The 283,603-nt window shown below is 51.3% G+C and overlaps 2 protein-coding genes, 1 long non-coding RNA gene and 3 pseudogenes across 5 annotated transcripts in view; 3 read left to right on the top strand and 3 right to left on the bottom strand.

Moving 5' to 3' along the window:
• HMGA1 (high mobility group AT-hook 1) overlaps positions 1-5,740 on the bottom strand; it is an 8,259-nt gene extending 2,519 nt beyond the window's left edge. Inside the window, exons 1-3 of one of the 3 annotated variants that reach the window (XM_090282230.1) lie at positions 5,617-5,740; positions 5,260-5,373; positions 1,694-1,856 (exon numbers count right to left, since the gene is read on the bottom strand). In XM_090282230.1, the coding sequence (XP_090138356.1) occupies positions 1,694-1,828 (135 nt within the window). In that variant the 5' untranslated portion in view covers positions 1,829-1,856; positions 5,260-5,373; positions 5,617-5,740. Of the gene's footprint in view, positions 1-1,693; positions 1,857-2,090; positions 2,173-5,259; positions 5,374-5,616 lie in introns of those variants that run through there. The other 2 variants (XM_090282232.1, XM_090282231.1) reach the window with 2 other exon arrangements.
• A 52,992-nt stretch (positions 5,741-58,732) lies between these two features.
• Positions 58,733-174,420, top strand: GRM4 (glutamate metabotropic receptor 4). Its single transcript, XM_090280791.1, has 12 exons — positions 58,733-59,097; positions 69,996-70,891; positions 113,524-113,740; positions 136,975-137,110; positions 140,038-140,192; positions 142,327-142,467; positions 155,844-156,044; positions 156,294-156,430; positions 159,746-160,681; positions 167,040-167,286; positions 170,587-170,690; positions 173,409-174,420. The coding sequence occupies exons 2-12, from the start codon at positions 70,373-70,375 to the stop codon at positions 173,499-173,501; spliced, it is 2,886 nt and encodes a 961-aa protein (XP_090136917.1). The 5' UTR covers positions 58,733-59,097; positions 69,996-70,372; the 3' UTR covers positions 173,502-174,420.
• Positions 174,421-183,251: 8,831 nt separating this feature from the next.
• LOC150006853 (large ribosomal subunit protein eL34 pseudogene) lies at positions 183,252-183,615 on the bottom strand (annotated as a pseudogene).
• A 74,377-nt stretch (positions 183,616-257,992) lies between these two features.
• On the top strand, positions 257,993-258,827 carry LOC150006852 (nucleophosmin-like; annotated as a pseudogene).
• A 10,025-nt stretch (positions 258,828-268,852) lies between these two features.
• LOC150006851 (uncharacterized) lies at positions 268,853-275,132 on the bottom strand. The gene is made up of 3 exons (XR_016511765.1): positions 275,033-275,132; positions 273,391-273,511; positions 268,853-270,063 (listed from the first exon to the last, which is right to left on the bottom strand). It is a non-coding gene; the product is annotated as an uncharacterized LOC150006851 (long non-coding RNA).
• A 1,570-nt stretch (positions 275,133-276,702) lies between these two features.
• LOC150006850 (small ribosomal subunit protein eS10 pseudogene) lies at positions 276,703-277,653 on the top strand (annotated as a pseudogene).
• The last annotated feature ends 5,950 nt before the right edge of the window (positions 277,654-283,603 follow it).

The following is a 283,603-nucleotide window of genomic DNA, read 5'->3' as shown; positions in this document are numbered from 1 at the left end:
CACTCTTTCAGATAATACAGGTTGGACACTTCCAGGAATTAAGAGGAGACAAAACACCTCCCCCTGGAGGGAGCCTCCAGCCTCTACTGTAAACTGGCCCCCTCCAGGCTGCCTCCCAGAGAGAAGAAACCCCAGAGATCCCCGCCACTGCTGCCACTAAAATTTTAATAAGCCCTAGACAGAATAAAAAGCTGCTGCATTATGCATAAAAGCTGGGCAGTAAAGGCACTCCAGCTACAGTTTCCCATGGGCTGCTTCTAATCATAGTCCAGTAACCCAATACAACACCCCTTTCTGACCCCCAACTCTACCCCAGGTAACAGGCAGGTGGGGAGCCCCAGGGAACGACGAGTTCCTTCCACATCCTAGGCTCTGAATGCAGCAGCCAGATGCCTCACGGCACATGTCTCCTAAAGGGTCAGGAGAGACCAGGGACCACTCTCCACCTCGGAGATGGGGAAGCAGGGGCTCGCCCTGTAAAGGCCAAGGACTGAACTCAGTCTTATCTCCCCTTCCCCAGGAAGGGGAAGTAACTGGGCTTCACCCACGGCTGCCCCTCCATGAGAGAAGCCAAGATCGCCACCACATGACAAGATCAGCCCCCACAGCCCGACTGGCCATGCTTCCTGGGGTGCCCCAGAATGCACGGCTGGCCTTGTAACCCTGTGAGAAAGTAGCACCAGGGTTCCAAGGGTCATTCTACCAACTCCCCAACAACCTAACACTTTCAACTTTTGGGGCTTCAATTTCTCTTTTTTAAAATCCTTACCTGAGGATATGATCACTGATTTTTTTTAAATTTTTATTTATTTATTTAGAGAGAGGGGAAGGGAGGGAGAAAGAGAGGGAGAGAAACACCGATGTGTGAGATACATCAAGCAGTTGCCTCTTGCACACCCCCAACTGGGGACCTGGCCTGCAACCCAGGCATGTGCCCTGAGACTGGAAATCGAACCGGCGACCACTGAGCCATACCAGTCAGGGCATATGTTCACTGGTTTTAAAGAGAGGAAGGGAAAAAGAGAGAGAAACATCAATGTGAGAGAGAAACAACTATCAGTGGCCTCCCGTACTTGCTGAGACCCGAAACCTTTTGGTATATGGGACAATGCTCCCACCAACTGAGCCACCTTGCCAGGGCTCAATTTCCATTTACAGAGCCAGGAGCAAAGCCCCGTCCAGGGCCACTGGCAGTGAGGCCAAAGAACAGGTCCTGGTTCCTGGCCTGGGATGAGGAAGTACAGAATCTGCCATTAAGTATCCAGAAACTTTTATTATAATAGCAAGTCAACAGAGTAATAAATGTGATGAATCTCATGATTAAAAATCCTAGGCTTATATATTTTTTCAAGTTTCTCAAGTTCATATTTACTGTTCTATCAACACACTGGTCCATGATAAACTGGAAATAAAGAGCAGGTGGTCTACCACAGTGTTTAAGCATGGCCCTATATGAGAAGAGGGTCACTTTGGTTGGACTTTGTGTCGTGGGCTCAATCCCCACTTTTCTTCTTTAGTCTCAGGAGGATATGACAGGGTTCCCGAGTATAGGCCGTACAGGCATGTGTGGGGAGGACACATGCAGACAGGGATAACTGTGCACCCCCCCAGGCCAGTTTTCACCTGCCAAGACACCTGGTACCTCCCTAACCCAAAGGGTAAAATAAACTGAGGCAAAGATTTGGACACCCACCTGACTCCCTACCAGCGCTGTCCCGGGACTCACCGGAGGCTGCTTGCGAGGCCTGCCTCGCCCCCGCTTCTCAGTGCCGTCCTTTTCCTGCTTGGAGGCCAAGGGCTGGCTGGACTTCGAGCTCGACTCACTCATCTTCCCTTCTCTGCGGAGCAGGTGGATGCTGGAGGCAGGAAAAGTGGTTTTAGACCAAGTGTCAGCCACTTCCTACCCTCTCACCCCTCCCACCCTCCATGTGCACTAGCAAAACTGGGTGCCCCGGATTCCCACCCTGCTGCCACAGGGTGGGGCTGGGCCGTTGGCCCTAATCAGCTCCTTATCTGCTATTCAGAAGGGCTCTTTGTTGTCCTGCCACCCCCACAGGGCCAGGGCTCAGGCATAGGCAGCCCAGACCTGCCTCTGAGGGTGAGGCTGCCCTGGGCAGAGATGTGGATGAAGTAGGGGTCCTCACACTGCAGGGCAGCCCCCTCTCTCTAGCCAGCAGAATTCTGCCCTTTCACCAAGCCTGGGGAGTTCACAGGGAGCAAGAGGGGAAAGGTAAGCAGAGAAAAGAAGCCCATGCATCTGCCAGCCATGAGCTTCAACCCCCTGCACACCTTGCTGCAAGTACTCAAAGCTTAGGACCAAACGGTGCAAGGGCCAGCCTGGACACGGCACACCAATCACATGGCCAGGATTGGTGCCCGGGCCCCACCAGCACCCCCTCTGCTCTCTCTCAGGGTAAGCCTAGGATTCGAAGATGGGGACACAATTTGGGAAGGAGGAAGATGGTTTAACTGCAGTGGGTAAGGTGGCGGGAAAGGAGAAGGAACCCAAAGCTGAAAGGTGGGTCCCCCCTCCCCTCACCCTCCTCCAGCACTCCCCCACCCTGGCCTCCAGAGTCACACAAGATCTTTCCCTTTAATACCTTCTTACAGGATGGGCATCTCCAACTGAGATGGACCCTTCTAGCTGGCCCTCTGGAGCCCTGACAGGACTGATCCTAAAGCTTCTTGGTCCTTTTCTAGTATGTTCTGTCTTCTTAAAAGCCTGCTTCTGTTTTGGTTTAATCAGCCATACTACTAGTTTACCTAAAACCTACCCCCTGCAAGGATACCAGCTCCCTGTCGTTGGGAGCCTCTTCCAAAGCTTAAAAGTAAGGGCCTGGCCCAGTTGTTCAGTTGTTTAGAACATCGTCCCAATTTACCAACGTTTGTGGGTTTCACCCCAGGTCAGGGCATATACAAGAATCAACCAATGAATGCATAACTAGGTGGAATAGCAAATTGATGTTTGTCTCTTCCTTCGTCTCTTTTCAAAATCATTAAATATACTTAAACAAAATACCTTTAAAAAAAAACTGTGAAGATCCCCCTACCCTGCAATCCCAGTCTTGTCCTCCCAGTTATTATCCCCAAGTTCCACACAAGAGACTTGACTTAGGAAACCTATGGCTCCACACCTCCATGTGGACCAACTCCTGGCTGTGTTTTGTAAAGGGTGGGCCCAAATGGCTCCACTTCTGAAAGCCCCTTAGTCTGTAAAACGGGGATAAAGGTAAGACAACTGCCTCAACTACTTCTCCAGACTGTTGCAGAGGTCAAACCAAATAGTTTTAACATGCTTAAACAATGGGAAGTCTTCATTCAAAACGAGAACTAGAACATTTGAAAATGACTTCTTTCCCCTTTTCAGATTTTCAAATTATTTCCAATTTTAACCCAATCAAAGAGGGGGGGAAAAAACCATTTTGCAAAATTGTAACTTTTGGAGGGCCCAAGGCCCCCATCCTCAAAGCTTTGGGATGCTCCAGGCGGTGGGGCTTTTTCTGGTAATTATTTTATAATATTTCAGACTTGAAGACCCTTTCCAGCAAGGTAGTGGGTGATTTATCCTGCTCTGTCATTAGTGGGTTGGCCTGCTCTGTAATTACAGGCAGTGATTAGAATCTTCTATTACACTGCAGGTCCTCTTTCAAACTAAACATCCAAATTAATCAGCTAAATGAATACTGACCTCACATGAGGTCTGCTGGAAGACCCCTCAGAGGGGAGTTCTAGCTGGGTGAAGCTGGTCCCTAATCCCAGAAAGCCTGGGGACCGCCTGCTGGAATCCTGGTGGGTGTCCCTGCAAGCTCCTATTTCATCTCTTGCTTCCTCCTCTCCACCTCTTGCAGCTGGGAACCCTCGAGTGCCCCTCTCCCCCCCCAAATCTCGAACTCCATGAAATGAACGAAGGTCTGAGGCCCTCTCTGGTGAGACCGACAAATGCGGTCTCTTCCACCTGTTTCTAACATCGGTGGCCTGGCATGGAGAAGCCAGGGTTAGGGCCAATCTCAATCCTTTTGGGCCTCAACCCTGTCCCCTTTTTACGCCCTGAATGTACTGCGTGCTCCACAAATGCTTAGAGTATTTGCAGGGATGACCCTAGGAAATCACGATGGAGCTCCTTTAAAAATAAAGGAGTCCAGAGAGCCCCGATAAGTTGCCTAAAGCCACACAGCAAGTTGAAGAACAGGATAGAGTAGGTTCCTGGCGACCCTCTAGCCCGCCACTTTTCCTGACCCGCCTAGAGATTGGTTAAGTTTCTGGGGTACTCTGCTCCATACCCGGCCCCAGGGTGACTATGCAAGTGCCTGTGCTTGGCCGTTGCAGGTCGACCGGCGGGACTGGAGACCAGAACGCGCTGGGGGGAGGGGCGCAGGCAGCTCTAGCAGGCGCGGGAAACCGGTGCACCCAGACCGCATGCACCGCCACGCGGGTGCACCCGGCCCCACTTCCTGCCAGAGGGGGCACCCAAGCCCGCCTTGGGGCAGGAAACCTGGCGTGCGCGGGCGCGGGGGAGAGGAAGAAAGCTATCTCCCTCCGCACCCTCCCCGCAAAATAAAGCTCCAGGAAAATAAATTGAAACGGGGAGTCAAAGGGACTAGTTCCAACAGAGCCCAGCAAAGCAGAGAAACCAGTTTATGGGGGTGGAGGGCAGGCCTGGTCCTGGGGGCTGAAGAGACGCGCGGGCAGGGCCAGAGGTAGGGTCGGGGTGAAGCCCCGAACCCAGGCCCGCGATTCGGCCTCATCTGCGAAGAGGGACACCAGGTAAAGGCCGAGCGAGAGTAGGGCCTAATTGCGGGGTTCCTGCCCATCCCCCTCACTTCTAGAACTTCCTGAGGCTGCGGGGGGTGGCCTGCCCCCCACTCTCCCGCTGCGCTGCAGCCTGTTCCTCTCCCCGCCCCCCCAACCCAGGGCCCGGGCCCGGGCTCGGGCGGGAGCGGCGGGCGCGAGGTGCATCGGGAACCGCCGGGTGCACAACTCGCGCTCGTCGCAGCCGCGTGCCCCCTCCCCCACCGCGCGCCCTTCCCGGGTCCCCGCCCCCCGCTGGGCGCCCGCGGCGCGGGGGAAGAGGTGCGGGCGTCCTCCCCACGCCTGCGGGCCCCGCCGCCCGCCCCCGCGCTGCGCGGCCCTCCTCCGCCCGAGGCTCGCGCACTCCCGGCCTGGGAATAAAGCTGGAGGCGCGCGCTGCAGCCCCCGGTGGCTTGCAGGGAGGGGGGGGCGCGGGCGTCCCCCTCCGTCGCGGGCCCCGGGACGACTCACCGCGAGCTCGGCCGCCGGCCTGTGGTGCGCACTCCGGGCTGATAGGAGCGACGGTGCTGGGCGCTGAGGACCGGCCTGGCTCTGCCGCTGCCGCCGCTGGTAGCAAATGCGGATCTGAAACCGGGAGACAGCAAAGGCGCTCAGAGACCGCCACCGCCGCGTGCTCGCCGCCCAGGCCCCCGCAGGGTATTTATGTGTCACATCCAGGAGGGGGAACAAAAATATTCCCCCTCCCCCGAATGATGGCGAGGGGCAGGAAGCTAGGCACGGCCCGTGCGCGGCCTCAATAAATAAATAATTTAATTAAATTATACATATATATTTTTTAAAAAGCCACCGGAGGGGCCGCGAACTCACGCCTTCTTGGAGCCACGCCAGCGCCAGAAATAGCCCGGGCTCGGAGTCCCAATTAGAGGAGCGCAGCCCCGGCTCAGGGGAGCTTAAAAAGAGCGACCCAGGGGCAGGGGGGACGGGCCCGCCCGCGCCAGCCGTGTCACCGAGGGGGCGGGGCCATGCAAATGAGCCCGGGGATTTAAAAGGGCGGCCGCCCGCCAGCCGCCCCGCGGGTGGGTGCTGACTTTCGAGAGGGTTACGCAGTTGTTCGCGGTGGGGGGCGGGCTGAGTACCCGAGGTGCCGGTCCACTCCACACTGCCTCAGATCGGGAGACCTGGGAAAAGACACAAGAGAGGTCACCAGGGAGCTCTTCGCGGGGTTGGGGGCGTCCTTACTGCGTATAACTGGGGGATCCCCGGCAGATTTACCTCCAGGGGTCTTAGGGATCTATGGGTCTGGCGCCCATGGAGAGCGAGGATGTGGGCGGTGTTAATGTTTGCGGGGTCCGCGCGGGTGGGCTGTAGAGTTCCACGGCCTACACGCCACTCCCTTTGCCCAGTTACGCGGCTGGTAGATCTCCCCTGAGCGGACAGGTGTCGGCATGTACACTTCAGTGCCAACTTGCGTGTGGCTCACTGCCGAAATTCAGGTCTTGTAAAATTAAAACGTGAAACTTGTGAAATCCAGACTTTTCATTTATTAATGGTCGCGATTGAACCATAATTTAGGTGCGCCCTTCGAACAATGCAAACGATTGGCTCGGTGCAGGTAAATCTGAGGGAAGGTTCCTTTATAAATGCTTTCCCACTCGGTGCCCTGGCTCCATCCGCTGTGACTTTGTAAGAAATAAAGTGTGAACCAGTGATCGCCTGGAAGCACTTTGAGGGCAGGGACTCAGTCCACGTACGCCATACCCACCACGCCGGACGCACTGGCGCAGGCTCAACAAAGACTTGTTGCACGACCGGGAAGGAAGCCAAAGTGGGAAGATGGCGGGGAGGGCGGTGGGAGAAGAAAGGGTAATGTTAGAGGCGCGCCCTGCAGGCCGGGCCAGGGCCTTCCAGAGCTCACCTCCCGGCTCGTGATCACCGAGGCGGCCTTCCACACCTCCCGTGATACAGGGAATTGCAATGCGGCCCGCTGACACACTGCTGTGACTCATGTTCTTCCTTCCTTGTCGGCTGAGGCCCCATCCCAACCCCCTCCTCAAGGGCCAAGCCGGCAGTGGAGGGGGGACTCCAGGAAAACCTAGAGCACAGAGTGGAGGCGGGGTGGGGAACCGAAGGGGCCGGGCCTCCTAGTTTCAGGAATGTTTCAGGAATGTTTCCGGTGGGGGTGGGGTGCCGAAGCGAGAGTGGGCCCAGCCCCCACCCGGGGCAGCACGTGCTCGGCCGGGTGGGGGCGGGGCGCCCGGGCGGGAAGGCGCTGGGGGCCAATAGAATAGGTTCAAAGAAGAGGGCGCGGGTCTGGGTCTGGGGCCTGCCCAAGCTGGGGGTGGGCGGGGAGGCCGTCTGCCCGCGCGCGCGCGCGCGCACGCTCCCCGCCCATCGCCCAGGTGGAACGCCGTCCCAATGAAGTCCCCAGGCTGCCCCCGGAGCGGAGAGGAAGTCACGGAAGGGCGGCCTGAGGGGAGAGGAGAGTGGAGGGGAATGCGAGAGAGAGGCTGGGGGAGGGGCAGCCTGCCCCTTTGTCTGGAGCCGGGGGGTGGGGCGGGGTGCAAGGCGCTCTGCTCCATCTTTGTGCCCTAGGGGAGGAGAGGCGCTTAGTAGGCCGCGAGTATAGTTGGCCTGATGGCATGGAGTTTTTAGCTCCAGAACCTTCGCGACGTTGAGTGGAAGAACGAGCCTTCAGCCCTGAGGTTACAGGGCCCCCACGTCTGGGCTAGGCATAGCCCTCAGAGTGGCGTTCCCTAGACAAGCCTTCCTCAAGGCCCACTAGGCTTCTAGGCCAGGCCGCTGGGGCTGGTGGCCAGGCAGGCCGTGTGAGGCCTGTGGCTGTCTGAGGCGGATGGGGAAGAGACAGTGGGCTGTGGGAAAACTCGTTCAACTTTTTGGCCCACTTCTCACCAGCCGACTTGATCTTATTTTTATTTCTAGTCTTATTTTCCCTTCATCCTGATTTCCTCGCCGACTTTTTACCTTGCATTATGTGTATTTTTGTAAGTCACCTCAATCTCTCTGGAAGGAAGCAGATAAAAATAAATTTCTAGGCAAATATAGTAGCTTGTTCTTCTCCAGGATTACCCACACCTTTGAAATCCAAATAACTAGTAGTGACCCCCCCCCCATACTTTCTGGATTGCAAATGCCCTGAAATTACTTCCTTTCCTCTTTCAATAATTATTCAGCATAAGGGTGAGTGGTAGGGACTTAAAAAAATGAGTAAGACATAGTCCTTGCTGCAGTGAATTTCATGTCTAGAGAAATCAGAAGCAGGGAACACTTTCGTGGAAGACAATTTTTCCATGGACCTGGGTAGGGGGGATGCTTTCCGGATTATTCAACCACATTCCATTCAAGCTCACCTCCTGCTGTGTGGCTGGGTTCCTATCAGGCCTCAGCCAGTACTGGTCCTCTGCCGGAGGTTGGGGACCCCTGCATGCCTCGAGGCAGAAAGCATTCATTCATTCATCGATTTAGTATTTACTGAAGGCCTACTGTGTACCAAGAACTCTTACATGCTCTTGGGGTATAATCAGTGAACAAAGTTCCCTGTGCTCTAGAAATTTAGTTACGGGGTTCACGTGCTTAAAGGGAGACTTAGTAGGTGCTACAGGAGAGAGGAGGGAGCTCTGGGTAGTCAAGAAATTCTAGAGGAGGCGGGCTTGAGCAGGCCAGGATAGGATTTGGATGGGGGGGGGGGGCCATGGGGAGCGGGCAGGGAGAAGGAGCTACTCTAGGCCAGGGACATCAACTTGGTTGGTCAAGGCCTCAGGGGCCCCAGGGGAATTGGTCATATCAGAACCAGTCTTTGGCACAGGAAGGGTTTTCTTTTCTTTTTTTTCTTTTAACTTTTTTTAAAAAGGTTTTGTTTTTATTTATTTTTAGAGAGAGAAGGAGAGGGGATAGAAACATCAATGTGTGGTTGCCTCTCGCATGCCCCCACTGGGGACCTGGTGTGCAACCCAGGCATGTGCCCTGACTGGGAATCAAACAGGCGACCCTTTGGTTCACAGGCCAGTGCTCAATCCACTGAGCCACACCAGCCAGGGTAGGGAGCATTTTCTTACTGTCAGAGTTGAATTATACAGTTTTCACAAGAACAACCCAAGGAACTCAATGACCCCAACAAACATGTTCCAGAAATGGGGAGTTTGAGTCAACTTTATTTTTCAGGACAGCTGAGGGTAAACTTACTTTTACCTGGGCTGTTGAAATTCTTCCTGATTTATGTTAGTTTTTCCCCTACTCTGCTAAGTGGTATAGTAGGAGCTTGACAATCTCCCAGTCATGGCTTGAAATTCAGAGGTTGTGATAGGTTGGGGTGTCCTTAGCATTCCCTGGGATTCGTGCCTCCAGTCTCTCCAGTTATATATTGACTTGTCAATTTACCTCTTGCTTTTGGGTCAACTGCAGCTCTTGGAAGAGTAGAGGTTTCCCGAAAGGCATAGGAGTAAAGTGTTCTGTGTATCAGCCCAACTTGGAAGGTAGATGGGAAGAGGCGGGTAGAAGAGAAGTAGGAATTGCCTAACCTATTGTCCAAACCAGGATACTTTTTAAAGTACATGTTTTACTAAAGGAAACTGTACACATAAAGAATGCATAAATCTGTGTTCAGCTCAATGCATTTTCATAAAATGAACCCCTTTGTGTCACTAGCACCCAGATCAAGAAAGAGAACATTTCCAGCCTTCCTTATGTAAGTAATCACCATCTCAACTTTTTTTGTTTGTTTGCTTTTTTAAAAAAAGATTTTATTTATTTTTAGAAAGAGTGGGAAAGGAGGCAGAAAAAGAGGGAAAGAAACATCAATCTTTGGGCTGCTTCTCATGGGCTCCCAAACTGGGGACCTGGCCTGCAACCCAGGCATGTGTCCTGATTGGGAATTGAACCAGCAGCCTTTTGGTTTGTAGGATAAGGCACCATCTCAACTCCTAACAGCACCCTTTAGTCCCGACTTTTATGTGCATTTTGTGGACAGAATCATATGTTACATACTCTTGGGTTAGTTTCCTTTGTTCAACATGTCATGATTCATCCATGTTATTGCCTGTGGCTGCAGAATGTTCATTCTCATTCCCGCATGGTTATGTGGTGTTAAGTGTACCAGTTTTTATACTCACTCTGTTGTACAGCATTTACATAGTTTCTGGTTTGGGACTATTACAAGTAGTGCTGCTGTGAATGTTTTGGAATATTTCTTGGTGAGATGTGAGGATTTCTATGGGGTACATAACTAGGGTAGGAATTCCTGGATCATAGGATATCATGTATGCCCAGCTATTACAGACAAGCAAGACACTTAAGAGTAAAAGGAGGTACTAGCAGTTATGACCAGACAATGAGCATGGACCTGAACTGGCCCATTATAACTGGATTGATCCAGAACCATATCAACCAAGATTGACTCAGGCAAGCCGCATATAGGGTCACCCTGGTGCACAGTGTTTGACCACTCTCCTGGAGAGCCACTCAGCTACTAGTACATCTGGTCATTTGGCAGGATCAGGCCACTAGGCCCTGCTGACCACAAGCTCTGCTGCCAGGAAGCCTGGCAGGCCTCAAGTGGGAGGAGGGCCTCTTCCACTTCCAACTTTTGAGGGAGAATTCTCCAATATATAGGAACGCCCAGGCGGCAGGCACCTTTCTCCCCATTTTCCTAAGCCAGCCACCCACCTTGCATGACCCTACAATACCATCAGTTTTATCAGCCTTCTTCACAGCTGGAACCCAGAAAAGCCCATCTCCTCTCCAACCTCAGGGGAAAAAAAAGGAGGAAAAGAGAGAGTTGATGAGCACCTACTAAACGCAAATCCCTCAATGTCCATACCAGGTTCAGCAATGATATTGCCCCCATTTTACAGGTGTTAAACTGAGGCTCAGGGAAGTTAGCTTGGGATTCTGCTTCTTTCCCCTCCACTGCTTCTTCTCCTAAGCTGGGTGAGCTTGTTGCCTTCTCCCAGCCTGACTAGATGGATCCCTCCAGGCACTGAGACAGGCACTGGGGATGGGGCCTTGAATTAGGTAGCTATGTTCCCTGTCCTCAGGGGACTTACTTTGGGTGGGATGGGGAGACAAACAGGTACCTGGTAGTTTCACCGGTGTGGTACCTGCCATGATGGGAGCCTAGGGAGCATAGGGCGGGCCCCGGCTGTAGGCGGAGTATGCAGGGGCGTGGGTGGGGCATAGCAGGGCATTTGATTTGGGGACGGGTTTAGGATTGTAGCAGAGCGGGTGGGTTGGCATGCAGCACCATTCTCCACACTCCTTTGAAGCTGCAGGTCTGGATGTGAATTAGATCCCACCAAAGAGTGAAGTTTGTTGGAAGGAAACAAGGAAAGGGAAATTCTACTCTGTGGGCTGTAGAGACATGGAGTTTTCTGCTGCACCCCCAGCATCCACTCACCAGCTTTGTAAGGCAGGAACAGTGGCAGAGATGCCTTCTATCCCTGGATCACAGCTCAGCCATTTAGGCAGGCCCTCCTGATTCTGGCCCTCGCTTCCAATCAGGGCAGAGGCAGGCAATTAGTAGTGTTCCAGGAGATCCAGCCTAGAGCCAGCTCCTCTGGTTCTTCCCAATGGTTTTGTAAGCATCTAATTAGTTCCCAGAATTATATCGTTTTCTACCTAAAACATAAGACATGTCCCTCCTCTGCTCAAAATCCTCCAGGTGCTCCCATCTCACACAGGGTAAAAACAAAAGTCCTCACAAAGGCCCACAAGGCCCTGCAACCAACCTCTCCCCCACTTTATCTCCTACCTGCTGCTCTGCTTCAGCCATACCAGCCTCCCTAGTTGTTGCCCAGCCCTGGCAGGCATGTGCTCACCTCAGGGCCTATGTCCTTGCCATTCCCTCTGCCTGACATGCTCTTCACCTAAATAGTCTGAGTTTGGCCTCTCACGACCTTCAATATTACCAGTCCACACTATTTAAAATTGCACATCTCCCCCTGCAAGCCTCCACTTTACCATGCTTCCCCCCCATAACACTTATCCATTTCTAACATATTATATAATTAACTTTTTTATCGAACTATTATCAATAAAAGTGATATGTATTGTGCTTTCTGTCCAGTTCTCCCCACTGAAAGGTCAGTTCATCAGGATAGGGCATTTTATCAGTGCTGCTCACTGGGGTATCCCTAGGGCCTAGCACAGTGCTCAAGCTCAAAAAATGTGTTGAATGAAGAATGATTAGCCACAGGGAGTTGTGCTGGGGATCTGAACTCCAAGGCAGAGGAAAGGGCAAAGAACTCAGCAGATCATCACAGGAGTGACAAAGTGGCCCTGCCTGAGTGAGACAGGGATCTGCACCTTACAGAGACATTTGTGTTTACCTCACTAGGTCAGAATCGCTGGGCTGTCATCGTCACATGATCTCCTGCACACAAGACTCACACCCAGTAGATATTACCTTTAGATTTTATAATTTGCCACCAGTCGTGGGAAATTGTTTTTTTTTCCCCTTGGTCTCAGGTTTACTTGTCAGGAGCTGGCAGCCACCTGACAACCATCTTGGCCGTTGGCTGGGGCAAACTGGCAGGCTGGTTGCCTGTTGGTGTCTAGGCAGTGGTGGCAGCTCACCAGGGTGCACTTCAGATGCGTGTGGGTAAGATTTACACTGTGCATAGAAGAAAAGAGTTTCTCTTTAGTGTAAGGAACTATCTGACAATGTCTAGTGCAACAGACTCTGCGAGTAAAATGCCCCCAGACACGTTGCCTCCTCCCACTGAGGAATGGTGGAAAATACATGCCCTTTAAAGTCGTGTAGCCTATGGAGGCCCCATCCGTGTGAGCCAGTTGAAGGAAGTGTTAGCCCAGCAGCTGTGGGCCTGGGCCCTGCTCTCTAGGGGCTGAGTTTGTCTCCTCAGGCCACGGACCCCAGGGTTTCAGGAAATTTTCGTATGGTCTTTGACTTGTGTTTTTCTTGTCCTATTCCTTCCCTGCTTTTCAGGTGGGACTATGTCCTGGACTAGGGGCAGGGAACAGTGACCCTGGGGCCTTCAAACATGACTGTCCTCCATTACCGGCTGTGGGCGGCTCCCTCCGACCCCAAGACTGCAGTTTCAAGAGTCCTGGCTGGTTCCTTCCGCCTCTGCAGGGGGAGGCTGCTCCAACTGGGGAGGTGTGTCCTGAGTCACCCAGCACTCCGTCTCCTCCAGGTCACTCTGAACCCTCACCCTGAATGTTTCTTAGGTCTGGGAGCTCTATACCGGGCACGGGCAGGAGGGGGTCCTGCCTGCCTGCTCCCAGAGCACGTGGGACGCGAGGCTGGACCCACAGCCCCACAGGCTGGGCCAGAGTCCGGAGAAGGAAAGGAGGGCAGGGCGGAGGTCGAAGGGCGGGGGCCTGGCTGAGGGAGGTGGGCTGCAATGGGGGAGGAGCCAACGCCACGCTGGGATTGGTGGGGCTCCTCCAGGGCTTTGTTTTCTTCTCCACACCCCGAGCTTCGCACCAGGGCCTGAGGGGGCCTTGGCGCTCAGCAGAAGTTTGGTGAATGGATGGTTGAATGAGAGCAGAAGAGGCTGGGGGAGGGTCCGAGAAAGTAGGTGGCTGGAGGGGAAGGGAGGGGAGGGGAGAGGAGCAAAGTGGGGGAGGGGAGGTGACCACTGGCGGGAGAGCGAAGGAGGAAGGAGGCGGGCAGAGCAGGGCGAGCCTGCTGCTCTGGAATCTGGCTAGGAGGAGATGGCGGCGGGGAGGCGCCCAGCGGCCTTCCTCCCCACCACCAACCTGGCTTAAACCTCGTTGCTCCCCGTTCACTCAGCCTCCAGGCCTGTCTCACCCTATAAAACCTTGGGGGTCGTATGTCCTCCAAGGCCTAGTCCTCACTGTGAATTGAGTGGGCAGCATCTTTCTTTTCTTACTTTCTAGGAACTCAGTCATAGAGTATAGGTAACCCCCTGGGTCTAGAACACCTGAGCAGCCCTGGGGGACGAGCGGTGTCAGTGTGAGAGCAAAGCCAGCCTTGAACGTTCTCCCTCCCACCCCTGCCTTAACGCTGAAGTCTAGATGGCCGGAAATCCAGCTACTTGCCTCTGGGTAGCCCTGGAGAGTCCGGGTGGGTCTCTAGGGGTAGAGGGGTGAGTGGGTGAGCATAGAAACCCAGGGGAGAGAAACCCTGGCCGCTGCCAGAGCAGCAGTGGAGCTCCTTGTGGGCAGTGCCAGGGAGGAGCTGCTGATAGTCAGGTTTCTGGGTCACCATCCAGGGAGCCTTACCAGTTCTCAGGCTTGGGGGGTGGGGCGAGGTGAGGGCAGGTCTGCATCCCAAATCCAGACCCTCCTGCCTCCTTTATCTGGGACCAACGGGCCTGCTCCCATCCCGCACTTCCACCCTTGGTGGGGCCTTGGTGAAACCCCATGGAGTCCCCCACTGCGGACCTGATTGTTGATCCTGAACTTCCCTTGTGCTTGTGGGCTTGCTGGCCTGCCTGCCCTGGAGGTGGGGTGCATTAAGGCAACCACTTGGCTTGGGGTTTCCCTCTCCTCTAGCCCTGCTCCCTGGTCTCTGTTCACAGTTCCTAAGCACCCCTTTTTCTGGCAGTTTTGCCCTTGGTGTGAGAGGTCTTTGGGGGCAGGATGACTTTTTCATGGGCAGAAATCCTTTTCATAGTTTCCAAAGAGGAAATTCACCTTCTCAGTACTGTGAGGTTGATACCTGGTGCCCTCCACTCAGCTTGGCAGTGGCTTGGTCCCCTAGAAATCTAAAATACTTTCCTTCCAAGAGCTCAAAGAGTCCAATTTCACAGTCAGTGAAACTGAAGTCCAAGGATGTTAAGTACATTGCTGGGATAGAAATGACTAAAAAATGGGGGTTCTGGAGGTGGGTGGGGAGCTAGGCTGCCATTGGAGGCCATTAAGTGTTAGGGGTGAGGGGATGTGACTGAGATTGGGAGGCTGTGCCCTGGCCACTGCTACAGACAGCTGGAGGGGGCAGGTACAAAAATAACATCTAACGAGTGTGCATTCCTCCAGTCCACACAGAGGAAATCACATCCCCATTACATAGATGGGAAAACTGGGGCTCTGCAAAGTCAGGTGACTTGCCAATGCCAGTGGCAGAACCGGGATTTAGAATATCTGTAAGTCTCACTTCTCTGGATTCTGCCCCACCCCACCTGCTCTCCCCACCCAGCTCTCCCCACCCCCTTACCCTGCTCTACTTTTTTCTATTCCGTAAGGCTTATCTGACATCTTGACGATGCTGCCCATTAGGGTTACCACTAGGCACAGGTTGCGACTGAGTTAAGATGTACTGGAAGCATGAAGTCCTCACTGGATTTCCAAGACTTGTCATGCGTGTGCACACACACACACACACAAATGTAAAAATACTATTTTTTTGTATATAGATTGCATGTTGAAATATTTGGCTATATTAAATGAAATATATTATTAAAATTAACTTACTATGTTTCTTCTTATTTTAATATGGCTACTAGAAAATCTAACATTAGATATGTGCCTTCCATTCCATTTCTATTGGACAGTGCTTGTCTAGATTATTTGCTTATTTATTGTTTATTGTAACCCCCACCCTCACCCCATGTCTGCTCTTGGAGGGCAGGAGTTGACATACTTTTTTCACTGTCCTGTTTTGTTCATGGCTGTAGTTCAGGATTTCAGAGCCCGGCACTGGTTTTTATTATAGGTGTTCAATACATGTTTGTTTATTTGAATCCAGCGATGTGATTGCATGTCATTCTCAGAGGGTTAGGAGAGCGTGCCGGTAGGAACCCACGTTACTCAACTCTTCTACCACCCACGGGGCTCCACAAGGTGACCTAGTTGGCCCCCAAAAAGCCCTTCTTGACACCCTTCCTCACTCTGTACGGGGAAATGGGTCTGGAGTCTGGACCAGGTGAGGAGGCTGGCTGCGCCAGGCTTTTGGGTCCCTGGATGCTGACCCCTCGCCCCGCCCGGCCCGGCGCCGCGGGGAGTCCCTGTGCGCCCACCTCTGGTAGCCGCGCACCTGGGCCCTCAGCCGCCGTGGGCTGGGGGTGCGTGTCGTTGTCTGCGGGTTGGGTGTGGGGGTGTGTCCAGCCTGGGCTCACACAAGGTCACTGTGTCAAAGGAGCGTTCCGAACACTTTCTCTTTCCCCGCGATTCCACTGCGGCTCCGAAAGCCCCTTCCGTAGGGACTTCCCTCCGCGCCTGACTCACGCTGCCTCATGCGTGTGACTCAGGCCAGGCGCTGTGCCAGGTCCCCCGCCGCCCCCCCACCCCCGCCACGCCGGCCACCGAGCCTGCTGCAGGGGTGGAGGGACAGGCAGCGACAGGAGGCGGGCGCGCAGGGACTGGTGCCGAGGCGGAGATGGGGGTACGTGGAGGCGGAGATGGGAGACTCAGGGGCACAACCTAGAGAGGAGAGCTGCCTAGAATCTGCGCGCTGGGGGATGGATGACAAGTCAGAGAGCTGCTGTAGGAGAGACTGGAAGGGGGAGACCGGGAAAATGGGAGAAGAGAGCGATGAAGTGGAGGACAGACACAGGAGAGGGAGAGCCAAAAGCCTCCTCGGAGACCAAGGCAGACAGCAGGTTAGAGGATGGGACAAGTGACAAGGGAAAGGAAGGGAGGAGAAAGGATGGAGACAGAAGCATGTGGGTGCTTCTGCTCCTGAGCCCAGCTAACACCTGGGAGGCTGGGCGGAGGGACCACCCTTCTGAGCCTTGCTCTCCCCTGCCCCCAGCTCTGAGAGAGCATGCAGGTTATTCTGTCCCTGGGTCTCAATCTTCTCGTCTGCAAAACTGAAGGTGGTGATGGTGGAGAACAGTCCTGTCTCCCTGTGCTTGTTACTCTCCCTACATCCATTTATCCTGCTCTGACCAGCACAATGTCCGGAAGGCTGACCGCTTGGCCCTGGCCCGGGGCCCCCTTGCCAGTGGCTTTCTGTTGGGCAGTACCTAAGGCAGGATATCCTAGAGGAGGAGAGAAGTTGGGGTGCTCCTTCCTGCACCCTGGCCCTGCTTTGGCTCCTGGTCTGGCTGCTCTCTGTCTCTCCATGATTGCGGCTTGGGGCACACAGCATCTGCCCCTTGCCCTTTAGGCCCTGGGTGGTACAATGACTTACCACCATTGCTGGGCCCTCTGCCACACCTCCCCTCATTGATTCCCTTCACCCCGCCCACCTGCACCCCTGTAAAGAGACCCTCAGAGCTTCTTGAAGGCCCTGGGGTGGGTTCCATTTCCTGCCAGGGCCCTGACTGCTGCGAAGCAGGGGGAGCACTGAAGGAATGAATGAGGAGGCCAGCACAGGCACCCAGTAAATCACAGCTCTCATTGTCATCCTGCCTCCTCCTTCCCATGGGGGGCAGGGGGCGGAACAGAGATAATAACCCTCACTAAAGTGATATACAACATTAAAAAGCACTTGGGTACATATTAGCTGTTTAAATCATTGTAGTGAGTCTGAAGCAAGTGTGGGGTTATTTGCTTCCTTTATTGACAGAAGAGAAACACGAGGCTCTTGCATTTAAGAAGCAACACCACAATGGAATAAGGGTAGTGACAGTGGACTGTTTCCTATGGGTGATGAGCCAGGTCAGGGAGTGGGCAACTATGAATAATAACAATAGTAGCAGCTAAGATGTGTTAATACTTCCCAAGCACCAGACGGTTCTGATGTACTCTTTAAAAAAAAAAAAAAAAAAAAAAAGACTGTATTTATCTTTAGAGATAGGTGGAGTGAGAAAGAGAGGGAGAGAAACATCAATGTGTGGTTGTCTCTCACTCACCCCCAACTGGGGACCTGGCCCACAACCCAGGCATGTGCCCTGACTGGGAATCAAACCTGCGACGCTATGGCTTGCAAGCCAACATTTAAACCATTGAGCCACACCAGTCAGGGCTGATGTACTCTTATTAGCTCATTTAACCCTCAACAACTCTATGAGATGGCTGCTATCCTTACTGCCATTTTACAGTGTGGTAACTGAGGCACAGAGAGGTGGCCTTTTCCAAGGCCAAACAGTAGAGCTGGAACTGGAAGGCATTCAGTCTGGCTTCAGATCCACCACCTTAAGCCTCTCCTAGGTACCTCCATGGGTACCTGGGGGAGGGGTAAGCAGGGTGAGCTTGTCCCTTGGAGGGGAAAGAGTTTTGTCATGATTTTCATAAGTTACCAGCTATGCTGTTGCACCTGGTACAGGGTGGTAAAAGGAAACAGCAGAATTTGACAATGAAGGGAGTGAACAGGAGCTGATACTGAGGCACTCGCCTGTCAGCCAGGGGCATGGACTTTATTTTGAAGGGAACCATGGACAGGTTTTAGCAGGGGTGCGGCAGGTTGGCATTTTAGAAAGGATTATTTTAAAATGCAAGAGAGATACTGTTTTTCTCCTATCAAATGGCAGAGAGCTTTAACATGCTTGGTCCCAGTGGTGGCAACATTTGAGAGCACTGAGTGCTCTGCTGTGGTGCTGATGGCAATAGGTTGGTTTGATCTTTCTGGAAAGCAGCTGAGCCATGTGTAGTACTCAAGGAGGGTTCAGCCCTTTGACCTGCTAATCCCATTTCTAGGAATCACTTCCCTGACATAATTAGAAAAGAGGTCAGAGATTGATGTCCCAGAATCTGAAATTCATTTCATCATTAATAATAGCAGTAATAATAAAAGGAAACAGTGTAAATGTTCAATAAATGGGAATTGCTCCTTTTTAAAGCTCTTTGCCATTTGATAGGAGGAAAACAGTATCTCCCTTGCATTTTTAAATTAAAATGAAATATCACAAAATTCTTTATAACAATTAATTTTTTTTCAAAGAGTCTCAGAAGTAATAAATGAGTTCATCATGGCTGCAAGCTGCAAGACTAACACACAAGAATCAATCATATTTTATATGCTAACAATTAACAATTAAAAAAGATAATACTGCGTGCATGCCCCTGGCTGGCTGTGCGCCCAACTCTGCAGACTCGTGAATAAATGCCTCGCTTTGCTGCTGAAAAAAATAAAATAAAAAAATAATTTAAAAAATAAAAAAGATAATACTTTTTTTTTTTAAGATTTTATTCATTTATTTTTAGAGAGAGGGGAAGGGATGGGGAGAGAGAGGAGGGAACACATCGATGTGAGACAGAAACATCAGTTGGTTGCTTCTCACACTCCCCCAACCAGGAACCTGGCCTGAATCCCAGGCATGTGCCCTGACCAGGAATCTGCACCAGCAATCTGAAAGATCTTTCAGTTTGCAGGCCAGAGCTCAATCCACTAAGCCATACCAGCCAGGGTTAAGCAAAATGATTTTAAAGGGAAAGAGTGTTTTTTAATTTTCTTGTCTCTCGTTACTCCTTTCTAAAAGCTAGATTGTGACCCTGCTTGGGTAGCTCAGTTGGTTGGAGCCTCATCCCCATATGCCAAGGTTTCGGGTTTGATCCCTGGTCAGGGCACGTATAAGAGTCAACAAATGAATGCATAAATAAGTGGAACAACAAATTGATGTTTCTCTCTGTTCTTTCCTCTCTGTAAAATTTAACAAAATAATAAAGGCTAGATTGAGGACATGATGGCTGGAGTACAAGCAGTTATTTTAGACCATGAGAAAAACTTGGGAATGAAAGATGCACACTGCAGAGCAACCAGATAGAACCTGGGTTACTGGGACTGTGGTACATACACCGTGCTCATGCTAAGCCTGGACTGCCTGCCTCTGGACTACTTCTTTGTCTTTTTCTTCTTTTTTTAATAAAGATCTTATTTATTTTTAGAGGGAGAGGCAGGGAAGGGGAAAGAATGGGAGAGAAATATTAATGTAAGAGAGAAACATTGATTCTGTCACTCCTTATACATGCCCGACCAGGGACCGAACTTACAACCCAAGCATGTGCCCTGACCAGAAATCGAACCAGCAACCTTTCACTTTGCAGGATGATGCCCAGCGAACTGAACCACACTGGTCAGGGCTGGACTTCTTGAATGTGTGAAAGAAATACACTTCTGCCTAGTATAATACACTGGTATATTGAGATTTGGTTATTTGCAGCCTTCTGCAAGACCTAAACAAGTTCCCATGCCTGAGGAGACTTAATGGGAGGTGCTAAGTGCATTGATCTGGAGTTCAGCAGAAGGGTCTGAGTTGGAGAAAACGTGCCCAGAGAGGTAAAGATGCCCGTAGTCCCACAGCCGGGAGCAGCTGGACCCTGAATGGAATGTGTATTATTTATCTATTGATGAGTAAGAAATCCCTCCAAAACTTAGCAACTGGGAGTCAGGGGTCTGGGTGGTTCTAGCATGGAGTTCATTGTGAGATTGCAGTGAAGATGTTGGCCAGGGCTGCATCATCTGAAGGTTCGGTGGGGGCTGGAGGAGCCATTTCCAAGAATGACTCTCTCACGTGGCTGCTCACCGTGCTGAGGGCCTGCCCTGTGCCGCCCTCTGTTGACGGTCTTACCTGAGTAAAGATTGATGCCACTTCTGAGGACACACGGGGAAGACAGTGTACCATAACCATGTCCTCTGGTAAGTTCCAGCAAGGACGGTTGGGATGATTAAGAGAAACACTGTCTCTAAGGCACATGGCCCACAGTAAGTACTCACTAACTGTTAGGAGCTGGTGGCAACAGGCTCCGAGAGCCTGAAGCTCAAGTTCCAGCTTTGCTGCTTGGTACTTGTGGTGCCTCAGTCTCCTCGGCCATCAGATGGGACACTGATATCGATCTTATTGGATCCTTGTGAGGATTGAAAGAGGAGATTCAGGTAAAACACCTAAGCTAGAACCCGGTACTGTAACTTGCCCAAATAAAGCTTTATGACAGTGAATTTCCCTGCAAAGAATTCTCCAGGGGCTCCCCCAGGCTGCAGCACCAAGGCATTGGAAGCATCCTCCATCTAACCCTCCCAGCTGATCTCGCTGCTGCCCCCAGGCCCTGGCCTGTGCTTCCTGCACCCCTGTTGCCTTACTTCACGTGCTATCCCCACAGTGAGCCCCTTCCTTGTATTCATTTCTTCTCGAAGCCCTTCCTGATAGGATCCCCCAGGTGGGCCTCAGCCCCCTCTATGCCCCTTGGGACTTGTCCCATACTTGTTTTTTGTGCCTGGCATTGTGCTGGGCACAGCCTGTGGGGTAGGTGGGAAGACCGCACTGGAACAGTTTTGATGCAGGGGGCTGGCTAACTCAGCAGAGATGGAGGGCCTCCCAGGCGTCTAACTCAGCTACAGGGAGCAGGAGGGTAACCTAGCTGAGATGGGGAGCAGAGGAATGAGGGTCAGGAGGCTGCTGCTCTGGAAGGACAGCGGGAGGAAGTGAGCCTGAGCTGAGGAGTGAATGGTATCCCTTGGCCCCTCTAGGAAGTAAGTCAGCAGTGGGGGTGATTTTGTTTTTCTCATCTGCTCACTCTAGTTGCTCAATAGTTTTGAAATTGAGAGGAGGGTTACCTGAGGATTTGAGGGGTGATAAAATCCCTGTTTTCCCCCCAAATACCCCTTCCTCCACCAGCTTGTTCAAGGTACCTGAAAATCTCCCATTAGAATCATGTCTGGCTCAAAAGCCAGTGTCTCCAGAAAGCCCCCGTTCAAATCTGCGCCCATCTTGTTCCATGGGCAGGTAACAGAGCAGCTCATTAGCCCTGATGAACTGATCTGACAAACCATCTGTCACCAACAGCCCTGACCCACATTATAAAATCATTGAGTTGTCTTCGCCTTCACCTGACATCATTCCTCCTCAGGGTCATCACCCAATCCCCAACTCCAGTGCTCTGAACTCCCCTCCCAGTAACCCCACCCCCATGTAATAGCCTCCCCTCACCAAAACTTACCACTCCAATCACCATGCCCCCCGGGGGGGCAGTCCTGCTGAGGCTTCCCATGGTGATGAGTGAGGCAGAATAAGCTCCCACTGGTGCCACAAACCCCTCCCCCATGCACACGTACCCATGAAAGGGAGGAACAGCTGTGCCAGGGTAGAGTGAGGTGGCGTCACACAACCATAGAGCTCAGAGCTGAAAGGGATCCCAATAAGCCAATTGGTCTACTCCTTTGCTGTTAGGTGAGCAAGTTTCTATTATCCATGGTTTTGGATGAGGAAAACCCCTAATTGAGCTATTTCATCCCACTCCCCTGGATAAGACTAAGTGTGTCTCTCATGAAGAAGTACTTCCCACCTGGGCTTTTGTACCAAATGGTCTATAGCACTTTTAGGAGGGAGGGGGGTGGGTATACTGTACTGGAGTAAGATCCAGGATGCCTCAACCTGACACCTGGCTCAAACAGCTTCAACAATGAGGAAATTTCTGCTCTCTTGTAACAAGGTGGCCAGAGGTGAAATGGCAACATTGCTGGTTAATTGAGTAGCTCCACAATGTCATCAAGGACTGTGGAGAGTAGGATCAACAAAATGATGTTGGTCTGGTCAAGACAGGATAAAGCATATAGGACAAAATGGCTTCACTCATGTCAACCAAGATGGCTGCCAGTTGGTCATGACACTTTGGTGCAAGAAGGAAACTACATAAGTCACACCAGACACATCTGGCAAGGAAGCATACCTAAGATATCTGCACAAGTGACCAGTTGTGCGTGTAGAGGGGGACCACCCACAAAAAGACTACTGGGGAAATTCCCCACTCACCATCAGGGGTCCTAAAGCACTTATTAAGAGACCCAGAGTGGTGGAGTACATGACCCTCAAAGGTATAACTGAGGTAGACTTCAGACCACTGCTGAGATAGCTGAACTCCACACACACTGGTCTCTCTTGGCATTGGCTACTGAAAGCTCTGCTCTACTACACTGAGATGATACCCTCTCCAACCTGTGAGACTGGCTCTTCCTTGCAAGACACTGATGGCTCCCCTGCCCACTGTGCTGTTTCCCAGACCCATTGGCTGAAACTCTGGGACTCGAGTTCATTATCCCCCATTGATTGCTGTGCGTGTGTTATATTCCTCCTAGATTGTTAGAACGTGAGTAGGATATCAATGTATTTATTTTGTCTCTTAAAAAAGATTTTATTTATTTATTTTTAGAGAGAGGAGAAGGGAGGGAGAAAGAGAGGGAGAGAAACATCAGTGTGTGGTTGCCTCTAGCATGACCCCAACTGGAGACCTGGCCCACAACCCAGGCATGTTCCCTGACTGGGAATCAGGCCAGCGACCCTTTGGTTTGCAGGCTGGCACTCAATCCACTGAACCACACCAGCCAGGGATATTAATGTATGTTGATGTTATACACTAGTTGGTCCGAAGGCTGTGGGTTATTGTTAAGCTGATGTTATACACTGAGTGAGCCTGCAGTCAATAAAAGTTGAGTGAATAGCATAGCTACTTTGTGTGACTCCTGTCTATTCCTTGGTGCCAGATTGCTCTGTAGGCAGCTAGCTGAGCAGTCGCCTGTCTGAATTATAGGGAAGACTATATCTCAAAACATATGCTCACAACAAGGACTAAGGCTGTTCTCAACCTTCATCTCTGCCATGACCAAGGGTCAGCCATGTTTTTCCTTGTGGTCACAGAATGGCTGCCTGTCACCAAGAATCATATCTAGACATGACATCGTCGGCGGCGGCGGCGGCGGCAGCCGTCCGTCTCGAGAGACGATGGCGTAGCTTCTTGAGAGTCTTATCTGCACCGCCGAGAATGGCTGTGCAGTCCGACTCGGGAGTGACAATCCCTGCCACACTTGTTACAGGTGAAGGCAGATGGCTGTTGTTGCTGCTGCTGACGCTGCTTCCGCCTCGATCTTTTCTGGACCGCCTCCTCGTTGCGCGCAGCCTCCGCACGTGACGTACCTTGCCTGACCGCGAGCCTCCAGGCTAGGCGGTCGTCTGCTTGAACTTCCCATGTGTTGAGATTGATGGAGCATTGTGTCATGTCCTTTTTGCAGATGTCTTTGAACCGCAGTTTTGGGCGCCCTCTCATCCTCTTGCCTTCTGCTAGCTCGCCGTAGAGGAGGTCTTTGGGGATACGGCCTGCATCCATTCTTTTGACATGGCCGAGCCACCTGAGGCGTCTCTCGCTAAGAACTGCATGCAAACTGCTCATATTGGCTCGCTTCAGCACCTCGGTGTTGGGGACCTTATCCTGCCAGGCGACATGCAGGACGCGTCGCAGGCACCTCATGTGGAAGCTGTTGAGTTTCCTTTCGTGCCTTGCGTAGGTGGTCCACGTCTCGCTGCCATAGAGGAGAGTGCTGAGTACGCAGGCTTGGTAGATGCGCAGTCTGGTTTTCTCAGTGAGGCTGGAATTCCAGACATGACAATGTACAGTGAAAAAAGAGAAGAACTTTTCTGGAAGCTGCCAACAATTCATTTTCATGTCTCAGTGGTTATAATTACATCACTGCTCATTAAAAAGTCATTATTAGTGTAATGTTGGGAGAAATTTACCTCTTCATGGTTCTCTCATGTTTCTGCACATCTCTCAAGGAGGTTTGTGCAGCCAACAGCTTTAGAATATAGCATTTTCTTCCATGTCAAAGAGCAGATTTGTTTAGCTCCCATTTGAAAAGATTTAGATTCCCTAAGCTCAGGGTTTCTCTCCTGTAACGCAACTCACTGCAGTCACATGACCACACATCACTGCAAAGGAGGCTGGGAGATATAGTCTTTAGAGCATCTGAAATTTTCATTTCTACAGAAAAAGAGCGAATGAATATTGGGGCCTGTGATTGCTAGAGTCCCCGGGTTCAGCCTTCTCACTCGCACCTTGTGTGTTCATCTGGCACACAGCATTAAATACCATCTCCTTACCTCGAGTCGTAGTACCCTCTGTCTGCCTTCTAGACCACTCTTCGTGGTCTGGATTTGTATATCTAACTGCCTGCCAACATTCCTACTTGGGTGTCTTACAGGAACTTTGGAATTTTAAGTCCAAAACTGAACTCAAGACATCACCACACACTGGCGTCTCTTCCACGCTAGCCAATCTCAGTACGTGTTCCACCCTCCAGCTAACAGTCTTGGCATCTTTGATACCTTCCTCTATCTCTCCTTCCACATGCACTCTACCTCCTGGGTCTCTGCTGGAACCTCCTCCTGCCTCCATGAAGCTGCCTTGGCTTGCCCTAGCCATTCCTTAACATCTTAAAATGGAGGCACGATCACATTATTTTTGTTCTTAAAACCATTGCTCTTGGAATAAAAACCAAAATTCTTTTTATGGTGTGACAGAGTCGCTTGACCCTCCCCTACTATCCATTCTTTTATTCTTTAGAGAGAGAACCCCCTACTTGTATCTGGGCAGGAACGAGGCTATTTAAATGAAGACTCTACTTCCCATCCTCCCTTGTAGCTAGGCAGGTCATGTATTAAATTCTGGCCAATTGATACAGGCAGGTGTTGTGTTCCTACCTGGGGGTGGGTTGGGGTTCCTATATCCCTTCCTCTCTGCTGCTGACAAGAATGTAGACGGGATGGCTGACCCTCAAGCAGCCATATTGGGTCACAGAGCGGAAGCCAATGCTTAGGCTGGTGGAAAAGGGCTGGTTCCTGACACTGTGATGCACACACCTGTCTACCTTTACGCTTCCCTTATGGAAAACAAAAATAAACAGTGATCTAGTTTAAATCAGTTATTTTGGGTTTTCCCACTGTCCAACCAAATCCTGCCCCAATTACATGGCCTCTGCTGCCCTCTGGAGTGTCAGTTTGTGGCTGTTCTCCGTGGTCACTGCTACAATGCTGGTGTTGAGTTTCTCCTACACTCCAAGCTCTGCCTTGACTCAGGGCCTTTGCATGTACTCTCCTCTCTTCCTAGAGCACCCTCTTTTCCTTGTCATCTCCAGCTCACCCTTCAAGCCTCACATGGGATGTGACTCAGGGAAGCCTTCCCTGACTGCAGCAGCATACCTACAGTATTCCATACACAGAGCAGATAGTGTTTTTTAAAAATATCCCTCCTCTATACATTATTTTCAATAATAATCATGACATGAATAGTAATAGTAGTCAATAAAAATCATCATAGGACTTCTGGCCAAGATGGAGGCCTGGACAGACGCTGCGTCTCACGCCACAACTAAGAAGGAATACAACTACCTCAAAACTAGAAACAACCAGAAGTTCCAGAAAATCAGGCTGCAAGGAACTACACCAAACCAAGATATAAAGAAGAAATACTCATCCAGACAGGTAGGAGGGGCGGAGCTGGGGTGGAAAGGATGCACTGTGGTGGCAGTGGCAGCGGTGATGGTGGTGGCAGTAGCAGGCCAGCGGAAAGCGCAGTCACCCATTTTAAAAAGTAGAGAGGCACACCTGGGGAGCATTCCCAGCTCCTGACCAGACTGTGCAGCTCATGGTCCCAGCGCCAGGGAAAATCAAGCCTCATTGCTTCTGACTGTGCAAACCAGTGGGGGTTGGAGCAGAGGAAGAAAATGCCGGTCTCTCAGTAGAGTCCACTTGTTTAAAGGTCCCCCATGGACCTAGAACATCTGCAGACCCACTCACTGTGGGAAGGATAGCCAGAGCAACAGCTAGAGAGGTGCCAGTCCCATACGAAAGTGGGAGAAGTACCTGGAAAAGGGGCAAGTGCTGAGCAAGCGTCATTGTTCCCTCTCAGACCCCTCCCCCACATACAGTGCCACAACATGGTGAAATGGGTCACCCTGTACTAATGAATACCTAAGGCTCCGGCCCTTACAATGTAACAGGAGCGACGGCTCTACCTAAGACACAGAGGCAAACACAGAAGCCTGTCAAGATGAGGAGACAGAGAAGTATGGCTCAAAAGGGGGAATGGATCAAGGTTCCAGTGGGAGAACTAAGTGACAAGGGGATAGCCAACCTAACAGATGCCGAGTTCAAAACACAGGTGCTAAAGATGCTCACAGGCTTGACAGATATGCTAGATCACCCAAACGCATAAGGGAGGAAGTGAAGGCAATGCTAAGTGAAACGGAGGAAAATCCACACAAAACCAATGGTGAAAGGAAGGAAACCAGGCTTCAAATAAATGATTTGGAACATAAGGAAGAAAAAAACAGTCAACCAGTACAGTGAGGAGACAAGAATTGAAAAAAATGAAGACAGGCTCAGGAACCTCTGTGAGAACTTTAAATGTGCCAACGTCTGAATCATAGGGGTGCCAGAAGGAGAAGAGGAAGAGCAAGAAATGGAAAGCTTATGTGAAAAAATAATGAAGGAAAACTTCCCAAATTTGGTGAAGGAAATAGACATACAAGTCCAGAGAGTCCCAAACAAGTTAAACCCAAAGAGGACCACACCAAGGCACATCATCATTAAAATGCCAAAAGTTCAAGATAAAGTGGGAATCTTAAATGCAGCAAGAGAAAAGCAGAGAGTTACCAACAAAGGGGTTCCTATAAGACTCTCAGCTGATTTCTCAAAAGAAACTTTGTAGGCAAGAAGAGACCGGCAAGCAGTATTCAATGTGATGAAAAGCAAGGACCTACAACCTAGATTACTCTATCCAGCAAGGCTATCATTTGGAATGGAAGGGCAGAAGACGTGCTTCCCAGACAAGGTAAAGGAGTTCATCATCACCAAGCCATTATTGTATGAAATGTTAAAGGGACTTATTTAAGAAAAAGATAAAAACTATGAACACTAAAATGACAACAAGCTCACAACTACCAACAACTGAATCTAAAAAATAGAAACAAAATCCAACTAAGCAAACCAGAATAGGAAAAGAATCATAGGTATGGGGATCATTTGGAGGGTTTATCAGCTGAGAGGGGGAAGGGGGAGAAATGGGGACTTGGTGCAGGGATTAAGAAGCATAATTGGTTGGTACAAAAGAGACAGGGGGGAATTAAGAATAATATAGGAAAGGGTGAAGCCAAAGAACTTATATGCACAATCAATGAACATGAACTAAATGGGGTGGGATTGCTGAGGGAAGGGGGGTACTGGGAAGAGGGGAGCAAAGGGTATAAAACTGGGACTACTGTAACAACATAATCAATAAAATATACTAAAACAAATATTATTAAAAATGTTTATTGAATTATATATATATAATCGTTATAGTAGAAAATAAGTAAAATATAGCACACCAAAAAGAAAAAGTAATGGACTCATACTTTTTAATTAAATTAATGCATTTTTTGACAAAAGGGATAAATGTATATCTATAACTATTGAATAATGAATAATATTACACTAGTTTTTCAGGCTTCTGCAAATTTGTCAATAACTTCATCCAAATTATCTCTGAATATTTATGTTTAAGAAATAGCTTAGGCAGACTTGTCAATTTATCTTTGATCATAATTGACCAAAAAATCTTTTTTATTAATTTTTTTTGGAAATGCTTTTCTCACATGAAGCAATTTAAACACAAATAGGGAAAACCTTAAACATAATGATAAACTGGGCAGAAATTCAGAAAAAGAAATCCTCATTTCACAATATATTCCAGGAATTATAGTACTGTCCATGTCTGTTTCTTAGGGATTGATGTTATCAGCTTTCAAATATCTTCCCAGTTGAAAAATTTTAAACAAATAAAAATACATGCTTACATCAAAGTGTGCTACCAATGTTTATTTCAAACCCACTGTTTAAATGCAGGACAGTGCAACAGGATTAGAAACACAACTTCCTTCTGAAGTGAGTGTGGACAATTCTGCATCCACAGAACCTGGGGTCTCTGGGTCCCTGTGTGGGGAGTGGCTCAATGACTGGGAATTCTCCCAATTAGCTTCCAGGTAGAATACAATGCTTAGTAAAGGATAAGTAATAAAAAGGTGTGAATTTGAAACTTACACATATATTATAAAAAGTCAACAGTAACTGAAACAATTGTTGAGGTCTTAAACTAATAAAAGATTTTTGGGGAGAGGACATTGTTTAGAATTACTGGTACATAGTGGTAATAAAAAAACAGATTGACTTTTAGTGGGTTCATGTTGTTTAAAAATTTGTTGCAGATGACACCCCCCCCCCCTTGTTGCCAACTTTAGGGCTGATGCTCCCACTATCTCACCTTCAGCACGCACACTCCTTGGTACTGAATCCCTGCATTACTTCCCCTTTGAAGCACTTACCTCAAAGACTATGTTCCCCACTGGACTGTCTGCTCCAAGTGGGTGGTCCCAGTCCTGTGGGGAGCTCCTGGCAGAGTACCTGGCACTCACTAGGCCCTCAATACTTATCTGTTGAGTGAATGTAGGCACAGAGTATATGCTCTATAAAGGTGGCTACAACTGCTGTCATCTGCAGCATGTTTATAGTCTGACATGTTATAAACATTGGAATGCCACCACATTCGAAGTCAACAGTGAGCTCTCTCTTCTGGAAGCCTTTGTGCACCTCCCTCTCCTTCTGGACCTTCAGGGAGAATGCCAATTTTCTCTTCCCCAGCAGTTAGTCCTGGGCAGCAGCAGTTGGGTCTCGTTCACCTGGGGTCCCTTGAACCCCAACAGAGTGCCTGGCACAATAAGGAGTCATTAAATATTTATTCAGTAGCCAGAGTTTATTGAGCATCTATTGCACACCAGGAATTTTCTAAGAAAAAAAATTTTATGTGGTTTTTAATAGAGCAACTTGCCAGGGTGGGTATGAGCACTTTCACTTCACAGACAAGGGAAGTGAGACCTGCAATGAGTTCAATGACTTGGCCAAGATCACACAGCCAGTAAGTGCAGAATCAGCTTTATTCCAGGTCTGTGAGGCCCCAAAGCCCCCTTTCTTTCTAGACTGTGGGGTGTGAGAAAGGTGACTCCAGTTCATGGGTGGGACTGGGCCTCAAGTGGTGAGCACCTCTGCCTGGCCCTGGGGTTGAGGCTCCCAACTGCGGGTGGGGAGGCCTGGGGTTGAGTTTCGGTGGCAGCTGTGAGCAATGCCAGTGAGCTCCCACCACCGATGGCTGTGCAGCATGGGAAAGACATGAAATCCTTACACGCTGTGGAGAATGGGGAGAGATAAGAGCATGGGGAGACATAGGAGCATCTGGTAAAGATTAGAAACGTTGACTAAGGCTGGCCCAGAGTGAGACACAAGCAGAGCTGGGCCCAGGAGGTGCTCTGCCAATGGCTGTCTCCTACTGTTTCTCTTCTATGTTCTATTCCCTCCCCCTCCCTTTCACAATCCAGGAGGAGCAAGTTTCGCCCTGACAGGCCCTGAAGGAAGGATGTGTTGCACACCTGATAGGGGGACCTCCAGGATCCCTGGGTAATGCTGGTGCTCCATAGCCTACTTATAGGTTGCTCTAGCTCTAAGTGGTCCCTGGCTCCTTCCAAGAAGATATCCAATGAACCACCTCCCCACACCCCTCCCCGGCCCGCTCCCCTGTGAACTAGGGCCCGGTGCAAGTGTGGGGCTGGGGGCGTGGGGTTGAGGGGGGAGGGGGACTGGGCCTCCGGCAGTGGGCAACTTGGAGGCAGAGAAATAAGTCCAGGGTGGGTCTGGGTTTGGAAGTCTCAGCCGGTTTCCTGGTGCCACCTTGTGGTTGTCCTTGGCATTGCCGCGCCTGCTCTGAAAGGGGATGCTGGCATGGCGGGGGTTGGGCCACTTTGGGCTCTTGGGCAGTGACGCTGCGACGAACCCCCAACTTCTGTTCCTTTCTTTCAAGGAACAGCCAAGGCTCTGAGGGCTCCCGGGGGCCTGCAGTAAGCAGAAAGGGAGGAAGCAGCAAGGGGAACCCGTCCAGGAATGGGAGATGAGGACTCTCCCTGGGTCTCAGGAGGAGAAAAACGCCCCAGTAGCCACATGACGGCTCTATTTAGCATGAGTAGAATCCCACACCTTTGCAGAGATTCATCTGTGGCCCAGGCAAGATACCTGGTGTGTCGATGGGCTGGAAGCATCTTTCATTCTCTCCTGATCATTGAGGACAGATTGGGGGCGGGCAGGGATCACAGCCCAGGCCTGACATCCATCCAGGACTTGAACCTTGAGTGTGATGGTGGAACTGAGACAAGCTCCCTGGACAGCATGGATCACCTGTGGGGCCTCTGGCTCCAGGCAGCTGAGGCCATCAGAAGTGCAGAACATGCAGCACGTGCAGCAAGGCTTACAACAGGGTGGGGCAGTGGCATGGGGATGCTGGGCCTCACGGAACTGCCCAGGCTGCCCTAGGACCCACAACAGCAGTGCCCAGGGCTGTCTGGTTCCCACTGGAGGGAGAGGGCAGCCAGAATGACCCCAGGAGAAGGTGTGGGAACCTACTGTTCTTCCCGAGCAGTCATTCCTGTGAGAGAAAAACATGAATTGGTTGCCCCTGAATGTGCCCAGACCGCACCAGGACCAGGGAATTTGCAAACTAGGTATGTGCCCTGACCAGGAATCAAACCCGCAACCCTTTGGTTATGGAACAACACTCCAACCAACTGAGCCACACTGGCCAGGGCTTTTTAAAGCTTTTTATGCTGTATATTTCCCTCTACTCATTGCTTTCACTGTATCCCCCAAGTTTTTATGTATTTTTATTAACGTTTCTTTTTAAACATTTCAAAATTAGGTTTTAATAATTTGGCACATGAGTTATTCTGGAGTATTCTTTCTTTCTTTCTTTTTTAAATTATATTTTATTGATTATACTATTACAGTTGTCCCAGTTTTTTCCCCTTTGCTCCTCCCCACTTGGTACCCCCTTTCCCTCCAGCAATGCCCCTCTTAGTTCATGTCCATGGGTTGTGCAGGTAAGTTCTTTGGCTTCTCCATTTCTTATACTATTCTTAACATCCCCCTGTCTATTCTGTACCCACAAATTATGCTTCTTAATTCCTGTGCCCTTACCCCCATTCTCCCCCTTCCCCTCCCCGCTGATAACCCTCAAATGGTCTCCATATCTATGATTCTGTTCCTGTTCTAGTTGTTTGCTTAGTTTGCTTTAGTTTTTAAGTTTCATTTGTTGATAGTTCTGAGTTTATTGTCATTTTAGTATTCATAGTTTTAATCTTCTTATTTTTTTAAAGTCCCTTTAACATTCTATGTAATAATGGCTTGGTGATAATGAATTCCTTTAGCTTTACTTTGGGAAGCACTTTATCTGCCCTTCCTTTCTAAATGATAGCTTTGCTGGATAGAATAATCTTGGTTGTAGGTCCTTGCTTTTCATCACATTCAATACTTCTCCTTCTTGTCTGCAAAGTTTCTTTTGAAAGATCAGCTGACAGTCTTATGGGAACTCCTTTGTAGGTAACTGTTTTTCTCTTGCTGCTTTTAAGATTCTCTCTTTATCTTGAACCTTTGGCATTTTAATTATGATTTGTCTTGGTGTGGTTCTCTTTGGATCCAAATTGTTTGGGACTCTCTGTGCATCCTGGACTTGTATGTCTATTTCCTTTGCCAAATTAGGGAAGTTTTCTTTCACTTTTTTTCAAACAAGTTTTCAATTTCTTGCTCTTCCTCTTCTCCTTCTGGCATCCCTAAGATTTGGATGTTGGCATCTTTGTAGATGTCCAAGAGTCTTTTTATACTCTCCTTGTTTTTAAAAAAATTCTTATATCTTCTTTCTGTTCCGGTCAAATGTTTATTTCTTCCTTATGTTTCAAATCATTGATTTGAATCCTGGCTTCCTTCCCTTCACCATTGATTCCCTTTGGATTTTTCTTTCTTTCACTTAGTGTAGGTTTTGTTTCTTCCTTTATGTTTTTGCTGTACTCAGTGCGTTCTCTGAGCATTGTTATCATCAGTGTTTGAACTCTGCATCTGATAAGTTGGCTGTCACAGTTTCATTTAGTTCTTTTTATGGGGTTTTATTCTGTTTTGTTTTGTTTTTTCATTTGGGCCATATTTCTTTGTCTCCTCAATTCGGCAGCCTCTCTGTGTTTGTTTCTGTGTATTAAGTAGAGCTGCTTTGACTCCCTGTTTTAGTGTACCTGTTAAGTTGTATGAGGCGGAGCCTTAGGTGTTGAGGTTCCCTTGGGAATGTATTGAGACTTGGAGCCCCGCACAGTCCAAAGGAAACGAAGCCTATAAGACCTGCCCAGAAAACTGGGAGAGCTGGGTGCTACATGCCTCGATGCTATGATCAGTGGGCCATGAGTAAATACTTTATGTCCTTTGAAGCTTGCCCTGCTCTTTCACCTCACTTGATTGCTTTATCATACCAGCAGCAGAAGTTTTAATGTTAACTCAAAATGAACTTACCCTCCCTATTTTATGGCCATCTGAAGACTTCGTGTCCAACACACCCTGACCTGAGGGAGCTCTCAACGTTCCTTCAATTGTTATCTCTGAACAATATCTGTTTTCTGTAATCAGCACTGTTTAACATTGGTTGATGAGCTTTACATGCATGCTATGTGCCCTTAAGTTTACTGCATTTAATAAAAGATCTTGGAGGAAGGCAACTGAGGTGTTTGTCTCTCAGACATTTGCTGGCCTTCTCTCCGCTAGTACAAGCTGCCTGGGAAGTCTTTATTTCATCTGTGACACCAGGCGATCTCTGTGGGTCAGAGGGCCCCAACAGCCTGGCACCCAACGTGGGGCCCCGGGTCTAATCTTCAGGCTCCACCCACACTGGGAGGCTATGAGCCCTGGCCGTGGATGGCATACCTAGATCGACGGGAATTTGTGCCTTCACTCCATGGTAAGGGACAGCGGTACCGACTTTTGCTAAATCCATTGATGTGTCAAAGATAACGGGGGACTTCCGGCCAAGATGGAGGCCTAGACAGACACACTGGGTCTCCCTCCACAACTAAGAAGAAATACAACTACCTCAAAACTAGAAACAACCAGAAGTTCCAGAAAATCAAGCTCTCATGGAAGTCCAACAAACAAAGATATAAAGAAGAAATATTCATCCAGACAGGTAGGAGGGGTGGAGCCTGGACAGAGAGGATGTACTGCGGTGGTGGTGGCAGTGGTGGCAGCTGCATGCTGGTGGAAAGCGCAGTCACACATTTTAAAAAGCCGGGAGAGACACCTGGGGAGCATTCCCAGCTCCTGACCAGACTGTGCTGCTCACGGTCCCAGCGCCAGAGAAAATCAAGCCTCATTGCTTCTGACTGTGCAGACCAGTGGGGGTTGGGGTGGAGGCAGAAACTGCCGGTCTCAGCAGAGTCTGCTGGTTTAAAGGGCCTCCACGGTTCTAGAATGTCTGCAGATCCACCCACTCTGGAAATGACAGCCAGGGCAAAAGTTAAGAGGTGCCAGTCCCATATGAAAGTGGGAGAAGTGCCTGGAAAAGGGGCAAGTGCTGAGCAAGCGTCATTGTTCCCTCTCAGACCCCTCCCCCACATACAGCGCTATAACGTGGTGAAACAGGTCACCTGTACTGACAAATACCTAAGGTTCTGCCCCTTACAATGTAACAGAAGCAACAGCTCTACCTAAGACACAGAGGCAAACAAACACAGGAGCTTGTCAAGATGAGGAGACAGAGAAGTATAGACCAAAAGGGTGAACGGATCAAGGTTCCAGTGGGAGAACGAAGCGATGAGGAGATAGCCAACCTAACAAATGAGGAGATAGTCAACCTAACAGATGCAGAATTCAAAACACTGGTGATGAATGTGCTCACAGACTTGAAAGATATGCTAAAGTATGGCAAACGCATAAGGGAAGAAGTGAAGGTTATGCTGAGTGAAATGAAGGAAAATCCACATAAAACCAATGGTGAAGGGAACGAAACCAGACTTCAAATCAATGGTTTGGAATATAAGGAAGAAAAAAAGAGTCAACCAGTACAGAATGAGGAAACAAGAAGTGAAAAAATGAGGAGAGGCTTAGGAACCTCTGGGACAACTTTAAATATGCCAATATCTGAATCATAGGGGTGCCAGAAGGAGAAGAGGAAGAGCAAGAAATTGAAAGCTTCCCAAATTCAGTGAAGGAAATAGACATAGAAGTCCAGGAAGCACAGAGAGTTCCAAACAAGCTAGACCCAAAGAGGACCACACCAAGACACATCATCCTTAAAATTCCAAAGGTTAAAGATAAACTGAGAATCTTAAAAGCAGCAAGAGAAAAGCAGAGAGTTACCTACAAAGGGGTGCATATAAGACTGTCAGCTGATTTCTCAAAAGAAACTTTGCAGGCGAGAAGGGACTGGCAAGAAGTATTGAATGTGATGAAAAGCAAGGACCTACAACCTAGATTACTCTAGCCAGCAAGGCTATCATTTAGAATGGAAGGGCAGATGAAGTGCTTCCCAGACAAGGTAAAGCTAAAAGAGTTCATTATCATCAAGCCATTATTATATGAAATGTTAAAGGGACTTATTTAAGAAAAAGAAGATAAAAACTATGAACACTAAAATGACCACAAGCTCACAACTACCAACAACTGAATCTAAAAAATAAAAACAAAATCCAAGTAAGCAAACCAGAATAGGAACAGAATCATAGGTATGGGGATCATTTGGAGGGTTTATCAGCTGAGAGGGGGAAGGGGGAGAAATGGGGAAATGGTGCAGGAAACAAGAAGCATAATTGGTTGGTACAACATAGACAGGGGGAAGTTAAGAATAATATAGGAAAGGATGAAGCCAAAGAACTTGTATGCACAACCCATGGACATGAACTAAATGGGGTGGGATTGCTGGGGAAAGGAGGGTACTAGGCAGAGGGGAATAAAGGGGGAAAAAATTGGGACTATTGTAACAAGATAATCAATAAAATATACTTAAAAAACCTTAAAAAAAAAAGTAAGGGGGAGGTCTAAAGCCTGTTTTTCAGCCATTTTGGTTTTGTTTCTTCCTTCCCGTCCTCCACCATTTTATTTTTCCCCACTTAAGAAACCCTAGCTGAATTTAGCGGTGGAGAGGGGGATCGTGGAATTTCAAAACTGAAACTAGTCTGTCTGCTGTTCTTTTGGCGTCAAAGGAAACATGGGGAATGGACTTTCTAAGGAAAAGGAGATTTATTTCTCAGTAGTTCAACAATTGCTCAAGCACTTGGGATGCAAAGTAGAGGAAAAAACTTTAATTGCGCTTTTAAAAGTTATCAAGGATCATTGCCCTTGGTTCCCTGATAGAAGGACGCTAGATCTAGATGCTTGGGAAAGGGTCAGGCAGAAACTGATTTGGCTCCAGGAATAGTGGCACCCACATTGGAGCTCAAAATTTGGTCACTTGGGGAATGGTTAGGGCGGTGTTGGTGTCTTTGCAAAGCAGGGCTCATAAGGCTAAAGAAAATATTTATGATTACCCTGAGAATGCTTGTATGAAGGACAATGGTTGTGATCCCCTTACTGAGGAGAAAGAGGCTGATTCCGAATCTCTACAGGAGTGGGGGGAGCATCTGGGTGCAGGCGCCCCTGAATGGGATGACAAACCAGATAGCTTGGGTCAGCACCTGCCCCTCCCCCAGCGGAGTTCTTCCCCAGCCGCCAACTGCTACCATTCCTTCTAAAGGCTCCCATGTAATGCAGAAATGTTTGTTACAGGCCATGCAAGGGGGGGATCATGAAGCTATGCAAGCATTTCCAAATCATAGGGGTGCCAGAAGGAGAAGAGGAAGAGTTGTTAAGCATCAGAAGAGCGGTGAAAAACCCACTCGCGAGCCCATGTCTTTTGAGGTATATAAGGATTATAAGAAAAGTATTAAAGAGCATGGGCTTCAAGTTCCTTTTACCTCTGGGCTCCCCACCACCATTATGGAAATGTATCGCATGGCCCCCTGTGACTGGACCACTTTAGCATGGACTGTCCTGACCCGCATTCAATTCTTGGTTTGGAAACCTGAATATCAAGAGAAATGCTGCATGCAGGCTACGGAGAATAATGCGAGTGGGAGTTGGGTCACCTTTAAAATGCTTCTGAGGGTAGAACAATTTGCCGACCCTGAGGAACATGCTAAGGTGAATTCACTCATGTTTGCTCAAAGTTCACTCATGGCTCTCAGAGCATTTAAACTTGTTCCAGACACCAGGACTAAGGCTATGGGCTCCTTCGCTAACGTTCATCAAGGAGCTACTGAACCTTATTTAAATTTTGTTGACTGACTCCAGGAAGCCATCCAGAAACAGATTGAGAGTGAAGAGGCAGCTACGTCTTTACTCCTCCGATTGGCCTATGACAATGCCAACCAGGACTGCCATTCAGCCCTTAAGTCTATCCAGCTGATGGTCACTGATATTAGTCAACTTGTTAAGGCTTGTCAGGACAGGAACAGAGGAGCACAGGGCTAGTCTTGCTGCTGCTGCTACCAGAGCCGCAGTCGCCACTGGCTCTTTGAGGCAACATCAAGTGTTTTAACTGTGGAAAGCCTGGCCATACACAGAAGGAATGTCACAGCAAGGGGAAGGGGATAAATGTGGCCCCCGCCTAAGGTATGCCCTCGTTGTGGCAGAGGGAAGCACTGGTCTAATCAATACCAATCTAAATATGACAAGGATGGCAAGCTTCTCCCTCGTCAGGGAAACAGGAAGGGGGGTGCGAGCTCTGGCACCCCGAACCCAAACAGGAGCCCAGCAGGTAGGAACGATCAGCAATTCCTATGGAAACGGGCAAACGTCACGTTACCGACCTCTGCGCTGCCACAAGGGGGAGTGCAGGACTGGACCTGGTCACCACCAGAGAGCTCATCCTAAAAGAACAAGGAATGATTGTTAAGGCCGCCATGGGAGTGTGGGGACCTTTACCCAAAGGGATGGTTGGTCTAATAATTGGAAGATCCAGTTTTACTTGTCAGGGTGTCATAGTCCAACCTGGGGTCATAGATGCAGAATTTCAGGGAGAAATTTAAGTTATGCTGTCTACTACCAGCTACCATGTTATACTGTCTTAGACAAGAATTGCTCAACTTCTACTCCCTTATTTTGTTCCCAATTTTCAATAGATAGGAGGAGGGGATGGAGGCTTCGGAGGCACCAATGATCAGTCGGTGTTTTGGACAGCCTCCACTGAACTTAATAAACCCATCTCGAAGGTCTCCATTAGAGGCTGAGACTTCCATGGATTGCTGGATACTGAAGCTGATATTTCCATTATTTCCCACCAGCATTGGCCACATGATTGGCCCCTTACTGAAACTGATATTACTATCCAGGGAATTGGAGGGGCTTCGCAGCCTCTCCAAAGCCTCTGGACTCTCGGATGCTGTGGTCTGGAGGGGCAAGAGGGGCAGATACGTCCCTATGTTTTTTCAGCCCCCTCAATATTTGGGGATTCTCTCTTAACCAGTGTGGAATGCAGATCACCCTTCTGCCTTTTCCCTAGTGGCCACTGTTCATACTTCTCCTCTACCCATTACATGGTTGATCAGTGGCTGCTGAAAGGGGAGAGGCTTAACCACCTTAAGAAATTGGTCCAGGTACAGCTTGATGCCAGTCGAATTGAGCCTTCCAGCAGCCCATGGAATACCCTAGTTTTTGTGGCCCCCAAGAAGTCAGGGAAGTGGAGACTAATTCATGATCTTAGAAAGATTAATGAAATTTTGCAGCCAATGGGGCACTTCAATCGGGTGTCCCTAATCCTGCCTGTATCCCTAAAGATTGGTCTCTAATAGTCATTGATCTGAAGGATTGCTTCTTTACTATCCCCTTTGCAGAGAAGAATAGGGAAAATTTGCCTTTTCTGTCCCAGTTCTTAATAACTCTCAACGTCTTCAATGTTATCAGTGGAAAGTACTCCCACAGGGCATACTTAATAGTCCCACTATCTGTCAGCATTATGTTCATCAAGTCCTGCAACCTATGCGACAGCAACTTAGTGATATTCTACTCTATCACTATATGGATGACATCCTGCTTGCCTCCCCAACAGAAGGGACTTAGGCTTAGGCTTATACTTGCTTGCAACATAATGTTTCCATGGCTGGACTAGTTATTTCTCCTGACAAGGTCCAGCATTGCAAGGTGTGGAAAAACTTAGGCTATGCCTTGTTTTCATGTACTGTCAGACCACAAGCCCTAGAACTGAGGCTTCCACAGCCTTTAACTCTCAATTCCCTTCAAAACCTGCTTGGCTGCATTAATTGGGTTTGTCCCAGCCTAGGAATTACCACCCACCAGCTCCGTCATTTGTTGATTCTCTTAAAGGGGATTCTAACCTTAACTCTCCCCAGACTCTATCCCCTCAGGCCCTTAAAGAACTTGAGCTGGTGGATGAACACCTTCAGCACCAACAATTGTTTAGAATTGATCCCTCCGTGTGGGTCCGACTTTTCTGTTTTCCAACCTTAGATACGCTGACCGGCTTGATCACCAAATTGCTTCCTTCCTTGGGTATGATTGAATGCTTGTTCTTATCTCATCAACCCACGTGAACTATCACCACCTATGTCAGTTCCCTATGTGCTCTTATTACTAAGGGGCGAGAGTGCCCGGTCTAACCTTTGGGACATGATCCGGCAATCATTCATCTCCCCCTTACCCAATTATATCTACATCAATTGTTTCTCAATCTTTTGATTTTCAATGTGCCTTAGTAGATTATGTTGGGAGGGTCGAGATACACCTCCCCCCACACAAACTGTTGCAAAATATTTCCATGCTTACCATCAGGTTCAAGAGCAAGTATAGCCTATCATCCATTGAGGGAGCTCGCATTCTATTTGTTGATGGATCTGGAAAAACTGGTAAGGCTGCCACCCCTTGGCAGGAAGATGGCAAATGGGAAAACGCTGTCTCACAGAACATTCTTCAATCCAGGGAGCAGAAATTTCTGGAGCTATTTTAGCACTCCAGCATTGGCCCTCAGACCCTCTCAATCTTGTCTGTGATTCGGGTTATACTGTTTACACTGTTTTTTCTTTTTTTGGTATATTTTATTGATTATGTTGTTACAATAGTTCCGTTTTCCCCCCCTCTGCTCCCCTCTGCCCAGTACCCCCTGCCCCCCAACAACCCCGCACCCCTTAGTTCATGTCCATGGGTCGTGCATACAAGTTCTTTGGCTTCGCACTTTCCCATATTCTTCTTCTTAAAAAAAAATTAATTAATTTTTATAACAATAAAAAATAACTTAAGACCCTTTATAATCTTATAAAGGACAATGGTCGAAGGTCTCATGCTCCTCTAGCTGCTTCAAGCTGGACATGGTCATCGTCCTACCTACCCTTGGGTCCAGAAATCCCTAATAAGAGTTGGGTTGTGGAGGGGAGGGTGGCCTTCCCACATGGGGAAGGGTCTTGCAGACTCCAGGTCAGTTGGCTGTCCCCGGACCACAGCATGCTTGGTTTAACAGGCTGATATCTTGTATATTGTTCTTAACATTGATCAGGCATTTCTAAAAACTAGTATTGAGCCTCAATTGCTTTCACTCTTCGTTACCCTTCAAAATCTTATAGACAAGAGGACTCATCCCTTGTTCATAACCCATATCCACTCTCACTCTGGTTTGCCTGGACCTATGGCTGAGGCCAATGCCAGGGCCGATGCTTTAGTCTGTGTTATTGATAGCTTCCAGCAAGCAGCTGACTTGCATAACTTTTTTCATCAGAACAATCAGGCCCTAAAGAAGCATTTCCATATCAGCAAATCTTAGGCAAAGCAAATCGTGTGGCAATGTCCTGACTGCCAGGTCATCAGCAAGTCCCTGCCATCCCAGGGTACTAAGCCTCGTGGTCTTGAATCATGTTCCATCTAGCAAACAGATGTAATTCACTAACAGCCTTTTGGAAACCTAAAGTATATCCATGTTTCCGTAAATACTTACTCTGGTGCTCTTCATGCCTCTGCCCTCACTGGTGAGTCAGCATGGAATATCAAAGTCCACTGGCTAGAGGGTTTTAGTTTTTTAGGGTGCCCCCATCAAATTAAGACTGACAATGGTCCAGGATATATTGCTAGATCTGTTCAATCTTTTTTACAAAATTGGAAAATTCAACATAAAACTGGAATACCAGAATTAGGAGATTTCCGGCCAAGATGGAGGCATAGACTGACATGCTCTGTCTCCTCTACAACTAAGAAAGATTACAACTACTGCAAAACTAAAAATAATGAGAAGTTCTTGAAAAAAGAGCTACATGGAAGTCCAACGTATGAAGTCATAAACAAGTGGGGCTCCTCCGGCCGGGTAGGAAGTGCAAACCCGCGGCTGAGAAAGACCGAACTGTGCTGGGGGCGGCAGCCGCAGCAGCGGACAGTGGGACCCGGTAAGCAGACACCCATATTTGGGGGGAGGAGAGAAGCGCCTGGGAGCCGGCCCGACTGCAGACCAGATCCCTCGGCTCACAATTCCAACGCCCGGGAAGGCAGACCCCATTGGGAAGTGGCCCTGTTCCTCAGGGGAGAGTAAGAGCAGGAATCCATCCTGGACTTCCGCCCCCACGCAAAGCGCCAAGTGTGGTGAGGTTGCCAGGTTGTGACGAGCACTCGGGGCTCCGCCGAATATAGCGTAGGGGGTGTGACAGCGCCCCGCCCAAGAAGGAAAGAGAAACAAAACGGTTGGAATGGCAGAATTAATGATTGAAATACCGATCTCACAGCTAACGAAAAAACAAATAAAGGCCTTGACTGATGAACAAATAGCGAATATTTCCGAGGCTCAGTTCAGACCTATAGTCATAAGGCAGCTTACAGACCTAACAGCGGGGCTGAATCAAGACAGGGAAGGAATGAAAGCTAGTCCTGCTGAAATGAACAAAAATACATACAAGACAAGTGGTGAGGAAGGGAAAGCCATGGATCAAATTAACAAATCGGAACATAGGGAGGGAACAAACAGTCAACCAGTGCAGAAAGCGGAAACAAAAAGTGAGAAATATGATGAGAGGCTCAGAAACCTCTGGGACAGTTATAAGCGATCGAACAATCGAATTATCAGATTGCCAGAGGGTGAAGAAGAAGAACTAGAAATTGAAAAATTATGTGAAAAAATAGTGAAGCAGAACTTTTTTAACTTGGGAAGGAAATGAACTTACAGATCCAGGAAACACAGAGCGTTCCGGATAGGCTGGACCCAAGGGGGACCACATCAAGACACATTATAATCAAAATGTCAAAAATTAAAGAGAGAATCTTAAAAGCAGCAAGAGATAAGAGAAGAATCATGTACAAAGGGGTCCCAATTAGACTATCAGTGGATTTCTCAAAGGAGACTCTACAGGCAAAAAGGGACTGGCAAGAAATATTCAAGGTAATGAAAATCAAAAACCTACAATCACGATTATGCTACCTAGCAAAGCTGTCATTCGGGATAGAAGGGCAGAGAAAGTGTTTCCAGGACAAAGTAAAACTGAAGGAGTTTATGAGATCCAAACCACTGTTATACGAGATGTTAAAGGGACTGGTTTTAGAAGATGGAGGATCAAAACTATGAACATTAAAATGAAAACTGTATCACAACAACCAACAGCAGAAGCTAGGGAATCGAAACAAAGGCAAATTAAGTAGGCAACGAGAGGGGAAAAAGAATTATAGGTACGGGGAACATATTGGGGGGAGGCCAGCGGGGAGAGGGAAGGAGGAAAAGGGAGGGAGATGATGCAGGAATTAAGAAGCATAGTAGGAGGGAGTGGAGTAGACAAAAAGATGTTGAGAAGAACTATATGCACAACCAATGGGCATGGACTAAGGTGGGGGGACAACTGGCGGGAGGCGGGGAGCAGGGGGGAAAGAAATTGGGACAACTGTAACAACATAATCAATAATAAAACAAAAAAACAAAAAAAACTGGAATACCATATAATCCCACTGGCCAAGCAATTGTCGAGCGAGCTCACCATACTCTTAAGACTCTCCTTAATAAACAAAAAACAGGGAGTCGGGAGTCCTCGCCAAAAAATTTCTTAACGATGGCTGTATATACGTATAATTTTAAAAATTGTGATGATTCCTTACAAACCCCCATTGAAAGATATTTTGCCAAAAAGGACAAGAATGGTCCCCGTCCTCTGGTCCTATACAAGGACCCACTTGGAAATGGAAAATGGGAAGGACCAGTTGAACTGATAACATGGGGAAGAGGGTATGCTTGTGTTCTGTCCCCTACAGGACCTTTGTGGATTCCAACCAAATGAGTAAAACCCTACCATGGCCCAACAACATCCACACTGTTGCATGTGCATAACACAAAACTACAAGATCCAGGGATTGGAGGAGATGACGGACCAGCTGGTGGAGGTGATACTGACAGACAGACATCAGAGGATCAGAACCCGTTGATGTAGGAAGGGGAATGAGCTGGCAGGCCCTGAAGCCTCGTTTGAATCCCATGAGGTAACATGGGGGAATTTGAAGGCCCTTAACACAAGGGCCAAGAAGGTTATGGCTGGTAATGGGGTCACTGACACCCCAGAAAATAGATTTCTAGCATATCTTTCTGTGATATCAGATTGTTTTGATTCTTGCTATCTTGTTGTGTCTTGGCAGTCCCAGGATGGCCTCCTCAGAGAATGACCATGTGTATTGGAGCCATATCCTTGATCCACCCGTGTTTAAGCTTCATACCTGGTGGAATAAGGAACCCCCACTTTCCAACAATGACATTAAATGGGCTGGGGGAACTTGGCTTCCTCCTAATGGACCCTTAGAAGAAGGACGCCATTGGCTATGGGTCTCTGAAGGTACTGCCTATGTTTCTGACCATTTACCTGTGATCCAGCTTCTCCAAGCTGTGCATTACTCCCCTAAAGTGGAAAGCCAGCCAACATTCCTGGGAAAAAATACGCCACCACTTGCAGGGGGTGTTTTCCACCAACTTGAAAGGCAAGGTTGATCAACTGCAGTTGGAGTTACATCAACAACTTGAGGACATTAAAAAACTGACTGAGCAAAGTTTTTTCCAAACTTTGAATGACAACCTCCAATGGCTGAACCCCCAAACCTGGTTTGCCGGACTTATTCTAAGAGTGTGGGTAATGGGAGCTGCTGGATGCCTACTTCTTATTAGAATATTGTGTGTTTTGAGACGTATCTGCAAATTGTTCCTGTGGGACCACATTTGCGAGAAACAGGTATTTTATTTGTGTCTCCATTCAGGCTCTTGGTGCTCTCTCCTCTCTTGCATGGAGTCTCTCCCCTCTTGCATGGAGTCTCTCCCTAACCCTGTGCTCCTGCAGTCCGGACCTTGTGCTGTCATTTTCAGATGTTTATTTCCCTGCTTAGCTGTATATTGAAGTTTTCCATGCTCTGTTTCGTGGTTACCCTGAAGACAGGGGCATGGGTGGCCTTATTTGCTTTCTTTGTTATTCTGCACGGCTTTGTGAAGATGGGTGGATCTGGATTTTGGCAGCTGCCATTATCCTAAGGAACCTGGAAGCTGACTCAGGTCCTCTTAGTGAACCAGTAGTGACCACCAGCAAATTACACATGAGTTTGTCAAGTAAGGTCCTGTAATTTCATTTTATTTTTGCTTGAGTTGGCCAGAGTCATCCTGTTGCATGCAACTAAAGAGTCCTAGTTGTAACATCATGTTTCCTGTCATCTGATTGAGCTGGGTTGCAGGGAGAGGCAGATGTGAGCTGGAGAGAGAGGCAGAGGAGCTTTGGAACCCTGGTTTCAAGCCATCCTGAGGCTCTGAGAGTATTTCTGGGAACTTAGCAGCTTCAGAGTTCTGTGTATTTATTGAAATTTTACTGAGTGAACATTTTCACAGAGTGTCATTGGCATCCCATTGAAGGACAGAGCATACGAACTCCCAGAGGAGCCCTCATGTTCATTTTGGCCACTACTCTTTTCGAGAGTAATCAGTGTTTTGACTTCTCTCACTATAGGATACTTTGACCTGTTTTTTAAACATTGTATGAATGGAATCACATAGAATCATGCAGTGTGTATACTTATGTCTGGCTTCTTTTGCTCACAGAAACGTCTGTGAGTTTCTCTGATGTTGTTGCATAGATTTAGGATATATTTTGGAGGTGAAACTGACAGGACTTGGAGCTCCATCCAGTGTGCTTAGGCAGACCACCTCGCCAAACTCACTTCTTCATCTGTAAAATGGAACTGACAATATTACCCTCTTGTCAGTGCTGTGGGTCCCACTCTGAACTCCTTCAAAAGGCCTGGAATAGGACAGAGGCCCTGGCAGCTCTCTCCCTCCCTTCCTCTAAGAGTGTAGTTGTGAATGGGGGCACTTGAGCTCCATAGGCCCCAGTATGTGGAACACAAGCACCTCTTTCCACCCACACACCCCTTGCTATTTGCACTTTCAGATTTTGAAATGGTGCTTTTTCTGGAGTGCCCACTGGCCCCTGCTCTCTGCTCTGTCCCCTTGGTTCCCAGTCCTCGGGCCCCTGGAAGAACATGGCTATCTTTTCAGTAAAAGGACTGCAGGAATAATGGTGTACATCACTGAGACCTTGCAGCTGTAGGGAACTTTGATTTGCACAGCATGGCAGAGAGGTTCAATCCCAGCTCCCTGTTAGGCTCTCCGAGCCTCTGAAGATCACGACCATCCTATGTACCTCTCAGGGCTGTGGGGAGGATGACTGGTGCGACCCCAGGGCCTGTCACGCTGGGCCTGGCACTGTGGTCTTAGAGGTGTCTCTGGATTTGGGGCAAGGTATCAGAAGAGGTTCCTCCACCCCCTGCCGTTAGCGCAGGTGAACCCAGCAGGCAGCTCACGAATCTGAGGGGGTGGTGGCCCAGCTGGGAAACAGGCCTGAAATAGACACACACCCACCCGTCCCGCTGCCTTCTCGCGGAATGTGCTCAGGTGAGAAACAACCCTCTGATTCCAGTGTCTCTCTAATTTTCGGGAGTCGGGGGCGCAGGGGAGGAGGTGCGAAGCCTTGCGGGCCTGGGTCCCTCAGATCCTCCCGGACCTGCGCAGGCCGGGCCAGCGCGTGCAGTGAGTACACTCAGCCACGCGGCGGCGCTGCTGACCTATGCCGGGGCGCCTAACGCCCGCTGGTGGGAAGGTGCGCTCGGGCGCGGGACTCCTGAACCCAGGCTCCTCATGCCCCTTCTCCCTGTATTTTGGGGGTAGAGTGGGGCCGAATGGGCCCTTCCTCCTGAGGATGTCGGGGCATGGGTCTGCACAAGCCAGTGCCTACACTGTCCTTATTCATCTGTAGGAGCCCCAGAAGGAGAAGTGGGGCCATCCTTCCCATTCCTCTGATTCTTCTTCTTGTTCCCCATTTCGCAAGTGCTTCCTGAACTGTGAACTCTGGGGGTGTATCAGGACCATCTAACCTTTCCTCTGTGTGTCCGTCCACCTTTCTACCCACTTAACACGTGTCCTCTACAGGCTATAAACCCGCTGGGCTGAAGAAAAGGGGGGAAAGGTGGGGTGATTGTAAAAGATTATCTCTCTCAGCTTGGGAAGGTGGACCAGGGAACTCGTACCTCTGAATGCTGGACCAGGGGTGATGGTTAAGCCGGGCAGTGAAGGCCAGGGCAGGTCTTTCTGAGTGAGAAGAGGAGGTGATTCAGTCACAGAGTGAGAGGGAGAATGGAAGGTCCAAGGTCTGGTGCTGGTGGTGAGGGAAGGGAGGGACCATACGACCACTGTGGGCCAGAAGCCAGAAGCTGCCTACACATTTCCCCAGTTCCTCCTTATCAATGAGGAAACTGAGGCTGCAGAGGTCATGTGACCTGCCATGGTGTCCGTCACTGGGGCTGACTGCAGGCTCAGGTGGAGAAAGAACCTATAACCACAGAGCACATTAATGGGGGGTATGGGCCAGGGTCAGCCCACATCAGCTCACAATCCTGGTACTGGCCTCCCAGGAACATATGGAGTCTTTTGTGCTCCTGGCTTCTACTTTTGTGCCCCCAAGGTTCCTCCCCACCCTGCTCTTGGAGAGGCTCTAAGGGGAGGCCCAGGTGTGGGGAGGTAGGGGTGGAGCTGGGTGCACGGTCAGGTGAGTGGGAAGCTCTGGGTTCTCTGGGTAGTGGCTGTGGTGACCGTTTACTGCCCAGCCCTGGTGAAAGGTTCCAACTGCACCCCCAGCCATTCTCCCACATTGCTCCTACCTGTCCCCCTTCTCAGTTGTGGGGGCTTCATACCCAACTCCAGCTGGTTGGAGTTCTATTAATATTTCAGTTTGATGAATTAAAGATTCTACCCTCCTTCTGATGTCCCAGGAGGAAATTAAAAACACATCTGATCCAATCAAACGCCATTAAAATGTAGCCCACGAGGGTAGGAGCTGGATGGTGTAGGCTTTCTTTCCCAGCTCTGCTTTGTCCTCTTTGGGGGTCTGAGTGAGTTTGTGGGTTACAGGTGGAGGGTGAAGGGTGTTTGTATCAATGCTGCTGCCTCAGAGGGGAGCAGAATCCCTGCCTTTGCTCCGTTATCCAGGATGACTGAGAAAGTGGGGACAGGGTGGGGCAGCTCTGACCCCAGCCCCAGTACCTGACCGTGATACCTCCAGGTCGGATATTTTCAGGGTCAGGACAGCCTCTGTGGCTCTCCGTGGGGAGCACTGCCAATATTTCAGCCTTGGAGACAGCGTGAGCAGTCACAGCTCCTTGAGGCTGCACAAGCGGGAGGTATTGGGGGTCATTCCCAGCTTTCTGTCCTGTCAGTGGTCTAGGTCTCCCTAAGAATGAGCAGCTGCTGGTCTTCTTTCCAGTGCCGTCCAGGAGGGCCCTGTGGAGAACCAGGGCTGCAGTGTGGGGGGATTGAAAGAGCCCCCCATCCCCTGATTCCCAGCCTGCCATCAATCAGTCAGCCAGGCTGTGTGACCTGTGCTCTGCCCCAAGGGACTGGGGCCATGTGGAGGACAAGAGCCACTGGACAAAATCTACAGCTCCAGTCATTAGCATCCCTTACACCTGGAAAGTGTTTCTCACTCCCATTCTTTCCTTTCATCCCCGAAGCAGCTCTGAGTGAGCAGTTGCAGCAGGATCCACATTAGACAGTGGGGGCTCAAAGCAGGGGGTGGCTGGGACACCAGCTCGCTAGACTGAGCTGCCGTGGACAGTGTCTGCAGATTGGTGGCTGTGGCTGTGTGGATGAGACCAGGCAGAGGGTGGTGGGCATGTGAAAAGGATTGTGGGAGCTGGAGAAGACCCTGGAAGTCACTGCAGATGGGCATTCCCTATCCACAGGTCTCCTCTCATGGCCAGCTGGACTGTGTCCCTTTCTGTGCATGTCACCTGGCTGCTCCCCTCACCCCCAGAGTCCTGTCACTCAGCCAAAGAATTTGCAGTCTGGCCACGGGGCCCAAGGAAGGGCAGGAGGGGTTTTTAAGTGTTAATTGTATTTTGACATCTTGGCTTGTGACATCCATTCTAATGACATTTGGCTCACAGCTGACAGCCCACTGACAGGTGGAGAGAGAGGGATGATAAGTAGTTTTAAATTGCAGTGTGGCAAAGAGGTTGGAAAATTCTCAGTCTTAAGAAAACAGAGAGGGGGAGAGAAGGAGGAGGAGAAAGTGTAAATCAAGGAGGAAGAAGAAGCCACCTCTGTCTCTCTGGGGCAGGAGTCAGTCACTCATTTGTTTAACAAGGAAATATTTAATGGGCACCTACTGCATGCTTGGCACAGTCTCAGACTGTGAAGGGTCAGATGCCCTGTCTGGTGATGCAGCCCCTGCTCTCAGCTCTTTTTATTTTTTTAAAGTATATTTTATTGATTATGCTGTTACAGCTGTCCCAAGTTTTTCCTTTTGCCCCTCTCTGACCGGTCCCCCCTTTCCTCCAGCAATACCCCCCCCCCTTAGTTCATGTCCATGGGTCATGCATGTAAGTTCTTTGGCTTCGTCTTTTCCTATATTATTCTTAACTTCCCCCTGTCTATGTTGTACCAACTGATTATGCTTCTTAATCCCTGCACCATTTCCCCATTTCTCCCCCTTCCCCCTCCCCTCTGATAACCCTACAAATGATCCCCATACCTATGATTCTGTTCCTGTTCTGATTGTTTGCTTAGTTTTTGTTTTTATTTTTTAGATTCAGTTATGATCCCCATACCTATGATTCTGTTCCTGTTCTGATTGTTTGCTTAGTTTCTGTTTTTATTTTTTAGATTCAGTTATTGATAGTTGTGAGTTTGTTGTCATTTTAATGTTCATAGTTTTGATCTTATTTTTCTTAAATCCCTTTAACGTTTCATATAATAATGGCTTGGTGATGATAAACTCCTTTAGCTTTACCTTGTCTGGGAAGCACTTCATCTGCCCTTCCATTCTAAATGATAGCTTTGCTGGAGAGAGTAATCTAGGTTGTAGGTCCTTGCTTTTCATCACATTGAATACTTCTTGTCATTCCCTTCTTGCCTGCAGAGTTTCTTTTGAAATATCAGCTGATAGTCTTATGGGAACTCCTTTGTAAGTAACTCTCTGCTTTTCTCCTGCTGGTTTTAAGAATTTCTCTTTATCTTTAACCTTCAGTATTTTATTTGTGATCCTCTTTGGGTCTAACTTGTTTGGGACTCTCTGTGCTTCCTGTACTTGTATGTCTATTTCCTTTGCCAAATTAGGGAAGTTTTCTTTCATTATTTTTTCAAATAAGTTTTCAATTTCTTGCTATTTATCTTCTTTTTCTGGCACCCATATGATGTGGATACTGGTATGTTTAAAGTTGTCCCAGAGGCTCCTAATCCTCTCCTCATTTTTAAAAAATTCTAGTTTCTTTTTTCTGTTCTGGGTGAATGTTTATTTTTTCCTTTTGTTCCAAATCATTGATTTGAATCTTAGCTCCTTCCTATCACTGTTGGTTCCCTGTATATTTTTCTTTATTTCACTTTGTGTAACTTTCACTTCTTCTTTTATTTTTTGATCATACTCAATTATTTATTTATTTTTAAAAAGATTTTATTTATTTATTTTTAGAGAGGAGAGGGAGAGAGAAAGAAAGGGAGAGAAACATCAGTGTGTGATTGCCTTTTGTGTTCCCCCAACTGGGGACCTGGCCTGCAACCCAGGCATGTGTCCTGACTGGGAATCAAACGGGCAGCCCTTTGGTGTGCAGGCCAGTGCTCAACCCACTGAGCCATACCAGCCAGGGCTCAATAATTTCTCTGAGCATCCTGATTACCAGTGTTTTGAACTCTGCATCTGATAGGTTGGCTATCTCCATTTCATTTAGTTCTTTTTCTGCGGTTTTGCTCTGTTCTTTCATTTAGGTCATATTTCTTTGCCTCCTCAACTTGGCCATTGCCCTGTGTTTATTTCTGTGTATTGGGTAGAGCTGCTTTGACTCTATGTTTTGGTAGTGTGGCCTAATGTAGTAGGCGTCCTGTAGGGTCCAGTGGCACCACCTCCCCTATCACCCAAGCTGGGTACTCAAGGTCCAAACTTTGTGTGGGCTGAGCACACCCTTCTCTTGTAGTTGGGCCTTGGTTGCTGTTGGAAGATCAATGGGAGGGATTTACCCAGGCCAGTCAGCTGCAACGACTGGCTGTGACCACTGACCACAAACCTCTGCCCTCTGTGGAGGATCAGCTGTGCAGGGGCAGGGTGGTCATGTTCTGACATGGTCTGTAGCTGTCTACTAGGTGTGCTGGCCCTGGGGTTTCCTGGGTGGTACAGGCCAAGGTCAGCCCTCAGCTGTGTTTTGCCCCAGGGCCACACTGCCTGGGCTATAAAGCAACCTGAGATGGCTGCTACTTGTGCTGGGCTTGGAGGTTCCCAGGCGAAGCCAAGCTGTGAATTTAAGATGTCTGTTGGTAGTGCTGGGCCTGGAGCTCAGTGAGGCCAGCTGTTGCTTGTTTGATAGGACTTAGGAAGTTGTGAAGCATGAGCCAAGACCAGCCATTCATATGGAAAAGCAGCTTGGGTGGACCCGTAAGTTAGGTGGGGCAGAGTTTCTGGGGATCTCTAATGTGGGACAAACAGTGTTAGTCTGGTTGATGGAGTCTCAGATATGGCACCAGCTTGCTGGCTGTATCTTTATCAATGTGGTTTCTTTAATTCCATTGTTGTCAGACTTTCATTCAACTCTGGCTGGTAGTTGTTCTATATTTTAGTTATAATCTTGATGTGGTTGTACGAAGAGGTGAGCCATGTCTGCCTATGCTATCATCTTGACCAGATCTCCTCTTCTTCTTCTTCTTTTTTTGCAGATTTTAGTTTTAGGGGAAGGGAGGGAGAAAGAGAGGGAGAAAAACATCAATGTGCCAGAGAAACATCAATTGGTTGCTTCTTGCACACCCCCAGTTGGGGACCTGGCCTGAAACCCAGGCTATACCCTGACTGGGAATCGAACCAGCAACCCAACCCTTCAGTTTGCAGGATGATGCCCAACCCACTGAGGCTGGGTGTTATCCTGCAAACCAGTCAGGGCTGGGCTCTCAGGTCTTCTAAATCCCATTCCTCTGTCAAGATCTGAGTGACAGATACCTCCTCAGGGGCCTTGACCTCCAGGCCTCAGCTGCTCCTCCATTCCTGGCCACCTTTGAGCTTGAGGCAGCCCAGGTGTCTTCCTTTTTTTTCCTTCCTCATGTCCCCTCTCTCTTCAGCCCTCCAGGTGGGGAAACTGAGGCTGAGGAAGAGAAGGGGAAGCATCATCTTTCAGGCCAGGAAGCTCCAGAGCAGACAGAAGAATAAGCTAAAGTTGACTGAAGTCTCAGTTCACATGCCTCCCCTGTCCACCCACATGGTGAATGTCCCCTCCTTCCTGGCAGCCTTCATCTCTGTGCAGGTGTAATAGCTGGAGACCAAGCCTACCTTTAGCCCCCTGTCCTGCACCCTCATTCTTCTGGGGACTCCTGCAGCATGTTAAGGCCCCTCCATCCTAAATCCGTACATACCTCACCTAGTTTCTTCATCTTGTTCCGCGCACCTGGGTTTAGCAAAGAGGGGTTCAGAATCTGCTCTGTATGCTCTGTCCAGCCTCCCTCCTGTTTCCATTGGCCAGGGTGGTGGGTGGCATAGAGGCGACTGTGCTGGGTACCCTGGAAAGCCCTTGGCCCAAATGGATTATTACAGGTGCATAGACCCTTGTCAGAGACCCCGGGGGCCAGATCTTTGTGGAATTTAAAAATATATGATGCAAATATTACACATGCAACACACCCAGGAGGCCCAGGGCAGCATCCTCATAACAAATCCTCTGGGTTGTGTTTCTGCAGGTGAAACAGTCTCTCCCACCCAGGGACCTACGCAGTGACAGTGACTTTCTGTCACATCAGCTTTTGCTGCTAAATGAGTTTCCAGAAAACTTTTGGACAAACATGGTTTTCAGAGCATTTTGGATCTTGAAACTGTGAATAGGGGATTGTGTGGCTTTAGCTAAGTCATTACTTCAAGCCAAAGGCTTGAGAAAGTTCACGGGTAGAGGAGGATTCCTGGAGATCAGACTCATACCAGCCTGAGGGAAGGTCTGCTAAGGGTGTTGGAGGGGGTCACTTACCTTGTCCCAGCCAGTCCCAGAGCCCAGGCTGGGGGAATTTTAGAGTCCCATGTCCTTGAGACTCAATATCTCTATGCGTCAAAGGAGAGGGGCTGGGGTGAACCTGGGGACGCAGAGTTGTGTGGAAAAAAAGGGGCCACATTCTAAACCTGACAAGCTCAGGGGAGGCCTGCATGGCAGGCCCTACAAACTCAGAGACCTAAAGTAACCACACAGGGTGGCCTAAACCTAAAAGCTCCTAAGAGCAGGTCACATGGCAGGTGGTCACATGCTAGCCCCATAGCTTCCTTGATAAACAAAGGTCAGTCTTTACCTTAAGTGAGCCTATTGTTTTTTTGCATCTAAGATAACACACCTTTAAAATGTTAATCTTTTACAGACCCTGACACATACCCTGGCCAGGGCAGATCACAGAACCCCCCATTGTTATCTTGTCCCCCCATATCATCTCTATGTGCTCTAAGTGTTTACTATTAAATTATTCTGTACCCACCATGGAAACGAAGCATATGTCTTTCAGTTTTATTTTTTATCCAAGTCTAGGAATTTCCCCTCTTTGCTTTCTCACACTCCCTTAATCTACCACCAATGAATTTTATGCAGTCTCTCCGTTGATTCTAATGTATAAAATAAGCTGCACAACTTCCATTCTCTGGAGCATTTTTGTAATCTGTTGAGATTTTGCTTCCTGGCAATTGTCATCCGTATGGCTCAAATAAAATCTTACAAGACTTTTTCTTAGGCTGATGTTCTTTCCTCTGCAGTAGGAAGGACTTACTCCAGGATTTTTAAGGGGGGGGGGAGGGCAGGCAATGCTCAGCTCTGACCGCAGCCCTCTTCAACTCCTCCACACTGCAGAGGACTTAGGGCTCTCTGGAGAGCCTGGGACCATTCCATTCTCTCTCGTCAAGCTCTTCATCCTGAAAATGTCCTGCCAAGGGACAGTTATTGTTTAAATAAACTCCCCCCATTAGAGGTATTTCCATCTAATGGCCTGGTTTGGGGAAACCAAAATTGAAACCCATCAGGCACAAGGCTGAGGTGATGACTCGGTCAACTCAACGTGACGATCATTTATCAGGTGCTCACCCCTGCACCTTCAAGTTCACAGTTATGTATTTCAACAAATTCTAAACTTCAGAATTATCAAAGACAATTGACTGCTCCCGTTAGGATTTTTTTTTAAAGCAATGCTTTGAAACAAAAGGCTTTACATCTGTAAATAACCAGTGGAACTTAGTGCCACAAAATACAGCATTACAAAGAACATTTATATGAATAAAAATATCTGCAGTCTGAATGTGATGTTGAGGCAGGACAGTAAGAAGCTAGAAAATTCCTTGGCAAGTGGAATAGGGAAACTGAGACAGATAGCTGAACACAATGGCCAAGCAGTTTACAGCCAGATACAGAAGGTCAGCTCCCTGGAGATAACATCTAGGCTTCAGTTGTATTTCAGCTCCAGGCCCAGAGAGGCAACAAAACCAGGTAGGTGACACCAGACCAGCTGCAATTACTAATGAATGCCTGCCTGGTGCTGACCAATCAGTGGAGACCATGACCCTGATAGGACACACCTGGAGAACTGGTGGCTATTCTGCTGAAACCCTCCCCTGAAACCTCCCCTAAGATTCCTGCCTGCAAGAGAGAAATAAAAGCTTCAAGACAGAAGACCCAGCACGCTGCTCTCCTTCTGGGAGCACACCCACGCCTTTCCCTCTGTTACCAAGCAGAGGGGGACTCATTCACATGGTGCCTTGGTGTAAGACCCAACAATTAGTGTTGAGAAAAACAGGTCTTGATTTACAATATTCCAATCTTGGGAGGGCTGTGAGCAGTCCTGCTCAGAATCTTGTTCTCCCATGAGACCTAACACTTTCCTTGCTCCCCAAAAGGCTATAAACCAACCCCAAACCTAATAATTCCCCATTTCTTATCTTTCAGCTCTCCCCTTCAGGATCTAGGGTATGCTGTCAACAGTCTCTGTATAATAGTCCAGAAAAACATGTGCTATACTGCACTGGATCATGGTGAAGTCCAGGAAAGGCACAAGTCCTAAGAGAGTCCTCTCCACATGTCCCGAATTCTGAGAGTCCAGATACAGTCCGGGTCTGCAAGGCGGAGTCGTTGGTGGCTTTGGAGCCAGCTGGCGCGGGCACGGTCAGAGCAGCAGCGTGCCGCTTTCTTACTAGCCCAGGCCTCGTGGCCAGATCCTGACTGCAAACTGCACAGCGGCTTCTTCTCACACGGCTGCTACAACTTGCTGCGCCATCGTGCTGCTCCTCATGGGGGACGGTGCCCTTCTTCCCATCAGACTTCACGGCGGGCTGGTGGGGGGTACCTCTACATCCTTTCAAAACTGCAGGCTCTTCGCCTCGCATGGCTGCTGCCTTATTTTTAAACCCTGACCATGGCCTGTGATGCAGTCAGTGTGGTGACCAGTCCTGGCCACTCACAGAATTTCATGCAGGTCCCGTAAGCTTTTTGGTCACCATTGTATGGTCAAAGCCCCTCCCATCTCCTTGGTGCTGTGGAGCAGCCATAGCCATTTGCATAACTAAGAAACTAACTACCACCAGCCATAGATGTGCAGGAAAATGGCTGTGCTCCACTGAGTCCTATCCTCCCAATTTTGAGGCTTCTGTCCACTCTCTTACACTTCTACCTTCCCCTTTCTCCACAAGCACGCACCTCCTAAACTCTAAGGGACCCTATGAGACTTGCAACGAGGGGAGCAATGGTCAGCTGGCAGCTTGTCTCAGCCTAATCACCTGAACCTGTCCCTAAAGCCCCCTTTTCTCTGACTTCCCAGTGAGCTAAGGCAGTGCAGCCTAGGCTCTCCTGTTGCTTCTTTTATGCTAAGCCCTTCCTTGTTTCACTGTCCCCAGATTTAATGAATGTACTCCCACAGTCACCTGGGCTCCTGTGGTGAAATTTTTCCTAAACGAAGTCAAGAACACACACACTACCAGCTCGCCATAGGCAGACCCACTCAGGGCCAGGTCCCCTGTTCAGTAACAATGTGACCTCAGTCCTTATGTACCTATCTGCACAGACTGAGACCCGCCTATAGTTGGGAAGAAACTTTTCATCCCACTTGGTGTAGTATTGCACAGCTACCCAGCTGCAGTCCAGGATTCCAGAACTTTGGTCAGAAGCATTTGGTTTTGGTTGTGTATATGGTATCCAATAAATGAGTTTTTACAAGATGACTATCCTTCTAGTTTTCAAATAAAAAGACCCTCCAACACAAATATACTGTAGTTAGACCTTTAAAAGAAGCAACAGATTCCATTATTTTCTTAGGATTCTTTTAAAATGGAGAAGTCATAGAAGCTGTTTGGTGGGCTTGTGTTGCCAACACAGTGGGTGGGAAGGGGTGGGCAAATTGTTTTCCCTTACCAGGGAAGCAGAATAAGAACAGAAAGAAAGACTGCTACAGCAGGAGGGAGTGGGGGCAGACTTCAGGAAGAACTTCCAGGGCACAAAGGTAGGAAGCAGAGGTGCAGAACTTTGTATTATTTTTTTTCTCGAGGACTGCCTGCCTCTTTCTCCCCTCTCCTCTGGTCCCCTTTCCCCCGGTGCTGAGATGCTGTCTTCTTTTCTCTGGGTAAGTCTGTGCACACAGAAGTGATGCTTTAGAATGAGCACCCTGCTTACCCTGCCAATGTCAGTCAGGCCAGCTTCCTATAAAGGTTTCAGGATGAGACCCGACCCCTAACCTCAGTTCCTTAGAGAGACCTCAGCCAAGCCCTCCATCTCTCCTGTGGAGAAACCAATGCTCAGAGGCTGGGGTTCTCCCCAAGGTTACACAGTCTTAGCACTAAGGACTTGGCCTCCTGCTTGCAGCCCTGTGTCTCCCTTCTGACTTGAAGGGGGAAAATGACTTGCTGAAGAGGGCAGTTTGGAATTCAGGCCCTTGTACCAGCTGGCCCAGGTCCAGGCCCTTGCTACATGACTCCTTGAGGTCACTTCTGATCACTCTTCTCCCACAGAGGTGGCTCTGTAGCTCCCTTGTTTCCACCCAACAATCTCAACTCCCCCATGGCAAGGGCCACCAACTGAAATTCCTTGAGGTATGTGTGTCTACTTGTGTGTCTGAGGGTCTCTGTATGTATCTGTGTTTATATATGTGTGTCTCTGTGTATGTGTATCTGAATGTGTCTCCATGTATGTGTGTGTGTTTGTATGTGCGAGTGTGTGTGTGTGTGTTTGTTTCCATGGTTGGTCAAGTCAGCCATGGTCAGCAAGAGGGTGTCCCAGCTGGACCAAGCTGGGGTTCAGATTGGGAGGGCCAGGTGGCTGATCACTCAGGCTAGGAGACCTGGAGGCTTGGGATGGCCCAGGAGGCTTCTCAGAAGAGCTAGGCCTTTCTGGGGACCTTCAAATGGGACGAGTCCACAAACTCAGCCATCTGCCAGCCAACAGTGTTTCTTTTTTTAACGTCTGAAAAATATAGCCTGCCCCGCCTTCTGCAACACAGCTGGTGGAGGGTGGGGGACAGGATAATTATGGCCAGAGTGAAGGCAACACTGAGGGGCAGGGGGTGGGGAGAGTGGCTAGTTAGTTTTGGCTCTCAATCAACCATGGCCAGCTTGTTTTCAGTGTCATTCATTCATTCAACAAAAGGATATTAAGGACTATATTCTGTGTAAAATTGCAGTGGCTCCCACTTATGGGCACCTAAACACAGGACTGCGCACTGTGCATACAATACTTCCTTCCCTTTTCATGACTAGCTCTCATGGTAACTTTGCATGAATTGGACAAAGGACCCCCCCTTTTGGGCAGACACAGACTCAACGCATAACATGTCACTTGTCAAGCCCAAAGCAGACTGAATTTGAGCCTCCCAGCATCCCCTCTACTGGGTGCCTTTCTGTACTCCACCCCAGTGGTCCAGCGCTGAGGTCAGTATTATGGTCCTTTTTTCTACAGGTAGGAAACCGAGGGACCCTGGGCAGGAGGTCACAGGCTCAAGTGGGGTTCAGTCTGAACCCAGATAGGAAGTTCCCAAGGACACAGCCTCTCCAAGAGTGACTTGAGCTCCCTGCAAGCCTAGAGCCGTGCACACTTGGCTGGGCAGAGCCGCTGGGCAGCACGAACATTTGTGGTCTTAGCTCATGTCTCTAAAATGTGTCCTGGAGTGGTGCACCTGGCCATGTGCACTTCTGAAGGGCAGGGTGATGTTCAGTCATTTTGTGTTCCCGAGGCTGGGAGTGGAACAGGATCTCCATCAGGGCTGGTTGCATTAAAAAAAGACATGAATAAATGTGTGATCTAGGTCCTTCCATCAGAGACTTCATTCTGACTGGGTAAATAAGACACGTATTAGGGGCCATTACACGTGAAAGCAAAGAGAGTTTGTGCTTTGCCAACATTTATTCATTCACTGAACATTCACTGAGCTCGCACTATAGGCCAGGCAAGCTGCCGGCATTAGATATACCAGGTGAACTGGCTTGCCATAGTCTGGAATTCTGGAGGGGTTTCTGAGTGGGTCTTTGGGCAAGGGCAGGGTTGTTGGATAGGGGCATGGAGGAGACAGGGCAGATCAGTAGGGAGAGGTTCAGATTCTGCTATTCTCAGATGCCCCCCAACCCAGACTCCCCCCAGACTTATAAGGAGATTATCTGTGGAATTTGGGGTTGGGTTGTGAGGGGCTGCTTAGTATCCCAGGCCTGGGCACAGCTGAGCACAGGCTGACACTCTGCAGGTCAGCCAGGAGGACTGATAGGGAGGCAGGCCCCTGGCCAGCCCCTCTCTCTCCCCAGCTCCCTGGCATTGTGTTTGAACACCCTGCCTGGGACAAGGACAATCACACATCACAGCTCTAATTGAAGTCGTTTTTGCAGTCTGGGAGGCGATGCTCCTGCAATCCTAAGAGGGCCACATGGCTTCCTCACTCTCATCCTCCTCTGCCTGCCTCTAAGACCAGCTCTGTCATGTTATTTTTCACAGCCCTCTAGGAAGGAGGTGAGCTAGGGCTCCAACTTTTTCCTGGCTGAGTGATCCTTTCCCAGGTTTGCTCCAGTCTGCTGGCCAAGCAACCTGTTACACTTTGCAAATCGTGCCAGAAGAAGATCAGCAAGCTGTGGGCCATGGGGTAGGGGTTCCCCTAACCTCGTGGGGCTCTGAGGTGGAGGGGGTCACAGTGGAAAACTCCCCCCCCCCGCCCGCCCCACAGGCTGTGTGACCAGGCGCAAGTGGAATTGCCTCGCTGGGCCTCAGTTTCCCCCATGTCATATGCTCGAACCAGGAGCAGTGGAGTGTGCAAATGAACAGGCCACATGGGGGCACACGCCACTGTTTCTGCGGATGTGAGGAGCAGCCCAGCGGGTGGGGGTTCTACTGACGCAAGGGAGTGGGGAGGAGCGCAACCCCTTTGCGTCGCTGTGTTTTGCTGTACTTCTCAGGGTGTGTGTCAGGAGGCTGTGTTCTCTGACCCCGACCTTTGGGGTCAGAAGGGGTCCCTGCCACGCCCGGGCGGCGGGGGGCGTCGATTAGCAGACTCCCGCACCGCGGGAAGAGGGAAGAAAGGGGCTTCCAGGAGAGGGCGCCGGTGGGTCACGGCGGGAGGGTAGCAGAAGGCAGCCGGTGTGGAGGGTGGAGGGGCGCTCCGAGAGCCCCAGGCTTCCGGCGGTGGAGGTGCGGATCGGGGTGGTGGTGGGGGGTGGGCTCCCAGGTTCTCTCTTTAAAAGGCGGGCGGAAACGCCGTGCGCTCGGCCCGCGCTTGCAGCGCAAACTTGCCGGGCTGGGCTGGGCAGGCACCTTCTCGCGTGCTGCCACGGGCGCCAAGCTGAGCGGCAGCGGTCCCCTCGCCCCCTTGTGCTCCGTGCGCTCCCGCCCCTCCTGCAGCCTCCCCTTTTCGCGTCTGCCTCGCTCTCCCTGTCTCTCGCTCGCTCTCATTTTTTCCTGCTGCCGGTGCCGCGGTGCCCGCACCTCGGTCGGCTGCACCAGTGGTTGGCTCCTGCTCCATTCCCTTTCCAGCCCGGAGCCCTCGGCCGGACCGCGTTCCCGGAGCCGCCTCTCCCGCTCCCTCCGGTTCGGATACGGAGCTCCACTGCTGCCGAGCAGGGCTGGTCGGCACTCCCCAACTCGCTCGCTCTCGCTGGAGCAGTCGCTGGACGCCGCACGCCTGCAGGCGGCTGCAGCCGGGCGGCCACCAGCTCTTCCCCGCGTCGTCCGGGACTCCAGGCGGCTCCGCGCCCAGCTCGGTCCGCAGCGTCAGTGCTGCTTGCCGCGGCCCGGGCTTGGGGCACCGCGAGAACCAGCCTCCGGCTGCCGCCTCTCCGCGCCCCGGGGGCGGGCGGGCTGGCGAACCACCGACCCCTCGGCGCGGTGCAGACCTCGCTAGCGCGCGGTGAGTTGTGGCACCCGGGGATCGGGCAGAAAGGACCGTGCCCTTCGGCCTCTAAGGCGCGGGCTGCGGTGGGGACCCCGGGGCTCGGGGAGGTGGACTCTGACGAGCTCCCGCGCTCAGAGGTCCCGGAGGAAGGCCGACGGACTGGAGTTCTCGGGGCTGGAGGGTCTCCCCTCGGGGACTGGCTCGCCTTTCCGAATGCCCCCAAAGGAAGGAATGGGGCAGCGGCTTTTTTGTGGGCCTGGGGGAAAGGGTCTCTGTATTTGGGGTTTTGGGGTTATGTCAGGCTTCACCGGGTGGGGGGGTCATGCCACCTCTCAGGTTGGGGCGGCGGCATTAACGCGCCCCTCTGCAGGGAGACAGGGCAGGCGGGGGCGCGGGGCATTATCTGCATCCCTTCCTCGCCATCTCCCGGCGAGAGGGCAACGCCAGCCTCGAACGCCTCGGCTGCTGTTCCCGCACCGCGCCCCGCTCCCGTGGCTGCCCCAGCACCGCCTTCGACACCGGCCAGAGCCCGGTCCCCGCTTGCTAGCCACCGCGGCCGGGTTGAGATTGCACCCTAGGGTCTGAGGTTTCCCCCCGGCCCCGGGACTTAAGGGTCAGGTGCTCCTCGGACAATGTGGACTGACCCTCTCCGGGACCCAGATAACTCATACCTCTACGTGGCAACCGGACCGCGCGCGCGCGCGCGAGTGTGTGTGTGTTGGGGGGTCCTCTCCGGGGTCGGGCTTTCCCGGAGCTGGGGAAGTGGAAGCACCCCTTCTATGGAAGCGCGGGGGCGGGGCCGGGAGGTGGAGGCCCCGACCAAGAGAGGCGCCTCCGCACCGGCGGTCTGAGGCTGTTTGTGCTGAAATGCCAGGCAGAAGCGGCGGGCGGCTAGGAGTCCTGAGGCCCGAACATACGAGCGCCCCCTGCTCCTAGGCCACGAGCGAAATCTCAGCCTTTAGACTTTAGGTTCTTTTTGGAAGCGGCTCCTTGCTTCTTTCCTTTCTCGTCAGCATCCCTGCCCCTGGTGCGGGAGAAAGCTGCTTTGCGGTATTGAGCTGGGTTTGCTTAATGGGGTGCCCGAAGCCACGTGTCTTGTTGGAGCAGTTAGTCCGTCTGCCCCTCTGTCAGTCTGGTAAAAGGGTCTCCGTGATGGGGAAGGGGTGTGTGTGTGTGTGTTCATCCCATTATAGTCCCTCCCGGCTCCATTCTGGGCTGAGAGTGGAGGCTCAGGGTAGGCGCCAGTAGCCAGGGCTCTGAGAGTCACCATCCCGGGCATCCCGTTCCCGCCGCCCACTACTGAGTCTCACGGTGGAAGTGAAGAATGTTCTAATTCCCATCTCCCCACTCTCCCAGGATGTGTCCAGGATCTACCCTACTCCCCCTGGATCCACATGGGATGCTGGGCTGCCTCAGGCTCTAGGTAGCAAGCTCAGCTCTTCAGAGGCCTCAGGGCCTGGGTGGTGGGAGAACTTCCATGACAGGTGAGGACCACAGAAGCTTTTACTGAGGTGGCAGAGCCAATCCCTATTGAGGACTCTGGAGGCTCCTGGGTGTGGTCACCCACTGGGCAGGGGGCTCTTTGCATTTCCTGGGGAGGCCCTGGGGGCTAGTAGTGAGGGGCCCTGAAGGGGGCCTGGCTCCTGTGGAGCGTGGGGTCAGAGCCCTTTCTCCCTTCTGTGACCACCACTTTCTAGAGGGCCTTACCCTAGAGGGCCACCCCTGCCCTTGGGATGGGGTGGGGACTTTTGGGTATGGTGCCCCTGAGCCTCTGCTGAGCTCTGGGTGACATGCCTGCCCACTCGTGAATTAGGGGACCACTATCTTCACTTTCTCCCAACTTTTGCCCTAGCCATCAACTTTTCCTCACTTGTCGACACCTTCACACATCTCAGGGATGAAAATAGCAAAAAGTTATCCCCTCCCAAAGTCATAGTTACTTCAAGGGCTACCCCTCCCACGGGTTTTTGCATTTGAGAGAGACCCAGAGAGGAAGCTGGCAATGCTGAACCCCCAAACTGCTGCACACTGTATTTGGGTGGGGGGGGGATGCAGATGTTACTGGGGGAGGCAGAGGAGGCAGGGGAGGTGGCAGCGTGTCAGGAGTTGAGCTGCTTTATTGGCCTCAGTGGCCTAGCATAGGCTGTCCCACAACCACCCCTGCGTCTGGGAGGCTTTAGGCTTCCGTCTGTTGGAGGTGAATGTCTCTAGGCAGCCAGAGGTAGGTGAGGGCTCCTGTACGTGAGGGATGGAGCAAGCGTGTGAGTGGGCTCTGTGCTTGCCAGAAGGGTCGGGGTGCGGACCCAGGCCAGAAGGGCTCTGCAGCCCTCACCCCTTCCTGAGAGGTCCCCAGCTCAGCATCCAGGATGCTTGGTCACATTGGAACCATCCCGCTGCATGAGGACAGCTGGCAGGAAAAGACCCATGGGCTTATGAGTGTTATAATTATAGCCAATAGACACATTCTCTTCCCTAGACAAGTGTGGAGCTGGCAGCCCCTAATTATCACCCACCCAAAGACATCTGCCCACCCCTGCTGTCTTCCTCTGTTCGGCCTAGAACCCAGCTTTCCACTGGGCAAGCCCTGCCGACAGCCTGGGCAGCTGGCCCACTGGCTGGAAGTTTACCTCCCTTCTGAAGAATGGTAGCAGCCTTTGCTTCCTGGAGAAGGTGTGGCAGGAGCTGACATCTGGGCTTTGCTCTGGGGCTGGCAGAGGAGCTGCTGATGCTGCTGGTTGTCCAGGCCAGCCCGAGGGTGGAGGCTGACTGAGCCTGCCCCTGGTGGGCGGCAGGTCTGGAGCGGGGGACACCAGCGTTCTGTTGCTCCCACCCAGCTTGGTGCCAGCTCCTGCAAAGAGCAGGGATGACTTCTTTTCATGTCAACTCTGCCCTAGTTAGCAGGGGACTATCAAAAGTTAATTTAGAGATTTCACTGCCTTTGGCCCTTACAGAGGGCAGTCTGCCTTTCCCTTCACTCACGGGAGCCCTGGTTTTCTCTTCCTGAGTAGCTGAGTACTGTCTCTGGCATCCCTCTGGCCTCCCAGCCACCCCAGGCTTGAAGCTCTGTGTGTCCAAGCTCCACCAACCCTTTATGCTGTTCAAACTCTGGGGGCTTATACCTCAGTTTCCCCCACCTCTGTGTCACTGCCTGAGCCTGCTCCTGAAAGGAAGGTGGATAAACAGAACTTGCTTAGAAAAGATGAAGCCTGTGCTAAAGCCCTGCCCACCCTGCCTCCTAGCCCATGGGCCTGAGAGAGCCTCTTCCAGCCTGTCCGTGTCTTTCTCAGCACCATGAGCGTAGTAAAAATCACCCCTTAAATTAAACCTGATGACTCCTGTCAAAATGTTTTATTAATCTCATCATTTAGCAATCTGCGGCAGTAGTGAGGCTTAAATACATGTGTATGCACGTGTATTAAATAAATTGGGAATGTAGTGCATAATAACACTTATCTGGACCCCATTCAATTAAGGTAGATATTATCTGCAGTGACTGGGAAATGCCAGCCCACAATGACTGCCTATGCAATGGATGAACCATGCTGGTGAGCCGGCTGTGGTGTCTAGTGAAGCCTCCTAGTTTTGGAGGAAGAACTGGCCGCCCATTGGTTGTGATGACTATGAGTCCCAGGAGCGCTCAGCCAGCAGCTCATCCCAGGCTGGGGGCCACCTACATCAGGACCGGGAGCTTTGTGTCTTGCTCTGTCCCTCTCAGCCACCCCTTTGTTCCTCAGGAGGTCAGATATACCTTCTGGACCTGTTTTCTGGTTGGGGCCATGGCTTTTAGTAAAAACGCTGTCATTGCTACAGTGTTGGTTTTAGACCTGAATATTGAAATAAGAATCGGAGGCTTGACCTGATTCTTAAGTCTCTGGCAGGTGAAGGCTTCTTAGGTGTCACCGCCCCCTCTCTGTGCCCAGCCTCAGTGTGGCCTGGAGATGGAAGGCTCACGCATGACTACGGTGATGTTGACGACTGTGTAAGGTGGTAAATCTTGGGTGTTGACTTGCCAAGCCATTGGTGGGCCCCAGCTTTTCAGGGCAGTGCTGGGGTTGGGGGAGCTCTGCACTAAGGAGTGGGAGACAGGAAGAAGGAGGAGAGAGGAAGAAACAGCATTCGTGGGAAGCCCACAATAACAACAGCTGCAAACAAAGATACTTGCCACTACCAGGTTGGTGGTGGCACGTGGCAGGGTGAGTTGGGGTTGGAAGGAGAGGCCTGGGGTTTCTCTTGTCATGAGTTAGGACTAGCCTGTCACTGTGCTCAAAGCCCTCCAGTGGGCCCTCACTTTTCTGTCTACAGCATGGCCCACAAAGTCCTGCTTGATCTTGAGCTTGGTGTCCTCTCTGACCTCCTCTCTTACCTCTCCCCCTTCCCATTGCCCTCCAGTCATGCTGCCTCCTTGCTGTTCCTTGAACAATGAATGCTAAGCACATGCCTACCCCAGAGCCTTTGCATTTGCTGTTCTCACTATTTGGGATGCTTTTCTCCCAGATACTTGCTCATGCTTTTACTGTTTTTAATCTTTGCTCAAATACCACTTCCACAGAGAAACCTTTCTAGACTTTTTTTTCCCCCCTGAAAAAGCCCTTCTGGGTTATTCCCTCTCTCCTTACAGACTATTTTTTTCATAGCCCCTTGATTCCCCGAAGGACCACACATCTATGTGTAGTTGTGTTTATTGTCTCTCCTGTGCCACCCCCCACTGGGACATCTGCTCCACAGGGCAGGTGTTTGTCCCTGTTCCACTCCCAGAAGTTTCCCCAGCGCCCAGAGCACAGGGCAGGTGCTCAGCACACATTGAGTAACTGAATGGTTGTGGTAGAAGGGATTGTATTCTTTACCTGATCACCCAAGAGGGATGTAAGAATTCAGTGCAAGGTGTGATTCCTCTCCATGGACCTGGATGCTGCTGTGGACCCCTTCTCTTGGCTCTACCTTGCCATGCTGTCTCTGGGCAGGGACCCAGCTTTGTCTTGTTATTTATTGAGAATTCCCTGTGTTTTGAGTGTTGGGCTAGGCACAGGGACAGAGGTGAGGGCAGTGCTGTTCAGACAGGCCCTTACTGTGCTCCCAGGCTCATCAGTGCCAAGTCACAACAGAGAGAGATGCTGTATGGCACTAAGTGTGGATGAAAGAGATAACAGGAACTAGGATAATCAGGGCAGGGTTCCTGGAGGAGGAACGACCTCTTGAAGTGGCTGAGTATCACAGGGAGGAAGCTGGAGGGAATCAGGGTAGGGGAAGCTCAGGCAAGTGACCAAAAGTTTCCCCTTCCTTAGTTTCCATTGGCATCGGGCTAAAGAATTTCTCCATCCCTCCCTTCCTTTCTCCTTCCTTCTTCCCTTTCACACCAACTTCTCAGTGCGCACCACATGCCCGGCACAGAACTAGTCGCTTCTGAATCAGGCCCTTTGCATTTAGGTGGAACAGGGAGGCCTGGGGATTCTGAACTTGGGAAGGTTCCTAATCCAGGCTGGTGAGGTGGAGCAGCTCCAGGAAGAGAAGCGAAGGGGACCTGGGGCCCATACACCCAGTGCACTCCTCCTTGCTCTTAGAACATGGCTCCGGCTGTGTGAGTGACTGGGAGCAGGTCTGCTCTTCCTGTACTAATAGAGAAATGGATGACCTGGGAGAGAAGGGTGGGCAGAGCCCAGGAGTCATTCACTCACATCACGCCATCATTTATTTCTGCAAACCTGGTGGGGACGCCAGGCGCCGTGCAGGCTGGGATGTAGCAATATAAAAATGAGTAGGACACGATCCCTTGAAGCTGTGGGCCAAGTGGGCGGTGGAGGGGGAGGGTGGGGCGGGGGTTGGGGTTGTACCACTAGGGTTTGAGGGAGCTAATTGGTCAGCCTCCTTTCCCTGTGGACCAGGAGTCACGCAGGTAGAGACCAAACTTGGCTTTGTTGCTGGCACAGCTTGGGTGGAGCATGGCTTCTGATGACCTGCTCCCTGAGTCCAGATTGTCCAGCCAGCCATGCCTCTGGCCAGCCAGTGCGGGCCCTCGGGGGTGGTTGCAGTCCAGTATCTTGGATCCACATAGGTTCCTGTGAGTAGGGGGTGGGGTATAGGAAGGAAGGGAGACCTCAGGTTCTCCCTCACTTTCCCCCTGGGAGAGTGGAGCTGCCAGCCCCTCCTTCTGTGGAAACGTGAGACATGAGGCATCTAAACAGATCCCAAAGCGACTCCACTCATCCATTTACATATCCGGAGCTTTGCTGAGCACCTGTGCTGGGCTGGGCCCCGCAGCAGCAGAGGTGATGGAAAAGGAGGAAGTGCTGAAGGGAATATGGAAACACTGAGGGAAAGAGGCAGCCGGCAGGTCAGGAAGCTTGCCTCAAGGAAGGCAGAGGACAGGGGCCTGGGGGCAGCCCTGGGAAGGCCTGGAGCCCTCGGCGGGCCTGGCTGTCCTTGCAGATCCCCAAGGGGCTGGCCTGTGGAGGAGCCGGCATCCGGAGAGCCCCTTAGAGGGCTGCAAGCAGGAGGAGCCTGCTGGTGATGGCCCCTCCACTGGACGCACAGTGCAGCGTCATTCCCTCGGACTCTGCCCTTTATTTTGGAGTTTGGGAAAATTCCATTTCCTTAGGTTTGGGAGAATAAGAAGCAGCTCAGTGAGAACTAAACCAGAGTTTAGTAAACACAGTAGTGAACTTTGGATCTGGTTGTTTTGTGGTTTGTGGTTCATTCTGGCTCAGGCCCGGTTGCCAAGGGGAGGATTCAGGTTAGACCAGGGAAAAGCATGGCATCCTGCTTGCTAAGACTGGGAAGGGTTACGGAGGCAGGTTCGGGAGCCTGCCTCAGGCAGCAGAGAGGCCCTCAGGTGGTGGAGGTGGCTGGGGGGCAAGGGTGCACTGCAGCCATCCCCCCAGTTCCCCTCACATCCTCTCTTATTGAAGAGAATGTTCTGGAAAATGCCCTTGGCTGCGAGCTGGTGCTGTGTGGAGATGATGGTGTGCTCTTCCCTCTGCTCCTCATCCCTTCCTGCCTAGCTCTGTCCTTCCCTGGAGCCAAAGAATCTAGCAAGGGCTGGAGAGGGAAGGAGGGGAGGGAGAGGGGAGATCAGGAGAAGAGACCCAGCTGGGGTGGGGTGGGCGCACTGGCTGGGACTGCAGCCGTCCTGGTGATCTCCCCTGGAGAGGGATTCCCCCTCACTGCCCCAGGTGTGAGTGTTCCTGGCTGTTTTCCTCCTCCACCCTGCTCCCCCCCCCCCAACCCCAGCCTCTTCTCTTGGTGACCCTTTTCACTCACAGGGTATTTTTACTTTTCCCTTGTTCCTGTTACATGATCAAAGGAAGAAGGAGAGGCTGAAAGAGGCAGCTGTTTGCCAGGCTCTTTGGAGAAGCTCAGAAAAGGCAGGCCTCGTGGGACTGAGGGAAGGAGTGGGACCCGGTCCCCATGGAGGGAGGCTGTGGGCAGTCTGACCAGCTCGGGCAGGGCCCCTGTCCTTGGGGTCTTGATTTTAATCCTGCAGGTATTTGCTTTTGGCCTCAGTGAGGCCTTTTTTCCCATGCAGATCTCTGTCCTTTCCCTGTGTGTGCGTGTGACTGCGGTGAGTGGCTGTGGTGTGTGTGACTGCAGTGTGTGTGTGTGTGTGTGTGTGTGACCGCAGTGTGTGTGTGGTGTCCTGTGTGTGTACACTGCCCAGCTTGCAGCAGGTGCTCAGGCTTCAAGGAGAAGCCAGCTCGGACCCTGCCGAGGATCTGGGAGCCTGGGCAGGGCCTCACTGAGAGCGGCTGTCTCTGGCCTCTCAGCCTGACGGCCCTGCTGCAGCCTCTGCACCCAGTCTGTCCTGATGCCCCAAACTTCTCCTTGGGAGATTCAGGAAAGCCAGGCCTGAACTCCCAGGCTGTCAGAACTGGGCAGGGCCAGTGTGGTGGAGTGGTCAGGGCCAGGGCAGCCCGGACAAGCCTTCTGTCACTAGCTGAGGTTCCGTGCCTTGGTCTCCTCATCTGGGCAGTCGGGATGAGGATACCCTCGAGCCCATAGTGAGGTGACCATTACCCGAGGACATATAAGCAAAGCATTTAGGACCCTGCCTGGCACATAGCAATATGTTGGCATTTGCTGTTATTTCTCCTTGGGACATTTGGCATTTGGACAAGATAGTGTTTCATTGTGCGGGCTGTCCCCACAGCATCTCTGACTGCTGCCTGGATGCAGGCTAGTAGGTGACTCCCTCCCATCACTGTGACAACTGAACATGCTTCTGCAGGGACAGATGTCCCTTTGAATGGATTTTTCCTCCAACCCACCCATTTTACGGATTTTGAAACTGAGGACTCTCTAGAGGACATGCCTGGTCCCCAGCAGGGCAGTAGCAGGACCGTGGTGCCTGTCTAAGGCTTCTCCAGTTTCTCTCTCTGAGTTGCCTGGTATTGGCATCAGCACCTACGTTCCACCTCCTCTGAGTCCCCACAGCCGCCTGGGAAAGAGCTCTGATAAACTCATGGAGGTGTGAGTGATGATGACAGTTCCATTCAGGTGTAGCCACCCCCCTATATTTTAACAGCTCTTATGCCTCCCAGAGCACAGACCCCCAGCCCTAGGTCACTGTATTCTGGCTTCAGGGGGAAGGTGGTATTAGGAAGCTTTCCTGCGGATGTCCCCAGGGCTCTCTCAGTGTGACTGGGGCTGACGTTGAGTCCTGGACCTACCCTGACTTGCTGTGTGACTTGGAGATGCCACTGGGTTACTGGTTCACCTGTAAGATGGGCTAAGAACAATTAACAGCATGTTTTTGGCCTCTGAGGTGCTAACTGGGAAGGGAGCATTTTGATGAGGGAGTGAGATGTGAGGGTCCAGAAGGTGCTTGGCAAAGAAGCCCAGGCACTGAGGCTGGACTCCCTGGTTGTGCACCCTCTCCTCCCCTCCTCTGTCCCAGAACTAGATTAGTCAGGGTCTGGGGGGGTGGCGCGGGGGGGCAGGGATTACAGGTGGGGGATGGGTGGCTCTGAGACCACTGCTTGACCTCGATGGAGGGACCACATCCCTGGGAAACCTCCCAATGCAAACACAAGCCCTTCTTCCAAATGGGCAGGGAAATTGAGGCATGAAATGGGCAGGTGGCTTGCTGGTCTTCATCTGACAAACCCATGAGGAGGGGGACCTGGGGTCAGCCCTCCAGCCCAGCCCTGATTCAGCTTCCAGCCTTCTCCCTGTGGCCTTCCAAGTTGAGGGAGGGAGGTTGCAGGCTTAGAGCAGGGAGGCTGGGGGGAGGGAAGGAACCCCAGGGGAAATTAGCCCAAATTAGCAGTGAGATGAGGAAGAGCTGGTGTTCTCTCCTCTACCCTTGCAGATAAATATTTAATCACAACAACAATAATAATGACGATGATCCTAATAGTGCGCGGTAGCTCAGGTTGTAACCAGAGCCCCACTCTCAGAGGAAGCTGGGGAGAGAGGAGCAATGGGGAAATTGAGAGAGAAAGATGGGCAGAAAGAGGAGGGGGAGGGAGGCCAAGTAAGCCGGAATGAGCTTGCTTCTCACTCAGGCCACAGGTCATAGTGTGCAAGGTGAGGCTGGAGACGAGGGCAGGGTCTGGATCAACTGAGGCCTTATTAGCCACTGTAAGAAACTGATTTTGTCCAGGGGACAGTGGTTAGCCATTGCAGAACTCTTAAACAGGGAAATAATGTGATCAGTGCTCCTGCAGAAAATTGCTTCATTCTGAACGAAACCAGAGAGCACAGTTGTACTCTCAAACCCCCAACATAGGTGATGAGAGCAGTTGACATACAACTCCCAAGGGATGCTTGTATATTTCAGGATCCCTCCTCCTTTCTCTTATAAGGCTGATATTGGAGAGAGAGGAAGGGAGCTGAGGCAGTTAAATTCAGTGTAGGCTGCCATGCGGGCATGGGCAGTGGAAGGAGTCTGGGTCCAAGAACGGTGTCCGAAAGGTGGTATCAAAGGTGAGTCTGCAATGATGACTGATGGAGGCAGGTAAGAAGGCAAGGAAGAGAATTCTGGGCAAGAGGGAGCAGAATAGGCCAACATTAAGAGGCATATTATGAAAATTAAATGTAGGTTAATACAGGTCCAGCATGGTGCATGGTGAGGAGGGAGGAGGAATGGAAGACATGTATACAACACTGTACAGGGCAGGGAGAGCTAGGTAATGAAGACCATCTTATGTCAGGTGAGGGAGTTTGTGTTTATATGTAGGACAGTGGGGAGGAGCCCCAGGGGTTGCTCTGTGCCTGGGGTCACTGGGCAGCTGGGGTGGAAATATGAAACGGGAGGGTCTGCCTTGCACTCTAGAATGAGGAGGAGAATCCTGAACCCCTGACAGCCCCAGCTTCTCAGCTGACAGAGTGAGCAGCTCCCAGTCTGATTCCATCTCCAGAGGGCCTTGTTGGCCTTCCTTGTCTCTGAGTCCCCAAGGAGCCCAAGTGTCTCTGGTTCCAAAGCTGGGAGCTGGGAAGTTGGGTGCTAGGTGATGTTCTGCTGATCACTACCAGTGTGCTTGGGGAAAACACTCTCCTGCTCTGGGCCGCAGTCTCCTCATCTCTCAAATGGCGTTGGGCCCAGTGGGACTGGTTTCTTTTCCTTCCTGTGGATGATGTTGAGGAAGGCCACTGTTCCTCCCAAGCCAGTCCAGGCTGTCCCCTGGGAAGTGTGCCCTCTGATGCTCAGGCTTCTGATAGCAGGAGGAGCAGGCCTTGAGAAATGTTCAGACATGACCCAATTTCTTAAGCTCTCCCATTTGGACCCAAGTTGAGCAGCAGCCAGGAGGAAATGAAGATGAGATTTGTGGAGTCTTTGGCGATAACCTCCAGCATCTCCTCCTGGGCTCCTGGTGAGAGATCAGAATAGCTAATGTCTTCTTTGGGCTTCTGTTTGATATTCTCTCTCGCTGTCTCTCTCTCCTTCTCTCTGTCTCTGTCTCTCCCTCTCTCCTTCTAAGGTTGGAAGGAGGAGAGCATTGGAGCTGTTTTCTCTTTGATGCCAAGATACGCCAAGCTAGGAGCACGCTCCTCTGCTCACAGCCATCCGCCAGGAGCAGGCCTGGAGGACGTGGGGACGCAGACCACAGCTTTGTTTCATCGTGGTGATTCCCTGTCATCTGTGGGCACGCCCTGTGCCAGCAACTGAGCGTTGCCTGAGCTGCAAGGAACACCAGCATGGTTCACCCCGTTGATGGCCCTTAGCCATCCTGCTGCTGAAGCTGCCCTGGAGAGACTTGTGGGGGCTGCTCTGCCCATGCTCACCCAGGCTGTGGGGCCAGGGGCCTGCCAGGGCTAGGGGTGGGCCTGCTGTTCATGGATCTCTAGGGATTTCGAGATGCCTGGGAAGAGAGGCAGGGGCTGGTCCTGGGCCCGCCTGCCCTTTTGCCTTCTCCTCAGCCTTTATGGCCCCTGGGTGCCTTCCTCCCTGGGGAAGCCCAAGGGCCACCCCCATATGAATTCCATCCGCATAGATGGGGATATCACACTGGGAGGCCTGTTCCCGGTGCATGGCCGGGGCTCAGAGGGCAAGGCATGTGGAGAGCTTAAGAAGGAAAAGGGCATCCACCGGCTGGAGGCCATGCTCTTTGCTCTGGATCGCATCAACAATGACCCGGACCTGCTGCCCAACATCACACTGGGCGCCCGCATTCTGGACACCTGCTCGCGGGACACCCATGCCCTCGAGCAGTCACTGACCTTTGTGCAGGCGCTCATTGAGAAGGACGGCACGGAGGTCCGCTGTGGCAGTGGCGGCCCACCCATCATCACCAAACCTGAACGTGTGGTGGGCGTCATCGGTGCTTCCGGGAGCTCAGTCTCCATCATGGTGGCCAACATCCTTCGTCTCTTCAAGGTCAGTGCCTGCTGGTTGGCCCCAGAGGTGTTCTTCCACCAACAAGGTGTCAGGCCTGGCCAGCTCCTTTCTCCTCTTCCTTATTATGCGAGAGTTTTTGTTTTTTGTTTTTAATTCATTGATTCTAGAGAGAGAGGGAGGGAGAGAGAGAAACATTGATTTGTTGTTCCACTTACCCATGCACTCATTGGTGAAATCCAGTCTGTGCCCTGACCGGGGCTCGAACCTGCAAACTTGGTGTATCAGGACAATGCTCCAACCAACTGAGCTACCCGACCAAGGCTTCCTGGAAGTCATTTCTGAAAATTTGGGGCATGTCCTATGCAGAGCTTAGTTAGGCCTAGCAGAGCGAAGATGTCAGTGTGTGGAAGGTGTGTATGGGGGGACTGGACCTAGCTATGTGGTGCTGACTGTGGTGCTGAAACAGCACCTGCCGCTGGCAGCTCCTTGATCAGTTCCACTCCTCTGCGGGGAATTCTGAACCAAGCAGGGAAAGGAAGTGCTGGTGAACAGAAGGGAGGAGGAGATATGCAGGCCCGATACAAAAAAAGACAGACAGAAGGAAAGGTAGTCAGATTAAGAGATAGACAGGTGGATAGAATGGAAATATGGGTATTTCCAGGGAGAGAAAAATAAGGCTTTTGTTTTGACATTGTTTTCAAATGATTACAATTCCCGAGAAAGATATGCTTTTCTTTTGGGTCATTGGGAAAACCCCGCATGGCCTTCCCACACCACCCCAACATTCTGGTTAGAAAATGTGTCCTGATTTTTTATATGGGCATCGGGCCACTGGGCCCACAGAGAATGGAGATGAGGATGGAAAACGGCCTGGAGCGAGCAGGCAGTCTGTTTCTGGTGCCCTTGGCCCTGAACCAAGCCTCCCTTACTCATTTCCTTCCTCTGCCCTTTCTCCTAGCCCACCTTTCTCCCTCCCCTTCTGGAATCCCTCCCTGCTCTCTCCTTGCTCTCTCCCTGCTGCCTCTCTTCCTCTCTTCCTGGGGCAGGAGCTGCTGATTTGCAATTCAATGGGAGCCAAGTGCTTCGCTAAGCTGCTAAAGCAACTGAAAGCTACCGGGTAGAGAGAAAAACATTACAAGCAGTTTACCCATAATTATGTGCCTGTTCCTCTCTGGGAGGCTCCTTGTTTGCTCTGTGTTTGTGTGTGTGCATGAGAAAGAGAGAGAGAGAGAGAGAGAGAGAAAGAGAGAGAGAGAGACAGAGACAGAGACAGACAGAGACAGACAGAGACAGACAGACAGGGAGGGGTGGGGGGGAGGATATGAATGAATAGGGTGAGGAGGAAGGGATGCACAGAGGAAGCCATCGGGTCCCTCCTTCACCCTGGTGTCAGATTCTCAGCCTCTGGATTTGGCTCCTTGTCTGCTCAGAGTCTGGTCCAGAGTTTGGGATTGGACTGAGAGAGGCTATTAGCCCCATGCAGGGCAAGAAGTGCTGAGCCTAGAGCCTTCTCACCTGTACCCTTTCTGGAACCCATTTGTTGAAGTGGGGATGAATGGTGCAGAAGGTCCCTGAGGTGGGGTGGGGCCAGGTGGGGAAGAGGAGGCTAGAGTTGCCCTGTCACTGCACTGCGGGGGCTGGGTGGGCTGAGAACCTCTCCACGGGCTGGTGTGGGCCCCATGTGCCCTGTGGTTCTTGCTTTTGCACCTTCATCCTGGAGTGTTGGTTTTACTCAGTGATCTAGATGAAAAACACTATTTTAATCTGAGAACAAATGGATGCATTATGAAGAATGCAAAACAAAGATGAAGCAAGTAGGAGACTTAAAGGAAACTTTGCCCTTGCGGAGGACAGTCTGAGCAGTCCCTGAGGAGCTGTGTTGCTTGTGGCTATTTCTTGGTGGGATGGTTTGGGAATGGTAGCCTGGTCCAGTCCTTCCACCTGTTCAATTTTGCAGTGAGGCTTGGAGACCCAGAGCTGGTGGGGATGGGGCTTGGCTGTCCCCGCCTGGGCCTAGTGATGGCTTGGGCTGCCTGGGTCATGGTCAGCCTGCCTGCCATGGAGGTGAGGAGAACTGGGCCATCTAGCAGAGGCGGCAATCCCTGGACTCCTTGTCAGCCAGTCTGGGAGGGGCACAGACCCACGCCTCTGAGAATTTGGGTGGGGCTGCACAGAAAGGTGGTTAAACAGCCTGTTTGGGCCCTTGGGTTATGCCATTGGTGAAGGACCCTCCCGCCCCCTCCCAGTGGAGGAGGGGGGAGGGAGTGGAAGGGGGGCAGTACCCACATTAGAGGGAAGTGGAAAAGATCAAAGGAGTTGAAAGGTGTCACTTGACACATGGCAAAGGCTCTAAGGAAGGTCACTGTCAGCATTAGGCCTTAAAATGTGTTCTTGGAAACGGATATTTTGGGATGGGGAGGGCCCAGTGTCCCACAAGGCTGTGGTGGGCTGTGACTTCTGTGCTGTTCGCAGGACTGGGGAAGGTCTTGAGTGGGTTGAGGGGACCAGGGGCTAAAGTGCCTCACCAGCCTAGGGGCTCACAGGGGTTCCTTTTCCTCTGCACTCAGACAGGGGCCATGGCCTCAGTTTGTGTCTCCTCAGATTACAGAGGGATGAGTGGGTTGGGGTGGGTGTCATGAGTGCCCAGGCTGCACAGAGGAGAGAAGGAATGGGGGACAGAGGAGATAGGTGGGAAAGAAGGGGGAGACAGGGAGAGAGCCAGAAGGAGACTGAAGACTGTGGTCTGCATTCCCTGGGTCCCTTTTAACTGTGTTAATGTTCCAGGCTGGCGACAAGAAGGCTCCTCAATAATTAAACTGATAGAAATGAGAGGATGAATAAGAAACTTAAAAGCCATTTACAGAGGCAAAAAGCCTGAACTTTGGGGAAGGAGGTCAGGCACAGGAGCCTCAGGCAGGAGAGGATGAGGGAGGGGCACCTTGAGGGACCCCGGGGAGCTGCCCTGTCAGGTGTCTGTTTCAAAGGGCGGCATAGCGGCCCCAGCCCTGCTCCTGCTCCCACCAAGGCCAGTAGCAGGGCCTGCTGGGAACTTCTACCAGAGGCCGTGGTTATAGCTCTCCTTCCTCCAAGAGATGGATTTCCTGTGCAGGTCTCGGAGACGAGCTCTGGTGTTGGGGGCACTAGGGGTAGCTTCCTGCTTAGGGAATGCTAATGGGATGCAGTCAGGGTGAGGGTGTGGACAAAATTGACAACTGAAAGAACTGGAAGGGGCCAACTGCCCATCTTGCACATGTGGACACTGTGCCCTGATTAGGTGACAGGGCTGGGCTGGGGTGGCAGTCAGGCCTCCAGCTCCCAGACCTGGCTCCTTCCAGACTTCTTGTCCAAATAAACCGGGATTGGGTTGGAAGTGGGACTGGGTCCCAGGCCTTCACTGGGGATCAGAAGTCCTGACTTTGGGAAGTCATGGGTCTAACAGCTTATATTCCTTATTTCCCTGCTTCTGCCCTCTTCCGTTATCCTCATTTTGGCTCTGTTCTCCTAGGAGAAGGGATATTGGTGGAGGAAAAGAATACCTTTTGGAGGAGATCCTAAACCCAGAAGATGTGGCCTGTACAATGCTGTGTTGTGGGGGCAGCCCAGCTTCTGGAGCCAGTCAGGCCTGAGTTTGAATCTTTGCTCCACCAGAGTTACTGTACCATATCCAGTCACTGTATCAGTCATTTACACCATAGTGTGAATGAGCCAATGAGTTCTTTTCCTGAGAGCAACCATTGTTGGGGGGAGAAAACATACTAAGTGCTCTGCAAGGAAGCACTTGTCAAATCCTGGACCTGTAAGAGCACGGAGGATCCAGAATCCGTTTCATTGAGTCCTGTGTTCATTTTAGAGTGCAGAAAAAAAGCTGAGGCTAGAAGAAGGAGAGATTACAGTGTGCTGGCCGAGAATTTGGACGCTGGAGCCAGACAACCTTTGTTCCCCTGGCAAATTGTTTAGCCTGGTTGTGCCTCTGTTTTCTCATTTGTAAAATGGGGATGATAAATTGTCTCATAGAGCAGGTGTGGGAATTAAGAGGTAATGCCCACAAAAGGCTTAGCACGGTGCCTGGCACACAGTCAGCCCACAGGAAATGTCACTGTACAGCTTGTAGCTGGGCCTGAGTCAGCATGAGGGACTTGTCCATGTGGAAGAGGCTGGAGGGGGTGGGCAGTGACAGACGGTGACCTTTGAGGCTGATCCTGGAGAGGCCCCACCATCTGCTGGGTCTCTTGTGTCTCCCTGCAGAGTGTTGAGACTGAGCAGCCAACTTAACTTGTGGATAATGAGTGTTCTCGCTGCCACAACAGTGGGGATGGGAAGGAATGGAGTGGAGTGGTGGGAGGGCATGAAGGGGCAGGCAGGAGAGAGGATGGAAGGCAGCCAGCCAGCAGGTGGGCAGGTGCCACAGCTTCCCATTGACATTAGCCCTCAGAGCACCACCCCCAGCCTGGCTGTGTGAGTTCTCTTGTCCCACATGGGGCTGTAAATGCTGTGAAGGTTAGTGGCTGCTCCCCAAGAAAGCTGCCTGCCTGGTGCTTGGCTTGTCTGCTCCTCAGCAGCTAGCCCAGGGCTCCTGAGAAAACTTTGTGGCTTAGCTAACACCATGTATTCTGCTGAGGATGTGGCTTTTGTATCTTCAAAGCCTGCACAACTAAGAAACTTTTGAGAGAGTCAGACACTCTTCTATAGCCTGGCTATCTTCCCTGAAGACGGCTCTGCCCTCCCAGCACCCATGCCAGTAAAACGTGGTGGCATTTTGACTACCCTGTCTCAGAGGTGGATTAAAGTCGGTTGAGGCCCCAGGTGCAGAAGAAAATATTGGGCCCCTTAAAAAAAAGAAAGAGACAGGGAAAATAAAAATACATGGTTTTGCGAGGTCCTTCAGAAGTTGGGGCCCAGGGCGCACGCCTGGCGTGCCCGCCGTTAAATCCGCCTCTGCCCTCTCTCTACTGCCAGCAAACCCTACAGCCTCACCTTTCAGAACGTGTCCTGGACATGAGCGTTCTCGCCCTCCCGCCTGGGTCTCACCCAGCCCGCTGCAGAAGCCTTCTCTCTCTGCTCCCTCCCTGGGCCTCCGCATGGGCTCCGCGGCCAAAACTTTGCTCAGCGGCCAGCATGCTCTTTCTAAAAGCTACTTCAAACCTGCTCATCCCCCTGCTTAAACTTTTTATTGACTTCCCGTTGCTGTTGGATTAAAATGCAGACTCCCACACTCCATGCCTGTCTGAGGGGTTCTGTGTTAGCTGGAGACCCTGACTGCGTTCTTTGTCTCTTCTGGGTGCATGTCACACCAGTCAGGCTGTTTTCTTGGTGTCATTTGAACACACCATGCTATTTTTCCACTCCAGGGCCTCTGTCCTTACTGTCCCCTCTGTCTGGAATGTTCTCTCCCACTCTTTGAGGCTGGATCCTTCTTATATAATCTTAAGCTTAAATGGACTTTCTTCAGAGTACCCCACCCTGCCCCAGCTTGTGTTCATGTTCATATTTGTTCTTCTGTTTGCTGTCAGCTTTTTCTCTAGCCTGTCATCCATCTTTGTATGGCCCAGGAGCTGAGAATGGTCTTTGTGTTTTAAATGTTTGAAAAAAAAAATCAGAAGCATCATACTATGTCACGATACAGGCAAATTTATTAAATTCACATTTCACTGTCCATGAAGTTCCATGGGAGCCCAGCCACGCCTGTTCCTGTACGTATTGTCTGGGGCTGCTCTCAAGCCGTGACCTCAGCAGTGAGCGGGTGAGACAGACCGTCAGCAGGTCTCTGCTAGACTCTAAGCTGCAACTTTAGGACCCCGAGCTGGTGCCAGGCCCACTGTAGGCCCTCAGGAAATCTTGGCCGAATGCACTCATGGGAAATGAGGCATCTGCTGCCCGCATGTCCCTTGGAACTCTGAGGCAACGGCTGGGCAGCCACCGGCTGGGAGCCCTGCGTCCGGTCCCGGCTGTGGGGGTGAGCGCAGCAGGGCCCACCTTACCACTGGGTCAAACCAGTGCCCACGAGTACCCACCTGTCTGTGACTCTTAAGCTGAGTTCTCACAATAAGCCCCAGGGCCAGGTGCACAAATGTTATCCTCAGTTTATGCATGGAGAACTGAGGCACAGGAAGTTCAGCAGCTTGTGCAAGGTCACGCAGTTGGTGAGTGGTAGAGCTGAAACACGAATCCAGGCTGTGTGGCCCTGAATCCACCCTTTTCACCACTCTGCTCCCCTATCTCTTGGCCATCAGATAGGCTTGGGTTTGAGATCTGACCTGTCACTGTGTGGTCTTTCTGAGCCTCAGTTTACTCATCTGTAAAATGGCTCGTCTGGCAGAAACAACAACCCTAGCAGGGTGCTAGGGGACGCAGGTGTTCCTGGAACAGGTTTGATAGACCCTAGAGGGTCGTGAAGTGCTGGGCCACTGAGAGAGTGGGAAGGAGTGGAAGAAGGGGATGGAAATGGGCCTTACTGAGGCTGAGCGTGAGGGGCTGTTCTCCCAGTGTGAGGACCACACAGCCCTCCCTCTGATTTTACAGTGACTCTTTCCCCTAAGCCCAGGTGTCCCTTTGTAGCAGGAGTCTGGGAAGTGGGCCTCAAGACCCCGGGTCAGGTTGGGGCTTGAACAGACAGGAGAGAGGGAGGTGGGAGGAGGGGAATGTGGCACTGGGGAGCAAGCAGCCCCTGGGGAGCCTGGAGCCCCGGATGACTCCCTGCCAGTTCCCCTGTGCCCCTGGCAGGTCTGTCCCTGTGGAAGGGGCTGCTGGGTAGAGGTGGCATTGCTCCAATGGCTCTGAAGCCTGGGGCTCATCACAGCCACCTGGGGGACATTCTACTCCTGCAACTCGGCAGGTGATGAGCCCTGGGGGCTGGATCTGTATTTGGACACTTGCTGGGAGGCTCTGCTGGCCGCTGGACTAGGTGCAGTGAGTTCTCCTCAGTATCCTAGTATTCCTGTCCCACCTGGCTTCTCCAGGGAGTGCCTCCCCCACCCACCTGCTGTGCAGGCCTCTCAAGTCCCCTTCCTTCAAGGTGCACCCTGGGGTGGCAGAACTTCTCTGAATACAGGAGGTGTGGGAGTGGAAGCAGGAAGGGCTCAGCTCTGGCGAATGGACTGGCAAACAGGCTCATTCCGTCGGCAGCCATCCGTCTCGAGAGACGATGGTGTAGCTTCCTAAGAGTCTATCTGCACCGCCGAGAATGGCTGTGCAGTCCGACTCGGGAGTGACACGGTATCTGTCTCCTCCCGTGTTGAATCGACATCTTGCGATGACGCTGGAGTGTCCTCTCCAGTGAAGCTGAAGCTACAGAGCCTGGGCAGGGTGATATGGAGGGTCTGCTGTTGCCCATGCAGCAGACCCCCCCTCTCTTCGCAGCTGAAGTATCCAAGGGAAAGACGGAGTCAATACAGCTTGGCTTCAGGTGCGCCGCAGGAGTTGCCGGTGTTGACTACAACGTCAAACCGCCTTAGGGACTCCGGCTCCGGATTTTCTGTCGGGGTTTACTCCCTTAGCCTTTCCCCTGAAGAGGTATGCCGCAAGGCAGCGGAGGTTTTTTGGAGTCAGAGTTTTCCTTCTCTTATACTATAGTATACTATATGAAATCTCACATTTGCCCAACCCTTCTCTTACTCCATTTTACCTTCTTATTTCCTCTTCTTATTTTTTTAATTCTATTTTCTTTTTTGCTACCAACTGTGTCCATTCTATACTCTTAGTATTTCTCCCCACTCCAGCCTGTCAAAACAAATTCTTTTGTCATCAGTCATCTCACATTCCTTTTGCTGTTCTTTAAACACCCTTATTCTCTCTCCACCTCCATCAGTCTTTGTTCATTGGTTGTGGATATGGTGATTTGTGTTGCATTTCTTCAATTTTATTCCTGGGTCTTCACTATTTTTGTAGTTCAAATCCAATATTTTACCATTCCCCTTTCCTACTCCATTTTGCCTTCCTCCTGTTCTTGCCATTTTATTTTTTTCATTATAAATTTGAATTTTCCCTGTCTTATCCTGCTTTTCATTCCTCACTCTTAGTACCCCTTCTCCCTCAAAATCACTTCCCTTTCCTCTAGAAATCTCTTAAACTTTCTTTCTCTTTATTTTCCCTCTTATTCTCATCCCATCTATAGTAATTTTTGCTCACTGTTTTTTGTTTGTTGTTTTTTATTTATTTTTTAAAGTATATTTTATTATGTTGTTACAGCAGTTCTAATTTTTTCCCATTTATTTCCCTCTGCCAAGTACACTCCTTCCCTCCAGCAATCCCACTCCCCTTAGTTCATGTCCATGGGTCATGCATGTAAGTTATTTAGCTTCACCTTTTCCTGTATTATTCTTTTTTTTCTTTTCCTTATATTGTTCTTAACATCCTCCTGTCTATTTTGTACCAACCAATTATGTTTCTTAGTCCTTGCACCATTTCCTCATTTCTCCCCCTCCCCCATCCCAGCTGATAACCCTCCAAATGATCCCCATACCTATGATTCTGTTCCCATTCTGGTTTACTTGGTTGGATTTTGTGTTTATTTTTTAGATTCAGTTAATAGTTGTGAGTTTGTTGTCATTTTAGTGTTCATAGTTTTGATCTTCATTTTCTTAAGTAAGTCCCTTTGAAACTTCATACAATAATGGCTTGGTGATGACGAACTCCTCCAGCTTCACCCCGCCTGGAGAGCACTCAATCTGCCCCTCCATTACAAATGACAGCTTTGCTGGATAGAGTAACCTTGGTTGTAGGCTGCCCTTCACCACATCGAATACTGCTTGCCAGTCCCCTCCTGTCTGCAAAGTGTCCTCTGAGAAATCAGCCGACAGTCCCATAGGCACCCTCCTGTAGGCAACTCTCCATCTCTCTCTTGCTGCCCCCAAGACTCTGTCTTTATCTTTCACCTTTGGCATCTCAATTATGATGCGTCCTGGTGTGTCCCTGGCCCGGGACCCTCCGTTCTTCCAGGACCTACATTTCAATCTCCTTCACAAAATTTTGGAAGTATTCCTCATTTTTTAAAATTCTTGCTTCCTCATTCTGCACTGGTTGACTTTTTTCTTATGTTCCAAATCACTGATTTGAACCCCAGGTTCTTTCTCTTCACCACTGGTTTTGTGTGGATTTTCCTTTGTTTCACTTAGCATAGTCTTCACTTCTTCTCTTATGCATTTGCCTTACTCAAGCATATCTTTCAAACCTGTGGGCATCAATATCACCAGTGTTTTGAACTCTTCACCTATTAGGTTGTCTATCTCCTCATCTGTTAGGTTGGCTATATCCTCATTGCTTAGTTCTCCCACTGGAACCTTGATCCATTCCCCTTTTTGAGCCATACTTCTCTGTCTTCTCATTCAGACAGGCTTCTGTGTTTGTTTGCCTCCACGCCCCAGGTAGAGCTGTTGCTCCTGTTATGTTGTAAGGAGAAGAGCCTTAGGGATTCATTAGTAAAGGGCGACCTGTTTCACCACATTGTGGTGTTGTGTGTGGCGGAGGGGTCCAAGAGGAAACAATGTCGCCTGCTCAGCACTCGCCCCTTTTCCAGGCACTTCTCCCACTCCCACACCAGACTGGTGCTCCGGCCATTGTTCCCAGAGTGGGGGCCCTTTAAACAAGCAGACTTTGCTGAGACTGGTAATTTCTTACTCTACCCCAACCCCAACTGGTCTGCACAGCAGAAGCAATGAGGCTTGCTTTTCCTCGATGTTGCGACCATAGCTGCAAGGTCCGGCGAGGAGCTGGAAATGCTCCCCAGATGTCCCTCCTGACTTTTTAAAATGTGTGACTGCACACATTTTAAAAAGTCAAACAGGCTCATTATTGTGTAATTAAAAGAAGGGAGCAGAGGCCTTTGGGGGCCATTTCTTGGAGATACCCTGGAGGGAGGCCTAATGGGCCCTCAGAGACCAGGTGGGAGCTGACAGGCCCCTGGGCGAGGCGCGCTGCACTGTGGAGGGGCAGATGTGGGGCTGAGCCTGGGGAGGCTCAAGTTCATAATGGCTGGCTTCTGACTCTTACTCTCCCATCTGGACCTTGGTTTGCTCATCTGTAAAAATTTATTCATTCATTCATTCATTCACCAAATCTGAATTAAACCACCGCTTGAGCAGTGGTTCTCCATGTGGCTGCACATTGGAATCTCCTGGAGAGTTTTAAAGATCCTGGTACTGAGTCCCATCCCAGGAACTCAAATTCTATTGGTTTGAGATGGGGCCTGGGCCCCCCAGGTGATACCCATGTGCAAACCAGGTGGAGAACCACCACTCTAAGCAGGAAACCAGATGGAAGCCTTGCCCTGGTGAGGTTCCACGTTTGAAGGGGAAGGCAGGTGTTGAACAGCTGAAACACATAAACATGTACTGTCAAGGGGGAGCAGTTCCCTGCAGAACAAAGTAGGGAAGGGGCTAGAGCTATGGGGAGCAGGGGTGCCAATTTAGATGGGGTGGTTAGAGGTGGACTTTTAGAAGAGGGGACATTTGTTAACCTGAATGGAGTGTAGGGGGATGCCCTGTGGATATCTGGAGGAAGAGTGTTCTAGATGGAAGAACAAGTACAAAGGCCCTGGGGTAGGACTGTGCTTGGTTGTTGACTTGACCCAGAAGCTCAAGAGGAAGGATCCAGATAGCTCTGGGAGCAGGGAGAGGAGGATCAAAAGGTCTCCAAAACCCACATCCTGCTCTTTCTTATTACAAAGGATATTGTGGGAAGAGGGTCACCAGGGTTCTGGTGACCTTGGGCAAATCACTGAGCCTCTCAGGGCTTTCGATTCCTCGCCTGTAAAATAGGCAGGTGGACCCTGGATGGTCCTTGTGAAGCCACAGAAGTGATGGAGGAGGAGCTATAAAAGAGCAGAGCCTATGTGAGAGGCATGTTCTTCCCCTCAGTTCCCACCTTGCTGGCCTCCCACGACCAAGGCCCCCACGTGCCTCTTCCAGCTCCTTTCCCTTCATTTCCCTCCTGAGGATGAACAGAGTTAGGTGTGAGGCAGGGCCAGCTAGGCAGGCACTCTGAGGGCAGTGGTTTGAGTGTGGGCCCTGGGATCAGATGGCCTGGGTTCATCCCCCTGCTCCGCCGTTTGCTACCTGGGAGGCACTCCTCTGTGCCTTAGCTTCCTTGTCTGTAAAATGGGGAGCCTGTAGCATGCACCCCTTAGGGCATTGTGAGGATCAGCTGAGGGATACGTAGAAATGGCTCAGGACACTGCCTGGCACGGAGACTGTGGCTGTCTGCTGGGTGGCTGCTCCTGGTGGGCAGCCCAGAGCCTGGCTTTGGAGGCAGCTGCGCAGCAGGTAGCTTAGACCCCAGCCCCAGATCACTCGGCCTCTCTGGCCCTCACTCATCTCTGTAGGATGGGCAGAATCACATGTGCTTTTCAGGTATGGAAGTAGAATGATACCATGGGGAGCTGGCAATATGGTGGGTGCACAATAGGGCTCAGTAACAGTCTTCATCTCCTGCTGCCAGAACATCAAAGGGGACTTCAAGGGGCAGAGGTTTGGTCTCCGAGCCATACAGGTGGGGAGCGCCGCAGCGTGGAAGGCAGCTCGCTGGCTTTTGGCAGAGGGATGACTCTGGAGAGCCTCCCCGAGTCCCCCACTGGGATCCTCCAGACCTTCACAGCCTTGGATGTGGGGGACGGTAGGGGCAATCTCTGGCTCCCCACTTGGGGAGGGCTGTGGTCCCCTTACCAGAAGCCTCCCATAGCTCAGGGACCTGCTTCCTGGGCCTGGCTCTGCTGCCAGCTCTCTGTGTGACCCTGGCTGGGTGAAACGAGGGCACTGGGTGAGGGCGGCTCTGACCCCACTCCAGCCAGCGGCCTGTCTGCGAAGGGGCCGCGAGCTTACTCCCTGTGTCAGGCCGACTGTGGCATTGCCACAGCCGCCCTCGGCCTTTCCAGCCACCCCTCCACTGCATGTTCCTTGGTCGTGTTCTGAGCCCTCCCAAACCTGCCTTTGTGTCGATGCCAGGGCTGTGCCTTCCTCCCGGAGGGCCTCTCTGGATGTCTGAAGGGCAGAGTTGGACTCCTGCTTCAGCCTTGACTCAGAATCCAAGGCTTTCCTGCCCTCCAAAGGCTGGAGTGATCCCCTGGTACGCAGGGCACTTGTGGGTCTCCCCAAAGTCCACGATTGTGTCGAGGACAGAATTGGGCTGGACCTCTGTTGTTGTACTCCCACCCCCAGTGCCTGGCTCGAAGACAGACTGACTATACACACAGACAAATCAGGGAGCCTGAGGGCGCGGTGCCTGCAGTGGTGGTGGGCTTGCACCATCTGAAGGATTTCACTCCCCTGCCTTCCCTTGCCCAGCCTGAATGAACTGTGTGCTTTTCAGTTTCCTCCTAATTTATTAAACTAGTGGTTTTATGACCCAGGCACGTTGGAAATGAAAAGAAGGTAGATTCTACTTTATATTCCAATTGACCTTTACGCTTGCCACCCACCCAGAGCCTCGGCTGGGGGAGGTGAGGAGACCCAGGCTCAGGCCTCTGTTCTTGCCATTCTTGGTTCTGGGGCTGCCGGAGAGTCAAGAGCTGTGGCCCGAGGCTACTGTGTTGTGGGGAGGGGAGCAGGGGCACCCTTCATCCCATGCCCGTTCTCTGAACGTCTGTCCCAGCCCCCGCCTCGTTGTCTGACTGGCTTTCTGTTTTCCTCGGATGTCCTCCCACATTTCTCTCTTCCTCCTGGGCCCTTTCGGACTCTGTCTGCTCTGTCTGGGCCTCTCTGGGTGACGTGGGGCAGCCTCATCCTGGGGCCCCAGGGTTAAGGTCAGGAGGTAGAAGCGCTGCTAAGCCTGCCCATCCCTGGCTATGAGCCCCAGCCTTGCACCCACTCTGGCTGCCGACCTGCCTCACCCCGATCATGGCCGTGGGCATCTCAGTACTGAGCACTACCTAGTGGACACCAGGACCCCCTCCCCAGACTCAGGCTGACCCGATGGAACCCCAGACATTCCCCTTGTGAGTGTGACCTGATCATGGGCAAGTCATGTTGCTGCCCTGGGCTCTGCCCTGCCCGCCTGTGGGACGACTGGTGCCGGCTCTGCACACTCCCCAGGGCTGTGGGGACCAGGCCCGGCGCTGGGGCATGAACCTATTGCAGAAAGGGCAATTCCTGGCTCTGCCGCCTACTGACTCTGTGACCTTGGGCAGGCCACCTAACCTCTCTGAGCCCAGTTTGCAGAGCTGTAAAATGGGTAGGGTGGTTGCGTGAGGAGAGATGATATAGAGTAACCAGCACAGGGCCTAATGCACAGTAGGTGCTCAAGAAACAGTAGCTGTTGTGAAGGGAGCTTGTGTGTGAGGAGGGTGCGGGGCTCTTCTTCCTGTCCCCTCTCTTAGTCTCCTCACTCTGGACCTGAGTCCTCCCCAGGCTTCATTTTCCCTCCCAGGGGTCTGTTGAGGTGCCCCAGGGTGACCAGGAGGCGCGAAGCTCTGCTTGGCCCAGCCTTGCCCGTGGCCCGGCAGGTACGGTGGGGGTGGAACCCGGCTTTGGGAGGGCTGGAGGCACTGTCTGCTTTCCAGTGTTCCAGGGCCAACGGGGAATTGAAAACTCATCACAGCCGAAATATCCTGAAGGGCGGGAGCGCTGCCCCATCCAGAGCGAGAGCAGAGAGGGACTTAATGGTTCTCTGGCTTCGCGTAAAGAGAGGCAGCAGGTACCTCGTTCTCCACGCCCCAGGACTGGGCTTTAGGCGGGGGACAGGCGGTAGGAGCCTCTGCCAGGCCGTGGGAAAGGGGTGTTTGGCTTCCTCCCCTGACTCCCAGAGCTCCCCTCACCCCCCTTCCAGCTCAGCTCCTGGAAGCTGCTGGGGAATCCTGTGTGGCCTCCAGAGCCGCTGGAAGGGGGAAAGCTTAACCCTCAGGAGGCATGAATTCCGGGGTGGGAGATATTCCAGGAGACACTGGAGGGGCCTGTGAGGGGTGTGTGTGAAGTAGCGTGTGCACGGCTTTCCCCAGCGCGCCTTTTATTTTAGTAAATGTGAATGGCATCTTCGGTGTGGGTCTGACAGGAGCCAGCTTCTCTCACAGATTTCCGTAACAAACTATCTCAAGCCTATGAAACCTTATAGAGAATAATATAATGAACTGCCCTGTACCCACCACTAGGCTTTGTCAAATATTGATATTTTGGCCTAATTTTGTGTCAAGTTTTATTTTCATTTTAAGAAAGAAAACATTGTAAATATAATCAGAGGCCCCTGCAGGAACCTCCGGTCCGTGTCTTTCCTCCCCCCTCAAGGAGCAGCCACGCCCTGTCCTTATGGGCTGTTTTTAATTCCCTTAATTCCTGTGCACTTAAAAATATACATGTCTGTTTCTACCGGCCACCCTTGGTTGTGCGTGTTTTAAGCGTGGTAACAGCGGATCATACAATACAGCGTGCACAGTTTGCTCAGCGTCACTTTGCTGCGTGGCTTTGTTCCTTTTCCTTGCCGCGTGTCCTTTCATCTCTCACTATGACAGTGTCCTGTGCATTCCCTCTTCCGTGTGGGTACCTGGGCACGCTCCCTGGTGACCTCTCTGGTTTTACCGATACTGCTGCATGACTGTCCTTGCCTGTGGCTCCTTGTGCTCATGGGGACTTTTGGGTCACATCCAGGAGTGGGATTGCAGAGTTGGGGGGAGGATAAGCCTCCAGGACTTTTCCAGAGGCTGCCATGTGCTCAGTAGGGGTCTCCACACCTGCCTCTCCATTAGTAACCCCCCCACCCACCCACCCCCACCCCGCCTGGGGCTTGTTAAAATAGGTTTTCAAGGGATGCCTGGGCCTAAGCCAGCCCTGCTAAGGAGACTCTCAGGGTGTGGAGTCTCATTTTTTCAAGCTCCAGGGAGCTTCTTGGACCAGCATTTGCAGGTTCTCCTCCTGTCTCTGTCTGTACTCACTGTGTGACTTCGGGTGAATTGCTGGATCTCTCTGAGCTAAGGTGCCCTCATCTAGAAAACGGGGGTGACAGTAATGGTGAGGACGCAGTCGGGGCTGGCCCTGACCTCCCAGCCGGTGCAGCGTGGTGTGTTAGAGGTCTGCCGTGTGCTCCGGGTAGCTGCCGCCTGGCTGGGCTCTGGCACCATTGTGCAAGGCTGTGCCCCTCGGCTCTGTGAAGTCCTGCTTAGATTCACTGCTTTGCTCAACAGACATCACTGACCCCTGTTTTGGGCAGACCATGCTATGCTTTAGAAATGCAGAGTATGGGCCAAGGACCCCTCATTCGGGAAGGTGGTTGAATGGGCAGTAATTTCAGGAGAGTGAGAGGAGTGCTCTAATGGGGGTGGGTGAGGAGCCCTGGGAGTGTGTAAGAGGGGCCTCTTAGCCAGCTGGGGGGTGAGGGTGTCAGGGAAGGCTTCCTGTAGGAGGACAGCTAGTTGAGAGTCAATGGTCAGGACATGATTAACAAGGGGGAGGGGCACACTGGCTGGTGGGGGTGGGGGGTGGGGGCATTTTAGGCAGGAGGGAAAGGTGAGTCCAAAGGCCTGATGGTGAGAGAGCCTCGTGTGCTTTGTGAGTGGGGTTGCTCCAGGGCTGCTGGGCAGGAGCTGGGGCCTGATACTGGAGTCCCCCACCCCCACCCCCCCATCGCTCTATCTGCTTGGCCTCAGGTTGCAGCTGGAGGGGTTTATGGGAAGACTGAAGTGTGAGGAAATGTTAAGTACCTTATAAGTGCAGTACTTTCATTATTTTAAATTGCTTAAGTGGTTTCTAAGATAGTCTTAAGTATCCTAGTGACACAGACACAAAATCAATTAGGAAAAGTACAACAAACCCACCCAGAGGGAAGTAGCCCCTCACCTGCCTTCCCTCCTCCCACATCCACCTGGGCCTGGCCAGTCAGCCCCGGTCCTCCTTTCACCTAATGCTGAGTCCCAGCCCCTGTGGTGGACTCCTGGCCTTGAGTCTGGGCTTCTCTCTAAAACATTCCAGGCCTGGGTATGGAGGTGGGGGGTGGGGAGGAGAGGGGGTGTGTGGGGGCACCTGAGAAGGTCTACTTTAAAAATGCTTCTCTCTCCTGAATGAGCCTTTCATCCAGGGGCCCCAGGGAACTTGGAGCCTGTAGGCATGGTTTTCTTTTCAATTATAGCATTCTTATTTGAATGCATAACACATTCCCAGCGTGTTCAAAGGAACCAAAGGACATACAGGCCCCAGCCTGGCCATGGAGGTAGCGCTGCTTCCTCCGCCCCTCCTGGTGTGCTCCCTCCCTGCGCGCCCCCTCCCTGCGCGCCCCCTCCCTGCGCGCCCCCTCCCTGCGCGCCCCCTCCCTGCGCGCCCCCTCCCTGTGCCCCACCTCCCTGCGCGCCCCCTCCCTGCGCGCCCCCTCCCGGCGCGCCCCCTCCCTGCGTGCCCCCTCCCAGCGCGCCCCTCCCTGTGCCCCCCCCTTGCGCGCCCCCTCCCTGCGCGCCCCCTCCCCGCGCGCTCCCTCCCTGTGCCCCCCTCCTTGCGCGCCCCCCTCCCTGCGGGCTCCCTCCCTGCGCGCCCCCGCCCTGCACGCTCCCTCCCTGCGTGCCCTCCCTTCGTGCCCCCACCATGTGCTCCCTCTGTGTGCGCCCTTATGAGGAGCTCTGGGTGCCTGTGTTGCACACTCAGGAGCACCATTCATCCAGTGTATTGGGGGGATGTGTGCACACCTGCGTTCTCTCCTACCCTTTTTACACACCTGCACATCTGCTTGGTGACCTCATGCAGGGTCCTTGGGGATTGCTCTGTCAGTGAGGAAGGCCTTCGTATGGCCACATAGCATCCCTGCTTCTCCCATGAGGGACACTTAGGTGGTTCCAGATCTTGTGAATTTACCAACAGAGCCACGATGGGTGAGTGTGCACTGGCCACTCTGCACGACTGTGGGGTAAATTCCAACAAACAGTGCTGGGGCAAAGGGCAAGTGTGTTTGTAATTCCTTGCCCTCTTTCCAGCAGGGGTTGAGGGCTGGACTCCTAGTGCCCTGTGGCCTATCCTGACATGGCCTCTTGCAGCGTCATGTAGGGGGTCAGGGAGCAGGGCCAAACTGGACTCAGGGCCCCAGCCTGAGGGGGTTGCCCAGGGGTGAGTGGGCCCCTTTCACTGTGGCCCTGTGCGGGGTGGGGTGGGGTAGGGGCAGGAGCAGCCCCAGGCCTCCTGGCAGGTCTGGCAGGAGCAGGAGACCCTCCCTGCATCCAGGAGGCCCTGGGGAGCTGGGGCCTCCATCCCACACATGCCCCCCACCCTGCCACCGGAAGGTGCTGAGAGCTGGCGTGGTGGGCGACCTCACTGGTCAGGCTCGGCTGCCTGTCTGCCTACTCCCCCCACGCAAAGGGGCTCATGGCTGCCTTGTGTTTCATTCCACAGATGAGGCTCTGTGAGGTGGTGACTCACTGGGTCCTGCATCAGTTCCTCAAGGAGTGCCTTTGTCCCAGGGCAGCGCGTTATGCTCATTCCCCCTTCTGAGCTTCTGCTGCAGCAGTTCTCTGCTGGGAGTGCCCTCCCTTCTTTCCTAACCTGCCTTGGGACCTGGGCATAATCACTTAGACTGTCTGCTTCTCAGTTTTCCCACCAGCAAAATGCATCCAGACTTTACTGGGTACTTTTAGAGGGTAGTGAGGATGCTTTCCCACTTCTTCCTGGAGGGCCTTAAAACTATTCTTTTGAGGGGCTTGAAACTATACTTGGTCTTAAGTATCAGGGAATCTACTGCCTCATTTCTACCTCCTGAAGGTACATAGTGTGATGAGAAATAGAAAAGCATGTCACCTGGAGCATATTGTACATGTTTATTATATTAATTTTGTATAACTCACAAACTTCCTTTGAAAAAGACATGGCTCCTCTCTTACTGCAGCCCTGCTCATTCTTCCAGTCCAGCTTCAGAACTCTTCCTTCTCTGCGACCCTCCCCGCCCATACCTGCCTCTGACTCCCACTCCTCAGTCACTGCTGGCCACTGAGATTGCGCCTCCTCTGGTCTCCCCATTGAGAGAGAGAAGAGGGAAAGAGAGATATCATGAGGGATGAGTCAAAATATATTTTTAACAGGAAAAGTATGTCAGTGTGAAAAAAAACCCTCTGTTCCTAAAAGAAATCAGGCACAAAACCCACTGGAAATTAGGCAGCGGGTACCAACTCATCATTGGACATTTCCCTACTTTGTGAGAAGTCCAGTGACTGGGTTTGTTCCACTTTGTATGGTTGTATTCATTTGACAATGTTTATTGAAGAAGTATAGGCCCTGAATTTTGCTATTGAATGAGAAAGTGACTTTTTCCTTGGCTTTGGTTTGACTTCCAGTTTAATTCAAAGTATGTGTATTTTATGTATAGTTTAGGGTTCAGTATATGAACATGGTCCACGATTTTCAGGGCTTTCAAGTGCCCGCTGTGGGTGGCTTCTGAGCATTTCTTAGCAACTGTGACAGGGCCACAGGACCTGGTGGAGAACGGGAAGCAGGACTCAGGGGTCAGTCACAACAGTGTACAATTCACAGTATTTCACAGTCACTTCTTGATCATTCCACTCAACAATCCTATGAAGAGGTCAGGACAGATGCCCTATATTTTACAGGTGAGGAAACTGAGGCCTATAGAAGTTGATGTGTGGGAGGCTGCCTAGCACTTAATATCAGAGCTGAGCTTAGAACCAGGGTCCCAGCCTCCCGGCCCAGTGCCCAGCCGCTCCCACAGCTAGATGACACGGGCAGGTCCTTTTAACTCAGTGGCTCTTTCTTACTGCAGGTGCCTGTAGGTGGTGGTGAAGGTGGCTTGCAGGCTGGAGTCATGTCGGTCCTCCCTCTGCCCCACGGAGAAGGGGATAGTCAGCCTTGGGTCCCTATGTGTGAATGTGGCCTGACGTCCTCTGATTCCATCCTGTTGGTGATGTCATAAAAGCCAACGTGTCCATTGTAGATTTGGAAGAAAACAGAAGAACATAGAAAGCAGATGAAATTTGCCCATTCATCCCACCATCCAGAGTGAGCCCCGCATGTATTTTCTTCTAGTTTGTCTTCTGTGTAATTTATGAATTTGACATCATGACATCCATATGCTTCTATAGCCAGCTTTTGTCCGCCACACTACAGCTGGGAGCATTTCCCAATATCCTTAAACAGCCTTTGAAACACGGTGCTTAATGGCTGTGGAACTCCCCCATTGGGGGCGCTGTCCTCTTTGATGTGTCACCTCTCAGTGATAGCTGCTTCCTAGGCTGTGCCTGCATTTCCAGTGGGCTCTCTCTCCATGAAGAGACGTGACAGGGAAGGCTGGGTGCTGGGTGTGGGAAGCAGGGGGTGGGAGGGTCCTTCTTCATTGAAGAGGTTGTCCTGAGAGAGACAGGTGCTCAGGTGAGCTCCCAGTGAAAGCCGGTGGGAAGATGGACATGGCAGGCTGAGTGCAGGAGGCTGAACCGGGCGTCCTTGGTGATGCTGTGGGCGTGGGATGTAGGGGCCCGGAGAGATGTGCTGCGCTGACCCGCAGGCAAGGAACTGGGGGACTGTGGCTTCCTGTTAGGCCTGCTCGGAGTGAAAGCCCCTGGAGCCCTGGAAACTGCCCAGGGATTCCAATCCAGCGTGGTGGCTGAGGGAGAGATTGGGCAGGGGGTCAGGCTGGCAGGGAGGCAGGTGACCCCACTTGTACCGTTTGCTGTGGACAGTTGGAAGTGTGGCAGGAGGGGCCTGGGGCTCCCAGGGTGGCATTACCTTGGCTGCCCACGTCGCCCGCCTTGGCTCCGGTCCCTCCCTCCAGCCCCTGCCACTTCCGCTGCAGGTCCCCAGGGCCACTCCCTCAACCCCTCCTCGTCCAGTGTGCCAACCATTGCTTCCGATGTCCCCTCTGGACCTGAAGAATGCTCTGTCCAACTTTGCTCTACATTTAAAAAAATTGAAGTATAACATATACACAGTAAAGTGTTCAAATTTCCGGTGTACTACTAGATGAGCTTTTATAAATGTTTGTACCTGTATGAGTATCAAGATATAGAACACTTTCGGGGCTCTAGACCGTTCCCCTGAGCCTGTCCTAGTCAATACCCCTCCCTCCCCAGGGCTACTCTGGAGCTTGACTCTTAACAGCATAGAGTAGTTTTGCCTGGTTTTGAGCTCCAGATAAACAGGACCACGTGGTAAGTCTTTGTGTCTGGCTTCTCTCAGTCACCTTGTCTGTGAGATCCATCCCTGTGGTGGGTATATTGGTAATTTGCTCTTTTTCATTGTGCTATAATATTCTATTGCATGATTGTTTGCATAGTTATAGTTTATTTATCCCTTCTTCTGCTGAATCCAGTGTTTGGCTATTTTGAATAAGGTCACTTTGAACATTTGTGTACCTGCCTTTCAGTGGACACAAACGCTCATTTCACATAAATACGTGTAGGATTGCCGGCTCACAGGCTGCATGAATGATAAGCTTTAGGAGACACTGCCAAACATTTCCCCAGAGGCGTTATATCCTCTCACCACGTTTCTTTGCTTTGGAAATTCCACCTGCGCCTAAGGTGCATCCTGAATGCCCCCTCTTCTGTCATCCTGACGGAGGGCAACACTGGTCAGTCAGGTGTTAGCTCCACAAGGTTGTTGTGTGTCTCTTCTTCACTGCCCTGGCTCCTGGCCTACAACATCGGAGGTGCTCAGGAAAACAAATGGCCGAGTTTCTATGCCTGCCACTGTGTCAGGAGTTTCCCAGAGGTTATCTAATGGAAGTTACCGGCTGCAGGTGAGGAAACCGAGGCTCGTCCGGACAGCAGCAGAGGCCTGCAGCGCTGCCTGTTGGAGCCTGTGTGCGCCCCACAGTTCTTGGTGGCATGTGTTTGGAATTTCTTGCTCTTTTTCAGCTCGCCCACTTTGATTTTACTCGGCCTCATATTCTAGTCCGGGGGTTGTTGAATTAAATCTTATGGGTGACCTAGTTAGCTTGGACCCAGCCAGCTCCTTCTTTATGCTGAGTCTCTGTCCCAGAATCGGGGATTTCCAGGTTGGGGTAGGGGTAGGAAGGCTCCAGAAACCCACTCGTATGTAATTAGAGCCCTCTTCTGGCATGGCCAACATTTGTACCCCATTTTATTAAATACTTTTTCCAATTCCCATTGATGGTGGCAATCCCTGGAGGTCACAGCCTGGCTGTCATTATTTGCATTTTTTGAGTGACAGAACTGGAGCCCAGGGAGGTGGCGTGATGTGCCTGAGTTTGCCATGGAGGCTGAAGAAGAGCTGGGCTGAGAGCCTTGAACTCCTGCCTTCCAGCATGTGCTGTAAAGTGTTTCGGGGGTAGGGGTGGAGGCCGGGAGCTGGTGGAGGATTGCAGTTGGGCTCAAAACCCAGCAAGCCTTGTCCCAGGGCCGCTTTGGGAAGCTGGAAAGGCTCTTTTAGTCATTGATTTACTAAATGGCCTTTTAGAGCCCTGAAAGCTTTGCCTGGTGTCTCAGGGGCAGCCTCTGGGATGATGTTAACTGCAGACCCCTACAGGAGCCTGAGGCCTGGAGGCTGCTGTCCTTGGTCCTGAAACAACCTCGCTATTGGGAGGTAGGGGAGGGGCAGCAGTGTTGGCCTTGGGGGCACTTGTGGCTCCCTAGGAGGGTCTCTCCTGCCAGCTTTGGTGGCAGCTGGGCATGTGGCTGGGCAGACAGTGCGGGTGCCTTGATATTTTAACGGAAGCCTGGAGAGACGGTTGCTCTCTCTACTGTGCTAACAATGTACTGAATAAATAATTAAGTGGTGGCTGTGCTGTGCCGGCTGTCCTTACCCATGGGGGTGGTCACATGTGAGCTCACATATGCAAGCTTCTGGGTGGGTCAGGAGCTACTATTATGGGCTGCTGGGTGGACCAGAGGCAGTGCATTGCCATTTTAACAAGGCCCTGGCCGCTCAACCCCGGTGAGTCAGTTTCCTCCTGGGCAACCCCTGGGGAGACATTAGTGGAATGTGGGGCCAGCTTCTCTTGCGTGCTGTGATTAAGTGGCACTTAAAGGTCCGTTTGTCCTCAGACCAGTCTGAAAGGCCAGCAGCCGGGGCTGTGTTTGAACTGGTTGCATTTGACTCAGCAAATCTGGAGTTCCAAGTTTGTACAAGATACCAGAGCAGGTGGTGGAGACAGGAGAGATTGCCAGAGTGAATAAATCTGGGTCCTTCCTGGATGGGAAGGTGTGAAATGTGTGTGATTTGCCACAGCTTAATTTGGGGTTGGAGGCTGTGGTGGAGATGCAGGTGCAGGTGAGGGTCTGTTGGGGCTCAAAGGAGGGAGAGATCAGTTATGACAGGACATGCATGGGTGGCTGCCTGGAGGAGATGGTTGGTATCCTGCAGGCAGATAGGGAGCCATGACAGTGCTCTAAGTGGAGAGGGCTTGTATGGCTGGACCTTAAGGTATGTCTGTTATGGATGCAGCAGGGCTTGTGGCATGTGGAAGGTCAGTTGGTGAATAAGTGGAGACGCAGCTGGGGCAGATTGGGAAGCTTAGGCCAAGAATGTGGACTTGATCCTGCAGGATGGTGTCCTGGTCAGATTTGGGGGTTAGAAATATTCCTTTGGGTGTGGAGTGGAGGGTTGATTGCAGGCCAAGGCCTGAGGCTGAGAGTGATTAGGAGACAGATGGAATACTTCAGACTGGAAGTGATGGCGGCCTAAATGATGGCCTTAAGCATTTTGTCATTCATTCATTCACTCATTCATTCATTTACCCATTCATTCATTTTCAATCATTCATCAATCAAATAGTGAATCAGATGTTGGGCTAGGTTTGGAATACAGCAGTGAACAAAAACACAATTCTTGCCCACATGTGGAGCTGACTTCCTAGAGGGGGAGAAAGACAGGGAATAAGATCAGCAGTAATTTGAGTGGTTACAGGTGCTGAGGAGGAACATGGCCCAGAGTCAGGGGTTTTGAGAGTGATAGAGGAGGGGAAGGTCTCCTTTCAACAGGATGGTCAGGGAAGGGACATTTGGATAGACTCAGGCAAGTAATGAAGGGAGCCGGGTGGCGGAGTGGTGGAGGGCAAGTCAGTGCAAAGGCCCCAAAGCAGGAATATTCCTGGCTCATGAGAGGAACAGCAGGATACTGTTCTGAGGGGAGAAGAGGTGGCAGGGGCTGGACTGGCAGGAATGCCTGGACCCCATGAGAGTTTGACTGTTCACTCCAGGTGCGATGGGCAGCTTTGGAGGGTTTTAAGCAGAGTGACAGGATCAGGTTTATGGTTAAAAGGTGTTCTCTTGCTGCCCTGTGTAGACTGAATTTGTAGTATTGTCAGTGGCTCCTATGGGCATTGTGGAGTTTTTTGTACCAATCCTTCCCTCCCTTCTCTTCTCCCCTCCCTTCCCCTCCTCTCCCCTTTGTCCCTCCTGTTTGTTCCCTTTTCTCCTCTCCTCTCCCGTTCTCCCAGGGGGCAATCAGCCCCCAGCCCTCCTCCGAAGTAGCCCCTGAAGAGGCTTCCAGGTGGCAATCCTGCAGCTCTGTCCTCCTCCGCCCCTACCTGGGACCCTCACCGCTGCTGCCTGGGTCTTGTGCAGGGCCCTCTGCGAGCCTCAGCTTTCCTCACCTGGAGGTGAGCACCCTGACAAGTGTCTCCCTCACGGACGATGTGAGGTTTAAATGGGAGAGTGTATGTAAAAGCTGTAATGGAAGGCGATTACTATTACAGTTTCAAAGCCAGAGGGAAGGCCAAAGAGGATGGTTGAGGAGGGACCCTGGGAGTAGTTACTTAGGAACCTGTGACCCCCAAAGGTGGCCCTGGCTGAAACATAAATGGAGTCAGAAGCTGCAGGGAAGAGAAATTTGAGGAGGCAGATGCCCAACAAACTGCCAGAGGGCATGGGGCACATGCTTGGCCTGAGGGTGATGCAGTGACCCTGGGGCTCGTGCCCTGGGCTGGAGGAAGGGTCCTTTCTCTGCTTCCCTGCGCCCCTCCAGCCCCTCCCACCAAGAGTTTGGTGCCAGGATGGTGTTTCCAGCTGGGACCTGCTGTGGGCACTCAAATATCCTCATTTGGGGGGTGCTCACACCCAGGCCCTCCTCCCCAACAAAGACCCTGGTGAGTCCCCCACCCCCATCAGGAAGGCCCACTGCAGGAAACTGCTTCCTCAGTCCTGCCTCAGGAGGGTGGTCGAGTCAACTGCTCTTCATATTTTTCGCAGAGAGCTGGCAGTGCGGCCCAAGCTGGGAGTGCGCTGAGGGGTCCCGTCTGGGGAAACCCTTCCGATGGGCGTCCAGGAATCCTGGTCTTCCGGGCGCAGCTTATAGAGCTGTAAGCAGGCAGACACTGCCTCCCCTGGGCGGGGGAGAGGACAAAAAGAAAAGGCCTGTTTAATTTAATTCCGTGTTTTCTCGCTTGTTGGATAAATAACCTTCATTAAGATGGAAGGTGGGGGATGGATGGGGAGAAGTTTGATTAATTTCAAGCTGGTTTCTCGTTTGCTAATTTTCTCCCAGTTCAGCAGGATTATTAAAACAAATTACAGACGCTGCTTTCTCCTCCCTGGGCTGAAGAGAGGCTCGGCTCATAGGGAATGATCCTGCCCCCTCTTTCCACTATAGTTATTTAGGTGCTACTTGAGGTTTGGGGGGGAGGTCTTCCCACCTCAGGGTCTTTGGGCAAGGCCCCTGTTTCTTGTTGGGGGTCCCTACAGCCTCATGGAAGATTTAGACAACTAAGAAACACAGCAGGGGCAGTGCTGGCCTAGCCCCCCCCCCCCCCCCCCCAAGCAGAGCCAGTTGCCTGGGCAGGCTGGTGCCCTGGGGTGAAGGGCAGGCCTGCCCACTGCACCCTGCCTGTGGTGTCCAAGGGAACAGAACTGCAGTGAGCCTGGCGAGCTGGCTCGGCCTTTGGGCTGCCCTAAGCTAGTGCCGCAGTGCCCTGCACTCCCACCTTCCCGAGCCCATCGGCTCTCCCACCTTGAGCTCTGCATAAACACTGCCCCCTGCCAGATGTTAATGGGGGATAACAGGTCAGTGCTTTCCTGCACTTAAGAGTTCCAGCTGCTTGATGGAGAGCTGGGCAGTGGTGACACTCCGGTGGTTATGAACACTCTTGTGCTCTCCAGACACACTGTGAACGCTGCCTCTGGCAGCCCTGGCTATACCAGAGTGTTTGTGTGTATGTACAGGCAGGTGTACTTATCACCGAGAGCCACCGTGCCTGTCATGTGCTTGTGTGTCCAGGAATGTCTGTGTGGGCCCCAGGGAGTGCCTCCTGGGTGCACCTGTGTGAGCTTGTGTCCCTGAATGTGGGGGTGGGCGTCTCAAGTATTCCGTGTACATGTGTGTACGTGAGTGTGCCCCCCTGTCTCAGAGCACGCAGTGCTGAAGTGTATTTGCGTGTGTGTATTTGGGTGTATGTGGAGTGGGTGTGGTGAGCACTGGAGTGTGTTTGCGTGTGAGGATTGTGTGTGAGCCGTCCTGGGGTGTCCCTGTGGCACACCGTGTGTGAAAGCTCCTTTGGTTTGGGGGACAGGCTGAGTCCACCTGTTCCTGCCATAGCTGGGTCCCTGTGTGTGTGTTTCCTCTTCCATGGCCCCTGGACCATCAGCCGATACTTTGGAGCATGAGATTGGATTATCTGGAGCTGTCACTTGGCCTTGGCAGCCTGAGGGTGACCACGGGGGACCTATCTCTGCTGTGCTACTTGCAGCCTGTGGGGCTCAGGATGCCACTGGAGACAGGCCATTTCCTGTGAGGCTCTAACTCTCCACACCCAGCCCACCCTGGGGGACCTTCCTGCTGTCACCCCATCTCCAGGCCTGAGCTGGGCAAAGGAGAGCTGCCAGGCAGTACAGATGGCCCTGCTGCCTGGGCCAGGGGAGGGGCACCATTGTGACCTCTGGTGCCCAGGTGTGGGGGTGAACCTTGTCTCCTGTGGCTCACAGGCTCTCGTGCCTCCAGTCCTCCAGGCACAGTCGAGAGGCTGAGCCCGACACATACTCAAAGGGGGTTACGTTATATAAAGTCGGGGAGAAAGGGCCCTGGGTGAGGGGCCAGGAAGTGGGGTGGGGCTGCCTTAGATGTTCTGTTCAGCGACAGCCCCTCTGAGAAGGTGACATTTGCCCAATGACATGAACGGTGTGAAGGACCATGCTTTGTAGGGACAAGCCAGCCAGGCAGACCACAGACCAAGTGGAAAGGCTGTGGGGAAACACACGCTTTGGTGCTCGGGGACTGCTTCAGGGGGGCTGTGGCCCAGGCTGTGGCCTGTGGGAGGTGACGAGCAGAGGTCGGCGCAGGCCACACAGGGTGGGGCTTTCCTTTGAAGTGGGGAGGGTTTGGGACTGGGCTTGATGTGACCAGACGCAGGGACTCACGTTTTAAGTGGTGGTCTGGCCTCAGTGTATCCACTGTGTCCCTGTGTGTCCATGTGAGCACACGTGTGGCCCTGGACCACCGAGTGCAGGAGAACAGGCCAGATGCGAAGGGGGCTGTAGGTGAGGGGTGTCAGTGTAAAGGGAGTCAAGGAGCCTTGCCGGGCCAGAGCTGCTGTCAGGGATGCCATGTGGGGCAATCCCACCCTCCTCATCTGTAGTCTCTGGTTAAAGGCACCTTCTTCCAGGTGACATGGGTGGGTTTGAGCAGAAACTCACTTTGCCCCCAGTGATGGGGATTTGGACCCTGAAGCAGATGTGGGGAGATGCTTTGAGGACTGGGGCTGAGCTTTGGGCTTCCCCGAATTTACCCGGCAGATGACCACTGTCTGCTGGTCTCTAGAAAGGACCCGCTGTGCCTGGTGTGCTGGGTGGCAAAACTCCTCTCCGGGCCGTGTTACCAGACTCTGCCTGTGGGACCTGCTGACAGGGGCAGAGCTTGCCAACCTTCTGGCTTTTTATGGAGGTTCTGGGACAGGGGCCTGAGGGGCTGGGACAGGGTGAAAGGAGCCAAGATCCACCTGGGCTTCCTACTCAGAAAGGGTTGGCTTAGGTCACTGGTTGCTGGAAACTGGATGCACTGGGCTGGGCCAGGGAGAGCCTGTGGGTGTCTCCTGTCTGTCCCCTCCCAGCTGTGCTGGCAGCTGTTGCCACAGGCTCACATGGAGCCCAGGCAGCAGGAAAGGGTCTCTGCCTCAGGTGTTGGTGGGCCCGGGCTTCAGTCAGCAGCTGAGCAACTGAGCATGGGTGACTTCTCTTTAAGTCCTTGCCTGTAAAATATGGATAACGGTATCTGCTCGGAAGGTTGTTAGGAGTAAATTAAGCGAGATAATGGTGGAAAGCACCATCACAGGTCGGTCCCTGGAGCAGACATGAGATGAGGGTCACAGGCATTTCCTGGGAGGTGACCTCGGACTCACCAGTGGAGGAGTGGGAAGAAGAGGGAGCTGTACAGGTGCTTTAATGAGCAGGTTATCTCAGTGGGTGACCGGGGCCCAGTCCCACTGGGACTGCTGGGGTCTGCGCAGAACAGGTCTCAATATTGGGCAGGGACTGCCCTGGCCCCCACCATGTCCCAACACCTGGCACACTGTTGGCAGGGGGGATGTGATCGCTGAACTGAATCAAGGGGACATTTGGAGGTTTCTGCAGAAAGTGGAGAGAAGTAGGAGGGTCTGGGGAGAGATCCACCCCAACTCCTAGCTGCCATCCTTCCAGAGAAGCTGGGCGCCTTCCTGGCGGGAGGCCAGATTTCTGGGCTGAGAATCATAGAAGCAGCCACCATGGACCTGGAGGGGCTCAGAGGTGATTCCCTCCAATCTGTGTTTCCACAGGGAGGTAGCAGAGTTTGATGGCAGGCAGGGCCCAGCTGTGAGGGTTCAAATCCCAGCCTAGCCACTTATCTCTGGGCAAAGTACCTTACCTTCTCTGAATCCCAGTTCCTTCATCTGTAAAATAGGCTAAATGGTAGCATGTGCCTCTGTGTGTGACAGGCTTCTGGTGATGACTAAATAAATTAATGCATATGCAGTGCTTAGAACAACCCGGACCATAGTAAATGATCAACAAATGTAAGCTATTATTATATATAGTTATTGTTGTTATGATTATTAGGTGAGAAACTTGGGGTGTGGGATTTCCAGGCTCTCGCAGCCCCCATTCTCTTCTTCCCAGCACTTGCCAGAGGTTGTGACTGTACGTGCGTGTGTGCATATGCCTGCACCCCACTGAGCTCGGCTTCCTAAGGACGAGGATTTGCCCGCTCTGCTCACTGGGGCCCCCTTGTGCCTACATGCTTCGGGGAGCACAGTGAGTGCTGAGCAAATAGTATATTCTGAATGAATGAATGCAAGGGTGGAAGGCCTGTGTCATCTCAGCCCTTGCCAGGGGCCAGAAGCCCTCATTTTTTAGGTGGAAGTGGGGCTTCCATGGCAAACGTCCCCTCAGACAGAACCCGGGGGTGGAACACCACCCCGAGTGTACCTGCATGTGGCCCCTTCCTAATGAGGCCGACAGCAGCTGGGTCACTGCAGGGGCCACCAGTGCCCAAGGATGGCAATGGGGCAGCCAGGAATCGGAGAAGCCCGTGCAGACTGGGTGCTCAGCAGCTGGCTTAGCCTCAGGGCCCCACTGGAGGCAGAGCTGGGTCAGTGGGGTGGGCAGGGGAGAGGTGAACTCCAAGAGTGGCTGACCACCTGTGGTCGTGGCTACATTTCTGCCACTTGGCCAATCCATGTCTCAATTTCTTCATCTGGACCAGGCTAGTGGTTTTCAAACACTTTCTTTAGAAGCAGGTGTTTTCCTAACAGAATATTGTAGATATACTCATTTATGAGAATCAGGTAAAAGCAAACTGCTACTCTGGTTCACACATTCCTTTATGGATTATTCATATTCATTTGCAGAGCCTGCAACATGAGGGCTTTCGTGCCAGCTACTGTCCTAAGCCTGGGGCTATGGCAGTGAGCAAGGCAGACAAAAGAAGAAAAAATTATCCTGTCCCGTGGACTCAACATTTCAATGGGAGGCAGAGGATCAAGAGGACATGTGAATGACATGTATAGTATTGCAGGTGGTGATAAGTGGGAACAGCAAGTGCAAAGGCCCTGAGGTGGGCCTTGCCTGGTGTGATGGGAGGAGCAGCATGGAGGCTTGAGTGGCTGGAGCAGAGTGAGCAGGGGAGGTAGTGGGATGTGAGTCAGGAAGGGAAGGGGGAAGGTGGGGTAGGGCCTAGTGAGCCGTGGTAGGACCTTGGCTTTCACTCTGGCTGAGGTGGAAGATTCTTGAAAACAGGAGAGATGGGATCTAACTGGGGTTTTAGTCAGGTCTCTTGGGCTTCTAGGTGGACAGTGGACTGTGTCTGTGCGTGTGGGGGGGTGGTAAGTGTGGGAGGTAGAAGACCCCAAGGAGGCCGCTGCAAAGTCCAGGCCAGAGACACTGCTGCCAGGCCCAGGGTGGTAGCAGCAGAGGAGTTGTGGTCGGATTCTGGGTCTATTTTTAAGGTAGAGCCAGCAATAATTGCTGTTAAATCAGGTCTGGGGCATGAGAGAAAGAGGCAGGGCTGTGCCCAACATTGGTCTGGCTGGGAAGGACTCAGGCAGGATCTGGGGGCCGGGGCTCAGTCAGCTCTGGGCCTTTGGAGTTTGAGATGTCCACTTGATGACCACTGGGGAGCAGGCAGTGGGTGGGGCCTGGAGATCAGGGGCGTGTCATCACGCCATAGGGGGCCTGGGAGTGAGTGGAGAGAGGGACAGGGGCTGGAGGGCTGAGCCCTGGGGTCACCAGGGTTCTGTCAGGGAAAGGGGTCAGGACCAGCCAGGAGGCTGCAGAGAGGCTGCCCAAAAGGAAGGGCACTGGGAGAGAAGAGCTGGGCCACAAAGCAGAGGGCCGGCAGGGTCAAGTGCTGCGGAGGGGTCAAGTGTGTGGAGGACTGGCTGGAGGGTTGGGGCCAGGAGCCCCCCCAAACCACAGTCTAGCATTTTGGCCTGGGGATCATCTGGCCTTGGCTGGTTAGCTGCACCTTCCTCTGAGCTAGTTTTGGCTTCGTCCCTGCCCAGGGCTTAGGCCCCTTTCTGCAGCAAAAGCCCCAGAGCTCCAGTCGGGCCTTCCTCCTGCCAGCCTGGCTCTGGCCCAGCCTGTGATATAAATTACCTGGAGTGACGGTGATATGACTTTTATCGGCTTGAGTTCAATAATGTTAATACATCCCATTACATTAATATAGAGCCATATATTACACACGGTGCAGCACGTTAACTTAACTTGGGAGAGCACTAGGCAGACTGTGGTTAATTTCCCCTCAGCCTGGCCACGCCCCATTGCAGGACACTGGTGTGCTTACAGCCACCCCAGGGTGCCCCACGCGCTGCGGTCCTCCCAGTGCTGGTTTTGTGGAAGAGGCTTTTGCATGTCACTCCCCTGTGTGAAGGCCCCTCCCTCTGTCCTTACCTTGTGAGTCCAGTGGGGCAGGGGTCATTAGGCTCCCATTGAACAGAATGTGGAAACTGAGGCTCAGAGAGATGAAGTGGCATCTGCTGAAGGGATGGGGAAAGGCCCAGCAAGGACCTGTGATTCCCTGTCCTGGCTGCCTCCCAGGAGCGGGTGCGGGGAGGGCAAAGGGCAGACGGCAGGAATGAATGCGGGGTATGAGTTGGTGGGCACCGGGGCAGAGCTCTCAGGTGCCAGTCAGCCAACCCTGGGCCCAAATGCCTTTTCCCAACTTGCTGTGTTGCTTTTGTTTTTGTATTTTCTTGGGCCTCAGTTTTTGTGTCTGAAAAATGAAGGTAGTCAATAGTGTTCACTTCCCACAGTTATTGTATAAGGATTAAATGAGATAATTCCTGTGAAGCGCTCATTAAATGCTAGCTACTGGTCCTGTCAGTACCACTAACACCTGAGCCGCCCCTTGCTTGCTGCCGCCCGCCCGGTTACCAAGATGTCTGGCCCTGGCCCAGCCGGTTACAAGTCCCCAGTCCCTGCCTAGCTGTGTCCTCAGCTTGGGCCCCTGGGACTGCAGCCACCTAGGTTGGTCCAGAGCCCATGGCCCCCTGGACAGGGGAGTGGCCTGGCACTGCCAGCTCCTGGTCCATGGGAGCCTCTGGCATGGAAAAAACCCAGACAACAGTATGGTGATGACTGAGGGGAACAGGGGTGGGGGAGGTAGAAGAGGGTAAAGGGGATCAATGGTGATGAAAGGAGACTGGACTTGGGGGGGTGAACATACAATACAATATACAGATGGTGGATTATAGAATTGTACACCTGAAACCTTTAATTTTATTAACCAGTGTTATCCTAATCAATTCAATTAAAGAAAAAAAAAAGCCCAGATTTGCCATCTGATGGGCCTGGGGGCCACTCCTGACCCCAATGCTGGTGACCGAGGTATGTCCCTCAGCTTTCTGAACCGCATCTTCTCCTGTATAAACTGGGGACGGGGTCCCCTGCCTCAGGGCTGTGAGGATTAACAGCAGGAGAGTGTGTTTGCTAACTGCTGTACCTGGTATGTTTACAGAGGCATATTGATGGTTTGCTTCCCTCTTTCTGAACTTCTTTAATATCCATTCTCCCATGTGAGTCCCACAGTGAGGCTGACAGCCCATATTCTCACCACCCGTGCCGACTGGACAGATGAGGAGACTGAGGCCACAGGAGCGGTGACTTGCCCACAGTCACAGAGCCAGGCAGTGGGCAGAGGGGGTAGCAGCCTGCCTCTCACGTCTGAAACTTGGGCTTTGAGCCCTTCCTGGAAGAGGGGCCCAGTGCTGTGGCCCGTGCGGCTCCCCCAGGTCAGGTCCCTGCCCTCCTCCCCAGGCCTCCGGCCTCCTCCATCCCTGGCCTCCCCCACATGTACCTCTCTTGACAAGGTTATGGAGTCAGCATGTAAAACCTAGAAAAATGAGTGTAATTTATTGATCTACATTTTGCTGATGAAATAGGACAAGTGCTGATCTGAGGGTTTTGCGCACTCTCAGCCGGCCTCTTATCTGCAGTAATTTCTCTGAGCGTGTTGGAACCCTCCTTTGTCAGCCGGCCCAGGCTCTCCAGGCCGCATCCCCTATTCTCCAGCCTTGTCAGCCATCCCCCCTTTTCTTCTGGGGCTCCTAGGAAAACATAATGTTTAAAAGGGTGAGAAGGGACTGAATAAAGTGCTTTCTGGGGACATATTTGTTCAAAGCCCTGCTGCCTGCATCTGTCTGGTTCTCTCCAGGAATACATAATTCAGAACAGGCCCGGAAGTTAATCCAAGTACCCACTTGCTCTCCTGATAAGTGGCTGGGCAGGCCCTGGGGAGGGGAGGGATGCTGGACATGAGGCTTGCCTTGGGGAGGGAGGAAAGAGGCATGAGAGCCTCTTCCGTGTGCCAGGCACTGCCGTGGAGCGGCTCACTTACTGCAGAGCAATGCCTTTGGCTTGCCCAGGTGAAGCGCCAGGCCACATGAAAATTGGAGCTCGGTCACTGACAGCTCTGTGACCTTAGCAAGGCCCCAAGGCGCTGAGCCTCAGTGTCTTCGCCCATCTGAAGTGTTTGTGGCACTGTGGGGCTTGTGGAACGAAGTGGCCCCTTTGTTTATGAACACCTGCCTTGTGCCAGGTACTGTGCCAGGGGTCCAAGGACACGCTGGGGAAAAAATGGTCCCTGGATTTGTGGCACTGGTATTTTGGGGGGAGGTGGATGACAAATGAAATGAGTAAGTAAATATAGAGCGTGTTAGAAAGTGATCATTGTAATGGAGTCAAAGCAGGCATGGTGGAGACGGGCGCAGGGGCGGGAAGCAGGTTGCTGTCAGGGAGCGCCTTCCTGAGAAGGTGGCAGTGGAGCAGCCTCGAAGGGAAGGAAGTGAGGGAGCAAGCCACACACGTATCTGGGGGGCAGAGCATTCCGGCACAGGGCATGGCCAGGGCAAAGGCGCTGGGGCAGAGCGTGCCTGGCACGTTCATCGCGCAGCAAGGAGACCAGTGTGACTGGAGCCATGACAGCGAGGCCAAGACGGGAGTGGCTGGAGATGAGGTTAGAGGTCATATGTGTGAAAACGCTCTGGTAAAATGCCAAGTGTTGTTGTTAAGTTTGACAGCTTGCCCTACACTGAGCTGTAAAGGGCATTTTATTAGCATCTGGCAGGGCTCCCAAAGAAAGGCTGGAAGAAGGGAGGTCTGTTATCTTTCCTGTCTCCTGCCCACCTAAACACCTCGGTTCTTCTGACTGCAGGATAATGCGAATTCTTCCTAAGCTATTTCCTTCCCCAATCCGATGTCAGGAGAAGAAGAGGCCACTTGTGGCTCTGGGGCCATGCTGTGGGTGAGATGATGGTAATGGTCTTGGCGAGGGGCCCTGACCTGGCCAGTGGGGCACTGGACCATGGAGGTGCCCACACATTCCGGCTGTGCCTGTGGCCTTAGGGAGGGAAGTCAGTGGCCATGAGCCCCCTCCCTGGCAGCCTTGGGTGGAGTTGGTGATCCTAATTAAAAGCTTGGGTCCAAAAGACTTGATGATAGAATTTCTAATTAAATCAATTTCGTCTCGTCTGGGAGACAGAGGTTTGCACATGATCTTCCGTGTTGGAGACAGATGGGCCACTGCAGCCCATAGTGTGACAGCCAGGAGTGGAGGTCGGGCTGAGCATGGAGAGGAAGCAGGGCCGGCTCTCCCTGCTGCCGCTGCCCCGAGGCCCCTGCCCCACAGGAGATGGGTGGGTGGTCCTTCTTGTCACCACTGGAGGCTGCCGCTTTCACCCTCAGATTCTGTGTGTGTGCATATGCATGCATTTGTGTGTGGCCCACTTGTGTAAGGGGGAGATTGAGGTTTTACATGACAGTCAGTGGCCTGGACTCTGGGCTTGTTCTTTTGGGTTCAAATCCTGGCTCAGCCACTCACTAGCTGTGTGACCTTGGACAAATTACTTCACCTCTCTGTACCTCAGTTTTGGGAGAATGGGGAGAATAAGAGGGCCTGCTTTACATGGTTACTGTAAGACTGAAGGTGTTAATGCACATGAACCACTTAGGACAGTTCTTGGCACATAGTAAGCACTCAGTAAATGTGAGTTCTCATCGTGCTGATGGTGTGTGTGCACGTCTGTTTGGGTGAATTTTATTCAGTTCAGCCCATACTGGCCTGTGATGAAAGTGAGCCTGACGCATCCAGGAGCGTGAGGCAGAGATAAACAGGAGTCATCCAGGCTCTCCCAAAGCGAGAGCACCATGCCACGCATGTCTGTCAGTGTCAGTGAGGGGATGCTGCGGGAACAAACCACCCCCAAGTCTGTGGCCTAAAATACGTACATGCAATACTTGCTATGATCCCTGGCTGGTTTGACTCAGTGGATTGAGCGTCGGCCTGCGAGCTAAGTGTCGCTGGTTCGATCTTCCAGTCAGGGCACATCAGAGAAGGAAAACTCTGATTCCAAAAAACCTCCGCTGCCTTGCGGCATACCTCTTCAGGGGAAAGGCTAAGGGAGTAAACCCTGACAGAAAATCTGGAGCCGGAGTCCCTAAGGCGGTTTGACGTTGTAGTCAACACCGGCAACTCCTGCGGCGCACCTGAAGCCAAGCTGTATTGACTCCGTCTTTCCCTTGGACCCTTCAGCTGCGAAGAGAGGGGGGGTCTGCTGCATGGGCAACAGCAGACCCTCCATATCACCCTGCCCAGGCTCTGTAGCTTCAGCTTCACTGGAGAGGACACTCCAGCGTCATCGCAAGATGTCGATTCAACACGGGAGGAGACAGATACCGTGTCACTCCCGAGTCGGACTGCACAGCCATTCTCGGCGGTGCAGATAGACTCTTAAGAAGCTACACCATCGTCTCTCAAGACGGACGGCTGCCGATCGATCGAATACTTGCTATGGTACGTGGCTCCATGGCTGGCTGGGTGCTCTGCCCCGTCTCCTCAGGGACCAGGCTGGCCTGGAGCATTGCTGGGCATGGCAGCGGAAGGAACATGTGCCTGTAGGGGCTCGAAACTGCAGTGAAATGCTCTGGCCTCAAAGTGATAGTCTTTCCTGTTCCCAGCTCATTGGCCAGAACGTGTCACATGGCCCCAGCCAACCTCAGGGAGCAGGGAGTTGAATTTTACCATGTGCCAGGAAAGCAGAGAGCTGGAAATGTCTAAGGACTACCACCCACCATTAGTTCTGTGCATATTCATTCATTATTGATTCTCTCACCAGGGTGTCAACCCCCTAACTTCAGGGATTTGTCTTTGTGTTTACCACAGTGCCAAAGGTTGCATAAGGCACATAGTAGGTGCTCAGCAAACCATTACTGAGTGAGTGGATTCATGAATGAATCAACAGAGTCTCTGAGGAGTGTGGGTCAGGGAGGAGGCTGGTGGCCGTGGGAACAGCCGAGAGGAAGGAACCGCTTGGGCCTTGTGGGCAAATTTTACTTTTAAGAACTTTGCGCCTCAAAGATTCTCCTGCCTGCTTCTCAGTTACAGCGAAAAAACGCTGTAAGCCATGGTGTGACAGCAAGGGGCCTGTGTGATAGGGCGGAGGAGGCCAAGAGTCATCCAGTCCCAGGTCTGGGGAGGGACAGAACTGGGAAGGCTGAGCACCCTGACGGGGGAAGACCAGCAGACTCAGCTCCCTGGTGGAAGGCCAAGTGAGCTCCCAGGGCCAGGCAGGCAATCGATGGCACTGGGGCACAGGTCTGCCAGCCCAGGGCCAGGCCTCCAGCTGACCAGATGCTCCACTGGGTGTCAGCAGCCAGTCCGTGTCCACAGAGCAGAGCAATGAGATCTGATTAATGAGGGCGTCCTGAAGTGAGTAGCCCAGGCCAGCCTGACCTGAATTCCCAGAGGGTCTGTGGGGAAGTGGCCAGCAGCCCCCAAATGGCTCAGCGGCTGTAAGGGGAAGGCCCCCAGCATGTGGCCCTGGAGGAGGCTGTGGGGCAGGTGGTGGACTGTTCTGTCTGGGGCCTATCTATCCTGGTCCTTCCAAAAGCCACCCAGACCCCCAGACCCCCACTCAGACCCCTGCCCAGGGTGCCCCCTCCACACTTTCTAAGCTTTGGAATTCCCTTCTCTGTTCTTTGATTTTTATGAGGGGCCTCCATGGAGTATAGGTGTATGAGGCTTCCTTGGGACTGTCCTAAGCTGTGGGGTCACTCTTGTCTTTTGCTCTTGAACCTGTCACAGTGGACTTGGTCAGGGCTGACTCCCTCTTTAGCTCTGGGCAGTTGGACTCTCCCTACAGCTCCCTGGCAAGGCCCCCAGGAGTCCCTGGTTGCCCCAAACCCAGCACTTCAGCCAGAGGCATTCCAGGAGGAGGGCCTCCTTTTTCAGTCCTCACCCCAAGGCTAGTTCTCTGGAGGTGGGTTATTTACATCCATGTTCTTAGCGCCTGGCAGACAGGAGGTGCTTAGTGCTCCAAGAGGGTGTGTGCCCAGTTCTCAGTGAGACACCCTCCTGCATACCCCCAGGCTGGCAACACTTCCTGCCCGTCTGGGAACTGCGTCTGGCAGCAAAGGCCCCTGCACGGCTCAGGTGGGTGAGAGGTGTCGGGCGGGGGATGGTGCCCCTCAGCCCTGACAGTGTAGGCCGAGCCTTTAGAAGCCGGCCTTCTCTTTGGCTGGCTTTCTAACCCACACATTCCTGCCCGCATACCTTTCATGTACCTAAAAGCCTGGCTACCTTTCATCTGTGAAGAAAACAGCTGATGTTGAGAGCCTTGTACTTGAGGCCTGAAGCAGACAGCCAGCTCCAGGGTCTGCATGACCTCATATAGGGTCCCTGCTCCCTGGGCGAGGGGATGCAGGTGGGTAGGTGGGGTCCCAAGGTCTGTGTGGGCCCGGGCCTGTGCTGGGCTCGTGGCAGAGGTGGCTGCGGGATCTCAGCCTCACTGTGGCTGCCTGGCCTGGCAGAAGGAGCAGAATCAGCTGGGAGCGTGAGCAGGGCCTGAGGCCCAGACCCAGCGGCACTGAACAGGGGAGCAGAGCAGCCCTATGTGCCTTGTTTCTGATATCTCCTGGCTCTGATGCTCAGAGGCATTTTCATCTTTCTGAGCCTCACTTTCCTCATCTGTAAAATGGGAACAAGGGCCCAAGCCCTGTCTCCCTCTCAGTAATAATCTCTAGCATTTGCTGAGGGCCCCATGTTTTAAGCACTGCGTGTACTCAGTAATGCAGTCCTCTGTTGTTTTTTTTACTACTTTAGAGGGGCAGTAACTGAAGCCCAGAGAGGCCTCTTGCTTGCCTAAGGTTGCACAGGCTGGCAAAGCTGGGCCACACAGCCCTGGGTAGGCTGATGCCAGAGTGTGCTGGAAGCTTACGTGCTATGTCAGCATGAGGGTAGGGAAGGGAAGAGGAGGTGCTTTTAAACACTAAAGCTCACAACAATTGGGTTGGAGTTTCTGTCAGGTGGCCCTGGGATATCCATGGTGAAGGCCATGGTCATCCAGCCACTTGGCTTGGTGTGTCCCAGGCCGTGTGCAGGTTAGGGTAGGGGTTTCACTCCTGAGTGTTCTGAAAAACCTTGAACAGAAGCACTGGCTTTCAGGAGGCTGGGCCCTAAGTGTGTTCTGGGGTGCTGCACAGGTTGGTCCCCTCCCAGTCCCCCCCCCCCTTCTGGATGGTGTGGGACATGGACTGGCTGCTCTCAGGGGATCCTCAGAGTTTGCTAGACTGGGAGCCAGTGACCCAGAGCCTGAGCCGTGGGCATCCTGGGCATGGCCAGTGTCACCAAACCTGGTTGTGTGTGTGGCTACAGATTAGCACAGCAGGCCCTAAACACACATGTGTACATAGACACAATGCACATACACATTTATACACACATGCACACATGCACATGGGCCTTTGCACTAGCTACCCCCTCTGCATGAAATGCCCTCCCTCAAATACCCACGTGGCTTCCTCCTTTGTCTCCTTGGGGTCTTGACTCAAAAGTCACATTTTAGAGAGGCTTTCCCTCTATTGACACCCTGTCCCTCCCCTTCCTTCTTCTCCTCCTGGACCCTCCTCGCCATCTAACAGCTCTGTGTCACCTTTCCACTGATGTCTGTCCAGACTGGGAGCCCCACAAGGGCAGTGGCCACTGTTTACCCCCAGTACTTGGCACTACACCTGGCAGGCTGCCTTGCTCAGTGGCTGTTGGGAGAAGTAAATGAATGAGTGTGCTGTGTACTTGTGTGCTCAGGGCACATGGTCCAGCACGTGCCGTGCCTGTGCATGTGTGCGTGCGCGTGCGCACACACACACACAGGTGCACTTGGCATTCATCTTCATTGTTGCTCAAGCCTGGAAGCAGCTTTTGTCTTCTCACACGTGGCATGAACCTCCTTGTCGCTCCAGAAGCACGCGTGAGAGAGAGAGAGAGAGGGAGAGAGAGACAGGTTTATTCATGGGTACCAACTTCAGTCTCTCAGCCCTTTTGTAAGTGAGGCTCCACTGGGCCAGCTGCAGACACAATGTATGTCAATCAGGGGCATTCCACCTGCCCCCTCCTTAGGGCGTGCCCCACAATGCAGTAGGTGTCACTAATTTTGGGACTGAGATGAATCCAGTTCCCTTCCTCTGCCCCCCACAAGCCCCATGTGGCCTCGCCCAGCACAGTGGGGTGCCTTAGAAGACCTGTGGAATTGACAAGTAGTCCAAGCATCCCAACACCTGAGAGGATGTACCTGGTGCCCTTGGAGCGGCCTGACTCCATGCTGTGGGAGGTCTGAGCAGACTCTCTGGAGGATAGGGGCAAAGGGAGGGCTGCCTGGAGGAGGTGACATTTGAGCTGGGGTTTGCCATACAGAGAAGATTTGAATGTGAGATGATGTCATGGGCTCTGTGGACAGAGAGTAAGGAGAAAAAGACAGATGGACCTAGAGTAGGACACCTGTGATCGACCTACTGCTGCTGGAGTCTGGGTTCTTGCTGACTCTGGTCCTCTGAGGATGTGACAGGAGGTGCTGTGTCCCCAGCACCTAGAACAGTGCCTGGCACACAGTAGGTGCTCAAAGTGTTGGATGACGGTGGGCAGGCAAAGAGGAAGGCAAGAGAGGAAGGAGCTGGCAGTGGGGTGGGCATGGCTGCCTCCCTCCCCTCTTACATTGCTGTTTTGAGAGGAGAGGAACATTCTCTGAGGAGAATGTTAATCCAGGCCCCCTGGCCCCCTGCTGTTGCTGGGCTGTGGAGATAGAGCTGATCAGGCCAGGCTGTCACAGTCACCCTGCCTGTGGTGTCCCCCCAGCAGCTCCCGGCTCTCTCCGATCTCACCCCAGGCTGGGGTGGGCGGGAGGGAGGAGTGCCTTGGAGAGGGAGGTGTCAGCATCCCAGGAGGCGGTGTCCCCACTAAGCACAGCAATACCTATGTGGCTACAGAGAGAGATCTGGGAGCTGGTGGCAGGAGGTGGGGCATGGGGGTGGGGGAGAGTTGTGGGGTAAAAGAAAAGTCAGGGGCAAGAGGAGAGGGCTGGCAAGAGGAAAGGGGGGTGATAGCCCCCACAAGAGCGCTTACTGCCCGCTGGGCTCTGCCCCAAGCGCTTTCATGCGTCACACATGTGGTCTTCACAGCCTTATTCACAGCCTTAAAGAAAGGAGTTGTAATGATTCCCATTTTGCAGCTGGGGAAACTGAGGCCCAGAGAGGTGAAGTGCCTTGCCCAAGGTTTCCCAGCTGGCGGGTGGCTGAGCTGTTTAGCTCCCAAATCTCGGCTTGAACCACCCCCCAGGAAACCCGGGAAGGCTGGCGCTAAGAGAGCTGGCAGAGGGGACCCATAAAAGGGGGCCAGGGATCCCCGGGCCCTCCCCCAGTTCTCTCAGAGCTGGGTCCCTGTTCAGGGGCATCAGGTTTTGTTGGGGACAGAGCAGGGGCTGGGCTGAGGGCACATCCTGCAGGAACCCCACGCTAGGCTCTCCTACCCTTTTTGAGGGAATGGGGCTAAGAAGGGGAGCGGACAGGTCTAGGTCTGACACTGCTGGCAGGCCAGGCTCCCCGGGGAGGGCGCTGGGTCTGACTGCAGAACATCAGCCCGCCTGCTGTCCCCGCCCAGGCTGAGCGCCTGAATGGGAGTGGAGGCAGGAGCCGTGTGGAAGGAGGAGTGAGGGATGGGTGGGAAGTTGCCTCTCCATCCTGTTCTGCCACCAGCCCCGACACCTCCCTGGGCGTCCGGCCCTCTGCCGTGCACTACCCTTTGGCTTCTGGGCTGTGTTGGGAGAAAACATTCGCACGGGGAGACAATCTTCTCATTAGGAGGAGAGCGGACCCGCTGTGGGGAAGGCTGCCCAAGGGTCCAGCAGCCGTCTCCACCAGCGCCTCAGCTCCAAACCCAGGGACTTCTGTTCAGAGGGGTGAGTTGGAGGTGGCATCCATTCTGTTCTGTTTAATTGACAGATTTAAAAGGATGGACATTTCAGGCATGTACAAAAGCACGCACGCCGCTCAGCAGTCATCAGCTCTTGGACAGGGTTATTTCTTCCTCCACGCTCTCCCACCCGAATCCTTTGAAGGACATCCCAGACCTCATCAAATAACTTCACCCCTAAATATTTCAGTGCATGTCTCTAAATCAGTGGGTCTCCACGGGCCTCGGAATATTTGGCAATGTCTAGAGACATTTTTCATTGTTACCCCTGGGGGAGGGTGTGCTATGGCATCTAGTGGGTAGGAGGCAGGGATGCTGCTGAACCTGCTACAATGCACAGGACAGCCCCCCAACAAAGAATTATCTCCCCGAAGTACAATATTAATAGTGCTGAAGCTAAGAAACCCTGCTCTGAGACACAGGGACTCTCCAAAACCAACCGACCAACCAACTGCAACTAGATCATTATCAGATCTTAAAAATAGTAATACTTGTAAAATTAACCATCAAATAGGCAATCAGAGCCTACATTTTAGAGGGAGCCATTTCAGGCAGGAGAGGAGGTGCACGTGCTCACCAAGATTCAAATGTAGTTGGTGTTCTAAACAGGGGCTATATTTTTATGGTTCTACATACAAAAGGTACAAAAGGTATAATCTGAAAGGTCCCTGCCCAGTCACCTGATTCCCGCCCCAGAGTGTCTGGCTGAGTATGCACTGCCCTTCACACAGTGAGCAGGGCTGCACCCCACTCCGTTGGTGCTGTGATGTTTACCCCGGGTCTTAGGGAGCCGCCCAGAGCAGCGCGTGGAAGGCTGCTGTGTTCTTTCTCACACCTGCAGAGTATTCCTTGTATGGCCAGAGCGTCTATCACCAGGCTGTTCCCAATGTGGTGTTGTTACAGAGGGTGCTACAGTGAATGACACAGTAGAACATACCGTTTTATAAACACCACAGAAGTGCAGTGAGAGGGCTTAGTTGCTCAGAAAGTCTGGAAGACTGATCATCCGTGTCCCCCACCCCCATCCGCACCTGGAGCCTCCCAGGGACTTGGTCCTTTCCCAGTGAGGGGCCTGCCTGGGGGGCATCGCAGGGGCCAAGCTGGGCCATGCCCTTTTCATAAGAGGCATCCTCAGTGGAAGGGGCACCCGAACTCTTCTTGGGGATAGGCATAGGCTAGGTGGCAACCACTTGCCCAGGGGGCGTCCCCCATCCTCTTGCCCCCAGAATGTTTTTCCCACCGTCAGTTGTTTTTTTTTTTTTGCTAGGATTAAATCTTAGTGATTCCTTAGGGAGATGAATTTTAGATTTGACACCAGCCTAGATCAGTATGCCCACCCCTTCACTTTGTCACTCTGGACTGCTAAGGGCATGGCAGAGGGCATGCAGGAAGGGTACGTTTTGGTGTGCATGGCGGTGGGAGTGGAGAGCACGGGGCACTGAGCATCCCCGGGGAGCCTGGGGCAGTGGGAGGACCTGTGAGGAGTGCACTGGGGATGCAAGTGTGGGCTGGGGAGGAGGGGAAGGTGCAGGAGGGTCTGCACAGCCCCTTCCACAGCCTTTGGGGATGGTTGATGTCAAGCACAGGAGAAATGGGATCTTAAGGGCTCTGCATCTCCCCTTTTCCTGGGCGTGGGCAGGTGGTGGCCACAGGCCAGGAAAGTGCTCCCTGGCTGGGGGAGCGGGGCCTGGGGCAGCAGGCCTGGAGTCTGCTATTAAGAGGCTGTGGGACTGGTGGGCCCCTCCCTCTCCGGGCCCTGGGTCCCAGGCTGTGAAGAGAGGGACTCCCCCCAACCCCTGCCTCCTCTGGCCTCCTGGGATGCCATCCACGGGAGGGTAGGGCTGGGGGAAGCTGGAGCCTGGGCTCTGCCTCCTCTGAACTTGGCAGGAGGAAGGAGCCTGAGCCCAGAGGGAGTTGTGGGGACAGGGGTCTGTTGGGTGGTGACCTAGGGGATAGATAACTGGGGGAAGGAGATGGACCAAATGACCCCTCAGGGCTCCCTCTTCCTACCCTCACTCCACCCCATCCCCTGGCCAAACCATCTCACCTGGGGATTTTCCCCAGCTGGGATCTTCCAGCTCTTTTATGTAAATTGAGGCACCTAGAGGTCCCCGGGGTGTGTGTATACACATGTGTGTATGTGTGCATGTGTACATGCATGTGTGTGAGATTCCCAAAGGCTTTGTGGTATGTACAGGTGTGTTGGGGGGGCCACCAGCCACTGGACCCTGATGAGGCTAGCTGGGAGATGATGTTTGGGGAGGGCTTGATACTGACATGACAGTCACTTCTCAATCTGATGGCAGCCTCACTTCTGCTGGGAGTGGGGGAGGCCACCGTGGGCACAAGACCAGGGAGAGCTGACTGTAGGTGGGAGGCATTGGGACTCTGGGCCAGAGCCAGTGGCAGGGCCGGCCAACCATCTGCCCACCCTCTCTCTGTGCCTCAGTTTCTTCTATGTCATAGGGTCTCCCCAGTATGAGAGGAGGCAGTGTCCATAAGAAGGGCTGGGGTGGTGCCCAGGCTGTGGGACAGGAAGGTTGGTGTGTAGGGGTGTGGTACTGGCTGGGCAGCGTGGGGGTGCCAACCACCCCCATTAGTGGCCCCTCTCACCTCCAGATCCCCCAGATCAGCTACGCCTCCACAGCCCCAGACCTGAGCGACAACAGCCGCTACGACTTCTTCTCCCGCGTGGTGCCCTCGGACACGTACCAGGCCCAGGCCATGGTGGACATCGTCCGCGCCCTCAAGTGGAACTACGTGTCCACGCTGGCCTCAGAGGGCAGCTACGGCGAGAGCGGCGTGGAGGCCTTCATCCAGAAGTCCCGAGAGGACGGTGAGTCAGGTGCCCTTCTGCAGGGTCCTGCTCGGGGCTGGGGGACGCAGTGGCTAAGCACTGCCCGAGGGCCATTCTCTGCATCCTGCTATGGACTGCCTGCTCTGGGCCATGCTCTTGGGGGCCTTGGTCTCTCCTCTGAGCACTGGGGACTGGCCTGTGGCCTTGCTGGGCAGCTGGGGCGAGGGGTGGATGTGAATGACTTGCAGATGAGGCCAGGTGGTGGAGGAACTGCCGATATTTCTGGTGTGGGAGCTGGTGAAACAGCCACTGTTCTCAGGCAGAGAGGAGGGGAAGGGCGTTAAGGATGGAGGTGGCCTTGTTTAAGGGGGCCTCAGGGGGCCAGCTAGCAGGTTCTTGGAGCAAGGGTTGTTTGAAGGATCAGGCATGTGGAGCCCGTAAGATCGGGCAGTCTGGTGGGGGTGAGGGGCAGGGGCTGTGGGAGTCACATCTCACTTCTGGCTTGGGCTTCAGGGAAGTGGGTGCCCTGTGGGTGGGGTCTGAGGACTGTGGAAAGGTGGTTTGCTTTCCTCGAGGTCCGCCCACTTCCACAGGCCTTTCCCTGGTTAAGCTCACCACTTTCCCTTAATCGCTTTAGCAGCTCCAGTGAGAGAGCTGTTGGCATCAGCAGGTGAGAAGAGGCTAGCAACGGGGTTTAGCACCTCGGCGGGCTGACCGGGGGCCTCTGAGTGGGTCTGTTCCAGCGGCCCTGCCGAGGGGAGCAGCCTCCTCTGCCCTCCGGGCTGGGTGGGCTCCCGGGCAGCAGGCGGCCCCTGGGTGGGGGGCTCCACCAGGGTGGGGTGAGCCCTGCCTAGAAGGATGGCTGATTGAGGGCCATGGTGCAGAGGGATGGAGCCTGTCTGGGTGAGGCGGTGGGGAGAGCGGGCGGCCCTCCCTCCTCCTGGCCGACCCACCTTCCTGTAGAGAGGGCCCCCTCTGCCCCCCCCCCCGGGCCTCCCCCAGGGCCTTGTCTCTAAATAGGTCCTGTGGCACACGTGGCCTCAGGGGGTGGCGTCTGTGTATTTATACCCTTGTAACCATGGACTCGTAATTGCTTTTTCTAAGGACCACAGTGTCCAGAGGCTGGCGTTGGTAACACCCTGCAGGCATAATCCCGCTACAAATCTTGGATAAGCCCCTTTAATTGTACAGCCAAAGCGGCTCGGTGCCTGCGACCTGGCGGAGAGCGCGGCGGGCGGAAGTGGGGCGGCGGCTGACTGACGGCTGCGGCGCCAGGCCACGCCCGCTCCGGCAGCAGCGGGACGCAGAGGGACGCCGGGCTGCCGGCCCCGCCCACCTCCCGCCGGCCGTGTGCCCGTCCTTTCCTCCTTTGCTCAGACTCCGGGCTGGCCCGTGCCCCTGCTCTGCAGGGTCCTCTCCTTGTCAGTGGCTTGAATCTTCCCCCAAACAATCCCACCACCTTCCTGTTTCAGGTGCAACCTCTGCAGGATTTGGTGACAAAGGTGCCGAATGCGGGCAGGGATAGAAAGTTCAGCATTTTAGCGCTCAGTCCCTGTTCTAAGGGACCTAGCAGCCACCCCCAGTGCTTTATAGCCCTCTCTATGTGCCCAGAAATGCTGAGTGCCTGTCTTATTCCTGTTGTCCTGGATATTCCTCCATATCCTGTGAGGTAGGACCTGTGGCACAGAAAGGCCAAATAATAACTAACAACAGGTCACACAGCACATTATTGGTGGAGAAGGGATTTGAACCCTGGCAGTCTGGCTCTGGGACTAGGGGTCTTAACTGCTTTTGCATTCTTGTCACTATAGCTTCTTGTTTCCCACTGTATTAACTGAGACCCATGTAGACCAGCCCTATGCCCCCCCCCCACCCCCACCCCGTATTAAGAGCTAGAGAGCCATGAGATATGTGTGAGGTCTGGGTATTGCATTTAATCTGAAGCTAATTTTTCACAAGCATCAAATCAGGCATTGGAGTAGTCAGAAAGTGAATATAATGTCTACTCAAGATTTTTAAGGACTTCTAGAAAAGAGAACTAGACACTCTACCAGAGCCTCCACCTTGAGGGCACTGCTGCCCTGGCCCCTGCCTCCTGCTCCCCATCCGTGGCTGCACTTCCCCCATCTCCAGATCCTCCTGCTGCCTGCCCTGCCTGCTAACTGAGGTTTGATTTGGGGGACTGTCTGTAGGTGAGTGAAAAGGAAAGTGGAGAGAAAGCCATGCTTCAGCTGGCCAAATTGAGATCAGAATTGAATGGCCAGTATAAAGAAGCCACTGTACCTTGTAGCCTAATCCCTGCGAAAGATTAACAATGTCTTTGGCCGTATGTTGTATTGATCTGTCCCCTGAAGTATAAATCATCAGTGAGTTGCTCAGAGGAGCGCCAGGGAGTGGGGCAGAGGGAGGGAGCACTCACTGGGCTCAGGATGCACATCAGCTCAACCAGCAAGTCCTGGGCGCCTCCTGTGTGCTGGGCTCTGAGACCCACAGGGAGCATAATGATGCCCATTTTATAGATGGGGAAATGGAGGCCAGAGAGGGTAGGTCACTCTCCCAAGGCCACACAGTCAGAACATGGAAGAGCTGGGACTGGAACCCAGCTCCGTCTTCTGGGTGGGGAGCTCCTGGGTAGCTCCCAGCATTGACTGAGACATTGGCATAGAGCTTAAAGAAAGCAGGGGCCTCTCCATGGGGTCTCTGGGGTGGGGGTGGGGGTTGGTTCTGGTCCTCTCTAGTGAGCAATTCCAGCATCCTGGGCACCTCTAGGCCCATGTTCCCAGGGTGGGGACAAGATGGCCTTTCTGGGTGTGGCAAGAAGGGGGATAGGGGCCCAGACCTGCTCCTTGGGGGCTATCCTGTCCCTCACACAGTGGGAAGTTCCAAAGCCTCATTTCCCGTTTTGTCCCTGTACCCCCATTGATATTCCAGAGATGCTGATGAGCCAGCCTGTTGCTGGTCAGACCCCAGCTCCAACTCCCAGGGCCAAGCCACAGACTTGTATTTAGAAGGCCCCTGTTAGAGCAGTGGCATCAGCATAGGCCTGGGCAGTGACTGGCAGGGCTGGCAGCCTAAGGCCCAAGACTGGGGTGGCTACGTGACATCTCTGGACTCAGCTCCTCTGGCTGTAAATGGTACACTGGCCTCCTGGAGGCTCGGAGGGCTGGGGGAAGAGCTTGACTAGCTAGAAAGAGCTGTGCCAGCGCCTCTGGGTACTCATGTTTCTGGGAGATCAGAGAGGAGAGACTTGCCCTGGGTCACTCCTAGGATCCAGAAACTCCTAAGAGTAGACACTTAGAGTGTCCACAACCCTGTCTGCTGCCTCCCCCTCACCTTCTTGACCTCACCTCCTTCCACTTCTCTGTCTCTCTGCTCTAGCTGCATAGCCTCCTCACTGCTCCTCTAACACTCCAGGCACAAGCCCACCTCAGGGCCTTTGCACTGGCTGATCCCTCTGCCTGGAAAGCTCTTTCCCTGGATATCCATGTGGCCTACATCCTCAGTGCATTCAAGTGTCTTCCCAGGTGTCCCCTCCTCAGAGAGGCCTTTCTGACCACTGTATCTCACATAGCCCTGTCCCAGCCCATTACTCTTCATCCCCTCTTCCCTGCTCTGTTTCTTTAAAGCACTTGACAAGTAAATTTTTATTTGTTTATAGTCCACCAGGGCAGAGATTTTTTTTTTTTTTTTTTTTGCCTCTTTTGTTCTCTGCTGCATCCCCAGCCTCTAGCACAGTCCCTGACTGCACATAGTAGTTGCTCAGTAAGTGTCTGTGGAATGGATGATTGATATCAACACCCAGCCCCCAACTACTCACTTCTTTGGCCCTCCTCCCACCCTGGGCCTTCGAGGTTGCGCTCTCAGCCTGCAGAAGGGCAGACGGAGGCTGGCAGGGCATCGCCCTCTGGGGTTTGGATAGGCTGCCCTGGGTCCTTAGCCTCCTTCCCCACTGAACTTCCTCTAGTCCCCGAGCCTCTACTGACTCACTGGGGACAGGATTTCTTCCTAGGGGGCAGAGGCAAGGCTGTGAGAACTTGGGGCCTGTCTGCAGCTGCCTCAGGCTGAAATGTGAGGTTCATTTCTCATTCCAGCACCTGCCTCAGAGGTGTCATCCTGAGGGGCTGCCTGCCCTGGAGGGCAGGAAGCGGGAGAGGCTCAATATTCCAGACCGGCCTGAGTCTCCCAGCTGACCTGGGCTTCACAGATTTAAGTCACACTTGCACAGTGCCCAGCCCCATGTGAGAAGAGGAGCCAGGTCATGGGCCCTGCAGGCTCCTGGTGGGTGTGGGAGGAGTGGAATCCTGCCTTGCAAGCAGTAGGTGCTGAGTAGGGAGGCAATGGTCCATCTGCTGAGGTGAGGAGAGATACTCCAGGGATGCAGGGGGCCCCTACCCAGCCAGAGGGCAGTCCAGCAGGGCTTGGGGGAGGGGTGCTTAGACAAGTACAGAGCAAGGAAAGGCCCGCCAGGTGGGGGAGCAGCATGAGCAAGAGTCTGGAGGTAGGAGTGAACAAGGCAGATGGGACCTCGGTGATGGGCCTGGCCTCGTCCCAGTGGCCATGGGTCAGGGAACAATGTGAAATGGAGCTGAGCAGAGTTTCTGTAGGCTGACCCTGTATTTTTTTAAAGTTCCTTAAAAAAAAAAAATCTCCCAAGGATATGTTTATGGTTCAAAAGAGAGGAAGGGTGAGAGAGAGAGAGAGAGAGAGAGAGAGAGACAGAGAGACAGAGAGACAGAGAGAGACAGAGAGAGACTTCAATGTGAGAAACATTGGTTGCTTCCCATACACGCACTGACCAAGGGTCAAACCCACAACCTAGATATGTGCCCAGACCAGGAATGAACCCACACTTCTTGAGCATTCCAACCAACTGAGCCACCTGACCAGGGCCCAAGCCTGTACTTAAAATTTTTTTGGCACTTGGGGTTGCGACTGTACACACCATCTCCAACCTGCCGTGTCCAGCCCGCTCAGGGGCCAGGGGTCCTCTCTGCCAATTAAGGCTCCGTGCCAATACCCCTCCTCACTGCAGGCTTCCCTAACCTACTCCCCCAAGCAGAGTTGCTCACCTGGGTGGGGGATGATCTCCCCAGGGATCCCCACCTGGGAGGCTCAGTGCCCTGAACTGAACTCTCCCTCTGTCTCTGGCACAGGACTCTGGGCTCCTTGCGGCTGGGGAGGGACAGACCTCACAGCTCTGTGTGCCTCACCCTCCCTTGCAGCAGAGCCTCAATAGATGTTTGTAGAATGAACAAATAAGCAAGCAGATGAGCAGCCCTGTGCCCTTGGGCAGGTCACTGCCCTCTGGGGCTTCCTCTTTTCCTCTGTGGTAGGTGTGGGTGTGTCAGCTCATCTCCAAAGTCCAGCTCTGTCACCAGACAGGCTGTGTGTTCACCGTCAGAGGCCCCTGACTCCAGGCCTTCTTGTAAGCAAAGGCTCATCAGGGTGTGTTGCCACGATTCTGGCTCATTCTGAAAAGACCCCAGACTGCTACTGAAAGCTACTTACTTAGGATGCTTCTCCCAGAGGAGTTCTGGAAAATGAACTCTCCCTCAAGGCCAGAGGGAATGGTGTCAAATGGTGGCACTTCAGGGCGTGGCTTTGGGTTCAGGGCTGATTGGGGCCAGCTGCATGGGGACAGAGCCTGGAGCATGCGGCCTTCTTGTCCCCAGTCAGAGGAAGTGGGGTTGACATCAGCTGAGGGATGAGGAGCTGGACCCAGGGAGGGGTCCTGCCACTGGTTGGTGTTTATGGGAGTGGGATGGTTTGCAACATCTTTTCAGGGAGACACCTCTGAACTGTCCCTCCAGTGGTCTCCTGGACTCACAGCCCAGGGACCCAGTGGCTGGGGCTCAGAATGCCCTGCCCACTGACTGTGTATTCTACAAGGGTGAGGAAGGGAAGAGGGCCTGCCCAGCAGCCAGTCCGCACCATTCTAGCTTATCAGCCACGCCTCCCTGAACTTGAGACCCATTGCATCTTTGGCTGCCCTGTGCTACCTGTCACTCCCATGGGTGGAAATTAAATAGACCTGACATGGGCACCTCCTGCTGAGCCACGAGGCCCATCGTGCCCTCGCTGAGCCTCCTGGCCAGCACTAGGAGATTGGCGAGGTGCTGGCATTGATGTGACTGCTTGGTGATTGTCAGGTCAATCTGTGTCCTGCTATGAAATGAACCCTGTGCCTGCCTGGCCCTCCTTGGGGATCTTGCCTGTCCACTCTGATTTCTCTGCCACTCGGGCCTGTGGCAGGGCGCTGACACCTCTCAGTGTTGTGAGTCCCCTGGGCTGGGTGTCATCAGGTCACTCTCCCAACCCTCTCCGACTCTGATCTGCCTGCCCCGGCCCATCATGATGCGAACACACTTCTGTCTGAACTTGCCTCAGCTGGACAGGAGTGACGGGAGGAAGATGTTAGAAGCAGAGCCCTCGTTGCTCTGGATTTTCACCCTTTCCCTCTTGGAAAGGAAGCAACCGTTTCTTTCACTGGCCTTCTTTGTGGCACATGTTTGAAGGTCTCTTTGGGCTTAAAAAAATTTCCCTTTGCTGGTTGCATCCCCTTTGTGGCTTTGGCCTTCTGAATCCTGTCATCTTTTGGGTGACACAGTAGAGTGGCATGGTTAAGAGCCTGGCTGCTGGCTCTGCCATAGTGAGCTGTGCCATATTGAGCAGTCACTGAAGGTCTCTGGACCTCAGTGTTCATCTGGTGAAGTGGGGACATTAATAGTACCTCTCTGAAAGGTTGCTGTGAGCACCAAATGAGTTAATATATGCAAAGAACTTAGCACAGCCTGGGCCCCGCACTAGGCACTAAGCTTCATTATTATTGACCAGAGTGGGCTGGAAGGCCCAGGTCTAGTCCTGGCTCTGCCTCTGGGTGGCTGTGTGACCCTGGGCTGGTCACTTGCCGTCTCTGAGCCTCAGTTTCATCACCAATGTGAAGGGGATGTGTCAGTGGACCTCTGACGTCCACCATGACATGGGTCTTCACATCCTTCACCTACTTCTCTTGGCTTCTCTGTCTGCCACAGGGAGGTCTGGGAACCATGGGGTTGGCCTGTGGTTTCCAGTGTGTCTGTTGTTCTTGGGCCCAGACCTGAGCCCACGGTAACCTGTTTCCTCAGCCCTTTCAGCCTCTTTGATTTCTTCACCTCTGATCCTTCTGACAAATAAATCTCTAAACCTGGTTTGAACCCTGTTTTCTTCAAGTTCATTTTCTTGTCCTTGTTTCTTCCTCCTCTCCTTATCTGAGCCTCTTCGCTAGAAGCATGCAGAGCCTGTCCTCCCAGGTTCCGGTGGCTGGGGACCCCTTCCGATTTCTTCTCCTTTGTAAAAGAGCAAGTGGTGGAGGCCCTTGACCTTTCCCTGCCCCCCTCCCCCTGCTCTCCAGGAAGCCCTCTTCACCTTGGTTCCTGCACAGCCACCCTGAGAATTGTCCCATTTTACAGTGGGAGTGACCATGGTGTGGGCTGCCAGGGGGCTTGTCCAAACCCTCCCAACTTGTGGGTGGCAGAGCTGGGGTTTGCACTCAGGTCTGCGCCACGCCACGCCATGCCACCTGGTGTCTCCAGGGAGCACTGCTGTTGGTCAGAGGGATGGACCTAGGAGCAGTTGTCCCCACAGAGGGCCAGGGAGGGGAGAGGCAGAGCGGCTCCTGTGATGGGAGTGTGAGTGTGTGTGACAGGAGCCACCAGCCATGTGTGGCCTTGTATGAGCCTGTGAGGGGTCCTGTCTAAAAGTGGGCATAAAGGCCTGGGAGGTGGGGAGGGACATGTGCCCCGGTGGTCACTCCTTCAGTGCTGGGACACCTCATGCTCCTGGGGTTTCAGGGACTCAGAGGACAGAGTCCAGGCCTCCAAACTACACAGAGCCTGCTCCGTGGGGCTGTGCTGGTGAGGAGGGGTGTGGGGGCATTCCTTCCTCCTGCTCTTCAGCCCTTTCATCCCTCACCTCAGTACAGTAATTCATTCATTTGATGAATAAATATTTATTGAGCACCTGCTGTGTTCCAGGCATTGAATCATGACACTGGGGATACAGCCTACAGTAAAGAAGTAGAGACATTGCTATAGAATATAATTCCACATAGGAGCTGATGGGCATTGCCATGAAGGACAACACAGCACAAGTGGACAGAAGTGGGCAGATGGTCAGGGAAGGCCTTTCTGCAGAGGTGACACAGTGCAGTCATGAGCTGTGTGGAGATCTGGGGGGAGGGAGCTCCAGGCAGAGGGCCCAGCAAGTGCAATGGCCCCAAGGTGGGGCCTGCCTGGCACTGGGGGAATATCTAAGAGGCGGCAGCAGAATGTGTGAGGGGAGAGAGTCAGAAAGAGAAGGGCAGGTCCCCTGGGGCCTCTGGGCCACTCTGAGGACGTTGGTTTTTGCTCTGAATTAAGATGGGGGCCAGCGGAGGGCTGTGAGCAGAAGAGGGTGTGAACTGACTCGGGTTTGATAGGATTCTGCAGGCTGCTGTGTGGGGAATAGATATGGGGCTCAGGCAAGAAGGCCAGTGAGGGGGCTCCTGCCGTTGTCCAGGCAAGAGGTGATGATGACTTGAACGGGGAAGGTGGGGTGGTGAGATGGGACAGATCTGGGGCATACTTTGAAGTTTGAGTCCACGGGACTTGCTCTCAGGCTGTGTGTGGGCAAAGGGGAGCGGGATCACCTCAGCACATGGCTTCAGCACCACGGAGAGCGGCACACAGCCCCCCCACCCCCCACCCCCCCACCTTGCCAGGAAAAGCTCGGGTCAGCTCAGGTCCTCAACAAATGACGATTTCTCCAGATCTTGGCCAGTCTGTGCACGCTGAGCAGAGAGCCTCATCTCTAAAGTGCAGATCCCTTTCCCTTGATTTTGTTATCAATTTTTTTTAGCCAAGTATGTTTATTTCTGGGCACTGCTGTAAATCCTTTTGGGAATGAGGCAGGTCTGAATGCAGTTTTAGACCTGGGATGAGAGATTGGGAAGCAGTTGTTTCCAAAAATCTCTGCATCTGGCTAAACTGTTGTGGGTGGGGGAGGGGGATCTTCCTTGAGGAGGGGCAGGGGGAGGAGAGACTTGAAGAATGGGTGGGTCAGTGCCAGGGGAGAGGGAGGGTGCTCTGGGTAAGGGGCTACCATGACTGAATTCGGCTCTTCATGCCACCTCCTTCTATGAGTGAGGAGAGGGGGCAGCTTTCCTGAGAGGGCAGAAGCCCACATGAGGGGTGAGCAACCCATGGTGGAATGCTGCCCCGAGGCCTGCTGTGGACTTACTGTGTGTCTTTGGACAAGCCACTGTTCCTCTTTGGTTCTCAGTTTCTCCATCTTTAAAATGAGATAAATATAGACCCTACTTTGCTGGTTGTTGTAAGAATGACAAAAACAGGTGAATTAGTCATCAGAAAAGTCCATAAAGAGGGATGGGGGGCTGCCTCTGAGGCCTCAGACCCCAAGGGTAAGTGTGTGGCCTCTTCCTGTGTGGGGTTCTCCCCTCCCATGGTGCCTGTCCTCTTTCTCCCCACCTTGCGTGGTGCATTGTATGCCTGCTCTGTTTTGCTCTAGACAGAATAATCATATGGATATTCTATGCAAATTCTCACTTTTAATGAGCCAGAAGGAAAGCTAATGACCATTTTGCAGACATCTTGGGCCCGAGGGAGGCCTTGGCATGAGAGAGGAAGGAGGGCAAAGTGACAAGCAAGAGGAGAGAGGAGGAGGGGAGGAGAATGAAAAGGGAGGGGGACAGCAGTGGCTGAAGAGGGGTGGAGGGAGAGGAAGCCCGGGTCCCATGTCCCGTCTCCCAGAGGCTGCCTGCCGCCCCATTGTACAGATAGGGTAGAGAGAGGCGGCAACTTGCCAGTGACCCCAGAAGGTGGAAGGGAGAGAAAGGTCGAGTAGAGGGAGAAGACAGGCTGGAGAAAGGGAAGGTGAAGGCAGCCAGGACCAGGCTCTGGCTTGTGGGGCTCAATGTTCTTATCTGTACATTGGATGTAGTACCTCAGAGTGGGCTAATTGGAGGAGCTAATGAGAGAAAATGTGAAAAATTATTTAACTGAGGAGTGCTGCATGAACATGAGGGACCATGGAATAATGGGGGAGCAGGGTGTGCTTGTGTGTGGAGGAGAGAGGCAGAGAGAGGACAGGATGGGGCGAGGGAATGAGAGGGGTAAGGCAGGAAGAGGAGGGTGGAGGGACAGAAGCTGGAGGGAGGCATGGAGACCTTCTGGACAATAGGTCAGCTCTTAATTAGCCGTTCATTCCTTCCTTCCTTCTTTCATTCTTTAGCATCTATCATGTACTTTATTAGGTGGATGTCTGTTCCATGAGGGCAGGAGTCCTGTCTTTCCTGTTCATGGCTATACCCCCAGTGTCTAGGACAGCACCTGGCACTGGGAGGTGCTTAGTAACTTGTTGCTAAACCAGTGACTGCTCTGTGCCTGGCATGGGCCTGGCAGTGGCCATCTCCCTAGAGTTCAGAGGCTGATGGATACAGCGACATCTAGTCCAATCATTTCCATGCACCGTGCTAAGTGCAGTGATTGAGACACTGGGATTGTTACGGGCACCTGTGGCGAAGGAACCTGGGCCACCCACGAAGAGTTACTGTCGGAGGGGGCTTGGGCTGAATCCTTAGAAATAGATGGGAGATGACTTGAAGGAGTTTGGGAAAGGAAATTGGGCAGAAAGGCAGAGGGAACATCCTGAGCAAGGCCAGGAGATGGGAACACCTGGCGTGTGTTGGCAACTGCAGGTGCTGTTGAAAGTGGGAGCGATGGGGCACGAGGCTGCAGGGCCTCAGGATTGGGCTGAAGTGCTCGGACTTTGCCCTGAGGGAGGTGAGAGCTCCTGAAAATTCAAGGGAGGGGAGTGATGGGGTAGGACTGGAGGTTTGGTGGAGAGTTGGGGCGCCAGGCTGGGCGGGCTGAGGTCTGCATGGAGACATGGCCTGGGTGTGGTAAGACAGTGAGTGTCGACAGTGGTGGGTATGGACAGCGGGTGGGGTCCTGAGGGGTCAGCCTGCAGAGGGGTCGGCAGCGTGTGTGTGAGTGGCCGGTGCTGGACTGCCTTGAGAAGACTGGGCTCCTCTCTGGGCCCCAGCTTAGATCAGAAAGGAGCTCTCAATTCTGGGCAGCCCAACCCACCCTGGGGGCATTTTTGTGTCAGTATAAATGTCACCGTGATGTGGGATCCTACCGACTAGTGCCCAGCTTCCCAGGCTGACCCTTGTACTGCAACATGGGATAGTTCCACAGTAGGAAAAGTTGTCCCTCCAGGTACCTGTTGAGAAAAACTAGCAGCTGGTAGCACCCCTCCCCCAGCTCTCCAGCTCCTGGGTGCCCTCCTGAGCCCACTCAAGGCTGCTCCAGGGATTCAGGCCTAGAGTCCCCTTTTTCTGTCTCCCTGGTCCCTGTTGCTCCACTCCCATATCTGTCCAAGCAGGTCCCAGGCTCTCCCCCAACAGTGTTGGAAGAGCCTGGGGCTGTTTTTTTGTGGTGAGGTGATCCTCTCTCCTGCCTCAGGCCCACATCTGGGTCTCAACCCTTGACCTTTGTCCATCAGTTTACCACCTGTGCTTCAGGAACGCCTCTCATGGCGCGCTGGGTCGGGCTGATGTCCGCTGCTGTCCTTCCTCGCTGCAGGAGGCCTCCACCCTCACCACCATCCTCCACCGAGGCCAATTTATGGGGCACACTCCCACCCATTGTCTTGGTCTTTCCTCCCAGATGTGGTCAGCAGTCCTGTTTTCTGGCTGAGGAAGCTGAGGCCTGGTGGGGTGAAGGGATGGCTCCGGATACATGCAGTACCAGGGCTGGACCCCTGTCCTGCCATTCTGCCATTGAAAAGGTCAGCTCGTTGCCACTCCTCTCCCTACTTTGGCCTAAAGAGAGGGGGCGAGGATCTGGGAGGACTTCATTACCCCATGCCTGCATGTGGCAGGTTGGGGGTGCTGAGCCCGCTGCCGGCAGGAGACGCACTTGGCGTGCCTGGGTAACTACATCACAACATTTCATTTTGCTTGTCATTTTCCACTTTCTGGGGATGTGGGCTTCTAAATACTTCATCCTGGCCTGCAGCTGCCAGTTCTTCCCAGGCGAAACCACAGGCCTGCCGCTGGCCCTTAACCCTGGCCCCTCCCTGCCTGGCTGTGGGTGGAGCTGGCAGAGGTCATTCCTCCAGGCCCCGGCCCCACACAGGGCTCTCCACCACCAGCCCAGCGCCAGCTCCTCTTCCCCAGGGGTCTGGGGTGAAGAGGCCAGGCAGACGACATTGCTGGAAATTAGGCTCAGTTCGACATTGACCTTATGCCTAGCACTCTGCTGCAGCTCAGAGTTAGAAATAAGAAAGACACAGTCTCCCCCAAAGGGGCTTATGGGCTAGAGGAAACTGACAATAATATTATAGCAATAGCAAACACATATTGATTGCTCATGTGCCAGGCATTGTTTTAAGCACCTTGCATGTATTAACTTATTTGTTCTTCATATTCTATTATAAGGAGATGAGGCAAAGAGAGGTTAAGTAACTTATCCAAAGTCACACAGCTCAGAAGTGACAGAGCTGGGATCTGAACCCAGACAACCTGGCTCCAGCCCTCATGCCCTGAAGCATGGGAATTATAGAACTGACCACAGCACAGGCAAGTGCCAGCAGGGAGGGTATGATGAGACCCTGAGTGGGCAGCGATGAGTTCCAACTTGGGGATGGATCTGGGATGTTTCAGGAGATGGAGGAGGAGAAATTGGGCCCCGAGGCTGGGTGGGGTGGGGCAGGTGAAGAAGTAGGAGAGTCTGTGAGAGGAACCAACAGAAGCTCAAGGATGGGAACATCTGGGATGAGGTGGAGAGAGTGGCCCTGCTGTGGCAGTGTGCGGAGCTGTGAGGCCGAGGAAGGGGGGAGGGGCTACTGCATGACCTCACCCCCGATGTGTGCCACTGGAGTGGGGGCAGGTGGAGAAGGGGACTGGGGGTCTTGTTCTGTAAGTGGCTCCTTGGCAGAGGATTCTCAATGAATTCTTAAAAGTTCTGGGTCAGACCCCCCTCGCGGAACCAAATCTAAGAAATGGGTGGTTTTCCCCCATTCTCACCACTGGGAGTGGGGGAAGGGGGGCCTGGGGGGCTGGGCGAGGGCAGGGGCGCATGGGTCTCCCAGGGGGGCCTTGGGGTGGGGGCAGGCCAGGAACCAGCCATCCCTCTGTGCCCCACCCTATTCCCCTCCCGCCATCACCTGCCTCCAAACACCTTGGTTTTCTTTTCTATTTTCTTCCTCCTTTCTTGCTTCAAAGGTGTTTTGCCTAAATAGGTTTGTGTTAAGATATTAGGTCAATCGCTCAGCAAATTTCCCTCTGCTCAGAGCTGAGTGCCATGAATAATGCAGCTCTGAGCAAGGCTGCTGCTGCCCAGGGCCTCCTGGGGAGGGGACCGCAGCTTTAGCTCAGAGGCCCTGAGCCCCATAGCTGCTCTGACTGGTCCCCCAAAGCCCACACCCTCCCCCTCCCCAGAATATCCCCCCCAGGACTGGGCCTGTCCACAGGCAAACCCTTTAATCCTCAGAACAGCCCTGCATGTCTGGGAGGGGGGACAATGCATCATCTCATGTCATAGATGCAGAAATGGAGGTTCAGGGTGAAGTGGCTTTTATCACCAAACAAGTGGGTGATTGAGGTGGGACATGGGCCCTGCCTGTACCCAGGCTCAGCCTCCTGTGCCACACCAGGCCAGCCCTCTGATGCCTGTGCCCCCTGCACCCCCAGAGCCAGCCTATTTCTCCGCAGGGGCAGGGTTGGGCCTGAGTGGAGGGTCTGGCAAGCCTAGGGAGAGGGTTTCACTGGAAAGACGGGATCCATCCCCCACTGGTGCTCCCCAGCCAGGCCACCCTCTGCACCAGCAGCAAAGGGGAGGTATTAATGGTGTCAAGATGTGGCCCAGGCTAGCCTAGTGGCTCCAGGGAGGTGTGGACATGTGACTTGTGTGCCAGTGGCACAGGTTTGTGGCTGTGTGACTGTGAAGGGTGTGACTGGGGGGCTGGGTGTGTTGAGTGTGGTTGTATGAAGCTATGGGGCTTCTGCGTGAGCTTGTGGGATGGCGGGAGGTATGGCTGTGCGTCAGTGCCTGTGTGTGGCCATGTGCGTGTCCTTCTGGCTGTGAGGTTGAATGAGGCTGTCTCCGGGTTTATGTTTGTGATATGGGGTAGGGCTGTGGGTCTCTATGTGAAGGTTGTGACTGAGATTGTATGAAGTTGAGGTGGTGTGTGGTATGTGATTTTGATTTGTGAGTGTGTGTGTGTGTGTGTGTGTGTGTGTGTGTGTGTGTTGGGGTGTATGTGCTGAGATTGTTCAGGAAAGAAAGGATGTGTGTCCTGCCCTGGGCCTCCAAGCTATGACCCTCGGTTCTGCCCGGACCTCTGTCCCTGGGGACAGTTCTGGTTTAGCCTGGTGCCTCTGATCCCCGGAACATAGGGGCCCCACCAGCCCTGGGACCCGACCCCAGCTTGGTGGTGAGGTCCCTGTCCTTCCAGCTCCTGCCCTCCTGCCTTAGCAGCCCTTCCCACGAGGCCTTGCCCTCTCCCCAAAGGCACTGGCTCAGGAGGCAGACCCAGGCCTTCACAAACACCATCGTATTTGGTCCTCACTCCAACTTCACAAGATGGAGTTTTTTTAAGTCCTTCCCCCATTTTGCAGATGGAAAGTGTGATGCTCAGAGAGGCTAAATAACAGTTCTACAATCACACAGCCAGGAGGCGGTGGAGCCACCATCTTCTGCCTCGGGCTGGAGGCCTGGGAAGCTGTATGCAGGTGCAGTGTTCATGCTTTGCACAGTCCTTTGATGGAGTGCATTAGAGAGACACCTTCAGGTGGGAAACCAGGGTGACTGTCTCCCCCTCCTAGAGCCCACAGCCTGCATTATTTCATGTCTTTCTCTACTGGCCCAGCTCTTTTCAGGCCCTGGGCCCATGGGGCCTCACCAGTTCGCTCAGCTATCTTATATATTTTTTAACTTGTTCTGCTTTCACATGTGTATTTCCTAAGTGCTCATAGCAAGGAATTTGCATCTAGATGGAGAAGTAAAATCCCAAGAGAAGGCAAGACTGAGAGAGGTGTCCAGATTTCCGTGACTCCTGGCCCACGTGTGTCTATGGAGCTCACAGGCAGGTCCTGCCAGGGCAGACACTATGGGTGGATTATCTCTGTAGCCCAGAACCTGGCACAAAGTAAGTGCCAAGTGCAAAGTGTGTGTGCACACAGATGTCTGGGCACTCAGTGTGACAGGTGGTGACACAGAGGGGAAGTCACAGCGGGCTGTGGGGGTTAGGGACACTCCCAGAGGAGGTGGGAGGGTTTGGGCAAGTGCAGGTCCCTGCCCCAGATCCCTGCAGAGCCTCCGGCCACTCCCCTGCTTGCAGCTCCTGCCACACTGCCCTCCCATCCCTGCCAGTTGGGCACTCGGTGGCTAATGCATCCAGGAAGCTTGAATTGCTGCCTGTCCTGAGCAGGCACAGCATGTGTGCTGGGTCCCGCAAGGGGCTGAGTGGCGAGACAGACACTAAGGTGATGACCAAGGCCCCGTGAGGGAAGAGCTGCAGTGAGTAACCAGAGGGTCACTGACCAGCCCCTGGAGCCCTTACGGCTGAGGGAGCAGCATCTGCAAGCCTGTTGGGGAGCAGATGTGGTAGGATGGTGAATTCCGGTAGGGACGAGGGTGAGGTCGGATGTTGCAGACCTGAGGAGGAGATGTCACACACACACATATACCTGCACGCACACACATGCACACATGCACACACACACGGAGCCATCAAGGCAGGCATCCATGTGTCAGATTTATGCTTTAGAATGTGGCTGGAGTGGATGGTGGGGAGTGGGGCCAGAGCAGGAGCAGAAAGGGATTGGGGCAGGGAACCGGGCCTGAACCCAGCCCCCACCTCTAGCCCGCTTTGGGGCCCCAGACCCATCTGGAGTCCACCCCCTCACTGTCCTGCACAGTCCTGCTCACCCTGGCAGAGCCTCAGGTTAGGGGCACCCACTCAGGGCTTGGGTGTCTTCCTGACCTCGGAACACCCCTGTGGCCACAGCTCCGCTGCCTGGGATCTGGCATAGAGCTCCATTTATTTAGGTAAAGGCTTTGTTTCCAGTTGAAGACAAAAGTAGCACCTTATTAGTCACTGACCCCTTTGCTGACTGCAAATTTTGGGAGATGGCGTGGTTTTGGAGTGGAAGGAAAGGAGGGAAGAACTGTGTGAGCACATGTGTTGATGCGAGCATGCTTGCATGCACACACATCTGTATGCAGGTGTGTGCATGCATGCATGCATGTGTGTGTGTGTAAGGCCATATGGTCCAGGGTGACACCCAGCCTCCCTCATGCCTCCCCCCCTCCCTGCTGGGAACCTAGGGGCGCCTGGGGGACCCCTTAGGTTGTGTAACTCCCCCCTTTCTCTCCACATTGCCATTTGCTGCCTTCACATTTTGCTGTAATGTAGATTTTTCCACTTGATTTCCTAGAATTTGTCTTTTCATTGTTTTCTCCCCCTTTAAAATTGAAGAGGACAAACCAAAGTGAAGAGAAAGAGGAGAGGAACCCGGGTCTGCTGACCTCCGACAGCTGTCAATACTTGTTTTGACTGTGAGAGGTCAGCCCTGCTTGTGCTCCCTGCGGGGCTGGGCTGCAGGGAGATTGCTTGATGCTCTAGACGGTTTTTTTTCCTCCCTTGTTTGAAGCCCAGCACCCTGGGTGCTGCTTGGGCAGAGTGAGCAGCCTGGGTTGCAGAATGTGACCCCCGGGCCCTGGGCGCTGGAGCAAGAAGGACGTGGGCACCAAGTCCCCTGAGAGCTGTGGATGCAGTGCCCTATCTTGGTCACCTGGGCTGCCTCACTGCCTGCGGGTGGGGCAGTTAGCATCTTCCTGGGAAAGGCCTAAGCCTTGCCTTGGGACCTGGCAAGGGTAGGTCTCCTGGTGAGTCAGAGAGTGAAGGAAGGACTGGAAGAAGCCTGAGGAGAGCGAGAGGGTTGCCCAAGCCGGGGGAATGTGGCTAAGCTGAGCCTGGGTCCCCTGACTGCCCCCTGCTTGGGAGGGCATGAGCAAGAGCAGGCTGCTCCAGTGGGCGGCCTTTCCTCTCTGCCTTCCCAGCCACCAGGGTGGCGGGCCAAGAAGACAGGAGATCTGGGGGCTGCTTAGAGGAGACAGCCTTGCAGGAAAGTAGATAGCTGGGGTGGGGAGAGCCATCAGTGGGGCAGGGAGGCACTGGAAGGAGTGTAGGTACGATGATCACACTGTGTGTAACCCTAAGACCATGGGCATTAGGGAGACCCTCCAGGCCAGAGAGCAGGCTGACAGGCTCCCCCTCAGTGTACCTTAGTGTCCCTAGGTTTCCCAGCGCCAGCCCTCGGACAAGCTCCTTGGGTCATCTGTGTGGATGGAAGGGGCCAGGCGTGGACAGCCGGGCAATAGAGGGCAGGAAAACAAGGTCATTTCAGCAGAGAACCCTCACTGAGGGTGGGATCTACAAGTCCAAAGTGTTTTCAATCCCTGGCTCTCAGGCAAGGCAGCAGCTCCTAGAGAAAAGTCCCAGCAGAGCCCAAACCTGCCTCTGCCTCTTCAGCTGTGTGGCCTGGCTCAAGCCTCCTGTCCCCAAGGGGGACACTGGGTGGCGTGAAGGGCTCAGCCCCAGCTCCCTCTTTCCCTTCACCCTGCTTTTTTCTACCTCTGCCCTGACTCCAGCATGGTTTCCATCACTCTGCCCTGTGATGTGGGCTGCGTGCGAGGAGCAGGGCTGCCCTCACTGCTGCCTCCCAGCATCTAAACCAGGTGAAACATAGGTGCTCAGGGAACATGTGTCACGTCAATGGTGAGAAGGCAGTGGTGGCAGTGGTGGGGCAGAGTGTGTGACTGAATGAACCATGTCTGGGGAAGTGTGCAGCAGGCCGGGCACCCAGTGGGCCTTTCTCTGCCACGGCGTGCTCCCATCGGGCAGGGGCTTCTCCTCGGGCTGACACTCACTCCTGGTTCACTTTTCCAACTAGGGTCGGGGTCCCAGGGAAGGGGTCTTCCTTGCTCTCGTTTCTTAAGGATCAATTGTGCTAGGAACTAAGCAGGGCACTTCTTGAACGAACGAATGGATGAATGAATGAATGAATGAATGAATGAATGAATGAACAAACGAACACACGGATGCAGCCCTGTCCCTGGGGAGGGCACGTGGGGGCAGACACCGACACAGATGCCTCGGCTAGGCCTGGAGAACACTGGGAAAGGTCACCAGATCGCAAATGGAAAGGGCACAGAGACCACATATACAACAGGAAACCAATATCAAGTTTCCCTAGTGGAGACTCTTGTCACATTCAAATCAGGACAGGTGCCTGGAGCCTGGGGGTGGGGTGGTGCAGGGCTCCAGCTTGCACTCGGGAGGGTTGCCCACGTCAGAGCCCTCCTCAGGGGAAGGTAGGATTTCAGTAGGCTGCTGGCTGGCCGGAGAAGGGCAGCCCCAGCTGGGCTCTCCAGCCCCCGCCTCCAATGGACCCCGAATGCCACTGGGTGGCTCCATTTCATGGATGGACGAAGGGAGGCTCGAGTGTGCCCTGGTGTGTTCTTTGTCAGACAGCGCATGTGAGGACTGGAACACCCTCTCTGTCACTTGTGACTGAGAGTTTTGTCTGGCCCGGGTCCTGGTGTGCACATTTACCAAGCATTTACATTTTTGCCATATTTGCATCTGATTGCATGGATTGCCTGGAAGCCCCCCTGTGGAACCCTGTTCCTGTGCTTCCCTTGCTCGAGGTAACCGTGACTCTGAAGGTGGTGGGATCCCTTCTCATCCTTCTTTAGTCACTCAGTGAGCCTTTATTGAGCATCTGGTATGTGCCAGGCACTGTTCTAGGCGTTGGGGAGCTTGCAACGACTCCAGCAGACAGAATCTCCCATCTTCATGTAGCTTTTGCTCACATGTGTGTGTGTCCATATGTGATAAATCTCAGTGTATGTCGTCTTTAAATTCTGCAGAAGTGGGACTGATCCTGCTGCAATTTGCTCTCCAGTCACCTTTGTTTTCAGGATTTTGTCGTGCCGATCCACAAGAGCTGTTTTATTCACCTGAACTCCGTAACAGTCCATTACACAAACACTACATTTTATTCTGCTGCGAAATATTTGGGTAGTTTCCAATTTTTTTGCTGTTTTGAACGGTGCTGCAGTGAGTTCGTCTTTGTGCACATGTTCTCATGCCGTGTGTGAGCTCGTCTGGGATGGAGTGTGGAAGGGGACGTGCTGGCTGGCGCCCAGCATACCCAGCTTTACGGGACAGCACCAAGCCCATGTGGTCTCCAAAGCCTTCTAATGATGCTCCTTTTTCACGATGCTCAGTTTTCTTGTAGCAGAGGCAGGGCCCTGAGGGGTAGGACCAAGGACAAACCAGTTTTGACTGGTGGGACAGCACATGTGAGCCAGCTGTGGGCCCAGGGTCAGCTTGGGGCCACCACAGCCGGGGTGGGCTGGGCTCTCACTGCAGGGCCGGGGTGAGGGTGGGGGTGGCAGTCGGGGAGCTGGGACTGGTGAGTGGGCTGGTGGGGTTCAGGGAGGTATGGGGTGCCCTACTCATTTGGGGGTTCAGTTCTGGTGGGCCTGCTTATACAGTGACAGGCAGGTGGGAAGCAGCCAGAGACCTGGCCTGGATTCTAAACCCCTGGCGCGGTGGTGAGGGTCTCACCTGCAGTGGGCTCTGCCCCAGCTGCTGTGTGTTCCGGGGCAAAGCACTGCCCTTCTCTGGCCTCAGTCTCCTCGCTCCAAGTCCAGCCTGGGCAGGAGGTCTCTGAGGTCCCTATTATCTCCATATGCTCAGCTGTTCTTGGCAAGTGGCTGTGGCTTCCTGCCTCTGGCCCTGCAGGTGGAGGCACTGACTTGGCGGCAGCCGTATGCAGCTGGCATGTGGCAGCTGGGTGCTTGCCAGGGTGAGGGGCTTGCCAAGGGGGATCCAAAAGGGCCTAGGGCGCTATGGGGAACCCCAGACTCCTCCATGCCCCTCCCTCCTTATGATCCTGTGTCAGGAGCTGGGGACGTTGGAGGGTTCCAGGCTGTGCCTGGAGATAGGGAGTGGGCTTGTTCTTTGCTATGTGGGTTTAATTTGATCATATTTACTAGCAGTATGGACTCATGGATTCTTATTTTATCCAGTCAGAGAGACCATGGGGAAAAGGAATAGGATGTGAAGAAGTGCCCCCGCCTTGGTGGAGAGGTTTGAAGAGTGTGTTCCAGGGGGGTGTTAGCGAAGGTTCCCACAGTGTTGGAGCTGTGGCTGCAGGGGCTGGACACAGGAGGGCTGGCAGGCTTGATGTGTGACTTGGGGTCTTTCCAGGGGTGGGGAGGGGCTGCAGGAGATGGGAGTTAACAGAGACCCAGTGACCCAGGCCTTCTCTTTCTCTGCCCGAGAGGTTCTGGACACAGACCTGGATTGCAGTCCCACTTACCTGCTGTGTGAGCTCTGTCAGGTAACTTAGTTCCTCTGTGCCTCAGTTTCCTCATCTGTACATAGGAGCTGTGCTGATGATACTGACGTCAGATGAGTGTAATGTAACACCTGCAGATAATAGTCAACGTGGGTTAGATGCTCCATAACGTTCACCAGTGTCAATGGGCTCTTCCTAACTCCCAAACTTGCTCCAGTCCCCCACTCCTCTTGTGGTTGTAAGAATATCACACCCGGCTCAGACCACACTCTGGTCTCAAGTGCCTGTGACTCACATTCTTGCTGACAGAGCTGTGGTCACCTAATTCTTCCTTCACCAGCAAAACTAAGCATGCAAGATATGCCTTGGGTGTCAGGCGGGGTCATCCCACCAACCTCTTACCCTCTCACAGAACACTGCCCAAGAAAGTCTTTAACCTGAGTTTCTCCCTGTTGGAGAACAATTAACTCCCATCCCTGCGCCCCTCCCCTCTGCCCCTGGGCCCCCCTTCCTCCTGCAGCCAGGTGGCTCACCCTCATCCCCATCCAGCCGCCTCCTCTTGTCCATCTGTCTCCCCAGATGGGGGAGAAATGTTGCAGTTGGCCCACTTTCTAACTGGAAAGCAACCATATGGAGGATTTAGCTGGAGCTGAGTGTCTGCCTGGCTGCCATTAGTGCCAGGCCAGCGCTTTGGGCAGCGGACTGGGTCCCCTTGGCTCTCCCTGCATCCCAGGACTAAAAAGACCCAGTCCTGCTCAAGGACCCTCATTCCCTCTCTCCTCTCCTTCCGCATGAGCTCCTGGTAACCGTGCTCTTCTCTGGAGCTTGGGAGTTCTTTGCGTATCTTAGGAGAGGAGTGAGGAGCTTGGTCTTCCTGACTGAGCAGAAAGTAAGGGAGGTAGGTGCTGGTCAGGGTAGGGGCATGGGACTATGGCTGCCTTGCCTGCTGCAGAGGAGCAGCAGGTCCACCTCCTGGGGACAGGGATGTGAGAGAGTGTGTGTGTTGTGTGGCCCCAGGCCCAGCAGGCGCCTGACACAGAGCAGCCTCCTTCTACTCCCCTGTACCTTGTTCTCCCCAGAATGCACCCCCACCCTTGCTGCTTCTGCCTCCTCCATCTAAGACCCAGCTGAGGATCACCTCCTTTGGGCAGTCTTCCCTGGTTGCCGACTATGCCCATGGTTAGAGGCCCTTCTTGGATGGAGCTGGGTGTTGGCACCTTTCCCCATGGGGCTGGGGGCGTGGGTTGCATCCCCTTGTACTCTGAGCCCCTTGCAGCCTAGGCCTTGACACAGAGGTTCAGGGAGCTTATGCAGAAGCCTCCGGTGGCCCCAGTCTGGACCAAGAGGCCATTCTGAGGCCCAGGGGTTCTCAGCCAAGGTGGATGGTTTGAGGCATTGGCTGGGGCCCCAATGGGTCGTGTTTGAGCTAGAGCTGGGCAGGACCCTTGAGTGGGACTATGAGGTGGGTGATGGTCTTAATAAAGGGTCAGGCTTCATTAAGAATAATTCCTCATGCTTTTTCATCAACTGAGCCCTGCCTCTGCCATCAGAGGCCCTGGGGTCTAATTCCCTGGAGGGAAGTACCTCTCTGTACCCCAGTAGGGCCAGGAACTGTGTGGCTTTGGGCAAGCCACTTCTCTTCTCTGAGCCTCAGTTGCCTCATCTGTCAAATGTGGTTGATGATGTGCTTTTATACCAGGAGATAAAGGCAGATTTAAATACGAGTGACACCTGTCCCTCGCCAACACTGGAGAGACATGTCTGAGGTTGGCAGCTGGCTGGGTGATGTGTAGACGCCCCAGGGTTTCTGTGAGCTGCCCAGCCTGGGTGTGAAGTTGACTCTGGTGTGTTGACTGCATCCTGATGCTCCTTCAGGCTTGGTGCTGGGTTTCTTGCAGAGGAGGAAGAGGCAGGCTGGCCCTGGGTCCCCTCTCTGAGGACCCAGCTAAGTAGGCTGTGGGTCATCGTGACAGAAGGGCTCCCAAAGGCCCCCTGACCCCAATCAGAGCCCCTACAGTTGCTCCTCCTAAAGCACTGCCATTAGAATGGCCCTCCCAGGCTCTCTGGGGCTCCCCACTGGGAATCTGATCTCAAACAGGAGGGGGGAAGGCTGGCGTGTCAAGGCACCCTGCCAGGCCAGGGTGGGAGCTGGAGAGCCTACATACTGCGTGGCCTGTGAGTGCCCAGAAAGGAACCTGGGGAGACCTGGATGATAACTAAGCTGGATTTGCAGCATCATTGCCCAGGATGTGTGGGCCCAGCCAGCAGCTGCGCACGCTGCTCTTTCTGAGGGGCCTGCTGATGAGCTCAGGGCCTCGGGACGAGAGCCCTGGAGGTGGGTGTGGGGGACACTGATAGCCCATTTGCTCTCATTCTCAGATTCACTCCCCAAAAAACCTGATGATGTGGTTACAATGAAGATAATCAATTTTACTAAGCATTTACTGTGTGCCAGATACTATTGTATTTACATGCACTAACTCACTTAGTTTTATAACAACCCTATGAGGAGGTAGTATTATCATCTTCACTTCACAGGTGATATATTTGAGGCACAGAGGGGTTCAGTAACTGCCCTGAGGTCACATAGCAGTAAGTAGCAGAGCTGAGATTTGAACCCTGTCAGACCAGATCCTAAACATGATGCTGTATTGCCTCTTTCCAGCAACGTATTTTATAATGGGGAAACCGAGGCACAGAGAACTTGAGTGACATGTCCAGAGCCACCCAGCTGGTGAATGGCAGAACCTTGGGCAGCTCCAGTCTCGTTCTCCTGGAGGGAGTGTGTTGTGGGGTACAGGGGAGAGAGGCTGGTGCTCCCCTGTCCGCCCCAGGCTGACCAACGTCCATCCTACAGGGGGCGTGTGCATTGCCCAGTCGGTGAAGATACCGCGGGAGCCCAAGCCTGGGGAGTTTGACAAGATCATCCGGCGCCTCCTGGAGACCTCGAACGCCAGGGGAGTCATCATCTTTGCCAATGAGGATGACATCAGGTGAGGAGGGTGCAGGCAGTGGGGCAGGTTGGGAGCCAGGGACCCCTGCTGGTGACCTTCCTAGACAAGTCTGACTCCAGCCTGGGATCCAGAGGGGTAGGGTGGGCGAGTAAGTGTGGGGCTGGGTCACTCCTTAGTCAGGGCCACAGGCTAGTGCTAATGGGCATCCCTGCCTGTCCTCCTCCCAGTGTCCTGCATCCATTCTACCACCTGGGCTGGGCCACAGGTACTTTAATGGAGGGGCTAAGGCCCTGAGCTTGGGGCCAGAGCACACAGATTCTAATTCTGCTCTCTATCCTGCTAGCTCTGTGACCTCAGGCAAGTTTTTCAACCACTCTGGACCTCTTTTCTGTTTAAAAAAGAAGCTAATGATATCTGCCCGATAGTGTTTGAAAACTGAATGCAGGAATGACGTAAAGGGCTTAGAGCAGTCTGGCATGCAGTAGGTGCCTAATGAGTGGTGGCCACCTCTCAGTACCTCCTCCTTTTCTTTGGTAAGCTCAGAGGAGTGGGAGGAGGCCTGGGCTGTGGGTCTAGTCCTTGTTCGGGGCGCACTCACTTGGTTGGCGGTATTGTCCCCCTCCTGGGCCTCAGTTTCTGCATCTGCAGAATGGGAGCAGGTGGACTCCGTGCGCCAGGACCACGCTGTACAGAAACCTCAGGTCAGCCCACAGCCCTGCACTTCTGCCTCCGTGGCCTGAGTCACAGGTCTGAAACTCAGGGCCTTTAAAAGATGACCCCTGGACCACCCTCCTAACTTACTTCCCTCCTCCCTGCCTTTTCTCTTGCTGCTGCCTCTCAGAGAATGCATGTCAGGGCCAAGATTGGCTGGGCCTCTGTGATTCCCTAGTCAGAGTGGACACAGTCTCTGCTCAGTCTGGTGGGGGCAGAACACCCCTGCATGTGCCGAGTCAGGCGAGACAGCGGGCGTGGACCTCCCCAGGCCGTGCCCTTAGGCAGCAGGCTGGGTTGCCAGAGCTTCACCCATCAACTCCCTCCGCACACCTGTCAGCTGCCTCCCTGTGACTAACGAGCGTCCTCTCTGGGTCCCATTCTTTCCAATACTTTTCCCATTTGATAAAGAGTCCATCCTGGACTCCTGAATTATAGAAAAACATATTTCCCCCAGGACACATTGCCAGGTTCCTGCAGGGATGGAGGGGGAAGTTCTAGAACATCATCAAGGCCTCAAAAGCCTAAGGACCAGCTCTAATGGAGGTAACTCAGGCAGCAAAGGACCAGGGACGTCATCAGAGTCCATCTGACATCTCTGAGCTGAGCACAGATGTTGCTCCTGAACCCCTCAAAGCTTATGTGTAGGTCCCTTAATTCTGGCTCTGGAGGTTCCCATTGCCCATAGGTCAGCCAGCTCTGCGGAGTGGGGTGGGGGTGGAGGGGCAGTGGAGGGGATGAGATCCCTTCTGAGCTCTTTTTCCTCACTGCAGTCACCAGTCCCTGCTCTCCTGCCTCCCACTCCCTCCCCACAGCCCAGCAGTAGTCAGGTCTCACACCCCACCCAATGTGCCCCCACTCCAGGACTCCTGCTCAGCTCAGAGGGACCTTGAGCTGGGAGGGGCAGATGGAGGCCCTACACCATGTGTCCCAGAGAAGAGGACCCTGGGGAAGAAGAAGGGCCTTAGACTGACACAAGTGGCTGTAGAAAGTGTGATGGGAGTTGGGGCATTTCTGGAAAATTCACATGCACTTCTAGAAGCAAACAGATATAAAAATAAACCCAGGTGACTTTGCAGGGATGGAGGCTTGGCCATTTTTGGTGGCAGGATGCAAGTGGGTATTAATAGGACTGTGGATGTGGGTTCTGAGAGCAGCCACACCTATGGTGAGTGTGCCCTGGGTGGGAGGTGTAGTAGCAGCAGGTTTGGGGGTCTAGATGTTTCGAGAGTCAGGAGATTGGAGGAGGGAAGGTGTGGGCTCTGGGATCTGGAAACAGGTTTCTCCCTGGCAGTCCCAGGCTGTCCTTTCTGCCTTCTGTACAGGCCCAGCAGCCATCCAAAGCCCTGGAGTTGTGTCCTGGCTCTTGCCCATGGAAGGGGGTTGGCCAGTTTCTAGTATTTTGGCTTTTCACTTGCTGTGTGATTTTGCATAAGCTGCTTGCCTCCTCTGTGCTTCAGTGGAAGGAGCTAGGTTGGAATTTATCCCAGCCCTCCCTATTTTTCTCCTTATATTGGCAGAAGATGTCTTTGAGGGACCACTTAGTTCCATGCATCTGTTAAGCACTGATTACCTCCTGGGGTCTTGGCCTTGTTCTGGGCTCTAGGGTCCCTAGTTTAATTAAGACCACTGCCACAGTAGGGGGCAAGCACATCCAGGAGGGTGTGGGGAGCAGCTCTTTGCAGAACCTGGACTTTGACACAGAAGGAAGTAGGGTGAGAGGGCACTGCTGACGGGAGCAACAAGTGCAGAGGGGTGTATGTATGTGTACACACGTGTACACATGTGCAGGTGTGTGTGCGTGTATGTGCAAATGTGAGGAGGTATCAAGAGATGTGGGTGTGGGTTTAGGGCAAAGGTGCTTGAACCCGAGAGGACACGTGTTGGGCAGATATAGTTCTGGGAGCCTTGGTCAGACGTGGGGCAGGTACAGACCTAGGGAAAAAGGTGTGGTCTTTGCAGGGACAGAGGTGGCCCTAGGGGACAGGAGCGGGACTGGGGAGCACATGGGCACTGTACGCTGGTGTGGGCCAGGGGCAGAGGGAACCACGGACCTGAGGGGACAAGCATGGGTGCCGGGGCAGTGGCGGACCCTGGCTCATGTGGGCTAACAGTGGTGGGGCATCATAGGCTATGAGGGGGACTGGTGTGTGCCTGGGGGTGGGGTCAGCCATGGCCCATGAGCAGGTGCAGCCAGAATGGGGGAAGTTGCATTGACAGACCTGGCTGGGCTGGGCTGGTGTGTGTTCCCACAGGCGTGTGCTGGAGGCAGCACGGAAGGCCAACCACACAGGCCACTTCTTCTGGATGGGCTCGGACAGCTGGGGCTCCAAGATCGCACCTGTGCTGCACCTGGAGGAGGTGGCTGAGGGCGCCGTCACTATCCTCCCCAAGAGGACGTCCGTGCGAGGTCGGCCCAGCAGGCCTGGATGGCGTTCCCACTACTCTCAGCTGTCACCACTGTCACCGTCATTCCTACCTGTTCCTTGATATTGCCCCCTGCCCCCCACTCCCTTCCTCTCCCACTCCTTATCTTTTCACACCCTGTCTGCCTTCTTCTTGGCCCACAGCCTCTTTGTGCTGATGTTCTGCGCTGGCCTTTCTGGCCATACAAGCCAGCAGGATGCGAATCCAGATGCAGGACTTTTGTCCTCCCTTCTCAGATATTTTGGGGTGTGGGAGATGCATGGCATGTACAGGGGGCTGATTTATCAAGGACTCCCCTTCATCCCCATATCTCATGCCTTCTCCATCTGGAGCAAGGCCCTCATCCTGCCTGGATGGGGTCCTCTCCTAGGAGGGCTGGGAGCTGCCCGCAGGCTATAAGGAGAGGGTGCCAGGCAGGGGCAGGGAACTCCCTGTAGAACCTGCCTGGGGCTGGCAGGCCCTGGATGGTATTGGGGTTGGGCCTGCCCTGCTTAGCAGCCCTTCGTCTTGGAACAGAACCCACGACCACCCTGGGTGGCAACAGACTGCTCTGGCCAGAACCTTGCTGTGAGATGTGACATTCCCATGAATGGCCCGATTTGCTGGGGATCTCACTGTCCTTACCACAGGGGAGGCAGGCTCCCAGGACTTTCTAACTCTGCTTTCACTCCATTTGATGGAAAAGCCTGCAGACATCCAAACTTTCCAGGAGACCGAGGCCTGAGCATGGGAGGGACTTGCTCAAGGTCACACAGCAGTGTTCGTTATTTACCCTAAGACAGAGGGATGACAGGCAGCCGTTTCCACACTATCCCTCTCAGCTTCAAGCTGCAATAAACACAAATAATAATTATGGCTATCGATTCCTACAAATGCCAGGCCCCTTACAGGCATCCTAGTCTTCCCAGCAACCACATAAGATTAGGTGAATACATTGAGGCTCAGAGAGATTAAGTGACATATAGTGGTTATTGTGTGGCAGAGCTGGGATTTGGACCCAGGACTTGCTTGACAAGTCCCCCTTCTCTCTGGACATTAGAGAAGCCTTTAGAACATTGGTTCTCAGGTTAGGGTGCATTTGAGCCTGAAGGGACATTTGGCAATGTCTGGAGACATTTTTGCTTGTCACAATTGGGGAGAGATGTTACTGATATCTAGTGGGTAGAGGCCAGGGATGGTGTTCAATGTCCTGCAGTGCACAGGACAGCACCCCCTCCCCACTCAAACAAAGAATGATCAGGCTTGAGGTGTAAATAGTGCCAAGGCTGAGAAACTCTGCTCTCGGCCAGTCCCCCACCAATGCCAGCATTTCTCCTACAGCTTCAACAGATAGTCATTGAGCCTCCACTTGGACTTGGACCCTGCCGTAGACAGGAAGCTCACCATTTGGTGTGGGTCCCATTGAGTTTTCAGGCCTCTGGCCCATCCCAAGCAGCTGAGTCAACTGTGCCCATTACAGGGAACAGTCATCGATGTAGAAGGGGCATTGGGTGGAGAGAGAGGGCATTATTTACCTGCCAGCCTGCCCACCCTGGGACAGGGTTTTCTGGGCTTAGAGCAGAGTTGGTGAGTCCCCAGGAGCATATAGAGGAGGAGGCTGAATCTGTCAGTGATGGGCAAGTCCTGGACTTGTAGGGAGAAGATTCAGCTCCTGGTCTGGCTGTGTGACCTGGGTCATCCCTTACCCTCTCTGGTTTGGGCTCCTTTTCAGAACCAGAGAGCTCAGGTACTTCCAGGTTTGGCGACACCCCTCCCCCAGCCTCTCTTTTCTCCAATCTCAGGGCCTGCAGGTGGCTCCTTCTCAAAGAGGCCTGGTGCTAGCATTTTGGTAGTAAAAAGACAGTAGAAACATCCGCATTGTACTTTTCTTACATTAAGGCTGTAGTTGTAAGATTACACATGCTTCCCCTGGGACTTCATACAGCTCTTTTTCACTTAGAATGAAATGAAATGCTCCTCATTTTGTTTTTTCCACTTGGGCCCTGGATCAGAGGATGTGCCCTTCCCTTCCTCCCTCCCTCTACCTGAGGCATCTCTAAGCCTGGGGGATGTGGGAAGGGATGGAGGCAGGTGGAGAAGGGGGGGTCCTGAAGCCTGACTTCCTGGTTCCCTGCCAGGCTTCGACCGCTACTTCTCCAGCCGCACGCTAGACAACAACCGGCGCAACATCTGGTTTGCTGAGTTCTGGGAGGACAACTTCCATTGCAAGCTGAGCCGCCACGCGCTCAAGAAAGGCAGCCACATCAAGAAGTGCACCAGTGAGCATACCTGCGGGCAGGCCCTGGGTCCCACCCAGGAACGGGGCCTTAGGGGCGGGGCCAGGAGGGGGCCTGATTGGGTGGGGCTGTGGGGGGGAAACGTGGCACATACTTCAGGGGCTGGAGTCTCCAGTCCCAGGCAACTGGGTGGGAAGATGAGCTGGCGCCTGGGGGAGGAGTAAGGGGCCTGAGGGGGCGGGGCCAGGGGGCGGGGCCTGGGGCAATTCTGGGTTAGACCTCAGAAGCCTTGAGGGCTCAGGGTGGTAGAAACCGCTGTGGTCTGTGGGAGGACAACCCACCTGTGACGCTGCTGAGCGGGGTATGCAGAGGCGCCGTTGGGCCTGTGGCCATCTTGGGGTTCATCTGCAGCCCTCAGAACGGAGCTGATCCCAGCTGCCCTATGTTGAGTCCTGATGCTCGCAGGTCTGAGCACCTTAGCGAAACCACCTGCAACCTCTCTGATGCCCTCAGCCACCCAACAAACCCCAGTTGGACTTCCAGGACATGCCTGGCCCTGTTCTAAGCATGGTGAATAGAGCAGAGAGCGAGTCAAAAATCTCTTGGAGTTTTTAACCTAAAGGGGAGACTGACAATAAACAAGATCAATAAGTAAACACAGACTATGTCAGAGGAAAATGTGCAGTAGAAACCAAACAGATAAGACAGAGGATGTAATGTTTGAGCAGAGTCCTGAAAAGGACAGCGACGGAACCACAGGAGAACAGGACAACAGGTCCATTTTACAGACAGAAAAACAGGCTTAGGGAAGGTAAGTAAAGAGACCCAAATTTCACAGATGGAAGGTGATAGAGCAGGATTTGAACCTAGTCTAGCTCTAGGCCCTCTGATTTGGATGTGGGTCCTTGTGTGCTCTTGGCCTCCGCTGCTCTGCAGCAGGACCTGGCCTCACTGACAGTGGGAGGGCCTCGGTGTCCCTCAGCCTGAGAGGTGCCTGTGCAAGGACGGTGAACTCCCTCTTATATTCTCCTGGGCTGATCGGGGCAGCTGGGGCAGAGGGCCACGTGGCCAGGAGGCCACTGAACAAGCCGCAGAGACATGCCACATGAACCTTTGGCACCGGGGTGGTCCACTAGTGCCAGGGGAGGAGGGAACACGAAGAGGTGAGTGGGCAGGTGGGGAGCACGCAGCCCTCAGGTGGTCAGGGCTCCCTGGGAATCGTGGCCACTTAGGACTGTGGGAATCCCCTAGGGGCCCGGGCAAGCTCCTGTGTGATTGTGGGTGGCAGTATGAGTGTTCGCACACCTGTGTGTGTGATTGTGCGTGCATGAGTCGGTGTGTCTAAGGGAGAAGGGTGTGTGTGTGGGAGTGTTTGTATTCCTAGTGAGCTCTTTATGGTGCATCTGTGTTCTGAACACTCTATAAGGACATCAATCATTTCATCCTTACTATAACTCTGGGGATTTTTATGATCCCCATATTATGGAGGAGGATAGGAGAGTCAGAGAGACCAGGCACCTTGTCCAAAGCGGCACAGCCAATGCCTTCACAGGCCGTAGCCACAGCAGAGCTGCCAGAAGGCCAAACACGTCTGGGCGCAGGAGGCCGAGCCCTCATGAGTAGGGTGAGCGTGCATCCTGTTCATTCTTTTTTTTGTGTGTGTGTGTAATTATTGAGAGCATCCCAGTTTATTCTAAGAAGTGCCCAAGTGGGGACGGAAAATTGTATGGTCACCCTGATTACAGATCATCAGCTGTGGCTTGGGGTGGAGATGGGTGAGACTGGAGGTGGGGCAGGACGGATAACTGGTCCAGTCTGCATGGGCAAGGGGCTTTCTGGAGTCGCCTCTTGGTCTGGGAGAGGCAGGCGTGGGGAGGGCCTTGGTCAGTCCATGGAGGCTCTGTCCGGACTCAGTCCGCAGGTCAGCACTCATGAGTGTCTGACTGGGCTGGTGAACCGGGCAGAGGGCACCTCTGGCGGCCCACTGCAGGGCGTTTGGATCTGGACAAGTGTGGGACTTCACTGTGAGCCTGAGGGGAGCTCTGCGGCCCCTCACCTGAGAACGGGGAGTGATGGTGAGCCAGCCGGAGGGTGTCTTAGGACAAGTGAGAAGTGTTAATGGAGGCACTTTGTGAGTGTAAAATGGGGGCTCTCAAACCTGGCTGTACGTTAGAATTGCTTGGGACCCCACCCCCAGGCTCACTGCATAGAACCTGAGGGGTGGGACCTGGGCGGTATTTTTGTTTAAAGCTCTCCAGGTGATTTTATGTATGTTTAGGGCTGGGAACCTTGAGTGGGAGCAGTGCTTCCCCAGCCTTATTCACACAGAATCACCTGGGGACCTTCTAAAACTGCTGATGCCCGACTCCCACCCCCAGACATTCTGATTGAATGGGTACTGGATGTAACCTGGGCGTTGGGATTTTCAAAAAGTGCCCCAGGTGGTTCTGCTGTGCAGCACAGTGTGGGTGGCTCAGCGGGAGAGGTGGGCGATGGGTGGGAGGACAGCGTGCACCCCAGGCAGGAGGGGACGGCATGAGCACAGGAGCAGAAGCTAGCATGAACATGGGGTCGTGGGGAGCAGGGGAAGGACAGCACCTTGCAGCTAACCTGGATTCTTCCTGTTGTCTGAAGTCCCAGCAGAGGCAGGTAAGTGTTCTTTTGTGGCCCCAAGTCAGGTGTGGTGAACCTGTCCATCTCTGGGTGAGGTGAGGAGCAGAGGAGCTGCTGAGAATGTTTGTGGGGACTGAGACCCACCCTGGGAGTGGAGGGGGAGGCAGCTCTGGCTTCTCATGGCCTTCCCCTGGTTTCAGCTGGTCCCCTGGGAGAATGTCTTTGGACAGGAGGACTAGGATGACACCCATGGAGTATTGGCTCTGGACAGGGCACCTGGAAGGGAGGGGCAGGGGAAGGACTCACCCCCAGGTCTGAATCTGGCTCTACCTTCTCCCTGCTGTGTGACCTTGGACAAGTTTTTTAACCTCTCTGAGTCTCAGAAGTTTGTCTGTAGAACAAGGAAGGTAACACCCATCTCAGTGGGCTGTTGTGAGGGTTGGAGATGAAGTGTGTGAAGAGGCTGGTTGAATAATGATGCCTGTGAGAGGTGCTGATGAAATGGTTGTCATTGCTGATATAGAGAGCTAGTGAGAGAGATGGGATTTATAGGCTGTTGGGTAATTTAACAGCCCAAGTCTGCTGGTGTGGTTCTGTGAGCTGTAGGATCCTGGACGTCACAGGTGTTGCGCCCATTCACAGAAGAGGATACTGAAGCAGCTTTTGAACATCAGAGCGCTGGAGAATTGGCAGAGCTGGAGTCACCCTCAAGCAAGCCTGGTTCCAGAGCTGGTGCCCTGCCTCTGGGCCCCATCTCTCTTGCCCTCAGCCAGCTCCGTACACTGCACCTACCCTGACTCTGTCTCCAGAGAGAGCCTGGCTTCCCACATACCTTCTGCAGGACGCCTCCCCGTTTGCACTGCCAGTCTTGAATCGGCCCACCCTGGTCCCCTAGATGTGAACAGTCAGCCTCTGCCCTGCCAGTCCACAGGCCCTGCCTGCCCTGCCCCAGACCTCCCAGTGAACGAGTGCCACCCTGTGCTGCCTGTCAGCACCCCAGGTTGACGATGGGCCTGGTGGCCTTCTGAGAGGACAGTAGGACCCTCTCATCCTGGGGTGTTATACTTGGGAAGATTGGATTCATCCTCCAAGGCTGTCTTCAGTTGACAAAGATTTGAGAGCAAGTAGCATATTTGAGAGAGGATTCCAGGAATCCCTGGTCAGGGAGAGGAGGTAACCATAAAGGGTACGATACCAGGCAGGCTACCACTGACCAGCTGGGGCTTTTCTCCCCTGGGCTCTGGGGACGGAGAGGAGCACGCTTTTCAGTCATCCTACTGGAGGTGCTCCGGAGCCGGGGGATGCAGGCACCACCTCCTGCAGCACCCCCGCCTGCTGCGTGTCTGGGCAGTGAGGGCTTCTGTGGCCAGAGAAAGTCTCAGGGGAGTGGCTGGTGCTGGCAGTTGCTGATGAGTGTCTCGACGTGGTGAGGATGAGGGGTGTGGGTGGGCACCCATTCTTTCTCAGACATACAGCTGTGGGGGTCCAGCAGACTTGGGTGTGAGTCCTGGTGCTGCCACTTCCACCATGCAGCCTTGGAAGGTCGCTTCCCCTCCTGAGGACTCAGTTTCCTCATCCCCTGGAGCCCCATCCCCAGCAGAGCTGCCTCCCTCACAGTTTTGGGGAGAAGAGATGGAGGTGATTTGCAGGCAGCACTTGCAGAGGGCCCATGGATCACCCATGGATCACCCGACACCTAAGCGAGATGGGGGTCACTGAGCGGGCATCTCTGCAGCTGTCAGGCCTGTAGGAGGACAGTGCCTGCTCCTTCCCCCCGCCTGGGCCTCCTCCCTGGGAGCTCACAGAGCAGGGTGTGGGAATTAAAGCCGTAAACAGGGCAGATGTGGCATCCATCTTTCTGACAGCATTGCCAGCTAGGTGATGGCTGAGCAGAGGAAGGCCCGGTTTATGAGGAAATAGGAGAAATTTACTGCTTGCTGCTCCCAGGGGCCAGGAGCCCTGAGAGGGAGGGTGGCTGCGTGGCCTTCGGGGATGTGTGGGATGTGCCGCTCACCCAGCCTGTGCTAACAGCAGCAGCAGCTAAATTTATATGGCGTTGATTACTTGTCAAGCTGTGTTCTTGTGCTTTGCATTTAATCCTCACAGCAACCCACTTTAGAGGTGAGAAAATTGAGGCATAAAGTTAAAGACTTGCCCAAGGGCACAAGGAACTAAGTAGCAGAGCTGAGATTTGAGCCCAGACTGTCTGGCTCTAGTGATGTTTAGCCTTGGGCCAGCTGTTGTCCTACCCCCAGGGCCCTCCTGGCTATTACAGCCTGGCTCTGAAGGAACTTCTCACCTCCACATTCCCAAAGGAGCCCTAGGAAGCCTCCTTTCTGAGGAAGGAAGACCAACATTTGGAATTACCTACTGTGCTGTGGGTTGTGCCACCCACTAGAGGAAGTCACATTTACTCAAGTCATCAGCCAGATAGTGGCCAGAGGGATGGTGGGCCCTTCCCCCTACTGCTGCTTTTCACTTGTTCAACCAGCATTTCCTAAGAGGCTGACTATGTGCCCTGCCCCGTGCTGGTCTGTGGAATGGGGCCAGACATGCCCCAAAAGCTCTCCCTGCAGGTGGGAGAAAATATGACCTTGCAGACAGGGTACTGTGTGGTGGGGTGCTCGCAGTAGTCAGAGCTGTGGGCCTCCATAGAGGACCTAACAGTGAGCCCAGAGAGGGCAGATCCAGGAGGCCTCAGGAGGGAAAGTGAGAGTGCTGGGAGACTAGGGTGTTATACTCTCAAGTCGGGAGGGCAGGAGTCCTCACTGAGAAGGTGAGACTTGAGCCAAGACCTAAAGGCAGTGAGAGAGCTAGGCATGTGGAGACCTGGGAAAGCATCCCAGGCAGCAGACGCAGCTTGTGCAAAGGCCCTGAGGTAGGCTCATAACTGGCAGGTTGGGGAGCAGTGAGGAGGCCCTTGTGGTTGAAGCAGAGAGCAGCAGGTAGATGAGGTGGGGGTGAGGGGGGCACAGATCATGGAGGCCTTGCAGACAGTTTGTAAGGATTTAATCTTTTATACAGACTGAGACAAGGCCATTGCAGGGTTTGAAGGAGGATTGACATGATCCGATTTATGTTCTCACAATGTCACTGTGGCCACCGCCTGGAGGGTAGAAAGGAAGACCAGATAGGAGGCCAGTGCTGTAGCCCCGGTGGGAGGTGATGGGGGCCTGGAGCAGGGTGGTGGCCGTGGTCGTGGTGAGAAGGGGTCAGATTTTGGTAAGTTTTGCAGTGTGGCCACAGAGTTTGCTGAAGGATTTGAGGTAAGAGAAAGAGGACAGAAAATCAAGGCTGACTCCAAGGTCCTTGATCCTGCACTGAGGTTGGGGGGCGGGCAGGCTGGGGAGAAAGTCAGGAGTGCAGTTGAGGATGTGGGGAATGAGATGCCTGTGGGGTGTCCTGTGAGATGTGGAGTGGGAGCAGGAGTTGGCGGGGAGGCCCATCGCCTTATAATTCAGGGAGTTGTCAGCGTATGGGTGGAACTGGCTGGGGAATAAGTGTAGTTAGAGGCCTGAGGCCTGAGCCCTGGACCTTGGAATGCTAAGTGTAGTGGGGAGGGGAGCCGGCAGAGCAGAGCCAGAGCTGCCAGGGAGGCAGGAGGGAAACTGGGGTCCTGGAGTGAAGAGGGTGGGGAGGGGAGGAGGGAGTGGCCGACACCCTCACAGGCTATCGAGGGGCCCAGTGAGGTGAAGACTGAGAATGAACCATCGGCCTTAGCAACCTGGAATTTTCTTGGAGAGGTGGGTGCAAAACCTGGATTAGAGTGGGCCAGGAGGAAAGCAGAGGAGGGAAATTGATGACAGTGAGTCGGGACAACTTTTTGAGCAGTTTTGTTGTAAACAGAGAAGGAGGGATGCTAGCTGGGTTTTTATTTGTTTCAGTGGGAGAAATGATAGCAAATGTCTGTGTTGATGGGGAAGGTCCAGCAAAGGGGCCTCTAGATGCTGCTGAGGGGGAGGGGGCATGGCTGAGTGATGGGGAGAGGGGTGTCCCCATGTCGGGTGCTGACCAGAATTTTGTTCACTTCACCCCCAGGCCCTGGTCCTACCCTGTCTGGGAGAGCTAAGCCCAAGCTCCTGGGCTGAGGTGCGCAGGCCTCAGAACCTTCTGGGAGCTAGCCCTCTGTAGGTGCCTGGCGTGGCCTCGGCCACAGATATGACTGATCTCTAATGGTCCCTGGTACCAGCCTCATTTCACAGATGAAAGGACCAAAGCTCACAGATGCTAAGCAACTCGCCGGGCCCATAAGAGGCTAAATGGGGGCTTTTATTTGTTCCCATCTGGCCCCAATGTACACGTCCTGTTTCTTAAGCTGGGGCCTGTAGACGTCTGGGACACATTGTTGAGGTCAGACTCTCAGGGACCCAGAGGTTCCATGACAATTCTCAAACTTTGCCTTTTCATTCAGTGCCCACCCAGAAGTGATCTTTACCAGTTGCAAAGACACAACTTCTTTGCTGCTGTGATCATTTGCAGCTGGAAGTCAGTCATAGCCAGGACTTCAGCTTCTATATTTGTTTTCATCCTGGGGTCAATTCTTGGGGATCCACAAGAATGGTCTTTCTTCAGAGGGGCCTGTGGTTAGCTGAGTGTTGTGGAGCCCTGGGCTAAACGACTACATCGCTCACAGCTGGAAAGAGAACATTTGAGAGTTGGGAACACACCGCTACTGGGCACGTCACTTCACCTTCCTACCTCTGCAGTGCTGGTCCCCAACCAGCAATCCCCCAGACACGCAGGCTGGCTCCCTGGGACAGGAGTTCGTGGAGAGCTGAAGTCAAGTTTTGGGGACAGACCTAGGGATGGAGGGCACCAGGTTGAGTTGTAAAGAGATACCCAAGACTAGAAAACCAGTGACTTGATTGAGGCTGAAAGTCATGGGGAGGGGCCGTCAGAAACCATGCGTGCTGCAGGGTGAAAGAACAAGTATGTGATTCTGGATGAAGGAGAGCCTGCTGTGTGACTTCCGGACATGCGGGGCAGGAAAGGGTCTGGTGGAGCCTGCCCTCAACAGCAGCACTTGAGGTGCACTCAGAAAGACCTGTGTGTTTCGGGAGGTGACGGGAGAATGGCTTATCCACAGGTGGAGTCAGAAGAGAGGGGAGTGGCCGGGAAGGACAGTGCAGCAGCTTTCTTCCCATCTGTATCTGGGTGCTGAGCTGACCTGGACCGTTGTTTGCATGCGTGTGTCTGTGTGTGTGAGCCAGAGGAGGAGTGTCAGGGAGGAGAGGGAAGCTGAGGCTTCAGGAGGATTCTGTGGATGAGGTATAATGCTGTGTGTTTTATATCTGTACTTCCTTGAATCCTCCCAGCAGCCCTTCCAGGTAGGTAGTACTATCCTGAATATGCATGCGAGGGAACTGAGCTCTAGGAGAGCAGTTACCTAGCCTGGCCTCTGTAGCTGGTCCACAGCAGAGCCAGGAGTCAGGGCAGCTGTGTTTGCTAGGTCTGCCACACCAGACAGCTCTCCCTGGGGGGATCCTGGGACCCGCTTGCCCGAGGAACAAAAGCTGATGTGTATTTGCATATTTGTACATAAATGCAAGTTTATATATGTATAGACACGTGCGGTATGTTCACATGCCTATGCTGGGTTCCACATGTGGACCTATACCTGTGAGTGTAGTCATGGCCAGTGGGGTGAATGCTCCTAGGAGCAGTGCTCAGCCTGAGGCTGGTGAGAGCTGGGGTCTTTATCCCCTCAGATGGGACAACACTGAGCCATGTGCTGTGCAGTTTCCAGGAGGTCCCAGCAGAACTGAGCCCCATACCTGGTCTCAGCTGCTTTCTCCTCCCTGTCTCACTTCCCCATCCCCCAACTAGTGTTTCGGGTCATCCCATCCCAGATAAAACACTTGCATTCAAATCCTTGTTAGGACCTGCTTGTGGGGCTCTCGGCCCGACAGTGGGGGAATCTGAATGACTGCATGTTTGTATGAATGTCTTGCTAATTGTGTAGCTGTACGGCCCGACAGTGGGGGAATCTGAATGACTGCATGTTTGTATGAATGTCTTGCTAATTGTGTAGCTGTACATATATTTTGTGTGTTTATATGTACATTGTGTTGATATACTTATACATGAATATGTGTACAGACATGTGTTCAAATACATACATGTTTATATGTTTCTAGTCTCTGTATATAGATGTGAAAGTATGTGGGTGTATATCCGGTTGATTTTATGTCCTGTGGGAGGGAGCTGCATTGCGTGCATGAGTGTGTGTGTGCGTGCGTGTGCGTGTGTGTGTGCGTGTGTGTGTGTTTGTGTAGAACGAGGGAGGATTGCACTGGGCAGGACGAGTTGTGGACAGGTGAGGAGAATCAAGAAGGAGCTCGGAATATTTCAACCCTGAAAACTCATTTCAATTACAATTTACAACCTGCACACAAAGGCTGCAGTCACCGTAGTAACCGCAGCTGTGGGGTTTTGATGGAGAAAATCCTCTCCGCTCACTCTCTGGCTGGCTGTCACCCATGGCAGAGCCCAGCACATCTCTGGCTCATTGTGCCCCGGGACACAATTAGGACATCTTCAAACTGTTGCTGCTGTCATTGCTTCTGTGTGTCTGGAATTTATCTCTTCTACTAACTCCCAGGAATGTGTGTCTTTCCTCCTCTCAGAACTGCAGTGCCCCTGCCTGGGCCTGGGGGTGCCACCCACCCATGAGAGGGATTTTCTGACCCCCTTTTCCCTCCATGGCCACATGCCTCCTCTAGCCCTGCAGACAGGGATCCTTAACTCCTGATTAGGCCTGACCTGACAATTGGCACCAGGTCTGGGCCCCGGAAAGGTGAAGGAGGCAGGTCAGGGGTCTCGATGGAGGCAGAAGAAGGGGGGGAACAGTTCAGGGTAGTGGAAACTCTTGTGGACTCAGAGAAATTGGAGTTCCAGTCCCAGCCCTGCCTGATCAATCTGCAGGTATGTATGAACACCTACTAGGTGCCAGGATTCTGGTGAGACTCTGGGTATGTCACTTGACCACCTGCAAACCTCCGTTACCTCCTTCGTGAGGGGGGGGTCAGTCCAGCCTCCCTCCTAGAGCCCCTGGGAAGAGAAACGCCAGGCGCGCAAAGGCTCCCTGTGAGCACCAGCCATGCCGCTGGATTATTTGCAGAGGAGCCAGGGTGGTGTGGAGATTATGGGCACAGCTTCAGGACAGAGCACCTTGTCCTTATTTAACTGGTATTTGTGATTATGCAGATGTGAGTGCACTTGGGCTCTGTCATTGTGCTTCCTGTGGGGCTTGGGGGAAGGGCCCTCACGATTTGAGGGAAGGGTGGGTGTGTGTGTGGAGCACATGCTCAAGGCCTGGTGCTCTGTCAAAGGTAAGGGTCCTTTGCAGGGCCACCTCACTGCACCCATTTTCTCACCTGTAACTGGGGCTAGACTTGAGACAGAAATCAAGGGCGAAGAAGTGTGTTGAGAAGTTTCTAGAAGTCCATGGCTGGCACCATGACAGCTTTGGGGTGGAGATTTGGAGGGCCCACAGGAGCCTACAGCCCTTCTCACAGGAGGTTCCCCAAGCAGAGACAGGCTTCCCTGGTGTGGGGGTCCTCCTGTGGGGTCGTCCTCACTTCATTGTCAGCGCAGGTGGCTTTGTGACCCCAGTGAGAACACTTGGCCCAGGACCCAAATGGCCCAGGAATGGATAATTCAGCTGAAGTGCTGAGGAGGGGGACCCCTGGGGAGGCAGAGAGAGCAGAGGCTGAGGGCAGCTCAGCTGGAGAGGTGCAACCAGGTTCCATCGGTCGGGTGTGTCCTTGGCCTTGGGAGAGAGCTTCCTCCTTCTGCAGTGGCCACAGCCTCCTCCTCCTCCGTGCTGGTTAATAATTCAGTCTCTCATCCATTTGAACTGAGGGGTGATGGGAGCTGCGGGGGAGCTGATTTTACCTCCTTCAGGCTGCGGAGGGCAGGCCCTGGGGGTTGGGGGAGCAAATGTGGGGTCCAGGAAGGGGGCTTTCCAGGTCACCCTGTCCCAGCCCCCTTTGTAACCATTTGAGGGCAGGATTGTTCCTTGCATTTTTCTCCCAGCTCTTAGAACCTTGTGATCAGAGGCCTTGGACAAAGGGCAGGCTGGTGAAGCTGGAAAATTTGCTTTTCACATTCATCCTGTCTCTGTGCCTTGGCCTAGAAATAGCTTTTCCTGTTAGCAAAGCTCTGCTGGTGCAGAGCTCCGAGGCAGGGCGGGGCTTACACGTCTTTGTGTCCTGGGGTTTAACAAACTTCTGTAGCACTTGGCAAGCACTAGGCCTCTCTCTATGACCTGTCATGAGTATTAGTCCATTAGTCCTCATAGGGCCCTGATCCTGGGTTCAAGGTCACCCAGCTCGTGGAGCTGAGGTTCCAGCCCAGACAGTCTTGTGCACACACAGTGCAGTGCTAGTGGGTAGTGATTGAGGGGCTTGGCTGACCGCCGGGAGCCAGGGAGGCAGCCTCGGAGCTCACCCCATCTCCAGCCCTGAAATCACACTGTAGAGCTGTGGGCTCTGTCTGGACCAAACAGTGCTCCCCAGAGCCAACTGGACATCTGCCCTTAAACTGTCCAATCTGAGTAATGACTCTTGACTCTGACTCCAAGGTTGGGGAAACTGGAACCTGTTCAGCCCTTGGTCACAGGGTCTTGGTGGCCCAGGCAGGGATACGAGACATGCTGTGAAGCCCTAGGCAGGCAGGGCACAGTGACTGTCACTGGGTAAAAACACAGGAACCCAGAGGTGAGCTGGGGACTCCTGGGGCCTAAGGTCAAGTGCAGTCTGGGACGGAGGGCAGGAGAAGGGGCTGGAGCTGGGATTGCTCATCCTGTCACCAAGAGGCTGGCTCTGTGACCTGGGACTTCCCTGGGCTTCAGTGTTCTTATCTGTAAAATGTCAGAATTGGAGCAGACGATCCCTATAGTCCCGCTATCCCTAGCACTGTGACTCCATGATTTCTAGCATCTCCTTGGCAGTCAGTGAGTATCTGTCCTGAGCTAGGCTGAGGACATGGTGGGGGCCTGGCCAGCTGCGGGGTGACATGCCACAGCTGGGTCATCCTACTTCCTGGTGGGTGGTGATTGACCCTCCGGGTGTGAAGGGATTAGATGGTGGAGCAGACCACAGGGGCAGCAGAGTGTCCCCTGAACCCTGTGTCTGTCTCTGAAGTATTAAAGGGGGATGGACACAATTCACCTCTGGAGTTCCCAGGGGATCAGGGTCTGGTGCTGACCTGGCCCAAACTGGTCCCCACACCACAGATGCTGGAGGCTCAGGCCAGTGGCTCATAGGGCTGGGTGGGCACAGGTGTAGCTGCTCACCCCACTGCCTGCTGGAGAATTACCTTGGCAAGGTGTGGCCCTGGCCCCCTGGCAGGGTGGCATGGGGTGGGTTGGCTTAGGAGGGTAGATTTCCTTTTCCTGGCCTTGTGGGAGGAGGCTGCGGAAACTGGGCCTCTGTGCACTCTGTTTCATCCTCTCCCTCCGTGCTGGCATCCTCCTGCCCCCATGTCCTCACCTCAGAGTCCCTGCCCCCTCTTCTTCTCCCCTCCTCACTTTCCTGCCCCTCTCTGCCCCCAAATCCAGCTTCTATAAACCCTGAGCTGTAGTGTGGTACACAAGCTTAGAGCCAGAGTTCAGATCCAGCTCTGCGTGGTCCTGGAACGTCACTGAGCTTTTCTCCGCCTCAGTTTCTTCACCTCTATAATGGGGGTAATTCCTCGCCTCATAGCATTGTAGTGAGAATTCAATGAGTTAATATACACAAAGGGCTTTGAACAATCCTGGGCACAGAGAAGGTGCTCAGTAGAAGTGAGCAGTCCTTATTCTTCACCATTGTTACCAGGGCCCAGGCCAGGAAGCACCCCCTCCTCCAGAAAGCTATCCCGGCCTGTCACCCCCGTCAGAAACCCCTCATTCTGGCCACTTAGCACAATAGTGATGTGGTGTAGACCCCTACTCTGTGCCAAGTGCTTCCTGTGCCTCATCTCAGGGAAGGCTCACAGCACCTCTGTGGGGCAGGACTATGGTTCTCTTACTGAGAGGACTCCGAGGCCTTAGGCAGCCCAGGAGCCTGTGTAGGGCGGAGCACAGGGGTTGGGTGTGCCCAGAGCCCAGGGGGTGAAGGTGGGAGGCCAGAGCTCTGAGGTACCACAGTGGTTTGCGGTGAGGAGGGGTGGGGGTGAGTTCCCCAGTTTGCAAAGTTTACTCACCCTGGTTCATGGGGAGGCCACTGACTTGGGGGTGGAGTGGGTAGGGACGATGGTGACTTCTGGTGTCTGGGGCAACTAGAGATCATTGAGGGCATCAGGAAGTCTGGGCTCTGAAACTTGAGGGACTGCTGTCAGTCTCTCACCTTCTCTGAGCCTCAGTTTCCCCACATGTACCCTGTGGTGAGGGCAGTGTTCTCTGGCTGCAGTGGCTGCCCATGGGTGAGCTGCTGTGGGGGCACCACTGCCCTTAGTGACAGACAGAGCTCTTGTCCTGGTCATGTCCCAGCCTGTGCCAGGGCCAGCTGCTCCGACAATTATCCCGGGCCAGGTCTGGGTGCGAAGGCAGGCACTGCAGCCACAGGGTGACGGTGACAAGGGTGCCTGCCCTGGCTGTTCTGGGACCTCAGGGCACAGTGGTGAGAGTAGTGGGCCTGCCCCTTTACCCTTCGGTGCCCCCCAGACGCCTCCACCAGACCATCTCCTGGGGGCAAGCCAGCAGTAGGCTAGGAGCCAAGAGAGCTGGGCCACTCGGTGCTGTGCCACATCTCTGCTTCCCGCTGCACTGTCTGCGAGGGTGGCAGGCAGTGCGGGCGCTCACTCTGGGTGTTTGGTTGCAGACCGCGAGCGCATTGGGCAGGACTCGGCGTACGAGCAGGAGGGAAAGGTGCAGTTTGTGATTGACGCCGTGTACGCCATGGGCCACGCGCTGCACGCTATGCACCGGGACCTGTGTCCGGGCCGTGTGGGGCTCTGCCCACGCATGGACCCTGTGGACGGCTCCCAGCTGCTCAAGTACATCCGCAGTGTCAACTTCTCAGGTGGGAGCACGGTGTGGGGCACCACCCAACCCTGGGGTCCTGGGCCATGCAGCCAGGGGAAGGGACCTGGGCTCTGAGGGGTGGGTTTGCGAGGATCTCTTCCGATGTTTCCAAGGGGTGAAACTGTTCCAGCTGCTCCATGCAGGGGCCTCCCCTGAGGCATCTGGGCGCTGGGCTCATAATCTTCCCAGTCTTTGGGTAAAGTCTCAGCAAAGAAACTGAGTGTGTGATATCCACTGCGCCCAACAGGCATTGCAGGGAACCCCGTGACCTTCAATGAAAATGGAGATGCGCCTGGGCGCTATGACATCTACCAGTACCAGCTGCGCAATGGCTCTGCTGAGTACAAGGTGATCGGCTCCTGGACTGACCACCTGCACCTTAGAGTAAGTGCCTGGCAGGAGGGGGAGGCTCTGGGTGTGGAGAGTCACTCACCCCATCCCAACCCCTGGGAGGGAAGCCAAGGGGGGCATCTCCTGAGTAGCCCTGATCTCTGGGGTTGCTGCTGCCAAGTTGGGGTTTCGTTCCATGCCCCCTCCCAGACCTCTCAGGGCCCTGAGGCTGCCACCCTGAAACGGAAGGACAGGGCAGCTGGACTTCTACTGTGTGTCTGCCCCTGCGCTTTCCCTTGGCCTGGGGCCTTTCTGTCTGCTGCTCACCTGCAGGGCAAAAAGCTCTGGATAGACAGCTTACACTGGAGTGAAATGGCTCAGAGGCTTCGTAGTGTGGGGCAGTAGGGTGAGGGGAGGAGGGTTGCATTTGGACAGAAGACGATGTTTAAGGCGGAGGGCGCAGTCAGACTGTGGGTAGGGCCACCATTTTCCTGGGTATTGAGGGAGCTGGAGGGACTTCTCCTGGGTCCTCCTAGCCACACTTTCCCAGTTCACAGTTGTGCCAGGGACATGGTGGTTTTCCCTCTCTGGCCCTCAGTGTCCCCAGCTGTGAAATAGAGCAGTGTTTTTAGAGAGAAAGGACCTGTGGTTCATTCCCCAAGGAAATGCCTATGGACTTGGTTCCTACCTTGCAAGGTGAAGAGGGGAGCCGTGCTCTGGTGGGCACAATGTGACATCTAGATGGATCAGAGAGGCTTCTGGGGGCCCAGGTGTACAACTGGCCTCGGCTGTACTTGTTTGCATCCTGGGAGAGCTGCATTGGGTCCCGCTGTTCCCTCTTGTAATAATCTCTCTGGTGACGAGCCCCTGGAGCTCTTCGGAGCACTTTGTGCCCAGGATCTCATTTAGCCTGACAGTCCTCTAAGTCAGAGGTGAGATCTCAGGAAACCCAGCCTGAGGGACGTTCCAAAGGCCACGCAGCTTAGAGCGGGGGGATAACAGAGCCCATTGCTATGGTGATGCTCCTTGGGTTGCTGGGTGGGGACAGATAGACAGAACAGGGCAGGTGGGAGCACTTGGCAACATGGGAAGATACCCCACATGGAGCCGCATCTCAGGTGCAGTGGGTGGGGCAGCAGGGACCGGGGGCTATGTTCTGAGCAGCAGCAGCAGCTAGTCCTTGCTGAGCACCTGCTGTGCACAGCTCCTATCCGAGCATGAGACCTCCCTGTGAGGGCGACAGCCTGTGAGGCAGGCAGGTACCGCAATTACCCCAGGCTACAGCTGTAAGTGAAGGCAGGGTTTGGATATGTGGGGGTTGCAGGGGACGCCTCCCCTGAAGGCCCCTCAACCAGCTAAGAGTATGGGGTGTGGGAGGAGATGACGAGGGCCTGGACCACCATACCGTCCCCACTTTTTCCTTGAATGCTCACTTTGGGCTGTGCTGTAGGGGCCACAGAGCAGGCACGGCTCAGGGGTTGGAGGAAAAGCTCTCCCTCTGGCTGCCCACTGTCATCCTCCAGGGTCTGAGGAGGCCTCTTAAGGCTGGAGCTTCTCCCATAGATTCCAGAGATTCACTAGCCCTGCTGATGTCAGCCCTGCCTGGAGGCTGGAAGTGCAGTAGGAAAGCAAACACAAAGACCCTGACCTGTCCTGGCTGGTACGGCTCAGTGGATTGAGTGCCAGCTTACGAACTGAAGTATCCCTGGTTTGATTCCCAGTCAGGGCACATGCCTAGGCTGCAGGCCAGGTCCCTGGTTGGGGACGTGCGAGAGGCAACCACACATTCATATTTCTCTCCCTCTCTTTCTCCCTCTAAATAAATAAATAAATAAATAAAAATCTTAAAAAAAAATAAATAAATAAAAAGACCTTTCCCTTGGGGCTGACATTCTGGTGAAATCAAAGAATTTCCATTATGACTTCTAAGTGAAAACCACCCTAAGTAACAAAGGGCACAGTGGCTTCCTATCTGCTATCATTGGATGAGATGGAAAACAAAGGCTCGGGGAGGTGGAAGCCTTTGCTCAACGGCACACAGTCAGCCGGCAGCACAACTGTGATCCTGGGGTTCGACCTCATTCACTGCTCTTTCCACTGGAGCCAGAGTTTTCCAGAATACCCACCATCACCCTGTGCCCTCTGGGGAAAGGTCCTTCCCTTGCAGTCTCGGGTGCATGGGGACTGTCCTGCCTTGTCATTCTGGCACAATGGTGGCACTTGTCATTGTGTGGTCTTTGGCTGTTAGGGGACCACACAGCCCTGTCATGACCAGAGTCACAGGACAAGCTTCTTCCTCATGATTTTCTTCCCACCTGCCATGGGGCCATCTTTGGATTTCCTACCCCACCGCGCCTTGTTCCTCAGCTCTGACACCCTCTCCTCAGCCTGGAGGCAGCTGTTTATTCTTTCTCCAGGAGTGAGCACCCAGCACATACATGGCCCCAGTCCAGGCAGGCCCACTGCTCTCCAATCATCAACTCCTCCTTAGTGTCTTCAAGTAGAACAGATGCTTTGAATGCAGCTCCCAAGTGTGGCCAGCGCCCTCTCCCTGGCACCTGGAGCTCTTCTGGGGCCTCCTGCTTACATTCCAGAATTCTGTCACAACCCTAGTGTGTGCCCACACTTTGATGGCTCCCTTGCACATGGTGACTGTCTTCAGAGACATGGAATATGACTAGCACTAATTTAGAGCACAATGTAAAGAAACACTATTAACCTTAGAGCTACTACTGTTTCCCATGTTAAAAAAAGAAGAGGAAGAAGAAAGAAACACTAACCCCTGGGCACACAGTGAGTGTCTTCTAGTAACTCTTCGTTAATGGTTCTCTGCTGACCCCAGCTCCCTGTGCCCCTGGAGGGGGCCCCGTGGGCCAAGCTGTGGGCAGCACTTCTCCACTCTAGGGTGCACCTGAATCACCTGGGGGGTCTTGTTGAAACTCAGACTGAGTCAGTAGGTCTGGGGTGGGCCAGAATTTTGCTTTTCCAACAAGCTCCTGGGTGGTGGTTGTGGTGCTGCTGGTCTGGGGCCACTGCTGAGTAGCAAGACCTTAAGGGAGTCAGGACTCCTGAGCGTTCTCTGCTCTGCTGAGTGACGAGGCTGTCACTGCTGCTCTCTGAGTTCAGTCTCTGCATACAACCCTTGAGTTTTGGACTCGATCAGGATTCCCCACGGGCCAGTGTTTCTGAGTCATCGGGCGGGGAGGGGGAGGGCTCGTTTAAATCTAGTAGTTGGTTTCAGCAGGTCTAGGGGCCCAGGCAGCTGGATTTGTAGTCAGCTACTGGGTGATTCGGGTGTGGGCTACAGTGGGGTGGTCCAGGGCGTTGGGGCACATCCTGAGGCCTGCTCCTCTGTGCTGTCCTTGCCAGATAGAGCGAATGCTCTGGCCGGGGAGCGGGCAGCAGCTGCCCCGCTCCATCTGTAGCCTGCCCTGCCAGCCGGGTGAGCGGAAGAAGACAGTGAAGGGCATGCCCTGCTGCTGGCACTGCGAGCCCTGCACTGGGTACCAGTACCAGGTGGACCGCTACACCTGTAAGACATGTCCCTATGACATGCGGCCCACGGAGAACCGCACTGGCTGCCGACCCATCCCTATCATCAAGCTGGAGTGGGACTCGCCCTGGGCTGTGCTGCCCCTCTTCCTGGCTGTGGCGGGTATCGCGGCCACACTCTTCGTGGTGGTCACCTTTGTACGCTACAATGACACACCCATCGTCAAGGCCTCAGGCCGCGAGCTGAGCTATGTGTTGCTGGCAGGCATCTTCCTGTGCTATGCCACCACCTTCCTCATGATCGCGGAGCCCGACCTGGGGACCTGCTCTCTGCGGCGCATCTTCCTGGGGCTCGGCATGAGCATCAGCTACGCAGCCCTGCTCACCAAGACCAACCGTATCTACCGCATCTTTGAGCAGGGCAAGCGGTCGGTCAGCGCCCCGCGATTTATCAGCCCCGCCTCACAGCTGGCCATCACCTTCAGCCTCATCTCGCTGCAGCTGCTGGGTATCTGTGTGTGGTTTGTGGTGGACCCCTCCCACTCAGTGGTAGACTTCCAGGACCAGCGGACGCTCGACCCCCGCTTCGCCAGGGGCGTGCTCAAGTGCGACATCTCGGACCTGTCGCTCATCTGCCTGCTGGGCTACAGCATGCTGCTCATGGTCACGTGCACGGTGTACGCCATCAAGACACGTGGCGTGCCAGAGACCTTCAACGAGGCCAAGCCCATCGGCTTCACCATGTACACCACCTGCATTGTCTGGCTTGCCTTCATTCCCATCTTCTTTGGCACCTCGCAGTCGGCAGACAAGGTGAGTGTGGGGGCTGGGGGGGGATGGGAAGGTGAAGGCAGAGAGCAGGGAGAGGCCTGGGGTGGGTGCTGGCTGGCCTCCCTCCCTGTTCTGGAAGTGGCTTTTTCACGCCTCATTCTCTCTCCATTGTGGGTTTTTTCTCCAGGTTCTGGGTTTTCTATTCTCCTTTCCTTTCTCTTTTTCTACCTCCTCTCCCTTTTCTGTCTCATCTCTTCTCTACTTTCTCTTTCCTCCTCCCTCCCCTCCCTCTTTCTAGCCTCCTCTTCTTTCCCCATCTCTCCACCCCTGCCTCTCCCACCCCCTCTCTTTCTCCTCCCCTCCTCATTTTTTCTTTCTTCTCTGTGAGCCTGGGAGGCTGCACCTTCTTTCATTTTTCATTCTTTTTTTAGACTCTCCATTACCTTTCTCTTTACTCAGCCCCACCTTCCTGTCTGTCCATTTCTCTTCTTCCTCTCCTGGCTGCCCTGTCTCTGCCCTTACAGGATCCTCATGGGTTCCTCAGGTGGGACATGTATCAGGTACCCTCCCCTTACCCCACCCCCACCTGGCTGGCTCTGTAGGTCATCCTGAACACACCCTGAGGGCCCTGTGGACTCTGCCCATGTTCCATCACAGCTCTGCCTAGGTTCTGGGGGATTATCTTGAAGAATTGGGTGTCAGTGAAGTAGAGGCCAGAGACACAGAGGATCGTGGGGACCCCAGACCCCATCTCCTGGTCTGAGCTCTGTGTCTAACTGGGATCCTGGGCAAGCCAGCTGGCCTCTTTGCCTTAATTTCTTCATCACGGGATTGGGGCCATGATCCTTCCCCTGAATCCATATCGGTGTTTTAACAATCACATGATATGAGGGGTGTAGAAGCAGCTGAGTTGCTGTATGGGTCTGGGACTGAAGAGGGTGGTGGGGATGAGGTCTGAGACAGGGTGGGTGGCATAGGGCCCAGTGGCTATGGGAAGGCTGTTGGCTTTTACTGGGAGTGAGAAGGAGCCACTGTGGGGTTGTGAGCTATGAGGGAAGCATTGTGATGTAGGTTTAAAAGGATCCGTCTGGCTGCTGGGTGAGGCCCAGACGAGGCGAGCTGGGATCAGGGTGCCAGTGAGGAGGTTACGGAATAATCCCGCCAGAGGCTGTGCAGCAGGCTGGTGAGGAGTGGGGGATTCTGCGTGTGTCTGGCGAGGACGGGGCTGGTGGGTCTCTGATGGACCGCATCGGAGTGAGAGATGCAGAAGGGAGTCAAGGATGACTCCTTGGCTTTTGGTGGGAGGATGGGAAGGAAGGAGTGTTGTGCTCTAAGGTGGGGAAGGTGATAGAAGAGCTGATGTGGCATGGACATTGGGAGATCCTTTTGGTGCGCTGAGTTTAGGATGCCCCTTAAATGTCCAAGTGCAGATGTCAAGTCAGCAGTTGAATAGATGGGTCTGGAGCTAAGGGACGAGGGCCAGGCTGGAGACGTAACAGCCCATGGAGAGTTGTCAGCTCGTGGATGGCATTTAAAGCTGTAAGTCTGGGTGTGAGCTCTGAGGAAGGGTTGGCTCCCAGTGAGGCTGACATCAAAGCCAGGACAGATGGCACTTGTCATATGCCAGGTGCTTCACCTCGTTAGCAGGTGAGGGTAGATATCACCATCCCCATTTATAGATGAGGGCATGGAAGCAGAGAGGCAACAGCCAGTAGGTGGCATAGCTGGACATGACCCTATCTGTGTAAGATGGGAGCCCCCAGCCCAGTCCACACTGGCCCCTAAAGCTCTGGGACACCTTCCTTGCCTTGGGGCTTTTTTGGCAGGTGCCCACCTCCTCTCCAACAGTTCCTCGAGGGCAGGAGCTGTGCCCTCCACTCTGAATGCCTTGGACCAGACCCAGGGAAGCCTGTGACCTGTCTTCCAATGGTGACCCTGTGAGCTGAAGTTCCAAGTAGCAGACCTGAGGTCTGAGACCAGGCCTGGCTCCACATCGCTCTGCATACCTGAGCCAGAGCAGCCACCAGGCCTAACTGCTGAGATCCAGGTCTCTGCAGGAGGCCCTCCCTGCCGAGGGCAGGTGCAGCACCAGGGGGGCCAGCAGGGGGTGCCGCCCCACATTCCAGGAAGCCTGTAGCTTGAGGAATTACTCTCAGTAATAGCAGGAGGCCTCTACCAATACCTCCTCAGAGAGCAGAGGGGCCCTGCTGGGGGGCTGCCAGCATGGTTGGTGGTTAAGCCCCTTGCTCTGCCTCCTGTAATTCCCACAGTTTCCCTGCCTAACACTGCTCCCAGGAGGGCCCTGCCACCCCATGCTCGCAGGCCTTTCCACCTCCAGATTCAGGGGCCTAGTGCCCCAGCATCTCTCCAGGGGACCCCACCTGCTTCTGACTTTGTCCTTTTTAAGAGGCTCCCCTCAGCAGTGATTTTGAAAAGGAGCCTCTGAGAGGATCTCGTCTGAGGCCCAGAGAGGAGAAGGGCCTTGCCCCAGCTTATACAGCAGGCTGGCCTCACACCAGTGTGTGACCAAAAAGATCCCGTTCTTCCCCTGATGGTGTGGACATGGGACATGCGTCCTCCTTTTCTGGGCTTCTGCATGAGGGGGTGGAGGAGATGAGCTCTGAAGTCCCTGCTGGCTCAACCCCCAGACTTCTTAGAGGCTCAGGCAACCCTGCAGCTGTGAGTGTTGTGTCATGTTGTGGCCTGGCTGCTGTCTATATATGTGTGTGTGTGCATGTGTGTATACACGGAGTAGAGTAGGACTGTTGTGGGCAGTTGTGGTATGAGTACAGAAGTGAGTTTACAGATGTGTGTGTGTGCCTTTTTGTGCATGTTCAGTGGTGGGTGGCAGGTGTGTGCGTGCAAGTATGTGTGTGTGCGCACACTGAGTGGGAATGGGCAGGTGTGTGTGCCCAGGAGTTCATGGCTACTGGTGTGTGGTGTATGGACGAACAGATTATGTACAAATGTGTGAGTGTATGCAGATATATGTGTGTGTGTTCAGGTATGTGTACAGTTGTGTAAGTGCATCTTTGTGTATACGCATACTCAAATGTCTGCCCAGGTACATGAAGGGTACACGTATATGTGAGTATAAGTGTGTCTGAGTTAGGTGTGAGTATGCAGTTGTGAGTTCAGATGTGTGAATGCAGAGATGCATGAGTATACGGGTGAGTGTGTTTGTGGGCATGCGTGTGTGCAAACCTGCCTGCAGATGCCCTGCTGCACCCAGTCCCCCAGGGCGCAGGTGCTGGTGGAGCCGTCGGTGCCGCTCCAGTGGGCAGGCAGCTGGATTTCCCAGCATTAGCTCAGATTCCCAGGGCTTACCGCTGTAGCCGGCGGGATCACCCTGAGCCCACAGAGTGGGGCTTCTGCTCTGCGCGGGGTTACTGCTCAGCCAGGCTTGGGCGGGCCGTGGCCGTGGGGAGCAGCCACGTTGTGGAGTTCTTTTGGTGTACAGATTCAGTGTGGACCAGGCAGGCCCGGGCAGAGCAGGCAGAACTCCTCCATGCCGCCGCCCCCCCCCCCACCAGGGCCCCTCACTTTCTGTACCCACCAGGCCTCGTACCAAAGCAGGAAATCCATCACCCACAGCCAAGTAGCTCCTTTCTGTGCCCTTTACCCCTCCCCGAGGTGGCCTCCATCCTCCCCTGTCTGACCCGGCCCTGACAACCTCCTCCCCCCCGGAGAGTGCTGACCAGCGAGGCTTCATGCAGGATTCCTTTCAGAGGACGGAGCGCAGCAAGGGCCTGTCCAAAGAGGGGAGTGGAATGGCAGCCGTTCAGACACCTCTGGACTGGGACACGGGTGGATGGGAGGGAAGGTGGCCTCTCATTCTGCCTGTTTTAAAGACCTGTGTCCATGCCAGGGCCTCATCTCTGTAGGAGCGCCTGCTGGGTCCTAGAGGTGCAAGAGGAGCACTGCTTTTCCGATCAGCTCAGCGTGCTACACCTCCTGGCGACATGTACCTTCTTCGCACAGGGAGCTCTAGAACGTGCCCAGACAGTGGTGGGGTGGGAATTCCAGACTCTGGGGCAAGGAGAGGGACTGTGGGTTCACTTGGTGGGCCACCCCCAGCCTGGGATGGCTAGACGAGCCCCCAGGGCCCGTGCTGGGAGAGAGGGACCCCGGCAGATGGGTCGGGCTTTGCTCAGGTTTGCTCTGTGTATACCCCTCTTTGTATTTTGTTTGCAGAAAGGCTCCTAGGCAGGAAAGCAAACTGGAATGAAACACCAAGGGCTGTGCCATGCCTTTGCTCAGGGCCCGGTGCACAGTGAAAACGAAGGGCCCCTGTTCAAAAGTTACTCAGGATTCAAGACAGCGGCAGCAGTGCATTAAACCAAGCACAGGCCCCTGTGTGACTGCACAGGCCACGTGCCCATGTTGACGGCTCTGTTCCTGTTAGGGGAGGGGCTCCAGAGCCCACATTAGGCCAGGACAGAGTGGAATCTGTGCCCACTATAGGTAGGGCTCGCTCTGCCCAGAGAGGGGGCCTCTCTACTGCCATCCCACCAACTCTATATGGGCACAACTATAATCCCCGTGCCCCATAACAAGGTGGGGGCAAAGGGCCTAAGATGGATATCTGGCCTGGAAACATGATTTATATATCCAAGAAACCCCACTGTGAAAGGAGATGCAGCCCTTGCCCTTAGGGAACCCCCATCTAATGAGGGAATCCCCTGTTCAGTGGGGAAGACCCAGATAACAGGCCTCTTCTTGATTGATTGTTTCTACTCTCTCCCTTGGCCAGCAGCCCCTCCCACTGGCTTGTCATGACCTCTCCCTGTCCCTGTCCACACGCTGAAGGACAGCTCTGTGCCACGGGTGAGAGTGTGGGTTGCATATGAAGACCGGGGAGTGGCTATCTGTGTCTAGAGGGGGGTGTGCTCCCTGGGGAACAGGCTCTCTTTCCACTGGGCCTGGGATGTTTTCCTGAACAGTGGAACATGAAACAACCCTTCCATGCTCAGCCTCCTTCCCCACGGCTGTGCAAGTTTCCTGTGGCTTCACAGTCTGTGTTGGGAGTAGCCTCATGGTTTGGGTAAGGTGGGCGCTGTCATCCCATTGCACAGATGAGAAAGCTGAGGGCCAGTGGGGGATGACACTGGCCCAAGGTCGCTCAGCTCTCTCCTCTTCGAGGTAGGACTCGAGGAAGGGTGGCTGGAATGAAGTCCTTCAGATCCGTGTCATGAGGTATTTATGGACAGGGGCAGGAGATGGGGAGGAACATGAAAACAGAAAGACTTGTCCCTCCCACCCTCCCCCTCAGGTGGCTACCAGATGAGGCCAGGGCCCCTGGGACCTCAGGAAGCAAGTCCAGACCCATGACCTCCACTGTTGGGTTAGGTGCAAGGAATGAAGGGTGTCATGGGGGCAGGGAGGGGTGGGGTTGGATAGAGCTGGGGTCAGGGAAAGCTTTGTAGAAGAAGTGGCACATCAGCTAGGCCCCAGGGGAGGGTATCCAGGACCAGAAACAGCAGATTTAGGGATCAAAGCATCCTGCTTCCCCAGGCCCAGACCTGGGGGCCACAGTCTGGGCCTCCCCAGGCCCCACCCTGGCTGAGGGCAGCCATAGGGGCAGCTGAGGCCTGGGTGACTGGAAGGGAGGGAGGAGGTGGGGAGGTGATCCCAACTGTCAGGCCCTGCCTGGAAGGCCCCACTATTGAAGAATGGATTATCCGACACCCAGATTAATGGACTTTTATTTTGCTAAACATCTATCATTGTTAGTGCTGACGAGTGAGCATGAAATAAGCTTTGGCTGTGCTGCCACTGCCCTGTCTCTGGGTGCTGTGGCTCCAGTGCCGGTGGCCTGCTCTGTATCGGTGGCACGTGGTAGGCAGCCAGTGAATGGGGGGCCTGGTTGAGGGGCTGTGGCATAGCCACTGGGAGTTACTCAAGGCACCAGCAGGTGTTTGTCTCACTCCCAGTCCTGTGCAGGGGGCTGCTCCTGAGGAGCGTCAGTGGGGGTCCCTTTGGGCCTCTCCCAGGGGCTGCCTCTTCTGAACAACGTGTAACAGTGGGAAACACTTCTATGAACTTGCCCCGTGCTAGACATGTTTTACATACTTGTATCATTTATCAGTCTTTTTATCTTCACAACAGCCCTATGAGGTAAGTATAGTACTATAATTACCATGCCTGCATTATGCTGAGGAAGCTGAGGTACAGAGATGGGACTTGTCCAATATCAAGCTAGAAATGATGAAGTCGGGATTCGAATCTAGGGATTCTGGTCTGAAGTCCCAGCTGTAATCCACGACTCCTTCCAGTCAGTCACAGGACTGTCCCCAGTCTGCCCCTGTTATGTCTGCACCTGGGGGGGCGGGGCATAGAGGTCAGGGCCCCAGAGGTCAGGGAGGAGCCGGCTCTGATGCCTCCCCTGGCCCATCCGCAGCTGTACATCCAGACGACCACGCTGACGGTCTCGGTGAGTCTGAGCGCCTCGGTGTCCCTGGGGATGCTCTACATGCCCAAAGTCTACATCATCCTCTTCCACCCGGAGCAGAACGTGCCCAAGCGCAAGCGCAGCCTCAAAGCCGTCGTCACCGCCGCCACCATGTCCAACAAATTCACGCAAAAGGGCAGCTTCCGGCCCAATGGGGAGGCCAAGTCTGAGCTCTGCGAGAACTTGGAGGCTCCAGGTGAGTGTCTGGCTCCGCCCCTCCCTCTGTACCTGCCCAGGCCCCGCCCCCTTCCTGGAGAGGGCCAGCCTCCCACCCCTGCCCCTATAGCCAGGTCTTGTTGGGGCTCTGGGAGAACCCCGAGGTTGCAGGTGAGCGGCTGCCCACCAAGGAGCTCAGGAAAACCTTAAGGCTGCAGGTTAGTACCCCTCTGCTCTGCCTGCCTGTCCTGGTAGTGGGAGAGAACCTCCAGGTCTCACCCCATTCCTGCCATAGCCTTGCCCTTCCAGGGATCACTGGTCCACCTAGAGGGAGGCCATAGGGGGCCTGGTTCATACACTGTGAGGGGAGACTCCCACCCTGGATTTCTCCGCCCTGCGCCCATAGCTGGGCCTGTGATTGCAGTCCCTCTGGGAGAAGCCGTGGTGTAGATGGCCCTCTGGTAACCTGGGAGCGGTGGCCCTGGCACCAACCCAGCCACCCCCTAGTAGGGCCCTCAGAACATGGGTCCTGATGGGAAAGTGAGAGGTGAGGAGGGACCTAGGGCCTCCAGAGGCCAAAGTTGTCAGGTAGCAGGGTGCCCCCAGGGGTTGTCCAAGGAGACCTCAGGGTAGGGAATGGGGCAGAGAACTTGCCATCTGAAGGACAGGTCCCTCAGGCTGGTTAAGGCATGTGCATGGGAGGGAGCAGGGCCACCATATTTGTCACCTTCCCTGGTCTTCCTGCAGCCAGCCCCCTGTGTGAGAGGAAGATATGGAGAGAAGGAGAGAGGGGCAGGGCATGGAGGGGTAGGTTAGGCCTCAGGGACCAGTAATAGTGGAGACCATGTCTTGAATCCTGTGTGCCACACCTATCAGGTACTAGTTTTCATCCTCACAGCAATCTTGAAAGGCAGCTATTTTTGTCATCTGCATAATACAGAAAAGGAAAGAGGCACAGAAAGGCAAGGGACTCACCCATGTCACACAGCCAGCAGGTGGCAGGGTGGACCTCACCTCCTGCTATCCCTGCTGCACGCTGTCTCCTGGGACAGACCATGGCCTCTGCCCTGGAAGAGCCACAGGGCCTCCATGGGCCTTGTTTTTAGCCACTTCAAGGTGGGGAGGGTCAAGGGGTCACTGTGGTCACCTCGCCCCACTTCAGGACTTGGCTCCTCCCTGGCCACATGGCTTAAATTGCAACTTCTCCTGCCTCCCCACTCTCTGAAAGTCTTGGGGGGCATCAGATTCTGGTGAGACCTGGGAGTGAGTACTCTATTTCCTCCTTCTGGTACTGGGGGAAGGCCAGAAGTAGACAGTGTCAATGACAGCAGGAGGGTTGTGGGCTAGACTACAGGCAGGCCCAGAGCACAAGCTACAGAGAGGAGCCCTTGTCACCCACTGAGAGATCAAGGAAACAGGAGGTTTTCACTCCTAGTGTGTTTGAACTGGGACAACACACCTCTTCAGGGTCCCAACCTCAGGGCTCTGCATGAAACATCCTCCCCCCCATTCTCTGCACAGGTCCCATGTGTTGAGAGAATAGTGAGTATGGAAAGGACAGCCCCTTCCCATATCCAAACAGGATTTCTCACTTTAGTGATCTTCACAGCAGTCCTGTGAGGCCTGGTTAGGGCTGGAGGTTTGATCCTGAACTGATGCTCAGAGAGGTTGAGTGATTCTCCTGAAGTCACACAGTAAGGTGGTGGCTGGCTGGACCCCCATAGTATCTTTCCCTTGATCCTGACTTCGTATGGCCTCTCTGTCTCTAAGGTCCCCATTCTTGTCTGTGTAGTATACCTGGCTTCTGAAGCACCCCTTCCTTTGATTGACAGCCCTGATGACTGCATTGGCACCACCACGCTCCACCAAATGACCTCTGGTTCTCTCTAGCTCTGCTCCTCCTCCCAGTGTGCCAGCCCTGGGGTTCCCTTCACATGCCACCTGGGCCCTCCACTCAGAGACAGGAAGCAGCACTTTCATGTCTACTGAAATGCAGCCCCTAACCAGGCCTCTGTCCTAAACAGGGACAGCCCTCTGCTCCCTGCCCCACACTCCTGACTGGGTCCCATCCCTCCAGGCCACACTCTGTTGGAGCAGGAACAGGTCTGTCAACCAACTCTGCTCCAGGGCTCCTGAGAGTAAGTGGGGCATCAGCCTGACCCCAAAAGGGTGACACGCATGGTGCTAGGACAGGTGAGGGGACCACAGAGGGCCAGCCTTCTCAGAGAGCTCTATTCGCACCTCACTGATGTTGCCTGTGCCTCTGCTCAGGCTGGTCACCGGGGGACAGGAGACAGTCACCCCTCCCAGGCACGGTGAGGGAAGACCCAAGGCCCCAGCTCCCTCCTTCCTGCAGGGGAAGGATGAGAGCTGCCCACTCACTCCCACCCCTGCAGGGAGGGTCAGAGGCCAGAGTCCCTTGCTCCCACTGTCTCTCATCTTTGTGACAACAGGGGCCACAGAGGCCCCGTGCAGGAGCCAGGTGATTAATTCCGGGAACAGCGAGACTGAGGGGTTGTGAGTGGGAGGAGTGGGAAAGTGTCACTCCTGTGGAGCAGGGACATTTTTCACTCTGTCACTGGTAGGCCACGTATCTTTAAACAAACAACAGAATACATAATTCAGGGGCCCGATAGCAGGCAGATTGGGTGCGGAGACATGAGGGCGACAAATGGGGCTGTCAGCCTGTGCCTGCCACTGCCCAGCTAATTCTTCTCTAGGGCGCCCCATCCAGAAACCAGCGGCAAGGGTTTGGGAGTGGGCGCTCTGCCCACACCCCCTGCCCTCCCCTGACACAGAGGGTGCCCCAGGGAGTCGTTCTCTCCACCCCTCCCCTCCTTACTGCTGCAGTTGTTTCAGACCTGCCCCTTTACCCATCATTTTTCAAGGTTTAAAGAGTATTTCCAACCACCCTGCTGAGAGCCAGCTAAGGGTTATCACCTATTTTACAGGTGAGACACTGGGGCTCCAAGAGGTTCAGTGTGTTAGAAGGGCCACGTGGGAGGTGCTGAGACCCCCTGTCCTGGTGAGGGTAGGACAGGACCCCAAGTCTTCTGACTCCTGGCCGGACTCTTCCTTTTATTCCTCACAGCTCCTGGGGGCCCCCGGACAGATCATTGCTCCCATGTTCCAGATGGTGAGACCCAGGGTCCTTGGCTTGTTGCTGAGAGCTGAATGCACTTCCAGGTTCTGGAAGCCACAGGCTGGCTTTTCTGTTGGAGACAGCTCTGGTCTTGTCTTGGGGGACAACAGGGGCCCACCTGTCCCTCACCTCCCAGGCACTTTCACTGCCACCGCCCTGGCTGCCGGCAGCTGACCTCAGGCTCCTGTTTCCCTGCAGTCGGGGAACTGCTGCTGCTGCTGCTGCTGCTGCTCGGAGGTTTTCCTTCGCCTCAGAGCCAGGAGCTGAGGGGTTTGCTGACGGTTTTGCTGATAGGTTTACAGGTTTGGAAACTCAGTTTTATCAGTTCATCCAGGGGGTGATGGAGCCCTGGGGATCAGGTTCTCACCAGCCGGCCTGCAGGGCGTTTTTCAGAGCAAGCTGCTGGCTCTTTTTATGCTGGTGGGGCATAGGGTCAGGTGGAGATGTGGGGGTTCCCCTCAGGAAAAGAAGTCTAGGCAAAAAGGGCCACCCCTTTTCATGTTACAGGCAGGGAAACTGAGGCCTAGCAGGCAGGTACAGAGTAGCCGGAAGCCACAGGGGGAGTCTGAGGCTACTGCCTCCAGAGCGCCAAGCTGCTGGTCCTCCCACCTCACCCCCCTTTCAGCAGCTCAGCCCTCTCGGGGTCCCAGCCTCTAGTCCCTCGCTCCCTTCCCCAAATGCGTGCCGGCCCAGCACCCCCTCCCAGGTTCTGCTACATCAAAACTGACCCATCCTGAGTTCCTTCCTCCCTCTTGGTCACCCAGCACCCTGGAGGGCTGTGGGCCATTTTAAAAGTGAAGGTGGGAATTCTTTGTAAACTACAAGGTGCTGTGCTGTGTTCTCATTCTCTTCCTGGACGTCACAGGCACCGTTTCCTTCCATTAGCACCTGTCCGGGTGGCACCTAAAGCTTGAAACTTCCCTGGGGCTGCCTAGCCAACTGATTGTTCATCTTCTGCTTTAACATTTCTGCTGACAGGGAGCCCAGCTACCACGGAAGGCCACCCACTCCATTCTCAGCTCTGGCTGGGAGGAGTTTCCTCCTTCAGCTCAACTGCGTGCTGATCGCCGGCCTCCCTACTGGTCCCCCCGTGTCCCTTTTGCTCACTCTACCCCAGCACTGCTTCTTCCCACACTCGATGGACCCCCAAGAGTGGGACGCAGCAATCCTGCCTGTCTCAGTGGGCATCGGTTACACTGCTATGACAAAGAGGCTCCCAAACAGAGGGGCTCAATCAGACAGATGTTTGTTTCTGTCTGCTGTAATAATACATAGTGGCGGCAGGAGCGGGGGCCCAGGTTCCTTCCATCTCGTTGCTCCTCCGGCTCTGGTGGGGGTGTCCTTGTCCTCACGGCTGAGGCTGGTTGCTTTCCATGTTCGTTCTGCCCACAGAAGGCAAAGGAAAGGAGGTATGGGGAATCTATCGATTTTAGTCAAATGACATGGAGGTTGCACACAGCTGTTCCACTCACGTGTCAGCAGGAATGTCATCATGCAGGGCCACATTGGCTGCCAGAGAGGCTGGGCAGTGGAGTCCTTAGTTTTGGCAGTCGTGAGCCCAACACAAACAGGGGGAAGGGCATGGAAGGAATAGTGTGCAGCACACCCCGCTGTCCCCTAAATGCCCTCTTCTCCAGGCCACATGCTCCTTTTCTGAGTAGACAGGATCCGATGGTGGGTCAGGGCAGCTTTATGACAAAGGACACCGTGATTTTCTCCCTTCTGGCCTCTTCTCTGTAGCAGCAAACCAGCTCCCACCCCAGGCAGCAATTCTGCTCTTGATTACTCTCCACTGGGATGTCCCCTGGCAGCAGAGGGAGACCCTGAACCCTGGCTGGACAGGACACATCCAAGTACCTGGCCAGGCTCCTCACCCCTCTGGCCTCAGTTCCTCATTCTTCTAACGGGGGTGACACTTCTCTGGCCTCCTCACTAGACTGCTGTCAGGTCTGAGCCCTGGGGGAGTGCTCATGCTGCCCGTGACAGTGGGTGTCACCCAGCTGAGGCTGTGGCGGGAAACTGGGAGCTACCCAGATATGCAACCCCACGCCCAGGGGTGGGTGAGCAAGGGCCGGAGTGATGGGTGCAGATGAGGGAGGCTTAAGGCTGAGGTGAGACAGGGACACCCCAAAATGGGAAGGGAGCTTCTGTTTCCCTTGAGCACGGGAGAGGGCGAGTCATATGCCTCAGTTCCTAGCTTCGCGAGGCATCTCTCTGGCTCCATTATTTATTTCCTTTGTCCCCATTCTCCACTCTGCATGTTCTTGGCACGCATTCTTCCAGAATGTGTGGTGTTGGAGTTCTGAAGATCTTCTCTTTAATGATATAGCGACCTTTGAACAACAGAGGGGTTGGGGTGCCAACCCCCATGCAGTCAAAAAATCTGTGTGTAACTTCAGGTTCCCCCCAAACTTAAGCTGTCCCTCAGTATCCTCAGGGGCTTGGTTCCAGGACCCCCATGGATACCAAAACCTGCAGATGCTCAAGTCCTCTGTTTAAGATGCTGTAGATCAGTGCCTATAACAGGCTTTCCAATCACGGATGAAAACACTGCAGATATTTACTGAAAAAAATGAAACAAAACAAAAAAACTCTGTATGTAAATGGACCCACGAAGTTCAAACCCGTTTTAAAGGTCAACTATGCTTTAAAATATATATATTTTTTTATATCACAAATAAAAATGATTCTCTTAAAGTGTGGTGGAGTCAGGAGGTGGCAGGGGCTCCGTGGGGAGGAGACCCTCAGAGGGGTGGGTTTGGGAGGGAGTGCTCAAAGAGGGGCCATATCTAGATGGACAGGTGAAGAGGGAGGGGCACTCCAGGCAAACAGCCCAGCCCAAGCAAAGGCATGAAGGTGTGAAGGAGAAGCTGGAAGGCTGGGTCCACTGCAGGGAGTTTGGGGGACAGAGGAAGAGGGGCCAGTGCCCAGTTGGGGGGATGTGGACTGCTTGGTTCAGGGGTCTGGACTTGGTTCCGTGGGGCGTAGTGCCCATGTAGCAGGGGGTTTGAAGAAGCTAGCCACTGACTCCTGGGTACCCCTGGTCTCTCTCCTTCCAGCGCTGGCCACCAAACAGACCTACGTCACCTACACCAACCACGCAATCTAGCTAGCCCGCCAGAGCCGAACAGGAGGAGGAGGAGCCGAGACCCTTGCGGATGGTGCGTCTAGCCAGGGCTGCTGTTCCAGGGGCCCAGCTGATATCCCGCCTGCCCGTGGGCACCCACGGGTATGGCTTGGTGCTGAGGACGGCAGAACCCCAGCGGTGATGGCTGGGAAGCCTGGGCAAGCCCGGTGGGGGCAACAGGAGGAGGGCGAGGGGCTGGGGCAGCCACAGCCACCCAAGAGCCTACATCTTGGACCAGGGCCCCTCCTGGCCCCAGATCACAGGGGCTCAGGTTGTATGGGCCCCAGCGCTGTTTTTTTCCTTTCTCCCTCTGTCTCTGCCTGACCCATGGGTGGCCTTCTTGGTCGTTCTCCATCCTATCTTTATTTTCTTTTCCCTTTTTGTATTATCTTCTTTTCCTCTGTCTCCGTCTGTCTGTGTGCTCTGCTTTTCTGGTTTTCCTTTCTCTCTCTCTGATCCTGCCTTCTCTTACTCATGAACTCTGTCTCCATGTCTCTCCTCCTGTTCCTATTTCTTTCCTGTCCTCAGCCCCCTCCTCACCTTCATTTACAACCAGCCTCTGCTCTCCCCTCCCTGCCACCCTTTCCCAAGTCACTAAATCTTACATGTCAAAAAAGAGAAAAAAGGAAAAAAAATCAAAAGAGAAAAAAGCCAAACAAAAACAAATCTTGAGTTGTTGCAAAGTCCTCCTGGTGGCCTCTGTGTGTGTCCCTGTGGCCTGCAGCCTGCCCGCCTGCCCCCGCCCGTCTGCTGTGTGTCCCGCCCGCCTGCCCGCCTGCCCCTCCTGCCGATGACACGGAGTTCAGTGCCTGGGTGTTTGGTGATGGTTATTGATGACAATGTGTAGCGCATGATTGTTTTTATACCAAGAATATTTCTAATAAAAATAAACACATGGTTTTGCACCCTGGCTTCACATCCACTGAGGGTCTGCCAGTGGGACCCCGGGCTCAACCCTCAGCCAGAGGGCCTGGCCTCAGAGGGAAGGAGGAACTAGGTGATGGAGACCTAGGGCTTGCGAGTGGTGGAGGCTGCTCCCTGGGTTTGGCACTGAGTGGGGGCATGGAGAGGCCTGGGGCAGGGAGGGGCCAGGACATTGTGGAAGATTCCAGAAATCAGCTCCTGCTGGTAAGGAGGAAGCTCTGTTCCTGTCCTCTGCCTTGAAGCCCCTAAGGAAGGTACCATTTTTGCCCTGCCTCTCCTCTGGCTCACATCCTTCACCCTGGGACCCCCATCGCCACCCCATGATCTGAGCCCCTCCTCTCCTTCCAACCAGGAGACTCTCCTCTTGAGGAATTGGCTTCCAGGACTCCCAGCACCCACAGCCCTTCCCTCCTGCTTGTCCTGTCTTCAGGCCACAGGTGCTAGGATGATGTGTGTGGCATGTGTCCAGGCGGGCCAGGTGCACAGCACAGGTGCGCCTGTGCGTGGCACCCCCAGCTCCTGCGTGTGTCTGCTCTGGCTGCATGTGTGTGTGCTCCTGGTACCTCCATGTGCTTAGTTGTTTGTCTGACTGTTTAGGCCCAAGTGTGTGTGAGTCCACGTTGCACCCACACGTGAGGGTGCCTGTCCCTGGCCGGCAGCGAGGGTGCAGTTGTGTGTTCACAGCAGCTGGCTTCCCTGGCAAGTTGGGAGGGAGGGAGTGGGGAGTGGCTTAGGGGATGGGCCCTGCCAGGGTTAAATTATAGAGCCAGCAACACAACGAAGCGACAGGCAGCAGCTGGAGCCCAGGCTGTCTGTGCCGACTCCCTGCCACCCACCTCAGAGGCTGGTGAAGGTGTGGGGCACCGTGGCCAAGGTCCCAGAAGGGCCCCGGGTGGGCGTCAGGCAGGGACTGGATGTGAAGGTGTGTGTGGATGTGAGGTGGGCAGCATTGAATCGTGCCAGTGTTAGTGCCCTCTGGGTAAGCCCATCTTACTCCTAGGGGAAGCTGGTCTCACAGGAACACACTGTGCTCAGGACATCCATTCTCTGGAGGGCCCGTTGAGATTGTGCAGCACCTGCCGCATGCTTGGAAACTGTGTGTAAGGGGAGGAGGGGGAAAAAGTGGGTGTGTTTCACTGATGGTCTTGCTTTCACTGATGGACTCCAAGATCCAGGATAGATGCTACCTAGTGTCCCAGGCTAACCAGGCAAAACTGGGTTGTCAGGCCAAGGCCGTTTCCCAGAACTTCTGGGGCAGTATTTGTGTGTGGGGGGGGAGGGTGTTGGGAGGAGTGTGGCCGGCTCCCCCCACCCCTGGTGTTTCCCTGACAGCACCCTAGCCCTGCACCTTGCCCCACCTCTGGCTTATTTCCTTCTCAAGGTGATTGCCACACTGAGGCCCAAGGCTAGGCTGAAGGCCTGACCTGGAACCCAAGGGTTTGGTGCTCAGCCCTGGACTTGTCCAGGTGACCCTCCATCTGTGGAGTCTTGTCTAGGTTCTGGGGGGCAATCACCTTTCCAAGGCGGGTGCTGTCCTTTCTACGCCCCTCGGCACTTCGGAGAGGCCAGTCGGGGACCAAGGTCAGCCTTCACAGCCTCGTGGGAGGAAGAGGCCAGGGTTGGGGCCAGGTTAGGCGCCTGGTGGGGCTTAGACCTGTCAGACATCCCTCAGACTTGGCTTAGTTCCACCTGCCTGAGGCTTTGAGAAGGAGCAGGTGGGGCGGTGGCACCTGGGCCCTGCCCTTGGACGGCCACCAATCTGCTGGGGAGACACAGCCTCAGGGAGCCAAACAGTTTAGAAACGTTCACAGTCCCAAAGTAACATAGTTGTGGGAATGGGTGCGTTAGGTGGGGGAAGCCTCAGGTGGGGTATGAATTCTGAGCACAGAGCCTGGGATACAGAGAAGAGGTGAGCGGGCTTCATGAGCCGAGCAGGGACCACTCTCCAGCAGGCCTTTCAGAGCTCAGACCAGCTGCAGTGGGGTGGGGGGCCCCCATCACCTAGAAGGCTCTAGCCAGTGAAGCCGGGCGGGGATCCACCCGTGACAGTGAGACCTGCACTGATGCCCACAGACCCTTCCTGGGCCAGCTGGCTGCTCATCTTTGCTCTCTGTCCCAAATTATTAAGTCCCTGGGCTCATGTGGGACACCCAAGAAAGGTGGAGAGATGCTTAGTATCTTCAGAATTTTGTATTTTAATAAGTTGAAGAGTTTTCATTGTCCCTGGACAGAGAGCTGGTGACCCCCAGAGCCCTTTGCAAGAGAGGCCAAGGGGTCTCCACAGGCTCTGTGCTTCCCCTTCCCCTGGGGTCTCAGCTTCCCAGGGAGAGGCCCAGAGGTGAGGGGGCGGCAGCCCCCAAGGCTGGTCTCCTCAGGGAGGATTGAAAGGCGGTTCTGCCTTTCAGATGAACCAGCCCCTCCCCAGATGGATCGCATCAGAGGCTCTGTGGGTGCACCCTGCTTGACTGTTTTACAAGCTCCCCGGCGGGTCTGAGTTTGCAGCCCAGTGGGTCAGATGAAGCCATATTCCAGCCACAGAACCCTTTCTTTAAATCAGCCAGCAGCATCCCTCGGGACTTGTTAGTAAAGCAAATTATGGGCCCACCTCCCAGCCTGCTGGGCCGGAAGCTCTGGAGTGGGGTCCCGAGGTCTGTCTGACAGGTCCTCCAGGGCACTGTGATGCAAGCCTGAGTCTGAGAACCACTGCCTAAAAACAGCTGCCTGTTAAAAGGTCAAGACGTGTGTTTGGGGGAGGAAGGAGGGGGGAGTCCAGGCCTAGGGTTACCAGGACAGGGAGAGTTCCTGAGATGCAGTACTTACACCGCTAAAACCAGAATGTTCCAGAAAAACTAGATAAATTGGCCACCCTATCAGACCCCTTCACCATTCACTCAGCAGGCATTAAGTACCTACTGCGGGCCAGGTCCCAGGTCCCAGGTGCACAGTGGTAAATGAGATGTGTGGTGCCTGACCCTTGGGGTTTCTGCATCAAAAGGGAACAACACCCACTCAGGAGCTTGTCGGGGCTCAAAACCGAGACCGGGCTGCTGCCAGCGCTGAGCAGGAGCCCACCGAGCTACCAGGTGCTGGGCACAAAGGACACCTTTGTGGAACCCGAAAGACCCTGGGGATTCAGCTGCAGCAGCAATATACAAACCCGGGTCCCTTCCAGCTCAGGTGGCCAGCTCTGCGCACCAATGTCCCATGTCTGGAGGCAGTGGCAAAGGCAGCCAGGGAGTGACCTGTGAGCACCATGCCAGGTCCCTGCCCCACGTCAGCCTGCAGGCCCAGTGCGGGGTCCTCAGGAGCCACATGATGATGCTGAGCTTCCAGGGGGCTGTGTGACCCCCTCCAGCCAGAGGACAGGCCCTTCTTTTTGATCCTTTCTCTGGCGCCCCCTGCTCCCTCCTCCTGGCCTGGGTGTCCATCTGCCCGCTGAACAGCGAGGGGAGACTGAGGTGCTCTCCCTGCCCTCCTGCCTGCCTTTCACTGCCCGGCTGTCCCCCAGGACAAGGCCCTGGCACTCTGAGCTTTGCAGGCCTTTGACCTCCCCGAAGACGCCATGGCACGGAATGGCACACAGCGCCAAAATCTCACTTGAGTTGGCAAAAGCAGCAATTAACATCTAATGAGGCTTCTTGCTTTATTTTTAGGTAACCTCCAAGGCCCTGCCTGTGTAATTCAGCCCACCATTGCTCAGCAGATAATTAAAGCATGTCACCATAATTTGCCCTTTAAAAAAAAAAAAAAACGCTGGTAATTATGTTTTTATCGCAAGTGAGGGGGAAAGAAAAGGGACAGAAAATAAAGAGAGGTGGAGCTGGGCTTCCACAGAGGAACCAGGCACCAGCTAGCCCTGGGGCCTCCTTAACTTCAAGGTTGGTTCTTCCCAAGACCCCCGCCCTTGCCTGTGCTTCTGGAGTCCTCCTCTTCCAGGCTGGGTTAGGAAGAAGCCCTTGACAAAATATTTTTTACAAAGGTTTACTTTATTTTCACTAGAGAGAAATGGGAAGGGAGACAGAGAGAGGAAACTGATCGGCTGCCTACTACAGGTACCCCAACCAAGGATCGAGCTCACAACGCAGGCATGTGCCTGACCAGGGATTGAACTGGTGACCTCTCAGTTATAGGACAGGATGACACTCCTGCCAACAGAGTCACAATGGCCAGGGAGGGAAGAATCCCTCTTTCAGCTTCAGCTGTTCCAGAGTATTCCTGTGGTCAGGAAGGGGTGGGCCTGAAACCAGAGTAGGCATGAGTTGATTGCTGAGCTGGGCACGGGTGGCTGGGAGTTCCTTATACTATTTTACTGTTACATGTGTTGAAAATTTCCATAATAAATAGGACTCCCCTCCCAGGAAGGGGTCTGCTAGAGCCTGGCACCTAGTATGCACTCTCAGGGGCAATTGTGACTGGATGTTCTTTCTAACTATGAGGAGAACGGCTGTCTTTATGCTCCAAGAACTGCATTTCAGTATTATTTTGGTGCTGATGAGTGATGGAGGGTGATCCTTCCTGGGCATCTGAAATCATTCTCCAAGCCTACAGACCATGCTGGGAACAGGCTGGCAGCTGCCCACATTGTTTCAGGGAGACCACTGCCCCCAAACAGCTTCCTAACTGTCATCTCTGCTGCTTAAATTGTGCCGTTAAAGCCACAGGTTTCTGGGCCAAGTCGTGTTCTCCCAAAACACATCTATCAGTTTGCAGCCATATTGGAGTTAGGTATCAAGACACCAGCTACCAGCTACCCTGAAGGTGTGAGATGGGGGACAGGTAAGTTTTGAAAGATGTGATTTTGAAAGAATTTGGAGATGACCTTAATTCACGTAGTCAGCAGTCCTCTGCCCCCCACCCTTCCATTTTCTGAATACTGCTCAGCCCTGAACTCAGGATGACAAGCACCCTGGTGTTGGAATCAGGAGATCTGGATTCTAGGTAAGGCTCCGCTGCTAGCTTGCCCTGTGCCTGTGGGCAAGTTGCTTTCCCTTTCTGGCCCTTAGTTTCTTTATCCATAAAATGAAGGTTTGAGCTCTGAGAGCCGGGTGAGCAGCCAGCCCTGTAGCAGCACAGAAAGGGGAGGTGATTGCAAAGAAGAGTCTTTTGGGCCCATTTGCTATGGCAACTGTGCACACTAAGGTTGTGGGAAGGGCTTGAGTGTGCAAATCAGGCCTTCCTTCAGCTTCCCCCATCCAGGTTGTCTGTCTGTGACCCAAGGAACAGGCCTTGTTAATATTGCGGGGCCCTGGAAAAGGATGGAGAAATGGTGGGGGTTGTCCCGGTGAGCCAGCCCTGCCCTCCACCACACGTGGTGGATGAGCTTGCCTCTGAAGAAAGTGTAGAACTAGATGTCTTAGATTGGATGGGACTCCGAGGACCACCCACTAACCCCCCTGGTAGACACAGTAGCTGAGGAAACAGGCTTTGGAGAGATCCCGGAAGACCCACCATCATTTGAATCAACCTAGAAGCTGGGGGGGGGGGGGTTGGCATGGTTTTTAGAGGCCCTGTAAACACGCTCCCTGGTAAAACACTGCCTTCTTTGCTTGTATTGGGAAAGCAGGGAGCCAAGCTGGGAGGGAAGGACCAGTCTGTGCATATAGTCCATGCAGGTGGACAGCTGTGCCTGGCACCCATGGGGCATAGGCAAGGGTGGGGGTGGGGGTGGCAAACATAGCAAGGGCCACCCAGAGGTCTGGGATCAGACCCTGGTTTTGGTCTCTGGCAGGTCTGCAACTCAGACACCCGAGTCTCAGCTCTCCCAACTTCAGATTCTATGAAAGAGAGATAACAATAACTACTGAAGATGACTTCAATGCTACAGAAGCGTCAAGAACACAGGAGGTCAGGAGGGGACTGGAGTAGCCCTGCAGCCTTGGCTGCCTCCCCCTCCAGGACTGTGCTCTCCTCTCCTCCCCTGACCCTGCTCGCCCTCCTCTGTGGTTTTGAGTTTCTTTCTTCCACCCATTCCTCAAATGCTATAGTTCCCTCAGGTCTGTGTCCATTCTCCTTTTTCTTCTTCCACCTCAAAGGTTCCATGGCCTCTCTCATCTAAACTGGTGGCTCCAGTGCCTTCCTTCCCAATGTTAGGTCCGACAGAGTGAGAGGAGAAAGGACAGGAGAACAGGCCATGAGTTTAAAAAGTTGGTTTGGCCACTTGCAACAGGTGGGCTGAGACCAAGAAGGTGATGTCAGCTCAGAACAATGGCAAGACAGGGCTTTTGAAAGGGGAGCAGGGAGTCTGCAGGCTAGGGGTTGGGGAGTGAGTTGATTAGGAACAGGAGTTGGCTGGAGCCTCTCCAGATGGTTCTGATGGGGGAGTGGGAGTGGATTCTGAGAACAGAGAAGTTGCTAAATTCCTGTCTGCAGATAAGGATACCTTTGAAGGACACAGGCAGTCAGTCACTGGGGGCAGCAGATTTATTGGGGGTTAGCTAAAATTTGACCTGAATTCTCGGAACCCAGGTCTTATGCCTAAGACCCAATATTCTGTGCCCTCCCCTGCATGCCCCAGCCTCCCTTGCAGTTGGGTGGAGGCCATATGAGCAGACCTGGCCAACAAGCTGTGGGAGCACAAGGCCGTCACCTCCTGGGCGGAGGCACAGGTGCCGTCCAGGCCTTTCCTTCTCCTCGTGCTATGGTCATGTACTGACATGGTGGCATATATGATGGAGGGCGCCTGGGTCTGTAGTCACTGGTTGGAGGAGACCCTCTGCCAACCCACAATTAACTTTGTATGAACAATAAATAAACTTTAAGGCTATGATGCTGAGATTTCAGGATTTGTTCCTAAGTTAGAGCTTTTCCTATCCTAATATGTCATCAGATAACTGCCAAGTGTACACAGTTCTCCTAGCCTCCAAACCTCCTTCTGCCCACCTGCGGCTACTCCATTGTCCATAGTGGAACCCAGTCTTCTAAATTTGTTTCTCTTCTGTGGTCTCCATTTGGGTGATCAGCAGTCACCCAAACAGGAAACCTGCACCTTCCCCTGAGCCCCCCTTCCCACCTCTCATCAGTGGCTGAGTCCCTGTTGTTCTCTCTGTCCTCTCCTCCATGCCCACTGCCACCTCTGGGCTCCCGTGGCCACCCCACCCCCACCCCCCGGACGGCAGGCACAGTCTCCTGTTCCTCTCCCAGCATCCAGCCCTTATCTCAGTTCTTTAACACGTTGCTCCCTGTCTCTGGCTTGTGTTCTTTCCCAGGATAAATCTGCCGTCATCCTTAGCTTTGTCTCTTTGTGTATAACGTGTCTCTTTCCTCTGGCTGCTTTTAAAATGTTCTCTTCATCACTAGTTTTAAGCGATTTGATTATGACATGCTTTGGTGTGGTTTTCTTCACATTTCTTGTACTGGTTTTTGTTGAGCTTCATAGATCTGTGGGTTTATAGCTTTTGTTATATTCGGAAAATTTTTGGCCATTAATTTTTTAATAGTTCATTTAAAAAAAAGATTTTATTTATTTTTTATTTTTAGAGAGAGGGGAAGGGAGGGAGAAAGAGAGGGAGAGAAACATAAATGTGTGGCCTGGCCCACAACCCAGGCCTGTGCCCTGACTGGGAATCAAGCCAGCGGCCTTTTGGTTCATAGGCTGGCACTCAATCCACTGAGCCACACCAGACAGTGCAATAGTTCATTTTTATTTATGTATTTGTTTGTTTGGTTTGTTTTTATTTTTAGAGAGAGGGGAAAGGAGAGAGGGAGAGAAACATCACTGTGTGGTTGCCTCTCACTTGCGCCCCCAATGGGGACCTGACGTGCAACCTAGTCATGTGCCCTGACTGGGAATTGAACCAGTGACACTTGGCTCGCAGGCCAATGCTCAATCCACTGAGCCACAGCAGCCAGGGGAACAGCTCATTTTCAATTATTCCCCATGCCCTCTTCCACCTCCACCCACCTCCTCCTCCCAGCAATCACCACACTGTTGTGTGTGTTCATTAATTCTTTTTCTTTTTCACTCGATCCCTCCAACCCTGCAACACCCCAGAGCTATCAGCCTGCTCTCTATGAGTCTGTCTATTTTGCTTGTTAGTTAAGCTTGTTAATTAGATCTCACATGTGAGTGAAATCATATGGTATTTGTCTTTCTCTGACTGGCTTATTTCGCTTAGCATGTTATCCAGGTCTATCTATGCTGTCACAAGGGTAAATTTTTCTTATTTTTAATGGCCAAGTAGTATTCCACGGTGTAAATATACCATAGCTGTTTTATCTATTCATCTACTGATGGGTACTTGGATTACCTCCAAATCTTGGCTATTCTAAATAATGCTGCAATAAACATAAGGGTGCATATATTCTTTCAAATTATTGTTTTGGGTTTCTTTGGATAAATTCCTAGAAGTTGAATTGCTGGGTCATAAGGCAGTTCCATTTTTAATTTTTTGAGGTAATTCCATAGTATTTTCCACAGTGGCTGCACCAGTCTGCATTCCCACCAACAGTTCCCTTTTCTCCACAACCTCTCCAGCACTTGTTGATTTGTTGATGATGGCCATTCTGACAGGTGGGAGGTGATATCTCATTGTGGTTTCAATGTGCATTTCTCTGATTATTAGTGATGTTAAGTATCTTTTCATGTCTATTGGCCATCTGTATGTCCTTTCTGGACAAGTGTCCAAAATTTGTAAAGAACTTACAAAATTCAACACCAAACAATCCAATTAAAAAATGACCACCGTTTCTTCAAAATGTTTCTGTCTGCCTAACTTCTCTCCCTTGGGAATGTCTATTAGACATGTATTAGTTTTTTTAATTTTTTTGTTTTTTAACAGAACAAGGCTTTTAATTATTTTTATTACTCAAAAAAAGTTTCATTTTTATTTAGCTTTCTGACTCTGTGCTTGTGCCTTCAATAATTTCACAACAATTTTCTGCTCCTTAATAAGGAAAGTACGCTTGATCCTGTCATGGACACATTTAGCACACATGGCTCCACCGTGGGCCCTACTGACATGTTTTTTCGTTTTAGACAACCTCATTAGAACTTTAGGCCTCACGGCATGAACTCCACAAAGTTGGCCTGGGCACACCCCACATGCAGATTTTGGTGCTTTCCCAACCTTTTTGGTATAAAGGTAAACAATTTTATTGCCAGGGGTTCGGGACAGCCTGGTTTTGTTAGAGGCTGTATTGTAGGACAGCCTCTGACAGTATGTCAAATGCTGGACCATTGTGAATGCCTAACAACACCGTTCCCAGAAGAGGACATGTATTAGGTCTTAATGTCCAATAACTCAGTCATGAGCTATTCTTTTCTCTCTCTTTTTTTGGTCTTTTTTTTTCTCTTTGTGTTTCATTTTGTATAGTTTCTGTTGCTATGTCTTCAAGTTCACTAACCTTTTCTTCTGTGACATATATTCTGCTACTAATTGCATCCAGTGCATTTCTAATCTCAGCATTGTAGCTCTCATCTCTAGAAGCTTGCTTCAGTTTTTTTCTCCTTGGGTCTTTAAAAAAAAAAAATCTCCTATATCTCTAGATAAATGTTTAATTTCCCTCTAGCTTCTTGAACATATGGAACATAGTTATATTAACTATTTGAATATCTTGATTTACTAATCTGTCATCCATGTTATTTCTGGGTTGGTTTCAATGAATTGATCTCCCTTCCCATTATTTCTCTTCTCATTTTCCTCCTTCTTTGTATACCTGGCATATTCTTATTGGATGCAGTTTTATGAGTTTTACTTCACAGGATGCTGGTTATTTTTATATACATGTAAATATCACTGAGCTTTGTCCAGATGTGTTTAAGTTACTTGGAAATGGTTTGGTCCTTTCAGTCTTGCTTGTCAGAGCCTATTTTGACCCACTACTGAGGCAAAATCTTTATGAGTCCTCTAGCCTACCCCCTGTGATCTATGGTGGATCTTCTGTGACCCTGGTGACTGTTTCCTCTGACCAGGCTCAGCTCGTTTCCTAGTGGAACCTGATCTGTGCCCAGCTGAACACTCAAGGGTGGACTCTCTGGGGTTCTCTCTCTGTGCAGCTCTCTCTTCTCTGGCCTATGACTTGTGAACTGTACCCACCTTGGGCCACCCTGGACTCCAGCTCTGCCTGGTCCCCTCCTCCTGTGCCACAGCGTGGGTGCTCTCTCCAGACACTATGAGGGACAACTGTAGAGCTCACCTCATTCATTCCCCATATCTCAGGGATCACTGCCACTCAGCGCTTAATGCCCAGTGTCTTCAGAGCTGTGGTTTCATGGATTCCGTCCATTTTGTTGTTTTTTGGAGGGAGGGAGCAGGAAGCTACATCTGGCCATTGCTACTTTATTTTGCTCAGAAGTGGAAGTGTTCTCTTGTCTTTTCAAGTTGCAAATCTGCTGAAGCTAATCTCTGCTCACTTCCATCGGAAGTTCCTCAGTGACCTTGACCTAATAACAAGAAGGGCTAACTCAGTGGCGGGCACTATTCTAAGTTCAACATGCATTGAATCATTTCATCTTTATATCTGTATGAGGGAAGTATTGTTTTTGCTCTTATTTTACAGATGTAAACACTGAGGCTCAGACAGGGTAAATAACTTGCTCAGGTACACACAGCAAAGAAGTGGTGGAACTGGGATTTGAACCCAGGCAGTCTGCCACAGTGTTTGCCCTTAGCCCCTCTCTACAGTGCCTCTCTAAGATACTCTGATTGGCTTCTGCCTCCACAATTTATTTCTCTATCTATTTTTTAAGCATTGCTGTGCTCAGGTTTACTATTAGTTACTAGAGATATGGAGCAACTAGAATTAAGAAATAATTATAAAATAATGGGGAAATGGAGACTAGAGCATGTCCATGTACCAGAAGCTCAGGGAAATTTCTCTGAGTTTACTTCCTGTGGGAGTACATCTGAGCTGATTCCTAAAAGATAAGATGTCTGTAAGGTGAAGATAAGAAAGGATATTTCAGGGATAAGCAAAGGGACAGAGGTAACAAATCACATGATATTTGGGAGGAGCTAAGTAGAGACATCGGGAAGATAGAGGTGAGCACTCCAGGTGTGGGAGCTGAGAGTGGAGAGGAAGGCAAGCGGAATGGGAGGAGGGTCTTGGGGGCTCTGCCCAGTAGCCTGGACTGTCTTCTAAGGAGGAAGTGATCTGGTCAGAGCTGCACTTGGGACAGTCACTCTGTGGATGTTGGATTAGAAGGGCCGGGCCTCGAGGTTGGGAGACCTGTTAGGAGGCCACTGCCATGGGCCTGGCAGGACATGAAGACCTGGAGATACGGGACTTGGAAGGGTAACTGAGGGTAAAGAGTTGGGATGAGGTTGGCTTGGATGACTGGTTACTGGAATTGCTGGAAGGGGAAAGTGAAGACTTGACTTCTAAGTTATATCTTTAAAAGGAGTGGGCATGCATTCCATGTGATGCTCTCCCCTTCTCTCTGGCTGGGATACAGATGCGATGACAGGAGATGGAGTAGCCATATTGAACCTAGAAATTGAAGATAAGTTTAAGGGATGGCAGAACCTCATTACAGTCTAGGAGTATCTACCTCTGGACTGTTACATGCAGGAGAACTCAACTTATATCTTGTTTAAGCCACTACAGTTTACAGTCTCTGTATGAGCAACTTAGGATATACTTGAGTGAATGCACCTATATTCCACTGATTCTCCACTACACTGTTTGGGCTCCCCCAACCCTACCCCTTGACCTTTGCCTACAGTGGTCCCTGAGCCAGGACATGACATCTTTTCTGGCACCTCCACCCCCACCTGCTTGGACAATGGACACCATCTGGTCAGGATTCTGCCTTGGCATTCCTTCCTCCAGGACCAGTCCTTCTGCTATGCTTCCACTCCACTCCCGTTTCTTGACAATTTCTACAAGCTTTTCAGGGGCTGGACATGTCTTATTCCCTTTTGTTGGCCAATGCTCCCTTCTATTAGGGACTCAATCAATACATGATGATTGGATGATTCTGAGAAGTGGGTACAGAGAGCACATTGTGGGGCTGGTGGGAGAATTCAGTGAGCTCACTGTATGAATTGGTTGGTTTAGGTTATGCTGTGTAACAAATGGCCACAAATTCTCAGTGGCTTAAAACCACAAAGATGTGCCTTTCTCATACTATCTGCCCCTCATGGGCCGGGGGGAGAGCACTCTGCTCCTCTCAGTTGCTCAGAGATCACAGGTGACAGAGGTTCCTCCATCTTATGATGTCACTGCCTCCACACACGCCTTCTTGGCAGGGGAGGAAAACAGGCAGAGTTGCACACCAGCTCTTAGATGCTTCCACCCAAAGGCGGAAGCTCATATTGCATTGACTAAAATAAGTGCTCTAAGCCAATCTAACTTCAAGGAGATGGGTGTATGTAATTCTGTTTGCCTAGAAAGAGAAGAGAACTGGAAATATTGGTTAGCAGCAATGATGTCTACCAGCTGGGTGTGTAAAAGTCTGGCATAATATTGAGAACATAGTACATGATCAACCAGTGTGTTTCTGTTCCCTAGTCATTCATCATTCAACTGTATTTTATTGCATTCAGTGGTGAAGCACAAGTCATCTTCCTGTCTCGTGGAGCTTATGGTGAAGTTCGGGAAGAGGGACAGGCATTTCTCAAATCAACACATTCATATATAAAAAATCATGCTTTATAATAAGTGCTCTAAAAGAAAAGTACAGGGTCCCATAAAAGAGAATAATGGTGAGTGTGTGTGTGAGAGAGACTTCATTAAAATGAAGAGTTAGGGAAGGCGTCGCTGAGAAGGCTGCCTTTGAGATCCAGAGAGAAAGGAAATCAGGGGAAGGGGAGGGAAGAGATATTAGGCAAAGGGAACAGTATGTGCAAAGCCGCCGAGGTGGGAAAGGGTCTGGCAAGTTTAAGAAACTGAAGGAGGCTGAGGCTGAAGTGCAGTGATTAAGGAGTCTGTGGGGCAAGCGAGGGCAGAGAGGCCCAAAGGGGAGGTCACGTGGGACGTGGCAGCATGCGGCTGGGAGGCCACTAGAAAGGTTTAAGTAGGCTGGGTCATGACACGAACCTTTAACGACCTCTGAAACGTCTGTGTGGCACCGCAGGCTCCTGTGCTTCTCCAGGTGGGTTCGCTCCCTCGGGCTCTCACCAGGTCCTGTGGCTTTGACTCTCATGTGTGCGTCTGCAGCCCTGTCCTTGCACCTGAACATGGCCCTTTTGGCCCCCTGCCTACTCCCCAGCTCTGCCAGGGTGGAGGAGGGAACCTGGATGGGTCTGAAAATTAAACTGACGAAGACAGATTAACAGGAGAAAAGCATATAAAGTTACTTACTGTAAATGTAATGTGACATGGGAGCCCTCATAAGGAAATGAAAACTCAATACACATTTAGACCTGAGTATTTTTATGTGGGATGTGATGAAGAATGGGCAGTTGTATAGAAATATGATAGGTTAGACAGTGTGAGGAGAGGAATAGACTGGAGGGACTTAACAAGGCCTGTTTATGAAGATTCTTCTTGGTGTTCCTTTGTCTCCAGAGATAAGGAAGCTCCTTTCGTCCAGGCATAGGGAGGGCACCTCTTTTTTTATTTTTTGACAGAGAGACTCTTTCTCTTTTTAAAAAGATTTTATTTATTTATTGTTAAAGAGAGGGGAAAGAAGAGAGAGAGAAGGAGAGAACCATTGATGTGCCAGAGAAACATCAGTTGGTTGCCTCTCGCACTTCCCCAATCGGGGACCTGGTCCACAACCCAGGCTTGTGCCCTGACTGGGAATCGAACCGGTGACCTTTCAGTTTGTGGTACAATGCCCATCATACTGAGCCACACCAGTCAGAGCTGGGAGGGCCCCTCTCATAAGACGTTTTTAGGACCTGTTTCAGAGAGAAGGTGTGGTGGGGTTGGTCCAGAGTGACCTTTCTTCCAACTCCTTTGGCTTAAAATATTCAACATGCCAAGATGCCACATTTTGCGGTAGCGTGTTCTGAGCCACATCACCAGGCACCTCCACCTTAGCATGTACAGATCCAGACTCTTGGCCACCCCTCAACCAGCTCCCTTCCTCAATGAAAAGCCCCATGATCTCAAGGGCAGAAAGCTGGCGATCAACCTTGACTCCTACCTACCACCCCTCATCCAATATTTTAGCAAGTCCCGTTGGCTCTCCTTTAGGACGTCTCAGAATCCAACTGCTTCTTCCCACCTGGTACAAACCACCACTATCCTTAGCCTGGGTTGTTCAGACACTCTCTCGAGTGGCCCCTGCCTCAGCTCTTGCCACCTCACTCAGTTCCCCAGCAGCAGCCGGAGGGATCTTGTGAAAATGTAAATTGGATTCTCTCACAACCTTCAAAACCCTCCAGGTTTCCCTCACACTTAGGCTAGACCTCAGACCTCTGGCCAAGGCCCTCCGTGTTCCGCCAGCCCATTTCCCCTCTCCCGTCCCGTCTCACTGCAGCCACCCGGGCCTCCCCACTCTTCCCAAACACTCCAGGTGCTGTTCTTTCACCCTGGAACCTTATTCTCCCCTAATTCTGGTGAACTTCGCTAAGCTGCCTTCACAGAGAGGTGTTTCTGACCGCCACACAACAGCATGTCCACCCGCCCTCCATCAGTGCAGCCACTGGCTCACTCCATCTTTCCCTTCCATCTCATCACTACCGACATCACGGATTACACTGATCGTGTCTCTCCCCCAGAGCAGGCAGGGACCTTACTCTGTTTTCTACTAAACTTCTAATACCTGGCACACAGAAGACAATCTAACAAATACTGACTGCATAAATGACCTTGGAATTCCAGGACTGCTAGGAGGATGGAGACCTTGTTTTGTTTTCTCCGGGGAGAGGCCAGCTGGGGTTGTGGGCAGTTTGGGTTTCTGGAGGTGGAACAGGCCCTGTAGCTACAAACAAGCAGAGCCCTCCCCATTTGTTCTTAGAAGAAACTATAAAGTCCCCACAAATCTTAGTGTAGATGTTGCAGTTTGTGAGGTGAAGTGTGCTGTTTAGTCAGGGAAATTGGGAGCTTCTCCAATGCTATGCCCCTGGAGCATTAGAGAAATGTCTTCCCTAAATGCGTGTTTAGACTGCACTGTGGCTGTCCCAATATGGTGTCACTCTGAAGGTGAATAACCCAGGCTCCGGGAAATGTACACTTAGTTATTATGATTGCCTTCCCTGGGCCCAGAAGGCAGGCCTCATTCATTAATTCACTCACTCACTCATTCATTCATTCATCATTCAGCAAGTTAGAACTGAGCACCTCCTGTCGTGTAGGTATTGGACACCAGGGTAGACAAGGCTGACGCAGACTCCAAGGGACCAGATGAATAGTCCTGCTGCAGGAATTGCTTGGGGCTCAAGCTGGGAGGAGGAAAGGACACTCTCTTTGAGGCTGTGTCCGGGAGGTGAAGAGACCTTGAGATCTGGGGAAGAGGCAGGTAGTGGAATCAGGCAGAGAACATGAGGAGGAATTCTGGCCTCTATGAGCCCCAAGAGTTACTGCTGCTGGTGGGGATGTCACACCCTCTCAGGACTCTTTTGATTCTTCCCCAAACATTCAGCAAAACATTCTCTGGACTTGTAGATGCACAGGGAGGGGACATGAAATAGAGAAGGGGGTTATAAGACAGTGAGAGATGAGCCAGGGCAGCACATATTAGAGACGTGGACACAGGCAAGAGTGACAAGTGCATATCCTGAGAAATTTCCCACCTCCCACCACTCACCACAGAACACCCAGAGGTGCTCCCTAGAATACAACAATTATTCTTTTAAATGCATGATTGTTTGTAAAATGAATGGATGAACTAACAAATGCAAGGACAACTTTTAGGATGTGAAATATAAAGAGAATGCTGGAAGCCTGAGTGCTTGGAGGCTCTGCAGCTGCAGGGAGACCTCAGGTCATTTGCATGTACACCTCTAGGACCTAGCAGCACTATGGACACTTTGGGTCATATTATTTTTTGTTGAGGCAGGCTATCCTGTGCATTGTATGTTTGGCAACAACCTTGGCCTCTACCCACTAGATGCCAGTAGCACCTTCTTCTTCCAGTTTTTGACAACCAGAAATGGCCCCTGGGGGACAATGTTGTCCAGGTGCAGAAACGAAGGCCTAGAGCCTTGGGTGTTAAGGGTCCCACAGGGAAGAAGGCTGTGGGCACTGTATGCTGGGGAGTAGTGATTGAGACAGCTGCAAAAAACCAGGGCTCTGAAAGGCTACACTGTTTTTGAAAGGATAGAGAAAAAAAATCTGTCCAGTGGCAAAGAGAAATGATAAGAATATTTGTCTATTTCAGTTTTTTGTTCTAGGTAGAAAGAAAAGCCTTTAAATTTGTAACCACAAGCTTGTCCACTGAAGGTTTTATGTAAAATACATGCATTACCTGGTTCCAGGAAATTATAGGTAGTGAATTAACTCCAACTGTGTCAGTAGCACCTGGGGTACCTGGCAAAAGCAAAAGAAAATTCTCTTTGGAGAGACACACCCTCAACTCCTACTATATAGGATTCCTGTGGATAGCCCAGCTAAGCTTGATTTCACTGTACAAAATTACAAAGCACATGGGAAACAATGGACTCTGAGTGAGTCAGGAAAAACAACAAATGGCAGAATTGGGCCTTTAACATTTAAAATATTGGAATGGTCAGATCCAGAACATTTTAAAAAATAGCTTGTTTATTAAAATGTTTAAAGAAGTAAAGATGCTACCAGAAAATCCAGGCAAATGCAAAAATGAACAAATAGACTCAGAAATAAAAACAATAATGATGAAACTTAAAACCCAATGGACAGGTTAAACAGCAGTTTAGATACAGCTGAAGAGACAGTTCGTGAACTGAAAAATCGTTTTGAAGAAATTGTTATGGGGAAAACTCAGTTCTTCTTGCCAACACAGTAAAGAGTTACAGATCAGCAAGTCTATCAGTATGTAAGCAGGGTTTATTAATGATACATTCTAATGGAAGAGAATGGGCCTTGCTGAGGTGGGAGTGAAAGGGATAGGTTCAGGCAGGGCATGGCAAGGTAATGGTGGACAAAAGCAAGGGTGGCAAGAGCCTGAGAACTTACATAGTTGGCTGGTTGAAGTGAGAGAGTTACATATTGATTAGTGGGTAAAGACGGTGCCAGCTTTCCCTGAGGGGGATGTGACTACCCAAACGTAGGTTTGTGTGGGGGTTGTTAACCCAGAATTCTTATCTTGCTCCAAACCACATTTGGTCATCTTGTTGTAAAACAAATATATGACAGACGGCAGTTAGCCGAAGTTATTTATGGGCTCTTTCTGTAAGCACTAGGGCCCCTTGTAAAATAAATAGTGACCTGAGGTAAGCAATTAACCAAGGTTGTTTTATGGACCTTCTATTCTGGCACTGTGGACACTCTCCCACCTTCTTCCTCCTGCATTTTCTAACTTCTACCTAAAAAAATCATTAGCCATAATTCAGCACAGAGAGGAAAACATGAACAAAAAGAAAAAAGACATGGGATATAGAATGAGGTTGCAAGTTTGGTATAATATTTGCAAAACAATAAATGTAATACACCACATAAACAAAATGAAAGAAAAAAAATCACATGATCATATCAATAGATGTTGAAAAAGCATTTGATAAAGTACAGCACCCATTTATGATGAAAATGCTGAGCAAAATGGGAACAGAGGGAGCATACCTCAACATAATAAAGGCTATATATGAGAAACTTACAGCCAACGTCATACTCAATGGGCAAAAACTAAAAGCTTTCCCCCTAAGATCAGGAACCAGACAAGTGTGTCCACTTTCTCCACTTCTATTTCAACATAGTTTTGAAAGTTGTAGCCACAACAATCAGACAAGGAAAATAAATAAAAGACATCCCAATTGGAAAGGAAGAAGTAAAACTGTCATTATTTGCAGATGACATGATAGTGTACATAGAAAACCCTATAGGCGCCACAAAAAAACTACTCAATCTAATAAGTGAATTTGGCAAAATACGAGGATGCAAAGTCAATATTCAGAAATCAAAGGCAGCTTCGTACACTAACAATGAAATATCAGAAATAGGAACTAGAAGAAATCCCATTTACTATAGTAACAAGGAAAATAAAGTATGTAGGAATAAACTTAACCAAAGAGGTAAAAGACCTGTACTGAGAAAACTATGGAACACTGAAGAAGGAAATTAAGGAAGATACAGATAAATGGAAGCACATACTATGTTCATGGATTGGAAGAATTAACATCATTAAAATGCCCATACTACTCAAATCAATTTATAGATTCAGCACAATCCCTATTAAAATATCAATGACATATTTCACAGATCTAGAACAAATATTTCAAAATGTATATGGAACCAAAAATGACCCTGAATAGCCTCAGCAATCTTGAGAAAGAACAAAGTAGGGAGATTCACAATACCTGATATCAAACTATATTACAAGGCCATGGTAATCAAAACAGTCTGGTACTGGCATAAGAACAGGCAAACAGATCAATAGAACAGAAATAAACCCAGGTCTCTATGGTTAATTAATACTTGACAAAGGGGGCAGGAGCATAAAATGGAATAAAAACAACCTCTTCAACAAGTGGTGTTGGGAGATCTGGGCAGACACATGCAAAAAAATGAAACTAGACCATGAGTTTACACCATACACGAGAATAAACTCAAGATAGATAAAAGACTTAAATGTAAGCCATGACACCATAAACTCCTAGAGGAAAACATAGGCAGTAAAATTTCAGATACCCCATGCAGCAATATTTTTGTTGATATATCTCTTAGGGCAAGGGAAATAAAGGAAAGAGTAAACAAGTGAGACTGCATCAAACTAAAAACTTCTGCTTGGCTAAGGAAAATATCAGCAAAATGAAAAGGGAACCAACTGCATGGGAAAACATATTTGCCAAAGATACCTCAGACAAGGGCTTAATATACAAAAATATATAAATAACTAATATAACTCAACACCAGGAAGATAAGTAATCCAATTAAAAAATGGGCAAAAGACCTGATCAGACATTTCTCTAAGGAGGACATACAGAGGGCCCATAGGCATATGATAGGATGCTCAACACACTAGCCATCAGAGAGATTCAAATTAAAATCACAATTAGATCCACTTTACACCAGTCAGAATGTCCATCATCAACAAATCAACAAACAAGTGCTGGCAAGGATGTGGAGAAAAGGGAACCCTGGTGCACTGTTGGTGGGAATGCAGAGTTGTGCAGCTACTGTGGAAAACAGTATGGAATTTCCTCAAAAATCTAAAAATGGAACTGCCTTTTGATTCAGAGATTCCATTGCTGGGATTATACCTGAAGAATCCTAAATCACCAATTCAAAAGAACCTATGCACCCCTATGTTCATAGCAGCCCTGTTTACAATAGCCAAGTGCTGGAAACAGCCTAAGTGCCCAACAGTAGATGAATGGATCAAAAAACTGTGGTACATTTACACAATAAAACACTATGCAGCAGAAAGAAAGAAGGAACTCCTACCTTCCTGATAGCTTGATGGAAGTGGAGAGTATTATGCTTAGTGAAATAAACCAGGCAGCAAAAAAAAAAAAAAAAAGATACTGTATGATCTCACCTAATACAGGAACCTAATGAACAAAACAAACAAATGAACAAAATAGAACCAGAGGCATGGAAACAAGGAACAGACTGACAGTGACCAGAGGGGCGGGAGGGGAGAAGTGGGGAAAGAAAGGGAAGGGTCTAGTTGAGAACCTAACATAAAGGACCCAGGGACATGGACAACAGGGTGGGGATTGACTGTGGGAGCAGAGGGGTGGGGCGATGGAGAGCAATGGGTGAAAAATTGGGATAACTGTAATAGAACAACAATTTAAAAAAAATAAAAAATATCGTCTATGAATTTCAGAAGAGACAATTGAGAGAATTTGGGGAAGCAGTATCTTAAGATATTTTGATTAGGAAATTTCCAGAAAGTATAAAAACAGAAAAATGACAAATTCTGAGTAGGAAGCATGAAGAATTCAAGCAGAGTGAAACCGTGGAAATCCAAAGAGAAGATCTTAAAGGCAGCTAGATAAAAAATGTCAGATTACAAATGACCCCAGGATGAAACACTTGTCCTCGGAAGGCCCAGACATTACATAGGGAAGGTGTTAGCCCCAGAGGCCCCACGTTGCCTGTCCCATAACCTGCCACCTGAGTCAGGCCTTGCAAAACAGCTATAGCCAGTGGTCATTGTGTGCTCGGGAACTGTGGCCTGCAGTCACGCAGGACCCAAGCTACTGCCTGCGCTGAGACAAAGAGGGTCTGTGTCACCAGCCATGCACCCAATTACAAGGTTCCCCATTAGCAGAGGCAACTAAGGCACAGCTACCAGCATCCTGCTGAGAACTAGTTACACCCCCAGTGCCCCTCCCCCTCTCCCTTAAACAAGGACCATACGTCTCCTGACAGCCATCCCTAACCAGAGGACATTGTTCTTTCGCAAACACCCACACCCTGGACTCCGGAGCTGACCAGCAGGGTGACCCATCCCCCTGAGGGTCTGCTTCATACCCTTAAAAGTCCCTCTATCCCTTCCCTTGGGGCTACAGCCCACTGGCACTCAGCCACCTGCTTAACATCCTTCAATAAAGGCTTTGAACTGGTCCACCCAACTCCTCCCTTCTTCCAGGCACAAACCTAACATTTTGGTGCTAAAACCCAGGATTGGAAACCCAGGACATTTCCTCCAGCCTCCTGAGACTTGTGACTAGGGAAGCAGTGGGCAGCAGAAGCTTGACCCGGGCTAATCCCCTAACCCTGTCTCTGTGAGGTTTGGAGGCTTGAAAGCCAGACCTAGGGAGACCCAGGGACACCCATTTGCCTGGCCCTCTGCATCCACACTGACTGACCTTTACCAGGGTAAGGAGTTTGCTGTCTCCCCATGATTCCAGCCTCTCTCTGCTCCCGGACAACATTCCAGAAGCCCCAGTGCTGGGTGAGAGGTGCCACTGGGTCCTGGACCCTTCGGGGGTGAGAGGACTGAGTGATGCCTGTCTCCTCTGTCCTCTTCCTCTGTCACAACTCTGACAGCTCACAGGCGGGATGCCCCCTGAGCAGCCCTCAAGCCGGGAGACAGGTCTTATTCCTCGCCCCTCTCATATTCGCCAATATGGGTTCAGGCTAATCCAAGCCCCAGTGGAATACCCACCTGAGGTGTCTCCTGAAAAGCCTCAAGGCACAAACCTAACAGAAGGTACCTCAGGAGAAATGCCAGCATGAGCAGGTGGCACCCCAAAGTGTTTTTAAAGAAAGATTATATTTATTTATTTTTAGAAAGAGGGGAAGGGAGGGAGAAAGAGGGAGAGAAACATCAATGTTCAAGAGAGACATCGATTGGTTGGTTGCCTCTTGTGCTCCCCCAACGGGAACCTGGCCTGCAACCCAGGCATGTGCCCTGACTGGGAATCGAAATGGAGACCTTTCCGTTTGTGAGACTTCACCCAACCCACTGAGTAACACCAGTCAGGGCTAAATATGATTTTAATGTTCCCTGCAGCTAGGCATGGTGATTTCATGGCTGCACATGCGTGGGCACACGAGTGTGTGCATGTCACACTCAGTAACCTCTGGACAGGGGCCTGGCCCACACACTGTAGGAGGTTACTTGAGAGCAGAGGGCCGACTCCGGAACACTGCCTGGACACAGTATGGGGTGGGCAGTGAACAGAGGCCATGTGAGTGAGAGGAGGGCACCTGGAGCGGGCCCTGGGGTGACAGAGAAGGCCTTGGAACTGACTCCTGACCTCCTGTTTGAGGCCGCTGCCCTCAAGGAACGCTGGAGAACACTAGGGGCCACCTTCCCAGTCCACAAAGACTTCATGGGGGAGGTGATGGGCTGCCTGAGGAAGCTGGGAATGGTGGGATGGGGGGGGAGGAAGAAAAGCAGGGCTGGGGTGTGTACAGGAGCAGGAGGCGGGGAGAGGGGGTGAGAGGCTGAGGGGAGACCCAGGGTCTGCCTCTATTTCTGGATAAGTGCAGTATCTCCCACTCCTACACACACACACACACACACACACACACACACACCCTTCTCTACTCTTATGAATTTCTCACCAAACAAGCTTCATTAATTGTCTAATAACTAGATCAATTAAGGACAGTGAAAGTAAACAGCAAGAAGATAATGTGCCCCTGATTACTGCGTAACTGTGGGAGGGTAAATCATTTGCATATGCAAAGAAGTCTCCATACACAGCGAATGACAATGGAGAGAAATAATTGAGTATCTGACCCAAATCCCCCCCTCTCTGCCTTCCACTTTAAGCCTCTTCCACCCTCTCTTTAGACTTGAAAACTGATCCGGAGGCAAACTTGTTCCCCACCCACAGCCACGCCAGTCAGTCAGACCTCCTACTCCCCAAGCCCTCCTGCAGCTCCGTTCTCTCTAAGACCGGTAGGTCTCACAAAAGAGGGACTGGGCATTCCAGCCTTGGCCCTGCCTGAGCGACCTTGGCAAGGCGCCTCCTCAGCCTTGATTCCTTAATTGTAAAATGGGCTCTCGGTCTGCTCTCTGTAGTCTTTAGGAGGACTAAACTAAGAGCAAGTGAGGGACATGTAAATTGTGAGGTGCTGGCGGGCATTATTCTTTACCTGAGCTGGGGATTTGCTGAGTGTGCATCTTCAAAGGGACTTAAAATCGTGCAGCATCGGGGAAGACTATAGAGATTGTGCCCTTCGCCGGAAATGGATCCCCTCTGGGGTCACAATTTGCTCATTTCTGTAGAAGAGCTGGCCCACATCTCCATACCCCAGGGGCCAGGGAGGAGCAAAGATCCCGAGGTACCTACCCGCCCCGCCGTGAAGCTAAACTCAGGCTGAGGGGGCAGGGCTGCTGTTCTGTGCTGAGGCATCCTCTGCTCCCGCAGCGCCTCACATGCTCAACATTTTCTGGAGGCAGCCTCCTTTTCTCCTGAACTCAATTTGCGTTTTCAAAGCAGCTAATAGACGCATTAAAAAATCCATTTCACTCGGGATTGAATCTGACCGGAGGGAGATCGATGCGCAGAGGCCGCTCTCCTCCCCCTCCTGGAAAGCTGCTTTGCCAAACTTGGCTCTGGCGGGCCTGCGTAGGTGACCCCGCTCCTCAGCATCCTTCCACCGCCGACAGCCTCCCGTCCCCGCTGTCGTCCCCTTCCGCGCTATTTAGCTCGCCTACACCCACCACGCGACCTCTTCCAAGAGCTCATCAACATCCTGCACGCTTGGCCAGGACAAATGTGAAAATGGTGTGTGTGCGTTGGGGGGCGGGGGCGGGCAGACGGCTAGTTTGTTGACTGAACTGCATCCCAAACTTTATTTCAACCCACTGTCCGCCTGCACAGCCAGCCGGCTGTGACAATGGCTTAGCTCTTGGAATACAATAGCCCCATAATTTGAGAGGCTTCATAGTGCCTGAGATTCAAATCCAGGTTCAAATCCGTTCTGCTGGCTACGAGTCCTGAGACCTTGGGTAGATCACTGTAAAGTCAATATTTATGCCTTCCGTGCAAGAGTGGGTGAGGAGGAACCATCTTAGTGATCACAGAGAAATGTGTTTTCAGCCCTGTGCTAATGTTAGAGTAGAATGAGTAGCAGAGGGGACATAAAGGCAGGGCCCTCGCCAGTGCAATCTAACAAAGAACTTAATAGAGGAGGCTAGAAGCAGAGGGAGACATGTCTCACCCGCTAACTCAGCAGTCCTGGGCCTGGTCTGATAATATTGCCAGGTGTTCCAGTGTCACAAGAAACACTATATTAGCATGGGAGGAGGAAAGTCCTTGAAATTCTGTGTATCCTCCCACTGTCTGGGAAGGAAAGCCTTTGAAACTGTGCTTTCATCCTGAGGCCAGAAAGGCAGGAGAGGGTCCATAGTTACCAAAGGGAAGAGACCCATAAAACAACTTTGGTTAATTGCCTACCTCTGGTCACTATCTGTTTTATGAGGGAGTCCTAATGCTTACAGAAAGAGCCCATAAATAACTCTGGGTAACTGCCCCAACTTTAATTAATTGCCTCCCTTCACTTATATGTTTTACAGCAAGATGAACAAATGGAATCTGGAGCAAGATAAGGATGTGGGCTAACAGACCCCCACATATACCTAAGTTTGGGTAGTCACATTCCCTTAAGAAAGGCTGGCACCACCTTTATCTGTCAATCAATATGTAAATTCTTTACCCCCCATCCCACTAACTATATAAGTCCTCAGAACAAAGGACTCATGCTCTCTGGCCACTGATCCTCTGGCGACTAGGGTGAACTTGCCTCCCTAGCCTTTGGCCACCCTTGCTTTTGCTCTCCCATTCACTAATAAACTTTGCTTGCACGCTAATAGATATGTTGACCTGTAACTCTTTACATGTGTCAGCAAGAACCAGGTCCCTCCCGTTGACAGAATTGGTGCCAAAACCCTGGACCCTGACCTATGTCTCCAGCTTTGGAACACAGGTGAAGCTGGCTTCTGTTGATCCGGCTCCCCAGACCAGCCGAGGAACCTGAACTCCACCTACACCTGTGAACTGGTAGAGGACTTCAAGTTCCTGTCCAAAAAGAAGATGACACAGACAGCAGGATGATGCTATATGCTCCTGTGACCTGGTGGAGGACCTCAAGTTCCTTTTCTATGGGGTTGCTCTTGAGTCTGATAAGTAGCTTCCTAGTTTGCCCCTCAACCCCTTTTACTTATGTTAAATCTCCACCTAAAACTACCTATGAACTAGCCAATCATATGGCCCACTCTTTAAAATTAAATTCCTCCTGTTGGCTTTGTTCTTCCACCCATAGCTGGGGGCTATATCCAGCCATTGGCCCCAGAACAGTGGGGAAATGTCTCCCTTACCCTAGACAAAAAGACTGTGCATTCCAGCTGATGGGGCATCTTAGCTACTCAAAACCTTGCTAAGCTGTCACCCAGGACTTTCTCCACTAGCAGTCAACCTTCCCCTAGAGGGCCTCTATTTTCTCACATAATCAACCACCTGAGGGTTGACTTTTCCTCCTGTTAGCAATGCTCCAGGAGGCACTCCTGTAGGAAGGCTTGCTGATAGCCAGTGCCAACAAAATTTTCTAATCCCAGACCCCACTCTCACAAACAATGCTCGTGGAATTTCCTCACTGTGATACCCTATATCTCTGGGGAAATTCCTAACCCAGGGGTGAAACAAATTTCATACATACCCGCTTTCCAAAGCTGGCCATTCCTAGCCTACCTTCAGACAAAAACTTACCAAAAACGACTTACTGCCAAGGCCATTCTATCAAGTTAATGAATTCCTCCCACAAGAAAGAGAGGACTGTATCACTCTATACCGCAGCTCTCAAGTCACTATACATTTTGGACTGAAGAGGGGCTCTATCTTTACTGAATTTGTAGATAGCACAAGCTTCCACAATCCTATAATAGACCCCCTGGTCACAGCCTTGCTGGCAGTGCAAGGATTAAAATGATAGGGTACTAAATACCCAAAAACCAAACAACTAGTCAAGCAGATATGTCTCTGTAGGTACCCCATTCAGTTAAGCTGGCAGAAATTGCTTTGATGGCAGAAATACCCCGTTTGACAGGAGTCTATTGGATTTGTGGGTCCCAGGTGTACTGGACCCTCCCTCGGGTATGTTCTTCCTGACGTTTCCATAGTGTGGGAAAATGCCTCTCTCCCATTGTTGTTACAAGGACAAGGACATCTTTTCAAGAGGGCTGGGTCCCTTATTCCTCTAACATCATTTATTGGGATCCTCTCTGCCACAGGAACAGCGGTAAGGGTGCTTCATTAGGAATCCCCCACCGTCTACCACAGGAAACGACTAAATCATTAACTAAAACAGGGGAAATGCTTGCAGCACTCCAAGAATAACTGGACTCACTAGCTGGAGTTGCCCTCCCAAATTGAAGGGCATTAGACCTCCTCACAGCCTCAGCAGGAGGAACATGTTTATACCTCAAGGAGGAGTATTGCTTCTATGTTAATAGATCAGGACAGGTCCAGTAAAACATCCAAAGCATCCTTGAATTCGCATCTAGTTTCAAAACTTCAACCTCTTTTTGAGACTCAAATTCATGGCTTATGTCTTTATTTCTTCCCTTTGCAGCACCGTTATTAATTATACTACTAATATTACTATTTGGACCCATGATAATTACTAACTAAATTTTTCTCTTCCAGAATAGAGGCTATAAAGCTACAGATAATCATCACAAACACCTTTCAACCTCTGGAACCGGAGGCTCCAGACATCTATAACAGGCCTATGGAAGGACACTTCCCTCCACCTCTGACTGATAGTTAGCAAGCAGATGGAACCCAAAGAAGGCTCAACATCCCTTTTACAGCAGGAAGCAGCCAGAGCGGTTATCACCCCAAAGCCCCCCAATTTGGGTTTCACGTGCTTGAGGGAGAAATGTTAGGCAGGATAGTTAGTGAACCAACGCAGGGAGGAGGAGGGAGACACATCTCACCTGTTGGCCCAGCAATCCTGAGCCCAGAGTCCCCAAAGATTTGGGCCCCTATTACTTGAGGGGGAAGGTTACAGTCGAATGAGTAGCAGAGGGGACATAAAGGCAGGACCCTCGCCAGTGCAATCTAACAAAGAACTTAATAGAGGAGGCTAGAAGCAGAGGGAGACATGTCTCACCCGCTAACTCAGCAGTCCTGGGCCTGGTCTGATAATATTGCCAAGTGTTCCAATGTCACAAGAAACACTATGTTAGCACTGGAGGAGGAAAGTCCTTGAAATTCTATACATCCTTTTTACCACCTGAGAAGGAAAGCCTTTGAAACTGTGCTTTCATCCCAAGGCCAGAAATGCGGGAGACGGTCCATCCACAGTGTCCAAAAGAGAAGAGACCCATAGAACAATATTGGTTAATTGCCTACCCCTGGTTACTACCTGTTTTATGAGGGAGTCCCTAATGCTTACAGAAAGAGTCCATAAATAACTTTGGATAACTGCCCCAACTTCAATTAATTGCCTCCCTTCACTTATGTGTTTTACAGCAAGATGAACAAATGGAATCTGGAGCAAGATAAGGATGTGGGCTAACAGACCCCCACATATACCTAAGTTTGGGTAGTCACATTCCCCTAAGAAAGGTTGGCACCCCCTTTATCCATCAATCAATATGTAACTTCTTCATCGCCACCCCTCTAACCATATAAGTCCTCAGAACAAAGGACTTGCACTCTGGCCACCCTAAGGCAAGCTTGCCACCCCAGCCTTTGGCCACCCTTGCTTTTGCTCTCCCGTTCACTGATAAACTTTGCTTACACGCTAATTAGGTTTGCTGATCCGTAATTCTTTACATGCGTCAGCGAGAAGAACCAGGTCTCTCCCACTGATTCTGCCTTAGGGAGACAAGTAAATGTTTATATACACATGTATGGCAGCCTCTACCCAGCACTGGGGGGAGGGGGGAGCCCTAGATTGTGTTGGTGATTCAGGAGGAGCAGGGGCCTTGTCTGTTGTATAGTGTGTCCCAGTGCCTGGTGGACACTGGCATCCAGTGGGTCTTCTATAAATTCTTGTTGAATATTCAGTGATGAAAGGGGGACCCCACTTTCTAGCATGATGGGAACTGGAAAATAGGTCAGCCAGGCTACATCTGAATCCTGTCTCTGCCACTTACTACTGTGTGGTCTTGGACATGTTAGTTAATATCTTCGTGCCTCAGCTATCTCATCTGTAAAATGCAGATAATATAATATCGTACTGACTTCATGGTGCTGTTGTGGAGATTAAATGATTCAAGTATACAAAGTGCTTAGAACGGAGGTGGCACATAGTAAGTCTTCAAGTAGTGTCAGCTCTGACTCCTTAAACTTTATGTCATGGTTTTATGCAAGGGGGAGAACCCTGCCCCCACCCTGTCTCTTTCCCCTCTGTCTGCTGTGAGCAGTCCCTGCACAGAAGCTCTTAGCTTCCTGCAGCTTCTCTTTCCAGATGTCCTTGGCCAGAAACCAAGGCAGGCGGAAGTCTCTAGTTTCTTCTGTGTTCTAGTCTTTGGGGACTAGCACACCTGTCGGGGCAGGGAGGTCACCTCTTATTATCAGTCCACAGCCACTCTGGCCTCTGGCCTCCCCTGCTGGCATCCTCTATGCCCCTGTGCTCCCTCTGTTCTGCCCTCAAGCCCTCTCACTGCCTCTGAAGCCTCTTGCCTTTGCTGCAATGTCCAGAGAGGCCTTTAGTGGGCAGGTGGGGCTGGGAGGCAAGATAATGGGCCTGGCCTGTGTTTTGGATGAAGCAGATTTTGGAGCCCAAGGGACCTGGGCTGCCCATGTCAGTACCCCTGATGGCAATGGTTCCTCATTAGCAAGACCATTGATTTGTGTGGCTCGGCCTGGCCCAGCAACAACTCAGTGTCCCTCTGGGAGAAAACTGCCTTTGAAGGCTCAGAAAGGTTCTCAGATCTCAGCATCTGCCCAAGATGGCCAGGGCTCTCCTAGGTTTTCAGCTCAGCAGGTGGGCCTTCCTTCTGGTGTCCGCTGTGGGACCAGGAGGGACAAAGGTATTGGGATGGGCACAGTGTCCCTGGTGGGATGCTGGGAGTTGCTGACCTGTGTGAAATGGACATTTAAGCACCCAGTGGTTCTAATGGATTTGGAGACCTGGCTTTGAGCCCTAGGTCCACTTGGGCAAGCTAGTTCAGTAGAAATGAAGTAGAGATGTGAAAAGCAACACATATAGTAATGATGGCTGCCTTGAAGGATTGCTGCAAGGATCAAATAAGGCCCTGAAAACTCTCACAAATTGGTCAGGTCTTCTCTCCTGGCTTGTAACAGGGTGTAGAGCGGGGGTTCTCTGAAAATAGCAGAGGATTTCCCCACAACCCTTGACTGGAGGGAGAGGGAAGTAGATGATACATTTAAGACACTTTGCATAACAATGGCAAGCTAATAGCTGTGACTTTCCTGAAGGGAAGAGGTCTGCTGCCCAGGGGGAAAAGTGTAAGTAACTTTAAGAGCATCTAGTGAGTGACTCATGACACAACCAGGGGAGGTAGATGCCCACCAGGGGAGGTGTCACTGGGAACTCTTTTCCCAACTAAAGATGGCAGCCGAAAGAAGGTAAAAGATACTGGGGAATGGGCAAAAATGACGGACACTAACACATCATAGGAGGGGGCCAGATATGAGGTCATGTAGGAATTCCGGGCTGAGCATTTAAATGAGGGTGGGCTGAAAGAGAGAAGGAAGGCATGCAGAGTGAAAGGGTGTAGAGAAGGGTCCTCCATGCGGTTGGGAGTAAGAGCACACCACGATGTCTGGAGTAAGAAAAAGGAGGCCCACTGGGAAGCCTGCCTGGAAAAGACAGTGGCAGAGCTGATGGAGCTGGGTGGGGACCTGCCTAACCAAGCATAGATTCATGGGATGTGCTTGGAGCTCAAATGTGACCGGGAATGCTGAGCTGCAGACTTCTGTTTCTCTGACGGACGTACAGAGAAGTCACTCTCATGGGACGTGTGCCTCCATGGACCCCACCATGACCCAGTGTGACACAGTGTATGTTTTCCTGAACTACTACATGGAGGCTGGGGACAGCACACCCCAGATCCTGAAGGAGAGAGCTGCTGCAAGAGGATGGCAATTCTGGAACCCACAAGTACACAGTCCAGAGAGGATGGAGATCTATTTGCACAGCTGGCTTAAGAACAGATAAGGATTTTGGGAACTTCTGGACATGGTTTGGCTTATAGCCTCTTGGGGAGTGAGGGAAGTGCTGGGTCTCATGGGAGAGGAGGGCTCTGAGCAGGATATTCTCAGCCCCCCTGAGACTGGAACCCTATTAATAAAATCCTGTTTCCTTCAACATTAATTGCTGGGTCATGTGTCAAGGCATCACATAGCAGAGCTCCAGTTTGCTCAGTTACAGGAGGGCAGAATAGGGTCTCCCTCCCTTGTGTCTGCAGAGCCCAGCAAACACCAGGTGCTCAACAAATGTGAGTGAACTGGAAAAACCAGAGGCTCCAGGGAGCCCAGGAGTGAACTTAGGCGAGGGAAAAAGAGAAGCCAAGATGTTTCACCCAGAGGGGAGGGTGATAGAGAGGGAATTGGGTCAAGAGGATGTTAAAAAATCACTTTCATGACTTCCAGTCAAGATGGAGACCTAGACAGACATGGTGTGTCTCAAAACTAGAGACAACCAGGAGTTCCAGAAAACTGAGCTGCATGGAAGTCCCACAAACAAAGGTATAAAGAAGAAATACTCATCCAGACAGGTAGGAGGAGCGGAGCTGGGGTGGAGAGGACACAGTGTGGTGGTGGCAGTGGTGGCAATGGCAGGCTGGCAAAAAGCACAGTCAAACATTTAAAAAAGTCTAGAGGGACACCTGGAGAGCGCTCCCAGCCCCAGACTAGACCTCGAAGCTAAGGTTCCAGCGCCAGGAATAATAAAGCCTCATTGCTTCTCACTGTGCAAACCAGTGGGGGTTGGGGTGGAGGAAAAATCTGCTGGTTTCTCAGCAGAATCCACTTGTTTAAAGGACCCTCACAGTCCTAGAAAGTCTGCAGACCCACCCACTCTGGGAACAATGGCAAAGGCCACAGCTAGAGAGGTGCCAGTCCCATACAGAAGTGGGAGAAGTACCTGGAAAAGGGTGAGTGCTGAGCAAGTGGCATTGTTCCCTTTCAGACCCCTCCCCCTCATAGAGAGCCACAACGTGGTGAAATGGGTCGCCCTGTACTGACAAATTCCTAAGGCTTCGCCCTTTACAACTAACAGGTACGACAGCTCTACCTAAGACACAGAGGCAAACAAACATAGAAGTCTGTCAAGATGAGGAGACAGAGAAGTATGACCCAAAAGAGGGAATGGATCAAGGTTCCAGTGGGAGAAGTAAGCAATGAGGAGATAGCCAACCTCACAAACAAGGAGATAGTCAATCTCACAAATGAGGAGATAGCCAACCTAACAGATACAGAGTTCAAAACACTGGTGATAAAGATGCTCACAGACTTGACAGATATGCTTAAGTACGGCAAATGCATAAGGGAATAAATGAAGGCTACGCTAAATGAAACAAAGGAAAATCCACTCGAAACCAATGTGAAGGGAAGGCAACTTAGAGTTCAAACCAAGGATTTGGAACATAAGGAAGAAAGAAACAGTCAACCAGTACAGAATGAGGAAACAAGAATTGAAAAAAATGAGGAGAAGCTTAGGAACCTCTGGGACAACTTTAAACATGCCAATATCCAAATGATAGGGGTGCCAGAAGGAGAAGAGGAAGAGCAAGAAATTGAAAGATTATATGAGAAAATAATGAAGGACAACTTCCTAAATTTGGTGATGGAAATAGACATACAAGTCCAGGAAGCAGAGAGTCCCAAATAAGCTAGACTCAAAGAGAACCACACCAAGACACATCATAATTAAAATGCCATCGGTTAAAGATAAAGAGAGAATCTTAAAAGCAGCAAGAGAAAAGCAGAGAGTTACCTACAAAGGGATGCCTATAAGACTATCAGCTGATTTCTCAAAGGAAACTGCAGACAATAAGGGGCTGGCAAGAAATATTCAAGGTGATGAAAAGTGAGGACATACAACCAAGACTACTCTCTCCAGCAAAGCTATCATTTAGAATGGAAGGGCAGATGAAGTGCTTCCCAGACAAGGTAAAGTTAAAGGAGTTCATCATTCCTAAGCTATTATTATATGAAATGTCAAAGGGACTTACTTAAGAAAAAAAGATCAAAATTATGAACATTAAAATGACAGCAAACTCACAACTATCAACAACTGTATCTAAAAAATAAAAACAAAATCCAACTAAGCAAACCAGAATAGGAACAGAATCATAGGTATGGGGATCACTTGGAGGGTTATCAGCTGGGAGGGGGAAGGGTGAGAAATGGGGAAAAGGTGTAGGGATGAAGCAGCATAATTGGTTGGTACAAAATAGACAGGGGGAAGTTAAGAATAACATAGGGAAAGGTGAAACCAAAGAATTTATATGCACGACCCATGAACACGAACTAAGGGGGGTGGGATTGCTGGAAGGAAGGGGGGTACTGGGCAGAAAGGAGCAAAGGGGAAAAAAATTGGAACTACTGTAACAACGTAATCAATAAAATATACTTCAAAAATAATAATAAAAACAAAAAATAAAAGTTTAAAAAAATCACTTTCATATAAATATAAAATAAATGTGTGTCAAAGATGTTAACTTATTATTTAAAGTGGGAAAGAGTAAGATGTTGCAACTGGTTCTGAAAAATCTGCAGAGCAGATCCATATATAGCCCACCAGGAAATGACCACAAGTGGGTAAAATTTGTACCTATAGTGGACCAAATTCATTTGTATTTCTATGCAAAGACTCATTTGCTCAACCATCAGTTTTGTATAATTTTTAGAGTTGTAAAAACAGCTCAAAGGCAGTGAAAGTCAGGGACCCCTACAGAATCAGATAACCCCAGGCTGTGCAATAGGCAGGACACACAGGGGTGCCCCTCCCATTTCAAAATCTTTCAGCACTTTTTGTGGGTGGGGAATGAGAGGTGGACAGAGGAAGGAGCCCCAGGACAGGGCTAAGGAAAGGCTCATCAAAGACATATATTTCTCCTCCTTTCAATTTCCTGGGCTTTCTAGCCTTCCTTGGCGTTGGGGCCCTAGTTAGGGGAAAGCTGGAGACCCTGTTAGCCTTAGCAACCATAGCTTCTCTTTCTATTATTCTAAAAATTGTGATAAAACATACAGTAAATTGAATAAATACTAAGTCTATAGTGTTATGGGTTTTCACACATGTGTACAGCCATGTAACCATTATTCAAATCAAGGTATAGAATATTTCCAGAACTTCAGGGCATTCCTCATGCTGCCTCCTATTCCGTCACCATAATTAGTTTTACATTTTTGAACTTCAAATAAATGGAATCCTATTGTATGTCCTCGTAGTATCTGGATTATTTCTCCATGTTGTATACATCGCTAGTTTGTTCCTTTTCTTTGCTGAGTCACATTTCATCGAATGATCACACCACAACTTGTTTATTCTTTCTCCTTTTGATGCACTTTTTACATTCTTTCCAGTTTTGGGCTGTTTTGAATAAAGTTGCTAGGAACATTCTTGCGTATCTCCTTGTAAACATGTATTTTGATTTTTCTAGAGTAAATGGCTATGCATGGAATTGCTGGATCGTAGGTTTGACAATGCTTTAGGTTCGGGACATGAGCCAAACAGTTTTCCAGAGTGGTTCTACCAGTTTACACTCCCACCAGCAGTATGTGGGACCTCCCGTTGCTCCGCATCTTCACCAATGCTGGGTGTTACCAGGTTTTCTCATGTTAGCCATTTTAGTGGGTGTACTGTGGTATCTTGTTTTGATTTTAGTTTGCATTTTCCTGGTGACTTTTATAGCTTATTGAGTATTTGGATATCTCCTTTGTGAAGTGGCTGGTAAAGTTGTTTGGCTATTTTTAATTGGGTGTTTGACTTTTTCTTGTTGATTTGTAGGACCATTTTGTGTACTCTGGATGTGAGTTCTTCATCAAATGTATGTATGGGTAGATAGCTTCTGCCATTCTGGCTTGCCTTTTCACTATCTTAATGGTTGTTTTTTTGAAGAACAGATATTTTAAATTTCAGTGACGTCCATTGTCTCCTTTATAGTTAGTGGTTTTTTGAGTTATGTTTAAGAAATCTTTGCCTATTCCTAGATTATGAAAATATTCTCTTTGTAAAAAAAATTGTTTTTAAGCCTCACCCAAGGATATGGTTTTATTGATTTTAGAGAGGCAGGGGGCAGGGAGGGGAGAGAGAGAGAGAGAAAGGGAGAGAGAGAAACATCGATTGGTTGCCTCTTGTATGTGCATACATGGCCGGGCTGGGGATCAGACCTGCAACCTAGGTATGTGCACTGACTGGGAATCGAACCTGCAACCTTTTGGTGTACAAAACAACGCTCCAACCAACTGAGCCTCCTGGCCAGGGCTGACGTTATTCTCTTATATTTTTGTCTAGAAACTTTATTGTTTTGCTTTTCACATTAAGATCTATGATTCATTTAGTATTAATTTTTGTTTATAGTATGAGATAGGAGTCAAGTGTCATTTCTTTCTATATGATCCAATTGATACAACTGGTCCAGCACCACTTAATTGAAAAGAGAATCCTTTCTCCACTGAATTGTAATGGTGTCTTTGTCATAAATCAATCAACCATATATGTGTAGGTCTATTTTTGGATTCTCTCTATTCTCTTGTATCGGTCTATTTGTCTACCTATAAACCAATATCAGTGTCTGACTTGCTGTAGCTTTACTTGGACCTCTGCATAGAAAGTTTTAAAATCAGGTAGTTTGAGTCATTCATCTTTGTTCTTCATGATTGTCTTGACTATTTTAGGTCTTTTGTATTTTCATATATTTTTTAGAACAGACTTGTCAATTTCCACAAAAAGCTGCTGGGACCTTGATGGGGATTGTACTGAATCAACAGATCATCTTGAGGAGAACTGACACCCTACCATATTGAGTCTTCCAGTCCAGGAAAACGATATATATCTCTCTATTTATGAATGTCTTCCTTCATTTCTCCTGGCATTCTGGCTTCTCTTTTAAACCCCACTGCATCCTGTAACTTGGTGGGAATTAACTTCCCTGTGACTGCTGTTGTTTGAAGGGAGTTTGTTGTCTAGCTGCAGCCCTTCAAGGGGTCACCAAGGGATGAGTCCCTGAGGGAGGGAGGGGCAGGCAGAGATCTAAGGAGGGAAGCCGGGGTAAGTAGGACCCAGCCACGGTCCTGGCCGCGGAGCGCCACTTCTGAGGAAAATGGGCTCTGTAGGAGGACAGCTCTGAGGCTGGCAATTTTCCAGAGTAGTCAGTCGTTTACCCTCAATTTTCCTATCTGTGAAGTGGGCATGTGGTCTCAGTGTAGAATTACAGTTGTGAGGAGTGAAGAGTATACATTGCAAGGCACTTATTAGGTGCTCAGTCAATGATATTGCTGTTTGTTTTTGTCCTAAAGAGAAGGCTGGTGCTACCAATGTGGACATAGAGCTGGAGAGGACCAGGCTCATGCCCACCTCCCTGACAGTCATGCTTTTCTTCCTTTGAAGGGCAAACTGACAGTGCGCCTTAGTAATCAAAGAGATGGAAAGAGAAAGATGATATCTGTCCAGAAAGGTTGAATAGATAATGGAGGCCTGGCCTAAGGGCCTTGCTCACTTTAAATTCATCTTGCTACTAGACAGGGGGCCTGGCCCTGAGCGGGTCTGCCTAGGGTCAGCCGGTAGTGTGTGGGCTCTTGACTGCGTGCAGGAAAGATTATACAAGAGGAGTCCAGGTGACGATAAGGGTACATTTATTAAAGCTGGGGACAGTGAAACAAAGAAGGACCAAGCATTGAAGAAGCAACAGGAAAGTCCAGGCTGGGCTGCCTTTACTCACTGGGAAGTCAGAGAAAGGGGGCCTTGGGGACAGGTTCAGGCCATTAGGCTGGGATGAGCTGCCGCTGCCCATAGCTCCCCTGGCTGCAAGTCTCATAGGGTCCCTTAGAGTTTAGGAGATGTCTACCTGTCGGGGGAAAAGAGCAGGGACAGGAGGGCACAGGCCATGTTCCCCAGAGGGAGAGCTCAAGCTGGGTTCCTTGTCTTGAGGCTTTTCTCTCTCTATTGCCGGTGGGAATCTTAGGGGAGGTCTCAGGGGAGGGTTTCAGCAGAATATTCACCTGTTCTGCAGGTGTGCCCTGTCAGGGTTGTGGTCTCCACGGATGGGTTAGCGCCAGGGCAGGGGTCGTTAGTCATTGCAGCTGGTCCTGGTGTCACCCACCTGGTTTTGCACTTTTCTGGGCCTGGAGCTGAAATACAACCGAGACCTAGATGTTATCTCCAGGGAGGTGACTTTCTGTATCTGGCTGTAAGTTGCTTGGCCAGTGTGTTCAGCTATCTTCCTCAGTTTCCCTGTTCCACTTGCCAAGGAATTTTCTTAGCTTCTTACTGTTCTGCCTCACTCTTTTCATCACTGGGCTTTCATTCTCAGCACGCCTGTAGCCTTCACCCGCCCAGCTTCCAGGCCCTGGCACCCGCAGCCCCCCTCGCCTTGCCCAGGCCTCTGGCTGTCGAGGGTCAGATCCCTACAGTTCTGATACCCTGGACCTCAGGTCCCTGGCTCAGCCAATTCAGCTCAGCCTGCAGGCCAAGGCTGAGATTGGGGAGTCGCTGACGCTGGGGTCCCCAAAGTCAGGGTTTTGTTGGCCTTTCCCAGGCAGGTCTCCACTCCTACCTGTGCAGCCCTAAAGGCCTTGCCCTGAGTGCTAAAAGGAACTAATTAAACTGTTGGCAACTCTTGCTTTGTTTTCTAATCACCTGACTTTGTGCTGACAGAAGCAGTTTCTTCCCAGATTATTCTTAAAGGGGGCAAATCCTTTTCCTACTGAACATTTTAAATACAATTGCATGGAAGAGAGTGGTTTTAAAATACATTTTACTGAGCACTTTCCTTTTAAGTAAAAAAGAATTTTTTTTATTGCATTTGTCATGGGCTAATAACCTTACAGATATGGTCTCATTTAACCCTGACACTAACCTGTTATTATCACCCCCATTTGACAGGTGAGAGGCACCTCAGGGTACTGACCTGCCCATGGTGGGCAGCTGGTGGGGATGGAGGCAGAACTGAAGCCCAGGCAGCCTGACTCCACAGCCTTGAGGGCTACCTCGAGTCCTGGCTGCCTGCTTGGGAAGCTCCTCTGGGCAGCTGCTTCAGAGGGGCATCATGTTAGGAACCCCTGGAGCTTCCCCTCCTGTAACCTACCACTGGGACTTTAGGGACAAGCTCCAAGTCCTCTGCAGAGGCCCCATTAATCAGCTGGTCCTAGGGGCTGGGAGCAGAGCACCTACTTTAGATGTCCCCTCCTCCCTCCTACACCTGGACACTAAGGAACAGGAGGACTTGCACTGCTCTGGTTCCTGGACCACAGGGTCCAGGCTGGGGAGCCCTGTGACAGGCAGTTATACATTATGGCATTTGTCTTTGAGTAAAAAATTAGGGAACATGGCATGCAAATAAGGCAGTCTCTGGAGTCCTGGCATGAAGGAGCTATGTGGCTACCTGTTAACTAAGGAGGGCGGCCAGGGCTGGCAGAAGGGGTGTGGGGCTGCCAGCTGGAGGGGGCTCAAGGGAGGAGGCCCCAGGGCAGCCTGCCTGATTCACTTCCCTTGAATCTGATCCAATACTGTTTTTCTTCCTAGCTGCTGGAGAGAGTGAGAGACAGCCAGAGTGAGAGGAATAGAGACCTAGGTCTCAGTCCCAGCTTCAGCATGCAGGAAGCACACCAAATGCTAAGTAGACTCCTACCTCAGGGCCTTTGCACTTGCTGTCATTTCTGCCTGAACTACTTTTTCTCCAGATATCCATATTGTTTATGCTTTCACTTCCTTTTAGTCTCTGCTCAAATGTCATCTCCTCACAGATGGCCCTCTGACCACCCCATCTAAAATAGCACACACTCTACAGGCTTCTAGCTTCTGGCTTTGCTTTTTCTTCATAAGTGCTATGAAACATTATATGTACCTGTTGTTTTTTTAAAAAGTTATTGCCTCTCTTTTCTCTGCTGGATTATAAACTCCACATGGGCAAGGACTTTAGATCCTTATTTGTTACTGTATTCTCAGTGCCTAGAACATATATGACATAGTATGTGCTTCATAAATACCAACTGATTGATCAGTGAGTGCTGTGAGGCTTACCTGCTGCCCTGTGTCTCTGTGCCCATATGTCCTTTCTATGTAAAGAAGTGATGGTGGCTACAGACCAGGGAGTGTCTAGTTGTCAGGATAGACTGAGTTATGCTGTAGTAACAAACAAGCCCAGAACCTCACTGAGGAAGGAGTAGTAACATGCCACAGTCTTTCTAGGTCAGTCTTTTCTGTAGGGTGTAAGTCCTTGGGTTTGCCCTGTCTACACCTCAATCTGGAAACTAGAAACTGAACTCCAACCACTTGTCCCATGCAAGTCTTCATACACTGGCTTCTGATAGAGGTGTCCTTTTTAAAAGAAAGCATAGAGATAGGCCATTTTACTAGCTGGGTGCAAACCCTTGTTGATGTCTGAATAGATATCACTGAACTTAAGACCTAATAGAAAAGATGGCCACCCAGCAGTAGGAAGACCCTCCCTTACCACCAACATGCACACAAACTAACCTAAACCAAAGGTTGCAACATATAAGGAGAGGTGTGATCTTGAGCAAAGCCCATGCAGAATAGAAGTACAGAGAAGGGCTCCTCACCCCCCTGGACAGGGGTTCAGATGAGGCTTCCTGAAGGAGGCGGTGCCTGGGCTGAAGCTCAAAGGACAGAGCTTGGTGAAAGATGGGGAAGCTGCAGCAGAAGGAGAGGGAGAGGGAAGGGCCAGGAAGAGGGACTGGGGCTTTGGAACTGTAGCCTGGCTTCTCTGCAGTGTCTGCAACGCGCTGGGGAAAATCAATACCTGGCTGAGTCTCCAGGCACCGAGCCTGAGGCCGTATTCAGAAACTGTGAACAAAGCTAACCTCTCAAGCCTGGCTGGAGTGGGCGGGAAGCTGCCACAGCCCCTTACAGAGGGGAATCTGGCAATGTCTCTCAAAATATAAAATGTCTTTCCCTCCCTGCCTCAGCATCCCACACGTCCCTGAGGACCTGGGCCCTGGGTGTCTCTGTCCTCTATAGCCTCTGGTGAGGGGACACCCTCCCCCAAAATGGTCCTCGCCTACTTGAGCTGTGGCCATTCCTTTGCATGGTGTCAAGACCCTGGCCTCCTTCCGTCTGTGGCCTCCCTGCCTCTGCTTCTTCCCCACACTGCAGGCCCACCACGCCAGCCATGGCATCATTTCTGACTGTGCCTGGCCCTCCCATTTGTAACCTTTGCACTCTTCATGCGGAGACCCTGCTCACCTTTCAAGACTTCACAGAGATGTCACCTCCCCAAGACTCCTCTCTGAGCCCTAGTCTAAGCCTCTCCTCTGGGAAGTGGAACACAAGGAGGGCAACTAAAAGTGTGGCAAGGAAGCCCCTAAGTGCCTGAAGGAAGATCAGGACTAAGAGGACCAAGACACCAAGGAGAGCTAAGAACACTACCTCCCAGCTCGGAAAACTGTATGCATCATTGTCATCTGCATCCCAACCCTGGGGAGAAGCCTGCAGGTTAACAGCTCCTGGGACGGAGCTAGCCCATTTCGTAAGATCCTGAGGTGGCAGGAAGGTTCTAAGAAGAGGGGGGATGGTGGTAGCTTATGAAAGGTGGGGTCTGGGGAGGGAGGGCATTGGGTTTGACGAGGCTCACTGATCAAGTGGGGTGTGGGTCCAGGGCTGACGGGAGCCAGGAGGCCGCAGGGATATTGAGGGGCTGAAGGACAATCTCTCGAGCGAGGGCCCCCTTGATTGCCTGGGCCAGCTCAGGGGACAGGGGCTCCCAGGGGGGTTTTGATCCAGGGGTTTCTCTGGATTATGGAGCAAACAATACACAGAGCAGCCTGATGTTTGGCTAAGAAGACTGCTGTGTGTTGGGTATGTTTGCACCCGTGGAGGCTGCCGCCAGCAGGGTTTGCCAGAAGCTGATCGTGGGGGTGGGGCTGGGGGGGCACTGAGGCTTCTTTTACACATATTTTAGAATGAAAACTTTCAAGCGTACAGAAAAGTCGAAAAAGGTGACAGACAACACTCATCTATCCACCACCTTAATTTTACAATTAACATTTCACCAGATTTGCTTTATTGCACTTCTATCCATCCATCCATCCTTTTGATGTGTTTCAAAGTCAGTTGAAGACATTACTGTACTCTTTCCTAAACACGTCAGTGTGTGCATCATCAACTAAAGTTCAATACTTGTTTAGAGGTTTTTTTTTTTTTTTTTGTTTAGAGATCTGTAGAGATAATTTTACATAAAGTGAAATGTACAAATCTTCAATGGATCATTCTTTGAGCTCGGAAAAATGTATACACCCATGTTATCTAACTTCTCAAGCTATAGAACCTGCCCCAGCTGGGTCGCTCAATTAGTTGGAGCATCGTCCTGTACACCAAAAGGCTGCAGTTTCGATTCCTGGTCAGGACACACGCCTAGGTTGCAGCACAGATCCCCGGCTGGGTGCACACCGGACACAACCAATCGATGCTTCTCTCTCGCATTGATGTTTCTCTCTTTCTCTCCTTTCCTCTCTCTCTGAAAGCAATGGTAAAAAAATGTCCTTGGGTGAGGATTTTTTTAAAAAATTAATAAAATCATATTCTCAGGTGAAGATTAAAAAAAAGATTAAAAACCTGACATCACCCCAAAAAGTTTCCCCGCTCCCCTTCCCAGAAAACCCCTTCAGAGACTCCACTGTACATCATTTGTGTGACATGTCCACTGACATCTGTTCTCCCCTGAGCACTTGGCTGGCCAGGGAAGACTACATTTCCCAGTCTTCCTTGCAGCTAGTGCAGTTCCACGATTAAATCTGTGGAGTGAAAGTAGAAGCATCAGGCAGCAGCTGGTGTGTCTGCCTCTTTCTTCGTCTTCCCTGCCTCCTTCCTGTTTCTTGGGACACAGCCATCCTGGTCACCATGCTGGACCCTGGGAGTAGGGGGCACCCAGGGGTGGTGGGCCAGTGAGATAGAAGGAGCCTGGGTCCCTGAACTCCTGGTGGAGCAGAATGCTCTGGATCGCTTATTCCAGACTTTCACGCGAGAGACAAATAAACACCTGCCTTGTTTAAGTTGCTGTCAAACGACAGTCTCTTTTTTACAGTCAAATAGTCTTAACAACAAACTTCAGTGCCTTTTAAATATTGCACTTTGTGTGTGTATTACCTACCCAAAGAAAGTAAATTATAATACAGGATTAAACATAAAACAAATAAAGACTGTGCCACAGAGACTGCTACCTGTCTTCCTACCCCAGCAGAGTGGTGAAGATGTTAGTGACGATGGATAATCAGTGTCGCATGGCAGAGGCCCACATTAACAGTGGCTTAAACAAGACAGAAGTGTATTTCTTTGCATGCAAACACTGGAGCCAGCCGATATCGCAGATCTACAGTATGACCCAGCTCCCACTCTCCCAACATTCCATATCAGTGCAATGGCCAGTGTCTGAACACAGAGCATGGACAGTGGGCCTCACAACTGAGATGGCCACAGGGCATTGGTGTCTGCCAGGAGATGCAGGTGCCCCTCTGGTCCTGGTACACCTCTGACGCCTGCTTATACCCTGGGCAGCGGCCTCTCCCGCCTGACGCAGAACCTCCAGAGTATGTGGGCTCTCAGCACTGGACACCTCAGGGCTGGACCAGTTCCCCAGCCTGTGCTTCTGGGCTGGCTCCAAGCTGCCACCTCTGTCCCCAGATGACTCTCTCAGGCCTCTAGGGCCCTTCTCCTAGACCCAGGGATTTGTAGGTGGTTCTTCTTATCTGGCTTTGCAGCAGGTTATTGACCAGCTCCTGCCCTCTTGCTGACATCTGGCGATGTTCACATGCCATATCTTAATCTTATCAGGATGTCCTCACTCGCAGCTGTCAGACTGTGCCCGCTGGCCTCTCAGGCCTATGCTTCTGACCCAGCTGTCACAGTTTCACTCCCCACTCACCCCCAACCAAGTCGTAGGAGACTGGCCCTTGGCCAATAGTTCTTGTTCTAGGGCCATCGGAGGGACTGTTTATCTGGTAAAACTATGCCTTACAAAAATCACTCTTGGATTTGGGGCTATTGCTTGTGCACAATAATAACTTTAGTAGGTAAAATAATAATAATGAAATAAATAATAATAATAATAATTAGATCCATTGCTTCCTAAATACCTACTAGGTGACAGATGCTCTCCTTATGTCTCTCAGAGGCAGGAACGGTTCACTCCCATTTTACAGATGAAGAAATTGAGGTTCAGAGGCATGAAATGCTGCTCCTGAGAGTTGGAATCCAGGTCCCACGTGTTCTGCTGCTCTACAGCTCTGTCCTTCCCAGTCAGGAGGAAGGCCCGGAGTGCCGTCCTGCTCAGCCACCCGCCAGCTGTGTTGCCTTGGGCAAGCCCTAACCTTGCTCCCCTCAGTTTCCTCACCTGTAAAGGACCCTTTTTCAGTCACAGTGTAACCCTCTTGTCTGTCTCCTCAGGGCAGGACCCTCAGGGCTGGTCCCGGTGCCTGTCCCTAGGACCTTAGCCAGTGCTGCTGCTTCACTGAGACACGCCTTGGAGGGACCCAAAGATGGGGAAGGGGGTGTCATAGGGACTCCTTAGAGGGAGATGGGGGATGAGAACAGGGAGGGGAGTCAGGGGTGAGGTGGGACGGAACAGAGATCCGAAGTTGGGGATGATAAGAAATTGGGGGCAGAGTGAGGAGAAGAGTTTTAAAGCAGGGCAGAGACCCGCGGTGGCCTTGAGGGGGTGACTCCGGGTGGCAGGCACACCCCACAAGAACAGAAAGGTCGAGGGGGGCACAGCATTGAGATTTGGCTCCTGTGGGAGCTAGACTCTGGCCGAGGGCCTCCTGGTCCTGGCTGGCTCCCAGTCACTTAAGTTGCTCACTTTGCACCCCCTAGGTCTGCCCTTTTCAGGCCCCCAGAAGCTCTGGCTAGCTCTGTAGCAACATGCCCTCTCAGAGAAGCCTGTCCCGCCGCAGACACTCCCTCCCTGACAGCACTGGGGTGGGTGGGGGCAGGGTGGGCAGTGGAGGACAGGGCAGTCCAGGGCAGTGAAATACAAATAAACCCGTCAGCCCTAGGGTGCAGCTTTTGGGGTGGGGGCAGTGGAAATTTGGAGAGCAAACTCTAGGTTACCTGCTGGAGCTCTCCAGGTGATGCTTAACTTTTTTGTGATTCTGGGAGGGGGAGAAAATGAGCGCAGGGCCTGGAGGGGCCTCCACAGAGGAGAGGTGGCTGTGTGTTAACCCCTCTGCCCACTCAGACATGTTGCCACGCATCGCAGGTCTGGGGAGTCTTGGCGAGGGAGGGCCCAGCGCTGGCCCGTCGGAGGGGACCGTGGTCAGCGAGGCCCGATCACCACCCACCACCCACTGTCCAGATGGGGACACTGTGGTACAGAGAAGAGAGGTCACTCCCCTGAGGTCACACAGTCCAACTAGAGCCAGATCTGTCCACAGGGCCCAAGGCCCGGGATCGAGAGGAAGAGCTGGAGGGAAAGTGTGTTGGGGTGAGCGAGGAGCACTGCCACTAGCGGATCTGGCAGCACTGGGGTCCAGGACACTTGGCAGACCTGGTTTCGAGTCCTGGGCAGGCCCTTAATGTCTCAGGGTCTCTGCTTCTCTGACTGCAGTGTAGGGATGAGGAAAGCTGCTGGCCTTCACACACATGGATGGAGCTTTGTCGAATTTCCCAGCCTCATTTCTAGAGGTCAGCATGGCTCTCTTTTTAATGGTGAGAGGCACTGCTCTGTGCCTCAGTTTCCTTATGGGTGAAATGGGTCTGATAATAAAGGTACCCTCCTCAAGGTTGTTGTGAAGGTAATGAATTGGTCCTGAAAGTTCCTAGTGAGTGCTCAACGGTGCTGCCTGTTACTCTGCACGTGTTTGTTGGGTGCCTTCTCTGTGCCAGGAACGCAGGGACAGGATTATACAGCCTCTGCCTTCAGAGGCTCAGTCCTCAAGGTGTGGCCCCAAGACCCTTTCAGGGGGCCACAAGATTAAAACTGTTTTCATAGTAATACTGAGATGCAGTAACACTGAGACGTTATTTGCCCTTTTCACTGTGTTGATATTTGCAACGGATGGTGCAGAAGCTACAGCTGGGGCCTGCACACGAGTCTGGTAGTAGTCACGTGTTCCTCACTGCGCAGCTGGGCCGGAAGGAAAAAGCCAGCTTTGCTAAGAATGTCCTTGATGAGCCAGTGAAAATCATTAGCTTCATTAAATCTCTACCTTGAGTACACATCTTTTTAATATTCTGGGTGATAAAATGGGAAGTACGTATAAAGCAGGTCTGCTGCTCTCTGATTGCGGCCATTGCCCCAAAGAACAGCACTCATGTGACTGACATAGTGGAAAGTGGAAATGGCCATTTTTTCATGAAGCACCATTTTATTTGAAAACAAAAACAAAAAACAAAACACTGTAGACAAACCATAGTGATTCAGTCTTGGGTGTTCTTGAAAATGAATGAAGTGAACATGTCGCTTCAAGGAAAACAACTGTCAGTATTTGTTGCTAACGATAAAATTCGAGCTTCAAAATTTCAAAGCAAAAATTTGAATTTTGGACAACTTTTATTGGCAACTATGAGCTTGACAGCTTTAAAGTTTTTATTTCGAAATGGCCAATGCACAATGTTACAAAATCATATGGGGTATAAGATCCATTTAAAGTGCAACGCATACCAATGGATTGTAATGTAACAATATGAAGTTTTTTTGATGAGGTTTCAGATTCCAGACTTCGGCTAGCCCTCAAGAATCTACCGTGTGTCGAACTTTGAGCATTATCAAAGAACAGCCATAGTACTGGAACAGCCTACTAGAATTCTCCCTTTTCCGTTGCATACCTCAGTAAAGCCAGATTTCCTTTATTTACTTCAATCGGGGCAACACATTGCAGGACATTGAGTGTAGAAGCAGAGTAAGAATCCAACGGTCCTCTATGAAGCCAGATATTTAGAGATTTGCAAAAATGTGAAACAATCCCACTCTTCTCTCTTTTGCTTTTGAAAATTATTACCTTTCACAAAAATATATTACTTATACTAACATGCACTGAGTTTTTATTTTTATTAAACAATTTTTAAAATCTTTACCTGAGGACATTTTTTTTTTTCTCATTGCTTCCAGAGAGACAGGAAGGGAGAAAGGAAGGGAGAGAGACAAATATCAACTGGTTGCCTCCCACACTCACCCTGACCAGGGATTGAATCTACAACCTAGGTATGTGCCCTGACCAGGAATCAAATCCACAGTCTTTCGGTTATGGGATGATGCTCCAAACAACTGAGCCCTACCAGCCAGGGCTGCACTGGGTTTATTTTTTATATTGTTAGGTTTAGGTTCAAAAGAGTGAGAGGAGAGATGACAGAAGAACAGGCCACGAGTTTAAAAGGTTTATTTGGCCAGCTGTTGCAGGCGGGCTGAGACCAGAAAGGGCATCAGCAGCGAACAAAAGTAAGGCAGGGTTTTTAAAGGGGATAAGGGGAAAAGGAGTTGAGGAACTTTCTGCAGATGGCTTTGGGGGAGTTGTCTCTGAGAACAGAGTTTACTAAAATAGGAAAGTTATTAAATTCTTGCCAGCAGACCAAGATATCTCTGAAGGACACAGGTCTTGCCAGCGGGCTAAGATCTTTGAAGGACACAGGCAGTCACTGGCACCAGCAGTTACTGAGGGGGCAGCAGGTTTAATGGGGCTTGCTTGCTATAATTATACAAGAATTCCTGGAACCCAGGTCTTATGCCTAAGATATATTAAATGAGTTAATAAATGAACACTTATAAATTTCTCAGTTTTGATTTCTAATATGGTAAAATGTTGATAAACCCATACAAACAAAAGCCTTTTGGGATCCTAAATAATTTTTAAGAATTTAAAGGGGTCCTGACACCAAAAAGTTTGAAAACTAATGGTTTGGTGTATGTAGGATGGGAATAAGCAAATAGTTATGCTCAGGGAGTGAGTGCTAATGTGGGTCTGTACAGCATGGGAGGAAGGTGGAGTGAAAGACACAAGATGGAAGGGCAAGTCAGGAAGGCTCCCAGGAGGAGGTGTCCTTACACTCAGCTAAAGATTGTGTAAGTTACTGGAACAGAAGGATTGGTATGAGGAATTTCCAAAACAGCAGGGAGATCCATAAAAACCCATGTGAGAGATTAACAGAGACTAAAAACAGCTGAACAAGAACTTAAGCTGTTTCCCCCAGACCAAAACACTTAGGCCTTTATCTATTCCTGCTGCCACCCCCAACTCTAGGGGGCTGATGTCCACACATATCCAATGTGGTCAGATTCAGATGCCCCCAGCATGGTGCCCTCTCTCTGACCTGTAGCAGAGAGGCCTGTAGGACACCCTCGTCAGAATTGGGCCCTCCTTCCCCCGCAGATCTCCATGCCAGGGTCAGCGCAAGGCCCTCCTGCCTCCTCTCAAGGACCTGTTTCTCATTTGTGATATGTGCAATGAATGTACGTGAAAGAAGAGACCTTTACATCACATCTAAGTAAGGAGGCTGGCTGCCAGGAAAACCAACAATGTGATTAGAGGGTTGGAACTTTCAGTTCCACCCCCTGACCTCTAGGGGTCAGAGGTGGCGGGGCAGGGCTGGAGGTGTTGAGTCAATTGCCACAGGTCAGTGATTTAATCATTTATGCCCATGTAATGAGGCTTCCACCAGACCCACTCAGGGCCAACTGTCAGAACCCTTCCCACTCAAGTCCTAACTCAGATATTTTGGTTGCAAAGAACAGAGACACACTCCACTTACCTTAAACAAAGGTTTCTTGAAGGATACATGTGGACTTGCGCTGGGGGCCTGGAGGTGGTGGGGACCAGGGATTGGTCCTCGATGAGTGTCTCCTGTCCTGTGTGGGTTCCCCACCTGTGCACAGTCCACTCTCCTGCACCAGCCAGCTTCCTGCTCACCCATCACTCACAGAATGCACTGTCTCACATCTGTGATTCCACGTGGCCCATCATGGCCTTTCCAGCACGTCCTTTGCCCCCTCTAACAATAACTGCGCCTCCTGAGCAGATTCCAGGCTAAGCCACAGGGCAAGTTGGCCTGTGTGACTAGTGACCGGCCAGCCCCTCATCAGGTGTCTGCCCTGAGAACCTAACTCACTTTCAATTCTGTCCTTTTTAATGATGGAAAGAACCTTACTTTAACCTTACCAGGCTGACCTTCCAAAGGGGATGGGGCAGAGCCTGGGGACAGGGAGCGGCGACTCTCAGCAATCCTGTGCCCATCTCCCGTCTCCTGCTCTAGGTCAATGCCCATCTCAAATACGCCCCCTCCAACAAATGAATGTTCTCACACTTCTAGGCTGCCTGGCACAAGGGCTGGAAGGGACAAAGGCCTATGTGGGATGGTGGAGGAGAGGTGGGTCAACACCTGCCTGGGCAGCAACAGACGCTCCCCCAACTTTGGCCAAATCAGAGGTGGGTGGTGATGAGGCATGAGACAGGGCGGAGGGAGTAAAGTGCCTCCTCTTTGGACAGGGCACTGGCCCCACCTGCCCGGTCACTCATACTTATTCCCTGCCACCCCGCGTGGGCTTCTGAGTTTGTGAGGCTCAGAGAAAGGGATGGCCCAGAGACCTCAGCCCAGGACCCCTGACTCCCGGGAGAGTGCTCCCAGCCACTGGCCCTGCTTTTGCTCCCACCCTGATACTGGCATGGTGTCTGCAGTGATGAAGGGGCCACAGGAAACCCCCCAGGCAGGGTGGGAGAGGCTAAGTTCCCTGGGTAAAGGGTAGACAAGCCAGCACAGCAGCGTTGTGTTAGGTGGTGCACGGTGACAGATTTCCTACCCCCAGGCAGAGACAAAACACGGAGGGAGGAGACCTTTCACGGAGTCTGCACGAGGTTGGTGAGGGTGATTGATGGAGGGGAAAAAACCCTTCTACCCCCTTCAGGAATGGAGGCGCTGACTTGCCAGTCTTGCTGGAAAAAGATGCGACTGGCTGGAGAAGCTGGATGCTTCTGGAGTGCACAGAATTCTGGGCCAGAAGAGTTAAAATGGAGGGAGGGTAGAGATCTGGCCCTTCTCCCCTTTGCTCCCCTGGACTGGGGGCTGACTCAAGCCAGGGCCAAGCCCTGCACTCTAGGCCACGCCCTGGGGACACATGTCCCAGGGGTGGCCTGTAGGATGCCGTGTTGTCTTCTGTGCTGAAAGTATGGTCCTAGACCTCGCCCTTTGCCTCCTCTGGGATCCATGCATGAATATGTGGGCTGGACTGCCAGGCCCCACTGACAGAGGTCCTGCTCGACCAGCTGCAGTGGTTGGCAACAGCCCCAGACTCCCAGCATGGGTAACAACTGTGGTGTGGTGATGGTGGCATCGGGTCTACCAAGGCAGACTCCCAGGAGGGAGCCTGAAGCCAGAGAGCTGTCTGCTTATCAGCCTGGGGCTACAGATAAGAATGGAGAGGGATCTCTGGACACTGTTTCTGGTTCTGAGGTAGCTGGGTTTTGTCTATGTGAGATTGGCTTGGAGTTGGGGAGTCTTCCATTCCCCCAAATTGAACAACATCTTAATAAAGACCCCTTTCCTTCCCCACCAACCTTTGTCTTATGCCTCTGTTTGATGGTGGGCAGCCGAACCCTATTTTTGTTTAGTAACAGTTTGGCGACCAAGATGGGACTCTGTGGACCTTAGTCAGGTCCCACCCAGCTGCCTGTGGCAGGCCAACCCTGGGAGCGTGAGTGTGGGGACTTCCCAGGCTCAGGGAATTTCCCTGCACTCATGCTCAAGGCCCTGGTCACTGGTAATGCCAGGATGGTGGAGGGAAATGGGTCTGGAGAGGAAAGGGACCACAAGAGTTGGTGAGCTGAACTGACATGCACATTGGTGGTTGAGCACTGTGCCATTTGGGTCTGGTGAGAGCTACTTGTGGTACCACTTCGTGAGTCATGCCTGCCATTCTGGCCGTAGGCCACGTGGGCGCTGCACCAGTCAGAGGGTACCTTGTGAGTACTGCACTGTTTGGGTTCCAGGCAACTTGGCAGGCCATTCCCACCATTTGGGCTGTGCGCCACGTGGTGCCATTCCGGTTTTATGCAACTTGGGCTTTGCACCATTTGGGCTGTGTGCCATGTGGGTTTTGCACTGCTTGGGTTTCTGTGCAACTAGGGCTTGATGGGGAGAGATCCAGTTTATGGGGGCCACGAAGTGGGGTCTGAGGGAGACCATTTGATCTAATAACTGGGATTGGTGGGGACTGTTGGAGCTCTGGAGGCCGGGAACTGACATCTGATGGGGACTGCTCTGGGAGCCATGAATGGGCGTCTGGGTGAGGACTGTCCAAGTTCTGGGAGGCCACTGAGGAAGTGGTTCTGGGAAGGAGACAGACTCTAAGAGGGGGTGAGGATCACCTGAGTTTTGGGAAGCCACGGTTTGGGGGCCACAATTTGTAGCACTGGTTGGCAAAAGATAAGACCCTAAAACCTACTTATGAGATGGAGTTGTGGGTTCAAGTTTTGCTTATATGTCTCAGTTTGCCTGCATTCTTTTGCTCACAGCCGTGGGCCTGTATGTCTGGGCCAACAGGAGCTGTTCTCTTTCAGCTACTGTGTTGAGCCCACTGGGCCGAATTTTAGTGGCCTGGACTATGTACAGCCATTATTCAAGTCTAAGAGGGAATTGATTTTCTATTGTAACACTGCTTGGCCTATATATATTTTGGACTATGGGGAAAAAAGGCCCATAAATGGTTCCCTAAATTGGCTTACCATCATGATGTTGGAATTGTATTGCCAACGGTTGGAGAAGTGGAATGAGATCCCGTATGCTCAGGCACTCAATTCATTGCACAATAGGATTTTTGCAAGGCCTGAATTTTGAGAATTTATAGAATGTGTTTGCAAATCTAAGGACTTTTAGCTGCCTGATACAGAGTTAAGTAAGGTCCTTTCCATCATTAAAAAGGACAAGGATTGAAAGTGAGTTAGGCTAAAATGATTATTTCTGTATGGATAAGAAGTTTGTGGAAGTTTTAATTTTGAAAAGGAAGAAACCTCAGCTCATGGTCACAGTTACTCTTTGCTTGCTTTCTCATCTATTGGGGGCTTGGTATGGTCTTTGCTATTTTGTATGCACTGGGAATCCTCTGTCTCTGCCATTTGGGACTTCGTGCCATTTGGGCCTTCTCAAGGTCATTTGGTGCTGGTGTGAGAGAATGTCTTTGCCATTGGGGTTTTGTGACATTTTGACCTAGTAAAGGTTGTGTGGGATACCAGGTGGTGTACCAGTTGGTGAGAGATCATAAGGCTAGTTCTCGCTCCACCCCCCCCCCATTTTAGAAATTTGTCTTTGCTTTAGATTATTTTTTTCTGTTTTGAAAAGAAATTGAGATTTCTATGAGTTAAAACTTCATTTTAAGTCAGAAAGGAAGTGTTTGATTTTAGTAATAGAAGGCGTAGGGCATGTACAGTAGATGCAATTTTGGTGGATATTTGAAAGACAAAGATTTTCCTTTGTGCTTCATGTTTTTCTCCCTACCCGATCCCTCCATAATTTGGCATTCTTAATGAGTGAGTGGTGTCATAAAGTTTCTTTGAATAAATTTAATAACAACAGTTTTCAATTGTGGTTTTATTAACAAAGACTTTAACTGGAATGTCATGTCTGAAGGAGGCACGGCTGGACTCTGGATGTTACCAGAAAGCCTTGAGGAAAGAAGATTGACTTTTGAAGCTAGCAAAAGTCCGCTGGAGTAATGGCCTGGTACCTTATTTTGTCATGTGGTTCATGACAGTCTTTCCAGGTAAGGAATGAAGGTTGCTTTCCTGAAAGATGACAGGGAGGAACCTTCAGACACTTTGGGAACCTCAAGGACTTGAGGAATGTAGGTACTGCAGGCAAAGCCTGATGGTAAGTGTGGGGCTTGGTTTCTGTGTCCTGAAGGACTGACTGAAGCTCAATCTAAAGATTTCTTATGGAAGTTCCAGCAAAGCAGATTTAAAGAGCCTATGTGATTAATTGCTGTTCTTGTTGTGTTTATGCAAATAATCAGGCAAAATTAAAAACTGGTAGTCCCTTTGATGACAGTGAGGTGTGATCTTAAGGAGGAAAATCATGTTTCAAGGAAAATCACAATGCTCAGTTATGGATATTGGATACTAGTGCAGCTAACTGTCCTCAAATTTAGTTCTCACTTGGAAGCCGAATTGGTTTCTGTATACACCATACAGATGTTAACACAGCACCTGATGACATCACCAGAGATGTTCAATTCACAGGCAAGAAGAATTTGTCAGATGGTCACTGTATAGTATCATTCCAGCAAAGGCCTTGAAACTGGATGTCTTCTCAAATGACAATCTTGTGGACTCAGAGACTGGTTTATGATTTGTTGTGTGAATTAACCATTATATTCTTCCTTCTGTTTTCCTAGAGTGTATTGCCTATGATCTCATTACCTGGGTGATTGTTTACACAGTATACCCATCTGCATTGCTGTCTCCTGACACTCAACAGTTTGGCTGAACTAGATGGTTGAGTGGGTAAAGTATGATGCAGTCTATCAGCTTCGCTTAAAACTGCTTTCCTTTCCTGCCCTAATGGTTCAGACAGAAAGGGCCCATTATTCTTCGGGGTGGAGGGGTAATCTTAGAATATTCCTCTCAGCTTAATTTGAGTTAAGTATAGTGGACAGAAGGGCTTCAGATAAGTGTAACACGCCTTACACACCTTCCTCCAAGACACTCCTTTCTTAATCCAGACACTGTAGAATTAGTCCCTACTGTTGTTATGGTTCTATCTTCTAACCTTCTTGCCAAATTTGTCACCTCTAGAATACAAGGATGCCAACTTGTCTAGCGCTGCCATCCTTTGGACATCAGGTATGCTGCCTTCTAGGGACAGCCAACTGACCTGGACTCTGCAAGATCCTTTTCCTTCATGTGAAGGCTTCCCTCCACTTCGGACACTCCCCCTTACTTTTGTTCTCTGGATCAGGGGATAGGTAGGACTACATTCCTGACCAGGAGGAGATAGCTACACCAGAATGAGACTTTTGCCCGTTTACCTCTGTAAGATTACAAGGGTCCAGAAGTGTTAGGAGAATTGATACCAGTGCGGTGTCTGGATGGGGGGGGGGGGGGACACAGGAAACCCCCAGGTGGCACAGGAGAGGCTGTGTGCCATGGGTAAAGGGTAAACCAGTATGGCAGTGTTGTCTCGCCCTAGCAACCAAGCTAGCGTGGCATGGGACGACAGATTTCCCTACTCTCAGGTGGAGACGCAGCAAGAGGAAACCTTACGTGGAGTCTGCGCGAGCATGGCAAGGCTGATTGATGAAGTGAAAAGCCCTCCTATCCTATTCTGGAACATGGTGGCAGGGGGAGGTGCTGACCTGCCAGTCCAGCTGAGAAAAGAACAGGATTGGCTGGGGAAGCTGGATGCTTCTGGAGCACATGAAATTTGGGGCCAGGATATTTAAAATGGAGGTAGGGCAGAGACTCAGCCCTTCTCTTTCCCCTTACTCTCCTGGTCAGGTGGCTGGCTCATGTGGAAGTAAGCCTTCTGCATGGGGCTGTGCCCTGTGGACACATCATCTGTCGGTGGCCCACGGGATGCCGCACATCTTCTGCAGTACATGCACATTACGGACAACACTCTTCTCTTCCCGTGGGATCCGTTCATGGATGTGTGGCCTGAACCACTCGTGGGGCCTGGCAGGCACTGGGCCCCGCGGATGGAGCTCCTGCACAACTGGCTGTAGCAGCTGGCAGTGGCCCCGGACCCCTGGCATGGAAAACAGCTGCAGCGTGGCAATGGCAGTGCTGGCCCCCCACGTGCAGACTCCAGGGAGGGAGACTGAAGCTGGAGAGCCGTCTGCCTATCAGCCTCAGGCTACACATAAGAATGGAGCAGGATTTCTGGACACTGTTTCTGGTTCTGGGGGCGACTGGGTTTTGTCTGTGTGAGACTGGTGTTGAGTCATCACCATTCCACCAAATTGTGCAACGTCTTAGTAAAGACCTTTTTCTTCCCCACCAACCTCTGTCTGATCCTTGGGTTTGGCAAAAGGCAGCCTGACCCCACTTTTGTTCAGTAATGACCCCAGGGCTCCCTGGTGGCTGGTCCTCTCTTCCTCAGGAAGGTGGCTGTGCTCTGATCAGGTCCCCTCTCCCTCTTCTCAGCTAGCTCAGGGCAGAAACTAGTAAATAACACATGTCCATCAATCAGAGGTCACTCAGGCCAGGGCCAATCAATGGCCGCAGACGGCTGGGCAGACTAGTGATGAAGTGCCAGCTCCTTGGCAGGGGCAAGGCTGGTCCTGGGACTTAATCCCCTGTCTCCTCAACAAGACTCCAGCTTGGGTGACAGAAGGGAAGACAGATAAGGCTCGGAGGCCAGTGGGGGGTGGGGTGGGGCATGTGGAATTGGTGAAGCTCACTGGGGGCATGGGCCCTCTTTACTCCCACGGGTGGCCTCCCCAAGCAGGCTTCCCATAGGGACCTCCCAGAGGAACACCCACTCCCTATCTGACTCTACCCCTGCCGCCCTACAAAGCACATTCCACACTGTGTACTTGTCCCCGCAGGCATAAGGCTGTCTGCGCCTCTAAAATGACGGTGCTTTGGGGACAGGGAAGGACACAGGAGACTAAAGATTGTTGAACACAGTGCATGCTAACTCAGTGTCATCTGATTCAGTCTTCACAGCAGTGAGACTGGATACATATTATTCTGTTCACTTATAGATAAGGAAATAGGCTCAGAGACGAAGACATGTTTAACAATTAGAGCTGCCAATCTTAAGTTGGACCAGGCAGCCTCCTAAGATGTTGAGTTCTCTGTTACTTCAGGTATTCAAGCAGAGGCTGGAACACTTGCTGTTGGGGGGCTATGGAGAAATTCCTGCATAACATAGGCTTTGGACTGTGGAGCCCTGGGGTCCCTCCCAACTCCCAGTCTGTATTAGTCTTTGGGAAACAGCAATGAGCTGGGCTTCTGGCTTCTAAACCATGTCTGCAGACCCTGGGTACTCTGGAGGCACTGCAGTATACACCAATGTCTGACTCAAGCTCATTTTCAATGTCGTATTTTTTTTTAAATGATAAAACAGTGCTTAACAAATACAGGCTGGAAATTATGTTATAGAACTTTTAACCCATTTGAAATCACCAGAGTTTGCCCCAAGTGGACCTTGGGCTAAAGCTTCTTCTGTCTCTGTATTTAATTGAAGAGTACTGTAAGGATGGATAATCCTCTTTTAACTTGCAATTACTTATCTATAAGAATAAATAATAGTGTGTAACACAAACAAAACATGGAAACTGCCACTGATAATCCCTCATTTTTATTTTATATTCAACAGAACAGCCTTGTTCTCATCTTATCTAATCTTATTGTAATTGTTCTCTCTTGGCATGCATGTGAATATATCAAGTGCATTTGTACTAACAAAGTATGACTTTTATCTGTTTTGCATATTGTGATTCTACTTAGAGTTCATCTCAGTAAGAGCTCTGCTTTTGCAAACACTGGGACGTCACTATACCCAGGTGACCCAGGCTGTCACTCCCAGGTGCTTTCCAAGCAAGGTGGGGTGAGGGGGTGGGATTCCACCTTACAGCCTCTGGCTCTCCTTACACACAGGCCACACAGCCTCAGTGAGCCTGGCCCTTGGTGCCTGGTGACAGCACCCGCGGTGGACACCTGAATCTGAGCCCCAAGGGCAAGGCCAGTGGTGGGGAGGAGCCTGACCATACACCCTGGGGGCAGGAATAAACAGGGAGCGGCTGGAGCATTCTGGCTGGTTCTGCCCTAGGAGGTCTGTGGGAGAGAACACGTGTGAGGGGGCCTACAGAGGAGGCTGTGTGCAGGAGCCTGATGCAGGTGGTCACAGGTCAGAGAAGGTACATGAAGTTGGCGAGGTCCCCAGCTGGGGTCAGAGGGACTAGTGGCCAGGAGCTGGTCTCTGTCTAGATGAGAAATGCACCTGATCCTGCTCTGTGGTCTGACAAAGAAGCCAGAGGCTGTGGCTACCGTAGGCCTTGAGCAATTTTCCTTTTCAGAATTCCCTTCTGTGGGCTACCAGGCTTTAAGACCACTTAGGGGGCCACAAAGATGCCTGTTGGCCTCATTTCTATCATGTTGGTCTGTCCTACCCACTCTCGGACTTTGACACAGAAAAAGCCCATCTGGCCTGACCAGCAAGACCCAAGACTCCCCTCTCCAAATAGCTCCCAGGGATAGCCCTGATTGAGTGAAGGTGTGGGGGTCAAAGTGGCAACCATATTTCATGTCACTAGTTCCTTCTCTCCCTACCCCTCAGTAACCCTGGTCCTAGGTCTGCTTCTCCAACCTCCCAAACATGGTCCTGCCTCAGGACCTTTGCACTTACCACATCCTCCACTCAGAAATTTCTTCTTGCAAAGTGAGCTGCTTCTCAGACTCCAGTCACAGGTAGGTGTCACCTCCCCAGACAGCCTCTCCTGACCACCTCATTCAACTTAGCCATTCCCTCCCCCATCACCATCCATGTCATCTCACCACTTGGGTTCTCTTCTTCTTAGCACACCTCATGTTTTCTACAATTATTCTGTTTCCTTACTTGTTTTCTTTGCACCGGAATGTCAGCTCCACAGGGGAGAGATGTTGTCTATTTTATTCACTGCTGTGTCCCCAGCCCTGGCACACAGTAGGCATTCAACAAGTGTTTGTGGAATTGAGGAGCTCAGAGCTTTGGAGTTATGCATGATTTTCAGGGATGATTTCCAGGGAAATGGGTGACTATTGTTAAGCACAGGGACTTGGAGCTTTGAACAGAATAGAGAAAGGGGCTCAGAGAGGTAGGGAGGGTGGCTGGCAGGCAGTGAGGAGTTGGTGAGTGGGGGTGGTGGGAGTTCTGGAGGGTGTGAAGACCCAAAAACGGCTCTGAGGGGTGGGGAAGGTTCTGGGTCTGTCATGTGAAAGGAAGGATCGCAGAGGAGTGGAGAAGACAGGACCCTGTCTCTGGCCTTCGTTGGACCCTGCTACCCCAGGTCAGGGAGACCCAGACCTGGCCACTTTCCTAGCTAAGAGTAAGGGGGGAAGAGAAATGCAGGAAGGAAAGAAAGAGCTTTTAAGATCACCTATTATCCAGTGGACCTGGCTGAGATGCAGCTTTGCATCAATCAGAACCACAGGGGAACTTCATCTTTCCCTGTGGGAGATTTCCACCCCAGAGAGGACAGGGTCCTGGTGCTGCCTGGGGTCTACAGGGCTTTTGAAGGGTGGGAGAGTTTTAGCTGGTGAAGAGAGGACAGCATTCTAAGTTAAGGGACTTAATGGGCACAGGCTAGGAAGTGAAATGGTGCAGGAATATCCAGATGTGACCTGGTGTGGCTGCCCAGAGGAGCCTGTGGCATGCAAAAGGAGGAGCTGATGGGCCACAGGGAGCCAGTGCTTTGCCAGGTGATGGGGAGGTTTGGGGGGCTCAGGCTTGGCAGTCTCCACCAGGTGATTTGGGAGGCGTGGGATGTCAGGGCTGAGAGGGGCTGACAGAAAATTTTTCCCCACACCCCTCTCAGCTCTCAAACACAGCTGTCCTTTCATCTGGGCTCCCCTGCCCACCTCCCCACTTCTAATCTTAGTGAGCCGGGCAATTAAATTTTAAAAGCCCAGCAGCACGGTCCCTCGCATGCCAGGTTCTTCGCAGACAGAATTATTTAATAGACTGGATGGCAACTCTGCTGGCTCCGGCTGGGGCTGCAGACCCACTGAGGCAGAAAATTAATAAACACAGTGGCCGCCCCCGCCACCCTGCTCGCTCTCTCCTGCCCATCCAGGCTGGCAGGGACAGCGGAGTTTGTGGGAAGGGGGACAGGAAAGCCTCAGGGACTTTGTAGACCATCTTGGTGTAACGGAAGCCCCATTGTGCCACTTATTAGCTGAGTGGTGTAGGACAAGTTACTTAACCTCTTTTTCCTCAGCCCACTCAGCCGTGTAATGGGGTCACGGTGAGGCTCACAGAGCTGATGTGTGTGAAGTGCTTGGCAGGATAACCAGCTCATGGCAGGGACTCAACAGACAAAAGTTCCTTCCCCTCCCTCACAAGCAATCACCGCTCCAGTGCTGGTGTCCAGCACTGGGCTCTGTGCGTGGGGAGCCGTAACAACAGTCGGCAGGCACTTCCTGACTTCCGTGGGCCTGTGGGCAGACTGGAGCCTGGGCTTGGGCATCAGGGAAAGAGGCCTCCATGTCCTGCGTCATGGTGGGACTCTCACTCCCTGTGTGTTCTTCTGCAAGTCATGTAGCCTCTTGAGCCTCAGTTTCCTCACCTCTAAAATAAGCATGGGTCTCAGGCTTGGGGAGCTGACAATACGGAGCCCCTGGCATAGCAGTATGTGCCCTGGTGACTCTGCTTGTCTCACCCACAGTGCGCCGGGCGGCCCACAGAGGGCAACCCCAGGGGCAGGAGCATGGGGGCCCGAAGAGCGGGAGGCACTCTGGTGAGAAGTTCGATTCTGGGGGCCAAGGACCCGGTCTGAAGCCTGCTCTCTCCCCACCCTATTGCACATCCAGCACCCTTCCAGGGTGGACGGGGCATGAGGAGGAAGAGGATGAGAGAGGGCCATCTGTGGAAGAGGCAGCCCTGACCTGGGATCTGGTATCCCTCTGGCAAATGTGGCCTGAGCACCTGCTGTGCGTCAGCACTGCTCTGGGTTCTGGGACAGCGCCGCGATCACAGCAAAGGCTCTGTCTCATAGAGCTGTTGTCCAACGAAGGCCCTGTGCACAGGGAGGGCAGGGCAAGTGCACAGCAGTGGGAGGCGCCCCGCCGCTTCTCATACGGGGACGGCCTCTCTGAGGAGGTGACAGCTGAGCAGAGCCCTGAAGCAGGTAAGGGAGCCATGTGGCATCTGGGCAGGGAACAGCCAGCAGAGGGAGTGGCCAGCACCCCGGGGTGGGAGCAAGGTCAAGCTGAAGGGGAGTGCAGTGTTTGGAGGGGTGGGGAGGTGAGGTCAGGATTGTCTGAGGGTACAGGCCTGTGTCCACTCAGAAGAAATGGGCAGGCAGGGGAGGGTTCAGAGCAGGAGAGTGACAGCATCTGACACTTTACTGGGGTTTCTATGGCTTCTGAGGGGCAGGCAATGAAGTGAGGAACCTACCTGGACTGTCCAGGGGAGAGGTGAGGGGGCCTGACTAGGGTGGGACCGTAGCAGTAAGAGGAGGGCAGGGATTCTGGATGTTTTGAGGGCAGACCCTTCGGGGAGCACAGATCCTGGATTGAGCGCAGGAGGGTGTGTCTCCCTCGAGCTTTTGGCAGCTCTCATCCTCCAGGCAGCACCTCTTCCTCCCTGAGAGCCTCGACTCTCTGTCCAACTCTGCCCCTTCTAGGAACCTTCTAGAAGCAGCCCTTGGTTTGGGGAGAATCTTCCACTGGGGCCTTTCCCTTCTGTTCATTATGTACCTAGGGCTCCCTGTGCCCTACTGTACGCCCTGGGGTCTGAGGCCTTGACTGGGCTGGGAGGAGGGCTCTGCCCCCACCAGCTGGAGAGGGGAACTGCGCACGCGCGCGCGCGCGCGTGTGTGTGTGTGTGTGTGTGTGTGTGTGTGAGAGAGAGAGAGAGAGAGAGAGAGAGAGAGAGAGAGAGAGAGAGAGAGACTTCTAAACCTGGGAGAGCCTGCGGGTGTGATGAATGGCTCTTTAAGGCTGAGGCAGGGGTGGGGGTGGGATCCCGGACAGTCAGAATAAGGAGGTGCAGCTGTGGAGGAAGGTGCCCCTGCTGCCCTAACCCTCTTCACCCCAACAGTCAGTTGCAAGCCCCCAATCCTGACTGCCCTCAGCCAGGGTGGTGTCCAGGCCCAGTGTCCCCAGGCTGCTCCCAGAGCCACCCTCCTGCTGCCTGCCTGACCGCACAGGCACCAGGGCCAGGCTGGTCACCCACTAACAACTCTGCACTGCCGCCCGTCCTGAAATGCAGACCACCGCCAGCGGCTCAAGCTGTGCTTTCCGTGTGTTTCTGTGCCCTGGAGAATTATGTGCTGGAAAATCAGCCTTGTTCTCCTCTGTCCTCACAAAGGAATAATGAAGACATTTCCAAATTGCTTCTAAACAGGGGGCGCAGCCTCATACTGCCCTTGCATACCTGGGCACCTGTCCCATGCTGTCCCCTGGTAGAAAGGGGTGTGGACACGTGTTAAAGCCTTCTGAACCAGGGTCCCAAGACCAGGCCCAGGGTCATGTTGAAATGCAGATTCCTAGGCAGACTGACCTCCTGCATTAGAAACTCTGGGGTGAGACCATGCATCTGCATTCGTCAGCCCTCTCACTTCTTGTGTTTCTGAGGCACACAAATTTGAGGACCCTGGTGAGGGTTGTACTCTGAGGTTTATCTTACAATCTACATTTTTAACTCCTGGTCCCTGGGGTTTATGACAAGTTTAGAGGCAGTTGTGGCAGAGGTAGGGTGATCAGGTAGGCTGCGGGACAGTTGCCCACCACCTGGCGTGGGGGCAGTGGAGGGAGGTTAGTGCCCCTTCACACATTCCCATCCAGCAACTCACCAATGCTGGCTGCAGAGAAGCAGAAGAAAACCTGAAGGGAAGGGGATTCAGCCTGGGCAAAAGCCCTGGGGCAGGGGACAGCCTGCCCCTTCTAAGGACTAGGAGAAGGCTAGTGCACTTGGGATGCAGAGTGAAGTGTTGTAGGTGGGGTGTGAGGCTGGCCAGGGGCTGGAGACCCTGCCAGTGAGGGGTTTGGCTTTGTTCAAGGCCACTGGAAAACCAATAAAGATTTTCAGCAGGAGAATGACATGGTCAAATTCTTTTTTAAAAAAATTAAGATTTAGTGCCCTGGCTAGTGTGGCTCAGTGGGTTGAGCACCAGCCTGTGAACCAGGGGTTTGCTGGTTTGAGTCATAGTCATGGTTGGGGCACATGCCTGGGTCGTAGGCCACTTTCCTGGTTAGGGGTGTGCGAGGGGCGGCCCGATCAATGTCTCTCTCTTTCTCTCCTTCCTTCTCCTCTAAAAAATAAATAAAATCTTTAAAAAATTAAGATATAGTAAAATAGACTTTGGGAGGGTGTACAGTTCTATAAGTTTTAACCTATGTATATATTTCTGTAACAACCACTACCACAATCAGGATTCTGAACAATTCCATCTGGGGGAGGAGCAGCCTTTTAATCATCCCAGCCACCACCGCCGATCTGTTCCCATTGCTATCGTTCTGTCTTTTCCAGAACGTCATCTGAATGAAACCTTACAATATATAATTTCTTTAGATTGGCTTCTATCATTTGGCAAAATGCCTTTGAGATTTTTCCAAAGGATTGCATATATCAATAGTCCCTTTTCAATACACAATACAATCTACAGAGGATGTATTCCAGTATTGTACCCCTGGAACCTAGATAATTTTGTTAACCAATGTCACCCCAATAAATTTATTTAAAAAGGTTCCTTTTTATTGCTGAGCAGCATTACACTGAATAGATGTCCCACAGTTTGTTTATGCCTTCACTTACTGGAGGACATTTGGGTTGTTATCAGTTTTTGGTAATTATGAATATAGCAGCTATAAACATATGTCTACAGTTTTGTGTGTGTGTGTGTGTGTGAATATGAGTTTTCATTTCTCTAGGGTAAATATCCAGGAGGAGGATTGCTGGGTCATATGATATGTGTATATTTAGCATTCTAAGAAGTGGCCACGCTTTTCCAGAGCAGCTGTACAATATGCATTCACAGCAGCAATGTCTGAGAATTCCAGTTGCTCAATATCCTTGCCTGCAACAGGTTCTTTTGATTTAATCACTCTGTAGGTGTGCAGCGTATCTCGTGACTTTATTTATTTATTTATTCTCTTTTTATTTTACTTTACTTATTTTTTTAAGTATATTTTATTGATTATGCTGAAGTTGTCCCAATTTCTTTTCCCTTTGCTCCCCTCTGCCCAGTACCCCTCTTCCCTCCAGCAATCCCACCCTCCTTAGTTCGTGTCCATGGGTCATGCATATAAGTTTTTTGGCTTCACCCTTTTCTATATTATTCTTAACACCCCCCTGTCTGTTTTGTATCAACCGGTTATGATTCTTAGTCCCTGCACCATTTCCCCATTTCTCCCCCTTCTTCCTCCAAGCTGATAACCCTCCAAATGATCCCCATACCTATGATTCTGTTTCTATTCTGCTTGTTTGCTTAGTTTGTTTTTGTTTTTACTTTTTTAGGTTCTGTTGTTGGTAGTTGTGAGTTTGTTGTCATTTTATTTTATTTTTTATTATTTTTATGTAAACATAGGATTTTATTTTTATTATTATTTTTAAAATACTTTTTATTGATTATGCTGTTACAGTTGTCCCAATTTCTTTTCCCCTGCTCCCCTCCACCCGGTGGCCCCCCTCCCTCCAATTGTCCCCCCATTTTAGTCCATGTCCATTGGTTGTGCATATAGTTCTTCTCAACCTCTTCCTGTCTATTCCATTCCCTCCTACTATGCTTCTTAATTCCTGTACCATCTCCCTCTCTCTTCCCCCTTCCCCATCCCAGCTGACCTCCCCCCAGTATGTTCCCCATACCTATAGTTCTTTTTCCACTCTCGTTGCCTACTTAATTTGTCTTTGTTTCGATTCCCTAGCTTCTGTTGTTGGTTCTTGTGATGCAGTTTTCATTTTAAAGTTCATAGTTTTGATCCTCCTTCTTCTAAATCAGTCCCTTTAACATCTCATATAACAGTGGTTTGGATCTAATGAACTCCTTCAGTTTTATTTTGTCCTGGAAGCACTTTCTCTGCCCTTCTATTCTGAATGACAGTTTCACTGGATAGAGTATTCGTGGTTGTAGGTTTTTGCTTTTCATTACTTTGAATATTTCTTGCCAGTCCCTTCTTGCCTGTAGGGTCTCCCTTGAGAAGTCAGCTGATAGTCTAATTGGGACCTCTTTGTACATGATTCTTTTCTTCTCTTGCTGCTTTTAAGATTCTATCTTTATCCTTAATTTTTGACATTTTGATTATAATGTGTCTTGGAGTGGTTCTCCCTGGGTCCAGTTTTTCTGGAACTCTGTGCTTCCTGGACCTGTAAGTCTATTTCCTTCCCCAAGTTAGGGAAGTTCTGCTTCATTATTGTTTCACATAATTTTTCAATTTCTAGTTCTTCTTCGCCCTCTGGCAATCCTATAATCTGAATGTTCAATCTCTTATAGCTGTCCCAGAGGTTTCTGATCCTCTCCTCATTTTCCTTACTTTTTGTTTCCTCTTCCTGCACTGGTTGACTGTTCCTTCTCTATGTTCTGGTTTGTTGATTTGATCTCTAGATTTTATTTCCTCACCACTTGTCTCATATGTGTTTTCATTCATTTTGGTATGAGTGGCTTTCATTCCTTCCCTGTCTTGTTCCAAATCTTTTGTTAATTCTGTAAGCCAACTTATAACTATAGCTCTGAACTGAGCCTCAGAAAGGTTTTCTATTTGTTCGTCTGTCAGGTTCCTCATCTGCTGCCTGGTGAGCTGCGTCACCGGGATTTCAATCGTTGTCTGCTTCATTCTGACAGACGTGTGTTTAGCTTTGCTTCCTGGGAAGTCTGTAGGGGGCGGAGCCCCGTGTACTCGTCACTACCCGGCAAACAGTGGCGATGCTGACCTTTTTCACCGCGCTGTGGTGCTTTGTGTGGGGGCCGGGGTCCAAAATGGATTCCTGCCGTTATTCTCCTCTGGGAGACCAGGATCTGTCCTCCCGCCCTTTGGGCCTCACCGTCCGAGGCAATGGGGGGGGGGGCTTCCTTTCCCCGCATTGGGGTCGTGAGCTGCCGGGGCTTGGCTGCAGCCAGGATTGCTCCCCTTGCCACTCTCCCTGCTGCTACTGCAAACAGCACCACCCAACCTTTTCATTTGGTTCCGATTTCGCCCCTCCTACCCGTCTGGAGAGCACGTTGGGCTTCCATGTAGTTTTATTTTCTGGAATTTCTGGTTATCTTTTGTTCTGAGGTAGTTGTATTCCTTTCTAGTTGTAGAGGGAGACCAAGTGTGTCAGTCTAAGCCTCCATCTTGGCCGGAAGCCTGTTGTCATTTTACTGTTCATAGTTTTGATCCTTTTTTTCTTAAGTAAGTCCCTTTAACATTCCATATAATAAGGGTTTAGTGTTGATGAAATCCTTTAGCTTTACCTTGTCTGGGAAGCACTTCATCTGCCTTTCCATTCTAAATGATAGGTTTGCTGGATATGTTACAGAACCCCTGGGCTGCTCCAATTGAAAACAAACCCACGGGCTCTTTAGTTAGGGGTCCGATTGCCTGCCGCCAGAATTACAACTCTTAATACTTTAGTTGAGTGAAAAGAAAATTGTTTATTTAACAGTTACACATATCCTTGCCTCCCCCCTACCAAACCTAGCCAGTTTTAGGAAGGTCAGAAACACTGTTTCCCTACTTCCCAAACACAGTTCAGCTTTACCAGCAGCTGCCAATCATTCAATCTGATTGGGGAGGTCCTTTCTGTGCTGTGGTGCCCTTCAGCTCTCAATACAAAACCGCCGGGATTCTCAGCCTCCTTGCAAACTGTCTTCTTTCTGTAAACTGCGTGGATCTCCTCTCCTTCTCCAGAGCACCCCTGCAAACACCCGCCAGCGAGGGAGACAGCCCCAGAGCGCGCCGTCCCCCTAAAGTGTTCGCAGCTGCCTATATATCCCTGACTGCGTCCTCTGACGCAGTGGGTGTTGCCCACAGTTCTGACCATTCACAGAACCCCACATAGGCTCTATGTGCTTTCCATACCGTCCCCTGGTTTAAAACTCCTCCCATCCACCTGAGGCCTTGGAAGCATCCAAGCAATTTTGCATAATGAAAGACACCAGCCACCAGCCTCAGGCATGTGGAGGCATTCTGAAAGCTGCTTCCTTCTCCCCATCCCTCAGCCGCAAACTCTGGGGATTTTTGGACTCCCCTGTTTCTGTAACAGATAGAGTAATCTTGGTTGTAGGTCCTTGCTTTTCGTCACCTTTAATACTTCTTGCCAGTCCCTTCTTGCCTGCAAAGTTTCTTTTGAAAAATCAGCTGATATTCTTATAGGAACCCCTTTGTAGGTAATTCTCTTCTTTTCTCTTGCTGCTTTTAAGATTCTCTCTTTATCTTTAACTTTTGGCATTTTAAATATGATGTGTCTTGGTGTGTTTTTCTTTGGCTCTAGCTTGTTTGGGACTCTCTGTGCTTCCTGGACCTTTATGTATATTTCCTTCACCAAATTTGGGAAGTTTTCCTTCATTATTATTTCACGTAAGTTTCAATTTCTTGATCTTCCTTTTCTCTTTCCGGCACCCCTATGATTCAGATGTTGGCACCTTTAAAGTTGTCCCAGGGGTTCCTAAGCCTCTTCTCATTCTTTTCAATTCTTATTTCTTCATTCTGTACTGATTGACTGTTTCTTTCGTCCTTATGTTCCAAATAGTTGATTTGAACACCTGTTTCCTTCCCTTCACCATTGGTTTTGTGCGGATTTTCCTTCATTTCATTTAGCATAGCCTTCACTTCTTTCCTTCTGCGTTTGCTATACTTAAGTATATCTCTCAAGTCTCTTTATCTTTATCACCAGTGTTTTGAACTCTGTGTTCGGTTGGCTATCTCCTCTCTGCTTAGTTCTCCCATTAGAACCTTGATTCATTCCCTCTTTGGGGACATACTTCTCTGTCTCCTCAACTTGACAGACTTCCCTGTTTGTTTTTCTGTCTTAGGTAAAGCTGTTGCACTTGTTATGTTGCAAGGGGCGAAACCTTAGGTATTCGTCAGTACAGGGCAACACATTTCACCACGTTGTGGTGCTGTATGTGGGGGAGAGGACTGAGAGGGAACAATGCCACTTGCTCATTACTCTCCTCTTTTCCAGGCATTTCTCCCACTTCTGTATGGGACTGGTGCCTCTCTAGCTGTTGCCCTGGTTGTGGTTCCAAGAGTGGGTGGGTCTGAGGACGTTCTAGGACCATGGGGGCCCTTTAAACAAGTGGATTCTGTTGAGAGACCAGCAGTTTCTTCCTCCGTCCCAAACCCCACTGGTTTTCACAATCAGAAGCAATGAGGCTTTATTTTTCCTAGCGCTGGAACTGTGAGCTGCTCAGTCTGGTCCGGTGCTGTGAGTGCTCCCCAGGTGTCCTTCCCTACTTTTCTTAATGTATGACTGTGCTTTCCATTGGTCAGCCACAGTCACTGTTGCTGCCTCCACGCCATGTCCTCTCTGCCCTGGCTCTGCCCCTCCTACCTGTCTGGATGAGTATTTCTTCTTTATATCTTTGTTTGTTGGACTTCCATGCAGCTCGATTTTCTGGAACTTATGGTTGTCTCTAGTTTTGAGATAGCTGTATTCCTTCTTAGTTGTGGAGGGGGACATAGCATGTCCCGCCTCCATCTTGGCCAGAAGTCCTCATAACTTTAATTCTTTTTTTTTTTTTTTCTAACGACCAATGATGTTGAACATCTTTTCATGTACATACTTGACATTCATATATCCTCTTTGGTGAACTATCTATTAATGTCTTTTGTGCCTTTAAAAAATTGGTTTTTCTTTTTTACTGTTGAGTTTTGAGAGTTCGTTCTATATTTTAGATAAAAATCCTTTGTCAGACATGTGATTTGCAAACATTTTCTGCCTAGTCTGTAACCTGTCTTTTTGTTCTCTTAATACAGTAGTGCCTTCCACTGAGCAAAAATTTTTAATTTTGATGAACGCACTTTATCTTTTTTTTTTTTTTTCATGGATTGTGCTTTTGGTGTCATTTCTGAGTTGGTGCCTAACTCTAGATTGTGAAGATTTTCTCCTATGTTTCCTTCTAAAAGTTTTATAGTTTTACTCTTAAATTTAGATTTATGATTCACTTTGAGTTAATTTTTGCATAAATTGTGAGGTCGAGGTTCTATTTTTTTGTTTTTTTTCCACTTTTTCCACTACCATTTGTTGAAAAGATGATTAACCACTGACCTGTCTTTACCTTTGTCAAAAACCATTTGACCTTATTTGCGTAGGTCTATTTCTGGGATCTCTATTTTGTTCCATTGACCTTTGTGTCTATTTCTCTGCTTCTACCCCTTGCCTTTATTACAATAACTTTATTAGGTCTTAAAATTGAGTAGTTGATTCCTTCAACTTTTTCATTCTCAAAATTCTTTTAGCTATTCTAGTTCCAATGTTTCTCCACATAATTTAATATTTTAAAATATTTTACTTATTTATTTTTAGAGAGAGGGAAAGGGAAGGAGATAGAGAGGGAGAGAAACATCAATGTATGAGAGAAGCATTGATCAGTTGCCCCTTGCATGCCCCAACCGGGCACCTGGCCTGCAACCCAGGCATGTTCCTGACCGGGGATCCAACTGGCAACCTTTTGGTTCTTAGGCCAACACTCAATCTATTGAACCACACCAGCCAGGGCTCCGTATAATTTTAGAATATGCTTGCTTATATGTACAAAAACATCTCACTAAGATTTTGATTGGAACTGGGTTAAAGCTGTAGGTCACTTTGGAGATAATTGATATTTTACCACATTGAGTCATCCAATTCATGCATATGTATCTCTCCATTTATTTAGGTCTTCTTTGACTTTTTTCATTAGCATTTATAATTTTCAGTATACAGATCCTGCACATGTTTTGTCAAATTAGTACCTAAGCATTGTATTTTTGGCAACTATTATAAATGGTATTTAACATTCTTTTTTTGGTTTCCAAGTGTTCGTTGCTAGTATATATAAATATGATTGATTTTGTGTGTTGACGTTATATGCTGCAACTTTGCTGAACTCATTGGTTACCCGATGGATATCCCTACCTGGAGAGGGGTCCTGGGATAGACACCTGTGGAGGAGTTAGGAAGCAGGATTGGCAGAGGAGCTCAGTTGTAGTAGAACTAGGTGGCCCTGCAGAGGCCGGGGCATTGGCTTTTGTCTTCCTCATTTGGCCAGTTAGAGATGTGGGCTGCCCCAGGAAGGCAGGTAACTTGGGTGAGGCAGCTCCCCTTGGCTGAGGATATCTCCCAGAGAGCCATTCAGCTGTGAGCCCTGGGGTGCCAAATGTTGGAGAAGGATGGGGTCCCCAAGGAGGAGCTGGGCAACACGTCCAAGGCCTCAGTTCCTCCTCATCTCCTTCTGCCTCTCCCTCACCACCCTGCTCGAGCCACACTGGTGTCCTCTCTGGCCCTGGGACCTGCAAGCATTCTCCCTTTGCCCCCAAGATTCCCTCTATTTGTAACTTTCTCCCCTGACACCAGCAGGGCTCCCTCCTCATTTCCTCCAGGCCTCGGCTCAGCGGTCCACTTATCAGAGGCCCTCCTGATGACCTGATGTAAGACAGCACCCCGTCCTCGCTGTCTCCGGAGCTGCTGTAGTTTGTCTCCTTGGTGTTTACTGACATGGGACAGTACCCGTGTCCTTGTTAGTTTGCATGCTTGTCATCTCCCTCCTGTCTAACTCGCTCCCTGGGGGCTGGGCTTTGTGTCTGGCTGGGTCCCTGCTATACAGAGGTGCCTGCTCAGTGCCAGGCACACAGTAAGCACCCAGCACATGCTGCTGAACATAAGCCCAAAGAGTGAATTCCGGAGAGAGGAAGTGACTTTGGTGCCCCGGTGGTCAGCAGGCCCTGCTGCACCAGGAGGCTTTGCGTTGGCTGCAGAGGAGACAGACAAGTGGATGACCAGAGCCCCTGCCCTGAGGGAGGCCTGTGGGGCTGGGAGCACATGGGGGAGGCTTCCCGGAGGAGGTGGTACCTGAGTTCTGGAGTGTAAGCTGGGTGAGGAACAGGAGAAAGGGCAGTTCAGCAGCAGAAACAATGTGCAGAGACACAGAGCATGAAACAGGTCTTTCTGGGAATTGAAGAAAATGGGGAGGAAGGAGGAGTTGAGGCGGGCATGGAGGGCATAGCTTGGGATGACTTCTAGAAACATAGACAGGGGTTGGATTAGGAATGCTTTGTGCCCTGAGCTACAGGGGGTTGGGGTTCATAAATTAAGCTGCAGGGACTCCCTGAAGTGTCATAAGCAGGCAAGGGACATGATTGGATTTGTAATTTAGACAGCTCTTGGTGGCTGCCAACCACACAGAGGAGGGAGAGGCTTGGAAGCTGGAGACTGGTTAGAAGTGATTACAGTCCGTCACCCAGTCAGTCACCCAGGCCCGTGTGGGGATCTGCCCCCAGGAGGTGGCAGTGGGGAGAGGTGCTTGGGAGACTGTGTCAGGGCCGAGGAGGGTGGTGTCCAGGAGTGTTATGTCTGAGAGCAGCACCTACTGGGACAGGGACAGACAGACTGGTGCTCAGGGTTGTACTGGCAAGAACAGAAACTCCAGTCCAGGGTGCAGAGCAGGGCTGGCTCCAGAATTTGCAATGCCCACTGAGGCCCTTGTTGAAAAGGAACAAGAATTCCAAGACAGTGACAGCAGAGCATTAAACCATGAAGCCAGCCCGGGAGTGGGTGAACTCGGGATCAGAGTCCAGCACAGACTCCAAGTCCAGGGGAGTCAAGGACTACTTGGCCACACAACAGCTGGCATCAAGAAACTGAGAGGCTCGCGGGACTGTCAAGCACCACCTATGCTGTGGCTTTACTTCTTACAATTCCCACCACCATCATCTTCAACTGCTTGGGCTGGGGTGGGAGAGGAGCAGATGCCAGAAGAAGGGGGTCCTGGTCCCAGAAAAGGGGGGTTCTGGAGGCCACACAGCATTAGTACACCGTCTGAAAAAAGGAGGAGGGTGAGCGCCCCTTGGCCCAGGCCAGGAATGTGAGTAGGAAATGGTTCCACTCCCCTGTGGCTGGGGACAGGGAAGAAGCCCCCTCTGCAGTGCTCAGGGCTGGGAGGCCCTCCAGGCCTCTCAACGGGGCTGAAGAGATGGAGAATTTTGCTGGGAGCCTTCCCCGCCCACCCCAACACACATGAGCCAGGGAAATGGAAACTTACTTAGAGAGCCTTAGCTGTGTTAGACAGAACCAAACTGGACCAGTTGAGTCCTTGTTATCATGACCCAATTAGGGGATAACATGGAGAAAAGTCCCTGTACATTCAGCTGTTGGGCTGGGAAAGATATTAAGGCACAGGACACCTTGGCTCGGCCCTTAGGGAATCATATCTAATAAGGAGACACAGTCCTGTCCTCAGGTAGGTCAGTTGGAAGAGACCACCTTTGTTTTTAAAGAGATGGTCCTGCCTCTGTGGAACTCCCAGTTTGGTGAGAGAAACAGGATACACACACACACACACACACACACACTAGACAGAAACTCGGAACATGTCTCCAGGAGAATATCATGTTGCAAACGTTTCAGGGCTGGAGTAAAGCAAAAGAGACGCAATCCAATGTGGTATCACTAATCAAGGTCAGCTTCCTGGAGGAGGTGTGTTTTTACCAAGGGGAAAGGGATGGATTTTCACAGAAAAAGTAGAGGAGGCATGTCTAGTTAGGGGAACAGCTCTTAGATGGTTTAGAGGCATGATTGAGACACACACAGCCTCATCTCCTGCCACCCCAGACACCTAAAAAAACATCCTGCTTGACGACCCCTTCCTGCTCTAATCCCCTCTGCAGTAGGTATCAGCTTGGCCCTTTGAGCCAGGAGTGTGTACTGCAGACAGCTGCTGGAGATGAAGGGGGTGTCCTCTGCACCATCCAGACCATGCATGTGCCACCCCCCACCATATGCCAGAGGCTAGGGCATTACATACCCTCCCAAAGGCCCCAGACCCTCCCCAGTCTCCTCCTGCCAGCATTCCAAGCCCTGCCTTCTGCTGACAGAGCTGAGCTCATTGTTCACCACCCAGTGTCAGCCAGGGTGCTTTTGGCTGCAAGATAGAAAAGCCAACTCAAAGTATTTTAACCGATAGGAGTTTTAATTATTTCTATTTACTTAATACCAATATTTCCAGGCATAAGCGCAGGAATATTTCTAAGGGTTTATGAATAATAACCCACTTTTATCCTTATAACAACCCTAGGAGATATTGTTATTACCATTACTATTATTACTGTTACTTTTACAAATGAGGATGCTTAAGTAGCTTTCTTAAGGTCACAAGCCCACTTAACAAGAAGTCAAGAGGTTGGGTGGATCCAGGGTAGGCCCAGCAGCTCAGTACATTGTCTCAGACCTCATTTCTGGTCACCAGTCCACGCAGGTATTCTCAGCATGTCAGACATGTTTCCTCTCATGGTTACAAGGTGGCTGCCACCTCACATACTCTCACCACAGTATCCAATAGCAGGAAAGGAGGGCTCCTCTCCTAGCATGTGGCTCTCTTTTTATCAGGGAATAAAATCTTTCCCAGAGTCCTTCCTGCAAACTTCTGTTTATGATTTATTGATTAAAACTGGGTCACAGACCCAGCTCCTCCTCCATCCTCCTCCTCTGTAGGGGCTCACACTTGGGGACTTATTGATCTTGGTACCCACAGAAGCTAGTGTGGGTACATGTAGTAATAATAGCAATTGCCTATAGGGTAATTATTATTACCAGACACTAAAGGCTTTGTTTACCTGCCTAATAGCCCCCTGAGACATGTGGCAGAGAGGCTGCTCCTACCCATCATTGTTCCCTCTTTCCTCCTCCCTGGGCTAAGTACCAAGAGGAAAAAACAGGGCATGAGAAGCAGGTGTTGCAACAGTCAGGGAGGGAGAGGGGGAGGGAGGCCAGTAGGGGAAGGAGGCGTCAGGTGTGTGGTCACAGCTGCCAAAGAGGACAGGCTGTGTGGAGGCCAGGCAGTCAGTCCTTGGGTGGGTGGTGATGGTGGTGGTGGGGTACGGCACAGGGGAGAGGATCAACACAAGTCTGGATGTCAGGAGCAGACCCAAGTGTTTAGGACTCTGAGGAGCCTTGGTGATCATCTGGCCCAACCCCTACTGAGGAGCAAAGAGGCAGGAGGTGTTAAGCGGCTTGCTAAAGATCTCAGTTCTTTTTTTTTTTTAAACTCCAGAAGATGGCTGTCTGGCACATGCTCAGCTCCAGACTCATGTCTGGAGCCCAGGAAACCCAGGGCACCCCCCTCCCCAGCCCTAGCTCAGCCTGCCATCTCTGTACCATTATTTTAACTATCACACTCAGAGAAACACTGCCAGCATGTTAAAGACTGTGTTAATTAATTAACCAGGCGCTTCATTGAGAGTCAATGGCGTAATTGTTGTTCGTGGTGGATAAATACTAATTGAATATTAAGAACATATTTGTGCAGAAGGAGTCGCTTCGGGAGCGAGCTGTGCCCTTTGTCAGCCAGATGTTTGGGCTCGTTATGGAAGCTGAGTCATTAGCCGGAAGCGCCGTGGCATTTGGGCTCTTGCTGTTCTGAGAAGGAAGGCAAGCAGCTCACAGAAGGACTGGCTCCCAGGTAGAAAGAGCAGGATTCGCCACAGACAGACCTGGGAAATAATTGTATTGAACAGATGACAAATATGTATTAAGCTTTGATTTAGGCAATTTTAGATGTAATTTGAACCACTCCAGAATGCCTGCTTCCCTTCTAACAGCTGGTTTAATCCTGGCCAGTGAGGTAGGCGGGTGAGTCCTGTCAACACCATTTTGTATTTGGGGAAACTGAGGCTCGGTGACGTGAGGTGATTTGCTTAGGATCACAAAGCCCCCAAATTGTAGTGTTCGAACTTCCAGCTAAAGCCTCACCCATGTGGCAGGCAGCTCAGGCTCGGGCCTCTGGACCCTGCTCAGTGAGGGGAGACTGCTGTTTTTGGTGGCTCTCTGGGGTCCCTGTGCCTCAGGACTGCCCGGCCCCCAGGAGTCTGCATCCTCCCCAGGTTTCCAGCTCTCCTAATTGGCTGAGCCCTGTCGAAGCAGGGTAGTAAGGAATATAAGCTCTGAAGACAGAATTCTTTTTTTTTTTAAACAAAGTTACTTTATTTTATTTTATTTATTTGTTTTTAGAAAGAGGGGAAAGGAGAGAGGGAGAGAAACATCAATATGCGGTTGCCTCTCATGCGCCCCCAAATGGGGACCTGACGTGCAACCTAGTCATGTGCCCTGACTGGGAATCGAACCAGTGACGCTTGATTTGCAGGCCGAAGCTCAATCCACTGAGCCACAGCAGCAAGGGCTTGAAGACAGAATTCTTGGAATCAGAGCTCATTTTAACCTCTTACATGCTGAGAAATCTTGGGCAAATTACTTAAGCTCTCTGTTCTCTGTGCCTTGGTTCTCATACTTATAAAATGGAGATAATGCCCTGGCTGGTATGGCTCAGTGGGTTGAGCGCTGGCCTGCGAACTGAAAGATTGCTGGTTTGATTACTGGTCAAGGCACACACCTGGGTTGTGGACCAGGCCCCAAGCTGGGGACACATGAGAGACAGCCAGTCAATGTTTCTCTCTCACACTGATGTTTCTCTCTTTCTCCCTTCCTTTCCCTCTCTCTAAAAAATAAAATCTTTAAAAAGTGGTAATAATAATAGACCTTATCTCATAAGCCAAGCAGTGGATGGCCCAAAGTGTCTTATACATAAATTTTAAAAAGTTTCCCTCTCTACTCTTCATGCCACGTAATCTGCTCTGTGGGAAGAACATGGTCTGCCCTCTTGGCCAGATGCCCTTGTGCAGTGAACAACCTGCCCAACTGGGCACAGCAGCCCTGCCTACAGGGTGTTATGAGAGTAAAGGAGATGCCCGCCTCCTCAAGAACTGGGCATGATTTTCCTGCCAGCCACATGTGCCAACAGCCTCCCTCAGAAGGGCTGATAAGATGATGTTGATGCACAGACCAAGAACATGGGAGGAGATAGCTCCGTCACAGTACCAAACACAGCAGAGAGTCTGTAGAGCCTAATAACAAAGCATGTCCTCAAAGCCCTGGCCCTGGAGGTCTCAGAGTGGCTGAAGGGGGAGCCCTACCTCTACACCAATTCCAGCCTCTCAGTCACTTTGCCTTGGAGAAAACTAGCCAATAACTGTTCACCCTGAGACAAGGGTTCAAATACCACTAATTCAAGTTTAATCAGGTAGTGATCTCAGGAAATTCTGGGAGGGAAGTGGGGAAAGAGACAGGGAGGGAAGGCAGCTCTGGGGACCTCTGGGAGAGGCTCAGAGTATGCCCCACAGTTACCTGGCCAGGGGCTCAATTTCCTGGCCTGTGGGAGGATGGCCATTAGTCATCTCTGGGAAAGGTTCTGGCTGGAAGTTGAGGGGCAGGGCACAGAGTAGAAAAGGCAGAGGGGATGTAGGCATGCATGCCCTTCTAGGAAGTGGAGGCCCGGGGGCCTGGGTCCAAAGGACAAAGGCAGTGCTTGGTGTCTGCCACACATGGTTGTATTACGTCATTCCCATGATGCAAGTCCTGTTATGAGTTCCCTTGGAGCAAAGTGAGGCTCAGAGAGGTTAAGTGCCTTTCCCGTCATCACACAGCTAGTAAGCAGTGGCAGCACCACATGGCTCCAGGGCCCAGGCTCTGCCCTGTATGAGCCATACTGTTTGAAACCCACGAAGCACAAAGGGGTCTACAGGGAGCAGCCTCTTCCCGACCTGTCTCACCTCGGAAGACACTTGAATCCATCTCCCTAGGATGAGGGAGGGCTCCCTGCTCACTGCCCTGCTGGCTTCCCACCTGGCACCCACTCGGCACCCACTCGTCCCAGAGCCTTTCTCCCATTGTGATGCCCTCCTGGGGGTCTGCCTGCTTCAGGCTAAGGCTGTTCTTAATAGTCAGAGTCTGGGTGAATCCCCAGCAGCTCCCATCACCCCCATCACTTTCCAGGCCAGATCAGGCTCTTAAGGCAGAGTGCTGTGGGACACCAACAGCAGGCCCACCGGCACATCCTCCATAGGAAGGGAACTGAGAGGGAGGAGGGGCAGATGCTGAGCCCTCCAGAAGCTCCAGTTTGATGGGCAGACCAGCCCTGTCCCCTGGGGAGGCCCAGCCCCAGTCCTGGGGCAGGTCTGTGTCCTCTACCTTCTTGACAAGGTGGCAGGGTCTAAACAAGCTCTCACTGACTCAGAAATACCAGATGGACAACTGGAGTGGGGGGTGTGGGGGTGTGGGGGTGTGGCGGGCTGGCGATGAGCCTGTGTAGGTGCGAGAAGGAAGCTGGTGTTGTAGGGGCTTCAGCTATTTCCTGTAAGAAGTGCATTCACCCCCTAAGGCCTGAGGCCTGAGGCCTACAAAAATTTTTTCTATATTTGCTGCTAGCATTTTGAGTAATTGCCTTTCAGCATTTGAGTAATTGCTTTTCTGAGACTTCTCTCTTGCAGAGTTTCCCGTGTCTACAAATGACAGTTATACTCCAACCCAGTGCGACCCCAGTTCCTGGAACTGTTAGCAGCCCACAGATAAGTAACCTGAGTACAACAGACCCTGAAATCCCCCGCCTAGGCTCCCCCGCCTGAAAATCTACTATATAAACCCTGCCCTAAACCCCATTCGGGGTCGGTGCCATTTTGGAGACATAGTCTCGGCCCAGCCGCCAGCAATAAACCTTTTGCTTTCCCTACCCATTGTCTCCGAGTGGTTTATTCTCGCTGAATCTGCCGTAATAGTGTCGTCCTCCCGGAAGGAAAGGGGCCAGGTCCTGGAGATGGGGCAGGCCATGCTGAGAGGGTGAGGCCAGTGCAGCAAGTGCCAGGGGCCACCTGTCTCTCACCACAATCTTTGTCATTACACAGACCCATCTCCCAGAGAGGCGGGGATCTAAATGAGGTTACCATCACCTCAAGGTCCCCGAGGGAGGCATCCCAGAGCTAGTATAGCCCCTGGGATTGGTGGGACCAGCTGAGGGATTTGGAGGTGATGTCAAGGAAGGGTTCCTTCATGGGTACCTCAGAGGGGCTCAAGCTGTGGCCTGCATGCCTGGGTGTGAGTCTGTGACAGCCAAGAGTGCTTAGAAGAGGCCAGAACTGTTGGAGGCATTGGCCCCTGAGGTGTGTTGGGCCAGGTCCCCAGCACTGCAGCCTTCTCAGCTCAGACCCTGTCACAGGCCCCCAGCTCACACCAGCAATGCTCTCCTGGGAAGCCGATGTCATGAGAGGTGCCCCAGGAAGCCACTTGTCCCCAGGGCGACAGACAGGCCTATTTATATGAGGAACTGCAGCTCTGTCACCCTCCAGCTCCAACCTGCCTCTGTTTCCCGCCTCTGCGCTGCTGCCGCCTAGATTTGGAGGCTGGCAGATGGAAGGAGCAGACTTCCCCACAACCAGAGCTCTCTGCGAGGGCTAGGGCGGCCCTGGGCCAGCATGGACCTGCTCACTCAGTGCCACTCTGATTCTGAGCGTGACAAACCAGAGGAACCCATTGGTGGGGGTGGGGGGTGGGGGTGGAATACAGAGGCAGGAAGCAAGGAAAGGGTGGAAGAAACAAAGTACAGAAGTGGGTGAAGGATGAAGAAGCAGGGAGGAGAGGTAAGTTCTGAGGGGGAGCTATAGAGAGCAGAGAGGAGTCAGGGGCCTCAGTGGCTCCCAACCTCTACTGTGACTTGTACAAAATTGGAAAAGATGCCCTTTGCAGGTTGATGAATTGGAAAAAGGTGTGTCTCTGTGAAGGAAAAGACATCCTTCCTCCTAGAGGGATTGGCCCCATGCCAGGTCACCCAGCCTGGGGAGCAGGGCATGGGCCCAACTGCAGCTCCTCATGACCTGAACAGAGGTACTTGGCAGCCCGACTACCTACTCCTGAGTCCCTGGTAAGAGGAGGGGCGGAGGGAGGCAGGCCTGCCTTGGACCTGAGCTCAGACAGGGGACTGCTTTAGGTGGACCCCAATGCTCTGTCTGCCAGCAGCCAGGTCTGACCACCCAAGAGTCAATCCCTTAACCATGTTGGCAAGCAGACAACCAGTTGTTGCCAGCTCCCAGGCAAGAGCTCCAGGCTTTCCAGGGAGGCCCACGCTCATTAGGAAAGTACACAGCATGTTGCCCCAGCCAGGCAGAGAGCCAGCAGATGACCTGTGACAAGCTCCAGCTAGACATCTAGACCTCTGGCCCCTACTTCTGGCATCAGTGACTGCTACCTCTCCCAGAAGCCCTGGAGGCAGAAGGAGCACCTGGCTCAGCATTCCAAGCCCACCTGGGGCTCATCCCCTGTCCCCCTTATCTTCTTGCACCTGCACCATCCTGGCTGCTTTGGGGTCCTGAAGCCTTGATTCCTGATTGTGTTCTGTGGCTTTGGCCCTCTGGAGGTGTCAGAGACTGAAGTGCAATTTGCATTTTAATAAAGAAAGTTGTATTTCAGTCATTTGCATTTAAATAAGGTGCTTCTTCCTCCCTCTTTTCCTCCCCTGATGGTAGTGACACCTTTGGGAGAAGAAGGCTCCGCAGGCCTCCTGTTCCCAGCACATCCTTCTCACCCAGCCAGCTTCAGTGGTGGTGATGGGAACATTGTTATCCTCCCACTATTACCTGTGTTCTCTATGCAGAGTGCTCCAGCACACACACATGCACATGCATGCATACACGTGCATGTGCATAGCATGTACTCCTACACACCTTATGCTACAATATGTACATGCACAAACTCCCATACTCAACACATACTCTTGCACTCACACATGCACATACTACATGCATAAGCAAACACAAGTGGGCCCATGCATGAAGACACACATGTGTATGCATGCATACACACTCAGTATATACATGATATACATGCATAGGCATGCCACCCAAAGTGACAAGTTGCACCTCTTGCCCTGCAGCTACCCAACCCAGGTTGACCAGTCCTAAGAAATTTAGCCCACATGGCGACACCGATGGGCCCACTGCATTGGACTGTCTCTGAGCCCCATCTTTGGACTCAAGTCAGGAGAGACTGAGAGCTTGGAGTGCAGCCATGGCAGGTGGCCTGAAGAAAAGGAACGCTGGCCTGGAGGCCAAGCCTTGTGAGGGCAGGGATGTGAGTGTCACCCAGTGTCTGTAGGAGCCCACTCCACATCCCGGCTTTGCTGAGAGCCCTTTGGCTCCAGAGAGTGCAGATAAACCAGCAGCTTCCTTCTTCCTCTGCCAAGCCCTTTGGCTCACCAGCTGGCTCCCAAGTGGCTGCCAGCTTGCTTTTCCTGGCTACAGCTCTGTCTCCTGAATCAGCTACCCACCCTTGCCTCCCCTCCGGCATCCCAGACTCCCCAAACATGCAGCTTCCGCAGATAATATTCTCTCTCCTTCCTGCCCTCCTCTCTGTCCCTGCCTCCCTTCTCATCGGAGCTGCATGGGGAGAGCCCAGACCATCATGTCATACGGACCAGGCTGACTCCTGCTACTAGCTTGGTTCCTCATATCTGAGGGTCAGGACAGAGGGCAGGGGACAGCTGTGCCTATTCCTAGACTTATGAGAATTAACAAGTCCCGGAGTCAAATGCTTGACACATGATCAGGGCTCAATGCAAGGCTGGTGTCACTGCAGAACCCCAAATCCACCTGGCACCCTCACTGAGTATAGAGACGAGCCTAGGAAGACTATCATATGACTCAGCCTGAAGAAAGGACTGCAGCAGAAAGCACACAGCCAGCCCATAGCCCACGGTGGGGGAAAGACATGGGTGCGTGTCACCTCTCCTGAGTGGAGCCTTGAATTCATCATCTGTAAAATGCCTTACCTCCCTCAAAGGATGGTGAGAGAAGCTGATGAGCAAGTCTGCTCTTGTGACTTCTGGCCAAGGTGGAGGCGTAGGTAGACATGCTTTACCACCCCCCACAACAACAAGGAGAAATTTAACTACCTCAAAACTAAAAACAACCAGAACTACCAGAAAATCGAACTGCATGGAAGTCCAACAAAAAAGATATAAAGAAGACAGGTAGGAGGGGCAGAGAAGGGGTGGAGAGCACGCAGTGTGGTGGCTGTGGCAGCAGTGCTGGTGGCAAAACAATAGCTGTAGCTGGCCAGCAGAAAGAGCAGTGACACATTCTAAAAGTTGGGAGGGACACCTGGGGAGTGATCCCAGCCCTAGACCAGGCTGTGCAGCTCATGGCTCCAGTGCCAGGAAAAATAAGGCCTCATTTTTTCTGACTGTGAAAACCAGTGGAGACTGGGGCAGTGTAAGAAACTGTCAGTCTCTCAGCAGAGTCTGTTTGTTCAGAGTGCCTCCATAGTCCTAGAATGTCTGCAGGCCCACCCACTCGGGGAACCATAGCCAGGGAAGCAGCTAGAGGGGCACCAGTCCTGTGCAGGAAGCGGGAGAGGTGCCTGGAGGAGGGACAAGTGCTGAGCAGGTGGCATTGTTCCCTCTCAGACCCCTACCCAACATGCAGTGTCACAATGTGGTGAAATGGGTTGCCCCCACATTGATGAATACTTAAGACTCCACCCCTTACAATGTAACAGGTGCGACAGCCCTACCTAAGACACAGGAAAACACAGGAGGCTGTCAAGTTGAGGAGACAGAGAAGTATGGCCCAAAAAAGGGAGCAGATCAAGGTTCCAGTGAGAGAACTGAGTGATGAGGAGATATCCAACCTAACAGATACAGAGTTCAAAATACTGGTGATAATGATACTCACAGACTTGACAGACAAGATTAAGTAAGACAAATGCATAAGGGAATAATTGAAGGCTATGCTAAGTAAAACGAAGAAAAATCCACACAAAACCAGTGGTGAAGAGAATAAAACTGGGGTTCAAACCAACAATTTGAAATATAAGGACAAAAGAAATAGTCAACCAGTACAGAATGAAGAAACAAGAATTGAAAAAAATGAGGAGAGTCTAGGAACCTCTGGGACAACTTTAAAAGTGCCAACATCCAAATCATGGCCGTGCCAGAAGGAGAAGAGGAAGATCAAGAAATTGAAAGTTTATGTGAAAAAATAATGAAGGAAAACTCCCCAAATTTGGCAAAGGAAACAGACATACAAGTTCAGGAAGCACAGAGAGTCCCAAATAAGTTGGACCCAAGGTGATGAAAAGCGAGGACCTACAGCCAACAGTACTCTATCCAGCAAAGCTATTGTTTGGAATGGAAGGGCAGATAAAGTGCTTCTCAGACAAGGTAAAGCTAAAGGAATTCATCATCACCAAGCCATTATTACATGAAATGTCAAAGGGACTTACTTAAGAAAAAGAAGATCAAAACTATGAACATTAAAATGACAACTAACTCAGAACTATCAACAATAAAATCTAAAAAATAAAAACAAAACCCAACTAAGGAAACAAGAATAGGAACAGAATCATAGGTATGGGGATCATTTGGAGGGTTATCAGCTGGGAGGAGGATGGGGGAGAAATGGGGAAATGGTGTGGGGATTAAGGAGCATAATTGGTTGGTACAATAGACACAGGGGGAATTTAAAAATAATACATGAAAGGGTGAAGCCAAAGAACTTATATGCACAAACAAAGAACATGAACTAAGGGGGCTGATTGCTGGAGGGAAGGGGGTTATCAAGCGATGAGGGTAAAGGGGGTAAAAAGTGGGACAACTGTAATAACACAATCAATAAAATATACTAAAAATAAATAAAGTGTATAAGAGTCAAAGAAAACCACTTATATTAAAATGCACTTATCAAAAAATTAAGAAAAATTTGGGATGGAGTAATATGTGTGCTTTTTTATTAATGCACTAAATAATAAGATCGAGCAGTGAATCTGATAAACCTACCATCATTTTGAAGTAGGACTGAGCATAAGTGATATCTCTAGATTTCTGCTGCCTTCATACTATGATTTGAAATTGTCTGCACTTTATCTGGGTAACAGAGCTATAGGGTCTGTGATGACCTACAGTTTGTTACTAACTTATACAATGGGAGGAAGAGCTAAATTTCAACCAAAGATGAAGGTAAGTAAAGATGTGATGCTTTTTCCAACCACATTCACAGACCCTCTGAATTCTATCCAGGGATCCTTCAACCAGATCTGCAGACCCCAGGCCTTTCCTAGTAGCAGGAGATAAAAAGATAAACTAGCCAGGAGGTACAATGCAGGGACCATGAGGGGGCTGGGAAGGAGCCAGTCACTGAGAGGACACCTGTGGGCAGTGATGAAGGAGGAACAGCGGAGGCCATCATGCTGGCTGTGCACAAGTGGGGAGAGGGTAGGGGCCATGAGCTGCAGAGTTTCGAGCCATGCTGAACATCTGGATTCATCCTTGGGATGTCAGGGCTATGGGACCCTGAAGACCCGAGAGGACATGGTCTGACTGATGTTTTCACAGGGTCACTCTGGCTGCAGAGGGCAGATGGACTATGGGACAGAAGGTGACTGTAGTTACCCAGGCTCCAGACAGAGTGGTAGCAGTGGGATAGAGAGAAATGGTGAGATTTGGGGAATATGTTTAAGGTAGAGCCGGCAGGATTTCTGAGGAAAAGCTCTCTGGTGGCTCCAGTGTGAAGGTGGAGCCCTGGTCTGCCTCTGGCCCCGAATGACAGGTGCCCTGTGGAAGCCAAGGTAGGAGACAGGGACAATTGGGGATGGGGTGGGGTGGGGGAGCAGCCAACAGCGACCAAACTGCAAACTTGCCTCTTGGCTTCTCAAAGCTAACATTCTCCCATCTGTCAGCACTGCCTTTTACACGAAGCCTTCCCGCTGCCTCCACAGAGCTTTGGCTTTGTTAAATGACCGGTTCTGCTGACACCCACAGATTCCCGCAGGAGACTGCTTACCTTCTCTGTTGACATGGATGTGCTCTATTTATTCACTTCCCAGGCGGCTCAGGAACATCCTTGGCAATCCAAACACAATGCTCTGGGCCTCTAGGATCATTCCCTAGAACAGCTGCAAACTAGGAGGCTTTGTTTCAAACTGAAAACAAGCACCCTTTGTGGATGCTCAGAAAATGTGTGGTGACTGAATGAATGAGGTGAACAGGGGTAGGAGAGAAAGCCAACCCAGCTCCCACTGAGTCGGTTCCCTCTTATTTATCTTGGAGTTGAGATAAATAAAAAAATTATCTTGGAGTCCAGAGGCAGCCACAGTCCCATGTAATGGCAGGAGGCTGTCCTGGGCCATTTTGGTTTGTCCATGCCCTGACCTATGCCAGCTGGGCAGCAGGAGAGCTGGTGGCATCACTCCTTGTCAGTCTGTCTGTCTGTACTGACATCCATTCATACCAACCTCTCAGCATGTCTCTCTGTCCTTTATGGCCCACACTGTGGCGATTTGGCTCTCTGGTGAAACAGGTTCTCTGGCATCCCATTTTTGTCTTTCCCATTCCCCACCAGCAAGGCTGTATGCTGGGACTTCAGAGTCTCTCCCCCCAGAGGTCATATCCCAGGATATGACCATCCTTTGGGATGCCCAAGGAGTCCCAAAAATGCCTAAAGTCTAGATCAGATCTTGTCAAGCTATGGCTTCTAAGCCAAATCTGGTCCGCCACCTGTTTTTGTATGGTCTGTGAGCTAAGAAGGGTTTTTCATTTTTAAATGAGTGAAAAAGAATTGTTAGGTAGGACAAGGGTCTCAAGGTCTGGGTCTTACTAAATGTTAAAATGTAGCATAGTGTTTTGCAGATGCAGCTATAAACAGGAGGAGCTGACAGGAACTAAATAGGATGAAACTAGCCAACTGCAAAGAAGAAATCAACATGTGTTTGACAAAATAGTGTATATAAGTATAGGCTAAGCCTCCCTTCCAGGAGACAGAGCTTTGGGTATGAGTCTCCTGTCTCCTTTACTTGCTGCAAGTAAGTAACATTACTCTGTCACCGCCCTGTCTCATTTTGGAATACGGCACCTCAGGTGGTGGTGAACCCTTTGAGTTAAGAACCATAATCAAAATGAGAATAGCATTTTGTAATGTTAAAATTACATACAATGGAAGTTTCATTGTCCATGAAGTTTTATGGCATGTAGCCACGCATGCTCATTTAGGCACTGTGTAAGATAGCTCTTGCAGCACCGGCAGTAGTGTTGGGTGGTAGGGACACAAACTGTATGTGGCCTGAAAAACTCAAATATTTACTATTTGACCCTTTATAGAGCAAGCGTGCCTTCCCCAGCCTAAAGGTCCACAGCCCCTGGAGCCAGGACCCGGAGTCCTACGCAGGCTCCACCGCTGATGGCTGAGAGTGATTAGGCCACGGGGTGAGTGTTTTCCATCTTTAAGTAACACCTTCCCCTAAGATCAGTTTGAGAATTTCATGAGGTGGGGTTGAGTGGCACCTGGCATTAGCAGACACAGAATGGCATCTTTGTGAGGTTTATGCCACGACCCCTAAAAGCAGCCCCTAAGAGGCAAGGCCACTCATAGGCAGGTGTGGCACATTCATCCTAAAGAAAGCAAGCCACCAAACCACAATGGGGCCAGGCTGGCAAGTGGAAAAGAGTCATACCAGCATCTCCTAAGAGGCGCAGTAACCGGTGAAGGCCCCTTGTCCTTGGGTTGGGGAGGAGACCTGACCAGGTCGGTTTGGCTACTGCCTGGCTGTGGGGAGGGAGAAAGAAAAGGGTATGGGTTGTGTGGTCCAAAGAGCAAGGAACAGGTGGTCCCTGGGGATTTCAGCAAGCCCCCGCCCCGGTCCCCACCATCCTTCCTGGGACTATGCTCTTTTGGCATGGTGGGGAGGAACTCGCAGCCCCACCCCCACGCCCCAGATCTTTGGCTGAGCAACCCTGCAGCACTCTCCCTCTGGCATCTCTCTTCTCTACCCCCTCCCAGGTATCCATTACTCCTAACCACCTGCCCCTAGGGCAGGTCCATCTGTATAGCTAGGCCCAGAGGCCCAGCAGCTAGCAGAGCTGGTCCAGCCTGGGCCATTAAATCCCTCCCTCTGGCCTCCCATAGTGGCTTTACTAATTGTTTATATTGAAGTCTGTTAATTGGCAGTAACCAATGTGCTGACGTATCTTTTAATCACCCCCTCTCAGGGCCCCCAGGCTATGAAGGATTGGTAGATTCAATAAAATACGAAGGAATTAGCACAAATACTCCCCACCCCTCATCCTCTTCATTATCAGTTAGATAAACTGTCAACACCTGTCAGGCAAATGAAGTGGGAAGGAAAACCCAGCCCTCCTCCTGGTCCTGGCAGGAACTTCCTGGGTAAGGTGAGATGCAGGCTAGACCACACCGGGTATTGCATACCCATGCCCCCGACCCCCAACACACAGAGAACCACAGGTGTATACAGACTCAGCTCCTGTGTTGTTCTGGAGCGCACCTGTTCAGTCAGTAGGCACTTCTTGAGCCCCTATTATATGCCAGGTGCAATACTCTTTGGGAATAGGACAATAATCTGTTATAGCCTTGAAGAAACCTCAATCCAGGAGGGAAAGAGACCAGTAGCCAGTTGCCAAACAGTAACATTAGAGCAAAGGCAGAGGTCTCTGTGGTGGGGTGCTATGGGGGCCTGAGGGACAAAGACTCTTCCTGAAGTGCAGGGTGGAGAGGCAGAGAAGGCTCTGTAGTCTGTGCAACTTCACACCTTCCTGGTCGCATAACACAGGTGCACATGTGAGCCCCACTCAACCTGCTAAGGCACCTGGGTGTCCTATCTCTGTCCTTGGTGCAGCTCTGTCACACCCATACTCCTGTGGCTACTGGGGTAGCTCCCGGGGAAAACACAGGTTTGGGCTGACCTTGGCCTGTGCCACCTGGGACAACCCAGGGCCTGCACACCCAGTGGACAGCTACAGACCATGTCAGGACACCACCACCCTGCCCCTACACAGCTGATCCTTCACAGAGGGTAGAGGTTGGGGGTCAGTGGTCACAGCCAGTCCTTGCAGCTGACTGGCCTGGGTAATCCCTCCCGTTGATCTGCCAACAGCAACCAAGGCTCAACTACAAGAGGAGGATGTGCTCAGCCCCCAGAGAGGGCGCACCTCAAGTATCCAGCTTGGATGATAGGGGAGGCTCTGTCACTGGACCCTACAGAACACCTGCTACACTAGGTGACACTATCAAGACATGGAGTCATAGTATCTCTACCTAATACATAGAAACAAACACAGGAAAGCTGCCAAAATGAGGAGACAAAGAAACACAGCCCAAATGAGAGAACAGGTCACAGAAAAAGAACTAAACAAAACAGAGATAAACAATCTATCATGAAGAGTTCAAAACACTGGTGATAAGGATGCTCAAGGAACTTAGTGAGGACCTCAGCAAGATAAAAAAGCTCCAGTCAGAAACGTAGGATAGTTGGTGCGATTCTGTCCTGCATGTCTGGTGTATGGAACAGAAGTCGTTTATCTCCGTCCAACTTCTTTGCCAACTAAGTGCGTGCTACCACCTCATGGAAGATTCGATGGGCATGGACATGAGCCCTCTGAGGCCCCAGAACTATCTTTTTGGTTGTGAACTCAAAGCTGACGAAGATGATCACTTTAAGGTGGATAATGATGAAAATGAGCACCAATTATCTTTACAAATGGCCCGTTTAGGGGCCGGTGCGAAGGATGAACTGCACACCATGGAAGCAGAGGCAATGAATTATAAAGGCAGTCTCATTCAAGTAACACTGGCAACTCTGAAAATGTCTGCACAGCCAACGGTTTCCCTTGGTGGCTTTGAAATAACACCACCTGTGGTCTTATGATTGAAGTGTGGTTCAGGGCCTGTGCACATTAGAGGACAACACTTAGTAGCTGTGGAGGAAGATGCAGAGTCAGAAGATGAAGAGGAGGAGGATGTGAAACTCCTAAGTATGTCTAGGAAGCGTTCTGCCCCTGAAAATGGTAGCAAGATTCCATGGAAAAAAGTAAAACTTGCTGCTCATGAAGATGATGATGATGATGATTTTGAGGATGAGGAAGCTGAAAAAAAAGCTTCAGTAAAGGAATCTATACAAGATACTCCAGCCAAAAATGAACAAAAATCAAACCAGAATGGAAAAGACTCAAAACTATCAACACCAAGATCAAAAGGTCAAAAATCCTTCAAAAAACTCCTAAAACGCTAAAAGGACCTAGTTTTGTAGAAGACATAAAAGCAAAAGTGCAAGCAAGTATAGAAAAAGTTGTTCACTTCCCAAAATGGAAGCCAAATTCATCAATTATGTGAAGAATTGCTTCCAGATGACTGACCAGGAGGCTATTCAAGATCTCTGGCAGTGGAGGAAGTCTCTTTAAGAAAATAGCTTAAACAGTTTGTTAAAATTTTCTGTCTTATTTCATTTCTGTAACAGTTGATATCTGGCTGTCCTTTTTATAATGCAGAATGAGAACTTTTCCTACCATGTCTGATAAATGTTGCCCAGGTTCCATTGCCAAGAATGTGTTATCCAAAATGTCTGTTAATTTTTAAAGATGGAACTCCATCCTTTGCTTTGTTTTAAGTATGTATGGAATGTTATGATAGGACATAGTAGTAGTGGTGGTCAGACAAATGGAAATGGTGGGGAAACAAAGATATACATGTGAAATAAACTCAGTATTTTAATAAAGTAAAAAAAAGAAATAAATGAAGGATACACTAATTGAAATAAAAAACAATTTACAGGGAAACAACAGTAGAATGAATGAAGCTGAGGATCAATGATTTGGAACATAAGAAAGCAAAAAACAACCAATCAGAACAACAAGAAGAAAAGAAGAATACAAAAAAAAAATGAAGACAGTGTAAGGAGCCTCTGGGACAACTTCAAGCATTCCAACATTTACGTCATAGGGGTGCCAGAAAGAGAAGAGAAAGAGCAAGAAATTGGAAATCTATTTGAAAATATAATGAAAGAAATATTTCCTAATTTGGTGAAAGAAATAAACATGCAGGTCCAGGAAGCACAGAGAGTCCCAAACAAGATGGATGCAAAGAGACTCACTCCAAGACACATCATAATTAAAATGCCAAAGGTTAAAGATAAAGAGAGAATCTTAAAAATAGCAAGAGAAAAGCAGTTAGTTACCTACAAGGGGGTTCCCATAAAACTGTCAGCTGATTTCTCAAAAGAAACTTTGTAGGCTAGAAGGGACTGGCAAGAAATATTCAAAGTGATGAAAAGCAAGGATCTACAGCCAACATTACTCTATCCAGCAAAGACATCACTTAGAATGGAAGGGCAGATGAAGTGCTTCCCAGACAAGGGAAAGTGAAAAGAGTTCATCACCACCAAGCCACTATTAAATGAAACATTAAAGGGACTTGTTTAAGAAAAAGAAGAAGATCAAAACTATGAACATTAAAATGACAATAAACTCACAACGATCAACAACTGAATCTAAAAAATAAAAATAAAAACAAAAACAAACTAAGCAAACAACCAGAACAGGAACAGAATCCTAGATATGAGGATCCTTTGGAGGGTTATCAGCTGGGAGTGGGAAGGGGGAGAAATGGGGAAATGGTGCAGGTGTCAAGAAGCATAGCTGGCAGGAACAAAATAGACAGGGGGAAGTTAAGAATGGTGTAGGAAAGGATGAAGCCAAAGAATTTACATGCATGACACATGGATATGAACTAAAGGGGGCTGGTGGATTGCTTGAGGGAAGGGGGTTACTGGGCGGAGGGGGACAAAGGGAAAAAACTGTGACAACTGTAACAGGATAATTAATAAAATATACTTAAAAAAACTATGATCAATAAAATGGCGAAAATACATATCTATCAACAATTCAATCTAAAAAACAAACTAAGCAAACAAGAACAGAGACAGAATCATGTATATGGAGAGCATTTTGATGGCAGCCAGATGGGAGGTAGGTGTGGGGGAATGGTTGAAGAGGTGAGGGGATTAAGAAGTACAAATAGGTAGTTACGGACTAGCCATCGGGATATAAAGTACAGTATAGGAAACGCAGTAGCCAAAGAACTTATAAGCATGACCCATGGACATGAACAATGATGTGGGGACTGCCTGAGGGAGTGGGGGGTGCTGCCTGGAGGGAGCAAAGAGAGTAAAAGTTGGGACAACTGTAATAGCATAATCAATAAAATATGATTAAAAAGTAAAGTTGATGACCATTTTTGTACAGATCCATCTCATCTTCCAGGTTGTGAGCTCCTTGAGGACAGGACTGGGTTTTATTTGTCCCCATGTGCTGGGCCAGGGTCTAGCACCAAGGAGGATCTGACAGGGATAGTTCCACAGCTCATCCCTGTCACCCAGGCCCTGAGCAGAGTGGGAGCCAACATGGACCTCTGGACCTTGGGGCTCAGCCAAGTCCTTTCCCTTAATAGCCCTGCTCCCAGGAGGCCTGTGACCTCCCTTTCTGCTTGGCCCCTTAGTCGACCTCCTATAGCTCCAATAAAGTGGGGGCATTTCTGCACACTTGACCCAGGCACCTGGGAGGAAGGACAGAGAGGCTTGCCTGATCCCTCGGATGTGCCCCTTCCATGAGAGCGGCTCTGGGCAGGCCGGCTGGCAGCTCTGCACATCCAGGGCTTGTGTAACTGGGGCACCTATGATAAATGAGTGACCAGACTCCAGCTGGGCACTTCCTTTAGTTTCCTCACTGGTTAAACTAGCATCATAAATCTGACCTTGCAATGTCCACAAGGAAAACTGCTGGCTCCCCACTGCTTATGGAGTGGGAGCACAGTGTCTCCTGGGGGCATCAAGACCTGAGGGCCAGGCCCAGCTCCCTTTTCAGCCTATTCCCCATCTTCCTGCCCTAGGCCCCCACATTCCAGCCCTGGGGAATTTCTGGCTGTTTCCTGAAGGTACTGCTCTTCCAAATTTGTTTTTTCCTTTCCCTCAGTCTAGAAGAGCAATTTTCAACCAGTGTGCCACAAGAATTTTTAAAACATGCAATACATGACTGTTTAGTGAGACACTGACTTCTTTTCCCTTAGATTGTCAACTTTTAAAAAAATGACAACAGTGAACACAACAATAGCTGTCCAGTGTGAATGAATCAAAATTACACCTTTTTTTTTTTTTTTTTTTTTTTTTTGGTTAGAAAAATATATTTTTTGGTGTGCCACAGAATTTTAGTAATTGGTTTATGTGTGCCATGAGATGAAAAAGGTTGAAAGTCATTCATCTAGAATGCTCTTTCTGTCTAGCAAAATTCTGCTTATCCATTAAGAAGCAACTCTTTGGCTTTCCTTTCACACCCTGTACACATGTACGCCCTACACACACTCTCCATCTGTGGCACTCCCTACCTATCATCATCCCCATTAAGCTGAAAACCTCTGGAGGAGCCATGTCTCATTACCTCTGCATCCCCAAGACATGCACAGAATAGGTGCACAGTCCCTGTTAGCCAAGGGAGTGAGGTGAGACCAGGTGCTCTCTCAGCCTCTGCTCCAGCTACGGAATCCTGATGACGGTGGTCTTTGTACAAATCTGGGAAGAGATGAGAAGCAGCATTCCAGGGGTAGGGGAGTGAGGGAAGCTTGTCCTTGGGGGATGGCCTCAGGCCTTGGAGCTCTAATATAACCCCCATACCCCACTGTCGCAGGACCTTCTTATTGGGCCTGCTATGAGAGTAACAGGATTAGAATGTGAATGAAATAGAATTATATTTGACCAGAAGTAACAGAGACAAAATATCAATAAATTAACCAAGATAAAAGTGTGTTCCTCTCTAGGGTAAAGTAGTTCAGGAATGATGCAGCAGTTCTGCTCCAAGCAGTTCTCAAGGACTTGTCCCCCCCCCCCCCCCCCCCGCCCTTATTACTCTGCTATGCATGGTCTCCATTCCAGGGTCACCTCATAGTTCAAGATGGCTGCTGCAGCCACGGCCATCTCATCCCCATCCCATCAGCAGAAAAGAAGAAGTGATGGATAAGAAGAGGTAAAGTGTGTATGTCAATTGCCTTTAAGCAAAATTCTTAAAAGCTTAGTCATATGACCACTTCTAGCTGCAAGGAAACTGTCTTTGCACTCCAGACAGACTACTGGAAGAAGGAATAAACAGATACTGCGGTAGGAGCAGCAGACTTTTCCCAGTTGTCAGCCTCTGATTCAGTGCGCTCTCCCTTCTTCTCTTCTGCTCCCAGCCGAATCTCCTGGAGGCCCATGGGATGGGAATTTGTCTCTGTCCAGCTCCTCCAGCGCCTCTGGACACTACCCAATGGGGAGATAGGGCTAGTTTGCCTGCCCTTGTGAGCCCCTGGCCCAGGGTGGAATGCGCTAGTGAGGACTGCTGGGCCCAGGGGCCAGCCAGAGGGCAGCCTCCCAGGCCTTGCTGGCCCTCTGCCCTCTCCCCTCATCTCCAGAGGCCGGTGCTCAGCCCCAGGTGTACAGCTCCTGGTGGAAGCACATTGCCACCTGCCTTTCTTTTCAATCGTCAGTATTTACTAAGTAGCAGGGCGCTCAGCACCGGGCTGGGTGCTGGGGTATAAAGGAGCTTGAGGAGTCTGCAGGTGAGTTAGGGAGAATTGTACACAGGCCACTGCAGAGACCTAGGGGGACACAGTGGCTGTCCCCTGGACCTGCAGGCCCTAGCAAGTTGCCCCTCCTACTCCTCCCCACGGAGGTGGAGTTCAGGAAGGCCAGGATGAATACACCTATCCCTTGTTCAATTACTTTAATTCATTTCTAAAAATGCTGCCGCTGCATGAAACACTAAAAAATAAAATAAAACATTTAAATTAATTTTAATGAAAAAATTACAGTGTGTTCCAGTCCGTTCCAAGGCACTCAGTTTCTCACAGATAAAAAAAATACAAAGCAATTGAACAAGGAAAGAAATTTATGTACACAATAAACAATGATCTGAAATTAATTCAGCCTATGGTTTGTCCTAAAATGTAATGTGATGAAGTTTATCTTTCCTGCACAAGAGGGGAGGCATCTCTGAGGACCAACTTTCAGGCCGTGCCTTTTAGGGCTCCTGGTGATCTTGTGCTGAAAAATACAGTTAGTGCAGAGAAAAGCAACGCCAGGGCAGAGTGAAGACTTACAGAGAGCGCTTCCGAACACACGGACACGGCTGTGCAGGCAGCAGCCTCAGGAGCCCCGGAAGACGCCCCTTCCTCTTTCTGCACCGCCTGGTGCGTGATAATAAAGCAAAATAGTTTTATCCTTGCAGACACGGTGTGTGACTCAGATGTGTTCCACACGACAATCTCTGCTGAGAGACGGCAGAGTCCAGGAAACAGATGGTGAGTGTGTCTTCATCTGAAACTGTAATGCAAAAATATCTTTTTGTAGAGTATATTTAATTAGTGGGTTTGGGGGCAAAATGTTTGTACAGGCAGACCTCATTTTATTGCACCTTGCTTAATTATGCTTCACAGATGTTGCCTTTTTTGTTGTTGTTGTATTTTTTTTTTACAAATTGAAGGCAAAACTCTCCACCAGCAAAAAAGATTATTGCTCACTTTATTGCAATGGTCTGGAAGCAAACCCACAATATCTTCGAGGTGAGACAGGCTAGGAAGCCAGGACGAGTGCAGTAGGGAAACTAAGACAGATGGTTAAACGGCCAAGCAGTTTACAGCCCTCTAGTAAATCGCAAAATCCTATCTTCCCTAAACCAAGGACACTTAAGAGTAAATGGTTTACACTTCTTATCCCCAACCAGAAGGTAAATAGCTTAAATCACCCTACTTAGGGCGATGTATAGCAGAAACCCAATTAGTGCCATTTGCCAACCATACCCAAGGATCGATGAAGTTAAGGAAATAAATCTCATGTTGGCGCCTCAGCACAAAGTTGATGAATATTCTATTGGACCCTCCCCTAAACTCCAGCCTTTAAAACCCTCAAGAATAAAGCCCTGGCTGGGTGGCTCAGCTCTTTGGAGCATCTACCCGCACACCAGAGGGTTGTGGGTTCAATTCCCGGTCAGGGCACATACTTAGGGTTCGGGTTTGATTCCTGGTCAGGGTGCATACGGGAGGCAACCAATCAATGTTCGTCTCTCACATTGATGATTCTCTCACACATCGATGTTTCTCTCTCTCTTCCTTCCTCTCCCTTTAAAATCAATAAACATATCCTTGGTGAGGATAAAAGAAAAGTCCCCTCAAGATAAAGGACCCAGGGCACACTCTCCCTCCCAGGAGCACGCCCAGGCCTTTCTTCCCTGGGTCCCCACGAGACCTACAACCAGAGGAGCAACAGAGAGTGGCAGCTTGTCCCCAGCCTGACATCCTGAATCTGTCTCCAAGGGTCCCTTTTCTCCGACTCTCCAGTGGGTCTCAACAGCCCAGTCTAGGCTCTTCCCTGTTGATTCGTCTACCTTAAGCCCTTCCTTGTTTCATATCCCCAGCTTTAATAAACATAGTCTCAAAACCATCTGGACTCATGTTGTGAAATCTTTGCTGCATGAAGTCAAGAAGCCACACACTCCAGGCCCTGCTGTGGCCTGGTCCCCTTCCCAGTGACAGAGGCAGGCCTGTATAACAAGAGGTGGGGGTCGGGTAGAGGGTTTGCTCTCTGAAACGTTGTATAAGAGCCAAAAGGCAAAAAGTCTCCAACTGCAGAGCCTGAGGCAAGGGCCCGTGTTTTCCCAGGACTTGGTTCCCAGGTTTCCAGCCTTTTTAGCAGGTGGTCTCTGTGGCCCCCAGGTGCCCACTGGAGAGTGGGAGCTGGAAAGAAAAGCCAACCTAGGGGTGGGGAACGGTGTTGGTCTGGGAACTCAGGAGAAACAGAGTGGGAGCTCTTAGGTTTTCCCCACTGCCCTCCACCCAGGGGCCACAGCTCCCTCCCCTCCTCACAGCTAGCAGAGGCCTCAGAGGAGGGAAAGTTTCATGAACCTAGTTGGAATCTGAGAGTTTATAATATTCAAGCCCAAATATGGGGCTATGATTCTTTAATCAAACCTGATTCTTCTCCCCACCACTGTCCCCTGTGCAAAGCCTGATGTTTACAGGGCCCCAGCGTCCATTCCCCTCACTTTACAACAATAAAACCCCCATTTCCTCTGGAGTACTGCCCTTCCCCCACTCTTGGTCATGCTGTTAGGACAGAATTGTCTCCCCTCAGCCCCAGGGGCAGCCAATCAGTGAAGCTTCCCAGCCACAGGAATTGGTGTACAAATGGCACATGATCCAGTTCAGGCCAGTGAGACACAAGGATGCTGTGGAGTTCTGGGAAAGGAGACCCTCTGCATCCCCAAAAGTTGCCAGCAGAGTTGCGCTCACTGCCACCAGACTTGAAGGAGGCAGCCGGTGTAGCACCAGGAATACTGACAGCCATCCTGGGGACACAGAGAGGACAATGTTAGAATAAGGCTACTACCATGGAAAGCAGAAAGGACAGGCAGGAACAAGGTCCCCAGAGATAGCAAAGGGCTGCTGGATCCAGCTTCACCTGGAGCAGTTAACTTTGCATATTTTAAAATTATGTAAGCTTTTCTACTGTTTAAGGCAGTGTTTTCTGTTTCTTGCAACTAAGTATTCCTTCCTGATACTCCTGGCTGCAGAGAGTATCAGGGCTCATTCGTAGGTGGAAGCTGAGCCCTAACACAGGTCATGCGCAGGGTACTGAAGATGGAGTGCTGCTGGGTGCACATGGCGTAGGGCCAGGAGGACGAATGGCATCTGATTCATGTTGGACATTTCAGGCTGCCGACTGCCTGGTTACTCAGGGTCAGATATTCAGTCTTTCTAGAGCCCATAGCAAGAAACTGTTTACTCAAAGGAGAAGAATTACTTATTCATAAACTCTGAGATTCTATTGGGACTTTCCCACCGGGGTTTGCTGCAGGTGAGCCCACGAAGCATTGTGACCTGGCCTGGATGCTCTGAGCACTACTGAGCAGGCACTGAGGCCAGAGGGGCCTGCACTGTGCGGGGCCCTCAAAGCTGGATGTCAGAAGAGTTGACCTTGAGGCTGCTTTCAAAGTCCAAAAAGGCCACGGAGCATTGTGCCTCCTTTTCAGCGGTAAGAGGGTTCAAGCTGTAACAACTCCTCCTCCATTTTGAAGAGAGTATTCCAGCACACTTCAGACCATAGGCCTGTGGGATCCTCACTGAGGTGACAGGTCTTGAATTATGTCACCCACAAGGACCTTGATCTTGTCTCAGGAACTTAAAAAGTAACTCCTGGAGGGGGTGAGGTCCCACTGACCTACATTATCCCTGTTCCTGAAGTGCCTCTTCTACTTACAGATCATGGTGGCATTCCTGTCCCCAGGAGTTAAGAGTTAGCCAGGACTCATTGAATGTCTCCTCTATTTCACCTGTGCTCAGCACTCCAGGTAAAGGACAGCAGCTGGACAGAAGACTTACCATGTCCCCTGTTCGCTGTCACAGCAGGTCCTGCTCAGAGGCACTGCTCACCCCTGCATTTGTGAGGACTTGGGTTGTCGGCTCTAGTGAGGCCTCAGCAGGTTGCTTGCTCATTTTATCCCCAGGGACCCTTGATCAATTACCCATGTCCAGGGATCTCTGCCCTTGGATGATTCCTGTAGCCCCACCCCCACCAGCCCTCTGCCTGTTAGAGGATGGCCATCCCCCAATTTTCACATGACGTCACCTGCACAGGGCTCTTCTCACCCACTCCAAGATTTAAAATCCCATCCAACAGCAGCTTTTCCGCTGAAAGTCCTGGAGACAGTGGCTGAGCCCATTGTAAAGATGTGGGAGGTACCGCTTAGTAAGCAGTTTGATTGTTATTGAGCATGTTTCACGCATGGCCATGGGAATGTGCTTTGGCTATTGTAGTGCACGTAACTGACCATGACCCCTGCGGCTGCACTCTGGGTTCCCCACTGGATTTGCGTCCAGGCCACACTTCCCCAGGCTGCACCCTGCATAGCTGGGCTGGCAGGGATGGCAGGGATAACCAGGCAGGTCCGTTCTGTGAGATGCGGGGCTCCTCTTATCAGCGACTTCAGCTCCATCGGCCTTGATGCAGTCTGGGATTCTTCCTTCCCAACCTGCCTCCCTTCACTGTCCTTCCCATTAGTCAGCCTTTGCAGTGATCTGATGGCCCTTCCCGCCCCTCTTCCTCCCTCCCACATTTTCCCTCACGGATGTTCTCTAATCTCTTCTTGATGTCTGCTTCCCAGAGGATTTGGACTCACACATTTCATATCTTAAGTGGATAAGAGGTTCGTGAATGTTTGTTACATTATTCTTTATGCCTCTTGAATCCCTGAAATATGGTACTACTTTTCTGATTGAAAGAGATAAGATTAGGATCCTCTCTCACTGATGGGGAGTAGGGAGGCAGAGTGTCCTGGGATTGATAGATCTATTCAGCATTCCCATCTCTAGTTGTTTTACTTTCCTTCCTCTAATTATGCTAGGGATTTTCTGGTTCTTTTAAGCCAGTTAGTGTGGATCATCATTTGGTCCAGATTCTCATTAGTGACTTCTGCAAAATGTCAGAACTTCTGCCAACTGCCCGAGAGAGCACCCTGAATCCAAAATTTCTAGGGATGACATTCATATCAACAAACATAGCCCAATCCACACTTCTGTTCCTTCTAGCTTGATCAAGGTACCCTCAAAATTCATTACCCACATATTACTTGTACCCTGGAAATATAAACTAGTGAATTCCCACAATTCTTTCTGGGTATAACTCCCCTCTTCCCTTGATTCTGCACTGTATCATCCAGAAGAAATGCTGGGGGGGGGGGGGGGCGTGTCATGAGGGAACTCAAGGGTGGGGCAGTAAGTTAGTTAGAGACTCAGTGTGCTCCAAGTCCTCTGAATCCTCCTAATCCTCCCACATATCGCCATTCTGATAGGGTACTAATGTTGTCTGACAATGCCCTCCCTTTCACAGAAGGGACCTGGTGAGGATGTAGATTCAACTGACCCTGTAATTCAGTAAGTTCAAATTCAATCTCTGAGTTCAGTCTTCAGCAATTTCAATTCTATAGCTACATGCAATAAAATATTCTTTCAGCATGTGCATAGAATGGCCCTGAATTTTGTTCTGTGTCTTGAGGCGAACATTTTCATTTGAGCCTGTCACTTTCTTGCTTTAAATTATCCAGTGTTAGGAACCATCATCCAGCCTCTAGTTTCAGCATTCCTCACTCCTTATAAATTGGCCCATGGCAGCTGCTTGAGTCTTTCACTTTCAGTTGGCACATGATCCCAGGTGGCTGGAGGGTACAATGTGATTAGCTGTTTGCCACTGTGTACCATTGGTATCCTCAGTTCTGCTAAATAATAGGAACCAGAGTCCTACTGGTTTTGGCCCCATGGAGTTAGGAAAACCAATTCCAAGTAGCTCATATATCTCTATGGAGTTTGCATGAAGCCCACTCCTGGTACTAATTTTTGAATTGGGATTATTTGGTTGCAAGAACCAAAATTGACTGTGAAAGTGAAACAAGAGCAGAGGCTTTATTGAAGAGACACTGCAGCCCGTCACAGTATAGAAGGAAAAGTTAGACAATGGCCTCAGGGTTGACAGGACCCTGACAGCTCTGGGGACCTGAGGAGCACAACGATCTCTCCAGGGCTTTGCCACAGGGTGCCTCAGCTCTTACACCTTCCATCTGGGGGTGTCTCCACTAGAGGTGCAGATTCTTGAGAGAGATTTCGATTGACTAGACAGGGCCATAGACCAAACTCTATGGTGAAGGACACAGGCATAGTGATTGGCCACCTCCCAGAAGAATATGGTTGCCAGGGAAACGGTGCCCTCCCACAAGGAAATGATCCTAATCAGACAAAACCAGAACGTAGATTCTGCACACCACTTCCTTTCAGTTCTGAGCGTTTCACATTCTCTTCCCTCTTCCTGAAGGGCTCTGTTCTCCTGTAGGCTGTGGCATAGATGTCACTTCCCCTAGGAAGCTTCTATGAGGTTCCCAGCCTGGTAAGAAGTCCCCTTCTTAAGTGACTTTACAGCATTTCTCTTCCTGTATTGTAATTGTCTGTTTACTTGTCCTTCTCTCTCACTGGATTGTGAGCTCAATGATAGTAGGGATTATGTTTGCCTTGCTTACTGGTATAACTCCCCAAATAGACACCATTCATGGTACATGGTAGGTCCTCAATAGCTATTTGTAGCATAAATAAAAGATGAGGCTCTGGCTCTTTCACTCATCTTCTGTGACCTCAGGGAAGGCCTATCCCTCTGAGCTTTAGTGTTCTCATTCATAAAGTGCAGAGTAGCAGTAGATCTAGTTCAAGGATAGTTTGATGACAAGAAATAGAAATCTACTCAAGCTAGCTCTACATGGTGGGGGGTTGTTATGAGGAATCAGGGGTGTCCACAGAACCTGAGGCCTTTGCCAGGAGCTGGGAAGTGTCAGGAAGCAGCACAGGCAACTGCTTCATCTGCTCTCTCTGGGGGTCACGTTGTCTCTCATGCTGGTCCCTTCTTGTGCGCCAGGTTCCTGCTGCTCATCCTGGTTCATGGCAGACAATGGTCTGTCACTTCGGCCTGTGTGGCTTGGGTCCCTCCGGCTATTGCATCACGGGTTGGGCTCCCAGGGAGGCAGACTGTGAGATGGAGTTTATCACAGAGGGTGCTTTCTGGAATGTTCTCAGGACTGACACCTGTGGGAGGAAAGGGGAGGATGCAGGAGTGGACAGAAGAAGTTGGGTTCTGATACTATCTCCAAAATCTCCTCAGCTGATTTCATGGGAAGCTCTGGACCTGGAATAGTGAGAAGACAAGGCCTTTAACTGCCCCCCCCCCCCATTAATTATTCGGTGTCAGTTGCCCAGGAAAGAGAGTGTGACCTTGACTAGGCAGCTTTCTTCAACAGAGGCAGTCACTGAAGGCGTGACAGCTGAGAGACATCTGGTGTCTCATGTGGATACTTCCTGCAGCTGGGGGACTATGCCCTTCATTCCTAAACGGGGATCTGGGCAGCGCATCACAATGTGTCCCACATGAGACCAAGTCCCAGGCTTGGTTCACATTCTTGAGCAAGAATCTGGCTCAGATCTCAGTCAGGTGTCCACCCTAAAGCCATAGAGCTGTGTTCAGGCAGCTGCCAAGTTACTTGGGGCAAACAGCCCTTCATCTAGGGATGGGAGGGACCCAGAAAGAGGGTGTAGCATGCAGTCTCCAAACATGCCCTCCACAAGTTCAGTGACAGGTGGGACAAGGTTGCTAAGATCAGGGGCTCTGGAGCCACAAGGCTTGTGCTGGAATCTAGACTCCTAGATTCAACCAGCAGTGAGTAACAGGAAATGACGGTAAGAGGCTTCAACAAAGGAGGTCTTTATCTGGCTCATCCCAGAATGTAGTCCATGAGAATGTAGTCCTGGGCTGCTACAGTAGCTTACAGGTATCACTGGGGACCTGGGATCCTTCTATTTTCCTGCTCCATCATATTTAGCATGTTGATTTTGTCCTCCTCATTACATCAGTGTTCTCCTTAAATAAGGGGAAGGGAAAAGGACAACCAGAAAGAAGTGGGAAAGAGGAGGGCAAAGAGCTCACCTCTAGCTAGGCTTTGTCATTTTACCTGGAAAGGAATGCCTGCTCCAAGGACTTTCACCTCTTGCTCATTGTTCAAAATTATGGCACAGGGCTACTCCTGAGAAGCTGAGCACTTCAGCTATCTGGCCGTAGAATAGGGGAAGGAAGGGAAAAAGAGCTTGGCGATAGCTTTTGAATGGTCCACCCACTGTGTGTGCCACAACTACTTACTGCCTGCATGACCTTGGGCGAGGCATTTAACCTCCAGCCTCAGTGTCCCATTGATAAAATGGAGATAATCTTAGTAATTACACCGTTAGGTGAGTTCATATAACTGCACCTGGTCTGTGGGAAAGTCTCAAGAAATGGTAGCTGGTGTTGTTATGACTGATGATCCATGATTCCAGAGGTGGCATCTAAGGCACAGTGGCAGTTTGTTAGGGGTGAGGCGTTACCCTGCGGGGCTCTGTCTTAGACGGCACAGGTCACTGAGGTGTGGGGGATGTGCCCTTGGGCAGCAGGGGGAGCCAGGATTTGGTTTCAGTTTGAAGTGTTTGGAGTCAGAGACAGGGGCCCCAGTACTGGGGATGCAGCTGGGTGTGGGTGTGTCCCCATGCCCTGGGGTGAGGCAAGGTAGCCTTCAGCTTGAGGGCTGGGGCAGCTCAGTGGGAGGATGAAGGTGGCATGTGACAGGCTTGCTGGGCCCCCTCTGGCTGGATTCGTTTTAATGAGTGAAATTTGACCCTGGGGCCCCAAAGACTCATTTCTCTTCTTCACTGTTGGGGAATCAGAACAAATTGGTTGTGAGCAACTTTAATAAATTGATTCAACTTGATGAACCAAAATGGCAAAAGAGAGGGAAATATGTATTGCTTCCATAGAGACAGTGGTTAATCTCGGCTTGGTAACCCTGTCTGGTGTTGGCTTAAATAATTCAGTGCAGTGAGGCCCAGCTAAGTGGTGCCTCCTCCCTGAGCCTGGCTTAATCATAGAGGAACCAATGGTCCATGTGTTCAGCACACTCCGCTTCCCAAGTGCAGATGCCCTCGGGGACCTGGACAGTGTGTGGGCCAGGCACCAGGTGGGCTCAGGTCACACATGCAGCCCCCACAACTGCAGACCTGCACGCACACGCCAACACACACCTCCCACGTGTCCACACACAGTTCAGTGGAGCAGGAAGCCCTCCCACCCCAGCACTGGGCACACTGTCATACATGGATGCCCAGCCTCTACCCACACTGGCTTGGGAAGCTAGCTAGCCTGGCCCCTCACGACTTCCAGCCTCGTTTCCTCCTCAGTGATGTGGGCCTTGGAACAGGCCTCGGGGGGCTTCACGTAACTGGTGGCAAGCTCTTTGTGAGCCACCCGGCCTTTGATCAAGGCTTGCTTTGCTTTGGCTCTCTGCTTTCTGCTTGTGACCCCTACCACTCTCCTGCCAGCTGCCTTGAGTTTGTTTCACCTGCTCTCAGAAAGAGACTCAGTTGCTGATGACTTGACTGTGTGCACATGTTGTATGTCTTTTCCCAAAGGACCTGCAGCTTGAACCTTTCCCTTCACCAGGTCCCTTTCGCAGGCACCGGGCAGGGAGGTTAAGAGCCCAGCTCTGGAGCCCTACTGCTGCATTTGTGTGATCTTGGGCCAGTTACTTTAACCTCTCTGTGCCTCAGTCTCCCCATATATAAACTGGGGCATAACAGCTGGGGCACTGGGTTGTTGTGAGGTTCAGTGAGTGTGTAAATGAGGTGGCGCTGTGCCTGGCCTACAGTGAGCACACGGAAGTGTTAGTACTCTTGGGAAAGGCAGTGGGAAATGGGGACATGTGAGGGATCCCCTAGGTCAGGCAGGGTCAGGCAGGGTGCCTCAACCGTGGCTGCATATGGGAAGCACTTGGGAAACTGACAACATATTATAATAACATCCCTGACAAGGTGCTCTCTGGACCACTCACAACAGCATCTCCGGGTGAGGGCAGGACATCCGGATTGCTAGAACTCTCCAGATGATTCTAATGTGCAGCAGGGCTGAGAACCACCGGTTAGAGAATTATGTGGAGGCAGCAAGTCTAGGCAATAGGCCAGTTCAAATGGAGGGCATGCGGGGTTCCAAGCCAAGCCCGGCTGCCAGAGGGCTTCCTGGGGGAAGGAGGGAAGAGGGGAGGGGACGGGGTAGGTGCAGTGGCTGAGGGTGGGAGGGCGCTGGAAGGCACAGGTGGCGGTGGGGTGCCCCCTCCACTGTGTACCTGCTGCCTCGCCCTCCTGGTTCTTTCCAGTTGCCAATGATCTTCCACCTTCCTGTCTTCCACCCCGTGTTCTAGCTGTTGCCTGCCTCCCTAAATAAAGGTAGATGGCTGCTCAGCTCGTACCCAGCACCCCTGACGGGGCCATTAATATTCTAGGGAAGATTAACTTCCCCTCTTCTCCCTTCCCTACAACCACAGGGCCTTGCCTGACCTGACGGATCAGGGCCTCTGGCTCAGGTAGAGATGCCACGGGATCCCAGGTAGGGGTCTGCCTGAGACCACCTCTGGAGCTTAGGCGCTGTCCTGCCTCTGTGGGCTCTTCCAGGTTTCACCTGTAAAAGTAGAACACGAATGAGAGAGACAGTGCAGGGGAGGTGAAGAGACTGGGACTCTGCATGAGCTTGTATGGGGTCTAATCTGGCTCTTCTATTTGGCTCAGAGAATGCAAGGGACCTACCTACAGTCATGTGATAGGAGTGGAACCCAGGACTTCTGACTTTTGCCCCATTGATCTTTGCATATAGGACCCCATGGTCTCCACTCCCTCCCCTGAGGCCTCCTAGCATGGGGCAGAGGTGTGACAAGAACTGTGTTCTCTGGAAGCTGCTGGTGAGGCAGGGGCCTCAGTAAGCCCTGCTCTTCTCTCTGCGGGACCCCCACCTGGACCTGCTGCTCTTGGGAGTGGGCAGTGGGAGGGGACTGTGGGCTGGGTGAGACCAGTCATGCTGTCCCAGGAGCCCCAGGCCTGGCTCCTACCCCAGAGGTGGTCTCTGGTAACTTCTTCCCTGCCTGGTGGTGGCAGAGGCCCTGAAGGAGAAAGGTGGGAAGTAGCAGAAAAGGGAATTGAACCCCTGAATGTAACAGAACCCCTGGGCTGCTCCAAATGAAACAGAACCCACAGGCTGTTTAGTTAGGGGCGCGATTGCCCGTCGCCAGAATTATAACTCTCAATCCAGAGTTTAGTGAAAAGAAAAAGAATTGTTTATTTAATAGTTATATAGATTTAGATTATTTGTGGATTTCTGCCATTGAGTCTTATGTTCCTTAAAACACCCACAAACACATATTTCTGCCTCCCCCTACCAAACCAGGCTAGTTTTAGAAAAGTTAGAGAAACTGTTTCCCTACTTCCTAGACACAGTTCAGCTTTACCGGTAGCTGCCAATCATTCAATTCTGATTGGGGAGATCTTTCTGTGTTGTGGTGTCCTCCAGCTTTTAATCCAGAGCCGTGTGAATTTCCAGCCTTTCCTTTCCAAAACCACAAAGGTATTCCCCCTTCTCTAAGCCACAAGGCTGCAAGGTGTTCCTTCCTTTCCCAAGCCGCATGGTGTTCCTCATTTCTAATCTGCATGGACAGCACACCTTAAAATGCCTGTGGCTTATTTTTAAATCCCTGACTGTATCCCGTGAGGCAGTGAGCATGGTACCCAGTTCTGACCATTCACAGAACCTCACGCAGGCTCTGTGTGCTCTTTCCATACCATCCCACAGTCCAAGGCCCCTCTCATCTTCCCGGGCTTGGATGCGTCAAAGCCATTTGCATAACAAAGACACTAGCCACTAGCCTCAGGCATGTGAAGGCATCCTGTAAGCTGCTTCCTTCTCCCCATCCCCCAGCCTGCAGGCTCTGGGGGTTTTTGGACACCCCCATTCTGTAACATGAAGAAAAATTTAAAGACATACCCACCCCTTGAATCCCACTTATGCTCTGCCAGTCTCCAGCTCCTAACCACATGTGGACATTCTCACACAGCACACACCACATAAACAGCTCCCTCCCCCAATAACACACACCATACACCAAACACCCTAACGCATCCTACCCATCACTCAAGTGCACACAGAACTCACCCATTCCTGGGCTTTCAATTAGCACATATGCGGCCAATGCCCAAATCTGTGTCTCTGAACACAGCTCTGGACTCCTCTGTGGCAGGGTGGCCTCCGATGCACCCTGCTTCCTGGCAGTCACGCCTGTGTTGTCCTCTCTTTTTGAACCTGCGCTGGTTCAGACCACATGGCAACTGTGATGCCACGTGACTTTGAAGGCCGGGGCATTAGAAGCTTTGCAACTCCTGCCTGCATCTCCCAAAATGCTCACTCCTGGATGCTCCTTGGAATCCAGCCTCCATGCTGCAAGCAGCTCAGGTCCTGCCGACAGCCCCAGTTGAGCTCCCAGCCATCACACACATTCCCATTGTCTCGTGTTCACTGCACACACCCTGTGTTCACACCGCCCTACCCTTGGGAGCTCATCCTCTCTGACTCATTTCTGTGTTCTTGCATTTTTGTATTTTTGCAGCTAAATATAAAGAATTTTACCCTTTTTTCCCCAAAGGAACCAGCTCCTCTGTCCAGGTAAGCTCTTACCTTCCTGGGCCTTGGGGCCTTGGCATGTGCCCTTATTCCTGCCCTGCTGGGAACACTCTCCCTCACTCACTGCAAGGCTGGCTCCTCCTCATCTGTTAGGTCTCGGCTTAAATGTCAATTCCCCACAGAAGGTAAAATGGTGAGACTTTGGAGAACAAAGTCTTTCAAAAAGTTAAATTTACCATATGACTCAGCACTTCTACTCCCAGGCATCCACCCAAGAGAAATGAAAACATACATCTTCACAAAGACTTGTGTGTGAAATGTTCCCAGCAGCTTTATTCATAATAGCCAAAAATTGAAAGCAACCTAATTGTCCCTCAGCTGGTGAAGAGATGAACAATGTGTGGTCTATCCAAACAACGGAAGTGCTATTCAGAAATAAAAAGACATGGACTATTGGTACATGCTACAACATGGGCCTTCAAAACATACTGAGTGTCAGAACATGGAAGCAGCTAGAATGCACACCAGGACTTTGCTAATCAAACTGGCCCTGGATGGGGTTCCGACAGGATATGTTAATGGACCTAGCCCTGACCAGCAGGATATATTAACTAACCTGGTGGGGAGAGGGGGGAAGCTATGAGATGCAAATGACCTACTGAATATATTAATAAGCAAATTCACCATCACTGAAATGTGTGGTTGGCAAATTTAAAAAGCACGCCTGCAGAAGTGTGGGCGGGACTCCTATGGGCCTACAAGGAGGACCAGGAGTCCCCATTCACTTGCTCCCCATTCCCCTTGCTCCTACAGGCCCTTGAATCAGTCCAGGAGTTACCTCCCCTCCACCCCCTTCACCTTTTTCCCTCAATAAACCCGTTGCCTGCTCCCCTAGTGGTCTCTGGGTGGTTTCTCAGAGCAAGGCTGCCCTGACACTAAGAAATTAAACTTAGGATCCATTATGAAATTTCCAGGAAAGGCAAATCTATAGAAACAAAGTAGATTAGTGGTTGCCAGGAATGAGATTGACTGTATTTAGGCTTAAGGAGTCTTTTGGGAGTGATAAAGATGTTCTAAAACTGTATTATGGTTGATGGTTTACATCACAGAGTGAATTTACCAAATACTGAATTGTACATTTGAAATGGGTGAATTTTGACATATAAAAAATAAGTCATTGCTTTCCAGCTCCGGCCCTGGATTCGATGTCAATATCCCAGAAGAACCAGATTGCCATTTATGAACTCCTTTTCAAGGAGGGAGTAATGGTGGCCAAGAAGGATGTGCACACCCCAAACACCTGGAGCCGGCAGACAAGAATGTGCCTAATCTTCACGTCATGAAGGTCATGTACTCTCTCAAATCACAAGGGTTAAGTGAAGGAATAGTTTGCCTAGAGACACTTCTACCGGTTCCTTACCCATGAGGGCATCCAATGTCTCTGTGATTACCTCCACCTGCCCCCTGAGATCGTGCTTGCCACTTTGTGCTGCAGCCGGCCTGAGACTGGCAGGCCAATGTGCAAAGATCTAGGGGGTGAGCAACCTGCAAGACTCACAGAAGGAGAAGCAGGCAGAGTCACCTACAGACAGAGAGTGCTATGCCTCCTGGTGCCAACAAGAGAGCCCAGGATGGGGCCGGGTCAGCAACCGAATTCCAGTTCAGAGGTGGATTTGGTTGTGGATGTGGTCAACCACTTAGTCAAGCTAGAGGGATTATTTTGCATTGAATAAACTTATGGCCAGAAATTTTTAAAAATAACTCATTAAAGCTGTAAAATAAAAAAGGGATTAAAGGAGTCACTTCCCCAGAGCAGCCTCGCTGCCATCTGTTCCCCAGCTCCCTCCAAATGTAGCCCCCCTTGCCTGTCTCCTGGCCCTCTGCTTTTCCATAGCCTTCATGTCACCTGGAAACCACATCTGTGGGCGATCTGTTTCACGCAAACATCCTCCTTTAAAATGGAGCTTCCATGGGGAAGGGCCCAGCTCTATTTTCTTTTAAGTAGTTTTATTGTGATATAATTTACATACTATAAAACTCATCTACTTAAAGTGTAAAATTCAATAATATATTAAATTACTGTATTCACAGATAAGTGCAACCAGTATCACATTCAATTTTAGAACATTTTCATCACCTTAAAAAGAAGCCCCATACTCTTTAGTTATTGCCCCCATTCATGACTCCCTCGGCTTTAAGCAACCACTAATCTAATTTGTCTTTATAAATTTGCCTATTCTGGACATTTCACGTAAATCACATATGTGGTCTTTTGTGGTTGACTTTCTTCACTTAGTATGATGTTTTCAAGGTTCATCCATGTTGTAGCATGGAACAATACTTCATTCCTTTTTATAGCTGAAAAATATTCCCTGCTACAATATACCATGTTTTCTTTATCCATTTATCAGTTAGACATTTGGGTTGTTTCCACCTTTGGCTATTATAAATAATGCTTCTATAAATAGTTGTGTACAAGTTTTTGTGTGGACATGTGTTTTCATTTTTCTTGGTTATAAACTGTTAACCAATTCAATGCCAACAGGAATCCCCAATTTGGGGTATGGTGAAGAGGAAATTTTATTTAGTGCAAACAGTTCAATTGTGATACAACACTGTTGTTAGGCAGCCCTGGGGCCTGGTGATCCTGGGGGAGCAGGGGAGGTCCCTCTTTTATTAGACAACTCTGCTCTGCTCTGCTCCTCTGCTGGTCTGGTCTGCTATGGCAAGACATCTTAGACAGAAGTCCTTGCCCTTGGTTCCTGATTTGTAATCCTTATGCAGATGAGGACTCCAAATCTTCACAATTTGATTGGTCCAAAAGCCACTGCTCTGATTAGTCAGTGAAGATATTGCCAGGGATATAGCTGCACAGCTACAATTGGACAGGAAAAGTCTCAGTCCTATTGGCTAAAATAGGATTCCAGGAACTCATTTACAAGGGCAGGCTCACATCGCAGGAACATAGCGCAGGCAGGGAGTTCAGTGCAGAGGCAGGTAGTTCAGGGTGGGCTCTTCCTTGAAGTGTAGTCTGTGTGAGAGGCCCCTGTATAGAAATGACTACTAGGCTGTTTCATTTTTGTTTTGTTTTTTTTGTTTGTTTGTTTTTAATTTTAATTTTGAGCCCAGTTAGCCACCAGGAGCCCTTCTTAGTATATATTTTTTTTCTCAAGGTCCACAATACCTAGGAGTGGAATTGCTGGGTCAAATGGCAACTCTATATTTAACTTTTGATGCCAGACAACTTCCCAAAGTGGCTGCACCACCCTGGCTGGGTAGCTCATCCCAATATACCAAGGTGTGGGTTCGATCCCTGGCCAGGGCACATACAAGAATCAACCAATGAATGCATAAATAAGTGGAAAAAAAAAAAAGTGGCTGCATCATTTTACATTCCCACTACACGTATTTGAAGGTTTAGGTCTCCCTATATCCTCCTCCTCAACGCTTGTTATCTGACTTTTGATCATAGCCATATGAAGTGATATCTCATTGTGGTTTTGATTTCCTGAAGACTAATAATGTCAAGCATCTTTTCATGTGCTAATTGGCCATTTATATATGTTCCTTGAAAAAATATCTATTCAGACCTTTTACCCATTTTAAAATTAAGTTGTCTTTTTATTGAGTTGTAAGATATCTTTGTTTGAGATACGTACAAGTTCCTTATAGGATATCTGACCTGCAAATATTTCTTCCTATTGTATGGATTGTCTTTTCACTTTCTTGATAGTGTCCTCTGAAGCACACAAATTTTTAATTTCCATAAAGTTCAATGTACTTTTCTTTTGTTGCTTGTGCTTTTGGTATCAAAAATCCATTGTCAAATATTTTCTTCTAAGAATTTCATAGTTTTAGCTCTTACATTTAGGTCTTTGATCCATTTTGAATTAATTTTTGTATATGATGTGAGGTAAGGGTCCAACTTCATTCTTTTGTATGTAGCTATCCAGTTGTCCCATTGTCATTTGCTGAAAAGATGATTGTTTCTCCCTATTGAATGGTCTTGGCCTCCTTGTGGAAAATCAGTTGACCATGGACACATTTATTTTTGAACTCTCAATTCTACTACACTGATCACGTTATATGTCTATGCTTAAGACACACAGTTTTGATATTCATTGCTTTTCTTCACACTACATTGCCTGGAACACTGCTGTTCAAGAATTTGCTGGATGCTTAAAGCCCAACAACCAATACCACTGGGAATACACTTGTATTCAAAAAAGTTTGGTTTATTTAGCTAGCTGCAGCAAAGCAGAAAACACCCTAAGGACCTCTGGAGCACCTTGAAAAGAGGGGCCTCTTAGAGGGTATGGGTTGGTGCTGAGTGGTTCGGAAGAGAGGGTGGGGAAGCTGAGGCCAGTCTGGGGTTGAGTGCCACAGAGAAGTAGAGTGACTCAGTGACAGGGACCTTAGTTCCTATCTGGGAGGTGAGAGCATTAAAGCAGCGGTAAACTGTCACCAGGAGGGAAGCACCATCACTTGGAGCCCGGCCCAGAGTAGCCTTGTCTGTGTATTCTTCTGTGCATGGTCTTCATTCCTTTGGGAAATTCTTGGTCTGATCATCAGCAAGGAGTTTTTCTGCATTTGGGAGTAAACAAATTGTCCTCATTTGCAGAAGAAGTAGAACTTCAACAGCGGGCCAAGACTTACCTCACTGTTGCGGAACCAATGCAGATTCTTCTTGTCCGGCAATTGGAAAAATATGCGAGGTAAAGTTGAGATGTCTGACATGCTTTTATTGCAGATATTACAGCATTCACACTTGCCCTCCACTGCAAGTGTGTGTTGAACCACCGGCCAACTGCCAACCGTGCTCATGCTGCTCACTGTGCAAATGCTCCTGTGTGCATTCCGCCCCTTATATACTATGCATAGACAAAGCTGGCTACTAGCTAAAATATGACATCAATGCTTATATTACTGTGAGAGTGCTGCATATGTGAAGCTAATTATTATCTCTAAGCAGCCCACACCTAGGCATCTGGGGTGAGGGAGCCTGACAGACTCTATTGTCCGCACACTCACCTATCCTAGGACATCTACTTTGATACTAGCTTTAAGACGAACACAGGGACAAAGAGCTGGTGGCGAAAGGGAAGAGGCACCCTCAGTATGTGACAGACAGACCCTAGACCCCCTAAATCACTGCTCCAATTACTTTTGCTCCTTGGGCATCAGTTTCCTCATCTGTAATATAGGGAGATCAGATGGGGTGGTGCCTGGGCCTGCTTCCAGGTCCTCATCCATGATCTAGCTGTATTCCTGTGTTATTTCAGAGAGAGGAAAATCTCTGTGATTATGTTCCTATTTCACTGTCCCCCCTTCTCCTCTCCCCACACACAGCTGACTCATCTGGCCTCCAGTCCCTTATTCAGTGTTTTAGCTCAGAAGCTTCCAGATATTTGTATTTTATACCCTGGCAAAATTTCTAAAAACTATTTTTAGGATCCACATAGGGTTGCCAATATTTTATTTTGTCAAGTAGGACATTAAATATCACAAATACTACCACCTGTTGTAAGCATTGTGTTATAAAAGGATAATAAAACAGAAGATAAATTAAAAGGTAATACTCTCAAATTGCCTGCTTTCCTCTCATTTGGGGGGCAATGATGAAAAGTCCTCTTGGAATGGACAATTGCTGTTCCTGGGGATGGCTGCTTTATCTTATGGTTTTGACTCATTAAAATGCAAATACAGCACCAACCTCAATTGTCCACAAGAGAGTGATGGGCTCTGGGGATGCGAGGGGGCTGGTGGCAGGTGGAAGTGGATGTGAGAAGACCTCAGATTGGGACTCTAAACACTAGATCTCTGGCAGCTCCACAGACACGAGAGGGAAGAACTCGCACCCATGTCTCCAGGCACATCTCAACGGAGTTCCTAATTGTGAGATTGGAAATGTGGGTGTGGGAGAAGGTGCTGGGAATAGTGTAGCTCTAATCAGATAAAGGCTGAACTAGACCACCCCCCCCCCTCTGGCCTTGAAGCTGAGCCCTCTTAACACCTCCCTAGCTGCTAACTTCTATTTTCAGTCATTTATCCACCTCCAGTGTTTGCCCAAAACCTGTGAGAAATATTATGCGTTGTGTTGTGCGTGTGTGTGTAGTTTGTGTGTGTGACTCCTGTAACTGCCTATAAGTGTTTTTGTGGAAGGAAGGAGTGGAGAGTAAGTTGTTCACCCCCAGAACAGTGTTGGGGGTCTGTTTTTTTTTTTTTTTTTTTTAACTTACTTGAGTCACAGAACAGCACATGACAACCATGGATTCACCCTGTCTGGACTATGAAGAGCTACATTCAAAAAGAGGAGCCCTCCCGTGCCCAGCCCATTCTTCCAGGGCCTAAAGATCCATTGTACTACTGTCCCTTTAAAAGGTTCTCCTGTGTTACTAGAGGGAACCAATTGGCAGAGTGGGGCAGCTTCTTGGGGCCGGACCACCAGCTGTGACAGTGAAGAGTCTATGGGACTCGCCAAGAATGAGAGCCTCCTGAAGGAGCCCTGCAAACCTGTTTAAAGGGACAGTGTCCCAGATGGGCCTCTCGGGTGGTGTTAAGAGTCCAGAGCCCCAGAACTGACCAATAGATCCTCAGAGTGGCTGTAATCTCACCTCCCCTTCATTTTCTGGGAAAGACATGATATATCTGTGTAATTGGGCTTTTATTTGTATTTTAAATCATGCTCTTTTGCTAAACTAATAGACCCCCTATTTATAGATGACTCCAACACAAAGTGACTACTAATTACTACAATTAATATCACGTTAAGGACTTGTCAGCCATCTTCATAGCAACTTGCATCGCCTACTCATTTTCAATTAAGGCACATTGACAGGGAGAATACGTGGTTATTAAGAGCAGGCCCTGGGGTGTAATTACTGCTCACAAGGTCATTAAGCAACTCCCCTGCGGGGTTTGCACCTTGGAGCCTGGAGGCTAGGGGCCCAGATCCAGAGTCCTAGCTGGGGCCGTAAAGGTTCAGTGCTCCAGGCTGCCAGGCAATGGAGGCCTGGCTCTGAGCTGCCTGGAGGTGAACAGATGATTCCAGGATGGCTTGGGGCTGTGTGGGGAGAGCCAGGAAGGAAGGCTGAGGGGGACTTTCCACCCTTTTCTGAAGAGAGCAGTTCATGGCAGCCAGCAGAGCTGACAGAACTGCCGCCTCCCTCAAGCAACATTCAGAGGGTGTCTATGGAGGCCTCCTCTGGGACAGGCTGGGTTGGTGCTAAGGGAGGGTGGTTGGCAGCAGGGCCAAAGGGGTGAGGGATGAGAGTCCAGGAAGGAGACAGCTATGGAAGCCCTGTGTGGGGGAATGAGAGGTGGTGGTGTTGGGGGGAGGGGAAGGGGGCAGGGCCGCAGAGGCCGTGCTATGAGGTAGAGAATGGGCTTCGGGGCTGGGAGGAGGCTTGGGCTCCAAATACTGGGGGATTGTTCCTTTTGACCAAAAGCAAGAGAACTTGAAGGTGAGGAGAAGCCATGTAGGAAAAGTGGGAAGAGTAGGACAAGACCCGGAGGGGTGGCGTGGTGGTGGCAGGAGTCAGGGGAAGCGAACATCTCCAGAGGGGCTCTTGTGGCTAACTGGCCTCTGAATCTCCTCTACCCAGTGCCAGTGGCTGATCTACCATGGACAAGGTACAGGCTGGTAGGAGGCTCTAGGGCCCAGGCCCCGCCTTCCCAGGGGCCAAACCTAGGCCAGACAACCTGTGGGTTCAGGGCCAAGACACCATGGTGAGGGTAGAGACGTGTGGCTGGTGCTGGAAGCCCCTGACAAGGCTGTGCTGGTCGTGGAGCTGAGCTCGCTTCTCAGTTCCACTTCCAGGCACTTCATGTGGGCAGCCTGGATGGCCATGATGGAGGATTTAGACCATGGGACTCTGCAAACACTATAAACCAGAGAACTGGTTGTTAAACATGTGCCAGCATGCTACTCTCCTGGGCTGGCCTGTCAGAGCTGTGCCCTGGGGCTGCTGTGTAGGGCCTTCTTGGAGTTTTTATACATGTGCACATGTAGCGCACACAGTAGGACTCTATGTATTTACTGAACTGAGTTCAAAGGGGACCCAGTAAGAAGTCCACTTCTACAAAGGGAGATGCATAAACGGCACA

This window comes from Furipterus horrens, unplaced genomic scaffold (genome assembly GCF_987537825.1).
Source record: "Furipterus horrens unplaced genomic scaffold, mFurHor1.1.pri manual_scaffold_6, whole genome shotgun sequence".
Lineage (NCBI taxonomy): Eukaryota > Metazoa > Chordata > Mammalia > Chiroptera > Furipteridae > Furipterus > Furipterus horrens.
This window is presented reverse-complemented; position numbering and strand designations above follow the sequence as displayed.

What these genes read in the sequence shown, in the direction of transcription:
- GRM4 (XM_090280791.1), top strand. Translation starts at nt 70,373, where the DNA reads ATGCCTGGGAAGAGAGGCAGGGGCTGGTCCTGGGCCCGCCTGCCCTTT. An exon ending in CCGCAGTGTCAACTTCTCAG is followed by an intron (nt 156,045 to 156,293) that starts GTGGGAGCACGG and finishes TGCGCCCAACAG; the next exon opens with GCATTGCAGGGAACCCCGTG. An exon ending in CGAGAACTTGGAGGCTCCAG is followed by an intron (nt 167,287 to 170,586) that starts GTGAGTGTCTGG and finishes GTTTCCCTGCAG; the next exon opens with TCGGGGAACTGCTGCTGCTG.